The sequence below is a fragment of the Bos taurus genome, chromosome 20 (assembly GCF_002263795.3).
Source record: "Bos taurus isolate L1 Dominette 01449 registration number 42190680 breed Hereford chromosome 20, ARS-UCD2.0, whole genome shotgun sequence".
NCBI lineage: Eukaryota > Metazoa > Chordata > Mammalia > Artiodactyla > Bovidae > Bos > Bos taurus.
Genome location: NC_037347.1, coordinates 17,824,433 through 18,112,790, shown reverse-complemented (window position 1 = coordinate 18,112,790; position 288,358 = coordinate 17,824,433). Strand labels below are relative to the sequence as shown.

At 40.1% G+C, this 288,358-nt stretch overlaps 1 protein-coding gene and 1 non-coding gene across 2 annotated transcripts; both read left to right on the top strand.

Annotated features, from left to right (window-relative positions):
* Positions 1 to 60,301: 60,301 nt before the first annotated feature.
* Positions 60,302 to 272,054, top strand: ZSWIM6 (zinc finger SWIM-type containing 6). Its single transcript, XM_024981456.1, is given in 15 exon segments — positions 60,302 to 60,980; positions 188,841 to 189,197; positions 205,948 to 206,096; positions 209,654 to 209,804; positions 245,412 to 245,591; positions 250,371 to 250,547; positions 250,816 to 250,962; positions 256,087 to 256,233; positions 257,274 to 257,534; positions 261,367 to 261,502; positions 265,016 to 265,173; positions 265,764 to 265,927; positions 267,604 to 267,685; positions 269,344 to 269,783; positions 269,785 to 272,054. Coding segments are annotated over 15 exon segments (3,636 nt in total). The 5' UTR covers positions 60,302 to 60,316; the 3' UTR covers positions 270,208 to 272,054.
* Positions 61,848 to 61,908, top strand: MIR2889 (microRNA mir-2889). The gene has a single exon (NR_036356.1). It is a non-coding gene; the product is annotated as a microRNA mir-2889 (primary transcript).
* Positions 272,055 to 288,358: the final 16,304 nt, after the last annotated feature.

Sequence of the window (288,358 nt, the reverse complement as noted above, 5' to 3'; positions counted from 1 at the left end):
TGGAATAAAGTGATACGTATTAATACATTCCAAGGCTCAGGGCTGACCAGTGTCAGAATTAAGAATATCAGTTGTTGGCCGAAGACAAAGTATTTGGAAACTAGAAAACATAGCTATTTTTTTCTTTTATTCTGAGAAACAGGGGATAAAATCAATGAGCATATGAATCCAGGTAATCTTCAGACAGAATTTCTAGGAATACAGTCAGAGTGAAAGTAAAATTTTTAGAAACTAAAAGAATTAAACATCAAGTTGAATAAATAAATAAAGCAGGAAGAGAAATGGCAAAGGTCTAGTTTTTAAAAGAGAACTAAAGTCGTTAGTTCTTAGCAGAACGCATGGAATTCCCAGTAAGAGGAAGAGAAAGCAAGAAAATATAATGAGCGCTCACAGTGAAGTATCAAAGCTGTTTTCTCTCCCTTAGATCCAGAGCTGTAAAGAACTACCTTCAACCAAATCATGCTTACCACTTCAAGCCTGGCCCCTCGCCGGCTCTCTAGACCCACAGCTGCATCCCCTCCCACCTTCTGACCCGCACAGACCTTCCTTTGGAGCCCCAGTCCATATGCTGGTCTGAGTCTTGTCAATTCTTACCACTTAATAGCTCCAAGTTCTGTCCACAGCCACTAGCCTGGTGCAAACCCACCTGCTCTGACTCCTGCATGGCCTACAGTCAGGAACAATTCTCAGTGCTGTAGACACCACGGAGCGGGCTCTACGGATGGACTGCCTGGGTCATAGCCTGGCTTCAGCACTTACTGCTAACCAACATTGGTCCAGTTATTCCATGTCTCCACCTCTGCTTCTGTGAAAAGAGGGGATGCTAGCCTCTGGCCCATAGGTCTGTATGAGGATTAGATGAGATAATACATATGACATTCCTAGAATAATACTTGGTACATGGTTTCATAAACATTAACTACCATGAAAGTGTGAAAGGGTCAGTCACTAAGTCACGTCCAACTGTTTGTGACCCCATGGACTATAGCCCACCAGGCTTCTCTATCCATGGAATTCTCCAGGCAAGAATACTGGAGGGGTAGCCATTCCCTTCTTCAGGGGGTTTTCTCGACCCAGGAATGGAACCGGGGTCTGCACTGCAGGTGGATTCTTTACTGTCTGAGCCATCAGGGGAGCCCATTACTCATTATTTCTTTGCTTCTTTTCTTGTCATATTTGAATCCATTTTTTGGAGCGTTTTCAAATAAACTCTGAGCCTTCACCTTCCTGCGAGAACACTTGCACAAGTTCTCGTGGCTTTGAGGAAAAGCTTACAGGGACCCATCTCCCTGTCCAACCCCATCCTGCACCCCCTCCCCTTGTTCTCAGGGCTCCAGACACTCTGACCCTCTTTCGGTTCTTCAAACCCTCTCAGCTTCCTCTCACCTCAGGGCTTTTACACAAGCTGCTTCCTCTGCCCGGAACGCCAACTCATCCTTCCCGTCTCGGCCGGAGCCTCATCACTTCCTCAGGGAGACCTTGCCCGGCCTCTCTAACTAGGTCAGACCTCTCCATGGAACTCTGTATGTCTCCTCCACAGCACTTTTCAGAGTCCTAATCTGACATATTTTCATGCAGTTATTAGATTACCATCCCTCTCACCACTACAGTGGAAGTTCTATGAAGGCAAAGGCCATGTCTGGTTTTCATTTATCCCAAACCTCAGAGCCCAGCATGGTTCCTGAAAGTAACACAGAGATACTCAACTGACATCTTTTAAATAAGGAAGGAGGGAAGGAGGAGAGAACACATATCTTGAGTGTCCCTGCCTGTGCTGGAGGCTGCTATGTCTTTAAGATTTGCACGAGGAATCATCTCACACCACAAGCCCTGTGTTCTTTTCCCACCTCCCACTGCCTTTGATTTGTTAAGGCGTTTAATTCTCAGTTCAGTACCAGCATTTGTTTTTAGGAAAAATGGCCCTTGCATTAGCATAATACTGTGACATCCGAATGCAGTTTGTGACCTATCTTTCCTAGTCCAGACATTTGGTGGTCTCAAGAAAGGACAAGAACTCTGCAGAGGAAAAAATTCCATCTGACAAGATCCAAATGGGATTCCTTATCCAGCTTGTCAGCTTTCGCCCTGGCGTTTCTGCCCCAGATTGAGGGGCAGTGTACATAAGACTTTCCAGCACAAGCAAAGGCAATGGAAAGATGAGAACGGGGGACAGAAAGTCTTCCCCTAGTCACCATTTTCAACCTTTTAGAGAAAGCACTACAGAAAGAAAGTAAGCATAAACAAAGGGAATCCCTTCTCTGAACTAAAAGTAGAGAGGGGCATTCCTCTTGCTCCTGGGAGTGAACAAAGATGAACTCCAAATGAGAAAGAAGGTCAAAGTTAAAAGGGATGTTTTGCCTTTAACCCAACCCCATTTTTGTATGAACGAGACAACTGAGGGCCAGAGAAGGGAGGGGGCTTGCCTGAGGTCCCCAAGAGGCCTGGATTTTAGAGGGAGATTGGAGAAGGGAACTAAGGTTAAGTGACTAGCACCTTGAGCTCTACCCACAATATAGATACTTTGTTCTGACTATACCCTAATAGAACTAGTTTCATTAAGTTCATTTGATGGGCTTCCCTCGTAGCTCAGTTGGTAAAGAATCTGCCTATAATGCAGGAGACCCTGGTTCGATTCCTGGGTCAGGAAGATCCACTGGAGAAGGAATAGGCTACCCACTCCAGTATTCCAGCCTGGAGAATTCCATGGACTATATAGTCCATGGGGTTGCAAAGAGTCAGACACGACTAAGCGACTTTCACTTCACTAAGTCCATTTGATAGGTTAAAAACATTGAAGCTCAGAATGGCTTGGCACAAAGATGAAAGCCGTTGGATAGAAACACTTTGAGGTAGACATTGCAAGCATCCTTGATCTTGACTCTGCACCTGAGCCCCCTTATCCATCCACATGCTCTGGTTCACCTGAGTCAGTCCTGTTTACACTTATTGTCCCAGTGTCATTAGTAAGAGCACCTCTTTTCTCTCTCACAAGTGTACCAGGTGGGATAATAAACTTACTATATGATTACTGTCTACAAAATGGGGATATTACTGTTAATATTACCTGCTCATGGGAATTAATGGGATTTTACAACTCAAATGCGTGGCATCTGGCACATAGTAAGCACTTAGTGGATGCTATTATTGTTATTATTATAATTAGGAAGGTGTCTAGGAGGGGGCATCTGGGATGCTGAAGCAGAAACTCCAATCCTTTGGCCACCTAATATGAAAGGCTAGCTCATTGGAAAAGACTCTGATGCTGGGAAAGACTGACATCAAGAGGAGAAGGGGGCAACAGAGGATGAGATGGTTGGATGGCATCACCAACTCAGTGGACATGAATTTGAGCAAACTCAGGGAGATGGTGAAGGACAGGGAAGCCTGGTGTGCTGCAGTCCATGGGGTCGCAAAGAGTTGGACACGACTGAGTGACTGAACAACTGGGAGGGTTCAGCAGGAGTGAAGTCAAGCTTTCTCACTTGACATTCCCATCACAGGCTTTATGAATAATGTGCCCTGGAGTTGTGTGGCGCCAACTTTAGTGGCTTTAAACTGACCCCTAGGGGGAAGTGTCAGCCACTTTAGACTAGAGACCATGTGGAGACCCTGCCTCCTTCAACTCTGCATCAATCAGATTCACTGCCTGGGTCTTCTCAGGTCACGTGGTTGAGACTGAAATTAGCTTCTGTTTTATTAAAAGTCTAGAGCCCATATTTCTTACAGAGAAATTGTCAAGCAAAGAATCCTAGGGTATTCTCTCTCTCAGCCCCAGCCCATGCTAATTGAGTGAATGGCTTAAGGGACTTGCCTCCTCTTCAAGAGTAAGAGGTGGGTGTGTGTGTTTTTTTTCAGGTCCCCTTAAATGTTCTTGATTAAGGTAATAAAAACACTAAGCTCTATTGCCTCTCACTGGAGCGAAGGCAGCTAGAAACTCCTCATTCCCTGAAGAACCTAATTGTTGATTCTACTGTGTCTAAACAGATATTCTTTAGATTGCTTTTTCCAATGCCCTTTCATGGGAAAGATCGATTTAAATGTTGCTTTGAGCTAACCAGCGATTGTTTCTGTATTCATCCAAATTTCTATCTTTGATTCCATGTGCTAAATGATATATTACCTCCAAAGTCTATAAACTTAAATAAGGTGGGTAGTTTTTAATTTAGCTCTTTGCCCTCCTCTGTCTTCCATATTTTGTGCAAAATATGTGCATGTTTCTCTTATTACTTAAAAGCCTAGTTTAAGCCTGTATTTGAACTTTAGGAGACATCTTTAACTGTCCTACAGTACCAAGCATGGTGTGCCCTACAGAGTGGTGTTCAATCGATACTTGTGGAAAAGGTAAATTAATACCTTCGCCTGGATTGCAAACAAATTGGATTTGTTGTCTCTTGGTGTTTGAGTTTGGGAATTCTTAAAATATTGTCCAGACTTTCTCAGGTCTGCATCTGTGTTTATTCTGTTCTCCACACCTAGAATTTCCTCCATTTCGTGTTTCTCTTTGGAAATCTCACTGTTCCTTCAAGGTTCTCATTAAATGCCAGCTGCTCCATGAAACCCAGCTTGCGGTCTCCAAACAGATATCATGGAGTCAGTCTTAGAACAAAGGAGCTGGAAAGGGCCATGCTGCATCCGGTTTTCCATCCCCACAGTCCTCTGTGATCTCATCTGGTGCGTGTTTGTGCTCTGACTTCAGGAACCCATTTTGAGCATGTGAACTTTTAAAATGAGACAGAGGGTATATAGTCTGCTGAATCAACCATGTAGACAAAAAGAGAGTAATTGCTTAATGAATTATGAGTTGACAGTTCTGAAAAAGTGACTTTTTAATAGTAGGGTGTACCTGAACACAGAAGTGATTAATGTGGCTTTTCAATCAAGTTCTCAAAACAGGGAGCTTTAGACCTAGAAGTCAGCTCTTCAGACTCTTTCACACGTAAAGAAGGTCTCGTTCAAAGAATCTTGGGTCTTGCTAAAGGTCACCTGGCTGGGGAGGACCACAGTCCAGCCAGCAGATCTCTGGAGCCGTCTCCTAGACATTTCTTCAGGCATAATTTAACATGTATCACTTTATCTTCAAGTGTAAAGTACACTTCATGATTGAATACAGTAACCGGCTAACTATTCAGAGCTCCCCTTTCCCTCCCTTTCGGTGTCTGTTTCTAAGCAGCAACGTTGTGGTTCAGTGACTTCTGTCTGGATAATATGAAAACAGGGCACCCGGCCAATTCTGATGAGCTAACTATTTCCCTAAATTATCATGCCTAAGCAGAGGGCCCGAAACCTGCTGTTCGACACTTATCATCGGATCTGGGGGATGGGCCATACACAAGCATATCATCAAATAGCTGGAGTTTTATAGTTAAGATTGTCAAGCAGTGAAAATTGCCATCCTTAGAAATGACTGACAGTTCCTTTGCCTCATTTCTGCTACATTGAGTTAGGTAAAGGAAAAAAAAATCAACTTCAGTCTTTGGATAGATTTCTTGCTGAAGACATGTGTGACAGGACTATAAATTTTCACCAGAAATTGATGGGAGAATGGGCACTTCAAAGTGCCTGAAAGATTTTGCAAAAGGTCCCAATTAACAGAAGGCCTCAAACATAAAATTAAATAAATGTTGCAGTGGGGATGAATCTTGCTGGGAGTGCTGGATCATTGGCTGATTGCCTGGGGAGAGTGGTGGCCAGGGTTTGCCAGCTGGCTGATCTACACGCCTATAAAGATGCGGTCAGCTTACACCTTGGCAAACTATGATTTTAATGGAGATCTTAGAGGTCAGAAGACATTCTTCCTAGTAGAGTGTGTTAGATCAGGTCCTTGCTTTTATTGGCGTACAGAAAATACCCTGATAGCCAGGATTAGTAGGATCAGGGTGTTGTTGTTCAGTTGTCCAGTCATGTCTGACTCTTTGCGACTGCTCCAAATGAGAGTTCATTGCTGGATCAGAATAGATACATACCCTAAAGGAGACACAGGATGTAATTGAGGGCGGCACATTCATCTAATCCTCAAGTTAAACCAGCCGTGCCGCTGAAGCAAACTAACTGGCTCACCAACAACCACCCATCTTCCCACAGGTTCCACTGAACAACCATTTTTTTCACACTCTGAACTCCAAAGCTACTACTAGCCTATCCTCTCAGGTTCACCCATATTCAGCCATGTTCAGGCATTGTTTTATTTGTTTGTTTTGCACAGATCTGAAGACAGTGATCAGGTGTAAACATCCTAGTAACCCCACCCACCTGCCAATGGCTAGCTTAGTGCTTTTCATGCAGAGACACTCAGTGAATCAAAGAACTGCAAGAGAGCTTCTATATTCCAAAGTTCTTACTAAAGAAAATTACAGCCATTTAAAAACTGTTTTAAAAAGTTGACAACATTTCCATCACTCTTCCAAATGAATTTATTTATTTTTTATTTATTAAAAATTCCTTCTAAGAGAGCTTCCCTGGCGGTCTAGTAGTTAAGACTCTGCTTTCCAATTCAGGGTGCAAGGGTTCAATCCCTGGTCAGGAAACTAAGATCCCGCATGCCACGTGGGGCAGCCAAAAATTAGAAAACAAAACAGAAAAAGACTTCTAAGAATATTTATTGGTTTAAAAACTAGCATGCAAAAATAGAAAAAAAAATTACTGTGAACAAATTTAAAAGACAAATGCAAATTATGGAAAGCATTTGCAAAACTGTAGATGTAACTAACAATGAGGACAGTATTCTTACTATGTAGAAGTGGACAAAGAACATGATTTGGGAATTTACAAAAGAAGAAATGATTGTATGACTATTTAACATATGAAAGCTTTTTCATCCTTACAGTAACCAAAGACTAAACATGACAGCCAGATACCTCTTCATCTATCAGATAAGAAAAAAATCAGGGTTGTCCCGGATGTGGGTTATTTGACACATTATTTGCACTGCCCATGGCTATGCAAAATCGAACCGCATTTCTGGAGGACAAATTGTCAATATATATTTGAAATGTTAAACATTTGACCTGAAGACATTCATCCCAAGGAAACTATCAAATAAGTGTATAAAGATGTATGTACAAATAAACTGAAAGATCCTAAATGTTGAACAATAGAGGATTGATCAAATGAAGTAAACTACATCCATACTACTATGCCATCATTAATTAGTATAATTTATATCTATTAATTAGAATAAAACTATATTTACAACGTATTAAAATACAGTCCAGTTTTTAAAAAATATTTGTTTATTTTATTTATTATTTGGCTATGCTGGATCTTAGTTGAGCCATGTGGGCTCTTTGATCTTCACTGCTTGTGCAAACTCTTAGTTACAGCATGAGGGATATAGTTCCCTGACCAAGGATTGAACCTAGGCCCCCTGCACTGCAGAGCATGGAGTCTCAGCCCTTGGACCACCAGGGAAGTCCAGGTATGATTCCGTTTTTTGAAAAACATTTTCTATATACATTTACATATATATATATAGAGAGAGAGAGAGAGAGAGAGAGAGAAGGCAATGGCACCCCACTCCAGTACTCTTGCCTGGAAAATCCCATGGATGGAGGAGCCTGGTAGGCTGCAGTCCATGGGGTCGCTAAGAGTCAGACACGACTGAGCGACTTCACTTTCACTTTTCACTTTCACGTATTGGAGAAGGAAATGGCAACCCACTCCAGTGTTCTTGCCTGGAGAATCCCAGGGATGGGGGAGCCTGGTGGGCCGCGATCTATGGGGTCGCACAGAGTTGGACACGACTGAAGCAACTTAGCAGCATATATATGTAAATATATATATATATTCATGCTTGCTAAGTTGCTTCCGTCTTGTTCAACTCTTTGCAACCCTATGGACTGTAGCCTGCCAGGCTCCTCTGTCTATGAATTCTCCAGGCAAGAAAACTGGAGTGGCTTGCCATGCCCTCCTCCAGGGGATCTTCCCCACCCAGGGACTGAACCATGTCTCCCGTGGCTCCTGCACTGCAGGCAACTTCTTTATCGCTGAGCCACCAGAGAAGCCTATATATATATATATATATATATATATATGTATATATACACACAAATATACATATTTACATCTGTATGTAGCCATGACTTTATGCCTTCCTTAGAGTTGTTTTCATATGAATGGGTGGATGACTTAGATGGATTTGAAAGAGAACTTGTACTGATGCTTGCATAATTAATGATGAATACACTGATTGTTTCTTTGTCAGAGATAAGACTGGGTTAGGTTTTAAGACTTAAATACTAGTCAATTTAAAGTATGAATATACACATATTAATGGGGAGGTTGGATTAATGAAACCTAACAAGATTCCCATGCTTTAGATTTACTGTATTATAAGCATATACAGGCGACCCTTGACTTACAGCTTAATTGCATATTGCAGAATTATTGGAGTTGATTATACCATTTTAAATATAAGAAGGAGGGAAAACTCATGGAGAAATAAGTTATAGTAAGAGAGTATGTGAGAAAAAAACTATAAAGTAGAAAAAACAAAGAATTTTTTTTTAGTACCATTAGCATTGATATTTTGTGAGTATCTGATTGTGAAAAGATGGACTAAATGACTAGCTAACTGTCTTTTTTTAAGACTATTGGTAATAGAATCAATTATAGTTTGGTATTAACTATATTAAGAGTAAATTAGACTTTACTAGCTCCTAGAAATATGAAGTTGTTATGAAAGACTGTGGTCCCTTATCAACATATGTAAAACTTGAAGCTTTATAAACCACTCCCTTCCCAGAACTAAACTAGATTAGATGATCAATTAATGGCTAAATGTTATTATATCTCTTTTTAATATTTCTCATCAAAAACTTAAATATTTCTAATTCAACTTGTGTGTCTATTTGCGTGATATAATTTGATCATAATTGGCTTCATTTCGATTGTCTCTATATTTTGGGTACTTATTATCTTTTCTCTCATCCACCGGGAATTCCAAGTACCAATTTTTGCTATTTAGCAAGTCAGTTAGGAGCTTCCCACTGAGTGCCTTAATTATTGTTAATTGAATATTGTAAATGGTTTTTCAGGATCACCATCTTGGCAATCCATGTGGCATTTTTCTCAGCAAAAGATAAAGCACCAAGAATTCCTTCTACCTCTTTTCAAATCATGTATTCAAATTAAGTACGGTACTTAAAAAACTAGTCTCCTCTTTTCAAATGTCAGGTACATATATGCTTCATATGGCACTTAGAATATGGTGGCTACTCAATAAATATTATGTGACAGCTGTCCTTTGAAACAGAATGATTCCCAGTTTCAATCTCAGCGGAAACATCCCATTCAGCTTTCCAGAGCCCCCATAGTGCATCTCATTCAGTATGGGGAGCCAGGTACTCCAGGGTAGAGGTCCTCCATTGTCATGCATCAGGAGCAAGCTTTCTAGGACTTTTTGCTATTCCATAAACAAAAGAAGAAAAATAAAGTAAATAAAGAGCTTCAGAAGATCTGAGGATGTCAGAAATGCTACAGGCAAAAAAAAAGCAGAGAGTAGAATAATCACCAAGCCAGGCTTCCTATACTTTTTGCCTTACAATGCACAATAAAAAAGAAATGAGGATTTTATGATCTGCCTCTTCAGCTTTCAAACTATGTCTCCAAAATTATGGAGGAGGCTGGGGCCCAAGGCTTCAGTGGAACGTTATGTCGGAGGTTGGTTTTAGCTATATATATATATATATATATATATATATATATATATATATACACATATATATATATATAAAATCTTGCCTTCTTAATTATTTGTTTTCTTGCTTGCTCAGTGAAATCACAACCATTATTATGAAATCAGGACCACAAAAAGCCTTGAGACATAATCTAGAATCTCCTTCCCATTAAGATGGCCCATAAACTATATTGAAAAAAAAAAAAGAAGAAGAAGAAGAAAATCTGTTTCTTTAGAGAGACAGGCTTCCACAGCCGTGGCTAAAAACCTGTTAGAGCATAAATAACACTTTCTGCCAGGACTTTTCCCTTGTTTTTAGCCACTTGCTATTAAGTTTGGCAGGTCTCGGGTTTAGAAACAAATTCAAGGCCAATTTTTAGCAATTTTCCAATACTCAATGTTATAGAGACTCTGTGGTGATAATTTTATCCCAGTTTTTAATTTTCTTATTCTTAGGAAAATAGGAATTTGCCTACATTTCTTTTTTTTTTTTTTTTAACATTTTATTTTATATTGGGAGATGGTGCTTAGTCGCTCAGTCATGTCTGACTCTTTGTGACTCTTTGGATTGTAGCCCACCAGGCTCCTCTGTCCATAGCATTTTTCAGGCAAGAATATTGGAGTGGGTTGCCATTTTCCTTCTCCAGGGAATCTTCCCAACCCAGTCTTGAACCCAAGTCTCCTAGGTTTCCTGCACTGCAGAAGGATTCTTTACCTGCTGAGCCATCAGGAAAGCCCAGATACAGCTGATTAACAATGTTGTGATCGTTTCTGGTGAACGGTGAAGGAACTCAGCCATGCATATACGTGTATCCATTCTCCCCCAAATTCCCCTCCCATCCAGACTGCCACATAACCTTAGCAGAGTTCCCTGTACTATACAGTAGGTCCCTGTTAGTTATCCATTTTAAACATAGCAGTGTGTACATGTCCGTCCCAAACTTCCCTTACCTCATCCTTTCCCCTGGAATTTGCCTACATTTCTCAACCATTTGATACTTGTATATAGTTTTGTAAGCCACCTCCAATCTTTTATGATAGGAGATGGATTAGAATAGATCAATGACGGATAAAATAATAAAACATGCCCTCAAGCTGCAGTTTAGCACCTTTGCCAGTCCTGAAGAAGAACCAGTTACTACTACATTTTAACAGAGACAGCAATCAGAGCATTCTCATGCCTCAGCCCTTTCTGATGAGAAATGCCCTGACCACACCCTTTTACTACCCTCCCCTCATTTGCTCCAAGGAATTGGACCAGTGCATCTCTGGTCCAAAGGAAGCATTGCGTCCTTCCTGAAGGCAACTGTTGCCCTGGCCAGACATTGGCCTGTAATACAACCTGCCACCAACAAGTGAACTGGGCCGATCAGATTCAGTCTCCCAAGAATTTATTTATTTTTTAAAAATAATTTTTGTTAGCATTCTTCCAATACTTAATTTGCTTACAGTTTACAATTTTTTAATTAATTAGTTAATCTTATTTTTTGGCTATGTTGATCTTCATTGCTGCTTGTGAGCTTTGTCTAGTTGCAGCAAGTGGGGGCTACTCTCTACTTGCTTCTTGTTATGGGGGCTTCTCTTGTTGCAGAGCCCTGTTTTTAGAGCGCGGGCTTCAGTGGTCATGGTGCACAGGCTTAGTTGCCCTGGGGCATGTGGATATTTCAGACCAGAAATCAAACCCATGAACCCTGCATCGTCAGGTGGATTCTTAACCACTGGACCACCTGGGAGGTCCTCTCCCAAGAACTTAAAGTGCAGCAAGAATGTGCTAATCAGTATGAGGAAGGTGAAACAGAAGAGTCTTGATTTGAAGGGGGACTGAGAGGCCATGAAGCCATGTGAAGGCTGGTTATGAGGGAGCAGAAATTTTGATGACGTCAGACTGGTCAGGAGAGAGAAGAGACAAGTCAGGGTGGCCACCAGACCGAGATGGGAGAAGAGCCCAGGGCTTCTCCTTTTCCTGGAAGCTCCCACATCTGCTCCAGGCAACACACATTTTCCTGGGAAACCTCCCATTTTTCCAAGGACAGAGACTTTGTTGTCTGAGCCAGGATTTTTGACACATGTCAAAGCAGTTTCTTTTCTTCCTGTTTTCTCTCGATTATAAAGTTTTTACTTGACCACTTTGGGCTTTTTCATTTTTCCATTAAGATTTAAAAGTTGTTTTCTCATGGAAAGCTATTTGGAAGCAGCAGTTTAATAGATACCAAACAGAAAGGGCTAATTATTGCCATTTTCTTATCTCCAAATAAATACTGTATGAAAAACTCCTAAATATTTATGGAAGGAGATTCCCAAACTTTGTCTGAGGCTTGCTCAATTTTCTCACAAATGGTAGAACTCATCCACCATGAAGCCCCTCTGTCTGATATTTGCATAAACTGGGAATTTATCCTCTTTTTTAAGTCACTTTGGATAGAATTTCTGGCTTTTTTATTCTACTTCTCCCTGAAACATACCTCTAGGCTCTACTCAAAGCTTTTCTTGGGTGAACTTCTTCCTTTTTGGGGATTCAGTTCCCTATGAGGGGCCTATTTGTTTGAGGGGAATGGGAGAGGCATATCAGCCTGATTCTATACGTGAGGAAGCTGAATCTTTACAATTTTTAAATATTGTCAGGCTGACATACGGTGCTACAGAGAGATCCAGAACTTCTCCACTTCCCACCACGAAAGACTAGCAATCAGCATGATGGAAATGTCAGTTCCTGTGGGTTTTGGCCACAATGAAGGCACCATGCTCGATATTGTCCTTCATTTATTGGAGCTGTGTCAAGCTTTCAGAAATGTGTAGACATTAAAGCCCCTAGAAATATGTAACGCCTTCATTTTCATGACTTTCATACTTTTGGGGAGCCTAGCATATCAAACACATAGAGTTCATAACTTTAAATAATTCATGAATTTATCAATATCTAGTTTCTTGAGTGGTGGTCATCTTAATGACAACATAGACCATGTAGCAAAGCAAATCAGTGTGCATAACCCAATTTAATCATCAGCGGAAAATATCAGAAAGACTTTTCAGTCCGAATATGCATGGATGCCTGACGTTCCAAGAAGTATCATTGTGAGTCATAGTCTGATAACCATAACACGTTGGTTATGGTTGATTCCCACTTAATGGTGATTGGATTTGCTGTATTATCTTTCATGGCAGGGTCTGCTTATTCTTCACTTTATGAACTGTTAATGCCTCCTCTATCTAGAAGTTTGCTTTGTAAACAACTCACTTGCTCTGGAGAACCCTAGCTGCTTAATGCTAACAGGGCATAAAAACACCCCTCCTGCCAGACACTCATGCCTCCATGTGTCTCACATAACACTCACGTTCTGCTTAGCTGGAATGTCCTCCCTTTCCTGTCCAGCTCTCAAGGCCCAGCTTCAGTTTCCCCTTCTGTCCAAATTCTTCTCTGATCTACAGTTCCTCTGAACTTTTACAGCCTCAGCCATTGATTCCAGCTTAACTCTTTATTATAAACTGCAGTGGATTGCTTCCTGCTATTTAGCAGGTCAAAAAGCACAAATTTTGAACTTTGAACTCTTGCAAGAGGGAACGTGGCCTTTACTTTGACTTTATGCTCCATGCTTCTTTCGTGAGCACATTCACCCTGACACACAAAAGTGTTTTGGTCGATTCACTTCATCACTATTCTCTTCACATGAGGAAAAGCAACATGAAACAGTCACCACCCCTTCTTCTGTAGGAACAGCTAAAGGAGGCACAAACACCGGCTTCGTAATTGTCCCCTTCACTGTGACGGCTTGGGACTGCTAGCAGTGATCGGAGTAGTAGAGGCACTTGCTGTCATTAATCCAGCCCACAAGAAGCTAGACCAAGGCCTTGACTTCTCACTCTGCGGTGACAGCCCCTTTCTGTATTATTGCTCCTATTCTACACAGCAGCCCTGCAGGTGGAGTTGAGGGCCCAGACATGTCACTTAACACTAGCTGCAGGAAGAGCAGAAGCAGATCAGGGGAAGAGAGGGCCAGGGAAGTAGCCACATCCAGGTGAGGAGCGAGTAAATGCTGAGGACCGGAGCTGGTTCCTGCCGAGGGTGGCCTCTTTGGAGACAGACCCGGGACACCCAAGGTCTGAACCAAGCTGCTTATTGCAGTTCTGCTCTGGGGAGATCTCTTTTGAAAGCTTGAAGCCCTGGAGAATAGCTACATTGTTGAAAGAGCACAATTCAGAACTGACTGCCTCACACCAACAACTAGAAGAAAAAAAGGAGGAATTTAGGAACGGATTCAGAAGTCTTAGACGTTTCCCACAGTGGGGTGCTAAAGCGGGTTCCTCAGTGATGTAGGCTTGATGCTCTGAAATTAGCTGTTGTTGGAATACTTATGTCACAGAAACTGGAAGACAATAAAACTCAGTGTTGTAGGATTTTCCCCCATCACAGAAATTACCACTGCATATCTGCCACATCGGGCTTCCCAGGTGGCTCAGTAGTAAAGAATCTGCTTGCAATGCAAGAGACCTGGGTTTGATCCCTAGGTCAAGAAAATCCCTTGGAGTAGGAAGTGGCTACCCACTCCAGTATTCTTGCCTGGGAAATCCCATAGACAGAGGAGCCTGGAGGGCTACACTCCATGGGGTCACAAAGAGTCGGACACGACTGAGGATGCACACGTCTGCTACATCAGCCCTGTGGGCCTGGGTAAAATTTTTAACTTCTCCAAACCTTGGGCGATACCTATTTCACAGGGGTATTATAAGACAATTAACTTGGAAGTTCTCTGTAAATGTAAACGTTCTACAAGTGATGGTTTTAATTATTTGAAGTAAAAGGTTAAATATAAAGTTTGAACATTTATTAAAAGAAAAGCATATAGTGAGCACCTTTAATTGCAAGCTCAAGGTATGATATAGGATAAGATTTTAGAAAGCACAAGAAGCAGCACATGTATGTCAGTTAAAACCATCATGTGCAAGTTACAAAATGCCTAACTCAAACAGCCCTCGACAATGAAGTGAGTTCATTGTCATGTGGGCTTCCCTGGTGGCTTAGAGGGTAAAGAATCCACCTGCAATGCAGGAGACCCAGATTCAATCCATGGGTCAGGAAGATCCCCTGGAGTAGGAAATGGCAATTCACTCGAGTATTCTTGCCTGGAGAATCCCATGGACAGAGAAGCTTGGCGGACTACAGTCCATGGGGTTGCAAAGAGTCAGACATGACCGAGCAACTAACACACTAGACGAAAAAGGCCAAAGAGAATGCCAGCTTAATTCAGCTAGCTTAATCTAGCAGCTCAGAGGATGCCATCCTGGAGCACGATGACCACATGTTCCTGTTTGCCCAGGATAGTCCTGTTTATGTAAACAGTCTGGCTTGACGTTCATCTTGTCCTGTTTCATTCTCAAAGTTGTCCTAGTTTAGAAGATAAATAATAGGTTTACTTAACCAAGGTTTGCTCTCTCTGCTCAGTGTTTCTGAGTTGCATGCTTCACCCTCAGGTATCACAGGATACACTTTTTCCACCTACTCCCGGTGGCTCCAGTCTGTTCCATGTGGAGAGCAAAATATCTGCAGCAACTGTCACTCTTGCAGCCCGATCCACTCTAGCGGGACAGAAAATCTCTTCCCACAGCACTGATGGAACTGCTGGGACTCACGGTCTGAGTTAGGTCATGGGGCCACTCCTGAAGCACCATTGGGGCCAATGGATTCACTGATGGGCTTAGTCGACCGTGCTCCCGCCAAGAGTCAGCATGAAATAATTCCACACAGGGCACATGAGTGAGAACGAGGAAAAGTGAATTCTCCCAAGGGATGGTGAGTAACAGCCACAGAGGAGGTGAGAGTATACTGTAGGGGGTAGCACAGATAATCCATCTCACTGCAGAGCAGTGGAAGTGCTGGAGCAGGCTTCGGCTGACCCCAGCTTTCCACTTTTCCACCAGCTGGAGCTGGGATGGCGAGGAAGCCCTGGCATGCCTCAGGCCTCAGTTTCCTGTTGAGTTGAGTGGAAAAGGGGGGACTGCAGGATTCCAAAGGTTCTATTTGCTTGAAGTGTTTAATTTATGGTTCTCGCATTAGGTTATCAGTTCCAGGTTTATTTTCTTACCCATTTTTTCTCACTGGGCCCGAAGAGAACAAGGCCCAAAATGAACCCTGGCTTCATTTCTGATTCCAGAAACCTTCCCACTCCGGTGCAGATCTGAAATGTTCCGTTGCTCCTATTAAGTCACATAGTTTAACTGGCTAACCTTCCCCACAGTTTACAACTTGTGTCAGGCCCTGGGAAGATTTGCTTTTAGGTTTTTTTTTTCCCCCTGTGAACCAAACAAGTCATAAAAACAGATTTATATCATGGTTTCCTTACAGCTGCATTTCATCCTAGGTTTCTTAAATCAAGAAATTGACTAACATAATGGCTGAATGAATAAAACACAGCCACAATGACTGACTGCCTTTAGCAAATGGAGAGGGAGTCTTATTATTTAAATGTTCCTGGTTATATTAAGTAGAGCAAAAGGCTTGGAATTGAAAGTGAGAGAAATAGGCAGCCAAGTCAAAAAATGCCACCCAGCTGTAAATAAAATATGAAACTAGCTTGGAAAGGAAGCATTACAATGAAGTCAAACACTGATATATAGTCTCTAATTGTGGGACGTTTGTAAGAGGTGACACGACACCTGTCAATTATCCATAGCAGCCAGGAAATGTAGATTACATGAATAATTCACCAATCCAGTACCCATTGTTGCTAAGCCTAAACTGTCTAAGCCCAGTCCATAAAATAACTGCTGATATGAAAGAAAAAAAAGGTACGTTCAAATTGCCAGAGCCTTATGTCACACACGGAAATGTTTTCAAGGCAGTTCCAGTTAGCACCAGTGGCTAAATAATTAACATGTGAGCCTTTATCCAGTGTAACAAAGGAGGGGGCTTGGGCCCTGGAAATTAATATGTCTCCAAGGGTAGGTTACATAAGAGAATTTTCAGGATCAGAAACATATCATCATATATCTCATAACTTTCTCATTCTCCCAAGCAGCATATGTGTATATTAGTCTCTCAGTTGTGTCTGACTCTTTGCAACCTCATGGACTGTAGCTCGCCAGACTCCTCTGTCCATGGAATTCCCCAGGCAAAAATACTGGAGTGGGTAGCCATTTCCTTCTCCAGGGGATCTTCCGGACCAGGGATGGCATCCAGGTCTCCTGCATTACAGGCAGATTCTTTACCATCTGAGCCACCAGTGGAGCCCCCCAAGCAGTATGCAATCCTTTAAAAAGGCCAAGTCTGAACTTTTGTTTTGGGATCATGAAATTAGAGAATCATGAGTTTGGAAGGTCATTTAGAGATAGCCTACTCCATTGGTTTATAGAAGCAACAGAAATCTTTTTTCAAAGAAAATCTTCTGTGAAGGAACCCAACATAAGACAGATAAATGTGGAATAATTTTCGTTGACTCGGTGGACATGATGAGGAGGACGTTAGGGAATGGCTATGATCTGCCTCCTCAGCAACCCCTGCCCAAGCACCTGTGGTGAGCCAACTGCCCTGTTTACAGAAGAGAAAGCCCATGGTCCTGAGGGGCGAGGCCCTGGAGCAAGTCCGTGGCAGAGCTGGGATTGGAAGCCAGGCTGCCGCCTCCCATCCGACACACATACACGGGTACAACTGGAGTTACAGCTTGTCTACACAACCCTGTGAGCAGCCGGGATTTGGAGACATATCAGTTCGGCAGCATCCAGGACCTCACAAGTGAGCGTGAGGAGTGGAAACAACTGACTCTTTCATCTGTGGCCTGGGCTCAGGCAGCCTGACACCTACGCCACTCCCACCTCCCCCACGCCCGTGTTAGCCACAGGGCCAAGGTCAGAGGTCACAGGCCAGGTGGAAGGTGTGTGTGTGGGGGGTGTCTTGGAATGCCCAGGGGAATGCAGCCATAAGTAACCAGAGCCAGCCATCCAATCCGTTTGCTTCCCTGGGCGGCTATGAGAAAAACCTCTCTGGACAGAGCTGCAGAGCTAGTTGATTCCAGGAGCCCCTCCAGCAACACCTTGGGGAAAGATTTTCTTGCAGCTACAAGATTATAGCTTCCTTCCTTCGTAATGAAGATCCAGCAGACAAAAAGGAGCAGAAGGTTTCATTTCATCGGGTTTATGAAAAAAAGAGCACCTTCTTTCTCATTTTAGGCTTATATGCAGCCAAGGTTTGGCTTTGTTTTTGCAAGTTTGCAAGGAGGTCTGATTCCTGTGTAAACCCATTGGGTGCAAGTGCTTTGGCCTAGGTTTTCTCTCATGTCTGCTGTTTTTCACTAATTGTCCCAATTGATAATTTATGGAAAGGAAACCAAGTTTCTGATGTGGGTCAAATACAAATATAATTTCAAGGCTTTCTGAATTTGTCTCTTTGCAATCAGTCACTGCTTTTAGAATTAATACATTATATTTAGTTATATAAAGAAATCATAATGTGCTACTGGCTTTATTTGTGAAGAATTGACCTTGAAAACTTCATGCTTTAACTGCATTCCTTCCAACTGACGTAAAACTGGGGAAATTGGGCATCTTGCTGTTCCGGCTGCTAAGAGATGGGTTCTCTGAGTGCGTATGTCACTATATTCCTCTATGCAAGGACAAGAGTTTCTTTCAACAAATGGGGCTAATTATTAAATGAATAAATGATTATCTGAACCAATTACTGCTCATTCCAATAATGCTTCACTATCTCTCAAGAATGGCCTGGAACACTGCTTTATAGTAAGAAACCAGTGAAGCTAGAGTGGCCGAGGGAGTCCTGGCTGATGGATGGACCTTTGAGAGCTTCCATCTGAGTTCTCCACTGTGCCTGTGATCCCAGGAGCTGGATGAGAGACAGGGGAGCCGGGCAGGAAAGGAAGCAGGCCTGTAAGAGTGTGCATCACCAAGGCGGCTACCGCTTAGGGTTGTCGTTTTGAGCCAAAAAAAAAAAAAGGTAAAATAAAATGCCCAGTGAACTTTGAATTTCAAATAAATAACAATGAATACTTATTTGCTCTAAGTATGTTCCATGCAATATTTGGCATACCGAGTGGCACTAGCGGTAAAGAGCCCACCTGCCAAAGCAGGAGATATAAGAGACTCAGGTTCGATCCCTGGGTTGGAAAGATACCCTGGAGAAGGAAATCGCAACCTATTCCAGTATTCTTGATGAAGAATCCCATGGATAGAGGAGGCTGGCAGGTTATAGTCCATAGGGTCACAAAGAGGGAGACACAAATAAAACAACTTAGCAGGCATGCAGTATTTGGGACATACTTCTAGTAAACATTTCTTCGTTGTTGATCTGAAATTCAAAGTGAACTGGGCATTCTACATTGTATCTGACAATTCTGACTCTGCTACCGGTTGCTGGACCCCATGGGACTGAGAAGTCACATGAAATCTGTCTTGGGATTGAGCATCATTATTCCCCATCGCCTGTTGGTCAGTGTCAGTGTTCCCCATAGGTTGTGAGTTCTCACAGCCCTTCTGCGTTGCTCCTGTGAAGCTGAGAGGGTCTCCATCACGTTCCACTGTGCCAGGTCAGAAGCCTATGCTGAGGGAGTGTCAGGTGGCTCCTGTGTGAAGCCGAGCAGGGAGGGCAGTGGTCAGACACGAGGCATCGGAGGGCATGTCAGACGCGTCACACAGATGTGGGGTGGTTCCTGTGTGAAGCCGAGCAGGGATGGCAGTGGTCAGACACGAGGCATCGGAGGGCATGTCAGACGCGTCGCACAGATGTGGACGTGTGGGGACTCAGAGAACAAGTCTCAGAGCGGCATTCAAATCTCAGCTCTATCCTCCCTAAGGCAGGTCGTCTAAAGTTTCCTTGCTTCACTTGCCTCATTTATAAAATGGGGGTAATAATAATACTCACACAGTAGATTTGCTATGAAGATTAAAAGCAGATATAAAGCTCTCGCCATGGCTCTTGGGACATCCTAAATGTTTGCTCTTGTTATCCTGAGATTGGTAGGTTTAACGACTGGAGCTTGGCAGCTGGACTATCTTGAATGCCCTGCAACTAACTGTGTTGTCAAATTTTAATCAACGTCTAAAATATTCGAGGTTAACTGTTACCATTTGGTTCATTTGGCTCATTCGGTTGTTCTTCGGCACCGAGAATTATTTTCTGCCCCAACCGTGGTCTTTTATATGATCAGGAAGGAAAGGTTTTTCACACCCCATTGAACTGCATTCTCCCTGTGGAACCAGCTAGATACCCTGAGCTCCCCACCCTTTCTCCCAGCCCTTAGTATACTCTTCATCCAGGACTACAGCAGCTGCTCAGCTTGGTACTGTCTTCTGACTCAGAGGTAGCCTAAGTCCCCGTGCTTGCAGCAAAAATAAATCTTGTGTATTAATCAAAATATAAAATTGTGTCTATCTCCATATATTGAAATTAATAGCACAGTCCTTAAATTCCCTGAAACTTGCTTCTTTGCCTAATGTTCATTTCTCAATTTTTCAAGTGGCCTGCCAGAAATTCTAAAATTTGAACCCAAACTCAAACCCAGAATTGCTGAAAAATGTTGGTTTAAAGAGTCATTCAGGCAGTGCTGAATGACAAACCTTCCCACTATCCTTAGAGTTAGATGCTGCCTCCGGCATGCTCTTACGAGGGCGGATAGCTGAGCCTGCAGAGCAGCAGCATCAGAATGGCTTGTTTGCTGGTCTGTTTCCTTGAGGCTGTGGAGCTCCTTAGGGTGTGGGAGGCACCTGTGTTCATCTGTGGGCATCTAATCCCCAGCCCACTCCTGGTGCAGGCTGATTTATCCAGTAGGCTCAGTATGCATCATGCCCAGAGCCCACAATACTTTTGAGGGCCCATGAAAATGCTTCAGTTTCTCTTAAAATCAGAAGAAAAAACAAAAAGGAGCTGTTAGAGTGGAAAAGATGCTTTAAATTTTCCTCATATCAGTAAAAACTTTTTCAGTCAGTTCAGTCAGACACTCAGTCGTGTCTGACTCTTTGCGACCCCATGGACCGCAGCACGCCAGGCCTCCCTGTCCATCAGCAGCTCCCGGAGTTCACCCACACCCATGTCCATTGAGTCGGTGGTGCCATCCAACCATCTTATCCTCTGTCGTCCCTTTCTCCTCTTGCCTTCAATCTTTCCCAGCATCAGGGTCTATCAAATCTAATCCCTTGAATCTATTTGTCACTTCCACTGTACAGTCGTAAGGGATTTTATTTAGGTCATACCTGAAACCTTAAACTTTTTAATGGCCCATAAAAACATACTGAACTATTTTAACTTTTTTAATGGAGGAAGGGACCCAAGAAGGTGAAAGTGCCTAGAACCCACCAAAGTCATAATGTGATCCTGGTGTTGAAAGAATAAGCAAATGAATGAGTAAATATGTAGATATTGTTAAAAAATGCTTTGCAAATGACAAAATACCATGAATATGTAGCTTATTATTAAAGGCTGACGATTTTATTGCTGTTATAGAGTTCCCCTGCCCTTTAGAACATGATGCTCTAAAGAGTTTCAATTATTTTTCCAAATTGAAGCTTTTCTTAGTCATATTCATATTTTCTTCCTATGGGAGAAAAAAATTTTTAGTCAATTTTTTATTGAAGTATAGATGAATTACACTGTTGTGTTATTTACTGCTGCATAGCAAAGTGACTCAGTTATACGTTTCTATATATTCTTTTTCATATTCTTTTCCATTATGGTTTATTACAGGTATTGAATATAGTTCTCCGTGCTACACAGTAGAAACTTGCTCTTTATCCGTTCTATATATGCGTAGTTTGCACATGCTAACTCAAAACTCCCGGTCCTACCCTCCCCCACCTCACCTCCTCCTTGCAACCGTCAGTCTATTGTCTTTGTTCTTCATTTTGCTTCTGTTTCACAGATTGGTGCATTTGTGCCATATTTTAGATTCCACGTGTAAGTGACACCACGTGGTATTTGTCCTTCTCCTTCTGACTTACTTCACTTGGTGTGATACTCTCTAGATGCATCCATGTTGCTGCAAATGGCATTATTTTGTTCTTTTATGGCTAATTAGTGTTCCTTTGTATTTATGTACCACATTTCTTTTTAAAAGATATTTCTTTGGCTGTGCTGGGTCTTAGTTTGGCGTGTGGGATCCAGTTCTCTGACCAGGGATGGAACCCGGCCCCCCTGTGCTGGGAGTGTGGAGTCTTAGCTGCTGGGCCACCAGGGAAGGCCTTGTACCACGTCGTCTTAATCCCCTCTTCTGCTGATGGACATTCAGATTGTTTCCATGTCTTGACTGCAGTGAATAGTGCTGCTATGAACATAGGGATGCATGAAGCTTTCTGAATTATAGTTTTGTCCAGATATATGCCCAGGAATGGGATTGCTGGATCCCATGATAATTGTATATTTAGTTGTTTTGAGGAACCTCCATACTGTTCTCCGTAGTGGCTGCAGCAACTTACATTCCCACCAATAGAAGGTTTCCCTTTTCTCCTCACCCTCTCTGGCATTTGTTGCTTGTAGATTTTTTTCTGACTGGCTTGAGGTGGTATCTCAATGAAGTGATATCTCAAAAACGACAGAATGTTTCTGTCTCTGTTCATTTCCAAGGCAAACCATTCAATATTACAGTAATCCAAGTCTACGCCCCAACAAGTAACGCCGAAGAAGCTGAAGTTGAACGGTTTTATGAAGACCTACAAGACCTTTTAGAACTAACACCCAAAAAAGATGTCCTTTTCATTATAGAGGACTGGAATGCAAAAGTAGGAAGTCAAGAAACACCTGGAGTAACAGGCAAATTTGGCCTTGGAATACGGAATGAAGCAGGGCAAAGACTAATAGAGTTTTGCCAAGAAAATGCACTGGTCATAACAAACACCCTCTTCCAACAACACAAGAGAAGACTCTATACATGGACATCACCAGATGGTCAACACCGAAATCAGATTGATTATATTCTTTGCAGCCAAAGATGGAGAAGCTCTATACAGTCAGCAAAAACAAGACCAGGAGCTGACTGTGGCTCAGACCATGAACTCCTTATTGCCAAATTCAGACTGAAATTGAAGAAAGGAGGGAAAACCACTAGACCATTCAGGTATGACCTAAATCAAATCCATTATGATTATACAGTGGAAGTGAGAAATAGATTTAAGGGCCTAGATCTGATAGATAGAGTGCCTGATGAACTATGGACTGAGGTTCATGACATTGTACAGGAGACAGGGATCAAGACCATACCCATGGAAAAGAAATGCAAAAAAGCAAAATGGCTGTCTGGGAAGGCCTTACAAATAGCTGTGAAAAGAAGAGAAGCAAAAAGCAAAGGAGAAAAGGAAAGATATAAGCATCTGAATGCAGAGTTCCAAAGAATAGCAAGAAGAGATAAGAAAGCCTTCTTCAGCAATCAGTGCAAAGAAATAGAGGAAAACAACAGACTGGGAAAGACTAGAGATCTCTTCAAGAAAATTAGAGATACCAAAGGAACATTTCATGCAAAGATGGGCTCGATAAAGGACAGAAATGGTATGGACCTAACAGAAGCAGAAGATATGAAGAAGAGATGGCAAGAATACACAGAAGAACTGTACAAAAAAGATCTTCACGACCCAGATAATCACGATGATGTGATCACTGACCTAGAGCCAGACATCCTGGAATGTGAAGTCAAGTGGGCCTTAGAAAGCATCACTACGATCAAAGCTAGTGGAGGTGATGGAATTCCAGTTGAGCTATTCCAAATCCTGGAAGATGATGCTGTGAAAGCTGCACTCAATATGCCAGCAAATTTGGAAAACTCAGCAGTGGCCACAGGACTGGAAAAGGTCAGTTTTCATTCCAATCCCAAAGAAAGGCAATGCCAAAGAATGCTCAAACTACCGCACAATTGCACTCATCTCACACGCTAGTAAAGTAATGCTCAAAATTCTCCAAGCCAGGCTTCAGCAATATGTGAACCATGAAGTTCCTGATGTTCAAGCTGGTTTTAGAAAAGGCAGAGGAACCAGAGATCAAATTGCCAAATCCGCTGGATCATGGAAAAAGCAAGAGAGTTCAGAAAAACATCTATTTCTGCTTTATTGACTATGTCAAAGCCTTTGACTGTGTGGATCACAATAAACTGTGGAAAATTCTGAAAGAGATGGGAATACCAGACCACCTGACCTGCCTCTTGAGAAATTTGTATGCAGGTCAGGAAGCAACAGTTAGAACTGGACATGGAACAACAGACTGGTTCCAAACAGGAAAAGGAGTACATCAAGGCTGTATATTGTCACCCTGCTTATTTAACTTATATGCAGAGTACATCACGAGAAACGCTGGACTGGAAGAAGCACAAGCTGGAATCAAGATTGCCGGGAGAAATATCAATAACCTCAGATATGCAGATGACACACCCTTATGGCAGAAAGTGAAGAGGAACTCAAAAGCCTCTTGATGAAAGTGAAAGTGGAGAGTGAAAAAGTTGGCTTAAAGCTCAACATTCAGAAAACAAAGATCATGGCATCCAGTCCCACCACTTCATGGCAAATAGATGGGGAAACAGTGGAAACAGTCAGACTTTATTTTTGGGGGCTCCAAAATCACCACAGATGGTGACTGCAGCCATGAAATTAAAAGACGCTTACTCCTTGGAAGGAAAGTTATGACCAACCTAGATAGCATATTCAAAAGCAGAGACATTACTTTGCCAACAAAGGTTCGTCTAGTCAAGGCTATGGTTTTTCCAGTGGTCATGTATGGATGTGAGAGTTGGACTGTGAAGAAGGCTGAGCACCAAAGAATTGATGCTTTTGAAGTGTGGTGTTGGAGAAGACTCTTCAGAGTCCCTTGGACTGCAAGGAGATCCAACCAGTCCATTCTGAAGGAGATCAGCCCTGGGATTTCTTTAGAAGGAATGATGCTAAAGCTGAAACTCCAGTACTTTGGCCACCTCATGTGAAGAGTTGACTCATTGGAAAAGACTCTGATTCTGGGACGGATTGGGGGCAGGAGGAGAAGGGGACGACAGAGGATGAGATGGCTGGATGGCATCACTGACTCAATGGACATGAGTCTGGGTGAACTCCTGAAGTTGGTGATGGACAGGGTGGCCTGGTGTGCTGCGATTCATGGGCTCGCAGAGTCGGACACGACTGAGCAACTGAACTGAACTGAACTGAATCATTAGTGGAATAAAATCTTTAAGTGGCCTTATATGAAGGTCTTTTTGTGTAGATGGAGGGGGGACGTGAATGCACACAATAAAAAGGCCCCACCAATCAAAGAGCTACCACTACACCACACTGAACGTGAACCCAGGGCATGGAAAGCTAAGCTCCCACAGAAGGTAAGCCAGAGTGACTGTTATTTTTCCAAAAGAGGGATCCATGAGGCTTTAGTCTTCATATATGTATTATCAGCACCCCAGACCCATAGCTTATCTCTTAGAAAAGTGAACTCAAGTATTTCTGAGATGATCTGGTGCTATATTCCATCCTCTGAGTTGATTGATGTAAACGAATCTCATCACTTTCTCTCTTGGGAAATATCAACACTAAGGACACTGATGCTCAGAATGTCTTCCAAGGGGTGCTGAGAATGTTCTAACTAACTAACCTAGTTAGTAGGTAGCAATGCTGAGACTTTTACCCAAGCTGCTGGGGCTCCAGAGCCAATGCACTGAATCTTTCTGATTCTGCGTCTCCATGTTGAGGACAGCGCCTCCAGCCTGTTCATAGACAATGGCTATAAGAGTGACAAAAAGAGGCTAGTGAACAGAGAAAGAAGATGAAATGTCACTTGGGTAGGGGGAGAGAACAGAAGAGGTGCTGGGGAGAATGGAAGAAAGAGAGCGGGGACTAGCTCTGTGCTTTATGGGACAGTAGTCGAGCTTGTGTGGCCTCTTAGGACACAAGAAGAGGAAAATAAGCAGAAAATACAAAAGGCAGAGAAACTGAACAGCAGCATGAGAAGACTCTAGTATAAATACCTGGGAAAGTCCTGACCACCTGCTTATGGGGGGCCAGTGCCCAGTGGGTGAAGTGACTGCTCATGGCATACCCTAGCCTCCGGCAGCTCTGGGCGACAGCCACACGCAGCAGCGTCAGGCAGGTTCTTTCTCTGCAGGGTTGACACACACGTGAGGATTGTAAGACGAAGCCCTTGGGGCTCTGCTCACAATAAAAACATTGTACAGGCCTTCAACACATGACTCAGGGTGTATTGTGTGTCTGATTGAAAAAAAGATTGGCTTTACCTACAAGTGCTAACGTGTTGGCCAAGTTGAAACGAGTGCAGTATTACATAAGAAATGAAAATACCTGGGGAGCAAGCAGTTTACCACCTTGTATGGGACATGCAGGATCCTTAGAGGAAAAGTGCCAGGTGACTTTTTTGCCAACTGCAAGAATAGCTGTGGTTGGACTGGGTGTTTTGTTTTGTTTTTATCCCAGTGTTTGGCACAGAGTCCTGAACACCAAGTGGGGCCCCTGAACCCTGCCTGACACCAAATTGCATTCTCTAATGTCATTCCTGTTTTGCTTTGTTTGATAAAGACTGGATAATAACAAAGGGGAAAGGGAGCGAGTAATTAAAGTGTGTTTTGTGAAAACTTTATGAGCTAAGTCCGCAAGAAATAGAGTGTAACGTTTAAAAGTAGGGACTCTGGGGCCAGACACAGTTTCAAGTCTTGGCTCCATTCTGTCTTAGCTGCAGGACATTTGACAAGTTACTCAACCTCTCTGAGCCTCAATTTTTTTCAGTTGTAAAATGGATAAAATAATAGGACCAGCCTTGGAGAGCTCTTGTAAGAACTGTATGAGGGTAATACAGGCAAATAGCTTAGCTGAGAACTTGGCCCACGGTGCCCAGCAAAGGTTAACTAGTATTATCATCTGTACTGGGGAGAGGTAACTTCCCCAGTTCCCGTAAGGGATGTTAAGGCTGAAACAAAAGGTTGGCAAGATAAGAGTTCTTTAAAAAGGACTTGTTATTTTCTGTTTTACACTACATGGTGTGGTATACAGCAAAGGCAATATTGGACACAGAGTTAGAAGACGTGGATTCTGGTCTCCGGATCTTCATCTCTTTATCATTTAAGGAATGGGTTTAAATAAGTCCTTCTTAACTCTGACATCTTGGGACTTCAGTGCCCATTCATTCCCTGCCCGTAAGTGGAGACCCTCACTCTTTAATTTCCATTCCCTGTGGCCTGCCAAGGTCTTGATTGACTTAAAAAAAGAAAACCAGAAAAAGTGCTCATACATATCTGGGAAGATGTGCCAGATACTCTAAGTGATAAAAGGCAAATTGAAGACCTATACGTAATTCTATTGCGTAAATATTCTAGAATAATATTAAAATATAGACTTGTACACTGGATTGTACAAGGATTAAGAGAAATTTTACTTTAGATTTTAAACATGTCTGTATTACTTGAACCTTACACTGTGAGCATGTTTTATTTGATAACAAAGTAAAAATAATAACAAAAATGTAAACAAAATTAAAACATGTTTATTGTAGACAGTTTGGAGGGAAAAAAAAAATCTCTTATAATCCACCCAACCTCAAAAGATTGTTATTAACATTTTAATTTATATTCTCTCAGTCTTTTTTCTATATGTATACTTCACCTAGAAATATATATATATGTATATATTTACAAAATGTAATCATATTGTGCATGATGTCTTACAATTAGCTTCACTTAACCATGTGTTGTTTATAGATTTCCACGTCATTAAGGTTTCCTCTACAATCTATAGCATGATTTTAATGACTGCTTATTTTTCCATATTGTACGTGGCCAGTCTCCTATGTTGCACGTGTTGGCTCTTCTCCGGTTCCCCGCATTGTAACTACTGACAGGCTTTTAGAGAATAATGAATTGCTGAAATATTTGGCTTGGTTTCTCTCTTTGGGTAAAGCCGGCTGCTCTCTCTTTTCTTCCTCCTCTTTGTATCCTTCGGCTTTTGGGTGGAGGCCCAGAGAGCTCCACAAGGGGTGGTGTGTGTTTAAGAAACTCAGCTAAAGAAACAAACTGCTCGCAAAGAGCTCTGAACCTAGGGCGTTGGGAAAATGCTGAGCATTGTAATTGGCCTAATGTTGCTCCCATGAGAGATGCCATCTCCCTAGGCCTCCAAAGTTCTGGCAGGAATTTTAACTTTTCTCATCCAACTGATGACAGACAAATATTCCTCACTTCAGCAGTTACGTGCAGCCCCCCAAAATGTTTCCTCAAGCCTGTCAAACACTCACTGGAAATGCCTACCAGCTCATCCTTGAGGATGGAAAAGCAGGCATGGTGACATCAGCAACTCAGGACCATGGGCTGTAGGTTTCATCGAAAAGACAGCCTCTTGGACAGCGCTGGCCCCTGCTTCCTGAGCCAGGCTGTCAGTCCAGTTGTGACTCAGGAAGGAATGCCACTGACAAGCCGTGGGCATGCCAGGGAATTACTCAGCACATGCCAACAAGTAACCTCATACGATAATCAAATGCGAGCCAATCTGCGAGTGCTTTGCGTAACAGCATATTTGGATTTGGAGCTTAGCTTTCAGGGCTTGAGTTTCATGTCCTCCTGAGCACACTCCCAGGGCCCCTCCTGTGTGCCTTGCCTCTGCTTGCAAGCGCAGAGAGCAGTTCCTCCAAGAGTCAGAGCTTGGCTGTCCCCTCGAGGTAATGCACAGCCCTGCCAGGATCAGCTGTCTCTCGTATGTCACACTCCTCATTCCGGCCGGCACCGCTTCTCCATATACCCTGGTTCTTACCAATCGGCCAGCAATGTGGGTGACGAAGCCTCCTCTTTCTGTTGGGAAGACTGTTGGAATGACTTAATAGTCATTCCAGGTATTGTCATGGCCTTTGGATGCACCTCACCGACAAGAGAGAGGTTTGTTGACTGACAACTGCTGATATCACAGAATTCTGTTCAGTTCTGGCTGTAGGAATTGGCAAAGTAATAACTGCATCAAGTATTTGGGCTGTCTGAGGGCCTCTGCAAGGACAAAGAAGCTTACAGTTTCTAAGGCACCTCACTCCTGGATCTGGCCTTTCTCCTGCAGATATCTCGAGAGCTAAGAGTTTGATGGATTTAACTTAGTATCCACGTGGTGGTGAGATGCTCTCTGTTTTTCTGCATGAGTTTGCTACAGCATGGCCAGCACCATCTGGGATCCCCTTGAGCCAGAGGCCAGAGACAGATGACCTGGCTGGCCTACCCATCTCATCAGTATGCCTCCACGTATGTCAGAGTTTCAAGGCCATGAGTTTCCTCAAGTTCACGTATTCAAGATGATATTGGACATGAAGTGTTCAAACAGCCGTACCTTGAATGAGAGGCAAAAGCTGCTCAACAATCTTCTATCATTCTCCCAATGAAGGAAGCACTTACTTCAAACTTGAAGCAAGAAAAAAACTGTTTCCATGAAATTAGGCTTTTAAATTCCTCCTGCCGTGGCCACGGTGCTCTCAGAGAGAGAACTCTGATCTCACCAGGAGAATGTGGTTGTGACTAGCGTGCCCAGGTGAGAGAGAGCGTCACTCAGCCTCAGCTATATTAGAGACACCTAGCCTCCCCCAGGAATATGTTGATAAGGACTGAATATCTAAACACAGCACTTTGAAAAAGAAATGAATCAAAAAAAAAAAAAAAGAAAAAGAAATGAATCAGTAATTAAAGATCCTAAAGAAAGAAGCTGACATTCTGACACAGACCTAACAATAAGACCCCATGGGATGTTCAAAAGTTCTCCAGGGTAGGTGTGAACAGTTAGATTTCCCTTGGCTCTTCAGTTAAGGTTTCCTGCCTCTGTTTTTTAATTAGGAAAAGCTGAAGGTTGATCCCTGAACCCACTATATAATGGGCTTATTACCAAATATAGGTTCACTCATTCTCAAAAAAAAAAAAAAATTCCCTTGTCTTTCAGAATGAAAGAGAACCCCTCTAACTTCCGTGTACTATAGATATACTGGGGCTGGTAGTATCCTTACTGTGTCTCTAATTCTAAGCATGGATGCTGAAAGCAAAAGACACCCAACCTAGGAAACTTTTTTGTAGCACTGGACATACCTTCAAGTCAAGGTCATAAAGAAAGTAAAATTTATTTCAAAACTTTTTTCAAAATTTCAAAGTAAAAAATATTCTATTTGTCTTTTAGTAGTCCAAGAGCCGGAGAAGGCAATGGCACCCCACTCCATTACTCTTGCCTGGAAAATCCCATGGATGGAGGAGCCTGGTAGTCTGCAGTCCATGGGGTCGCTAAAAGTCAGACATGACTGAGCGACTTCACTTTCACTTTTCACTTTCCTGCATTGGAGAAGGAAATGGCAACCCACTCCAGTGTTCTTGCCTGGAGAATCCCAGAGATGGGGGAGCCTGGTGGGCTGCTGTCTATGGGGTCGCACAGAGTCGGACACTACTGAAGCGACTTAGCAGCAGCAGTCCAAGAGTAAAGCAGAGTCATTTTCAGCATTTGATTGGTAGTTATAAGCCTCTAAAAGGCTCAACCTACACCACCTTCACTGAACCTACACCACCTATGTATAGGAACATGCAGTGTGGTCTCCAGTGATAATAATACAAGGAAAGAATGAATTTTGGAAATTCTTTCCATGGTTTGTCATAGAAATTAATCAATCCAAATACCTCCAATTATAAAGACAATTTTTGAAGGGTTAAGCGGTGTGCTTCAAATAGCTGTTTCTTTAATATGAACTTGGTGAAGATAATTTAAAAATTTAAAGTCATACAATATGTAAGAACACTGCAGGCTCGCAAGGAATGGTGTGGAGCTTAGGCTGAAAGCCTCTGTTGCTGGTTTCTTTCTTTTTTTAAATTCAATTTTTATTTTATATTGGGAGTATAATTGATTTACAATGTTGTGTTAGTCTCAGGTGTACAACAAAGTGATTCTGTTATACATATACATGTATCTACTCTTTTTCGGATTATTTTCCCATATAAGCTATTACAGAGTATTGGGTAGAGTTCCCTGTGCTATATAGTAGGTTCTCATTAGTTATCTATTTTATAAACATTAGTGTGTATATGTTAATGCCAAACTGCTAATTTATACCCCATCCCTGACCTCTCCCCTTTGGTAGCCATAAGTTTGTTTTTGAAGTCTGTGAGTCTTGTTTTGTAAATAAGTTCATTTGTATTATGTTTTTAGATTCCACATATAAGTGATATCACATGGAATTTGTCTTTGTCTGATTTACTTCACTTAGTATGATAGTCTCTATGTCCATCCATGTCCATGCCATGCAAATGGCATTATTTTGTTCTTTTTTTGCAGCGGAGTAATATTCCATTATATATATGTATGACATCTTCTTTAGATTGCTTCCATGTCTTCCGCTATTGTAACTAGTGCTGCAATGAACACTGCAGTGCATGTATCTTTTTGAATTGTGGTTTTCTCCGGATATACATCCACAAGTGGGATTGCTGGATCATATGGTAGCTCTATTTTTTAGTTTTTTAAGGAAACTCCATACTGTTCTCCATGGTGGCTGTACCATTTTATATTCCCACCAACAGTGTGGGAGGGTTCCCTTTCCTCCACACCCTCTCCAGCATTTGTTGTTTGTAGACTTTTTGATTACAGCCTTTCTGACCGGTGTGAGGTGATACCTCATTGTGATTTTGATTTGCGTTTCTCTAATTGATACTCTGCTGCTGATTTCTGATGCTGGTGGGGAAGGAGCCATTCCCAGGAAGAACCCAGCAGCACCTTGGAGCCGTGCTGCCCTCACAGGCAAATCTCAGCTTTGCCACACCGACTGAAGGCCTGGCTTCAATTACAGGCAGAGCTGTCCCTGGGGTTCCTTCTCTGAGGTCGGTAGGGACATAAGTGTCCCAATCATGTTATCCCCTGAGCTGTACTGTGATGACATCCTCATAGTAATCCGCTTTCCAATCCCATACGCTTCCACTGAACCTTGCAAACATGAGCACCAATGGGGAGCAAAGTGTGATGCCATTCTACCCCCAACTCTGCAGTTTATCTGCTTTTTTAACCCCGGTAAAGAAGCTGCTTGCAATGTGGGAGACCTGGGTTTGATCTCTGGGTTGGGAAGATCCCCTGGAGAAGGGAAAGGTTACCCACTCCAGTATTCTGGCCTGGAGAATTCCATGGACTGTACAGTCCATGGGGTCGCAAAGTGTCGGACATGACTGAGTGACTTTCACTTCACTTTCCCCTTTTACTTGATCTCCTTCTAATTATTGAGCTATCACCTCCAATTCCAGGGAACCCATGCTTATTTTATTTTTCTAATCTGAAGATAAATAAGGAGTCTATCTTCTCTAGTATGATGCATAAGTTGAACTTTCTCAACTCATCCTCCTCAAGGAAAACAACCTGTTGGGTGAGTGCTGTGTGTGTTTATACACATCTTAGAAACAGCATATACATACACAGATTGCAGGGCCTCCTCTCTCAGGAAGGCTTTGTTCCTTTCACATGTATCAAGTGATATAAACATTGCATGGTTAGTATCTCCATTTCATTCATGGTGTGGGGTGAAAAGCACCCCAAATGGGTGTATTGCAATTTAGACAATTCCCTGGGTACCTTCCCCTGCTCCCAGGTACTTTTTAAAGCTTTGGATTGCAATATACATTTTTTTAAGTGTTAAGCATCTTGGTTGCCATTTTTTGAAAACACTTCTTGGTGGAAAGACTCATCCATGCCTGGAACGGTGTTTCTTTTTTCTTAGATGCCTTTTTGTTTTGTTTCCCACATTTAGGATTCATTAGGATTATGTAAGGTAAGTCTATTGACAAGGGTGGGAAGGGGATGAAGATCAAGCTGGGGGTGGGGTGGGGGTGGGAAAGGGATGAGAAAGGGAAGCATGGATATTTAAAAGTGTCAGTCATCCTTACTCTTTTCCTGGATCTGCCACCTTCTGTCTATGTGAGTTTGGACCCTCTCTTCCTCCGTTTCCTCATCAGTAAAACTGGGATAATAACAAGGCCAACCTCAGGGAATTGTGAGGTATAACAAGTTACTATTTAAGTGTTTAGAGCACTGTCTAGCACATTATAAGCATTCTCTAAATGTCCTCCATCCTTATTTATACTCCAGTCAATAATAAGGTATTGGAGCTGGGCCTTTGGCAGGAGAATAAGTCTTCATATCAACACCACCATCACACATTATTGAAAAGAATTTGGTGTGAACGGGACCAATTGACACTCGAACTTCCTCTCCAGCGCTATCTCCTCTCCTCTCCCCAGGTTCAGCAACTTCCTTTATCTACTCTAATCATAGATAACTTATCAAGTTACTGCTCCGGAGGGAATCTGTATTTTAACAAAGATCAAAACCTTAAGTGAAAAGGCATCACTAGGTGGAATTTTAGAAGACGATAGCGGAAGGATGTTTCTAAAACCCCTCCAATCACACCCCAGATGTGATTGCTTCATTTGTCTACCAGGGAAGCTGACTCTGGCAGGAAATCACTTGTACTTTTCACTAATTGAGGTCCTGTTCTTCCGAATCTTGCAATCTAAGAGAACTTTGATCCAGAGTGCTAATAGACTAAGTAAGTCATCCCTCTGACCAGGTATGGGCTGGGAGGTGGGGGTGACACTCAGGTGGAGTGCAAGTTGTTTGGTTTTAAGAACTTCACAGTTTATTGGAAGGGGCAAAACACATCAGATGGCAATAAGGAAATGTGTGTGAATAAAAGGAAAAGAGGTGTGTTGACAGATGACAGCCTGAGGAGTTTATACAACAGGAACATTTCCCAAGAACTTGAATGCATTGGAGGTCTTTCGAAAGGGTTAGTTGTACACTGCCTGGAGGCTGAGGTATGGCCTGAAAAGTGGCTTAGCCCAGCTCATCCTAGATGGGTGATTAACTGGACACTCCAGCACAGGAATCTTCACTGGAGAGAAACAGGAGCTCAGTATTGATGAGTCATTCTCATCTACTTGACATCATCTTCAGCTTTTCATTTAACTTTTCCCTTCCACATCAGACACCCCTAATTCTTGGGTGGTCTGCCACACCACTTCCTGCCAAGTCTCAGCTACTTTATTCGAGGTAGAGGGCTGGGGTACTGGATCTTATTTCAAAAGAAGAGAGGAAATTGAAACCAGAAAGTCTTTGTGATGGACTTTAAGAGATTCGTTTTTTTCCCCCCTCCAATACAGGTTTCCCAAGGCTGGTATCTCTAGCTTAGGGCATGGTTTCTTTTTGCTTTCTTTTGTGTGTGTGTGAGAGTCAATCATTCAAAATGGAAGCCCTTTTATAATTCAATCTAGTTATGCAAACATAACCCATTGATGTTAACAAATAGAGACCAGATGCAAATAATCCACTCAAGCATAACATGGAATGACTAGTAGGAGCTAAACCAAACTATGTCTCTCTCCACCACCCTATTACTTCATAAGAATTCTTTCCATTTGGAAATGGGCAAGAGGGAAAGAAAAAAAAAAGGGCGACTATTAAGGCGTTTCAAACGGTCTTAAAATGACAGCACTAGGGTTGCTTGGATCACACAAGATTGCCATGTAAACAACTGAAGTAATTGCAGAGTTATGTAAAATTAGGTATGCATCCCTAAGAAAGGTTAGGAACTTCCATCTCATGGAGGCTAAATTAATTATATCAAGAGAGCAGATTCCACATGGAGGTCACTGAGTCAGTGATTCACAGCCAGGTGTGCATACGAAGACTCAGTTCTCTGCAATTCACTGAACAGGGCGTCACTGAGTACAGTGACATTTTATGACATTCCCTGGGGCACTTGTTGTTTTAACTATGGATAGACAGCCAAGCAGTTGCTGGGTGAGGCCTAACACAAGGAATCCTAGAATGGTAGTGGTGCTGCCATTTTCTGTAGAAAACAAAGTTTCTGCTGAGTAAAAGGAGGCAGGTAATATCAGCCGTTCACAGCAAGTCCCCACACCTCGGAGCTGGCTACCATTGCTGTCTGCTTTTCTTAGCATGCTATTGCCTTAGGAGTGTTTGTTTGATCAAGAGGCTGAAATCTTGACTGGTGTAGTGAGTCAGATTTTCTCTTAGAATAATTCTTTTCTAAAACAAGTTTTTGGTGAATTTCAGATCTATGTGTTTATTTATTTATTTATTTGCCTGCCTCAGGTCTTAGTTGCGTCCTGTGGGATCTTTTGTTGCAGGGCTTGGGCTCTCTAGTTGTGGCACACCAGCTCAGTAGTTGTGGTTTGTGGGTTTAGTTGCTCCATGGCAGGTAGGATCTTTGTTCCCCTGCTGCTGCTGCTGCTGCTGCTAAGTCGCTTCAGTCGTGTTCGATGCTGTGCGACCCCATAGACCGCAGCCCACCAGGCTCCCCCGTCCCTGGGATTCTCCAGGCAAGAACACTGGAGTGGGTTGCCATTTCCTTCTCCAATGCAGGAAAGTGAAAGTGAAGTCGCTCAGTCGTGTCTGACTCTTAGCGACCCCATGGACTGTAGCCCACCAGGCTCCTCCATCCATGGGATTTTCCAGGCAAGAGTACTGGAGTGCGGTGCCATTGCCTTCTCCTAAATAACACCAGTTTTGTAAGCTTTTCCATTGAAAACACAATTTTAGGAACACTGCCATGTGCCCATCTTAACTGCAGATGTTTAGAAACAACTTACATATGACCGTATAGACATAGCCACACTGAGATAAATAATGTTCTTCATTCATAAAGGTCCCACTTCCTGTTGAAATCCCAGCATCCCAGGCAGTTGATGGCAGCGTTTCTGTCTTCTGTCCCATGCCTGGAAGGAGGTGATAGCTGATGAGCCAGACTAATAAGATGCAGCCTCACACTGATTAAACGTCCATTTTCTTGGGGAAATGGCTGACAGGAGCAGGATAAAGCTGTGAGGAAGCTGGTAGCAATTTCCCAAATCTACCACTACCAGTGAGCTTTATTTGTGTGCTTAGAGCTATTATTAGCAAAACAATGGCTGGGAAAAAAAGAAGTACCAGGGAGAAAATTAAGAAATGACAGACCTGCTTCTGAAACACCAGAGAAAAAACTTCTTTTATGTTTTGTTAAGTTTTAAGCAAAAGGTTTCACTTTAGCAAGGTATATCATGTAGCCAAGGCCCCTGGGCAAGGAAAGCGACCTGGCAGAGTGAGCTCCAGTTATCTGCATGTAGATTCTGACCGGAGCACGCACCGCCCAGACAGAAACACGAGTTCAGGGCTGTCTACTGGCAGAGAGAAGCATGGTGCTGCCTTAAAATGCTGAAGCCACCCGGGAACCATAGTGTAGGTGCGTGTTGGGTGGGGAGGGTCTGCAGGGGTGTGAATGTGAACAGAGAAAGCTATTGCTTTTAAAGATAATGGAAAAGGCTCTGGTTAGGGTTGTGCTTTCCAACACAATGCCCATGAGCCCCATGTGGCTGCTGGGTATTTGCAGTGAGGCTGGTCTTGTTGAGACGTGCTGAGTGTATTTTACACACCAGAGCTCAAAGACTACGTATGGGGAAAAATGCAAAATATATCACTTATCACTTTTAAAATCGACTACATGTTGAAATATTTCGGATAGATTGGATTAAGTAAAATACAGTAAAGTGAAAGCTACCGCATGAGCAAACCTTGAAAACACAATACTATGTGACAAGTGAAGTGAAAGTCACTCAGTCGTGTCCGACTCTTTGCGACCCCATGGACTATACCATCCATGGAATTCTCTAGGTCAGAATACTGGAGTGGGTAGCCTTTTCCTTCTCCAGGGGATCTTCCCAACCCAGGGATAGAACCCAGGTCTCCCGCATTGCAGGCGGCTTCTTTATCTGCCGAGCCACAAAGGAAGCCCCAGAAGCCAGACGTAAAAGGCCACACGTTGTATGATTCCACTCATATGAGATGGCCAAGGAGCAAATCCGCAGAGATAGAAGGTGGATGGCTGGTTGCTTAGGACTGGGGGTTTTGAAGGGAAACGGGAACTGATTGCCGATGGGTAAGGAATTTCTTTAAAGGGGTCATGAAAATGTTCTAAAATTGATCATGGCGCTAGTTAAACAACTCTGTGAATATACTCAGTGGTATATTTTAAATGGGTAATTGTATGGTATGTGAATTATATCTCAATAAAGCTGTTTAAAGTTTCAAAAATTGGATGCAATTTTTTACCTGTTTAAACTTAAAAAGGGCTTCCCTTGTGGCTCAGCTGGTAAAGAATCCGCCTGCAATGCGGGAGACCTGGGTTCAATCTCTGGGTTGGGAAGATCCCCTGGAGAAAGGAAAGGCTAACCACTGCAGTATCCTGGCCTGGAGAATTTCATAGACTAGTCCATGGGATCGCAAAGAGTCAGACATGACTGAGCAACTTTCACTTTCACTTTCTTTCAAACTTAAAAAAATCTAACTATGTAGAAAATTTGAAATTACATAAGTGGCTGGCATGAGATTCTGTTGAACCTTTTGGGCTAAGGGGGTGTGAGAGTGAAGAAGCTGGGAAAACCCAGGCTAGTGGTCCCCAAACGGATGGTCAAAAACATCAGGCCGAAGAGGAGCCAAAGGCTTCCCAGGTGGCGCTAGTGGTAAAGAACCCACCTGTTAATGTAGGAGATGTAAGAGATACAGGTTCAATGCCTGGGTTGGAAAGATCCCCTAGAGAAGGAAATGGCAACCCACTCCAGTATTCTTGCTTGGAGAATGCCATGGACAGAGGAGCCTGGTGGGCTATAGTCCATGGGGTCACAAAGAGTCGGATACAACTGAAGCGACTTAGCACGCACAGACCCAAAGAATGGAAGGAAAAGCATAACTTCCAAATGTATATAGAAGAGCAGCCAGAAGTGGTCACTTTTGGTGCAGGGCAAGGAGGAATGAGGGGTGAGGGAGGAACTTGCTGGAAGGTTGGGGGCTTGAGGATAAGAATATAACTCCAGGACTGGAGCAGGCCTCTGCACCAAGTGCCAGCGTAGGACTGAGGGCCGACTCAATTTCTAGCGCCTGGGCAAACAGGGGGCGCTGTGTTTGGGCTCTTCTCGAGAACTCTTTATCAGCCCAGCCCTGCATTTCCTAAGTGGTTGCCCAGCTCTCTTTGCCCCAGCAGCCTCCTGAGCTGAGTGGGTCCACGTCCTGACCCAGCAGTAATGCATTTGCATACATGGAACCTTGGTGAGCTATGACAGGGGGACTGGGAAGCTGTGGTCTTGTCCTGGGATATGGAAACTTCTTCAACGAGTATTGCCAAAGGGACTCTTAGGTGTGCTTACGAAACGTCATAATCTGTAGAGGTGGTCAGAGGCTTGGCTGGATGAAACATAAAGGGAATCCTTAGGTGCCTTCTTGGCATCCTCTCCTCAACCTGGTTTCTTTCCAATTCAGTTCCCCTCTCCCTCAAAAAAAAAAAAAAAAAAAAGCACAACAGTATTTCAAAGGACACGGCTCAGTGGATGATGGACAAGGAAGCTGTACTTAGGGCATTCCGAAAGGAAGGATCCCATGACTTATCTCTGAAAACCAGAAAGATGATTGGACTGAAGGGCAGATTGGAGTGAATCATGCAGATGCAGAACCAGAGGTCTGGTTCTGTAGAAGGGAGAGAGAAAATTAAATACACAGTACTCGGCAGTGGCTGTTTATATTTTAAAATTGCAAAGTAAGGCTTTGCCATTATCCCTGGTCTTATCCAAGCAATGTCCTGAAATTTGCTCCCACTGCAATAAGTGTTAGTTTCTCTCATGACTGTGTTTTGGGTTTCAGAGGGTACGGTGGGTGGCCATCAGACAAAACAGGGTAGACAAAGTTCGTGAACCTAGGAGTATTATTTGGGAAGAGGAGGAATTCCTGTTTTCCAGCTCTGATGAAGTAACAGCAGAAGAGTTAATTGTCCAATGAAGGCATGGGGGACATCCTGGAGAGTATCTTCTGTGTGACTGGAAGCTCCTAAAGGGCAGGGTTAATTCACGTCCACATCTCCACCATAGGAGCTGGCAAGAGGTAAATACCCAAGAAATATTTGTAGCCTGGATAGTTGGATGGATGGAAGGAGGAAGGGGGGATATGACACAGTGGATAATTGATTAACATTTCTGTTCTATAATGATTTAGTGTTTTGAATCATGGATGATGGGGAAGAACTTGAAGATTTCATTTATGTGATAGGGAAATAAATTCTAAAAGTGTTAAACTAAAACATACGATAGCACATTGCATATTTGGTTTTGTCAACTATCTAGCTTTTCCAAACAGTGCTAAGTGAAAGTGGAGTCTCTCAGTCGTGTCCGACTCTTAGCGACCCCCATGGACTGCAGCCCACCAGGCTCCTCTGTCCATGGGATTCTCCAGGCAAGAGCACCGGAGTGGGGTGCCTTAGACATGTTGAATAAGAGTGTGGGTAGAAAGGGGAAAAATGCCTAGAATTATAGCTCATGAGCCTCTCTCTCTCTCTCTCTGGATCTTGGAAAATGCAAACCATTTAGGAGTGGACGAGTGACTTCATGATGATGTTGTCAGGGCCCTCAGAATAAATATTGCCTTTTGCATCCCCACTGCTAGCATTGCACAGTGCAGCTGGCATATCGTCAAGAGGCTATGATCTCCTCATTCTTGTCTTCTGAATCAGGCAGCATAAGGTGGTGAAAATCCTGCTCAGAAAGCATTTGAATCCATCATCCCACATCCCTGCAAGGTGAGGTAACGCATTCTGACCAAGGATCCTGTCCTATACATGAGCTGGCTTTTCGTGTTTGGCAGTTAGCAATCTGTATTTTAAGTCAAGGTATTTAAAAGTCAGGTCACAGAAAGAGTTTCTATCTCCAGACAGTTCTAGAGCTTAAAAGGCTCATCTGCAATATCAGACGGCAGGAACTTCAAAGAAAACAAAGCCATGTGTTAATTTCCAATTGAACTTAGATCTCTAAAAATTCTGTGCAACTCCCTTATGTGGGTCCAAGGCACACCACTAACCAAGGTAGACGTGACCCTGGCAGGGCGAGCTAAGAAAGCTGGATATTTTGAAGGAAGCCACTTTCTGTGATACCATGACAGGGATGTGCAGGTGCAGCTGTGTGGGAGCATTTGGCACCAGGACCCCCTGTAATAGATCCAGGCACCCTGTGCTCATGCTGCTGGGCCCACGTCACTTCTGCTTGTGAACTCACACCATGACTCACAAGCAGCCAGCGGCAGCTGAAAGGAAATGATGTGTCAACTGTGTCTGAAGACGATGGTCAATTGTTGGAAACAGAAAAAAAATCCACTTAAAAATATGCCACTGTGGGACTTCCCTGGTGGTCCATGCCTCTAATGCAAGGGGTTGCTGGTTCGATCCCGGGTTGGGGAACTAAGATTCCCACATACCCCTTGGTGTGGTCAAAAAGTAAAATAATAATAATAATTAAAAAAAACTATTAAAAAAATGTCTTTGTATTTTACAAAGGCTGTGCAAAATTTAAAAAGCATGTTTAGCATTCCAAGTATTTTCCCTCCTGTGTCTTTAGAGACTCTGAGAGTGATTTTTTGTTTATTTAACATTTTATCAAAAGAGACATGGACCCCACTAGCTTTTGAACAACAGCTTCAGTGGCCCTGCCTCTTTGCATTTAGTTCGAGGAGAGAAACTTCAGCCATATGGAGAATTTGATGTCTGTGATATGTACTAAAAGATCAGCTGGTCTAACTTTACAGGGCTAATAAAAGGGAAGAATTTTCCTGTGTGCGGGTCTTTTATGAATTATAAATAACCATTCACTTTGGAAGATAGCACATCATAAATTTTTTTTTCACAAATATGCACAAAACCATTTTAAGATCCAAGAAAAAAAGATGTTCAGAAGTCTCAGATGTACTCAGTTTTGATTTCGTGGGGAAACATGTTCTTTTACCATATGGACGCTTTTAAAGGGGCCTTCAGCTGGGGCTCAATAATGACACCCTAGTGGCTAAATAAGGGATTTCTTTCCTTCTAACATTATTTCTCTGTTATTAAAGGTGGAAAAACCTTCCACAAATAGCATACTATTAGAGTGCTTTAGGGGATGTCCTGGGAATCAAGGTTATGTGTCTGCTCCAGAAATACTGTCTGTAATTATCATTCCCCAGTGGTTCTGAGGATACAATCTTGGTGCTTTCATTAATTTCTTGATTCTACAAGTCTGAAGTGCTTGCCTGCTCTTGATATTCAATATTTTAGGGTAGGAATTTTTTGGCGTTTTTTTGTGTTTTTTTTTTAGGGTCACAGTTCTCTTCCCCCTCCCTTCCTCTCATAATAACTATTTCCTGGCTTGTTTTGTCTGCTAAAATAAAAGGTATGAAAGACCAGATTTGAAAAGAAAAAAAAGTCAGATACGAGAAGATGAACCCAAGCCTTCATCTTCTGTGATTATCATCTAATATTAAAAGATAGAACATTTAGATCTAACCAACAACTGGAGAGGGTCCATGAGTAAAACTAGCATATGGATTTTTTTCCACCAACAGTTTACTCTGAATGCTTCCAAATATACAGAGAATTTTACACAGCATTTTACAGTGAATACCCATATACCCACCATTTAATTGTAGAGTCTACCATTAACATTTTACTGCTGTTGTTTGGGCTTCCTGTAGCTCAGACAGTAAAGACTCTGCTTGCAATGCAGGAGCTTGGATTTGATTCCTGGGTCCGGAAGATCCCCTGGAGAAGGAAATGGCAACCCACTCCAGTATTCTTGCCTGGAGAATCCCATGGACAGAGGATCCTGGCAGGCTACAGCATGTGGTGTCTCGAAGAGTCGGACACGACTGAGTGACTAACACCCCTTTGTCACGTCTGTATATCCCTCCTCCATTCACCCTTCTTACCTTTCTCATGCCCTTGAAAGTAAATAACAGGCAGGACTTCCCTGGCAGTCCAGTGATTAAGAATCCATCTTCCAATGCAGGGATGCGGGTTTGATCCCTAGTCTGGGAAATAAGAGCAACTAAACACGGGAGTGGTGACTACTGAATCTGCGTGCTCTGGAACCTGTGGGCCACAACTAGACAGGCTGTGTGCTGCAACTACTGGGCCCTTTCTCCACAACTAGAGAGTCCACGCACGGCAACGAAAGATCCCATACGATGCAAGGAAGATGCTGTGTCACAACTAAGACCTCATGCGCCAAATAAATACATACATAGATGGCAGGCACGAACCGACTTCTACCTAAAAACTTCAGTTCGATATTTACTTTTTTCTTTTGATGTACATTTTATACATAATGAATTATAAAACCTTAATGTATACTTTCAGAGTTTTGACAAACACATACCTGTGTATCCAAAGCCCTAACAAGACACAGAATGTCACTATAACACCAGAAAGTCTCCCCCCACTTCGCTATCAATCCTCACCCCTCCAGAAGCAACCACTGTTTGGATTTTTTTTGCTACAGATTATTTTGCCTATTCTAGAATTTCATATAAAGATGGAATCAAGCAGGATAGACTCTTTCACGTAAGACTTTTCCACTGAGCATGCTGTCTTTGAGACTAAGTCCCGGTATTCTGTGTGACAGCAGTTCATTCCCTTCTATTGCTGAGTATGCCACTGTGCGACAGTTTGTATGGTCATTCATCTGTTCATGGACACCTGGGATGTATCCAGTTTTGGGCTATTGGTAATAAAGCTGTTGGGAACATTCTTATGCAAGCCTTTTTATAGACATATGCTTTCATTTCCACTGGGAAGAACGTACTTGCCTAATAGCTAATCACAGAGTAGAGGTATGTTTAATTTTTAAGAAGTCTTTATTTTATATTGGAGTATAATTGAATAACGGGCTTCTCCAGTGGCTCAGATGGTAAAGAATTAGCCTGTAAGATGGGAGACCTGGGTTCAATCCCTGGGTTGGGAAGATCCCCTGGAGAGGGAATGGCAACCCACTCCAGTATACTTGCCTGGAGAATCCCCATGGACAACAGAGCCTGGTGGGCTACAGCCCACAGGGTCCCAAAGAGTCGGACTCAACTGAATGACTAAGCACATAATTGAATAACAATATTATACTAGTTTCAGGTGTACAGCAAAGTGACTCAGTTACACATATACATGTATCTTTTTAAAAAACTTCTTTCTCCATTTAGGTTATTACAGAATATTGAGCAGATTCCCTGTGATATTCACTAGGTCCTTGCTGGTTATCTGTGTTAAATACAGCAGTGTGTACACATCAGTCCCAAACTTCCAGTCGATCCTTCCCCTCCACCTTCTCTGCTGGAAACCATTAGTTTGTTCTCTAAGTCTGTGAGTCTGCTTCTGCTTTGTAAATAAGATCTACAAAATTATTTTTAGATTCCACATATAAGTGACATCACATGGCATTTGGTGTATGCTTTTTTTCTTTTTTTAAAAGAAACTGCTATTCCTTTTTAAAACAGATGTAGCCTTTAATATTCCCACCAATAATGCATGAGAGTTCCAGTTGCTCTACATCCTTGCTTGTACTTAGTGTTGTCATCCTGGTGAGTGCGGGTGGTATCACATCACCATGTGCTTCTTTGCCGGTCACACATCTTCTTTTGTGAAATGTCTTTGCAAATCTTCTATCCGTTCAAGCAGTTGTGTTGTTTTTATTACTGAGTAGGAGTTCTCTGTACATTGTGGCTATCAGTCCTCTGTCAAGTTTATGTTTCACAAATATTTTCTTCCAGTAATATCTTGCCTATTCCTTTTCTTAATGGTCTCTTTTGATGAGAAATTTTTAATTTCAATGAAGTCCAATCTATCAATTTTTTTCTTTTATGGTTATGGCTTTCAGTGACCTAAACAGAGCACATTGATCTTAATAAATGGTGTTCCTAAAATCTATTGTAGCCTCAAGGAAATTCAAAGCTTCACTGGGTTCATTGTAATAGCTCTATTTGTCTGAAGAAACATCTACTATGTACATATTGGGAACAACTAAGGGAAACCTGGCGGTCTGTCAACACTCTCTCAAGAACATCCCAGAGAATGAAGCAAAGTCTAGAACTCCCTTTCCACTTGTGCTTTATAATAACAAGTCTTCTGTTTTGCCAGCTAGAAAGAGTTATCACCAATAGAACTACATGGTCATGGTCTTGCTGTGGAATGAAGTCACCCCTTCTGCTTATGAGCATCATAAGTAGCTTTTTAAATTAATCATGTTATTGAAAAACAACATCTTAAATGGTTTGCATGTATGGCCATGAATGAATGAAAAACTTTCCCGGAAGGCTTTAAAATAAGAAATCCACAGAGAGAGCCAGGTATGAGCGATGGCATGAAGTAAAATGAACGGTAGATTGAAAGACAGAATAGGACGGTGGTTCCCAAACTTTTTGGCACCAGGGATGGCTTTCATGGAAGACAATTTTTCCATGGGGCCCGTGAGGGGCGTGGCTTGGGGATGATTCTAGTGCGTTACATTTATTGTGCACTTTATTTCTATTATTATTACATGAGCTCCCCCTCAAATCATCAGGCCTTAGATCCCGGAGATTGGGAGCCCCTGGAATAGGGGACAATGAGAAAAGCAGGACTTGGAAAAACAGAGACCAGCTGAAAGGATTCTTGCCACCTGTTTGTAGGCTGCATGCCGAAGCTTTCTCCAAGATTTTACCCTTGACCCTTTGCCAACTGCTCTGCTTGTGAGTGAAGCTGTTGGATTTCTCCCTTTGTTTCTCGTTTGGACCAAAGGGACACTCAATACGGGCATGACATTTTGAAAACTAAAGTCACATCTTTTTTACCCTACCTTCATTGTTGTTCCGGCCTACTTTCTCTTACACACTTTCTTGAGGGTGCAGGCTGAATGTGGTCTTTCAGACTTCATGTCAACTCCCTTGCCTGTCTCTCTCTTTCTTATTTCATCTTCTCCCAACAATCACTAATGCTCTACAACTGCTTATTTAGTTGTGGGTTATCCCAGGCCTTTTGCTTCTACTTTTTTATCATTAAGCAAAATTTCCCCTTTATTAGAGACTGCGAATCAGAAAAAGAAAGGGATGGAAGTTAAATGGATGATTTTTACTGTTTGATTATAGGTTGAAATTAGTAGTCAAATTTTTGTTTTTCACTGAACCAGTAGCTTTTTATAACCTACCATTTTGGTTTCTGACTATATGATTCTCATTGGAAGTTATCTTGAAATATAAACTCTGGAGAGAGAACACCAGTTTGCAAAGCCCTGGGCAGTACTAACCCTGGAGAATACTCAGTGATGACTGTGTGGGTGTGCCTGCCAGGCCAGGACAGAACCTAGGCTAACTTTTCTAACTTACCTGTCCTCATCCAACGACTTGATTATGAAGAGTCTGTGTGGGTGGTTAAGTTTTTCTGGCCTCCTGGATCTGTTTCTGAAGAGAGCAAATAAGGTCAGCAGAGAAAGCTAGGTTCTGAGTCAGAAGAATCAAGCAGGACTTCAGAGCCTCTGAAATAATAAAGCTATGCCTTAAGTAATTAATATGCAAACATGATTGAAATAATCAGAAGGGAGAAACAAGTAGGGTTAAAGCCACAGAGCCACATGAGAAATCATTATGCCTGGCTATACAAGTGGGTTAAATCACTTCCTCAGATGCTGCCAACAGCACAGATATCTGCATTTAGCTTTGCATGCAACAACAACACAAAGTGAACCCCAAATACTGTTTCCTTCCCTTTGGAACAATGATCCCTGCTATTAGAGTGTCTCCATTAGGACACAGGAGGGTCTTGGGCAGAGTGAGTTACATTACATGGGTTCCACTGGCCTGTGTGGGCAGAGTTGAATAGGGAATTTGGTGGGGAGGTTTGTGAAGCTGTACTTTCAGGAAGGTGGTCCTGCTGCCAATCCCTCTTGAGATCATTTCTTCCTCTGGCATATTCTTCTTTTTACCAGTGGAGGTGGAAGGTGACATTGTCCCAAACTCAGTCTTGGAAACTTATTCTTTTTTTTTTTTTAAATCATTTTGAGCTACTTCAAAATGTATACAAAGTAAAATGCAGAATCCTGAAACACTGTTTTAGTCTGAAACCAAGCTCCTTGGCTTGAATGGAGGGTCCTCTAAGAGCAGAAGGGTCTAGGTTGGAGAGAGGAAATGAATACTAGAGGAGGGGACATACTAGAGGAGGGGACCCATGGGAAACATACACTGGTGTATCTTCTTTTCTCTTCTTCTTTCCTCCATTCCTTCCTCCTTCTCTCCCTTCCTTCCTTTCTTCCATTAGTATTCTTGCACGACTGCTCCATCTTTCTAAGGAACAGATCTAAGTGCAAAGGGAGAGGCATGGCATGGAATACAAAGAGACTAAAACAACTTTTCTTGTGATTGAACAAAAACTGTTCAATGCTTAAGTTTGTTGATCATACTGACAACTGAATGGAAAATCAGTACTGTACAGAAGCTTAACTTATTTTGCAGGTGAGATAATTCTGTTTGCTTTTGATATATTGTTAGAGTTCTGCAGGAACATCTGGCTGACTCGCAGTTATGTTTTCTGAAGGGTGGGTTCAGTCATTGCTACTGTCAAGTACAAGCTAACTTTCCCTAGTAACATAAGGTTTATCTGAATCTCAGAGAATCTGTGATCAGGCAAGATCCAAATTTCCCTTCAAGCTGATGTTTGTCTTTCATTTGTTCCCTAACTAGCATTCAGGTTCCAGCCCAAGAATACACTGCCAGAGGTACAACATCTCCATTGGTGGTGACCCTTGTTGTCATCCTCCTAAAGTGAATTCATACGACGGTGATTTTCAGCTTTGCCTTGTGGTACTATGTCTGTGAATGTTTAATTGACAATATGTGTGCACCTCTCTCATTTCCTGTTTTTAAGGGCTGTACTTAATGTATTTGAAAGGGTGGAATATTTTAAATTACAATTCAGCAGTTTTACTAAGGAAGGCTGTAAAACACAATGAGCAAGGAGTTTTACTTCCTCCTTACAATGGCTACTCCCCTGTTTTGAAATCTCGATATGCTCCAATCAGTGGGAATGACTTTAACTTAAGCTGTAACATTTTGAACAGCAGCCATGCCATGGCTGGAACTGTCGAGGTGCATGGGACTCCTGAACACTATAATTCCTTGTTTCCAGACGCCTTATTAGTATCCAGAACGTGTCTGGCTGTGCTTGATACTGCTCCATCATGTTGAGTCCCCTGCCCACAGACTCAGCATTCGGATTGGTTACAGAATACAGTTGCTCAGCCAATCAAGTGAAGCCTTTCTCCAGAAACCCTAGCAACACTTGACAATGGTCATTGACAAATGTTGAGAGCAAACCCGACTGATCCAACCAGCCATTGACAACAGTCCCCCGTCCAGGGCAGATAGGGCTAGTCCTGCCCACAGAGCACTTTGTGTGGCCAGAGTTAACGGTCTGTGCCAGACCTGCAAAAACAGAACCTGCATGTGGGAAGACAGGCTTGCACCCAGCACCCTACCCCAATTTGCTGCCACTCTGGCCAACCCGACTTCAGTTGGTCAAAGCAGCCCTGGAGCTGGGGAATCTGTGGGGTGGGGAGGGTCTCATCGTCTCTCATATTAACCTAACCCACACGCTGACCATACCCACCAGAGTCTCTTCAGCGGCTGCAGAAAGAGCCCACAAAAAACTTGGGCTCCAGGGTCACACATCTGACTCTCATGCTAATTGGTCCCTGAGGGCAAGGCAACAGGAGGCTGGCAAGACACCTGGCTGTGTCCCTAGTGGCTCTTCTCCAAGCTTCCTGGCTATGCGTTTTTACCTCCCAGCCTGACCCCGAACCCTGCTGGGGTACAGAAGGCCCGCTGCCTCACCCGAGGGTATGATGGGATACTCCTCAGGACGCCGCTGGACCTAAATGAGTGCTCACTTTTCTCTGGAAGCCTCCAAGGCTGAGGATCTGTAGGCAGACCTGGCAGAGGCTGGGGTGGGGGTGGGAGTGTGGAACAGAGGATAAGAAAGGGGACCTGCCAAGAACATGCACAGACAATTCATAGGCAAACGCGTGTTCCCACAAAGACATAATAGCTGTGTGTATGTGATATCCTCCTGAAGTCCCTCTCCACGATCATTCCAGTTAGTCTAGCCACCTTGAAGGCATATTTCAAACCCTGCTTGAGTAATCCATTGTGTGGTGATTAGCTGTTAATGAAGCTGAAAATACCTAAATCATCCAACAAGGAATCTGAACTAATTTTTTATGGTTACATTGCTAGACAAGTGGATGTCCTGACAAAGACAGGCCTGGGGATATACACAGACTTTTGCACACACAGATAAACCTAGGCAAGAGGAGCAAAGGTGAAACAAGGTGGGAAAAAAAAGAAAAAGGAAATGTCAAAGAGAGCCATGCATTGAAGAGTGTGAAATCCAAGGTAACACTGTGAAATTAGTGAAGTTCATTCAGCAACCCACACCCCAGTAACCCTCTCCCTGTTAGCACCACCCTGTAGGGCCCATCCTCGATTTAGTTTTCCATGGGAAGTGGCAGAGAGGTTGGCACTCAGTTTAACTAGTCCCTTGGGATTATAAATTGATAATGGCTTCAAGTCTTAGCCCTTCAGGGGATATTGGTATTTATTCTTCTTCTTCTTTTTGGCTGCATTGCACAGCATGGGGGAGCTTAGTTCCCCAACAGGGGATGGATACCTGGGCCGCCTGCACTGAAAGTGTGAAGTCTTAACCTCTGGACTGCTGGGGAAGTCCCTGGATATTTTTCAAAGGGGGTTCATGAAGGTCCAAATGAACTAAATCTCTAACGTTTGAACTGTAAATTGAGAGGACTAAGTTTAGTCTGGAGATGTGGCCTTGCTCAAACACACATTTAAGGTAGAAGCCTTCTTTGGATATTAATGAAGCCAGAATTATAGGCAAGAAAAAGCAGTCGGGATGGGGTAGGTAAGTGCAGTGGGGAGCAGTCTTTACAGGAGGAAGACACCTTAGATGGAGAGGGAGAGGCAACCGGTCAGCTTCCATACAGAAATGAGGCAGGAGATATGTTAGAATCACCTGTCCTTCAGGGAACTTGGAAACTTTCTGGGGACATGAGATGTAGAAAATTACAACACAGGGTATTATATAATGTGTTAAAAACCAAGTCATATAGAACTAAACACACATACATAGGTTCTAAGTTCAAAGTCTAAAGGAAATGAAGCCCTTCTTAGAAGATGTAAAATTGTTGGGATAGTTGCCTCTTCAGGAGACAAGTAAACTATTTTCTTCATTTTCCAGATTTTTCAAACTTTTCAGTTATTATGGGTCAAGCTTTCTGTGGAAGACTTAATTATCAAAACTATTAAGACTACAGAACAACAACAAAAAAGAGGCAACATCTAATGTTTATTTCTTGCTCTGAAAGTTAAGAAATTTTTATCTGCCTGTGAAATAGCAAAGGAAAAAATAAAATCGACAATGTATGTATAGTGTAGCTTCCCATGTGTCAGAAAGACTTATAAAATACGTTTTAAAATTTGGTTGATCTGAAGTGTTATAAAGATGTTTAGAGGAAAGATGGTAAAGGTTCTCACTCAGAGCTAATAGTTCTCACTCAGCAATTTGAACTTTTCTTAAAAATAATCCTAAGAAGCCTGGGAGAGGGCACAGTTATCTTTAATGTAACAATTTGGAAGTAGAGGTGTTCCTGGCAGAGAACAATGCCTGGCACATTATAGGCACAAAAATAAATATTGGTTGATGTCACAGAAGCATTGCCTCCAAGTCAACATTCTCTCAATTCATGAATACTATCAAAGGGGAGAAACTCTGAAACTCCCCCAAAGTGGATATTTTCCCCCTCAGTCTCTAAGAGATCATTGTTTCTTCATCCCACAGCAACCAGAACACTTGAAATTGCCAAAACTTGAGACAAAAGCCAGACAAATAGAATTAACAAGAGACAAATGTTAAAGGGGGCACGTATGACTGTGTGGCAAATGTTTTGAAATTTGTTGGGAAGATTTGCTTCTTATTTCTTTGCTTGGAATAATGCCATGATGTCCTTGTAGTAACAGACTCACGGCATGCGGCTGCACGTTCACAGAGTAGGTTTTATTCTTTTCTTGAAAGAGAAGGAGAGACCCATGGCCCTTGGCAGTAATCAAGTAAAAGGAAGAGGTTGGAAACTGCTCTCCTGGCATGTCAGGATGTTAACCACACGAGGAGGCCAGTCTGGCTGGAGTGCCCTTGCTCCCTCCTTTCTACGGAATGAACAAATACTGAGCACCTACTATTTTCTAGGTAATCTGTCCTATACACAACTAAATGAAAAATTACAACTCTCGAAGGGCTCCAAGGGGGAAGTACACTAGCTACAAGAGTGTGTAATAGGCAGAGTTGACCTGTCAGAGTGGCCAGGCCTTCCTAAGGAAGTATGATTAAGCTGAGTAGGAGGAAACTCGGCTGTGACTGCCAGGCCTGGGGAGGGAGAGCATTCCAGGCAGTGGGAACTCTTGGGCAAAGAGCCTCTGGGGGAAGTGAGCCTCAAGTGTTCAAGGAACCGAAAGCAGGCCTGAGCAGCCTGCGTTGGCAGGACCCAGAGAGTGAGGGGAATGAACTTGGGGCGAGGCCAGCTGGAGGGATGAGCAGGAACTGGGTCCTGCACAGCCTCGGGTCTTGTGGGGTGGGCTTGTTGAAGATTTTATTCTCTCTCCCTCCTCACTCCAGGGGGAACTCAAGCTGTAACACGAATGCATGACAGGCCCTTCTTCTATGTGATCTGGGAATGGCAGCTTCTGCTTCATCTGAAATCCGGCAGGATATTGTCATAAATTCCAGATGTGAACCACCAAGTTTCAGAGGATTATAATTTTATGAAGACTTTAAACCTAAATCATACTCAAGATATATTATTTTATATGGTATCATTCAATAGGCACCTCAGAGCCATCACTGAGAATTTCAAGTATCACCATGTATTAACCCCTCAGAAACCAGAGTCTGACCATCTAATAACCTTCTCTTTGTCTGTCACCTACCTGCGATCCAGAAAGTCTGCAAGAAACCAAAATAAATGTGACATAGACTGTACATATTTTAACCAGAGGGGATGTCCTCATTAAGAAAGTAATTGATTTTTACTTTATTCACAATCCTAACAAGTGTGTTTTCTGGGTTCCAAAGCCACACCAAATGTGAAGCAAAAACTCAGAAATGGAGGAGGGACAGGTTATATGACAATAATTAAAAGTAACAGGGGACAGCACAACTGTAGAGACCAAAAAAAAAAAAAAAAAAAAACTGAGGGGAAAAAAAGAGATAAAAGCTAAAAAAATTAATAAAAGGAAGGAAAAAAGGAAAGAAAGAATAAAAGTAGTCTCAGCTTTTAGTTGTGGACAATGGTCTTGCATGCCTTAGTAGCTCTTGAGGGCATCACTGTGTTTATAGGGAGACCTTATGCCTAAGAAGTCAAGGATGTATGTCACATTAGACAATTTCTAGCCTACAGGGTTAAGATTTTTTAAAAAGCTTTGGTACTTGAGAAATAAATCTTCAAGGACTTCCCTCACCGACCAGTGGTGAGGAATCTGCCTGCCAATGCATGGGACACATGCTCAACCCTGGTCCGGGAAGATTCCACATGAGGTGGGGCAACTAATTCAGCATGCACAGCTGCTGAGCCCTCTCACCCTAGAGCCCATGCACCACCACGAGAGAAGCCACCACAGTGAGAAGCCCTCACTCCCCAAACTAGAGAAACAAAGCAGCAAGGAAGACCCGGTGCAGCCAGAAATAACAAAGAAAGACGCTCTGCATAACCATAGTTTTTACTGTAGTGTGGTTCTGTGGTAAGTAAAGTCGCTCAGTGGTCTCCGACTCTTTGCAACCCCATGGACTGTAGCCTACCAGGGTCCTCCGTGCATGGGATTTTCCAGGCAAGAGTACTGGAGTGGGTTGCCATTTCCTTCTCCAGAGGATCTTCCCAACCCAGGGATGGAAGCCGGGTCTCCCGCACTGTAGGCAGAGGCTTTACCATCTGAGCCACCAGGGAAGTCTGTGGAGTTCTGTGGAGGTGTTAGTTAATACAGATTTCACGTTGCAAAAATATCTGACATACCAGCTTTTGCTGAGACTGCTTCATTTCACGAGATATTTAATTCTGGGTTTGAACGAAGTCATTTGAAGTGACACTTTTCATATTGGAATTGTCATGATGCTATTCTTGACAAGGAATGAGTTCTTGAATATTTAAAAATATTGTAGGTGATAAAATGCCCTTAATAAATACATTATAAAGTTTGGTTTTCACATTTTTAACTTTAATTTTCATGCTTGTCTCTTAAATGCAAATAATCTTTATCTAGGCATAAGGTGCCCTCTAAAGTTACTTGGTTGTCTGAATTGTATGTCTTCATTTCCTCCAGATGGGAATGAAAATGAATAAAATACTGTTTGATCACTTTGGAAAATCCTCCTGCTATGTGTTTATGAAATGATTTGAGGGGTGACATTATTTTCTGCAAATACATCCTTCATGTATGTTCAGAGCATCTTTTGTCTCCCTAGGGAATATGTTCATACCATAGCATTTAATGTCTTATGTGTGTTTTTCTCCTGCTATCTCACCTATCAGAGGTATCTATGAAGAGTGAATTTGTAGATTGATGCAATTTTGAGGAAATCATTAATTTTCTAAGATTTTTTTTTATAGTGCTACTTCTCAATGTTTAAAATTGGGAGTTCTTTTTCCAGTTGACATAGATAAATATGGAAAATTTAAATATTTTTACATTATTCAATTGAATAGTATTCTTCTATTTTATGATAAATTTAATAAAATACTTACTAAAAAGTTACAGTTACAAATAAACCAATCAGTAAATGGGCAGAAGATCTAAACAGACATTTCTCCAAAGAAGACATACAGATAGCTGAAAGGCACATGAAAAGATGCTCAACATCACTAATTATTAGAGAAATGCAAATCAAAACTACAATGAAATACCACCTCACACTAGTTAGAATGGCTATCATCAAAAAATCTACAAACAATACATGCTGGAGAGGGTGTAGAGAAAATGGAACCCTCCTACACGGCTACTATGGAGAACGGTATGAGAATCCTTACAAAACTAAAAATAGAACTACCACATGACCCAGAAATCCCACTCCTGGACATATACCCAGAGAAAACCATAATTCAAAGATACATGTGCACCAATGTTCATTGCATCATTTAGTAACAATAGCAACCTAAATGTCCATCAACAGAGAAATGGATGAAGAAATGTGGTGTAAATATACAATGGAATATTACTCAGCCATTATAAAAAGAAAAAAAAATGCCATTTACAGCAACATGGATGGAACTAGAGATTGTCATACTGAGTGAAGTAAGTCAGACACAGAAAGACAAATGTCATTTGATATCACTTACATGTGGAATCCTAAAAGAAAAAAAAGGGCAGAAGTGAACTCATTTATAAAACAGAAGTAGAGTCATGGGTGAAGAAAACAAATTTAATGTTACCAGGGGATAAGGGGTGGGGAAGGATAAATTGGGAGATTGGGATTGACATATATATACACAGTTCTGTATAGAACTGCAGTTCTATACAGTTCTATACAGAATAGAACTGTATACAGAATAGGGAACTCTATTCAGTACTCTGTAATGGCCTATATGGAAAAAGAATCTAAAAAAGAAAAAAGGAATGGATATATGTGTATGTATAGCTGACTTACTTTGCAGTACATCTGAAACATAACATTGTAAATCAATTATTGTTGTTGTTCAGTCACTAAGTTGTGTCTGACTCTTTGGGACCCCATGGACTGCAGCATGACAGGCTTCCCTGTCCTTTACTATCTGCTGAAGCTTGCTCAAACATGTCCATTGAGTCTGAGATGCTATCCAACGATCTCATCCTCTGTTGTCCTCTTCTCCTTCAATCTTTCCCAGCATCAGGGGCTTTTCCAATGAGTCAGCCCTTCACATTAGGTGGTCAGAATATTGGAGCTTTAGCATCAGACCTCCCAATGAATACTCAGGGTGATTTCTTTTAGGATTGATGGGTTTGATTTCCTTGCAGTTCAAGGGACTCTCAAGAGTCTTCCCCAGCACAGCAATTCGAAAGCATTAATTCTTTGGCATTCAGCCTTCCTTACGGTCCAACTCACATTTGTACATGAGTACTAGTAAAATCATAACTTTGACTTAGATGGACCTTTGTTGGCAAAGTGATGCCTTTGCTTTTTAATACACTGTCTAGGTTTGTCATAGCTTTTCTTTCAAGAAGCAAGTATCTCTTAATTTCATGGCTGCAGTCAACATCCACTGAGATTTTGGAGCCCACGAAAATAAAATCTGTCACTGTTCCCAAGTTTTCCCCTTCTATTTGCCATGAAGTGATGGGATCAGATGCCATGATCTTAGTTTTTGAATGTTGAGTTTTAAGTCAGCTTTTCCACACACCTCTTTCACCCTCAATAAGAGGCTCTTTGGTTCCTCTTTGCTTTCTGTCATTAGAGTGTTATTATCCGCATATACAAGGTTGTTGATATTTCTCCTGGCAATCTGGATTCCAACTTGTGATTCATCCAACCTGGCATTTTGCATGATGATCAACTATATTCCAATAAAATATTTTTTAAGTTACAGTTATTTAAAAAAAGGGAAAGATTAAGAGCTATAATTAAACGTGGCATTTCCTATTTCTTTTGGCTATCACTAGGTTCCAAGTCATGTTGGAGGCCTCTTAAATGTTCAGAAATGGCTTCATCTGATGAGATCTTCACCACTGCACTTTGGATTGGAATGAATAGCAGAATGGTAACACTCTTGTCAGTTTTCACAATACTGAAATGGTACACAGACTATCTTTACACTAACGTATTTTTGCTAAAAATTAACAAGAGTAGATTATCTAATATTCAACAAAAGCAAACACTTTTACCTCTGGGGGGTGGGAATTATTGTCAAAATTAAAAGTTGAAGCAAATTAATTTATAAGCAAATTTCCAACCTGATTTTTTGTATATGTTGAGATGTAACAATTTAGTTTTCAAAAACCCAGATTGTAACTTTAAAGACTTTTGTCTTAACAGAATATACTGTTCTTAGAAATAGGATGGAAAAGGTTGGTTGGTTGATCAGTGGTTGTATACACTTTCTTGTAATTGTAGCAAATTCTAGAAGGGTACTTCTTAAAGAAAGAAACTGTGGGTTAGTAAGTGATAATGTGGCCATGGAATTATGAAGTTTCCCAACTTGCCTATTCTGGAGAATTATCTAGGGCATACATTAAAAAACAACAATGACAACAGCAAAACAAACAAAACAGATTCCAGGTCCCACCCTAGCCCTCTCTAGGGGAGACCTAAAAGAAATCTGTATTTTAAACAGGTATGCAGGGCTGCTCTTATCATCTGGCAAGTCTGAGAAGTAGTAGATAATGGGGAAAGGTCTGACTTTATCATCAGACAGACTGAACTTGAATCCCTGCTTGGCCAGGCTGGAGCTGAATAACATTTGGTTAATTTCTCTGAGCTTCAGTTTCTTCATTCATTGCTTGTGTTGAGACAGGGGTGGGCACAACATGGGGAGCAAGGGGGACTGGGGCACCAAAGGAGTTACTGTTTATAAAACCTCTAGTGCTGTATTGCACCCACTCTTCAAACAATAATAATAGTGAAATACCAGTGGTTTGATTTTCTGGAATTTAACCATTGAAATAGATCAAATTTTTCCTGTCTTCAGAGACAGAACAACTGTTTTAAATTGATCAGTTCTGGGTTGATCATTTCCTGCCCACTTCTTATTTTGCCCGAGAATGTATTTGGTGGAAATGATTGATCAGGGAGATTCTTTTTGGCACTCTTCCTTGGTTTTGAACATTGTGTCCTAATGAAGTGGCATCTCTAATATCTCACTCTTTACTCTTTTTTAGCCACCTAGAATTCTCTGTCATTCTACTGAACAGGAGAATAATCCCAATTCACAGGCTAACTATACTATTTTAGGCTTTTCTTTCTTTCTAAACAATTTAATTATATCCCAGGGAACATAGGAGAAGGCAATGGCACCCCACTCCAGTACTCTTGCCTGGAAAATCCTATGGACGGAGGAGCCTGGTGGGCTGCAGTCCATGGGGTTGCGAAGAGTTGGACATGACTGAGCGACTTCACTTTCACTTTTCACTTTCATGCACTGGAGAAGGAAATGGCAACCCACTCCAGTGTTCTTGCCTGGAGGATCCCAGGGACGGGGGAGCCTGGTGGGCTGCCGTCTATGGGGTCGCACAGAGTCGGACACGACTGAGGCAACTTAGCAGCAGCAGGGAACATATTAATAATTGGTTTTGGTTATAATATAAAAAGTCTATCCCAGTACAAGGAAAAGCATGGAAGTGGGAATAGCTTTGTCCAGCTTCAAATGACTTAAAATTCCTTAGATCTAATTCTCACATCTTCAAATCTTCCTATTATTGGAAAATTAATCTCTTAAATATCTGAGACTAGCAATAATGATGAGGCAAAGCCATTTTTTCCTTCTGCAGACCTCCTTCTAAGCATTGGAGCTGTGTGAAGTTCTTGCCACCAAAGGGTAGTTTTCAAACTTGAATGTGAAAAAGACTCATAAGGGGAGTAAGCGAGTGTCAATTTCTGGTTCCCAGCTCCAAAACTGTGTGCAATGCTCTGGGGGTACTCTAAGGATCTCTCTTTAAAAACCACTGCTCCAGGAATTTTATACATCTCTACTGAACTTAATTCAAATGTTCATTCTTAAAGACAGGTAGAGAAGTCATAACAGATGTCTAGATAGGCTGCCACTGCTCCTTTCAAATAAATCCTTAGCTATTCATCTATTGATGCAGCCAAGTGCTACAGGCCAGGTGCTTGGTATGGTGCTGGGGGAGAGGGTGTCTATCAGTTTAGCTACAGGGAGTTCTATTTATGAAGTCAGCCTAAAAGCCTAGCTCCTGACCACACTGGCCGATGCACTGTGGTGTGATGTGATGAATCACTGCATTTGGGAAGCTGAAGACTTTCTGTACTTTGATTTCCTACCATTGCCTAATGTTAAACATTTCAGCATAACCAGAGGCCTTTAGCCCTGATTTGGTCCCTAGGGTTGGGGCCTGTTTGAAAAGGGCAATTAACAGTAATTTAGTAATGATTTCTATGAACACCAGGAAAAAAACATTGTAAATACCTCAAATATGAGAGCGGCATAAGAACTAGCCAAAGATGACATGTTGGCACTTCTTTCTTGACTCATGAGAGTAGCTGGCCTCTGGGGAGATGGAAACCTTGCAGTGCAGTGCTGGGCACCTGGGACTATAGAGACAGAGATGGCTGAGGCATAATCCCAACCCTCAGAGACCTTCTAACCAGGGAAGAGAGAGATGAATGGCTCTAGCAAGTGGAAACATAGCTGTGACCCTTGGCAGAATGGTATAAATGTCACGAGAAAGATCCAAAGTGTCAGAGGAGCTTGAGGAGAGATCACAGATCCAGGTGGGTTTTCCCAGAGGAAGTGGCATTTGAGCCAGTCCTGGAACGAAGGGTAGGAATTTGACAAGTTCCATGGGGAGAAAGAATCTTTCTGTTACCGGCAACAGCAACATCTTGAGCAAATGTGCAGACTGGGGAAGCTGGGATGTCGTCTAGGGAACTGGGAGAAGTCCTGATGGGATTTAACACCGTTCCTGTCTGGGACCTGGAAGTTCTGTTAGATTTTAGTGAAAGATGAGGCTGGAAAATTGGGTTTGGGCAAGATCAAATCTGAATTTGGACTTTCCCTAGTACATGGCAGGCAGTCATTCAAAGGGACTTGAGCAGGAGGGTGATACCATCAGAATTATACTTTAGGAAGCATAACAGCTGGGTGGAGGAGGATTTGCATGAGGAAAGGTTATACAGACACACCAGTGAGGAGGCTGTGTGGAGTGAAGAGGAGGAATAAGTGACTAAGTGAGAGGGCCGGGAGAGATAACTCAGCAAATAAACCTATATGAGAGTTTCAGGCAAAGAGGAAAAAATCTTGGCGGCCTATGAACAGGTGGCAACTGTAATAACAGTCTAGGGGAAGAGAGCCTGGTTTCCAGGGAAATGTGGTACTTTGGGTTTGAGGTGGCAATGGAAAAGAGAGTTGACCACCAGCAAGAAGTGAGCTGAAGCAGAGACCATGGTTGGGAGTTACAAACAGTGGAAGCTCTCCAAGGTGTGGGCCACTAAAAATAGAGAAGAGGACCCTCCTAGGCTGTAGGGCAGGGTTAACATTAAAGTTTGGAGGAAGAGAAACCCCAAAACAAGGCAGAGAAAGACAAGTTGGAGATATTGTAGGATCAGGAGAGTGTCAGGGAACCAGAGGAAGGAGAACAGTTCAAGAGCGTTGGTCTCAGTTAAGAGACTACAAAGGGGTAAAGCTGAGCTGGTGGCTCTGGACTCACCTTTGAACAGAGTTAAATGAAATTCCTCCCATGTAGGACAACGCCTTAAATCCAGGCTCGTTGGTTCAGTACAAAATCAAGATCTCTAAACGGTAGGCACTTCCAAAGCAGTCCATTTTCTCACTCAGTATGAGTTAATTTCTTCCATTAACACCTGGTAGGTGCCTGAATGAGTTTACCCTGTCTGGGGATATAAGTTTTGTCATCTTTGACTTTCCAGTTCCAAGATTCTGTGTGTATGTGTATGAAAATCCTTAGTAATCTATACAATATTACACAAGCCTAAGTTCTATCATGGCTGTGTTTGAAGACAGAATGGAAACCACATTTTACTTTCGACTTACTTTTCTCTATCATATATATTTAAATTAAATTTTTTATTTTTTAAAAAAGAAATCCAGAAAATAAGAAAAACTGAAGGAAAAACCTTTCCGCCTTCCTTTTGCCCGTAAGATAGTCTTCCAGTTTTCTACCCAGGCCTTTTCCTAAGCATTGAGGAGGTGCCCAGAAAAATACCAGATGGATATACAAAAACATACTGTCACCAAAATTTTCCTAACAAGTAAGGCAGCTGCGGAAAGTCGGCCAGCATCAGGTCCCCTAGGGACCTGCAGCCTGGGGCTTGGTGGGGCCTGAAGAGGGGAAGAGCCAAGACCTGGAACTCGAGGTTTCCCGGGCCTCGGCCCTGAGTGGGCGATTTTCTTAAAAACTCGGGAGCGTTCTTCTCTCTTTAAATCCAGGCAACAAGGCAGGCATGTGGGTATCAGCCAATAACCTTAAAAGATGCGAACGTGTCAAAGGAGACACGGTTTATGTTCTAAAATAGCCACAGTATCTATCAGTGACATGGTTTACAGGAGAAACAGAAGGCAGGGCAAAGAGTAGGGATGTCTCTAACGTGGTAATTAAGGCCGTGTTTTGGACCCACATTCGACCGAGCCCTGGAGAGTACGAAGAACAATGTCTGCAGCGTTCCTGGTTCACAGGGGACTCGCTTCTTTGCCTTCTCCGGCGCCCCGGCCCCAGCAAGCTGCGCTCTCCGCCCGTCCGCCCCCACGCAGCCTTGCCCCGGGAGGATGGGGTTCGGGCGCCGCCAGGGCGGCAGAGAGCCCGGCGTGCGTCCCGAGCGCCAGGGCTCCCCGCAGCCCGGGGTCGAGGCTGGCCGTGAACTCAACGGTGCACCGAGTGCGCTCCCTGCCACCATCCGCCGCCGAGCGGCCGGGGCGCGCCGTCTGCAGCCGGCTGGACTGTGCGCGCGCGCCTGCAGGGTGTGTGCGCGCGCGCCCGTGTCGTGTGTACTCACAAAGGTGTGTTTGCTAAATCCACTACCCGGGTGTGCCTTCCACCTCGAGCCGGAGCACGCCCGGGCCTGGAGCGGGGTCCCGGTAAAGAGGCCGCGGAGCCGGCATCCCCGCCCGCGGGGCTGAAGGCGCGCGAGGGCGGGGCGGCTGCGGCCAGCTCGAGACGCGCGTCGCACAGCTGCGGGACAGGTTCCGAGCGCTCTGCGCGTTTTCGGACACTTTGGCAAGCTTGGAAGCCGAGACTGAGCGGAAGCTGAGACTCGCTCGGGGTTGAGCGTGCTGCAGACAGGAGAAGCAGCGGAACTGGTGCTCTTCTCCGCCTTGGTCTGCAAAAGTGAAATGGAAAACAGCCGACTACCGCAGCCTCCTCCCTCTTCTCCGGCGCCGCAGCCCGGGCTGGGGGTGGGGGGAGTTCCTCTGGGCTGACTGGAGGGGAAGCAGGCGGCCTCAGCCGCACCTCCTCCGCCTTCCTCACCACCCCAGTCCCCCGGGTTCCACGCCGCATTTCTTTGTTTTGAAAGCACCTCCTCCGCCCAGAGGCTTTTCCCCCGGCGGGCTGGCTCTGGCGGGGTGGGGGTGGGGCCTCGACTCAGGGTCCCGCCCCCCAGTTACCCGGACCCCACTCCCGTGCTCACCTCCCATCTACTCTTCCCTCCCCGCAGCGACCCACGAGGCGCGTCCTCACTTGCGGGACATCAAAGGTAAGCAGGGAATTGGAGGGGGAAGTTGAGCAGGCAGGGGGCGCAGAGACCCATGCACCCTAGACCATGCCGGGCAGCCCGCCCCCTCCCCCGGGAACCCCGCCTGAGCCCCGCCCCCCGCGTCACAGCAGCCTGACATTCTCACAACCCATCGGGCACCCAACCCCACCGCCCCCGCTACCCCCGTGTCCGCGGAGTGCTCTATTTATGTTTCAGCCCAGCGATTTGCATAGGCCCCGCCCTTGGCCCTAGGTCCCCCTATCGGTGCCCCGCCTCGGCCGCGACGTCACGGCGAAGGCCCCACCTCTTGTGCCCGTACAAGGAGCGGCGGGCCCTAGATGGCAGCGTGGCGTCGCGGCGGCGTGTGCGTGTCGCGCTTCCTTGTGCCGTTTATAGGGTCCCGGCACTTCCGCTGTCGGGTTAGAAGCGGCGCGGTCATGGCGGAGCGCGGACAGCAGCCTCCTCCGGCGAAACGGCTCTGCTGCCGGCCGGGCGGCGGCGGCGGCGGCGGCGGGGCCAGCAGCGGCGGCGGAGGAGCGGGTGGCGGTTATAGCTCTGCCTGTCGGCCGGGCCCGCGGGCGGGCGGCGCGGCGGCAGCGGCGTGCGGAGGCGGCGCAGCGCTGGGGCTGCTGCCGCCGGGCAAGACCCAGAGCCCCGAGTCGCTGCTGGACATCGCGGCGCGCAAGGTGGCTGAGAAGTGGCCGTTCCAGCGCGTGGAGGAGCGCTTCGAGCGCATCCCGGAGCCGGTGCAGCGCCGCATCGTCTACTGGTCCTTCCCCCGCAGCGAGCGGGAGATCTGCATGTACTCGTCCTTCAACACCGGCGGCGGCGCCGCGGGCGGCCCCGGCGACGACAGCGGCGGCCCCGGCGGCGCGGGCGGCGGCGCGGGCGGCGCGGGCGGCGGCGGCTCCTCGTCCTCGCCGGCCGCCACCTCGGCCGCCGCCGCCGCTGCCGCCGCCGCCGCTGCCGCCGCCTCCGGGGCCGGGGCCCCGTCGGTGGGGGCCGCCGGGCCGGCGGACGGCGGCGACGAGACACGGCTGCCCTTCCGCCGGGGCATCGCGCTGCTGGAGAGCGGCTGCGTAGACAACGTCCTGCAAGTCGGTGAGTCACGGGGCAGTCGCGGGGTCGTCTGTCTGTCCGTCAGTCCCTCGGGTGGGGGGAGCCCGCCCCCTCCCCTCTGGGCAGCCCCTCAGCGCAGCGCGCGCCCGCACCCCGCCCGATGCCCTCACTGGCCGGGACAGTCGTCCTGAGCGAAGCGCCCATTTCCTCTCCGCCCCTCCCCGCCCCCTGTCTCCCCGGACGGGCCAGCGCGAGTGGGAAATGAATCAGCAGGACGCGCCCCTCCGCGGGGTCCGCCGGGTGGGTGTCGGGTGCCCCCGGCCCGCTCCGTTCCCCACCCTTCTCCCGGGGAGCACGTCCTGGAGAGCTGCTGACACGTTTTGGGGGGTGAATGTGGACAAAGGCGCGGGCGGCCGGCCGGGCTCCGGCGGAGGGTGTCTGTGGTGGGGCCGTGCGGGGCGGGGGAGGGGGCGCGGGCCGCACAGACAATGCCGGCCGGGGCCGAGCCGGCGGCCGGGCCGCGCTCTGCGCTATGCCTCGTCTCTCCCCTTGTCTGTCACTAGCCGGTCTTTCTCCTCTGCACCCCCCTCCCCGCCCCCTCCATTTGAGGGGAGGGAAATACATTTTAATGCCACTCGGCGGCCGCTCCTCTCAGGGCTTCGACGGGCTGGCGGCCGCGGCGTTCCGGGGGGCGGGGGAGTCGCTGCGGCGTCTGGGCTGGCCCGGGCGAGCTCCGCCGGCCGCCCCGGGATTTAAATGTCCTTCCCTCCGCGCCTCTCCGTCTCGGGGTGCGCGGGCGTCAGGCTGGACCCCTTTCCTGAGGGACCTCCCCTCCCGAGGACGCCCGCGAATCAAAGGGGGCGAGCCGGGCCCGTGGCAGCTGGCTGTCCCCCTTACCGGGGGACCGCGGCGTCCCCGGGGCTCCCGCCGGCGGAGTTCGGTTTGCACCGGGGAGGGGGCCGGGGATCGGGCTCGTGCGAGCCGCGGGGAGCTGCGACAGGCTGGGCGCTCGCGGCCGGCGGCGGCCGGAGCGCGAGGCGGAGGGGCTTCGCGTCAGCTCCCGCGTCCCTCCCGGCGCGACCGCCTGGCAGTCGGGCACGACCCCGCACTTTGTTCTCGTTTTCAGGTTTATTTGTGCCCCTTTCAGTTTTCTGTCATCCTCCGAAAAGGAGAAACCAAACAAAAGAGTCTCTTTATTTCTTTTCAGGGCTTGTAAAGTAGAAGATATTTGACAAAGGCGAGAGAAGGACTTAAAGCTGCACAGCCCTTCTTTCTCTGACAGACCATGAGAGTTTTCTCAAATACCGAGTTTTAAAAGCTTTCTCTGTGCTCCCCGCACCCCCCACCCTCCAATGTGTCTTTCTGGTCAGATATTTTTTTTCCCCCCAGCTGTAGTGCTGGGGATGTTTGAGCTAGACGGAAAAGAACAATGCTGTAGTGAAACTCGCCTTTCCTCGTATTTTTCTCCTGATTGCAAAACGGGCGTATTTTTCTACCCCCCTCTTATAGTGCTGTCTATTTAAATTGTGGTGGTGAACGCGGTTCTTAATGAATGGGGAGAGATTTGGCAGCATCACTGTCTCTGATTTTTAATTTAATCTTCTCTCTCCGTAGTCAGTTCCTTTTATCCTTCTCTTTGGGAGTCGGGTAGGGGTCTGGGTGGGGCCTCAAGAGAGAATTAAGATTTGTTTTAATCCTGTCTGGTTAATTTGAATTCTAATGCAATCTGGGAACGTGATTTTTCTGCATGGTCATTTATTTCTAAAGGCCGTCCCCAGTGTTGCCTTTTCTAGGTTAGACACCCTTTCCTTATGTCTGGAGTGGGGTTTAACTTCTGAGGCTATCCATCTATCCTTTAAAAAAAAATCTAATTAACATTCTTTCAAGTTATACCCCTCCTCCCCTTGTTTCCTGCCTGGTTGAAATGGATTGAAGCACATCCATGGTATCTCAGTATAACAAACTAGTTTGTGAGTTTTTATGGCTTGGCTGGCAATGCTGAGTTTTTTTTTTCCCCCTTCTGTGCTTGACTCTGCTTGCAAGCAATGAGGAATGACAGGAGAGCGCACAGGGAGGGTTTCTTGGCTGATTGCATTTAAGCCAGGAATTCACTGTGAAAATAAAGCCAAGGGACGATAAATAAAAGATGCAATCTTCTCTAGGAGACAGACACACAGCGTGGGCCTTGCCTGCTTTCATTGGTGAAGAGGCCTGGGTGAGTTGTAAAAGAAAATAGTAACTTTCTGAATAGTCCCCAGAGGGGAAGGAGGCCACTGAATGGAGTTGGCAGTGGTTGATGTGAAGCAGGATGATGCTTCTCATATAGCTTGAAGAGTTGACCACCCCTTTGGAAACACTTACATGCGTGCTAAACAAGTGCTGTACAAATGGTGGGAAAAATTCTTTTTTCCCCTCTGTGTTCTGCCAATTTCCTTAACTTCCAAGTTGTATTACTTGTTGTGCCAGTCGGTGTAGAGATGGAAGGCTGTTAAATGCCTGGCAGCTGGCACTGTGAGATAGAAAACTTATGACCAGGATTTTATTTTTTTTCCCTTGATGGAGAACAGAGAGAGTGGCTAGATTAACCATCTAATTTAGCTCTAAGTGGTGGTTTGCATTGGAACTAACATGAAGCTTATTTTATAATTTTGTGATTTGAGATAGAAGTCTTTTTTGCTTTATAACCTGAAATGGAAAAGAACAAAATATGTGTTGATAGCATCATAAGCAGTTTTCTGGTATTGCAAAATTACAAGTTTGTTTGTACAGGAAATATCCATTGACTTTTGTAGAGATGACTAAATTATAACTACAATACAGACAGTCTAGTTGCTGGACTTTATTTTGCACTTACAATGTTGAAGATTACTTAAGAATTGAGGGGCAGAGAATTGGGACTTCCCAGTATTTAAACATACTTTCTTGGTTATTTTTCAGCCCCTAGATTTTAAGAAGAAGTTTAAAGGAAAAAAATTAAATATTTGAGTAGTAGTTGTAAGCAGTATTTAATTGGTGCAGAGCTGTTCATCAGTTGATTATGGGAAGTTTTAGAGAAAGCATTGTTGGCTTGTTATTGTTAACTAACAATATATTGGAAGGGAGCTAATGCTGAAGGTGCTTGAATGTAAATATAATTGACAGTACTTGAGTAATGATTTATAGGTCACATATGAATTTTCCACAAAAATTTCGGCCTGAAAAGTGAGTAAGTGTTAGTCGCTCAGTCATGCCCGACTCTTTGCGACCCCATGGACTGCAGCCTACCAAGCTCGTCTGCCATGAGATTTTCCAGGCAAGGGTACTAGAGTGGGTTGCCATTTGCTTCTCCAGGGGATCTTCCTAACCCAGGGATTGAACCCAAGTCTCCTGCATTGCAGGCAGATTCTTTATCGACTGAGCTACAAGGGAAGCGTGGAAAAGAGCATCCCTAATGGGGTCTGAAACTTGAAATGTAAAGGAAAAGACAGATACAAGTTACTTGATTTAAAAAAATCTCAAAGTTTCTGTAGGATTGAAAACATAAGGGACCAAGTTAAGCAACTAACTGGTGTAGTTGTTTGCAACATGTTTGACCAAAGGCTAGCAGATAATTCCTGAAATTTGGGGAAAAAGATGAAGAACTTGGTAGGAAAAATAGACATTTCACAAAGAAATGCAAATTATTAATAAATGTATTCATCTTCAAGAGACAAAAATGGAAAGCTGTTTTCATCTACCACACTGACTCACGGGTAGATATTACCCAGAATTGAGTGAGGAGTTGGGAGAATGGGATGCTGCCTCCCCGGATGCTGGGCGCAGTCTTTTTGTGTCATTTCTAGGAATTTATTCAATAGATTTATTAATATCAGTGCGCAGAGATGTTCAGTTCGGTGGGTGATGCTCCTTGTAGTATGGTTTGTAACTGAAAAGCTGGACTCAATCTAAATTTCTATCAGAGGGGAACTAAGAAGTACTCACTGGAATACTATGCAACCATGAAAAAACGAAGTAAATTTTTATATGCTGACATGTAAGGGTGACCACCATGTTTCTTTTGAAAGCAGATCAACTGTTCATATAGTACACTGCAGTATCTGTTGAAAGCAAAGACAGGCTCGCGTATTGGTGTTATAAAGATGTCTGGAAAGGCTATACAAGCAACCATTGAATAGTGATTATCTTTGGAGAAGGGGGCACAGTTTTGGGGAGAATTTTACTTTTCATTGTATTAACTTATGATTGGATTTTTCTTAAAATTAGAAGCATATATTTTTGTAATCTTAGAAAAATTATCCTTGTGTTTTTAATGAATGCATATTTTTTGTTTTGGAGTATGTGTTTGTGTGTGTGTGTCTCCTTTCTGAAGACCTTGTGTATACTTAGTTTTCTTTTTTTGTTTTGAAACACCATTTCCTTATTTGTGATTGAACAATCATTTAAAAGCAAGGAATGTCTAAACAAAACTAGAAACTAGTCTTTTGTAGAAGGAGGGAGCTGAGTTTTAAAAGGAGTTTTTTTTTTTTTGCTGGTTGCTTTTGGGAGAAAAGTTATGTTAACAATGGTAAGCATTCTCATGGTCTTTTCAGATTTGTTATTTAAATTTCATGATTTAGGGAGTAGTAAGGCAGTAAAAGGGGATCAGTATTAGATACTAGATTTAGGATGGTTAAAATTTTAATCAGCTGACTTACTTGAGGCTAATTAGTTGGCCTTTGAGTATTTTGATTTTCTTTACAGACCAGAGATTATTGTATAAAGATGCGATTTTGAATGCACTTTCAGAGATAGATATTTTGTTTATTGATGATGGTATAGCTTATTGAATGTATTCCCAAGTTTAAAGTAATGATATAGAACAAATTTGAATCAGAGCCTATACTTGTTAAGTCTTTTGGTTAATGAAGAATTACACAAAAGAAAATTTGAAACTAATGCATATATGTATTTTTCTTTTATTGTCTTCCTCTCTGAGTTGTTTCATTTGCTTATAATTGATTTTTCGAAAGTATTTGAGCATCGCATGTGCTCAGCATTGGTCTGAGGGAGTTTCAGTTTTCAATTTTAAGTGAAGAAAGCTTTGAATTTTTGTAATACTTAGTTTTCTGATGGTTAGTACTGGTCCAATGAAGAAATCTGAAGTGTTCATTTGGGAGACAGACTACTTTTCATAGCCAGAAAATTTCAATAGTACTGGAAGGTGGGAACTGCAGATTTGAGTTAAGTAAATACTTCTACTCTTACTGCAGTCTTTAATTTCTTGCCATCTCCCATCTCCCCATTCTGAGTACACCCTGGAATTGAGGAATAGACCATCTCTTATTTTATTTCAACTGTGCATTGAGTTTCATCCTTTCTTCAGATGTGAAACTTGGATACCTTTCCTTTTAAAAACATCAGGATTTTTTGAGCAGACGAAGTCAGTATTGTCTTTAAGTATGTCCTGGCCAGTTGTTAAGATGTTTATCCGTTTTCCTTTATCATTGGCTTCTTTTCACAATGGGTAGTCAATAACTATCAATTCAAACTTTAAATGTTTCATCTGGAAAAATAACAAGCTAGCATGTCTTCTCTACTCAAAATCATATTAAGGGTTTACTTAAGAATGCATGATTTCAACTAGTAATATCTTTAGTGAACAGGATGGCAGTGAGGGAATGATGCTTTTTTTAAAGAAAGTTGTCCCTTTTAAAAATTATACGAATGGGTCTGTACTAATTCCAGATACTGATGTGTTTTATATTTTTGTGTTAGAAAATCAGTTTTCTTCAGTGATGGAAAGTGAATTTGGTACCTTTATTTTAAGAAACTTACCTATGTGTATGATAAAACAAACTCATGTTGTGTTAGAAATTTTTATAGGGGCAATCATTAAACTTGATCTGCTGTTGACCTTCAACTGTTATATATTTAAGAGAACAAATATCCTACAAAAGAAGTCAGATTATAGGTAAGTATAAACTTCTATGAACAAAGCAGATTATAGGAAACTATTTTTTAAATGGTAGTAAATTACATAGAGCCCATAAAAGCATTTTTAGTTACCTTTCAAATTACTATCACATAGTTTGAAGAATGGTGATTTTTCCCAACAAAAACCTAATTTAATTTTCTTGGTTTATTAATTTTTGATATATGTAAATATTTGAACATTACTGTAAACTAGAAAACATGAGCTGTTTCTTGCTTTAAGTGAGTGGAAAGACTCATCTCCTGCCGAGAAATCAGTATCGAATGATAATTTGGAGAAATATGTTACATAGTTTAGTCCCATAAGAAGAGACTCTTGTTTCTCAATCCTAGCCAGAGTCTCAAAAATAAAGTGTATTAGTTAGATTTGCTTGGAAAGATCTGAGTATCTTTCCACTTTTCTGCTTTCAGTGCCAGGTATTCTGCTGAGAATATGCTTTGTACATAGTTTTCAGTTCTTTAAAAATAGGATGCTTCCTTAATTTTTTTGATCTAGAAAAGGAGGCCAAAACAAGCTTTGGAGAGAATGCAGTGCAAAATCTGCTTTTCATTTTGAACTTAAATGTTGACTTTCAGCTGATAGTAAGTAAACTCTGTTGCTAAGGGTATGCTAACTGAATTCTTAAGTGATAACTAGTTTTCTGTCAGCATATATTACAAGTATTTATTTTGTTATTGTTCAGCTGCTAAGTCGTGTCTGACTCTTTGCAATAAATAAATATATTTATGTGTTTATAGCTAATTTGATGTTCCCAAGTGAGCGAAAAGACAAATGAAAAGTAGGTGTCGTTTGAGTATCGTTACCCTAAGCATATTTCAGTGACCCCTGTGTACAGGTGCATTCTTCTGTTTCTTCTTAAATATACGAACAGGTGAGATGTTGTTTTTATACAAAACTGTTGTGCGATAGTTATTATATACCTGTAGAGCTCTGGAGGGGAGAAGGAAATGGCAACCCAGTGCAGTGTTCTTGCTGGGAGAATCCCAGGGACGGGGGAGCCTGGTGGGCTGCCGTCTATGGGGTCGCACAGAGTTGGACACAACTGAAGCGACTTAGAAGCAGCAGCAGCAGCAGCAGCAGAGCTCTGGAGATTTGTAAAGATCAGTTCCAGCCTCTCCTGTTTTGCTGATGAGAAAACCATGGCACAGACACGTTGAGTAATTTGTCCTGATAGGTATAGTAAATTGCAAAGTTAAACGTGGAATCTCTGTTTTTCTACTCACAGACTGCCTCAGTTTGCTGGGAACATTTGGTAAATTTCAGAAAATCTCCAAAATCAGGACAAGCATATCTTGAATGTAAATTGTCTTAGATGTTAGAGAGATTATTTGGTTAACATTTCATCTAGTGTTATAAAAGTATTTTTTTTTCTAGATAGCATTTTAGTTTCAGACCAGATTCTGATGGCTTCAATTAAGCAGTGATTCTAGCCTTCTAGTGCATGCTAGTGTAAAACATTTGTAGACACTTGGACATCGTAGAGATGTTCTGTGATGAGATTAAAGTTCAGAAAAAGTTGGTTATTATGATTGCTGACTGTATGAAACTCTATTACAGTTGGTGTGATCTACATCATTGTATGCATACCTCCTTGTAATACAGAATTTACTGAGAGTTGAAAATACACAGAACAGTAGAAGTCAGTACCTTGTAGGAAATTCGTTTGCTCTGAACTTAATGTGCTTATGAAAACAGACTTTGTGTTTGGCCTGTTTCTGTGCATTTTTCAGTGTCTCTGTCAGTGGCGCCCCGCCCTCAGCATCAGTAAACAGCACTGTATCCATCACCCCTAGATGCGCTTCTTTCATGTAATTGATGCGGCCTCAAAACTTTATCAACATCTCTCTTAAAGACCTTGTGTGATTTGGGGCTTTTCTTTATTTAACTGCACATAGTTTATGTTGAGCCTCTGGATATTCCTGTAACATTTACTAATAGTAATAATAATAATAGCAGTCACTTTCAGCACATTTAACCATGTGCCAGTTACTGCTCCAAGTTACTGCTCCAAGTACATTATATTTCTTAACAGCCCTGTGGAGTTAGGTGCTTTTATTATCCTCATTTTACAGATGAGAAAACTGAAGCACAGGAAAAAAGCGCAAGTGACTTTTGCCCAAGGTCACACAGGCTGGTAAATTATGGAGCCAGACACAGCCTCTCTGGCTGGTACTCTTACTCTCTGAGTAATTTCACTCACGATGCATCATCATTAACTATTCTAGAAAGTTCATCTTTATGTTTATAATAATCTCTTGCTACTTTCTAGAGTGATTTTTCACAGTAGCCAGAATTTTAAATTGTGATCAGAGCTATGATTTTTAACATGTATTTTTAAAATGTGATTTTAAGATTTGAAAAACTGCATTTTAAAAAGGCCTTTTGTGAGTTAATTTTAGCTTTGGAAGATGGTTGTGTGGGGTGGTTTTGACTGTCACTCACCAGACACTTCTCTAACTTTTGAAAAAGGAATATCTTCCGTGTTAGATCTAATTGCAATATATATGCCACATATATATGTATCTTTTATAATTTTTTGAATGTTATGATTAAAACTTATACTATTTCTTATGCTAATAAAAAGATTTAATTTTCTTTGAAAATTGAAAGGATGTTAATTGGAAGGATGCAGGATAACCTGTCAGTACATTTAAACTCTTACTAACTGAAAAAGCTGATCAAATAAATTGGAAGCTCATTTAGTGAATTAATGTCCTTAAAATTCAAGTGACTCACTACCTGGTCCTACCGTATTTAACAGTCTGTCTGTTAAAGCATTTTTCATTGTTAGTTGATGTCAGATCTCTAATGTTAGAAGGTATTATACAGAAACTGTGCATAAGAAGATAGTATGTTGAATGAATCCACAGAAACAAGATTTAAGTTCTTTTAATTACATTAATACAATTTAGAATGCTATATGGGCCACCTTATAGCTGTTAAATATTTGCTGACTGTGATTAGCATTTTTATAAATGAATAGGTATTTTATTATATCAGTGTAAAGGGCAAAGCGTGGAGCCTCTTCTGGTGTCGCTATTGATTGGTAAAGGCTAGCAGAAGTTGAAGGCAATGCTGTAGACTGGTTATGTTGAGCCTTTGTTCCTGCTACAGCTTCTTATTAACTTATTTCTACAAAGAAGATGGTCATGGTTTTTCTAAATAAAATAAATACCTAAAATGCAAATATCATAAATTTGTAGTCAGATGTATGTGAGAGAGGACTTTTTTTTTTTAAGAAGTTTACCTTATTTCTTTATGGCTTTATTTTTTAATTTAAATTTTTTATTTCTTGGATCATGCAGTGAGATTGAACCCAGGCCCTCAGCAGTGAAATTGCTGAGTCCCAACCACCAGATTTCGAGAGAAGTCCTAGACTTTGTTTTTTTTTTTAAAGCATTCTTCAAGCTTCCTTTAACATTTAGGATTTTGAACTGTAGATACCATATTCTCATTCTTTCTTCCTTCTTCCCCATGATTATCACCTGTGTAGTTTTTGTCTTATCTTTTCTATGGACCATGGTAAAAAGCTGAGGACTGAAATGACCAATGGCTGCTTTGTGATGATGAGGTGAGACTTGAGGGTAGGAGATGGGGGAACCTCTGCACTCAGCCTGCCTCAGAGTTCCAGTTTCTTTCTTCATTTTGCTCCTTACCTGTTGCCAGTCCTCATTCTCTTCCTTTGCTGGGCGTGGGAAATGGAGTCGGGGAGTGAGGAACAGGAGAGCGTGGTAGGGAAAAAGACAAGAAATCCAAAGAGGTGGGACATACCAACCGAGAGAGTGTATTCCATTCCTTTCTTTGCCAGCCGTTGTCCTCTCCCCTTCAACCTCCCTTGATTTAGGGAAATAAAAGTTGAGGTCACAAAGACCTATGTGTTCCAGCTGCTTGGCTGCTATTTTTAGCCTGACCCTACATCAGGCTGGCACTGGGCCATGGTGGCATAGGGCCAGCAGATTGTGAGACTGCTTAACAAACCTCAGAAACTTAGCTTTTCAGTTATCAAACTGAACCAATTTTCGTATCTGTCCTGTGCTATGATATTCTACTTACCTCTACTTTTTTGAAATGGGACATGCATGTTTTTTAAGATTGATTTTGGATAGTAGTCGATACTACTATGATAATTACTTTAGATAGGAGAAAGATTTAAGGATTGCCTTATCAGGTCAGACTTCTGTCTTGTCCAATAATTACGGTTTTGTGGTGTCACCAAAGGGTATGAAATTAGCCTAATTTAAAATGCCTTGGGCATCTTTAAAATTGCCATTCCTGTTAAAGTTGTAGAGTCTGAATTGGTTTATATAATTATAGATGTCATCAGACACTTAAAAAAAAAACACATGTACTGTTTTTTTCTACAGTTGTCAGTGTTCTCTGCTGACACAGTTGTGTGTGTTTAGGTTTGGTTAATGCTGTAAGAACATGTGTAGCAAATAAAAAAGCTTACTATTTATTCTAGTAGGAAGTGTAGGTGGGTTTTGATTGAAATGCCAGTATCTGGGTCTAGATTCTATATACCCTAGAGCCAGTATCATGTGGATTATATTTGCAAAGTGAGTCTTAACTTTTGTATGTTAATGTGAATTTAAAATTTATTTGATTATCACTTGTACTCAAAATGAAAAATACGTTGTATTTGTTCTTGTATAATTTTGGAAAGAAGTGAAAAGAATACCACAGTGTGAACCTGTATCTTTGGAGGGGACTTTGGTGGGAAGAAGAGTATATTCTTTCCATAGTGGTACGTAGAAAACTTGAGGTTATGTTAGGGCTGATTTTCAGTGTACTGTGGACTGCACTGAATATGAGTACAAATAGGGTGATGATTACTCACTCATTCAATGACTCCTGGTATAATGTACTTAGATTTGTTGGATGGCAGGATAACATTTAGTGCATTGATCTGATGCCCTTCTTAAGGTAACAAAATAATTCACCAAAATAGCTAGAAATAGAATCAAATGGATATTTTCTTCACTTTGTCTTTAAGGTAGTTTATTGGATGAATTTTGCTGAATTCACTGTTTTGAAATAAAGCTTAAGGCAAGAGATTTAGTAAAAGATGACTTGCTACTTTGAGTGAAAAAAGTTTCATTAGGGGATATAATCAGAATGTCTTGGGGATACAGTACCGAGTACATTGAACTGTATCACAGTGTAGTAGTTATGCCACATGATGTCTTTCTGCAGTAAGAGGTTATGGTAGGTGTATTTTCCAAAAGTGGATTGGCGATAGATCCATTGATCCATCTGTGTATGTGTCTAAAGATAGGGGTGTGTGTGCGTGCTTGTATATATGCACACATTTATATGTACATATTTATAATTTAATACAATGCTTAGAACACTGTAATCTACTGGATGGTCGTAGGTAAGTGATTATCTTATAGATCCTTAATGTAATTTAGATTTTATTTAGGTGAGTCATGTAAATGATGTCAGCTCCAGTTTAACTAAGAAGCTTGATTAAAACCAAAGCCCAGATGGTAGTTTGACTAGTGCTGTTTAAAGTCTTAGAAGCAGAGTGCGTAAATGACGTTCTTTACTGGAACTTGTCAGAGCAGTTTCTTTGCAGTTTTTGTGGATCTCTCTTAGCAATTTATTAAAAAGGCATTTTGTCTAAGCTGTTTGATTAAACAGCAGGAAATTCCAAAGTATTGGATAGTACTGCATTTTTGCTTTCAATGAGAGCTATTGCAGTGGGGAAAAATTTTTTTTGAAAACTTTAAAAATTTGTGGAAATTTTTATTTTAAAATTGACTTTAAAAACTCTATTTCAACAGTAATTTAAGTTTCATCCATGTCTCATGCTCATCTGTTTTCCTTAGTTTGTTTTCAAAGTTTATGATTTTAGATGTGTTAGAAAGAAATTGGTGATATAAGAGCCAGTGACTGAATTTATTCAAGATTCAGTGCGATGTATTAGGTCTGAATTTGCATTATGAGGGCTCTGTCAGTAAAGAATCCACCTGCAATGCAGGAGACCTCCTGTAGTGCAGGAGACCCGGGTTTGATGCTTGACTTGGAAAGATCCCCTGGAGAAGGAGATGGTGGCAGATTTCAGTATTTTTGCCTGGGAAATCCCATGGACAGAGGAGCCTGCAGGGCTACAGGTCATGGAGTCACAAAGAGTCAGATACAACTAAGCAACCAAAGACCACCACAGCATAGCTTAGCAGTGGCTTTGTCTTTTGATTTTGATAAGTCTTGAGACATCAGAGTTTTTGTACTCTTGTATGAATTTTATTTTTTGAATAGAAGAATATGGTTTGTATTTTTAAAAATTCTTTGTGTATATGTTGTGTGTGCATGCCTGTTTGTGTGCGTGGGTGCGTGTTGGGGTTTTGGGAAGGAGTAGTGATAAAGATAATTTATGTGGCGATGGGTTAAGGCCAGAGAGGCACGAAAAATTCAAGAAGCCATGTTCAAATATAGAGGGTCCCTTTCCTCCCCTGGTTTCTGGAAAAGCACTGGTCTGCTTATGTAATGTTATAAAAAATGTATTTTTTACTTACTTCTCCACCCTCCCTCCCATATTCTTCCTGTTAAAAACTTTATTCAGAATGTAATATGTGCAGTGTATAATGGCTGTCTTATGGTGGTTTTATGGATGGATTGGCTATTGCATCTCTAAAAGGCTGCTTTTTAAAATTTACTCCTTGAGTTGAGGTTCTTCTCTTTACAGTTGTGGAGTAACTCGTTTTCTCTTTATTTTTGATTTGCCTTTTTATCATTTAGAATTGAGCTTTGAATCCAGCTCTTTCAAGAAGTCTTATTTATTAGTAAGCCTAGAAAATTCTGTGACTTAACTTTCAAGATTCTATGTCTTGCCTTTAATAACCCTTACCCAGGAAATCCAGAACTGTTGTACTGTTTTAAAAAAAGATGTAATAGTAAATCAAAGGGGTTATTTTGGAGACTGACACTGGCTTGTCTGATTCATGATCTTTTCCAAACTTGAGAACACAGCTGTGGGACTCAGCTCTAATGTAAAAGTTGGAAAAAATGAGGGATAGATTCTTATGAGAAATGACTGTGTGTAGAATTCTAGATCTCTAAGCATCTTTTACAGAGGGGGGTACTAGTTAGGTTATTAAAGAACATGAAGTGCTAAATGTAAAAGTACTCTGCCATACATTGTTACAGGAGCATTTTGAGTTTGCTGTTGTTTAATATATATTTCTAGTCATGTTTTTTGGGGTGAGAATTATAGAGTATTTAAATACAAAGTCCCCTTTTAGAGTTGAAAGATAAATCTGCTTGAGTGAAAAAAACCCTGGCAAATTTTAAATCCAGGACAGCCAACTATTAATAGTGCCAGTGCTGTGTATATAGTAGACGTCGAAATGTCCCTTAAATGAATGGTAAGCTTAGATTATATGCCAGTATTTTTGTGTGCACCTGTATGAAGTTCTCTTAAATATTTCCAAGCTCCAGTTTTTGTTTGACTTTCTGAATCAGAGTTATTAGTCTTTTATGAGGTATTTTGAATAGGAATAGGACCATAAGATAGGAAAGTTGGTTTTAAAAACTTGATGTATTATCATCAGTACATTTCTACAAAGACCATGTAAGGTTTCTTTCTTCCTTTTCTAATTTGAGGGGATTTTTTTCTCCCAGCTTGTTAACTTAACAGCATCAGCCAAAAACCTATTCTGAAAGCAGCTTATTTATTAGATGATTCCAGCTTCCAAACAGAAGATGATTTGGGCATTCCTATGTAGAGCAGTACTTTTGGGTTACCAAAGAAAATACCTTTGAATTTTAAATACCTTTGAATGATTAAGAGATTGCTTTTTCCTTTTATTTGATGTCTCACTTTTTAAAGAAGTTGGCAAAAATAAATTTAACTGGTTTCTTAAAACTTTTTTTCAGAAGACTTGTAAAGCACATACAACTTCAAAACATGCCATAAGATCTTACACATTGTAAAAAGACATTCATTAATTAGTAGGAGTGTTTATTAAACTAGTCTACAAAATGCTGATGACTTTCTCTTGACATAGAATTTCCTTAAGATTCAATATTGCAGAAGATGGGACACACCAGGCAGTTTTTGGAGCAGTAAGGGTGTATTCCCAGTGCTTGGCTTGTGAAAGGGGGATCCAGATGGTGAGAGACCACTTGTTCCCATTTGCCCAGTCATTCTTGTGCCTCTTTGGCTAGCATAATCAGGAACAGTGACCTCTTTTACACATTTTCCGGTTCAGCTGATAACATACATGATTACTCTAGCCATATATCTTATTTTTCAGAAAGAAGGGGACAATTAATAAATCATTTTAGAATTACATTCTGTGCATGCACGTGCTAGAGCGTGTGTGTAGAGACAGGAAGGGAGGGAAGGGCGAGTTGTTCAGGACAGAAGGGAGACCTCTGGCTTATCTTTGGTCTTTATCAGTGGGTTCCACTCACTGTTTGTCAGACAGGACACAGATGCTTTCTTTTTGCATTCAGTCCAGTTCAGTCGCTCAGTCGAGTCCGACTCTTTGCGACCCCATGAATTGCAGCACACTAGGCCTCCCTGTCCATCACCAACTCCTGGAGTTCACTCAGACTCACGTCCATCGAGTTGGTGATGCCATCCAGCCGTCTCATCCTCTGTCGTTGCCTTCTCCTCCTGCCTTCAATTTTTCCCAGCATCAGGGTCTTTTAAAATGAGTCAGCTCTTCTCATCAGGTGCATCAGGTGACCAAAGTATTGGAGTTTCAGCTTCAACATCAGTCCCTTCAATGAACACCCAGGGCTGATCTCCTTCAGAATGGACTGGTTGGATCTCCTTGCAGTCCAAGGGACTCTCAGGAGTCTTCCTCAACACCACAGTTCAAAAGCATCAATTCTTCGGCGCTCAGCCTTCTTCACAGTCCAACTCTCACATCCATACATGACCACTGGAAAAACCATAGCCTTGACTAGACGGACCTTTGTTGGCAAAGTAATGTCTCTGCTTTTGAATATGCTATCTATGTTGGTCATAACTTTCCTTCCAAGGAGTAAGCGTCTTTTAATTTCATGGCTGCAGTCACCATCTGCAGTGATTTTGGAGCCCAGAAAAATAAAGTCTGACACTGTTTCCACTATTTCCCCATCTATTTGCCATGAAGTGATGGGACCGGATGCCATGATCTTCGTTTTCTGAATGTAGAGCTTTAAGCCAACTTTTTCACTCTCCACTTTCACTTTCATCAAGAGGCTCTTTAGTTCTTCTTCACTTTCTGCCATAAGAGTGGTGGCATTCACCAAAAAGAAGCAGTTAATGAAGAGACTTTCCATCTCCATGGGTTTGATACATATTCTCCCCTCCCCTGCTTTTAGTAACTTAAAGATTCATAAATTTTCTTATTTGATGTTGTAGGGCTCTAGCATATGTTTGTATTAATGGTATAATTCTATTTTGCACATTTTCTTACTTGTGTTTGATGTTTGCAGGTAGTACTCATTTTAGGTACTTGCAGTTAGCTACTGCTGTATCATTTGCTGTGAGCTGGAGAAGATGCCTGACCCATCAGAAGACCAGAATCATCTTTGTTGGGTCTTGTCTTACTATCGATATAACCTTAAGCAGATCACATACTGGCTCTGAATTCCCTTGAGCCCTTATAAAATGAAAATAACCGTACCTCTGTCACCTCTGTCATGAGACTGTTAAGAGACCTACGTGGGAATATATGAAAGTACTTGAATTCTGAGTATTTACACAGAAGGGAAATGTATTATTTTTGTGCTCAGTTTCCCCCTGATTTTCTCTATTTATTGTTATTTTCCTCAAGTTTTCTGTATCTTCCCGCAAATCTGCAATCATCATATCTTGATTTTGTAATCAGAGAAAGGAAATATATTTTTTAAACTTTTGTCACCATTGAAACACCAAAATTCACTATCCACAGATTAATGTCTTAATATTTTATTATATTATCATTTTGCCTGATCTAGTACAACTAAGCAGAACATATGTTATTCAACAAAGTATGCCTTGGCCTTAATGTCTTAATGCCTCTCTTGTTTTTGACCCCAATGATTGATGAATTTTGTCTTCACTGGAACACCAGGATTACTCTCCTGAAAGTGTAGAGGGGCATGAGTAAGATCTGTTCAGTTCTATTCTTGAGGATAATGGACAGTTTATGGATTAACCTAATCACTTGTGATTTAGTTTTTAGGCTTCCCTGAATATTTGCAATGGATAAGCAGAGGATGGAAGATAAAGGACACTCAGGTTCAGACGCATTTCTGAGTTTCTCGTCATAGGACTGTATATAAAAGATCTACATTCCCATGTTTTGGAGATGTGAATCAGTGAAAAGAGTTGATTAATATCCTGATTTAAAGATTTACAAGTAAAGTGTTGAGAAAAATAGTTTCAAGTGAAATTTTAAGAGCTTACTGTGAACTAAAATCTTGGTTGTGTATTTTTTCCAATTCTTTTTTTTTTTTTTGGGTGATCTCAAAAATTGTTGCCCTTGAAGCTGTGCTGATGTGCCCTGGAAGACCTACCTACTCCACACTCTTTTCTAACTACCCAGTGAAAGACCTGTTAATGGCCTTTGTGTACTTTGAATATGTACCACAGAGCTTTTCTTTTTCTTGTATACGCTCTTACGTGTGTACACGCATGAGTAAGAGTAAACGCTATGCATTTGTTAAGAGTGTTAGACCAGCTTTAAACTTCGGGCAGGCAGGGATCAGCTCCTCTGATGCGTGTTGCCCCAGGATGATGCCGCCTGTCCTGTCCCTGTGCAGGACCTTCAGTGGCTTCCCTTTGTTCAGAGGACCAAAGGCACTCAGGGGTGTGCAAGGCCTCGAGTGGTCCAGCCTGGACCCTCAGCTGCCTTTTGCACACTGTTCTCGCTTACCCTTCACTTCCTTTTCCTGTGTGCTTTTTTCTGTTTGAAATCTTCTTCTTTGCCTGATTCATGCCTTAATTGCCAGCTTGGCTTAGAGAAAGCTCCTGGCCAAGAGTTCTCTTCTTTGTAACCCTAATCATGGTTTTCTGTGTGAGTTTTTTTATTGTCTTCCCCGTTAGATTGTATGTGTGTATGTCTATATATGTGTAATTTTGTATTCACTGTCCAGGTAAAACTTTTGCACATAATTGACTCAGAAAATGTTTGTTGAATAAATGGATGAAGGCAGTGGTGTTATACTTGAGAAAGAAGTAAAAGCAGTACTTTTACTCAGTGGCTGTCTCCACTGCCTGTCTCACATCTGTCCCACAAAGAACGTGGCAGTTTGTGATATTTATTTATTTATTTACTTTTGGCTGTGCTGGGTCTTCGTTGCTATGTGGGCTTTTCTCTAGTTGCAGCGAGTGGGGGCTACTCTGTAGTTGCAGCGCACAGGCTTCATTGTGCTGGCTTCTCTTGTTGTCTGCATGGGCTCTAGGCACTCAGGCTTCAGAAGTTGTGACTCCCAGGCTCTAGAGCACAGGCTAAATAGTTGTGACTCATGGATTTGGTTGCACTGTGGCATGTGGGATCTTCCTGGACCAGGGATCGAACATTGGTGGATTCTTTACCACTGAGCCACCAGGAAAGCCCAATACGTCAGTTTGAAAATGTAGCTCATGGCCTTTTTGGGAGACAGTGGCACCCGACTCCAGTACTCTTGCCTGGAAAATCCCATGGACAGAGGAGCCTGGTAGGCTGCAGTCTGTGGGGTCGCTAAGAGTCAGACACGACTGAGGGACTTGACTTTCACTTTTCACTTTCATGCATTGGAGAAGGAAATGGCAACCCGCTCCAGTGTTCTTGCCTGGAGAATCCCAGGGACGGGGGAGCCTGGTGGGCTGCCGTCTCTGGGGTCGCACAGAGTCGGACACGACTTGGCAGCAGCAGACTACCTAAAGGTACTTTTTCATTGGTTCTCCTGTTAGAGGAACTTCCTTAGAAGAGTTTGAGAAGCTCCCTTATCAAGGTCAGTTGTATTGGTATGTGGGTGTATATGACAAGGATTGAGAAATTGAGCTTGTTAGGTGTTACCTGGTAAAAAAACAAATTAGCCAAGTGTTTTGAGAGGATGGTAGGACGTGCAGTTAGAGCAGGAGACTCACCCACGTGTGTAGGTTAGTTCTCGTCTTCAGTCTTTTTCGCAGTTCTCTTGCACAATCAGCCATGTTCCATCGTGGTAGGCAAAGCACAGCCTTGAACTAAGCTCCCGTTTAGGGTTGCCATGGGCTACATGACAGGTCTGCATGCAACATCTTTTTCTGTTTGTTACTCTATGCATTCTTGCCTACTCTATGCATTCTTGCCTACTCTTGAGCTTTTCTCTCACTTTTTTTTTTTTTTTGGGTGATGTTAATCTTTGACTCACATGTTAGTTGAACTCAAAAGGTGCAGACTAGAATGATACATGTAAGAAGTACCAAGTATCTGCCACATGAAGTTATTTCTATTCCATTAAAGTGATGTTGGACAGAACTTGAACTATTTATCTTGTTTAGGGTTGAGTTGGGAATCATTTCTAATTTGAAACTTCCGTTCGTTTGCTCTTTTATGTAGCTGAAGCCCTTACTGCCTTCCAGTTTTGGCCCCCAGTTCTGTGCTTCACAAGCATGATCTCCAGCCCTCAGAATGACTTTGGTACGTTCTGTGGCTGAAGAAACTGAGACTTGAGATGCTAAGTCACTGGTCCAGGAGCACCCAGTGGGTCTCTGCTAGATGTCTTCTCTTGTGGGATTTTTTTCAGTGTCCCACTTTCTTTCTAAGCTTTGCTAGGGGCAGCTTCTCTGCCTGCAGGTGCATAAAGGAAACCATCCAGAGACCTCCTTGGCCTGTAACACCACTCAAAATCCAACTTATAAAAAGTGTTCCATGATTTCAGGGATGTGCTGTTTTATTTTTTCCTCCTGGATAGTAGTAATGTATGTCTGATCCATAGTATCTTCTTGCTTCTTGGAGCTGTTACTATACTGAGTTAAATATAAATATGACTTTCTTCTTTGCTGAGATTTAAAAAAAATTTCAGTCACAGTATTTGGTGACATTAATAGTTTGGCCTGAAAGAGGTACTGTTTTCTTTTTCATCAGTTCATTGATTTTAGTGGGAGACTTGGGAGTGATGGATATAGGCGATACTTCAAAGAGAACATTAGTATAATAGAAGCTGTGTGAGGCTGCTGAGGTGCACACAGCTCTTACTGGTGGGCAGTTTCGGGTGCTGGTGGGTTATGTTAGCAACCCTGTTGATGGAGAGATGCAGTGGTTTGCTGAAGTACTGGGGACATTCTCTTCTTATTACTAAATTATAGCCTTAATACCTGTGTAACTCTTAGGGCAGATCTTAAATTTTTCTTTCCTTTGGTTTTTAGGAAGCACCTCTGTTTGCAGGCGAGGAAAGACTAGATATGTCTTTCCAGGCAACATCCGGGGTCTTTCCCTTCTCCTATTCCCTCCTGTGTGTAACCATGAGGCTATATAAAGGAACATTTCTGGAGGCTATTTAATCCACTTGCCTGAGATGCCAAGACCTTTATTTTTTCAGTTGAGAGTAGGCAGTTGTAAGGGTATGCAACCTGACTGGCTAATAGAAGATTAGTGATAAAGTCAGGACACTACCCTTCCTTATAAGACCTGGATTATTAGGTTTGCCTTCTTCTGATCTCATTCCTGCTGACCCCATACCCTCTCCTTGAGTTAGTGAATTGCATGTGGGTTCAACTCTCATTGTATAGCTGGATGCGTCTGTAGCAATCGTAGCTTACTGTGTAGACTGGTCACAAGTTAAAAGTTTAACAAATCTTAATTTATCATAGTTTTAGCACTTAAAGTTACTTAATGTATGTGTTTTGATGATCTGATTTATGAATATATCATATTAAAAAGGGCTTCCCTGGTGGCTCAGACAGTAAAGAATCTGCCTGTAGTGCGGGAGACCTGGGTTCGATCCCTGGTTTGGGAAGAGCCCCTGAAGAAGGGAATGGCTGCCTCATCCAGTATTCTTGCCTGGAGAATTCCATAGACAGAGAAGCCTGGCAGGCTACAGTCCACAGGGTCACAAAGGGTAGAACACGGCTGAGCAACTAACACTAACTAAAATGCTATATTATTGCTGAAATATTGAGTAGCCCTGCTTTTTATGACCAAGTTATAGGATGAGTAATTACTCTTCACAGTGAATAGTTCAAAATGAAATAACTGTGTGCCTAAAGTGTGATGTGACACCAGTTGTATTTAAGCCCCAAAGGTATGTAATTATCTTAGTCTCTCGCACATACCCACAAGTATATTTATGCTTATGGCAAGAGTTTTATGTTCAAGAGAAAACACTTTCTGATAAGTGAAGGAACAGTCCATTATTTTTGAGGGGCTCAGAGATTGTTTTACATTAGAGGCACCATTTCAGTTTCCCTGTATTTCTTTAGGATATTATTTAAAGTCATACATCACTGGATTCTAGAGTAAACTGGTATCAAACTGTAAATTTCAGATATTAAGGATAGTTTAGGGACTTTTCTCAAAGAAGCATGTTTATGATTTATAGTCTGCCTCTGTACTCAGAGACTTGTTGTATACGCCATTCTTAGACTCTTGTTTTGACCATCAGTTGTTTTAATTAAAGGCAGTAAATGTTATACTGTGGCTTCCTATTGAAAATAAAAACTCTTTTGTAGTTTACTTAAAATTTTTAACTTTGTACACAGGTTGTCTGTCTGGTCTCATTCTATATAGATCATGAAGATTAAAGGTAATATCTCCAGCTCATTTATTCTTTCTATTTTTAATTCAGTATCAAAATAATGTTTTAATACATTAAAAATGCGACTGATATTTTTTGTTTATCACAAGTCTAATATGAATAAAGACTTGCGAACAAAGTGATGAGGTTATAACAGTTTCTGCTTTCAGAGGACCAGATACTTCAGTTTGGTGATGTGGTTGTTAGTTATGGTTAAAGCTGCCTGTTCACAGTCCCAGGAGATGAGAATTCCTTAGCTCTGGGACTGGTAGAGGCCCATAGTGGCTGCTTGGGCTTCCCTTGGGCCAGAGAAAGGCGAGTTGAGATACTGCTGGCTCTGGGACTCCAGGTAAAACAGCAGTGATGGTAGCTTACCTGTTTACAATGTGATTCTCTTGAGAGGCTTCTTTTTTTTTAATACAGTATTACATGGCAAGAGCGAAATGTTAACATAGTTTTGTAACTGTCTGAAATCAGTACAAATGTTTATAAAGAGTTTAAAGCTTTAAATTCTTAAAAATATAATTCAACAGTAATTTGTGAAAACACTATAGTAGAATATTACTACTATGCTAAGTATCAATGTGTCCAAAAAAGAGACTGGTGAGTTTCTGTTCGTCTGTATCTGTGCTGTCTGACGTGGTAGTGTTTGAAATGTGGCTCCCCTGAACTGCCGTGTGCAGGAAGTATAACACCTGCAACAGAATTTGAAGACTTCGTGCAGTAAAAAGAATGTAAAATATATCATTAATAATTTGTTGAAATGATAATACTTTGGGCATTTTGGATTACATGGAATGTATTAAAACCAATTTCACTTGTTTCTTTTAACTTTTTCTAATGTGGTTACTAGAAAATTTAAAATTACGTATGTGGCTCACATTTTTAGTGCTGGTCTGTAGACCCTTTGGTCTCATAACTGTGTTTGTGCACACAGTTCTGTTGTTCAGTCTTAAATTTCTAAGGTAGAAAAACTATCTGTCAACTGTTTTCTAGGTTTGAGATTTCATTGGCTAAGTTATTTGCAATAATCTGATTCTAAGTCAGTGTTATCTTTATAGAAAACTTCAATGACTTGTTTCTGATATTTGAAATTGAGATTTTTATTTCTTGGTAAGGTATAAAGTAAGTGCTAAAATTATGTTAACTTTTAAAAACCATTCCTTAGAAACCTGTTGGCCTCTGTAATAATGTAAGGAAACTGTCTTAAGGGTTTGTTTTTTTCATTTGAAGGCAGGAGGTTGCGATTTCCTTGAATTTCAGTGTCTTTTGGATTTTATTGTCCAATAAAAAAGGCAGTGATGGTTGCACATATCTGTGAATATAATAAAAACCATTGAATTGTAAACTTTAAATGGCTGAATTGTATGGTATGTGAATTATATCTCAATAAAGGTGTTAAAAAAACTAAAATAGCTAAAAAAGAAAAGGCAGACCAATGCAAGATGGCCAGTTCTTTGTGTTTTGTCTGCTGTAGAATTTTCCAAAGCGTGGTTCAGAAGTATCAGCATCACCTGGGAATTTCTTCAAAATGCACATTCTTGGGCTCCGCTTCAGATACACTGACTAGGAACTGAGGTGGGGCTTACCATCTGCGCTTTAGTAAGCTCTTCAGGTGATTCTGATGTTAGTACATGCAGAACCGCTGGCTTAATACATTGGTTAAGACTTCACCCAGGAAAAAGAAAACCACTCTTTAAGTTTTACTAGGAATTCACTGTGATGACCTAGAGGGGTGTAGGATGAGGGATGTGGGAGGGAGGTTCAAAAGGGAGGGGATATAGGTACACATATAGCTGATACAGGCTTCCGAGGCGGCTCAGTGGTAAAGAATCTGCCTGTCAGTGCAGGAGATCCAGGAGATGTGGGTTCGATCCTTGGTTCAAGAAGATTCCCTTGAGGAGGAAATGGCAACCCATTCCACTATTCTTGTCTGAAAATCTCCGTGGACAGAGGAGCCTGGCCAGCTGCAGTCCATGGTCTCAAAGAGTCGGATGTGACTGAGTACGCATAAAAATAAATGGGAATTCAGGTGAAGGGCTTGGTTGTACAGGTGATGGAGGAGCTGAGACAGCAGGATAGGATGGTGTAGCAGCCTAGAGATTAACAGCAAGGGTGAGAGAACAGTGTCTCTAATGGTAGGGCTGTGGGTGATCAGGAGCCAGAGTTCCTCTGAGGAGATTGGAATCTCCTGGTAAGGAACTAGAGCCATGAAAGAAATAGCAGCCACTGCTGGAAACACTTCCTAAAGTAGAGAAGGAGGGAGAGAAATATCCTAGCTCCATGGTGCCTCTTACTTGCCCATTCTCCACCATGATTTCCCAAAGGCTGAACCCAGAGAAAAGCCAGCTGAAGTGGGAGCCTGAGAAATGATGTCTGGAGTGATCAAGTCTCCTGAGGTGAAGAGCTGTCATAGATATGTGGAGATAGGCCCATGATTGACACATCTAGTATTTACACTTTAAAACAAAATAATGCTTTGATATAATTTTAAAAATTTACAGGCATTTTAATACCAAAAAATAATCTCAGGATAGGGGATAATCTTAATGGAATGAATTTAGCTTTATAAAAACTAAACTGTCCTTTTATAGTTTCAGTGTTGGCCAGGCAAATCTTTTCTTGGACCAGGGACTCACTTTTCATGGGTTTGGGAAATGCTACCTTTAAAAGACTTCTTATTTGTTTACTCTGGGATCATTTTTTTTTAATTAATTAATTTTAATTGGAGGCTAATTACTTTACAATATTGTAGTGGTTTTTGCCGTACATTGACATGAATCAGCCATGGGTGTACATGTGTTCCCCATCTTGAACCCCCTCCCACCTCCTTCCCCATCCCATCCCTCAGGGTCATCCCAGTGCACCAGCCCTGAGCACCCTGTCTCATGCATCGAACCTGGACTGGCGATCTGTTTCACATATGGTAATATACATGTTTCAATGCTATTCTCTCAAATCATCCTACCCTCGCCTTCTCCCACAGAGTCCAAAACACTGTTCTATACATCTGTGTCTCTTTTGCTGTCTCTCATATAGGGTCACTGTTACCATCTTTCTAAATTCCATATATATGCATTAGTATACTGTATTGGTGTTTTTCTTTCTGGCTTACTTCAGTCTGTATAATTTGGCTCCAGTTTCATCCACCTCATCAGAACTGATTCAAATGTACTCTTTTTAATGGCTGAATAATGCTCCATTGTGTATATGTACCACAGCTTTCTTATCCATTCGTCTGCTGATGGACATCTAGGTTGCTTCCATGTCCTGGCTATTATAAACAGTGCTGTGATGAACATTGGGGTACACGTGTCTCTTTCAATTCTGGTTTCCTCAGTGTGTATGCCTAGCAGTGGGATTTCTGGGTTGTATGGCAGTTCTATTTCCAGTTTTTAAAGGAATCTCCACACTGTTTTTCTAGAGCACTTTAGAACACTTCCCGGGATCAGTTTTAACCCTCTCACTTCCTAGTGGAGGAGTTACAGAGCTGTCCTCGATTGTTAGTGCCCCCTTGTGGCAGGTGTGGGAAGTTTGATTCCTCAGTTTCTCTGCCAGCTTTTCCAGGAACACTTTGTATGTTTTTATTTTCATATTTTTCCCTTTCATTTGTTGCCTAAAGCTGAGTTCTACCTTTTTACATCTCCTCTTTGCCTCCAGTGTTTAAGTCCCCCGCTCCTTAGTTTTCCAGTGTTCTTTCTTTTCCCTTTCTTCCTTGTTTTGGTTGTGATTAAACTGTGGCTGCTAAGAGAAGGGTAGTTACAGTGATAGGTGTCTAACAAGGAAATTCACGTTGTAGATTTTTTTAGTATAGTTAAAAATAGTTTCTTGAACATTTTGAGCTTTTGAAAGAATCCTGAAGATCCCCTCAGATTGTCTACAGAAAGTCATGCATTTCCTCATCCTTTTGAATTAATTTTTTCCCAGACACTAGCATTTAACTGCTGTCATTTGAAACAGTGTTGTTTTGTAGTATTTGTAACAAATGGAAGCTATGAAGCTAACCATCGTTTTCCCCCTTGAGGGGGACTGTGTTCTGAATTCCAATTGACTGTCTTAGAATTCAATGATGTGTTTAATGGTCCAAAATAAAATTTAATATTTATGAAATCAAATGGGTCTGGAATATGTATTTTCTTATATTTGAAAGATATGTGCTATCATTCACTGATTTCTTTGTCTTCACATTCCGAAAATTAAGAAAAAAGTTGTAAATAAGTGAGAAAGTGGTATAGTTTTCATTTCACTTGTAAGATTTTATAATAGGGAATGCTGCCAGTGAACACTTGGAAATAGAGGAGTTCTGTTTCATGAGGTTTGATGGGAGACCAGAGTTACTGTTTTGTGTGCAAGGTGCTGAGCTGGATGCTACAGAGCAGTGCTTTCAACTTCTTTCACCCCATACCACTCAGAGGAAAATACTCTGTACAGTACACCAGGGTGGGAGATTTCTAACAGTATAGAAGCTGCTCTAGAGGATTGGTGGATGAAGACCACTGGCCTGAAGGCTGGCCAGCCCTACCCGCTTGCCCTAAGAGCTGAGACAACAATATCTCACAGTTTTCACCTTTCATACTGGGAAACTCTGTTATATGGAGAATATGCAAACGGGTCATGAGTTTTAGTCTCCTGAGGAGCTCAGTGCTTGCCGCTTATAACACAAGCATGTAGTATTGGGTGGGTGCAATGCTAGAGAAACTTAGGAGAGGTAATTCTGTTTGAGGTGGAAGGGCTCTAGCAAAGGCGTCCTACCTGGAGGAGTTATTTTGTGCCAAGGTATGGTGGGACCAACGGGGAAAGCAGTGGCACCCCACTCCAGTGCTCTTGCCTGGAAAATCCCATGGGCGGAGGAGCCTGGTGGGCTGCAGTCCATGGGGTTGCTAAGAGTCGGACTCGACTGAGCGACTTCACTTTCACTTTCATGCATTGGAGAAGGAAATGGCAACCCACTCCAATGTTCTTCCCTGGAGAATCCCAGGGACGGGGAAGCCTGGTGGGCTGCTGTCTCTGGGGTCGCACAAAGTCGGACACGACTGAAGTGACTTAGCAGCAGCATGGTGGGACCAAAGAGCAGAGAGAGTTTGGAGGAATGCCTGGGATTTCTGATGTGCTTGGGGTGTGAGATTTGGGAATGTGAATAGGAAACAGTTAATTGAGAGCTACTGTTAAGTAAATAGGCAGGGGTTGACTTCAGGAGGGCCTGTGTGTGATTGAATGGGCTTGTGACCTTGGGCACCACTGGTGGTAGTGACAAGATCTGACACCTCCTCTCCTCCCTTTAGGAAAATCCTCCTGGTCCTGTGTAGAATGAACTGGAGCCTGCAAGCAGATAAATCCTTGGGGAGGGAAAGACATTGATCCAGGCACAATAAGGAATAATAAAGGCTTGTACCTGGGGAATGGAGACTCACAGGACTCCCTGAAGGGAGAACTGGCAGATTGTGTTTACTGACGTGAAGATGGGTGACTCTGATTTGGAGCATGGTTGAAGAAAAGGCTTATTGGGACCATTTTCAGAAATCGTCTGTATGCAGGATAAGGAACTTGATTTCACATGTGCGTTTAAAGATCCTTGCAGAGTAATAGTTGTTAACATTTATAAAATGCCTTCTAGGGGCCAGTTACTGATTCAAGCCTTTACTGTAAAACAAAAGAAAACAAAAATACCTCATTTTATTCTCACAATAACAGTAAGAATCTATAGATGTTATCAGTTAGTGTCCAATTAGGAAAATAAAAATCACTTGATGTTTTAGGATTTAATGCAGGTAATTAGTTACATGTTAATTGGAAGGGCTGTGTTGTAGGGGTGGGTATTGGAGCAAAAGGAAGAGTGTGTGTGTGTGTGTGTGCGTGGATGTTGTGTCTGTGAGTGTTGAAGGAGCAAAATGGGGAGGGGATGGTACTCAGACAAAAGCTGCTGCAGAAACTGCCTGCTTTGCAGATTTGCTGGAGATGCTCGTTGGTTCTGTTGCTTTGGAGCCACCACAGAAGCTGCGGTTGTCTGCTGCACTGGAATGGGGTTACCACTAGAAATAGAAAACAAAAGAAGACCTTTTTCTTTCTCTCACCTTGCAGTCTTCTTTCATTGTTTCCCATGGGCAATACCCAGTGGGAATCTAGTTGGCAAGGGAGTTTAGAAGATGTAGTGTGTACAGACTTCTAGCCCTTTTTAATGAAGAGAGGAGGTGAGACCCAACAGAAAAACCAGCCCAGTGGGTACTGTTTTCTCCTTACCATCCTTGGTGTGGAAACTGAGGCTCGGAGAGGGTAAGTCATTCTCCTAAGGTCACACAGCTACAACTTGGCAGAATTGAGATGTGACTGTAGGTAGGCTGGTTTCAGAATCTGTGTTCTTAGCTGCTACTCTTTGATCTTCCCTTCACACATGGGCATTGTTTGGTTTTTCTCTTAATTGGTGAGCATTTCAAATGAGTAGGTGTTTCCATTGATTTTGCTTATCCTGCACTTATTTTCTTTTGGTATCTTTACTAGTTTTAGGTTTTTATTTTCCCTTTCTGGAGCCTCTCCTCATGATCACCACTGATTTTATAGCCAAGTTCAGTTCAGTCGCTCAGTCGTGTCCAACTCTTTGCGACCCCATGGATCGCAGCACACGAGGCGTCCCTGTCCATCACCAGCTCCTGGAGTTCACTCAGACTCACGTCCATCGAGTCAGTGATGCCGTCCAGCCATCTCATCCTCCGTTGTCCCCTTCTCCTCCTGCCCCCAATCCCTCCCAGAATCAGAGTCTTTTCCAATGAGTCAACTCTTCGCACGAGGTGGCCAAAGTACTGGAGTTTCAGCTTTAGCATCATTCCTTCCAAAGAAATCCCAGGGCTGATCTCCTTCAGAATGGACTGGTTGGATCTCCTTGCAGTCCAAGGGACTCGCAAGAGTCTTCCTCAACACCACAGTTCAAAAGCATCAATTCTTCGGCGCTCAGCCTTCTTCACAGTCCAACTCTCACATCCATACATGACCACTGGAAAAACCATAGCCTTGACTAGACAGACCTTAGTTGGCAAAGTAATGTCTCTGCTTTTGAATATGCTATCTAGGTTGGTCATAACTTTCCTTCCAAGGAGTAAGTGTCTTTTAATTTCATGGCTGCAGTCACCATCTGCAGTGATTTTGGAGCCCAGAAAAATAAAGTCTGACACTGTTTCCACTATTTCCCCATCTATTTGCCATGAAGTGATGGGACCGGATGCCATGATCTTCGTTTTCTGAATGTAGAGCTTTAAGCCAACTTTTTCACTCTCCACTTTCACTTTCATCAAGAGGCTTTTGAGTTCCTCTTCACTTTCTGCCATAAGGGTGGTGTCATCTGCATATCTGAGGTTATTGATATTTCTCCCGGCAATCTTGATTCCAGCTTGTGCTTCTTCCAGTCCAGTGTTTCTCATGATGTACTCTGCATATAAGTTAAATAAGCAGGGTGACAATATACAGCCTTGACGAACTCCTTTTCCTGTTTGGAACCAGTCTGTTGTTCCATGTCCAGTTCTGACTGTTGCTTCCTGACCTGCATACAAATTTTTCAAGAGGAAGGTCAGGTGGTCTGGTATTCCCATGTCTTTCAGAATTTTCCACAGTTTATTGTGATCCACACAGTCAAAGGCTTTGGCATAGTCAGTAAAGCAGAAACAGATGTTTTTCTGGAATTCTCTTCCTTTTTTCTATGATCCAGCGGATGTTGGCAATTTTATCTCTGGTTCCTCTGCCTTTTCTAAAACCATCTTGAGCATCTGGAAGTTCATAGTTCACGTATTACTGAAGCCTAGCTTGGAGAATTTTGAGCATTATTTTACTAGTGTGTGAGATGAGTGCAATTGTGCGGTAGTTTGAGCATTCTTTGGCATTGCCTTTCTTTGGGATTGGAATGAAAACTGATCTTTTCCAGTCCTGTGGCCACTGCTGAGTTTTCCAAATTTGCTGGCATATTGAGTGCAGCACTTTAACAGCATCAATTTTCAGGATTTATAGCCAAAGCCATGTATTATTTCAGTTTTTATTTCTCCTTAACCTGTTTCTGGCTTTCAGTCCTGATACCCATTTGTGTGGATTTCCAACTTTGACCTCTGTGGTGCTAACTTGCCTTGTTTTACCTCTCTAAGGCTGCTCGGTTTTCTTTTTTCTCTTCCCTTTCCTTAAAAGTGCCATCTCTTGGCTTGAGTATGATTTCAGTGTTTTATAAGAAGCTACTTAATGTTAATGTCATATTTAAACCAGAACCAGTAGAGGCTTCAGGTACCCAATTCTATGGCTTTTTTCTTTGTGTTGTGAACTCAGAGAGGAGTCTGAGCATCATCCCAATTTGTCTGCTTTGAACACAGAGGAAAAGAGAATGGGGAGTGAGGGAGAGGGACTCATTTTGAGTACGTACTGTGTGCCAGCACTGTGCTAAGTGATTTAAATGCGCTTGTTTCATTTCAATTCACCTGTGTTAGATGGGTTGTTGTTACCCTTATTTTACAAAAGAAGACTGACTCCTTGTGATGAACCAGTAATAGAACTGGAGTTGAAACCTTCATCTGGCTTGCTCTGATGTACTTTCCTCTGGACCACCTGGGACACACCCTGACTCTATCTGCTCAGCGAAGGAATTGGACAAGGTAATTGATAAGGTCCATTTCAGTACTGTCATTTTTTTTTTTAAACAATTTTATCTATTCCTATGTGGCTGTGCTGGGTCTTCACTGCTGCACTGGGGCTTTCTCTAGTCGTGGCAAGCAGGGACTACTCTGTTGCGGTGCTTGAGCTGCTCTTGCGGAGCACAGGCTCTAGGCCCACCGGCTTCAGTAGTCGCAGCATGCTGACGCAGTAGTTGTGGTGCATGGGCTTAGTTGCTCCGTGGTATGTGGAATCTTCCCAGACTAGACTGAACTGGTGTCCCCTGCATTGCAAGGTGGACTCTTAACCACTGGACCACCAGGGAAGCTCCAGTACCATCATTCTGATTCTGTCACAAACTCCTTGTCCTAGGCAGTAGTTGCTTCTAATATTAAAAAGGGAAGTTGCCATCCTACTCTAGGAAATGTCCTGTTTTATTAAAACCAAGAATGCTAATGTGATTCATAAATGTTTTGAAGTAGGGCAAAGGCACTTCAAGTAGTCACAATGATAGATCTTTGTGTAAGTTTCAAGAGAGCCACCTTAACCTCCAAATGAGGCTGCTGCTCAGAACATTAGAGGTTGTGGCTGTTATTGACAGGGGCTCAGGATAATAGCGTTGGAACAATTCTAGTCTAAACAAAGGGTAACCCTGTTATTCCATTTTACTTGTTGTTGAGAGCATTTGCTTCCAGATTATTAAGAATCCCCTTTTTTCCTTGAATTTAGTGTGAGATTTGCAAGAGGATAGTGCAAATATATTTTTAGGATAAGATTTATTGTAATGTGGCTTGACATCTTTAGAAAGCCAACGGACAGCCCTAAAATGATTAACTATCATGTGATTTGTCCACGTGTTGTCTTCAGACATGCAAAGAGGTGATTTAAATGGTTACCAACATCCTCTCTCGGTATACAGTACCCACCATAGAATACTTGAGCAAGTGTTCCTAAATATGTGTATATCAGCAACATAAAAGCATTGCCAAGCTCGGTAGCATCCGTTAACTTTCTTTACTCATAACCATCTTGCAACTTTTCCTCATTCATACCTTATTTTTGAAAATTGAAAGGGAGATGTCTCTTTTTTAACTTTTAGTTTTACTGGCTTTCTCTGCAGAAGAACCCTCAGCTTCTTGGTTTTCCTACTTCCTCTCTGGCCATGCCTTCATTTGGTTTAGGTAATTTCTTCCTCTGTTGTGCCTCAGTGGTAAAGAATCCATCTGCCAGTGCAGGAGACACAGGTTTGATCCCTGGGTTGGAAAGATCCTCTGGAGAAGGAAATGGCAGTCCATTCCAATATTCTTGTCTGGAAAATTCCATGTATGGGGAACCTGGAGGGCTGCAGTCCACAGGGTAGCAAAGAGTTGGACACTGATGAACATGCAGGTACTCCCTCTATCCAAGCTGTTAACTGTTGAAGCCCCAGGGTTTGAGGTTGGGCTCTTTTCTCCTCCGTCACGCCTTTTTGCTCAATAAGGTCAAGTTAACCCAAAACTTCCTAATCTTTGTTCTCATGTCTGATTACTGACCTGATTGCTTATTTAACTCATATGCCTACTTAGGTTTGGAAGGTATTTCAAGCTATTTTTTAGATCACACTACCCACTCCCCAAAGTAAGATATTTACATCACAACCCAGTACACACAAATATTACTATAAAAGAAACAAGTTTTCAAAACAGTAGTTACCCTTAAAACATACCACGTTTGTGATGTTTTCAAAAGTATTCATTCTTTTTATTGAAAAATGTTGTATGTGACCCACGACATTGGTCTCTGCCCTTGTTCAGTTCAGTTCAGTCGCTCAGTCGTGTCTCTTTGCGACCCCATGGACTGCAGTGCGCCAGGCCTCCCTGTCCATCACCAACTCCCAGAGTTTACTCCAGCTCATGTCCAAGGAGTCAGTGATGCCATCCAACCATCTCATCCTCTGTCATCCCCTTTCCCTCCCACCTTCAGTCTTTCCCAGCATGTTAGTTGATTGCCAGTCACTCTTTGAAAAACATCTTCTTGAGCCACAGTAGATATTTGAGAGATTTAATGTTATGGGGAGCCTACCACATATTTGGAGACCATAAATATTTAGAGTGCAATAAATAATTATAAAATGAAAGAAGGCATGGACTGATTTCTTGCTTTTCTTATATCAGGAAGCCAAAATTTCTTGGGCTGTTTCTGCTCTTATCTAGGTCAGTGATTAATCCAACTACTAGCTAGATGACCTTCTGAAGAAATTGCATTTTTGCCTTTTTTCTGAGTGAGAGCTGGATAAATCGAATTCCTAATTACTTTAAAAAATCTTAAAATGAAACCAGTTAGAATTCCCAAGTCCAAAACAAATGTCTGGCCCTTCCACGCCTGCCCCCCCTCCTCCCTGAAATGAGATTTTGGTAGTCCTAAACAAAACATGTATGTTCTGAGTGAATCCCTAGTTTTCAAAGAACTGAGGTAAGTCAGTCTGGTTTCAGTTTGCTGCTTTTTCCTGAGGTTCAAAATGCTTCTTTATCCTGAGGTTCAAAATGAAAAGCTGTTGTTGTTTTTACTACCTGTCCAGTTAGTACATCTCTTAAACCTGCTTGAGCAAAGTTGCTAAAATGAGGAAAAGTATTTTCTCCATTTTCAACGGTGTCCTCAAGTCCCCACACCCACAGGGACACCGTGCATAGAGAAAGTGGCTGATTAGAGCTCTCTGAGGCTGACCAAGTGGCAGAGGTTCATTACAGACAATAGCACTGGTTGAAAAGGCTGTCCCGCATGAGTCACCATGGAATCAAACCCAACTTTTGGTTATTCAGGATTATTTTTTAATTTATTATTTAGAGTTGGTAAGGATGCTCTCAGTCATCTTCTGACATGTGGAAATTGTTGGATTAACAGAACTCCCATGTAATAAGATTTTATAGGTACTTAACCTTGCACGCAGACTTCTGCTATAAGCCTATAGGAGGCTGACTAATCCGTTCTCAGTCTCATCTCTGATCTCAAAGTATTCTCATATTTTAGACCCAACACGTCATGTATTCTCTTGAAGCTTCAGGAAATAGTTTTGATGCTATAGAAATTTACATTTGGCACTGTAACTTAAATCATTAGTTGACATGTGGGGAGTGCGGTAGGCCCTAGGATGGACCTAAAAGTACTGTGCTAATAATATGAGCACTAGAGGTTTAAGTCATTCCCAAGGGAAGCTACAGTATGTTTAAAGGTTATTAATAAGATACCCACTTATTTATTAACATTTTGGTATTAACTTTAGAAATTAGTATTTTTAAATAGTCTGTATATAGCACATTTTCTCTTCAGAATTACAGTAGCACATTGTTTAACTTACGGACTATCGCACAGCCCCCTCCAGATTTGAAGAGAACCGAATCTCAGAATTGTAGTTTGTGGGGTTTTTTGTATTTCCTTTTTAAAAAATAATTAGAGTAACCTTTATGAGGGATCAGAAAATTATGACCCATCAGCCAAATCTGGCCTGCCACCAGGTTTTGTATAGCCCACAGTAAGAAAGGTTCATACATTATTTTAATAGATGCTATAGAAATTTACATTTCTATTATGGGAAAAAAATCAAGGGAATTATGTTTTGTGACATGTGAAAATGATATGAAATTAATATTTCAGAGTCCAGAAATAAAATTTCATTGGAATACATCCATGCTCATTAGTTTACATATTGTCTGTGGCTGCTTTTGTGGTACAAAGGCGGAGTTGAGTAGCTGGGAGAGAGTTTATGGTCTGCAAAGCCTACAGCAGAAAAAGCCCTTAACAGAAAAAATTTGCTCACCCCTGGCCCATATGTTTTGTAGCCCTTTTGAGTGTAACATATTTCATCAATTATATCACTGAATTTGATTATTTTAAGAAGTTCCAATGTGGAATATCTTGTTCATAAACATTGGTAGTAAAAACAGTTTGGAAGTTAAAAGCATGACTTTGTTCCTATTTATATGCAGTTCATATACCAGCTTCTTGGTTAGGGAATGAATGACTAGCTGAATGTTTGGAAATGGTAGAAATGCAGCAGTGCTTTATACAGTTGCTGCAGTAAGAGTGGAATAGTTTAAACTTTGTTTCAGATTTGACAGCTTTTCTTTTGTTTTTGAGGCATCTCAAATAGCTTTTGTATGATCACCTTCATTTCACTCTGCCTCTTATCCTTTTATTTTAATTTAGTGGTGACTTGTCACACAGTAAATAGTGTGATTATGTTCTAACACTTTAGTGGTTTTTGCTACTTGTTTGTCTGATAGGCTCATCACTGAACGTTGGAGTCACTTCTCTTTGCTGCCTTGCTGGAGAGCTGGAGCGCATGCATGGATAACATTGAGTTGGCAGCATGTGGAATAAAGTTGTTCTTACTGAATCACCACATTGGACAGTACTTTAGGCGACTGTTACTAAACTGAGGACCTTTGAGTGGTGATACCTTAGTTTCTCCTCTGTCCAGTGTCTCTAACCATAAACCCTATCTTGTTTTAGCTGTTACTTCTTAACCTCTACTAGCCCTTAGGTAGTGAGCCAGAAGAAAAAGGTTGTTTATGCTTTTATGGACTGTTTGAGCAATTTGGTGTATTAGCCTGCAGCCACTGTCCCTAACTTTGTTTTCTGATTTGACAGAGTAGTAGTAGTGCCTAGTATGCTTCAGCAAGACCACATTTATCTATAGGTCTGAAATGTATGGTATCCTCAACACTCTCGAAAAGCCACAAAGAAGCTGAATAAGCATAAAGAACTCTGAGAAGCTAAGCCCAGATGTTACAGAGTCCATTCAGTGAAGTTTTCCTCTTAACTAGAGAGACCCTGGCTCCTCCTCCACAATCTGAATATTGTTACTTAGAAATAATTTTGGAAAGTCTAGGGAGTTAGCTTTAAGAACTTACAGCATATTTGAAAGAAGTGTAGAAGAGGCGGAAAGAGAGGGGATGCCTCATACAGATACATCAGCAGCCAGGAATGCCAGCTTGAGAAAGTTAATAATGCTTGAGAAAATAAAACCTTAAGAAAAAGAGGTTTGGCAACTCAATAAGAGCAGTTTGAAGCCATTTGATGTGGGACCAAAGCCCTAATAAACACCTCACTCTTCTTTGGAGGAACACTGTGTTACTGCTTGCTGATGTTTTTGAGTCCTCATTGTGAGCCAGTCTACTAGGCATTAAATTTTCTCCCTGTAACAGTTCCATGATGCAAAAATTATTATATCACGTCTTCCATTCCTTTTGTAGCTGAGAAAAGTAACAGATTTTCTCCAGTTCTTCCAAGACTCATCAGTCAGCACAGGAGCTAGGCTTTGAACTCAGAATCAGATTTCAGAGTCCATGTCTTTTCCTTCCATCTCTAAGCCCTACAAGAGAACACAGAGGCAGTGTGGGGATTAAACTCACTGGCTTCAGATCCCAAGCCTGTTACTATCTGATCTGTTAACTAATACTGAGTGGTTCCATTTCCACATTTATAAAATAGATTTTAAAGTTGTTTGTATTTTACATCATAGGGTTGTTGTCAGGATTCAGTGAGACTGTATGAAAATTGCCCAGTGCACAGCTCATGGTTAAGCACACGTTAGCTACTATATTACATGTAAAGTATGATGTTAATGATTCATAGTAGACACACCAGTAATTCTATATATTTAAGAAGATAGGTGTTTAATAAATTCTAGAAACATTTTACTCAAAATATTTGAGAAGTATTAATGCTTAAGTGCTCATGCTCATTTGTGTCTGACTCTGCCATTCCATGGACTGGAGCTCGCCAGGCTCTCCTGTCGATGAGATTTTCCAGGCAAGAATACTGAAGTGGTTTGCCATGTTCTCCTCTCGGGCATCTTCTGGACCCAGGGATTGAACCAAAGTCTCCTGCTGTCTCCTGCATTGGCAAGTGGATTCTTTACCACTGAGCCGCCTGGGAAGCCCCACTAATGCTGAGTGGTCATCATTTAAAGTAAGATGATTGGTATTGTTGGGCTCCCCAGGTGGTGCCAGTGGTCAAGAATCCACCTACCAATGCAGGAGACTAAAGAGACTCCCTGGGTCAGGAAGATCCCCTGGAGTAGGAAATAGCACCCACTTTAGTATTCTTGCCTGGAAAATCCATGGGCAGAGGAGCTTGGTGGATTACACTCCACGAAGTGGCAAAGAGTTGGACATCACTGAGTGACTTAAACTTTTATGTGCACACATACTCTTACACATGTGCGCGTGCACACACACACACACACACACGATTGGCATTGTTATTTTAGATATCGCCTTGTCTTATTTGATGTGAACAGCAGAAAAGAAGGGGAAACAAAACCCTTGAGAAGTCTGCCTTTGATATTCCTTTATGGTGTTTGCCCCTGAACTTTCAAATAAATTCCTAAAAAATAAAAGTCTGGGCTTTGGCTCAGTGAGAAGCTTACCTTTTTAATTATCAGTTTGCCTTTTGGGTAGAGAACTGTGGGTTTTCTATTATGTGTGTCCGTAGATGAAACAACTGTTAACTGTTGGCTGGCTACCAAGAAAGGACGTATGTCTTGGATGTCATCGTATAATTTCCCTTTGATCTCATTGCCTGCACAGAATGTAAGTTGGTCAGCTCTCTAATGGAGATCTGGCATGGGGAAGAGAGGCCTTTTGCCCAAAGTGTAGTTTCTGCTTTGCCATATAACAGCTGTGTTAATTTGGCAAATCTTTTACTCTCTCTGAGCCTTATTTTCATCTCTTTGATGGTATAATTAATGTCTGCTTTGCTTATTTAAAAGATTGGTTTGAATATGTGAAGGAAGCACCTTGAGAGCTATAAAGGTCTAGTTATATTTTAGCCATCAGAAAATATTTTATATATCATGTCCTTTTAAAAACCATAAAGTACTATATACAAATGTTTGTTGGTGGTTTTAATGATGTAGTATTACTTCCTTTGGTTCTGGATATAGATTCCTGTATTGTTCTAAGATCTGAAGACCCAGTGGTTTTAGTAACTAATGTGGCAGCCCTGGTGAGTTAAATCTCTTAGTCCCTATTATAATCTTGTATAACAACCAAAAGGATCTTAGATCATAGGTAAGTGCAAGTCCAAGTTACTGTTGCAGAATGAAGCAATTTCTTCATTGAATTAAACTCAAGTACATTCTTTTAACGTGTGCTAATAACTGAGCATTTTGTGTTAATATCATTTTAAATAATCACTAAAAAAAAAAATTCTCAAGCTCTGTTGTAATAAATGTGTGCTTTATTTGGCTAAAATTAAGTTTATCTGGCATCACACTTAGGTGATTGGGAGGTTTGGCAGAACTTTTTCGTTTTGGTCTTTTGGGCACCCAGTTCTTTTAGAAACATTTTAAGATCTTATAAAGACACCTTTGGACTTGCACAGCCCTGTGTATGTCTGCTTACTTGAGTGGAGGTTTGTGATTTTCCTGACTTATGGGACATTAGTTTTTTCCCTTGTATACCTCCTCAAGCACAGATCTATATGCTTGTATAAGAACCAGCCAGCCACCTTGCTAAATAAGATGCAGTTCTTCTTTCAGAAACTATTACTCTAGTAAGGGAGACATTATTAAGATTTAAAATATTATTAAGTATGAATTTTACTTAATAAAGTTATTTTTTAGATTATGCATGAGTCAAATGGTATAAGTGTTTCTTCTTTTTCCATCAAAGATTTTGCTAAGCATTTAGGATGGCTAAATTTTACCAAAAGACTAGAAAATGGAGGCTCTAGCATAAATGAGGTAATAAAACACTCCAGCTTAAATTTAAAACTCAAATGGCTTTCCAGTTGTGTTTAAAATGAAATAATAATGAAATAACTTCTAAGGCCGTAAATAAGTTGACAGTTTCTTTTTTTGGGGGGGAGGACTTTTACCCAGTGGAACTTGGATCATATAGAAGAAATTACCTGAGATGTCCTTATTGTTGGACGTTATTTTTCACTTTTGGAAAAAAATGTCAACGCTCAAGTTTTTGTTCTTATGTTTTAAATTTGCAGATGCTTTGTGAACCACCCAGTTTTCAAAGCTTTATTAAAATATTAGGAATACTTAAACCATATTATGAAAACATTTGTAAGTTAGTGGGAAAAGAACTCATTCTGTACCATCATGTTAACCAGTCATAGTCACATTTTTTTTTTCTTTTTGTAATTTTTCTTTACGTTCAAAAAGGGCTTTCCAAATCTGTACATTTTTATATCTAGCCCTTTTGGCTTGACACTGTGTGCAAAGTATTTTTCATGTCCTAAACATTTTATTATTTATAACGTACAGTGGATTTATCCTATTTTACATGATTTTTCTGTTTTTGGACATGCAGGTTGTTTTCAGGTTTTCACTTTATAAGTAATTGTCTGATAAGGAACTTTATGCATGTGCAGTGAGCACCCCCCTCTTCTCTGTCGTATTTTAATTTTCCCCGTTAATATAGAACTTCCAGAAGAGGAAACTGTGGGCCAGAGGGCATGTGGATGTTTTCATGGCTTGTTCACAAATTGTCAAACTGTCTACCAGTTTCAAATACCCCTTGCCAGCTCTAGATATTACCATAGTTTTATATTTTTGCCAATTTATTGAGTTACCAAAAGTTTGCCATAAACAGATTACCTATTTTAATGTGAAAAACTTGGGTTACTCAAGAAATTAAATATTTTCCCATATGTTTGCTTGTGTGTCACATTTTCTATTTTATGGATTTTATTCCTGTCCTCCTCTTCACCTGTTGGGGAAGAGCAGACAAAGGAGCACAGTGGTGGAAAGCATGCCCTGGAGACAAGAGGGCCCAGTCCACACCTTACATCTGCCCCAGGAATGCAGAATGTGGGCAGCTGCTGGCACCTAGCTGAGACTAACTGCTGTTTTGGGACATTTGGAATTTTTTTTTTTTTTTTTTAATTTTTAGAAATTCAAACTTTGTTTTTTCATTCTGATTTGCAAATTTAATCGACTTTCCTCATCTTTCTAGAAATTTAATACTCAATTTTTTCATTTTTTCCTTCTAGTTAAAAAAATTCTTTTATCTCTTTACTCTGCCTAGATTTTATTTTATATTTTAAGCTTTTAAAAAAATGATGACTTTTCCAAGTCTGTGCTTATTATGAAGACAAAACACGTATTGTTCAGGAATGAAATTTCTCATGACTGAGATTTTAAAATTACAGCATTTAATTGTAGTACAACTAAATGTCTAACCGTTTACTGGCATATTGATGTTGCTAAATAGTATGTTCATGGCTTTACTTAAATTGCTTTTATTTTAGAGAGAACTAGGTCCGAATGTATTAAGTATATTGTCTAGTGTTTAACATGGTGATTTTTTCAGATTTTGGATATTATAAACAACTTTGTTTAGAAATAGCTGGTGAGATCTTTATCTTTGATTTTTTTTTTTTTAAAGTGAGTTTTATATAGGAATCTGCACCTCACAATCACATGGTTTTGTGTGTCCAGGGAGCAATTAGGAGGGCAATCTGTTAAATCTTTGCCTCAAGGCAAAACCATTAGGTGTGCTGTGTATGAACCTCAGGGGTGTAAATAACCAAACCATTCATGTAATAGTTTCCTTTCATTTCAAGGCATCCATAGAACCTTTAATCTATGGAAGAATCAGAGTAAGCTGATCTGTGGGATCCAGTTCTTAAAGAGATGGGAATTCCAGACCAACTTACCTGCCTCCTGAGAAACCTGTATGCACGTCAAGAAGCAACAGTAAGAACCGGACATGGAACAACAAACTGGTTCAAAATAGGAAAAGGAGTATGTCAAGGCTGTATATTGTCACCCTGCTTATTTAACTTATATGCAGAGTACATCACGCGAAATTCTGGGCTGGATGAAGCTGAAGCTGGAATCAAGATTGCTAATATGATCAGGTTATATCAATAACCTCAGATATGCAGATGACACCACCCTAATGGTAGAAAGTGAAGAGCCTCTTGATGAAAGTGAAAGAGGAAAGTAAAAGAGCTGTCTTAAAACTCAACATTCAGAAAGCGAAGGTCATGGCATCCGGTCCCATCACTTCATGGCACATAGATGGGGAAACAATGTAAACAGTGACAAACTATTTTCTTGGGCTCCAAAATCACTGTGGACAGTGACTGCAGCCATAAAATTAAAAGATGCTTGCTCCTTGGAAGAAAAGCTATGACAAATCTAGACAGTGTATTAAAAAGCAGAGACATTACTTTGCCAACAAATGTCCGTATAGTCAAAGCTATGGTTTTTCCAGTAGTTCGGAAGGCTGAGCACCAAAGAATTGATGCTTTCGAACTGTGGTGCTGGAGAGAAGACTCTTGAGAGTCCCTTGGACAGCATGGAAATCAAACCAGTCAATCCTAAAGGAAATCAATCCTGAATATTCATTGGAAGGACTGATGCTGAAGCTCCAATACTTTGGCCACCTGATGTGAAGAGCTGACTCACTGGGAAAGACCCTAATGCTGGGGAAGATTGGGTGCAGGAGGAGAGGGGGTGACAGAGGGTGAGATGGTTGAATGACATCACTGACTCAATGGACATGAGTTTGAGCAAACTCCGGGAGATAGTGTACGCCAGGGAAGCCTGGTGTACGCTATCCATGGGGTCCCAAAGAGTCTGACACCACTGAGCGACTGAACAACATTATTGAATCCATGGATTATTTGCCCTCTCCTGATTATTTTGAGAAAGTGTACTTCAGGATTTATAAAATACCATTGAACATTAGGCATATGAACTTTGAATTCCATTTTCCATTTTGATGTGAGCATCCTAATGTTCTGTTATGATTTAAATGTAAGCAGATCACTCTTCTGAAATCATTTATGCCTGCATGAGGGATTTTTTTTTTTTTTAAGAGATTTATTGTTAACTTTCTCGTTGCTGATTTATTAGAGATTATCTTGAGGAGCAAATAAATTCCATTTATGGATGGTTGAGTTTTCTCACTGCCATTAAGTCCATCCTCAGAAGGACTTCCCTGGCGGTCCAGTGGTTCAGACTCTAAACTTCCAATTCAGAGGGCACAGATTCAATCTCTGGTCAGGGAACTAAGATCCCACATACTGGCAGTGCAGCAAAAAAAAAAAAAAAAAGAAAAAGAAAATTCTCAGAAATGAGCAGTTTTCCAGTTTGTTTCCTGTATTTTGAGGTCATTATTGAAAGGAAGGAATTATTCGTTTTCCATACTGCGAGTGTGTACAAATACCATTTAAACATGGAGAAATCTTTCACACCTTAAAGAGAAATTTCTCCTTTGACACAGAGCTTTCCTATTGCATTCTTTTTCTCATATTCAAATTTCTTGAAAGAGTGACCACGCCCTGTTTCTTCACTTCCCTCTTCAACCTCTGGCACTCTAGTCTCAGTCTCATCACTCCATTGAGGCTTTCAACTATTAAGGATACTAGTGTTAAATGCAGTGGGCTCTTCTCATTCTTTATCTTATTTGACAGCTCAACTCAACAAAGACCATTTTTTCTAGTAACACAGCCTTAACTTTCATAAATCCAAGCTCTCCTGGTTTTTTTCTTACCTCTCTTGTAAGTTCAGTCTACTTTGTAGAGTCACTTTCCTCTACCTGTTTTTCTGGGCCATTTCTATGCTTATTTGCTCTTAAAACTCCACATATCAGCTCTAAATCTTTACTTCATTAACTTCTGAGCTCTAAACTCCTGTTGTCTGTTAACTAGATGTCTTTACTTGCTTGTCACACTTACGCTTCTAACTTGTTCTTTTCCTTCTAAATCTGCCCTTCCTTTATGTCTGCTAGTTCTGTAAGTGGCACCAGCATCCTGTTTAAGCCAGGAAATCATCAATGTCTTACCCTATCTACCTCTCGGACATGTCTTAAATGAATCCTTTATTCTTCTCTGCTGCTACTACCCTAAGTCTAACCATCATTGGTCTGGTTCACTGCAGTTAACTTTTTCTCTGTATTTTGCCACATTACAATGAACCCAGCCTCTGTACTGTACATAGATGATTTTTAAAAATCAGTTATGATCTTGTTATTTTCCTGTTTTAAAGCCCTTTAAGGCCAAAGCCTATAATTTTTTCTCTTGTTGCTCATGATCTGGCCTTGCCTCCATCTTTAATTTCAAATCTTACTCCCCCTGCCCTTCAACAGAGAGAACATCTTTCTCTCTTGATACCTAAGATTTGTAGCATTAACATTACAGGATGTAGTAGACATGAATGTTTTTGTTTTAAAATACCACTTATAAAAATAATTGTTCTTCATTGTTATATATTACTTATTAATATATATGTAGACCAATTTATGAATGTAGTACATGTTAAGGTGTTTGTCAATTGTAAATATTAATGTAAAATATTATTTATCTGTACTTTCTACTCCCATTCATCATTCCTTTTGCTTCCATCTGCATGATGATACAAGATATTGTACATGTGGTAACAATTCTATAGGAATGCTGGGGGTAGAATAGACATGATTTTTCAATTTAGAGTGTCCTTTGAATGGGAAATTAGGAAACAGTCCATAAAATAAACTATTATGATAGAAATGATGTGCTCAGAAAAAAAGGTTGCTTCGATTCTGGTCTGGATCATCTGCAGAGGTCTTTTTCAGTTCTTTACCCCTGTGTCTTTAGCTTTCATTTTAAGAAAGCATATGGTGACTGTGGAATTATTTTTTACTTATATTTATGAATAAACTCAGTGAATATGCTATTTTAACAGTACTTATGGCATTCATACATTTTTCATACATCCCTTCTGGCTGTAGGAGGAAAGTTAATGCCAAATGCAACTATTAGCTCTCAGGAAGATCATCATCTTATGATTGGAGACATACTAATATGAAATATGAGTGCTCTAGCTAAGTCATGAATCATATTCATAGTCAGTGAACATAGTTACCACGTATTAGGGTTATTTCTTAAAGATAAATAAACTCCCTAAGTTTATCTGTAAATTGGAAATGATCCCAATAAAAATACTGACAGGATTTTTTTCTTTTGGCTTGACAAACCAATGCTAAAATTAATATAGAAACATGCATACAATAATAGAAACATTCTGGAAAGGAAAATTAATGAGACTTGAGAACAGCCCTAAAAGATATTAAAAGATATCTTTAAGCCACATTAATTACAACTGTGATGAAGGCAAATGCATAGATCTACAGATCAATGAAATAAAATATGAAGCCTGGAAAGGGACCCCCAAAACACACAGGCCTTGATAAAATTGGCATTTCAAATCAGTGATGAAATTTATTCAGTAAATGGTGTTGGGATAACCTGGGAGCCATCTGGAAAGAAAAGTTGAATCTATAATTTATACTTCCACAAGACTGAATTATATGTGGATCCGATTTTAACTTTAAAAAGCAAAGTCACAAAAGAACTAAATAGGGAAGAAAAATTTTATAATTTAGAATGAAGAAGGTTTTTCTAACTTTGACATAAAATTGTGAAGCAAAAAAAAAGAAAAATATTTATAAATTAGACTTAAAAAAAGTAAAAGTTTCTGCATATCAGAAACTAACACAAGCAAAGTCAAGACAAGTTGAAAAACATTTAGAGCTCATCAAAGATTCTGGGCAAATTTCCTTCATGTGTAACAAAATTTTATAAATCAGTAAGAAAAAGACCAACAATTCATTAAATCTAAATCCAGAGGTGCTGAGTTGCATATATAGTATTTTACATCAACTGTACCTCAATAAAAAATTAAAGATTCCCAGTTTGTAAGAGAAATACAAATTAAAATTGCACTTGTTGTTGAGTCATTTAGTTGTGTCTGACTCTTTGCAACCCCACGGACTGCAGCACACTAGGCTTCCCTATCCTTCACTGTCTCCTAGAATTTGCTCAAACTCATGTCCATTGAGTTGGTGATGCCATCTAACCACCTCATCTGTCACCCTCTTCTCCTCCTGCCCTCAATCTTGCCCAGCATCAGGGTCTTATTCCAATGAGAATGAAAAGGTAAAATTGCACTAGGTGCCAATTAAAAAAAAAACTGCCACACTGATAAAATAAAAATTTAGCACATTAGTAGCCTGACTGTGGACATAAGTTCCTATTCTTACATTGCTGGTGGGAATATAAGTTGAGACAGTCTTTACGGAGGATGGTTTATCAGCATACACTAGAATTAAAAATGCACAGACCTCCCCAAGAGTCCTCATCCAGGAATGTTTATTATGCTAAGTTGAAATACAGTAGTTTATTGAAGCATTGTTTATAGTAGCATAACTCTGGAAACGACCTCAATGTTCACTGCAGAAGACTGGTTATATTATGGTCCATTCACATAACAGAATACAGTGCAGTTTTAAAAAAGAATGAGGAAACTGTATCAATAGGGAATACTATAGATACTGGTTAAATGGAAAAAAAAAGAGGATGTAGAGTAGTGTGTGTTATTTTGCCATTTGAGAATAAACATACAAGCATTTGTAAGTTGTTTGTATATGCATATAACATCTTTGGAAGGATTCACAAGAAAGTCATAATCTTAAACTGCCTTGAGAGAGGCTGGGGCAAGCATATTCTTTCAAATTTTTTTCATTTTTGAGTCAATGAAAATTAAAAATAGAGCGGTAAGTAAAGAACAGTTTGGAAATTAACATTAAGTCTCTGTCTCAGTTTATCATTCAGAAATGCTTTTTATTCCTTACTGCAATTTCTTGGGCTAGACCCTGTGAGGGGAATTCCTTTTCTATCCTGGGAACCATCTTTTTGATTTGTGAAGTGTGTTTTATTGCCCCTCTTTTCTTGTAAATCTTTATTGTCTAAATGACTGCACAAAAGTAGACTGTCATCTTAAAATTGTAGGGATTTACTTGTGGTCGAGCAGTCCATTGCCTTTTACAGTTTCATTTTTCCAGAGGGTCCTTTGACTAGTTCTGAGTTGATAACAGTATGGAGACAAAGAATTTGATACCACAAGAAACTAAAACACCCCCCCTTTTTTTCTAGTGCATATTGGAGAAATGGCTCTTTTAAGTTTATGCCTTCTAAGATGTTTTTCACAAGGAATAAATTATATTTGGATCTACCCTTTGTATTGATAGAATATCAACTGATAACTGAAACAAAGCAGGATGAACCTTCCTATATATGATATCTTCTGAAGAAAATAAATACTGTCCTCTAAAATTTTTTCTACTGTGGTAATATTCTGCACATGAAGGTATGCTTATGTGCAGCTTGACATTATTAACATCTCCACGTCCTAGGATAGGTGCTGTTACTGTTGCTGTTCAGTCTGTCATTCGTGTCCAACTCTTTGTGCCCCAGTAGACTGTGGCCTGCCAGGCTCCTCTGTCCATGGGATTTCCTAGGCAAGAACGCTGGAGTGGGTTGCCATTTCCTCCTCCAGGAGATCTTCCCGGCCCAGGGATTGAACCCACCTCTCCTGCATTGGCAGGTGGATTCTTTACCACTAAGGCACTTGGGAAGCCCCTAGGGTACGTAGGAGATCACTTGCTGCTATTCACAAGGAACTAAAAGTGTGAGTACATTTTGAAAAAGGATCGTTAGCAATGCAGATGCCAAGCTACATCTGATAGACAGTAAACAAAATGTGTGTGTGTGATATTTACGATGAGAAAATGGCTTTGCTGACTTTGAATAGCCTCAGACCTATTTTGTTCTGTTTATCACTTCTCACACTTCTCACACGAGATTTTATATAGCTTTAAGGTATTTATTTAAATAATATTTGATATAACTTTATTCTCAGAATTTGGACCATCAGCAATAGTTAAGTACTCCTTTTAGTACTTTAATAGTGCTCCAGAGAATGTTCTTAACAGTTAGTGTCTGTAGAATATTTATTTTTCCCACTAGGAAATGACAGCCCACTCCAATATTCTTGCCTGGAAAGTTGCATGGACAGAGGAACCTGGTGGGCTGCAGTCCCTGGAGTCTCAAAGAATTGGATGAGCTTGGGCATGCACACAGATGCACACACACACCCACGTATTTAAATTTAGGTTTTGAAAAGACTAGTTCCATAGTATACAGTCACAGTTCTTAGGACTTCAGAGCTTGACGAAACTGAGAGGATTGAGTGATTGCACCAGGGACAGCATCCTCTCTGTAGCCTCTGAGAGTCCTTACGAGGTGTCAAGTCAGGCGGTGGAAAGAGCAGGGAATGTGGACCTGGTGGGATTGTCTGGGGCCTGGCACACATTTGAGAAATGTTTGTTTATTGGAAAACATTGACTGGAACCCAGGGAGATTATATTGCTGGGCACTGACCATTGAGTTGTCTTTGGTGATGACTTTTGCTGTCTTTGGATTTTGTCTCAGTGATTACCAACCTCTAGTTTAGAATTAGTATTGCTATCATAAACTCCTTCATGTGTTTGTAAAAACTTATTGTTTCTAAATATATCCTGAACAGGATATATTTGTAGAATGGATCATTCTAAGACTTACGTTTTATTTTTAAAGAAGACCATTGACAGTTCTTTTTTTACATTGAAAATCATCTCCAATTTTTCTTTTGCAAATGATGATATTGAATTTACTGTTAAAGTAAGGGTATGTCTGTCCTGGACAGAGACTCAAAGTAACTAACGTTGTGATGCATGTCATGCCTTTATCTTAAAGTACGAAGGAAAGCATGCACATGCCTTATTGCTGTTCAAAAGTGGTGAGCAGTTGTCTATAGTTTATTTTGTTCTAGTGTGTGTGACATGTGGCCTCTTGGCTGTGGAAAACCTAAGTACAGTATATGGCTTCTTTAATCATTGGACTGATATATTTTCCCCTGTTGTTCAACTGGGACTCTAGTTAACTTTCTGAATGCCATGAGAAAGGCTTTTTTTCCTTCTTTAGTAATTGAGGTATTCCCGCGGTGCGGAGTGAATAGATCCCTCCATCATAGTGTATTATGTAGTTTACTGTGTGGATAAATGTAATGCAATCTATTCAAAACAAATGTAAAATATACTAGGGCTTTTCCTGTAGAAGTGGGATGTAGGTGTTGATATAACCGATGAAGTTGGTTGTAGTTAACTGTTACATTAGCAAAGGTCCACCTGCTAAACTTTTGGTTCTTTGTTGAGGGATGGGAAGTAGAGTAATATAGATAAGCCTGTGAGAGCTGGAATGCAGGCCAAAAGCTGGTCTGTTCCAAATGTATGCTCCCAAGACTTAAGTGGCATCGTGTTCATCTGACAGACAAGCGTGGCTGGTGGTGCTTGGTCTTGCATGCTTTCTTATGGCACATTCTCTTCCCTACTCATAGCTGTCAGTCATTTGGTGATAAAAATAACCAGAATACACATCTTTTATATTTTAGAGCAGAAAGAGATAATCCTTTTCATTTCAACTTTTCTCTGATATTTTTGCAAAGAAATCATGAGTACCTTGCTGCCCTTGGCTTTGGCATTCTTATCAACATTCCTAATCTCAAGAGGTGTATTTTTGTTTATGATTAGGTACTTGGTCTTTAGTTACATAGCAGTCAGTGACAGAATTAACTGGACTGCAAAGGAGTCAACAGTTCTCTCTATGACAGTTTTTTCCAGTTTCCCCAAAATGCTACACTTTAAGCAGTAAAGTCATGATGCCTTCAATAGAGAAAGAAGTTTGGTATTTGGGGTGAGTGGGGAAATTAAGGGAGCTAATTTGCACTTGAAATACAAGGTGTCCAAACAGGAAATGTGAGCTAGACTTATTTTCAAATAGTATGTTTTACTTTCAAATAACATGCTCGGTATAATTTTCTTTAACTTTCAAGCACCTTTCCAGGTGAAGGTTCTCTAAATTCAAAGGAATAGATCCAGTTCTTAATCTAAAAGAAATATAGTGAATACAGTGTTTCCACAAAGTCTGGACACGTAGGGAAAATAGTGTGCCTACTGATTGAATGTATTGGAAAATGTAGCTTACATACCGTTTAATTTATTGAGATAAACACACTGTATATTTTCTGTTTAGGATTTCTTTTCCTTTGAGGTTTCAGGCATAGTACTAAAACAATTGTCCAGTAAACAGACACACTAGGCAACTGACAGTCGCCTCCCATCAGGGTCAAGATCTTCTGGGCAGCTTGAGCCTGCGCCTTAGCTTCAGGATGGTGGGAGAACAGTGAGAGGCCGAGGATAAGAGTAGAGGGCAGTGTGTGACAGGCTTTCTTTTCACTCTACCGGCTGGCTCTAGTCATAATTGAAAGCTTGATCTTGTTTTGAGACAATCAAGTCTGGAAAGGTTGATAACTCTGGCACATAACAATACTATTTTACCATTTCTTAATTTGATCTGGTACCTAATGATGTATAAGAACTTTTTCTCATTCATGCTAATGCATTTGTGGTTGGTTTAAGTAATACATCATCATATTTAGAAAAGCAAAAAAAAAATCGCTGAAGTCAGTAATATTTCTGAGGAAAATGACTACTTCAGTGACAAACTTTTTTTTCTCATTTTAAGGATCAGATTTTTAGTGGCAAAATGTTGTTCTCCTTGCTAAACCAGAGAATATCTGATCTTTATTGATAAAAGTCTTCCACATTCTGATGATAATTTTTTAGAACCAATTTTGTAGTGAAAAGTGTATATAGCTTTGTGAGTCTAGGCAGGGAGGAAAGAAAATTCAGATGGTATGAAAGAATACTACCACCCTCACAAAACCTTATGAACAGTTGCTTTCATATAGTACAGTTGAATCTGAATTCCAAAGATTATAGGATTTAGAAAACGTTAAGATTGGTAGGCGACCAGTGTGGCTATGGTGGATATGAATCTCAAGTATTGGTGGAATGACTGTGAATTTAGATGGGATGTTGGAAACTTTGTGTTCCAAGAGCTGCTTAAAATGTCCATCCATTGAGGCACATGCAAATAGCTTTGTTTTCATATTTTTAACACTTCAGCCTTGGACAAACGTTGTGGGGAACATCCTGTAGTCTTGGGGTTTGACTAGGTGGGCTGTGTGGCCCCCTGCATCTCTAAGATGAGTGCAGTCTCTCACCCCAAGTGGTAGAATGCCACGGACATCACACACACATTTACTGCTTAGTGGTGGTTGGCATGTTCTCTTCAAGAATGCAGTTACATATTTTGAGAAAATTTTTCATCAAATATGGTAAAAATAGAAAAATTTTAGTATTTAAAGGAGTTTGCCCAAGCCAGTTTATACGGCTGGGTTGTCAGGAAAATGCTTAGTTCTCTTTTGAGTTTTAAACCACCTTCGTAGGTAGTAACAGCAGAGTCCTAACTATTCAGGGAAATGTGATGATGGGAAAAATAATAAAAGGCATTATGATTTGATATAACACTTGTTTTGTAGCTAGGCAGATCTGGGTTTGGATTCTGATTCTAACCCTTACCTTACCACCTTTATGACCTGGGCAAGTTACTTTACTTGTCTAGTCCTCGTTTGCATGATATATATCTAGTATTTAGGCCAGTACATAGGTGCTTTATTAGGGTTAGTGCTCTTTTCCTGCTTCATTGTGTCATGATGAATGCACATATTCTGTATGGCACATACTATCTCACATAACCAGGCCCAGTAGTGTACTTTGCTCTGCCATCGACAGTCCACCCAGATCGCAGTTCTTTCAGGAGCCTGCTCTTAGTCCCTGTACCCCAGGGGCAGAGGGCTGTATATAACCCTGCTGGTAATGGTGACCATGCCCACTTCACTGGGGTTTTATGGAGCAGCCAACCTGGCTCTCTGTCTTTTGGATAGCACAGTAGAGTGGTGGGCACAAGTCATGGAGATTATGGTAACAGTGACACTGTGACCGAGCAGTTGAACGTTGCTAAGGATGGGGAATATTTCAGGCCTAGTTTGCATTTGGCTTTCATGTATTACATAGTAATTGAGAACACGTTCTTGTGCTTTGAAGTTGTAAAAGCTCTCCTGCCTACATTCTAGATTGATGTCTATCTGCCTTGAGTTTGCCATTTGTTTTCAAGTACTACATCAGGGAAACACAGACCTCTGGGAGACCTTTGGTTTATTCCCAGTAGTGGACATTTCTCTTCCTGCTTCTGAGTGATTTTGCCTTTGTCTTTGTGCCTTGGTAAGTTTTTTTCCCTCCCTCTGTTTAAACAAAGATTAATACTTCCTTTAGTTGAGCTGGGCTGTTTTACATGGATTGGTGATTATAAAGCTTTTTCTGAGCAGGTGTGCTACAATGAATAGTCTTTTTAATTTCATTTTTTTGGATTTACATTTTTTATAACCTCTTCTGCAACAAATGGTGAAACTCCATGTCCATGCTCTTTCAGTCAATAGTTAATAGTTTTTCCATACTTCCCAGCTGCTTATTGTGGGCACAGCTGACAAAACCAGGAGAGCCTTTCTAGTAAGGTGAGCTGAGCCAGCGTTTGAGTAAGACAAAGAACTTTGCTACAGAATGAGGGCTTTGACAAAGTGAACAAATGTAAAGGCAGCTGAAAACTTGAGTGTTGCTAATCAGGAATATATTCCATGATCCTGAAGTTTCCAAAACATGTGTGTACTTTAGAAAAGTAATCCAATGACTTGTGGGCTCATAGATTTTCCTGTTTCAGAATCCCTTTATGTGGATTTAAAAAATGTTTTTCATACCTGTGAATATCTTACTCTCTCAAAGGACGTTACTAGTTCTCATTTTCTTATATTTCTGTGTCACAAAAAACTTAGGATTTACTTTTGAGGCTGTGTACCCATTTGCTCTTGCTAAATGCTCTCTGTTTGACCCAATTATGGCAGATCCCTTTATCTCTAGTTGCTAAGTCTCTTTAAGGAAGCATTTGTTTTTATTATTTTATTTATGATACTGATAATGAGCACTCCATAGAGTTCAAAGGGGCTTGTTCTGATTATTAAGAATGTCTTTCTTTGCTGATAGTTGCTTGTATCTGAAACAGCTTTCTCCAGTAGATAGGCCATCTGCTTTAGGGAGAAATCTACACTTTCCTCCAAATCAGCAAGTGGGTTAATATCAACAGTAATCACAGTGAATCTGCTACCCCTCAAAATAGCGTATTTACATAAATTCTCTGAAATTCAGGATTGTGTCCATTCCATATTCTCTTCCATTCCTTATGCTGGAGAAATTTAGGATTATTTTACTTCTCATCACTGCAGTATTCAAAATAATGAAATATTTTAAATGTAGGAGATAAAGGAAAAGGGTAAAACAGCACTTGTGAGATTCAAATGTAAAAAGTTATGTGTTGGAAAGTCCTTTTTTAGTTAGTTGGGTGCTTGTAACAGTCTGTACTCTGGGACTGTAATGTAGAAGTGCTTCATGTGTTGAGTACTCTACAGATGTATTTAAGGTTAGTTTGAATTAATGGCCTGTCAAAGTTATTCTTGGAAAAACAAAACAAAGCACCTTCCAAACCATCTCATCCTTTTCTTTTTCTTCTTGAAAGATGGAAGATGGAATAGTTCACATTTCACACCTTTGCTGGGGGAGTATAACTCCTTGAAAAACCACTCTGAGCTGAAAAGTTCCCCACATACTAAAATTTTTTTTCAGCTGTAGAAAACATTTTGCATTTATGTAGTTTTTCAAATTGGGACATACTTGGAATACTTTAGAAGTGACAGTCTTGTTCTGGGAGAGGTTCAGTTGAGGTGCTTATGGCAAACCTTCTGGATGATGGTGATAATGGCAGTAATAATAGTAGGACTCATTATTATTACAGGACGTGCTTCATATATTAATTTATTTAAACTAAAGATACATAAGGAAATGAGGTGCAGACATTAGGTAACTTGCCTACTGTTATATACCTGGTAAATGAAAGAGTTGGGATTTGAGCCCGCTCAGTAGCTTACAAATGTATGCCCTTCACCACTTGCCTGTGTAGTGACTGAGAGGCTTTAAATTTTAAGTTAGAATTGTGACTTAGGGTATTTTGCTATTAGTAAACCTTAAAATGGAATCCAATACTGTTTTACATAGAAGTAGGAATAATTGTCGGAGAAGGCAATGGCACCCCACTCCAGTACTCTTGCCTGGAAAATCCCATGGATGGAGGAGCCTGGTGGGCCGCAGTCCATGGGGTCGCTAAGAGTCGGACAAGACTCAGCGACTTCACTTTCACTTTTCAGTTTCTTGCACTGGAGAAGGAAATGGCAACCCACTCCAGTGTTCTTGCCTGGAGAATCCCAGGGACAGGGGAGCCTGGTGGGCTGCCGTCTATGGGGTCACACAGCGTCGGACACAACTGAAGTGACTTAACAGCAGCAGCAGCAGCAGCAGGAATAATTGTGAATTGAAATTGGGAAATTCTGAATTTGGTTCTGCAGTCAGTAAAAGACTGCTTTTAACTTATCTTTTTGAATCATTCTAGATCAGTGTTTAGTCTTTGTCACTTGAAGATCTGTAAATGCATCTTGAAATACTGGGACACTTGTTCCAAACTCATGTCAGGAGAAGAAATGAGAGAAGAGACAATAGGCATCAAAGTCGGCATCAAAGTCAGCATCTGTCAGTGAAACTTGGTCTGTTTTCCTGCCCTTGAGGCTGTCTCTGTGGTGGAAGAACTCTTCCCACCTCGTTGGGCTCCTGCCTTGAGGAAGGCCCTCCTCTCCTGAGATTTGTTGTCGTATCACACTTGGATACTGAAGTGGAAGTATGCTTCTCTGCAACTTGACAGAAGTTAGGGAAATGAAAAAGTGATTTAAAGATAGTGATTTAATGCAGTGATTTAAAGACAAAACATATTTGGAAACCATCTTGTGGAGGAAAAAAAAAACCTAGTCAAAGAGCCTCAGAACACAGTTCTGTGTGTCTGCTTTGTGTCTGTGTTGATCTTCTGTGCAACTTGTCAGTGTTGTCATTCGAGGTTATAGGAAGCCACAGATGTATTTTGATGCGGACATGATGGACTGAGAATACTTTCTTAGCCATGTGCCATACTGGAAAAGGCAATGGCACCCCACTCCAGTACTCTTGCCTGGAAAATCCCATGGACAGAGGAGCCTGGTAGGCTGCCGTCTGTGGGGTCGCACAGAGTCAGACATGACTGAAGCTTCTTAGCAGCAGCAGCAGCATGTGCCATACATGCATTAGTCTTGATGTGCAAAAGGTGTTTGTAGTTTTTGATCTGGAAACAAAAAAAGCAAGTGTTTGGCCAATCTGGAGAGCTTCTGTAATGAGAATGAGCCATTAATGACCTTTCCTGATGGCATCTGCAACATGAGGCAGAATTGAAGTTTTCTTTTTCTTCCATCTTATTTGCTCCAGAGCTCCATTTCTTCTTCACCTTCATTTCTTATCTCCTTTCCTAGACTATGCTTGCCAGCCTGCCAGCCTATCTTTCCACATATGGCGTGTCCTGCCTTCCCTAAAGAATTCCAGTTCAGCTAGAGAGTATGACAGTTCAGAATTCTTCACCATATTTATTTTTTTAAAGTTTTTTTTTTCTCTAGGGCTATATATTTAGACTAAGAAGTTTACTATAATTAAATATTTCTTTATCCTTATGCCTTTTATAAGGAGGAAAATTACTGGAATTCAGAAATACTGTGACCAGCATTGTGCCAAAGTCACAGTTTTTTTAGCTCAAATATTTTCATATACTTGTTCTTCCTCATTAAATCTGAGCTTATGACAAAGTAATATCTTTTGTGTTTTTCAAAATTTTTTCTAAGTAGCAGTGTAAAATTTTATGCCCTGTGTTTCTTTTCCTCCCTCTATCTTTGCCTGGTGCTTTGGAGAGCCCACATGTGATAAAAGTTTTGTGAATGAGCGTTGTCAGTTGGGACAACCTCAGAAACTGTATTTTCAAAACAACAACTTTTTTTATGCCATCCAGCAGGCTTTTCTAGGGCCACCTCCATTTTGCATATATTTTTCTTCAGAATATATGTTATTTTCCTCCATGGTTGACATGCCACTTTTTATTTTCATTTTCTTTTAATCCATGTATAATTGATTTATGCCACTGTTTTACCATAGAACTAAGAAGCTGTTTGAAATTGATTGGGTAATTGGAGCTATATGTAAGATATCCTTGGGAATAAGTATTCTAGCTTTCAAAATTGTGTTTTCTGTGAAGTGTTAGCCACTCATTCGTGTCTGATTCTTTGGGACCCCATGGACTGTAGCCCACCAGGCTCTGTCCATGGAATTCTCTAGGCGAGAATACTGGAGTGGGTTGCCATGCCCTCCTCCAGGGGATATTTCCAACCCAGGGATCAAACCCACGTCTCGTGCATTAACAGGCAGATGCTTTGCCATCTGAGCCACCAGGGAAGCGCTTGTGTCTTCTAGTAAGTAGTATTGATGAATTTGCAATGATGAATCTATAGCCATTTGCTGATTTCTCTGTTGTAGCAGATGGATGGAGAGCATGGTGGCTGCATCCAGGCTAGCTGTATACATGTACTTACTTGCCTTTTCCTCCCTTTTCTTTTATCCTGTAAAACAGTACTTGAGATGTATGTGTATATGCTGGAGTATGTTTTTCAAAAATAACTTTTGTCTCATATACAAAGTCTGTGTTTCTGTAGAGAATATAGAAAATTGTGAAGAAGTAAGAATCACCATTAACAGTTCAGTAATTGGCATGTATGTATGCCCATGTGCATATATATGCAAACATTCATACATGTACACTCTTGTGTAATGTGAGTGAAGTTATATCACACATGCTATTTGCCAGCCTTTTAAAAAATCCTTTGTTTTGGCATCTTTGCATATTAATGAATATGATCTTTTAAAGTGACTAAACTGTGTTAAGTATAGATCATATAGTTACTGTTTTAATAGGTATTTAGTTTTCAGTTTTTCGCTGTTGTGAACAGTGCTACAGTAAGCATACTGACTGGTGTGTTTATCTTGCAAAGTTATATTTTGGGAGCAGATTTCTTTAAGTGGAATTGCTAATATTTCATTTAAAATATAATTATACTTTGGCCATACAAACGTGTAAAGTCACTTCAGTTGTGTCCAACTCTTTGCGGCCTTATGGACTGTAGCCCACCAGGCTCCTCTGTCCATGGGATTTTCCAGGCAAGAGTACTGGAATGGGTTGCCATGCCCTCCTCCAGGGGATCTTCTCGACCCAGGGATCGAACCCACGTCACTTATGTCTCCTGCATTGAGCATCCAGAAATATAGGGCCAAATGCTCCAGATTGTTGGGCTTTGGGGTTCCTGGTCTTCGTTCTTTTAATAGCTTTTTTGTCTGCTTTTGAACTGTGGTGTTGGAGAAGACTCTTGAGAGTCCCTTGGACAGCAAGGAGATCCAACCAGTCCCTCCTAAAGGAAATCAGTCTTGAATATTCACTGGAAGGACTGATGCTGAAGCTGAAGCTCCAATACTTTGGCCACCTGATGTGAAGAACTGACTCATTTGAAAAGACCCTGATGCTGGGAAAGATTGAAGGTGGGAGGAGAAGGGAATGACAGAGGATGAGATGGTTGGATGGTATCACCGACTCAATGGACAGAAGTTTGAGCAAGTTCCGGGAGTTGGCGATGGACAGGGAGCCCTGGCATTGTGCAGTCCATGGGGTTGCAAAGAGTTGGACACGACTGAGCAACTGAACTAAACTGAACTTCTTTATTAAAAACTCTTCTCTCAAATGTGATGCTTTTAATCTATAGGGAGCTTGAAAACAAGGTAAGCAACCTTATATGATGTATAAAATAAAAGCAAGCAGAGTCAGTTACTATGGAGTGTTCCAGTTACAGAGAGAGGATAGAGAAGTTGTTGATAGGTAAAGAAATTTTTTTTTTTTTTTTTAGTTTGAGGCTGTTACTCTATGTCCACTTCCTGCTGGATTAATTTATTTCTGTGACAAAGCAGCAGTTTACTGCTGACTGTAGGAGACAAGGCTATATAAAGTGAGATAAAAGGCAAGCTTATACGATAAGATTCCCCTCCTTCAATTGGTGGAAGTGCCGGTGGAGTGACGGCCCTATCACTCACGGCTGCCGGACACAACCCACTTGTAGCACTCTTCCTTGAGGGAAGTGTGTCCTTGCCTCTGGGTGTACTCCCTGGGCTGCCTGCCTCCTCATTGTCTTCTCCAGGGCTGGTGGTGAGGGAGTCAGCCAGGGCCTGACTGCTTGGGCCCTGGAAGCCCCTGCATGGGATTAGTTCCTGTCTGAGCCTTGGACTGTTTAGTGATACTGGTCCTCCCTCAATTCTGTTTGTTTTGTGCCCAACTCTGTTTGGTTGAGTACTGGGCATGCAAAGCTGAGTCAGACTTCTTCCCTGTCTTCTTGGAGTTCACTGGTGGAAGTAAGATGACCTCGAGGCAAGTAACTTGATTGACAACACACGAAGTACCCTCTGAGTAGTGTGTATGAGCAGAAGTTATCCTTTCTTCTTGGGTATTTGTGAAGGCTTCCAGAAAAAGGGGGGAAACTTGGAACCAGTGGTGGGAAGTCAGAGGAAGTGGCCAGGCAAATACAGTTAGAAGAAGAGGGAGCAGTGGTTGGTCAGAGGAGGAAGGAATGGAAATACTTTCTAGGCAGTAGATAAAGCCCATGCAAAAGTATGGAGGTAGAAATCAGTTATCTCCCTTTTGTGATTCAGAGTCCACACTGCTTCTGTGACTGACAGCTAGTGTTGGAAGAGTCTGGTGGTGGTGGTGATAGGAGAAGAGATGGTAGAAGCAGGTCAGACTATGGAGCACCTTATATGCCCTGATGAAGAGTTGGACTTGATCTTCTAGTGATAGTCGGGTGCCATCACAAGGCTTTAATTAGCCTTGATTCATGGGCGCAGTCATGAGAAGCCAATGAGAAAGCCTGTCATGTTCATTTCATGTAGTCATAAAATCCCGTTTATGAGTTGGGGATGTGCTAAACGTTAGTACCAGAGGGAGTACATTTATAATGTGACTCATCCTTTCGCAAGGCCATCGTGGCCTATAAGGTGACCGGACAGACATCTCTAATGAAGGGGACACCATTTCAGAGAGGTGGTGTAACTGCTCAGTGCTGAGGAAACCATCCTGGCAATCCTACCTGCTGAGAGAATATAGGTATAGGGTAGACACCAAGGATGTCCTTGCACAGTCCTGACTGACAACCCACTGCAGGACAGACGGACAGCTGGGCAGTGCAGAAAAATCCATTTGCTGTGTGTTGGTCGCCCCCCTCCTTCATACCTGCATACAGATATGGATCTGTCAGCATGTCATCTTTGAATACTGAGTTAAGCAATATCAGAGTTAAGATGAAAATCAATGGTCTAATTGATTTAATGAGTATAGGGCTAGACACATGGTTATAACTCAGTAAAAATTGATTTTTTAAAACATCTTACTTTAAAACAAAATGGATTTCAAAAATTGAAAAACACTTGGTTAAAAATATTCTTTTTTTTTTGTATCTGGAGAGATGAAGATTTAAAACTTCTAATTTATAAGTTAAGACATTTTATTCACTTGACCTTTTAAGCAAAGCTTTATAAGTAAGACACAATAGGCCATGGACTACATTAGTAATCTGATATTAAAGTGTTCTCAGAATTTATTTCTGTATAAATTATTCAATAAAGTAAAGAAAATGGCTTTACTTAATGGGGGGGGGTCGCTCAGGGGCTGTCAACTTGAATATCTTTTAAGCTTTACATGTTTTTTTTTTTCAGGGGTAGTTGTTGGTTTAGGCATTCTAAATCAGTGGATTGCTTGGAAAAGAAGAAACTCAGGAAAGTTTGTGTTTGCAAGTCTACTAAATCCACTGAGATCAAAAGGTGTTGTCTGGTACTGGAAGGTAGCCATGATCTTGGGCAACGTGGACCAGAAGGCCAAACCCTCCTGCGCCGCTGCCACTTCTGTGTGCCCTGGATGTCTTATTTGTCACTTTATCTTCTTTTGCAAAATTATCCTGATACCACTTAATAGTACTGACCTCATAGGTTTATTATGAGAACTGGATGTTTTTGTTCAAATGTGAATGAAGTTTTATTTAGCTTGCAAAAGGCTGCGCACATGTAAGAAGGCAGATTTTTTAGTCTGTTTTAGTGAGCTAGCATTTGTTGTTGTTCAGTTGCTGAATCATTTCCAGCTCTTTGCGACCCCATGGATTGCAGCACAACAGGCTTCTCTGCCCTCCACTATCTTTTGGAATTTGCTCACATTCTTTAATTGCAGTCAGATTAGTGTGAAGAAGTTTAAAGAAGAGGTTTAGGCTTCCCTGGTGGCTCAGTGGTAAGGAATCCACCTGTGGTGCAGGAGACTCAAGAGTCGTGGGTTCAATCCCATGGTTGGGAGGACCCCGAGGAGGGCATGGCAACTCACTCCAGTATTCTTGCCCGGGAAATCCTATCGATAGAGGAGTCTGGTGGGCTACAGTTCATGGGGTTGTAAGAATCAAACACAACTCAGTGACCAAACCACCACCACTAAAGAAAAGGTTTAAGTGATTTCATTTAAATAAGGAAAAAGAAAAGATCTGCATTCACAAAAACTAACTAGACATTTAAACATTTTAAGTTTTGGGTTAAAATTTTTTACTTGATGAATAAAAATCAGAAAACAGGATTTTTTGTGTTTGTGTGTGGGGGTAGAGGGAGAAGGCAATGGCACCCCACTCCAGTACTCTTGCCTGGGAAATCCCATGGATGGAGGAGCCTGGTAGGCTGCAGTCCATGGGGTCGCTAAGAGTCAGACACGACTGAGCGACTTCACTTTCACTTTTCACTTTCATGTATTGGAGAAGGAAATGGCAACCCACTCCAGTGTTCTTGCCTGGAGAATCCCAGGGACGGGGGAGCCTGGTGGGCTGCCGTCTATGGGGTCGCACAGAGTCAGACATGACTGAAGTGACTTAGCAGCAGTGGGGGTAGAGAGGGCTGGGCTTAAATAAATTATCCTTCTAATGTCTTCCAAAGATTGCTTATTAAGTTTTTGAACTAGAGATTGTTAACCTCCTAGACACACTACAAATATCCATAAATTTGTCCTTTAGAGTTTAAAAAAATTACTGTTTACTGGTTTGGGGACTTCTTCTCAGAGTGGTTAATCTTACTCATGATTGCCCCAATAGTAAGTAGTAAGAGGAGACCTGGAATTTAAACCCAGGTTTTTTGATTTATTGCCTTATTGTCAATATCTGAGCTTATGGTCCAAAATAAGTTATTCAGTTTTGGAGATTGGTTTAGACTTAAACTAAAAAACATTAAAGTAGTTAGAATGTATTCTTTTCCAGTGAAATAGTATCTTCTTATGTGTAATATATATCTTAAAATACCCTACAAAAATGTGTTTATATGCAGCAGTAATCAAACTTTTCTTTAACTTAAACATATTTAGATGTATTGAATACACCACTGAAAAATTTGACCTTAATCAAATTCATCTTGAGTGTTATATAGGGGAATCAGTGAAAGCTCTGAGGGGTGGCGATTGTGACTAAACCCACATTTCAGGAGAGAAATGGCAGTTTGTTTTGTTGGTCTATACGTGCTGTGAATCCTCAACCTTGCAGCAGGGCCCCCCAGGGACTGTGGCATGCGCAGATGCTCGGTGACAGCCACACTGCTGCGAGGTGACTTCTAAAGGAGACACAGTCCTTGCTCCCTGTTCAGCTCCTTGACTTCAAGTGTGGAGAATGGGGCTCTATGGTCCAAACCCACTTAGTCTACATTGAGAGGGAAAAGAGAAGGAATTTGATCTGCATGCCTAGCATTTCTAGAAAGCAGTAAAAAAATCCAGCCGTTCTTAATGTGACTACTTTACCTTCAGTTTACCTTCCAATAGAAGAAGTTCATTTTCGTATCTACACTTGGTCCCTCTTGATGCAGTATAAGCCTCTGGTTACAAAATAGCACCTCTGCAGTATTTCATGGAATGCACAGTGCCATCTGGTTCATGTGATACTCTTGAGCAGACTTGGGCCCACTCCCTTTGCATGGTTCTAGTTGCTCAGAGCCCAGAGAGTCACTCTCATGAGCAAGCAGGCAGGCAGCATTGTATTGGTTAAGACTGTGGGGACCTGAAGTTCTGAGTTTGAAACCTGGTTGTAATGCTTAGTATCTCTTGACCTTGGGCAGTTAATCTCCTGGAGTCTTGTTTTCTTCATTTGTAATATGAGGATAATAATATTTACCTTATCAACATACTGTAATGTACTTAGCACAGCATCTGGCACTTGGTCAGTCCCAGTAGAGATGTGTTAAGAGTGTGATTTTTTTTGTGAGTAAACTGCATATTGTGTGATTTTAATCTTGAGAATAATTTCTCTGAGTTAGTGAGCAAAACTGAGTTTGTGAACTGGTGTCATTAGCCTGCTTGTTTGTGAGAAAAGAAAGAAAGACCTTAGGTTGTAAGGCTGAATGGCAGTTTGGGAGGCTGAAGGAGTGTGAATTGTTTGGCTTTCTAAAAAGACAGTCAACACCTATTATTTGCAAATACGTTTTGATTGAAAACACTGAGTTTGTGGATTAAATCCTTATATGTGACTGGATTGAGAAAATTACTAATATTGGTATCCCAGTTTCTCTTATACACTGAAATTTACTCTTTTCTCTGAAAATTCAGATTCCATCTCTCTCTTTTCAACTGAGGGAAAAAATAAGATCTTTTTTTTGCATTTTCTAGAATCTGTCATCCCTTTTTTTTTTTTAATTTTATTTTATTTTTAAACTTTACATAATTCTATTAGTCATCCCTTTTTGAATTGGGTGAAAGTTTGCGCAGTGAGGCCCCTCTTTGGGGAATCACCTGAATCTTCTTGTTTCTGTGCCCTGAGAGCCGAATTCTTAGCGGGAAAACAGATACAGGATCGATCCGTACCAATAAAGAATTGATGCTTTCCGAACTGTTTGAATAACTTTGAATTTTATAGAAAGAAGTGAAAAACAAGCAGAATCACTCATCCCAAACAAAATGGTTGGTTTTTCAAACCCCTCCTTCCCAAGTCTGTATGAACTCTTGAGAATGTTTTCTGTGAGTGAGAGTCAAAGTGGCCTGATACTTAAAGTGAGAAGATGGAACAGAATGAAGAGCATGGGTCAGGGAGTCCAGAATACTGGCTCCTGGCCTTGCTATTTTATGATTGTGATACCCTGAGCAAGGTGGTTCCCTTGTCTGGCTTCAGTTTTTTCACCTGTATAGTCAGGGGCTGCAGATCTCCAGGGTTATGGGTCAGAAGTAGCTTTGTGTATCCTTCCTTAAGAGAATTGATAGACATCCTTGAACCATCCTTGGCAGCTTGTCATTCTGTCTCTATTTGGCTATTTCATTCACTGGCTTGGCTTCTCTCCTAGAGATGCAGCATTCTTGATTTTCAAGGCAGTTTTGAACAACTTAATTAGGTAGCTTTTCATGTTGTATGGATTCCTAGCCCTCCAGTAGTCCTAGCTCTATCTTGTCTCCATCTTCCACATGACAGATCTTCAGATGTTTTCGAGTTATGTTGGTTCTTTGCCAGGTTATGCTGCCAAAGCTGTTTCTACCATCCCTCTTTGATGTAGTTTTAGACCCTTTGTAATCATGCTAGCTTTCCTGGAATGTTCGTTTTTCATTGCCACTTTAAAATATAACCCTTAGAGTACTTCAAGTAGGATATGACCTGCATGCCCTTGTTGCTCAGTGTTAAAGAATCTGCCTGCCAGTTCAGGAGATCCAAGAGACGCAGATTCAATTCCTAGGTCAGGAAGATCCCCTGGCGAAGGAAATGGCAACCCACTCTTCTTGCCTGGGAAATCTCGTGGACAGACAAGCCTGGTGGACTATAATCCAGGGGGGTGCATCATTGGACATGACGGATCATGAACACAGGCAGCATGCTAAGGTTTAAAAATTGTGATTTCATTAGTTTCGCCCAAGTTGATGTGGGTTTTTTTTTTCTTGGTTTATTTTAGACAGGCATGTCCTGTTTTGAACATGTATGTAACTGTCATCCTTGATGTGTTGTTTTTCACATGAATTGTTCATAGTAAGGCCTTATATTATAGATGAGCAACTTTTGTTTTTATATCCAGGGTAGTATTTTATATTTATCTTTCTTCTTATGAGTTATTTAATACCTGTCTCTTGTTCTGGCCTGGTAGATCCTTCTGAATTTTCTATCTACCTTGGGTATTAGGGAGCCCCACAGATCGTTGTCTCCTTGTTCTCACTGATCCTGCCTCTGAGTCCATCCCAAGTCTGTTTGTTGATGAAAATGCTGACCAGGTAAAGTCAAATACAGTCTCTTAAGGCTTCCTGCTAGGGTTTTTATACTTTCTACACTTGACTTGCGGGGAACTCTGTGGTTCTGGCTCCAATACATAGTATATTTTTAAGTCATGGTTAGATGTAATTTGTCTTGGTTTGAAGGCTTGAATTAAAACAGCTTTCTCTTTAATTTATCATCTATCTTAGAAATTATGTATTTTGTTTTAATTTTTTTATACATTTGGACTCCCAAGTGCTAGCTTTTTTTCAGTTGTGTTCGAGTTAGCTTTTATTTTAGTGATTTCTAATAATTGCTTCCCAGCCCCCATTCATTCTTTTCACTCAGTCTCTCCATGGTTTCCTGACCTCTGGAGTGCTCAGTACTGAATGCTGAACAAGGAAGGCTGGTACAACAACGGAAGGAGAAAATCTCATATGTTAGGGTTTCTGTTGCTCTTCTGGAGGTACCACTATAAGTACACACCACAGTGTTTTGAAAGACTATAACATAAGACAGTTTAAATATATTCTGCGGGGAGATAAGGTTTAAAATGCAGTGACAAGGAGAAATATATTGAAATCTTATTCTAGACATCTTGAATGTTACTGTATGTTGAAAGGAACTTTTGTAGGAAATAAAAGATGTTATAATAAGTTAAAAATGTAAATGAAATTTATCTGGCAAATAATTGGTAAAAACATTAGTTATGAGTATGTAATGGGATATTACTGTGTCAAAAATGCCATGTAAGTTCTCTCTTTTAATTTGTATAAAGAGAAGTATTGGAGTTTGACATGGAGATAGTTACATAGATTATTACAAATACATAGATCTGCATTTTCTATTTTGTGACTTACACTTCATAATAGAATTTCCTTTGTTGAATCAATGTATTATGACATTGTCTTAGTTTGATATATTACAAAAGAAAGTTTAGTGTATATGTTTCCAAAATAATACCACTGCCCAAATATTTCTATAAACCAGGCATTTTATGAATTAACAAGACCAATCTCATCTCTCCTTGCCATCTTCTTTTTGTCCTTCTCCCTTTCTTTCTCCCCTAAGAGAGCACATATTTGTATATATATGATACACTTAGTTATGTATCCACACTGATACCCACTGTCCTTTTTCTAATCCCAGCTCCAGGGGTAAAAAGAGAGATTGGAAAAACTTCTCAAAGGTCTTATAAAGATGGGAGAAAATTTAAGTAATATCCTGTTATTCTGTCACTTAAAAAATATTCTTTTATGGAACATGTACATCCCAAGTTATAGTAGTAATTAGTAGCTATTTCTGTGTTTGATATGCTCTTTAGTATAAAGTATTAACAGTAATAGAACACATACTGTGAGGTAAAGGATCTTTGTAAAGTTAGAAGATGACTATATCAATTTTAAGTACTCTTGGGGAAATGGAGGAGTCACTGAGAATGATTTTGAAGATGTATCTATTAATGCTTGAAATTTTAATATAATTATTAAAAGTAGAACTTTTAAAACTACAGTGGATTTGCCATTATATCACTTACTGGAATTTTGCCATGGTTGTATTTGGATCCCAATTTATATAAAGCTTTTATCATTTGAAGTATAAACTTAAACTTTTGTAATATGAATTTTAGGAGTAGGATACAGATGAATCTCCAGTGATTGTTTTTTATTACAGGAAATACTATGTCCAGCAGCTCTCCAAATGAAGGTGTTTTTAATGATTAACTTTCTGCACAGAACAAGATACTGTGTGGTCTCTAGATTACAGTGTGCTCTAGGGGGTGCATGTGGAAATTGGAACTCTAATAGGATTCACTTTTATTAAACACATAATGTTTTGTACCTTAAAGGTTAAGTATCCAGTTGCATCTAACTTAGGAAATTCAAAGTTATGGTTTTCACAATAACTGTTACGTTGTCTCCATGGGCAGATTTAGAATTTGCATTGCTGGGTGTAATGTATAGTTTTTGAGTCTTACATTTAATGAGTGGGAGAAATTAACTTCATTAGACAATATTCCCTGATCTGTAACGATTTGGACACATACTGTGTGATAGGCCCTGGGATATAGAAATGAAGAAATCAAACAAAAAACCCCTGATCTTGTGTTGTATGCTTAGATAATTGGGGGGAATGCAGGAGCTCTGTGATCCTTTGACAAAATTAAGGGGGTAATTGTGCATTGCACTAGGAGTAATGGGCTGCTTACAAATGATGTCACTTGCCAAGTTTGCACATCTGATTTAGAGGAAACAAAGTTTTTAGATTTAATTGAGGACACATGTCTTCGATTTTCTTGTGGTAACTCTTATCTAGTCCTTGAAAACTACCATGAATCCATCAGCAGGACTTTAAAAAACCTCCCATTGAGGTAGTAAGTTAAGACTGTGTAATTATTCACAGGGGCATGGTTTTCATATTACCAAAAATCTAATAAAAGTTTAAAGGTTCAGACCTCTTTTGGGGCTGCTAAAGCTATGGTATTGTTCATAAAAATTAGAAACTGAAATAAGAAATGGCCTGGGGTTTCTAAACCATGTGCCATGTGGTCAATTTCGTTTTTCTTGATGTAGAGCAAGGAACCATTGTAAACAGGACCATTCTAATCCATATGCAGCTGGCAGCTTCCGTCTTTCACAGACTAACAAATAAGACCACTGTGAGCCCTATAGCTCCTTTAGTTCTCGCATGGGTGCTTCATCACATGGACGCCAGGGAGGAGGAGCCAGGGAAAAGGAACACTTTGTCTTCAGACTTAGAAAGTATGCTTGGAAAAGAAAAGAGAATCTTTTGAATAAAATCAGAAGGGAAAACACGCATGCAAGCAAGATTCTGGAATCCCACAAAATAATGCACACTCAAACTCTATGCATGGGAGTTGAAAATGTTTTTTGGCCAGTGTAAGAGTTTTGTCATAAAAGGTTTAGTTTTAGTTTCCAATCTTGTGAGCTTCCTGGTATTTGAATAATATTTTTGACCATGAGAACAAATTATGTTGAAATTTAGCCACTAAAATATATTTTCCAGTATCTTTTCCTGGATACTGTTAGCTGTAGTCTTGTCTACTAAGAGATGAATTAAGTGACCTCATAAAGTCATAAAAATCCTGAGAGAGTTTTTTTAAAAATTATTTTTATACTGCAGGATCTCTACCTCCTCGTTTTCTCTATCAGTTTACATTTTTCCTTGTTCCCTGTGATTAAATTTTATTTATTTTGCAGTCCTGAGGCAAAGAATGGCATAAATAAGAGCAAGAGCAGGTGGAAAACCTCAAAGAGCTTCCTGCACTCTCCTGAAGTTGATATTGTGCCCGTGACCTCTGTGCCACCGCATAAGGGAAACTCCCACTCCTGTTTTGCTGTCTTTTGCTCATGTTTGTTGTGGTGCAGCAGACCTTATGGTAGACAAGGGCAAATGGGATTTAAAGAGGAAATTCCCATTTACACTTCTGTTTTAAGAGGAAGTCACCATTCCTGAAATTCTTGCTTTTGCTGTTATTTTCTATCTCTTCTTTTTTTTGAGGGAGACATGGGAGAGAGATACTATATCCAAGAGAGCGGAGGGATTCTCATCTCCTCTTTTATCTGCCTTCATAGCCCTACCCATCTTTTCCTTTTCCAAACTACTTCTTTACAAATCAGATCTAGGGAGTTTTCTTTTTTTTTCTTTCACAAAATAGATTCTGCTATCAGTTACTGTACTTCAGGAAGTTTGGGGCTTGAGTCCTAAGAATCTTTATGTTTCTTGAATTATGCAGGTTCTTTTGATGCACAATTAGATTTTACAACTGTTGGATACATGTATACCATAGATACTTTAGGAGTTCTGGGCCCTAAGTCATAGAAATCAATACCAATGGGGCTTACAACATGGCAGATAGGTTCACAGGTACCAGGGGTTCCTGGGCTGACAGCCAGTGCTTCAAGGAATGAGAGTGTAGTTGAACTTAACCAAAACCATCCTGTTATGGAGTTTGGTTTTTATACTGCCATATTTAAAGTACATTGGGGGAGCTATCATGATGGCAGAGAAGTAGGATGTGGAGCACACCTCCTTCCACAATTATATAAAAAAATATCTATAAATGAAACATTTCACACAGACCATACACTGAATACTGGCAGAAGAGCTCAGATTTCTGAAAGGGCAAGGAACTCTCCATGTAATGGGTGGAAAAAAAGAAAAAAAGGGAAGAAAAGGAGGGAAAGAAATCAGGACTGGACCTGTGCCCAGGAAGAGAGCTGTAAAGGAGGAAAGGTTCTACACCTAGGAAGTCCCCTCATGGACAGAAAGATCAGCCTGGAGAGGGGGAGCTTTGGAGCCTTGGAGGAGAGCACAGCAACTGGTTTGTGGTGGGCAAAGTGGAGAATGACCTGTACAGATGGTCAGGACCACCGCCTTGTGCTCCTCAGCTCCCCACCCCAGCACTTGTCCACTGGTGTGGGTGGGGACTGGATGCTGAAGTTTGGGATTTGGAGGTCAGACCCAGGGAGAGGACTGGGGTTGGCTGTGTGAGATTGAAGAGGCTAGAGTGTGACATCTTACGGTGTACTTGGAAGATGCCTAGGCCCACCAGAGAGGCAAGGCACCACTGTTTGAGAGGAGGGTGCAAGGAAAGCAATGGCAGCAACATAGGAGTGTCTTTCCCTCTGTGTACTCACAGGCAACAAAACAGCACCTGCACAAACTCCTGGGGCATGTGTGAGCTGCCACTGCCATCTTGGGCTCCAGAGGCAGGCATGGGCAGCAACCATCAAGAGACCCAGGAGCAGGCTTTACTCACTGCCCACACTGTCCCAGGAGTACGTGGGCTATCACTGCTGCTGCATGACCCATGAGTGGGCATCAATCGCTGCTCCTACCATCCGAGGAGAGCACAGGGACATCACGTGAACAGGTGCTAGTCGGTGCCTCCATCGTCCCGGGAGCATGCACAGGCCGTTGCACCTGTACACCATATATCAAGGGAATAATGGCCAGCTCATGCTGAGGAAAGAGACAGCAAGCATCCAAACTAAAAGCAGCCCCTTGACTCTAGACAAGATGGTGGAGCAGGAAGACTTGAGCTCAACTCTTCTCAGAAAAAAATCAAAGTCAAAACTAACTGTTGAACAACCATTGACAATAAAGAATGGAACCTACTAGAAAAGATATTTTACATTCAAAGACAAAAGAACACAAGATGATAAGAGAGGGGGTTTTATGTTATAAACAAATCCCATATACACCAGGTAGGTGACCTACAAACTGGAAAATATAATTCAAAGGTCTCCCAATGGAGTGAGAGTTCTGAGCCTATGTCAGTCTCCCCAGCCTGAGGGGTGGAATTAGGGGAAGGAGCCCCCAGAGCATTTGACTTTTAAGGCCAGTGGAGCTTGAGGGCAGGTGCTCTCCAGGAGCAGGGAAACAAAGACTCTATTCTTGGAAGGTGCTCACAAGGTTTTGTGTGCACTAGGAACCTAGCAAAAGCAGTGACTCCCTAGGAGCCTGGGCCAGACCTTCTGGTGGATCTTCAAGGGTCTCCTAGGGAGATGGGTTGGCTGTGGCTCACAGTGGGAGCAAGGACACTGGTAGGGAAGGCCCCAGGGAATATTGATCGGCACAAGTGCTTCTGGAGGTCACCATTTTGGCATAGAGACCTGGCTGAATCCAGTGGCCTTCAGGCTCCATTGTTGGGATGACACAGGCCAAAGAACCAGGAGGGTGCTGCCCCATCATCAGATAGGCTGCCTGAAGTCTTAATGAGCTCACAGCCACCTCTAAACACAGGTGTTGAGCTGCCTTTGCCCACCAGGACAAGACCCAGCTCCACCCACTGGTGCGCAGGCACCAGTCCCTCCCCCCAGAAAGCCTACATGAGCCCCTGGACCAACCTTAGCTGGACCAAGAGGAACTAACCCCTGTAATCTGTGGAAAGGAGACCACAAACACAGAAAGTTAGATAAAGTGAGATGGCAGAGAAATATGGTCTAGATGAAGGAACAAGACAAAAGCCCAGAAGAGCAACTAAGTGGAGATAGGTAACCTACCTGAAAAAGAATTCAGAGTAATGAGAGTAAGATAATCCAAGATTTTGGAAAAGTAATGGAGGCACAGACTGAGAAGATACAAGAAATGTTAAACAAAGAAGTGAAGGATTTAAAGATCAAATGAACAGAGGTGAACCGTACAGTAACAAGTGAAAAATACACTAGAAGGAATAAATAGAATAAATGAGGCCAAAGAACAAATAAGTTAGCTGGAAGACAGAGTGGTAGAAATCTCTGCTGCAGAATAGAATAAAGAGAAAAGTTGAAAAGAGATGAGGACAGTCACAGAGACCTCTCGGACAGCATTAAATGCAGCAGCATTTCCATTATAGCTGGTCCCAGAAGAAGAAGAGAGAAAGGGCCTGAGAAAATATTTGAAGAGATTATAGATGAAAATTGCCCTAACTTGGAAAAGAAGAAACTCACTCAAGTCCAGGGTATGCAGAGAGTCCCATACAGGATAAGCCCAAGGAGGAACATGCTGAGACACACGTTAATTGAACTGACAAAAATTAAAGACAGAGTAAAGCAACAAGGGAAAAGCAACAAGTAACACACAAGGGAATCCCCACAAGGCCATCAGCTGACTTTCCCATATAGTCAAAGCAGTGGTTTTTCCAGTAATCATGTACGGATGTGAGAGTTGGACCATAATGGAGGCTGAATGCTGAAGAATTGATGCTTTTGAATTGTGATGCTGGAGAAGCTCTTGAGAGTCTCTTGGACAGCAAGGAGATCAAACCAGTCAGTCCTAAAGGACATCAACCCTGAATATTCATTGGAAGGACTGATGCTAAAGCTGAAGCTCCGATACTTTGGCCACCTGCTGCAAAGAGCTAACTCATTGGAAAAGACACTGATGGCTGGGTAAGATTGAAGGCAAAAGGAGAAGTGGACAACAGAGGGTGAGATGATTAGATAGCATCACTGACTCAACGGACATGAATTTGAGCAAACTCCAGGAGATAGTGAAGGAAAGGGGAGCCTGGTGTGTTATAGTCATGGGGTCGTAAAGAGTTGGACATGACTTAGCAACTGAACAACAGCAAATATATATGCATCCAACATAGAAGCACCCCAATATATCAGAAAAATCCTACCACCCATAAAAGGAGAAATCGACAGTAACACAAAAATGGGACTTTTAACAACCACTTACAGCAATGGACAGATCATCCAGACAAAGTCAATAAGGAAATACAAGCTTTAAATGACACATTAGACCAGATGGATCTAATTGATATTTATAGAGCATTCCATCCAAAAGAAGAGTACGTGTCCTTTTCAAGTGTGCATGGAACGTTCTGCAGGATAGATCACATGCTGGGCCACAAAACAAGCCTTGGTAAATTTAAAAAAATTGAAATCATACCATGCATCTTTTCCCACCATAATGCCATGAGCTTAGAAATCAATTATAAGAAGAAAACTGTAAAAAAAAAAAACCCCACAAACATATGATGGTTAAATAATATGTTACTAAATAACAAATGGATCACTGAAAATGTTAAAGTTTAAAAATATATCTGGAGATAGATGACAGCAAAAGCATTAACAATCCAAACCTATGAGATGCATGGGAGACATTAAAACTGACACCACAGAAATACAAAAGATAATGAGACTACTACAAGGAACTATATATGCAATAAAATGAACAAAGAAGGACTAAACAAATTTTTAGAAGGGTACAGCCTTCCAAGGATAAGCCAGGAAGAAATAGAAAATATGAACAGACCAGACACAAGTACTGAAATTGAATATATGATTAAAAGCTTCCAATAAATGAAAGTCCAGGACCAGATGCCTTCACAGGTGAATTCTATCAAATATTTAGAGAAAAGCAAACACCTGTTCTTCTGAAATTCTTCCAAAAAATTGCAGTGAAAGAAACACTCTAAAGCTCATTCTATGAGGCCACCATAAACCCATACTAAAACTAGTCAAAGATACCACAAAGATAACACATAGATGCACGACTCTGTATAACTAAATCACTTTGCTTTATACCTGAAACTAGCACAACACTGTGAATCAACTATATGCCAAATATAAAATAAACATTAAAAAAATCCAAATGTCTTTGTATATCTTACAAGAAAAAAAATAGTTTTGTCCTTTTTTATATTCCATTTAATTTGAAGGTTGATGGAAAGCTGTACTTGAGGATGTAATGAGTAAGCTGACTCCCTGCCCCTTCCCCAACAAGATGAGACTAATTAAAAACATATACTTTGTACATATAAATGATATATCTAAGTAGATTTTTTATAAAAAGCATCCACACTGTTTTTCTTCCTAATGGTCCATCTTTTTAGTGGAATATAGTATTTCCTTAGTTTCTTTCATCTTCATATTAATATGAGAATTGTAAACATGTATTTTAATGATATTTATCTTTAACATCCTTCATCACCATTATCATCTTACTGGCATTCTCACTTGTTGGAAGGATATTCCAGGTACAGGAAAATATGAGCAGAGTCCGTAGATGTGTTTGAGGAACAGTAGACCCTGCTTGCTTGGGGCCAAAGGGTAGGCTCCTTGAAAGAAGTGAGTGGAAGAGTAGATTAGGGACATAGTGTCAGGAGCTTTAAAGTAATTTCTGTTTGGACTTTATTCTGTGTGTCATTTTTTAGAGAGAAGTGGGCTCAGAGTTTAAAATAGTAACTTCATAAATAAAATTGTAGCACCACATCTTAGAAGGCTATATAAAATCTTTTACTTGAGTTAGATTTCAGAACTTTAAAAACTATATATTATGAGCAGTATGTCTATACCACACAGGGAAAATACCTTTAAAAATTTTTTTCTTCACTCTGTATAATAGGCTCCAGTTTCATCCACCTCATTAGAACTGATTCAAATGTATTCTTTTTAATGGCTGAGTAATACTCCATTGTATATATGTACCACAGCTTTCTTATCCATTCGTCTGCTGATGGACATCTAGGTTGCTTCCATGTCTTGGCTATTATAAACAGTGCTGCGATGAACATTGGGGTACACGTGTCTCTTTCCCTTCTGGTTTCCTCAGTGTGTATGCCCAGCAGTGGGGTTGCTGGATCATAAGGCAGTTCTATTTCCAGTTTTTTAAGGAATCTCCACACTGTTCTCCATAGTGGCTGTACTAGTTTGCATTCCCACCAACAGTGTAAGAGGGTTCCCTTTTCTCCACACCCTCTCCAGCATTTATTATTTGTAGATTTTTGGATCGCAGCCATTCTGACTGGCGTGAAATGGTACCTCATAGTGGTTTTGATTTGCATTTCTCTGATAATGAGTGATGTTGAGCATCTTTTCATGTGTTTGTTAGCCATCTGGATGTCTTCTTTGGAGAAATGTCTATTTAGTTCTTTGGCCCATTTTTTGATTGGGTCGTTTATTTTTCTGGAGTTGAGCTGTAGGAGTTGCTTGTATATTTTTGAGATTAGTTGTTTGTCTGTTGCTTCATTTGCTATTATTTTCTCCCATTCTGAAGGCTGTCTTTTCACCTTGCTAATAGTTTCCTTTGATGTGCAGAAGCTTTTAAGGTTAATCAGGTCCCATTTGTTTATTTTTGCTTTTATTTCCAATATTCTGGGAGAAAAACATAAATACAGTATACTAACGCATATATATGGAATTTAGAAAGATGGTAACAATAACCCGGTGTACGAGACAGTAAAAGAGACACTGATGTATAGAACAGTCTTATGGACTCTGTGGGAGAGGGAGAGGGTGGGAAGATTTGGGAGAATGGCAATGAAACATGTAAAATATCATGTAGGAAACGAGTTGCCAGTCCAGGTTCGATGTACGATGCTGGATGCTTGGGGCTGGTGCACTGGGACGGCCCAGAGGGATGGTATGGGGAGGGAGGAGGGAGGAGGGTTCGGGATGGGGAACACATGTATACCTGTGGCGGATTCATTTTGATATTTGGCAAAACTAATACAATTATGTAAAGTTTAAAAATAAAATAAAATTAGAAAAAAAAAATTTTTTTTTCTTGATACACGGTTTGTGATGTAGTGACTCAGTGGCAGACCTGTCCTGAGAGGACTGGAACCTCTGACAACTGTAGAGTAAATGATGGCCTCATTATATAGAGGACAGCCTGAGTTGCATTAGGATCATTGTCTCAGAACTGGGGGACTTCTCCCTGCTTTGGCAGATCTTTATTTTCCGCCTCCTCACTACCCCCTGCCTCCTGCCCTCTCTTCCTCCATTAATGTACTGGTACTTTGAACCTTAGGTCTGCAGGTCTCTATCATCTGTCATCTTGCTGTCCCTTTAGAGAAGCACATGCCCAACATGTTGAGGTTCTTTTCAAAATAGTGGATTCTGCTGCATTTTCAGCAATTGATGATTATTGCATATTACTGTCTTTTAACATCTCCTTAAAGTTCAAACCATGTGTGTTCTTAATAATATGTTTACTAAGCAATAAGCAATTGTTTATCAATATGATTATATAAATATAAAATATAGAAATTTCATAGATATATGGTGTAATAATCATTAACAGATATGGAAAGAAGGGCACAAACCAAAGGACTAGTTCATCTTCATTTGTTACTCATTTTTCTTTAAGGATTGTTCTTCAAAGGGAACATTAAAACTCAAAGTTGGACTTCCCTGGCGGTTCAGTGGTTAAGACTCTGTGCTTCCACTGCAGGGGGCACGAGTTCGATCCCTGGTTGGGGAAGATCCTGCATGCTGTGCCACAAGGTCAAAATAAAGTGAAATAATAAAACAACTGCATGAACAGTTAAAAAAAGATTGTCTACAGTCAGTGTCAGGATTTTGTTTTAATAATGTTTTCAACGTTTTGAATCTTTCTGGTTATTATTTGATGTCTTTATGAAGAGTAAAAGTACTTGCCATAATTAGTCAAGAGTAATGTTTCTGAATGGATATTTATTCTCAAAATGTCAGTTACTTGAAATAACATTAGATAGAATTTCAGTATAAGTCTTTACATATAACTTAATAATGTTATGCTTTAATTTACCCCAGAATCCCAGAAAAGGATTTAGTTTGGTTTAAAAATAAATAAAACTCAAATCTGAAATGTATTTATTGAAACTGGATCTTGTTGTCTATACAAAACATACCTTACTTCTTTAGATTTAAAAATGATTACTGATGATAAAGACAGCATAAAAATACTGTGAACCTAACTGACATAAAGTAATTTAGTAAATTTAATATATAAGGGTCAGTCAGTTCAGCCACTCAGTCATGTCCGACTCTTTGGGACCCCATGGACTGTAGCACTCCAGGCTTCCTTGTCCATCACCAACTCCCAGAGTTTACTCAAACTCATGTCCATTGAGTCCGTGATGCCATCCAACCATCTGTCATCCCCCTCTCCTCCTGCCTTCAGTCTTTCCCAGCATCAGGGTCTTTTCCAGTGAGTCAGTTCTTCGCATCAGGTGGCCAAAGTATTTGAATTTCAACTTGAGCATCAGTCCTTCCAATGAATATTCAGGACTGATTTCCTTTAGGATGGACTGGTTGGGTCTCCTTGCAGTCCAAGGGAAGGCGATAGCACCCCACTCCAGTACTCTTGCCTGGAAAATCCCATGGATGGGGGAGCCTGGTAGGCTGCAGTCCATGGGATCGCAAAGAGTTGGACACGACTGAGCGACTTCACTTTCATGCATTGGAGAAGGAAATGGCAACCCACCGCAGTGTTCTTGCCTGGAGAATCCCAGGGATGGGGGAGCCTGGTGGGCTGCTGTCTATGGGGTCGCACAGAGTCAGACATGACTGAAGTGACTTAGCAGCAGCAGCAGCGCAACACCACAGCTCAAAAGCATAAGGGTAACATTTCAAAACAGTGAGGAAAGATAGATATTCAGTGGATAATGTTGGGACTAGTGGATATCCATCTAGGAAAAAACAAAGTACAAACTCCAAATATTGTAATGTAAAACAAAACATACAGTATTAGAAACCATAGGATAATTCTTTTATAAACTACTTGGGGGAATGACAGTCTATATCTGATACAATAACCAGGAGCCATGAAAGAATAGATTTATAGCCATTCCGCTACATAAAATCCCTAAATTCCTGTATGACAAACCACCAAATTCACCTAGCTGGAAAAAAACATTTTTGCAACTCATCACAGACAAATGGCTAATTTCCTTAATATATAAAAGTTCCTTCAAACTCATCATAGACACAAGACTGTTTTTCTAAACGTATACCTGTATTTCTAATAGTAGAAAAATTGTAAATTGTCTAAATGCTTATATACAGGGTACTGGTATCGATAAATACTGTAAATTGTGGTGGAATTCCTTGCAGTTCTAAAAAAGAAGCAATGGAGAAAGCTGTTGGGTTTACCATTTAGTTAAAAAGGGAAAAAATAGAATATATTTGTATTTCCTTATATGTAACTAAACTACTCCTGTGTAAAAATACCAGGGTAATAAATCACATTTGTTTTTATGAGACCTGGATGGCAGAGGGTCACAGGGTTGGAGGGAGAGTTTTGTCACTGCAAATACCAGTTTGTTCATTTTGTTTGGATTCTTGAAAGTATCATCTCTTGAAAAAATAAATTCTAAGAGACAAATTATGAAGGAAGGATCTTGAAAAAAATTGAACATTTAAATATATTATTTTAACAAAATGTTTTTGTTTCCTTGCTTGAAAAATAACATTGCTCTAAGCGGTGAAAAGTGAACTGTTCAGAGAGTGCATGTTTAATTAAATTGCCTCTTCAGCAATATAAAAAATCAGTCAGTTGTGATTTGGGACAGAATACATTAAAATCCAGTGGAAGAGCAAGTTTCCGAGTTCGCTTTGAATTTCGACCAGGAGGAGAAGGGGTTAAAGGTGTGAAGCAGGTAAAGGAAGGGTTAAAGGCATTATGCAAGCTGTTAAGTAAAAAGGAAGTGCATTACAAAATGCTGAGCTCAGGAGTCTGGCTGCCAGCCAAGCCGTTGCTTTCTTCACTACAGCTGAGGGCTTTCGAAGCTTCCCACCAGTGGGTTTGTCTGAACTGTTTAGGAATGCGGCCGCGGTCGCCAGCTGACGTCAGCGCCGCCAGTTCAGCCGCGGGCCAGCGCCGGGACTGACAGCCCGGGGGCGGGGCTTGCACGTGACTGACAGCGCAGGGGGCGGGGCGGCGTGTGTGTGACTGACACAGCCGAGGCCGCATGAAAGTGTGCGGTTCCTTAATGAATATTATTAAATTCTGGTGACAGATTTTTCCTTGTAAGGCGAAAGAGTTTCCTTTTCCCATCGTCAGGGTTCTGTATTGCTTCAGTTTAAATAGTAAGTATAAGCATGAAATTAAATATTTATAACATATCAGACTGTCAAATTTCATGGGCCTTTGCTTTTGTTTTGGAAAGAAACAGTAAAAAAAATATGGTGATTTTTAGTAGAGAAGGGGCCAGAGAGATGATTTTTGCTTTATATGAGGTTCTTGATTTGTCATAACCTAGTTTATTTCAGATTTGGTAAGAGAAATAAATTGTAAAAACTCTCAAGTGGAATTCTGTAAAACAGAAAATCAAAAAGAAGAAATATTATGTGGAAAACTGCCAGTTGTATTGAATACAACTCTCTTAAAACCACCTATGGGCATGATAGGTTTGAGTTATTGCTGCTGATTCTTCAGCCCTTAAAGAAAAATGTGGGCTTTTTTTTTCCCCCTCCTCCCTGGGGACATCTTACAAGGATTTAAAGTTGCCTTCCCTCCCTAATCTCCTGTTTTCATATGTTTTCTTTTATTTTTTAAAATTTGTGTTTTTCTTAACTATTTATTAATTAGAACATTTTGCTTAGTCATATCCAAGAGTTTTGTTAATCTTCTGGTTCTTAGTTGATGTGAGTCATAGTCAGAAATGCAAGCTTATTAGCTTTTTGTGTGTGTGTGGGGGGAGTCTGTGGGGCATGAGGGGTGTGGGTAGTGAACATGGAGTGCAATGCAAGTTTATAAACAAGCGTCTAAAAAAAGCTGTTAAGCTTCTTGGAAAACTTTTTTACTTGGCCAGGCCAGTAAAGGAAGACTATTTGGTGTGCCTACTGAAGTTATCTGTTATAGTTAATTGACTGGATTTGAGTAGCTGTTTCAGGGACCTCAAATTTATAAGAATATGCTATTACGACTTTTGATAGAGGAGGTTTTAGTCTTTCATGAAAGGAAGCCTTCTACTTATTTTTCCATCTTCTTAAAAAATTGTTTCTGCCTGGTCTTGATCATTTTTTTAGACATTGGTAGCACTCACCTTCTGGAGTCAGTCACTGAAATCACACCTATGTGGAGCAGCCCAGCTAAGGTGAAGTTAACCTACAGGAAGAAACAAAGCAACAAAAAATAAGGGCGTTCTTTGGCAAAAGATGACAGATTCAGCCCTAAATTGTCAATCCTATAGAATTTAAGAATGTTCCAAGTTTATAAATAGTAAGGGAATGGCAGCCCAATCCAGTATTCTTGTCTGGAGAATCCTATGGACAGAGGAGCCTGGCAGGCTACAGTCATGGGGTCGCAGAGTCAGACATGACTGAGAGACTAACACAAAACATCATAATTGATATATTTTCTTTTTAAAGCATTAGGCTAGACTTTAAGAACTTGAATTTTCTACTTAGATAACTGGTGATAATACATTTCATGCAGAATAGTAATAAAAGTATAAAGAACTATGAGTTATTCTGTTATATTGGATCCAGATATTAAGGTTATTTCATTTAACATATGAAATATCCAACAGAAATATTTAGTATATTAAACATTGAATTAGGAAAGAGGTTATGAATTCCTGCTTAGCTTAGTCAGCAATTATATGACTGTCCACTCACTTTTGACCTCACTGTATCTTGGTTTCTCCAGGGAGAAATGCTTTTAATTAGTTCTCCCACAAAACATGAAAATATTCTGAGTAATGATCCAGCGTGATTGGGCTCCCTAGGGGGAGTAATGCAGGCGAAGAAAACACCACCTGGTGTACTCACTGGTCTCTTCACCTACCTGCTTGTGTGGAGCAACCCAGCACCACCGATGTGAAGTCCTCGTGGGCTCTCCGTTGTGCTCTGGGAGTAAAGCTATAAGTGATTTGAGCATGGATTTAAAATTAGAGTTTCCTTTCCTTGTTTTTGCAAAAATAGTTGTCTTTTCTTATAAGATAAAACCTCTTCAAATACAGAGTAAATGCTTCAGATCAGATCAGATCAGTTGCTCAGTCGTGTCCCACTCTTTGCGACCCCATGGATCGCAGCATGCCAGGCCTCCCTGTCCATCACCAACCCCCGGAGTTCACTCAGACTCAAGTCCATCAAGTCAGTGATGCCATCCAGCCATCTCATCCTCTGGCATCCCCTTCTCCTCTTGCCCCCAATCCCTCCCAGCATCAGAGTCTTTTCCAGTGAGTCAATTCTTCGCATGAGGTGGCCAAAGTACTGGAGTTTCAGCTTTAGCATCATTCCTTCCAAAGAAATCCCAGGGCTGATCTCCTTCAGAATGGACTAGTTGGATCTCCTTGCAGTCCAAGGGACTCTCAAGAGTCTTCTCCAACACCACAGTTCAAAAGCATCAATTCTTCGGTGCTCAGCCTTCACAGTCCAACTCTCACATCCATACATGACCACTGGAAAAACCATAGCCTTGACTAGATGAACCTTTGTTGGCAAAGTAATGTCTCTGCTTTTGAGTATGCTATCTAGGTTGGCCATAACTTTCCTTCCAAGGAGTAAGCGCCTTTTAATTTCATGGCTGCAGTCACCATCTGTAGTAAATGCTTAGGTCTTGTTATTTGAGTCTATATTTGGACTATGTAGAAGGAAAGTATGACTTAATGAATCATCTGCTTTTTAAACTCTTTTAATCTCAACTGAGGTGAGAACATTTTAGCTTATAAAGAATGGGAACATGGCAAAATTTTTGCCCAGCAATCTTGATGTTAGTGAAGAAGGAGCTTCTTAATTGGAAGTGTTTACCCAAAACAACAATGTTTTTGCTACCCAAATACTATGATATATTTCAGAAAGCTTCAACCTTGTCTTTAATAAGAACTCTTTAAAATTACTTTTGTCTCGTTAACCTATTTTCTAAAAAGTATTATCTACAAATACACTTGAATTTGTACTCATTATGTTACTCAAGTAAAATACATTATAGCAGGGAATATCAGAAAACTGAGAGTAATATAACCCACACCGAGTTGATTTAATTCCAGCTCACATGGGAAAAAAAAAAAAAAAAGGATGTTTATTAGCCTTGTAGCATACCCTTAGTCAACATTTAATTTCTAGTAGATGGTTTGAAAATTTGGGCAAAACATGTAGATACTTTATTATCATTTCCAGTGAACTGGAATTGAGCCTGGGGATTGAGTCTTAAATGGATTGAGACTGGGGCTCCTCCACTTGAAACCTTATGATTAAAAGAAGACCTCACAGGAGGTAGTTGAGCTACCTCAGTATGCAGGAATAGAGCTACTGGGCAGTCAGAATTTCAACTGCCGTACATTAGATCTAGCATCTTTATTTGGAATGGAGCTGGGGAAAAGCAGCATCCTTGAGTTGATCCTGTGAGTGCTGATGGCTCAGGCAGAATATAATGGTTTCAGTATGTTTCAGTATTTAACTTATTTGCAGAGTACATCATGCAAAATGCTGGGCTGGATGAAGCACAAGCTGGAATCAAGATTGCTGGGAGAAATATCAATAACCTCAGATGCAGATGATACCACCCTTATGGCAGAAAGTGAGAAACTAAAGAGCCTTTTGATGAAAGTGAAAGAGGAGAGTGAAAAAGCTGCCTTAAAGCTCAACATTCATGCTAAGATCATAGCATCCGGTCTCATTACTTCATGGCAAATAGATGGGGAAAAAATGGAAACAGTGAGAGACTAATTTTTTGGGCTCCAAAATCACTGCAGATGGTGACTGCAGACATGAAATTAAAAGATGCTTGCTTCTTGGAAGAAAAACTATGACAAACCTAGGCAGCATGTTAAAAAGCAGAGACATTACCAGCAAAGGTCCGTCTAGTCAAAGCCATGGTTTTTCCAGCAGTCACGTATGGATGTGAGACTTGGACTATAAGGAAAGCTGAGTGCTGAAGAATTGATGCTTTTGAACTGGGTGTTGGAGAAGATGCTAGAAGAATCCCTTGGACTGCAGGGAGATCCAGCCTGTCCATTATAAAGGAAGTCAGTCCTGAATATTCACTGGAAGGACTGATGCTGAAGCTAAAACTCAATACTTTGGCCACCTGATGGGAAGAACCGACTCACTGGAAAAGGCCCTGATGCTGAGAAAGATTGAAGGCGGGAGGAGAAGGGGATGACAGAGGATGAGATGGTTGGATGGCATCACTGATGCGATGGACATGAGTTTGAGTAGGCCCTGGGCATTGGTGATGGAGAGGGAAGCCTGGCGTGCTGCAGTCCATGGGATCACAAAGAGGCAGACACAACTGAGTGACTGAACTGATGTTTGAGAGCTTGAATTTAGAATTTTCCCCTCCTGTTTCCTTGCCTATCAGGAATTAGTAATGTGAAGGCATTTATTGTTTATGTTATTTGGAGTAGTTGGCAGTGCATTTGTCTTTTAGCTGTGGTTAGTGTTTTAACTATTTGCATATTCCTTTTATGGGCTACTTCTTGGCTTCTTTTGAGATAGAATTGAAGAGAGTAAGTTCAGCAGTGAAAACAGATTGTCAAAACCAGAAAAGAGGCACATTGTGCTCAGTTTTCAGAACTCTTCTGTTAGTCTCTGTTTTGGTTTCTAAGAGCATTGCTGAAGAATCTGTTTTCTTAGGAGTGTCCATCTTGAATATTAAATTTAAAATGGTTTATTGTGAATTTCTTCTTACTGACGCTGGCTTCTCATATGACTTCTCATTGAAGGGGTTTGACATTAAAATTTATTTTCTGTTCCCATTCATTTATTCTTTTCTCAGATATCCTGTGAACACATACTGTGTCCCAAACTTTATTTCAGGTACTGGGTACATATTGCTGGAAAAAACAGTTCTCTCACAGTCTAATGGAAATTAGCATCAGCTTGCAGTCTAATGGAAATTGGAGATAGTCAAGTGCGGCTGAAGCAAGTTCCTGAGGGCAGAAGGACCTGAATATATGTAAAGGGAATTGATGAAGGGAATTGAAAGGAGCCCGGCATGAGTGATGAACCTAGAGGAACATGAGGGGAGAGTGATGCCTGATGGAGTAGGAGAAATGGGCAAGATCCTGTAAGGTGTTTCTAGAACTGGCTTTTATTCTGAGTGTAGTGGCGGGCCACCCACCAGTTGCTGTGTGGAGAATAGGTTGGTAAGGGCAAGAGTGGAAGCACGGTTTCCAGGAACGTGCATAGTTTCTGCAGCTCTGGTACTATTAGCTTGGACTAGTGGGGGCAGTGGAGGTGGAGAGCAGGGGACACTTGAGCAGCATTTAATGATGGGATTGGATGGGGTGGGTGAGGAGAGGGAAAGAATCAAATTTGGATGAACTGTTCAAACAGAGAGGTCAGATAGGCAGAGTGGTTGAAATCCTTTTTTTCTTTGTGCTATAGAATTAGTATGCTTTTCAAATATGAAGATACAGGATTTTGACTTCTACTTGTAGGATGTCTGATTAAGTCATACTGCATGTTTGTTTCCTCTGTGGAAAAGGAAATGTCCTGTGGTAGTTACAAAATGCATCAGAGCCCCAAACTGAAGCACTCAGCATGAAGGAACTCTGCTGTGCTTATTAAATATGATTGGGAGGTAAATCAAGTGTTTCAGAGGAGTGAGCCCTCAGTATCTCTTGTGATTAATTGGTCTTAAAGTATTTTTTGCTTATTTTTATATTATTTTTCACTAAGGGATTTTGGGTGATTCAAAGGAAATGACATAGCACAACAGAATAATAAAATGGAAATAGAAAATAGAAAGTGTAGAGATTTGCCATCTGACTAGTTTAAGAAAATTAAAAATAGTGTACAGGTTTGTTTCTGGAATAGTGTTAAAAATTAGGACATTGTTCCAGTCTTAGCACATTTATGTGTTAGATAGAAGGTTGTAAAGTGGATGATTTATGAATCTTCACTTTATAGATGAGAAAACTGGGTTGTCGGCAGGTCATTTCTTGCTTAAGGGATATAGAACTGCTAACAAATTCCAAAGCTGGGACTTGAACCCAGGTTTGACTGGCTCCAAAGCCCATGCTCTCTTTTTAATGAACGGCACAGGAATACTTAAGATAGAAATACTTACTGTTTCCCAGGTAAGGGTATGTTTGTGTGTTGGGTTGGATATGAGGTGAGAACTAGAATTGGCAACATAAAGGTTCTGGGCCCCATTTCTCTACAACTCACAAAGGTCACAGTTAGAAGACAGCTTCACTACTCACCTAAAAGCCATCTTTCAGTATATGTTGCTGGATGAGCTCAAGTCAATTAAGCTTATATGCAGGTGTGTGTATATGTATATATATATGTCTGTATATGTGTGTGTGTGTGTGTGTGTGTGTGAAGAAAGCAGTATATTCTGCTTTCTACCTCAGAAGGAGTAGTTACCTCTTTAGAACTTTTGTTCCTTTTCCTTTTTTCTTTTTCTTTCTTCCTTTCTTTCTCTTTTCTTTCCTTGTTTTGATTTGTTTTGAACAACTGGGAACTTTAAGGACAAAAACCTTCATAAAAAATTTACCAGTGACAGGTAATAGAAGCTTAAGTTATTCAAGATAAGCTTATCGGGGCTTGGAATACCAGAAGTCTGATTTTGCTGTAAAACCAAAAGCACAGATCATAATCTATGTCTAACCTTCTTACATGTGGGCTGGGTAGAGAAGAATGCAGATCCTAGGAATCATTGGGGACAAAAAGGGCAGGTAGAAGTGAGCTGTCTGCACGTGAGCTTGCAGAACAAAAAGCCTTCCTGTGTTGCTCAGTGAGTCCAAATGCTGAGGAGGAAGCGGACAGGCTTGATTCTCACAGCCTTGCTGTCCTACCTGTTGATGTCTGGTGGAGGCCTTCTTAAGATGAGCCAATCCTGGCTGCCCTTGAAATTTCCCTGCTAGTGAAACCTCTCTTCATGTAGCCTCATCATCTCTCCCACCCCACTCCCTCAGCCCCCAGCCCAGAAATTCTGAGACTTCTTGAAAATTTTAATAAGAATTTTAGTTATTTTGGAGCCTCAACCTCTGATTATCATGCCACTTTTCATCTTCTTCCTGGCTGATGATAGATATGTCAGAGCTTGTATACCTCTGATTCCTCTCACAGGTGTGATAGCATCCTGTTTCTTGATTCTCTCAGAAGTGCTGAATGACCAGCAGGTAGGCCTTTTAGGTAGGTGGTTAGGACCTCATGCCAGTGAGACTGAATCCCTGTACTTCCGTCTCTGTGCAGGTGATTTAGTTTATCTTTGCGACCTCCTTTGGCCTCACATAGCCCTCGAGCACTAGCCTGCTACCTTGCCTGCTTCCACTCTTAGATCATAAGACAGAATGAATTGAAATGATGAATTGTGAAAAATAAATTACGGAGACTAGAAGAACACAAAGCCCATGTGAAAGAACAGAAGCTGAGGGAAGTGAATACATGTGAAGAGAATGAATGACAAGGATGGGCAGGAGGAGCCACAGAGATAGTGCTTACCTTTGTTAGCATGAGCCTGTGGATTAAGTGAAATTATGTTGGAACACAGTTGTAGAAATGAACAGGACTCAGTTCACAAGGAGTTCACTGCTTATCTCTGCTAGAGAGTCCTGCCTTAGTACAAATTATCTACATTGAACAGGTTTAGAAGATTATTAAACTAAGATTACTCAATTGTGCCAAATAAATGCCACCTAAGATTACTGAAGTTCAGTTTCAAAAGTGAACTTTTGGGGCATAAATAAATCCAATTCCCAATGAAGCCTTCACATAGTTAGAAAAGCAATTTGTTCTTTTCTTATGAATATCTTTTCCAGGTACTGCTAGAGGAGACAGGTTCAGAACTGTAGAACACGAGCTGAAAGACTCTCTGAGAGAATTGTGACTTCAGTTTGAGTGAGTACAGTTGGAGAGAAATAAGTGAAAATCAAAAATTAATCCAAAAGGTCCATGTTAGCATGTGCTTTTTCCTAATGCTCCAGGTTGTTAATAGTAGAACTAATTAGATCTTTACTTCTTGAGTGTACTTTTTTGTTTGCACAGTTAGGAATGGTTTGTGTTTTGAAATACTAGAAATGAATCTTTTTCTATAAGTAAAGAATTGGTATACTCATAATTTTGGAAATGGATGAATTGTTGATCTGTGAATTTTTGAAGTAGATTGTACATATCACAGTAATAATAGGCTCTAAGAAAGACCTTGAACCCAACTGAAGACCATTGAGGATATCGCAGAATGGTGGAGTTTTACAGCTGGAAATTACTTTAGTGGTTGATCTAATTATCCCATCAGTTTACAAGTGAGGCAACTGAGGCAGTAAGAAATGAAGTGGTTTGTGTAGGGCTAAACATCTACTGGTCAAAAAGTCAGAACCAAGACCCTAGGCTCTTGACTTGCGGTTCAGTTCTCTTATCAGCCCAGCAAGGTAGAGCTAAAAGAAAAAGAAATGACAGTTGCTGTTGTTCATGGGACTTATAAAACCTATCTAGGAGAAGGCAATGGCATCCCAGTCCAGTACTCTTGCCTGGAAAAATCTCATGGGCGGAGGAGTCTGGTAGGCTGCAGTCCATGGGGTCGCGAAGAGTCAGACTCTACTGAGCGACTTCACTTTCACTTTTCACTTTCATGCACTGGAGAAGGAAATGGCAACCCACTCCAGTGTTCTTGCCTGGAGAATCCCAGGGACAGAGGAGCCTGGTGGGCTGCCGTCTCTGGGGTTGCACAGAGTCGGACACTGCTGAAGCGACTTAGCAGCAGCAGGGGTTTTGAAAGTCTTGATAATTTTAACACAAAGAAGGATTTGATGATACCAAACAAGTCTATCACTTTTATTTAAATGAAGTCTTCTAGTGCCTAGCTAAGTGGTGTGGATGTGATACTTTACTGTAGGGACAGAGGCAAGGATATGGCCTTTGACATGTTCCTTTGAGTTCTTCGGTAAGTGAATGAAGTGTTATAATTAGAGAAATAATGCCTGATGTACTCAGATGCCTTGCTTTTCATATCCATCTTCTCCTATTTATAATTTAGTTGAATTAGTTTTCATGTACAGTCATGACTCTTTTTTTCCCAGGAAAGCCATTGTGACCTATAGAATAATGTTGAATTCTTTGCCGTGCATAGTTTATACTGTTGGTAGGCCTGGACTTACATTAGTCTTTCATTAGATTTGACTGACCAGAGAGTTTACACAGATTGAAAGATTATTCTACGGTTATCTTTTGGTTGTATTACTTTTGATGGTATCGGATCCATTCTAGTTCCCATAAACTAGTGCTGTCCTCTGGGCTCACAATTTAGTTGATACTCTTTTCCATTTGTGCTTAAGGCTACAACATTAAACAGTAAGCTCAGTTGCCAGGATCAAACTGTGCTCCCCTTTAAGGTTGCCATTAGCCACACATAGCTTTTAAATTAATTACATTAAAAGTTCAGTTTCTCAGTTATGCATTTCAAGTGCTCTTTAACTGCATGTAGCTAGTGGCTACTGTATTAAGCAGCTCACATGTAGAACATTCTGTTATTGTAGAAGGTTCAGCACTGGTCTAGGATATCATTCTGCGTCCACTTATACAAGCCTGTCTGAAAGCCCCTCTGATGTATAGCCACTGCTGTCGGGTTGGGTTCATTACAGAAGAGAACATGGAACAGACAGTGAGTTAATCTGGGCTAGAGTTAGGTGTGCAGCTCCGGTAGTCACGGTTTCATTAATAGATTCTAGAAATTGCAGTCGGAGGATATGAGTTGAGACCCAAGCAGACCCTTCTGCTTATTGGCTGTAGAGTTGCAGGCTACTCATTTGATGTCTTTGAACTTTACTTTCTTCATTTGTGAAATGAAGATCGTATCTCACAAGACTGTTGTGAGTGTCAAATGAATTGGAAAGTACTGTGTAATTGTGAAGTCTATATAAATATTTTTATGGTCTGTAGGAACTACATGTAGTGGTAGTGTTAATTTATAATAGTAATCGTTCTGTTATCCTTGCTCAGAAGGAATCACACAGAACTGACTGAGAGAGAACTGGTCCATACAAGGAAGCCAACATGTGTTCTAGAGATCTCCAGATTATCTAATGACAATATAGGATTAAGTTATAAAACAATGCTAAAGACCTACAAAATTATACTGGTATCTCAGCTTCTAATAGTCTGTATATCTAAAAGTTCCTACAGTGTTATAGACATTTTGTTTATTCCTGGACCAGTAAGTGACTTACGTAACATCAGATTGAAAGAAAGATCACTTATAAATAAGTTATTAAATATTCTTTAAAAGGCAGCTTCTTCTACTTTATGAAAATACAATTTTTTTTTTCCTGGTCTTACAAAGAGTTGTGGCATTAGGCACTATCCATGTTGTTAATAGTGGGTCAAATAAGTTGCAGTGAAAAAGAGGCTGCTGGGGGAGTGGGGTGGGTAGTATGGGGAGATGTGTATTAGAGCAGAATAACTTGGCCTCTGATGATTGAAAAGCAGCCACAGAGATTGAAGTTGTACTAATTTCTTACCTTAGTGAATAGAAACGAAGTACTTGAGGCAACCTATTGTTAGTGAAGAATACATGTAAAATCTTCAGCAAGAGATACTGCTTCAAATCAGATGGTACCACACAGATGGTATGTTTCACTTTGTTTATTCCAACCCTACATTCCTCTGTCAGTAGGATGGTTATCTATGCATTCGGCACTGCGCAAATTGTACAAGCCAATGAGCCTTCTGCCCAGAATCATAAAATGAAAGCAAGAATGTTAGAAACCAGAAACATTTCATATGTTTAAAAGTTCAGCTTTTTGTTTTTATAAAAAAATTTCCCTCTGTAACACTGAATTTTGACACTGGCTGACAGCATTTTACCCCTCAAAAGCTGCCTCCTCTGTGGACTTGTACGCCTTCCCTCTCTGCCATCCTCTGCCCTCCACAAAGGAGCTGCCGTTCTCTGTGTTTTCTTAGCGCTATGCTTGTGTTTCCACGAGTTCTAGCTGTTTCTGCCTCCGTTACTTCCGGCGATGGCAAGTTTTTGAAGCAGGCAGGGTGCCTATGAATTGCAATCTCAAGACTATAGTTTTCAAATGAAGACAAGAACTGTCATGAAGAAGAGGAGTTAAAATTTGCAGTGCAGGTTCTGAGGGCAGATGTAGGACTGGGGGTGGAAATTAGGAGATGAAGTTTATAGGAGTATCTTTTTCCATCTTTCTAAAAATAAAAGGAACTGCTTAAGTGTTTGAGCTGAGGCTAGATAACTACTTACCAGAGATGATGTTACAGGGATTAAGATATAAGGCAGAGGGCTTGATTAGGTCATTTTGGTAGTTACTGAGAGAATTGTGATTATAGTCATTGGGAACTTCAGGGAGAAAATAAAGATGTGGAGACTTTCTGCTGCGCTGGGGATAGAGAAAGAACTGGACTTAGACCCAGGCCTCCCTGAGAGAGAATAGATGCTGATAAGGATTCTTGGCTCTTTCCCCAGGCTCTTCAAGATCCACTTTAATGCACCGCCTCTAATCTTGAGCTTCATCCTAGCCACTTTCCAGCATCCTGGTACCCTCAAAGAGCAAGCTTTACTTTTAGATTTGTCCTAGCCCTGATGCCAGTAGCCCATCCATGCTACAGAATCACCCTGATTGGGGAGAAGTGGATTAAGAGTATAGATTCTGGTGTTATTTGCCTGGGATTGAATCTTGACTGTTCTGAGCAACTTTTTAGCAAGTTAATGAAATTCTCATTGGTGCCTCAGTTTCCTCATCTGTAAGTATGAGGGGATGTCTGGGAATAGTACCATATTTTATCAAAACTAAAACCATTGATCATAAGATGCACCATTGCTTTACCACTGAGAAAGAAGAATATACTGTCCATTTAACAGTATACATTGTATTATTGATAGATCCTAGTTACATAGAGGTTCAGCCTTCCTCTTAGGATTGTTGTGAGGAGTAAATTGATATTTGTAAAGCACTTTTTCTTACAGTATCTGGTAAATAAGCATTCCGAGTGTTAGCTCTTGTTTAATGTTAAACCTGTCCTAGTTTAGAGAAGTTAATTTAGTCATCTAGTCAGCGTTTATGGAGCACCATGCTTGGATAACACTGCCGTCCCTTCTCTGAGAGACCTCATGTTCTAGTTGTGGAGAAACTCAGGGAAAAGAGAGACATCCTCATACAATGCAGGAGTAGGGACACAAATTTGGGAGAGCAAAGTAAGATTGACTTTTGTTGGGAGAGTCAGGAAAGGGTTTCCAGAGGCAGTGGCATCTGAGCTTAATCAGAAAGTGTGAGGAAGGGCTCACTGAAAAGACAAGGCCATCAGAGAAGGACTTGCAGGCAGAGGGAACAGCAGGTGCAAAGGCACAGGGCTTCTGACAGTCAGCAGGACTGGAATGTTGAGGGGGTATGTGTATGAGGGTGTGATGGCAGCAGATGGTAAATCTGAAGAGGTAAGCTTCCCCAGATTTTGAAGAGTTTTGTATGTTGAGCTTGGTGGGGTGTTCTGTCCAGTAGGAAATGGGTAGATAACCGGGGGTTTTTAACGGGGAGATGATGTGAGCAGAATAGCGCTTCTTTTCTTTCTAGTTTGTTTATATATTTAGGCCTTATAGATTTGCTTTTTTACATTTAGCTGTGGAAATGTGGAGGCTGCTGGTAAAACCTTTTTTGACACAGGTACCCCTTCTCTTTGACACAGTGAGGCCCTTCAGGCCATTGTGTAATTTGTAAAGTTGTTAGATGATAACATGAAGTCTTGGTTTCACATGGCTATTTAAATATTAATATAAACACTGCATTTACCAAATTAAATGGCAGAATACTGGAGTGATGCATATAAACTTTTCATATTAAAATTTTCTTAAAATTTTATGTTTCAAACTTAGAGAAAAATTGTGCAAATAATGATAATCAAAGAATATCTGTAAACTTTTGCCTCTATTCATTTGTTAACAGTTGAGCCAGCTTGCTTTATCATTTTAGTGCTTTCTCTCTCTCTCTCCTTTCATCCCTTTCCCTTCTTCCATTCCATTCTCTGTCTCTCCCACTGCCTGCCTCCTCTCTCTCTAACACACAGTATTTTTTTTCTGAACCATATGAGAGTGGATTTCATGGGGATATTCTCTGGGGAAAAAAACACACACAGTAGAGACATTATAGCCTTAATGCAGATAAGAACTTTAATTTACTGTCTGTATTCCAGTTTTGTAAATTGATTCAATAATATTCTTTACAGGATTTTTTCCCCCTTAGTAATGCGATTCATCTAGTTCAGGTGTTGTATTTAATTCTCTTGTCTCTTTCAGTTGAGCTCAGTCGCTCAGTTGTGTCTGACTCTTTGCGACCCCATGAATTGCAGCACGCCAGGCCTCCCTGTCCATCACCAACTCCCGGAGTTCACTCAGACTCATGTCCATCGAGTCAGTGATGCCATCCAGCCATCTCATCCTCTGTCGTCCCCTTCTCCTCCTGCCTCCAATCCCTCCCAGCATCAGAGTCTTTTCCAATGAGTCAACTCTTCGCATGAGGTGGCCAAAGTACTGGAGTTTCAGCTTTAGCTTCATTCCTTCCAAAGAATACCCAGGACTAATCTCCTTTAGAATGGACTGGTTGGAACCTCCTTTAATTTGTAATGTTTACAAGGATTTTATCTTTTGTGATAATTGTCAGTTTTAGAGACTACAGCCCCCCACTTTTCTTATGGAATATACCTTATTCTAGTGTTTTTCCTATGTTTTCTCCTGATTATATTCAGGTTATAGTCCCTGCCAGAATACTACACAAGTAATGGGTCCTAGAGATGTCACATCTGAAGTTACCTATCTGCCCCTCATTGGTAATTTTAATTTTGACCATGACTTGGTCAAAGTGTTCTCCAGTTACTTCATTATATTTATTAGTAATTCTCCTCCAAAAACTAGTAAGCAATCTTTGGGGAGGCACTTGAAGGCCATGAAAATATTCTAGTAGACTTGGCATCTATTGATGATACATGCTTGAGTTAATCTTTACTTGGAAGGGTTACAAAATATTTTTACTGTTTTTTAAAGTCTGATGTTTGCATTCTAATGTATATGTTTTTTTCTAATAATAAGCAAACAGCTTTTTATAAAATTATTAAATTGTTAAAATATTTCAATGACTCTTTCTGACTTGGTTCATAAAAATGACTTTTTATTGTTCATACCACCTAGCTAAGGCTCAGATGGTAAGGAATCTGCTTGCAACGCAGGAGACCCAGGTTTGATCCCTGGGTTGGGAAGATCCCTGAAAAAGGGAATGGCAACCCACTCCAGTGTTCTTGTCTGGAGAATCCCATAGACTGGGGAGGCTGGTGAGCTATATAGTTCATGGGGTTGCGAAGAGCCGGACACGACTAGGTGACTAACACACACACCACCTAGCCATGTTGAGAGTTCCTTTTCCAGCTACTGAAGATGACTTCCTTATTAGTTCCTTTGTATATTGACAGTGCTCTTGGAAGGCTAAATAGGAGCCTGTTAGATTATATTGGTGGAGAGGATGTCACAGGAAGTCTTTACATCTTCAATGGGCAGTATCTACGGGAGCCTTAAAATTAGAACTTCTGATTTCTGGCAAGGAACTTAAAAAAGACATTTGTTCTGAGTTAAGTATTAAAAATGTCACACCTTTTTTTTTGCAAAAAAAAAAAAAAGAGTAAGACAACCACAAGTGCTACTGTGAACTAAAGCTCTTGGCCTGGTTTGATTTTCCTAACTGAAATTAGAACTTTGGTCATCTTCCTGAGTTTTTAAAGGCATTAGCCTATTTTATTTTTCAAAATTACAGAGATACCAGAAATATTAACGTTTGAAGGGATGGAGAACGTTGTTCAATTTCATTAGATGTCTTCATACTGTTGTAACCTCCATTGCTCTGGCTTGTAGGTTTTCTGATTTTTAAAAAATCTTTCTTTCTGATCTGCTCTTAGTGAAGGTCTTCACCTATTTATTTTCTGGGTAGCTTTGTGCTTTTCAAAGACTGTGACCTGTGCTTCTCATTTGGCTGACTGTGTTACTCTTGGTCATGAGGAGAAGAGGCAAGATTGTGAATGACTTAATAACAGGTCCCTTGCTACCATGATAAAACTAATTCTCAAATTTAAAGAAAAAGTTACTTTTGTTTCTTGAGTTTGTTACATCTTTATCATTCATGTTTTAAGACAACTTAGAAACAGTTAAAAACAACCCCTGTTTGTAAGTGAGAGGGGTAGTCAAGTGTTGCTGCAGTTTGAAGTTCAGATTCTGAGACCTTTAAGAATACCTGCTTCACATGAAGCTCTGTTCATGCAAGGGGGTAGGGTTTGTTACAGAGAGATTAATGATGTACTTTTTGTCTTGATCAAATGGCATAGTTGTCTTGCTCTTTTAATTGAAAGTTATTTCAACATTTTAGGTTTCAAAAGCTAAAAATCAACAGTTCAACTAATCAGCTAATTTTAATTGGAAATGTGTAATTTCCAATTACATGATTAATTAACAGTATACATCAGAGATCTATAAAGATGTGGAGAGACTACAGATCTCTTCAAGAAAATTGGAGGTATCAAGGGAACATTTCATTCAAGGATGGGCATGATAAAGGACAGAAACGGTAAGGACCAAACAAAAGCAGGAGAGATTAAGAAGAGGTGGCAAAAATACACAGAAGAACTGTATAAAAAAGGTCTTAATGACCCAGATAACCATGATGGTGTGGTTACTCACCTAAAGCCAGACATCCTGGAGTGTAAAGTTAAATGGACCTTAGGAAGCTTTACTATGAACAAAGCTAGTAGAGGTGATGGAATTCCAGCCGAGCTATTTCATATCCTAAAAGATGATGCTGTTAAAGGACTGCACTCAGTGTGCCAGCAAATTTGGAAAATTTAGCAGTGGCCATAAAGACTCAACAAGGTCAGTTTTCATTCTGATCCCAAAGAAGGTCAGCGCCAAGGAATGTTCAAACTACTGTACAGTTGTGCTCATTTCACATGCCAGCAGGGTAATGCTCAAAGTCCTTCAAGCTGGGTTCCAGCAGTATGTGGACCAAAAACTTACAGGTGTGCAGGCTGAATTTAGAAAAAGCAGAGGAACCAGAGATCAGATTGCCATTGTTCATTAGATCGGAGATCTATGGGAATTCCAGAAAAACACCTACTGCTACTTCATTGACTACGCTAAACCCTTTACTGTGTGGATCACAAGACACTGGAAAATTCTTAGAGATGGGACTACCAGACCACCTTACCTGTCTCTTGAGAAACCTGTATGCAGGTCAGGAAACAGCATTTAGAACCAGACATGGACCCAATGGACTGGTTCAGAATTGGGAAAGCAGTACGTCAAGGCTGTATATTGTCACCCTGCTTATTTAACTTACATGCAGAGTACATCATGTCACATGCCATGCTGGACATATCACAAGCTGGAATCTTGATGGAGAAATATCAGCAACCTCAGATATGCTGATGATACCACTCTAATGGCAGAAAGTGAAGAGGAACTAAAGAGCCTCTTGATGAGGGCAAGAGAGTGAAAAAGATGGCTTAAAATGCAACATTCAAAAAACTTAGATCATGGCATCCAGCTCCATCACTTCATGGCAAATAGATGGGAAAAAAGTGGAAACAGTGACAGATTTTATTTTCTTGGGCTCCAAAACTACTATGGATAGTGACTGCAGCCATGAAATTAAAAGACGCTTGCTCCTTGGAAGAAAAGCTGTGACCAACCTAGACAGCGTATTGAAGAGCAGATGACATCACTTTGCCAAGAAAGGTCCGTATAGTCAAAGCTATGGTTTTTCCAGTGGTCCTGTACGGATGTGACAGTTGGACCATAAAGAAGGCTGAGCGTCAAAGCATTGATGCGTTCGAATTGCGATGCTGGAGAAGATTCTTGAGAGTCCTTGGACTGCAAGAAAATCAAACTAGTCAATACTAAAGGAAATCAACCCTAAGTATTCATTGAAGGACTGATGCTGAAGCTGAAGCTTCAATACTTTGGCCACCTGATGCAAAGAGCCAGCTCATTGGAAAAGGCCCTGATGCTGGGAAAGATTGAGGGCAAAGGGAGAAAGGGGGTGATAGAGGATGAGATGATTATTTAGATAGATTGACTGACTCAATGGACATGAGTGAGCAAGCTCCAGGAGATGGTGAAGGACCGGGAAGCTTGGTGTGCTGCAGTTCATGGGGTTGCAAAGAGTCTAACAGGACAGAGCAACTAAGCAACAACAACATTATTAAATGCATACTAATTTTAAATGTTATATTAAATATTATATTTCTCATAATATTATGGAAGCTGGTTTGTGGTATTCCCAGTATACATCTGTAGAAAACAAGCTGTGATGAAAATGAATCGCTTGTAAGCCTGTACAGGGAATTTCAGGCTTCACGTCCCTCAGTTTTTCCACTGAATCTGGTATATTTTCTGATCTTGAATGAATATTTACATAGTTGAAGATTGTAGTTAGTAGTGATAAGCTTGTATTTCAAATGTATAGTAACAGAGACTTGCTTTGGGAAAATAATATAGGAACCTAGGAAAAGAGATGTTATGCTTGAACCAAGATAGTAAATAAATTGGGAGTTTAGTCTGTATGACCCTTTGACCCAGTAGCTCAAATGATAAAGAATCTGCCTGCAGTGCAGGGGACCTGGGTTTGATCCCTGGGTTGGGAAGATCCTCTGGAGAAGGAAATGGCAATCCATTCCAGTGTTCTTGCCTGGAGAATCCCATGGACAGAGAAGCCAACAGGTTATAGTCCATGGGGTCTCAGAGTCGAATACAACTGAGCTGCTAACACATTTTAGTCTGTATGGGCTTCCCTGGTGGCTCACATGATAAAGAATCTGCCTGCAATGCAGAGGACCAGGTTTGATCCCTCGTTCGGGACAATCTCCTGGAGAAGGGAATGGCTACCCACTCCAGTATTCTTGCCTGAAGAATTCCATGGACAGAGGAGCCTGGCAGACTTAGAGTTCATGAGGTCACAGAGTCAGGCACGACTAAGCAACTTTCCCTTTCACTTAGTCTATATAGTCATTGCTAGTATTTGGACAGAAGGTTACGGATGAGAGGGAAGAACCTTATGGTTTTCCAAAAAGCCATCTTATGATAATTAGTGATTTTTCTTTCTTATTATTTGAAAGTTTGACTGTTTTAACTACCTTCTTAATTCTGTTAAAGAATGAAGCTTCATTAAGACATAGTCTGCATGTGTTGACGTGGACATAATATTAATTATCTTTTTTTAAGGAAAGTTTTGTGTTTCCTGTTTCTGTTTTTGTTATTGCTTTTTAGTCTTTTAGGGGGAGTAGGCTAAGACTGTAGTGGTTTTTTTTCTCCTTTCTGTTTTTCTGAACTACATTAGCCATTCACATAACAGAAGATAATAGCCATTTTTAAAATTCATGTCTTCAAATGTTAATTTGATGCTTTGAGGCATAAATGACCTTTCTAGCCAGCCCAGACTTGTCAAACAAAGGAATGATAGGAACAAGCTGCTGTTTGTTCTAATACAACAGGCTGTTTTTCACAGAGAATTTCAAAACAATTTTGCTTCCCTCTTCTCTGAAACATTAAACGTCAGCCTGTGCTAGGTTTGAATTTAGGAAGAATTGTGTACACAAAAGTGGTTAAGCGAAATCACAACCATCTGTGCAAAATAAACTGTCGGCTTCAAGCTTGTAGAGTTGTCAAGAGTGTGTAGTGCACTCCTGGCTCTTCAGGCCCATATCGGGGCTCAGAGCTGATCCCGTGAGTTCATAGAGTGTTGGAGGAAAGAGAAGGAGGAAGACCAAGAAGTAGATGAGCTGGGTGAGGTGTTGTGCAGAGAGCTTCATATTACTTTTGTTGCAGATTAGTTGAAACTAGTGAAGTGAACTGAGGCAGTGTTTTGGAATGATTGCTGGTCTTGGCGTCTAAGGATTTGGGTTTTCTCACAGCTTTACCGCTTCACAGCTCGCTTACTAGCCTTGGGCCCTGCCCAGGAGGGGCCCTGCCTGCTGTGTCCATGAGTTTGTCAGATGGGAATAGTATTGCTTGTCCTACTCCATTACCAGCTCTATATGAGGATGTTTGAGAGGCACCAATGAATGATGGATGTACGAGTATAAAAACCCTATTGTGTGTGTCTTAGTAATGATGATGTCAATATTGCCAATTTGTTCTAGATACTGTCCTCTGACACCAGCTCTTCTTTTCCTGGATATGATGTAAAGAAGTAGATGAAAGTTTTAAGTTTGGGTTGGGTTTTTATGTTCTAAAATAAATGACCAGGAATTGGGAAGCCAGGAACACAAAGTCTGCCTATAAATACTACAAGTCACTCCTTCTGTAACCTTAGCCCCAAATAATTTAATGTCCACTTTTTTCCCTTGAGAGTTTAATATTTCATGTAAAAGAGCAGAATATGTGCTTTGTTTTGGGGAATTGTTAGTTTATTTTTTCTTCTTAGCTATCATGAAAAAGGAAGAAAGAAGGACACAATTCATTTTTGTCAAAGCAAGATAGTGACTCATTAACCCAAATAAGCTTAAAATAGTCACTGTTATGTCCTGAAAATTTGTTTGTCTTAAGTATTATTTAAAGAGATTGCTAGTACTATAACAACAAAAGACTTATATAGAGTACTGGCTTATTGCCTTTTTTTCCTCCTCTAAGCAATGCAGAGGAGATTTCTATATTAATTTATATTGGGAATTAGGTTTGTTTCTTAGGGGGAAAAGGATCATTTGGAAGTTTGATAGTTCTAATTAGGAAAGGCTTTCTGTTTTTAGGAAAGCATGCAGTATGGCATATATTAATAGTTACATTTTAATAGAAAGGGGAACATTAGGAGAGCTAAGATGTTATCTTGGATATAAAGTAATAGCTTAGTCTCTTGACCAGGGTAATATGATTGGTTTGTAGACATAGGTTTTAATGGGAGAGGTTGAAGGAGGATGTGAAAAAAAAAAAAAGGAAGAGTTTGTAAAATTAAAATTCTTATAAATTTCACAGGATGCTTTAAGTTCTTACCACAGTTCTGAAACAAATATGTCAAGTTTCATAATTTATGATGACCAGTTATATTTTTAAAAAATGATTAAAATAATTTTAACTTGAATTTATTAAATGGTATAGTCCCTTGATAAAATTCTGTTTTTAGGGCCTTGGGATTTGGTTGGAATAATTTTGTGAAAAGATTCTTGTATTGGAAACCAAGGGATACCTATGTTCCAGACAGAGCCCAACTTGTTTAACCTTGGGTGCTTCACTTGACTTCCATGGACCTTTTTTCATATGATAAATGATTGGAAATATAAATAATTTAGTGTCTTAAATGCCATTTACATTTTTACTGTTTTTGTCCTTGGGGAATGTTATTAAAACCAGTAATGAAGTTTAAGTATATATATTCAAAATACTGTATTTGTTGTTTTCCTTGAAGAGTTTTCATTTAGCCAAATGGATTGATTTAAAGTTTTTGACCACAGCTGCTACAGAAATGTGTGCATAGCTACTGTTTTGGTAAACACAGACTAGTAACCAGATGGTAGTAATACTTTAAAAAGTTGGACTATATGGGCTGGGAACCATCCAACTGGAATTTTAAGTGTTTTGCCTAGGTACATTGGATTTAGTGCACACTAAATGAGTTTAAGTATGTTTTATTACTGAAGTGGCTAGAAGGAACAAATAGAGTATTATGTGGAATACAAATAATGCTTATTAAGCTTATAGTTGATTCCTTCTGATAGATGTTCCAAATTGCTGTCAGACGATATTTACTTACTCATAAACAGATGTGCTTTTGCTTTAACAGGATAACTATTGCAAACTTAGTTATGCAAATTTTAAACAACTGTTAAGGATTACATTATAAAATCATTGTTGATTAAATAAACTGATTTATTATATTTTGTAAGGTTGTTGGTTTGGTGGTTATTTTCAGTGACAAAGAACTTAATTTTGTGTTTTGAAATGCTGATTAAAGATGGGATATCATCAGTTAAAATTTTTTTTCTGGTCTGCAGTTCGGCATGTGTATATAAGATGAGCAGTTGATTATTATATTAAAAAATTTTAGTCTCTTTATCAACAAATAAGGTGTTAGTGCCAATTTGAACATCAGCTGACCTGTGTTTTACATAAACAAGTAGTAGTAGCAGTCTTGTTTTATCTTAAAATATACAGGTTGGTAGTATTGGAGAATATTTCCTCCAGTTTTAGTTTTTTTTTCTCCTACATATATGTATGGTATTGTTATGGTTACTTAAGATCTTTGCTAGGTAGGTGTTATACTATTTATTGAATATATAAAGTTTCTGTAATTTCAGATTCGGATATTAGACTGTGAGCTAACTAGTTCACAGAAGGCCTGGTCACTGCCAACTTTATTTTGGTCTTGTGATAGGTTCTGTCGACTTCAGTGGGTTTGTATTTGATAGTTCCCACTATTTCTAGCATTTATGTGTGCTTGTATTCACAACAAATATTTGCTAAATCATCATCTTTAGGTATTAGGCATTGTGCTTTAGGCATTGTGCTAGAACAGATAGGTAACACTGGTTCTCTGGAGCATGCTTGAGAGCTGGTAAAAGATAGTGTGTGGGGTGGCTAGTCACGTACACACACCTGCAAATTTGTTTTCTTGGAGTATTGGAATCTAAACTTATGCATCTGAGAGAAAAATAGATAATCCTTTAAAGTTTATTACCACTTTTTAGGTTTCATGATTTGGACTTGTGAGTAAAGGCTAAATTATAATGCCTGTCATTTACTATGGGCACCTCACACAGCCACTGTATCTACATCACACTCGCAAGCTTACATCTAGCATCCAACTACATATAAAAGTGAAATCCACTAGTCACCTTTGGTTACTAAAAGGAGTATTCACCAACAAATGTGAATGATTTATAAAGCTAGAAAGTCTTTATTAGTCTGAGCAAGTCATTAATCACAGCAGTACTAATGGTGTAAAGCAGTCCAGATTATCGTGCCAGTGTGATACTTGTAGTTCTGCTGACACATGCATTAGTTCATTATTGTGCATCTAGCAACACTTAGGTTTGATTAGTATAATACTGTCATTCACTGTGGTTCTTAAATATTAAACATTCTAAGCTTCCTGCTGAGTATGAAGGTTAATGAACAAAAGCAATTGTAATTTATGGTATGAGAAATGTATAGCTTCAAGTTTTCCCCCACCCCAACCCCATTCAGAGGTTTATTCAGTAACATGCATCACCACAATCTACAAAGTTGTGTCTTTAACACAGAATTAATTGCTGATGAGAGAGAGACATGCTAGAAATACGACTTTTAACTAAGTGTACAGATAGTCCCAAAGAACAATTCTAATATTCTAGGTTTACCAATAGCTATTAATAATTTAACACTCCCTCACCCCAACCTCACAGCCTGCATATAAAACTGCATCAAGGAGTCAGCACCTAGGAGATGAAGTAAATTATTGGTAATTGCCAGCCTTATCATATTTGGTTACCTTACTCTGATTCATTTTCTTTTTTTTTTTTTTGACAAGAAACTTATATTTTGTTACCTTACTCTGATTCATGATTTTTTTTTGTTTTGTTTTTTGTCGTCAGTATTCTGTATGCTGTTCATCTGCACCCTGTGTTATAGACAACAGTAGGGAAGAGACCTAATAAAAAGTCCCACATTTTTCAGAGAATAATTTAGAATAATGCTATTGAAGAGTATCTGATATCAGAACAAACAGGCAATGAACAGCATATAATTCTACACATTATTCAGAGACATTAAATATACATATTAGTAAGGTAGCGGATGCTTTAGTTCAGAAATTGACATGTTAAGTAGTAGTCTGTCTCTGCAGGGCTCCACTCCAGCCAGCGCTCCTTCGCATGTAATGAATAGCTAATTTCAGTCCTATGGTCCATAGGAGACTTGACTGGGGAACTGGGAGGAGAAAAGCATTGCAGCTCTGAGAACAGCAGGATGTGCTGAGATGTGCTTTTTAATGGAGAAACATTTTAGAACTCTTGGGGGTAAATTCATAAAGAGGGTTGTGCATGTGTTTTTGTGTTTAAATTAAGGAATTATTAATATAGTTAGGCAACCAGGAGTCTGGCAGCTGTACTGCAAAAGAGGAAAACCAGAATCTGGCTACGAACTAAGCTCAACAGTAACTTGCACTTTTGATAAAACTGTGTCCAGTGGAGCCATTTATTATAAAATAGGCATTTAAGAACTTATTTTAACTCATTGAAATATGGAGCTGACTTTTAAAGCTAGTCTTTGCATGCATACAGAAAAAGGGAAGTGACTTTTATTCCTCTGCCTTATGGAGACTTCTTTGTCATCTGAGACTTTCTTCTGTTCATAATTTTTCCATCCATCTATCCTGTCAGTATTTGTTGAGCATCTGCTGTGCACCGTGATGTTCTGGGAGCCCCGAAATGAATAAAATCAGTCTTTACCCTCAAACGGTTTATAGTCTGGTGGAAAGACAGACTTATAAATGCTGTAACTAAAATAAGAATAAGGATTTTATATATGGAGGCTAGAGTTTTGAAGCTAAAAGTCTGCTTTTTTTAAACTGTGAAGTATAAAATACATATTGAACAGTGTATAAAGCATATGCCTACAGTTGAACAGAGTGTTAAGGAATTCTACTTTATGTATTCTTTGTGCTTGCTTCTTTTATTCAACATTATGTAATTCCTTTGTGTGATTGTAGTGTTCTCACTGCTGTGTACTAAACTGTTTTGTATCTGTACCATACTTTGTTTAGTCTTTCTTTTGTTGGTGGACATTTGGATTGCTTCCGGTTTGGGGATATTATTAACAATAATATTAAGAGTGTTCTTGATTATGCATCTTGGTACATATGCTCATGTACTTCTTTAGTTTATATTTGCCTAACAGTGAACAACAGACTGGTTCCAAATAGGTCAAGGCTGTACATTGTCACCCTGCTTATTTAACTTATATGCAGAGAACATCATGAGAAACTCTGGGCTGGAGGAAGCACAAGCCAGAATCAAGATTGCCAGGAGAAATATCAATAACCTCAGATATGCAAATGGCACCACCCTTATGGCAGAAAGTGAAGAAGAACTAAAGAGCCTCTTGATGAAAGTGAAAGAAGAGAGTGAAAAAGTTGGCTTAAAGCTCAACATTCAGAAAACTAAGATCATGGCATCCGGTTCCGTCACTTCATGGCAAATAGATGGGGAAACAGTGGCTGACTTTATTTTTCTGGGCTCCAAAATCACTGCAGATGGTGATTGCAGCCATGAAATTAAAAGACGCTTACTCCTTGGAAGGAACGTTACGACCAACCTAGATAGCATATTCAAAAGCAGAGACATTATTTTGCCAACAAAGGTCTGTCTAGTCAAGGCTATGGTTTTTCCAGTGGTCATGTATGGATGTGAAAGTTGAACTATAAAGAAAGCTGAGCACAGAATTGATGCTTTTGAGCTGTGGTGTTGGAGAAGACTCTTGAGAGTCCCTTGGACTGCAAGGAGATCCAACCAGTCCATCCTAAAGGAGATTAGTCCTGGGTGTTCATTTGGAGGGACTGATGTTGAAGCTGAAACTCCAATACTTTGGCCACCTGATGAGAAGAGCTGACTCATTTGAAAAGACCCTGATGCTGGGAAAGATTGAGGGCAGGAAGAGAAGGGGACAACAGAGGATGAGATGGTTGGATGACATCACCGACACAATGGACATGGGTTTAGGTGAACTCTGGGAGTTGGTGATGGACAGGGAGGCCTGGCGTGCTGCGGTTCATGGGGTCGCAAAGAGTTGGACACGACTGAGTGAACTGAACTGAACTTAACAGTGAAATTGTTGGGTCATAGAGTATATGTAGCTTCAGATTTACTAGATAAGGCTAAACTGTTATTTCTAAATGATTTGCTCCAATGTATAAAGACTTGAAGGATTTTTGGCATTGTTGATTTTTAAAAAGTCAAATATTACAGGATTTGGTTTTCTCATGGAAATGTGGTGAGGATAGTTATATGTAGCTAACATGTAGTTCAGAAGACCTTTCAGTCTAACCTGAATTGCAGGAATATGCTTGAAATGCCAAATCATGACTTAGTATTTACTCTGGTAACTGGAAAAGTCTTGAATGAATTGGGGAACATGGGGAAAATCTTAGAGACTATAAAGCATGCCACTGTTTTGATTAATGCTAGGAAGAAAAGGGGTGGTGGAAGCTAGATATATATTAATGGTAAGAGAAGTTTAGTGACTTTAAAATTTGAGCTCACATTTTAAAGTGTAATTCTATTTTAATCTCTTCTCTTGGGAAAGAAGAAAGATGACTGATTTGGTAGGGTAATTTTTGAAAAATTGACAATTCTTTGGCATGAGGCCCAGATTTCTTTTCAGATTTTGTGTGAAATAGGAAAATGGCAGTTTTTTAGGTGCCATTGGTTGTGGGGGCAAGGGATGTGGGTAGGGAGAAAGCAGTAATTTTTGACCTAGCAGGAGAGCAGATAACCGGGAGTAGTGGATATTTCACATAATCAATCTCTCTTATCTTCCCAGACAGGAGAAAGAATGTCATGAATATTAGAACAATTAGCAAAGCATTGCTTTAGAGATAGGGAACATACAGGTTACTTTTTCTTAGCCTCCAAATCCATAAGAAATAGGAAGGCTTTTTAAAAACTGCTTTTTAAAATATCTTTTCCCCATAGGCTTCTCTGAGAACCGAATTTACAGAGTGCTTAGAGCTTGCTTTTGCCATCTAGTGCAGCAAAACATGTTGGAGCATGAGTGATTGGGATGTTCAGACCCCAAGCTACATTGAGTGAATGGGAAATTTTCTGTTGTATTCAGTTCAGTGACTCTCTAATGCATGCCAGCCATGTGCCTGGTCCTGGTAGGTACTGAGGACACAAAGATGAATAAAGCAGCTTACACTCCACAAAGACAGACGGGCATATAAACAATCCAGCTTAGTGTTACATGTGATAAGGGGCTCTAATAACAATCTGCAGAAAGTGCTTTAGTGCACAGAAGCGATGACAGACACTTCTGTGCGTGTACGATGAGCTGTGAGGTTCTAGGTAGTGGTGGCCTTTCACTGCGGGGATGAATGGATTTGAAATAGGTCATACAGGTGACTGGGATTTCTAGAGAGAGAAGAGGCATGTTTCACAGAGGAAATCACGTGAGCTAAAGGGTTTATGTCATTAATTTAGATTATGGGTACTCTACATGAGATTATATTATATATATATAAAAGTTAAAATTTTGTGGCAGTTTAGTCTGTGATCCCAAATTTGAAATTGTTTGCTTTTCCTGTTTTGTTTTTTTGATCACTAAAATTGACATACTCCTAATATTTTTTTCCTTTCAGTCAGACTTTAGTAATTAGGCAGAGTTACCTTGAAAACACTTCCTGGATGTAAGATAGTTTCATGGATAGAGTAGTCAGTTCATCTTTCATCGTCCAGAGCTACTTATTAAATGCTTAAATGCAAGTCATCTGTGTTCAGGAGAATATAAGAAAAACTAGTATAGGTGTGCTCAGTCGCTGAGTCGTGTCCAACTCTTTGTGACCCTATGGACTGTAGCCCACCAGGCTCCTGTGTCCCTGGGATTTTCCAGGCAAGAATGCTGGAGTGGGTTGCCATTTCCTTCTGCAGGAGGTCTTCCTGACCCAGGAATCAAACCCGTGTCTCCTGCATTGCAGGCTGATTATTTACCACTGAGCCACCTGGAAAGCCCAAATAAAGAGAAAAGCTTAGTCCTTGCTTAAACTCAGTCCTTGCTTTATAGTGTGGTGATTTCCAACCCTGCCCCATATGTTTCATATACTTGTAAAAAAGAAAAATTAATCCATACAATGAATATTCCTTTCAGAAAGGAATAAAAATAGTGGTGGTCATAACCTTAAAATTGTCTAGTTTTCCTCCCACATTTTATATGTGGGGAACTAAGGCCTAATTGGGTAAATGACTCATCTGGGAATGTACAACACAGCCCGTCCATATCCTGGGGCTCAGTGAGGACATTGGGATACGTTAGGATAAGGTTCTCTTGACTGCCTCGGCCCGGGCTTTTTCATAGTTTCTGTCTGCCAGGATTTGAATATATGTCACACATCAGTCTTCTCATATTTACTGCGGGTATGGTTTAAAAGTTTATCTGATTAAGCTAGATTGGAGGCACCATGGTATGGCAGAGTCAGATGAATCGCCACTTAGCACATCAACTTTGTGTGTATCATCAACATCAACTCTTAGTTTCCTTTTCTTTATCTATAACAAGGGCAGAGATAATATGTATTTTACTGAGTTGTGAAACTTTTAAATATAAAAGTTTCTAATCGTGCTTGGCTATTAATTGCTACCAGTGTTTGTGTGTGTGTGTGATCATATAAGATCATAGAAATTACTTTTCGAAGTATAGTATTCTGAAGGGGGAAGGGCAGGATGGGGTTGGGGATTCAGTTCAGTTCAGTTGCTCAGTCGTGTCCAATTCTTTGTGACCCCATGGACTGCAGCACGCCAGGCCTCCCTGTCCATCATCCAACTCCTGGAACCTACACAAACTCATGTTCATTGAGTTTGGTGATGCCATTCAACCATCTCATCCTCTATCGTCCCCCTCTCCTCCCATCTTCAATCTTTCCCAGCATCAGGGTCTTTTCAAATGAGTCAGTTGTTTGCATCAGGTGGCCAAAGTATTCAGCTTCAACATCAGTCCTTCCAGTGAACACCCAGGACTGATCTTTAGGATGGACTGGTTGAGGATTAAGAAGTACAAACTATGGATGACTATACTTGTATAAAATTGTAAATCAACTATACTTCAGTAGAAAACCCACATGATAGTATCATGTTCTTTACAAATGAACATAGGCCTGTTAAATTAGTTTCCTTAGAATATATAGTTAGGTAAAACTGAATCACTTTACTGTCCACCTGAAACTAACACAGCATTGTAAATTAATTAGCTTCAATAAAAGGTTAAAAAATAAATTAGTTTTCTTCCTCATTCACTGTTTCATTCTCTGCTCCATAACTAGTTTGTTTAATGGTAATATGACTTCATTAAAGTGATTACAGAACTTAGCGTTTATTTTAGTAAATTCCATGATTCTCTAGTAAATGAGATAGTATATGTGAACAAACAAAAAACAAAAAGCTTCTGTTTGGGGGAGGAGAGATGGTAGAGGTGTTGGTAGGCACTGTGAAATTGTGTTCATGGAATGTCTCACAGAGTCCCCCTGGCTCCGATCTGATGCCCTTGGAGACAGTAAACAGAACAGCAACACTGAACCAGGAAGTGCATGAGAGTGTGGTGAGCAGGTCTGTCGTGTGGAAGTAAAACATAAGTGTGTTTGGAAATAGAGAAAGAATAAGGCCATATGTAGTTGGAAGTGGAAGTGGACCGAGACTGACCTTGACTCGATATTTTCAAGAAGTCTGAGAAAACCACCGTGCCAGGAGGAACAGAGAGTAACAGGTGTAGTTTGGGGCTTCCTGCTGGCCAAGCCTGGATACGGTGAGAGTCGTGGGTTTGATCCCTGGGTCAGGAAGATCCCCTGGAGGAGGGCATGGTTATTTACTTGAAATGCCACCTACTAGGGGAATATGTTGGGAAGCCTCATAAAATGGCAACACTGTCACCCTGGCAGTCTTTGTGGAGAAGGAAATGGCAACTCCCTCCAGTATTCTTGCCTGGAGAATTCCATGGACAGAGGAGCCTGGTGGGTAGTCTTTGTAATCAGAACATCTTTATTCCCCTTTTGAATCTGTAAAATTTCTCTTTAGCATTTATATCTAAGAATGTTGTTTTATAAAGTCTTAGCTCCATCCTAATATTATAGTAGATCATTAAATTAGAAAACGGACAGCACCAATATCTATATTGGTATTAGGCCCACTGTTGCGTTTCAGTCACATTGGTTTCTCATTTTGGTTCACCCAAGATGATTTTTAATTTATTTTTAATCCTCTAGAAGTTTAACATTTACTTTCTTGTTCGATTGTTTTTAGCAGCCTAGGTTTGAATAAGTCCGTTTATACCATCCCATAACCCTCCTCTCGTTAAATTATGCCCGTCCGCACTCCAGAGTCCTTAGCAGTTTGGCTTATAGAAGTACAGCAGTGGCAGTAGTTTTCATGAGAGTGTGTTGTCATAACCCCAAGAGTCTCATTCCCAACATAGCTGGGATGGATGGTGATGCGGGCTGTACAAACCTTGTGGGGGACCCACTCCATCCTTCTCATGCTCTTCTCTCTGTCAGTGTGCACGTTTTAGGACAGTAACAGTTGTGAAGCAGGTGGGAAGGCAGTCAGTGAAACGCCTGTCCCCTGATTGATGTCCAGGTGTGATTCAGGCAGTAACTAAAAAAGAAGGTTGACTGGAAATATAAATAATTAGTCACCTCACTGCCAGCTTAACCAGCCCAGAGTTGGGCTGGGGTGCCGAGCAGTTTGGACTAATTCTGCTAAGGGCTTCAATGAAATGAAAGACCAGCTTATTTTTTAGAAACATTTTGTGTTCCAAATTAATAAACTCCTATTGCTTCCTAGAAATTCTGAACCTAGTAGCAACTCAAAAGCCTCCTGTCTTCTAACATCCTTAACCACTTCTTTCTCTCCCTTCTTTCTTTCTGCTTCTCTCCTCTCTATTTACTCACCTTTTCCCTCCAGACAATCTGGTAGCAGCAGAAAGGTGAGGGGGAAATTGTGATTTGTTCAAATTCTTCTTTGCCCCAAGTGTGAAATGGTTATTGCTGAAAGCAGTGAAAATGGATGGCTATAGTTTGATTTTAATCCATCAGCCCACCCATTCTTCTGGCAAGAGGATGAGGTGGGACAAAATGGAAACATATCCCCAAGACTCATATACTCTTGTTTTAAGTGACTCATTTGTGTGATTAAAAAAAAAATTGACAAATTAAATAAGGGCCGCTAAAAAGTATGCACTCTACTGAATTGCCACATTAGCACATATCCTTTCAGCTTGGTTTAGTTCAGTCACTCAGTTGTGTCCGACTCTTTGTGACCCCTTGGACTGCAGCATGCCAGGCCTCCCTGCCCATCACCAACTCCCAGAGTTTACTCAAACTCATGTTCATTGAGTCGGTGATGCCATCCAGTCCCTTCTCCTCCCACCTTCAATCTTTCCCAGCATCAGGGTCTTTTCAGATAAGTCAGCTCTCCGCATCAGGTGTCCAAAGTAGTGGAGTTTCAACTTCAACGTCAGTCCTTCCAATGAACACCCAGTACTGCTCTCGTTTAGAATGGACTGGTTGGATCTCCTTGCAGTCCAAGGGACTCTCAAGAGTCTTCTCCAACACCACAGTTCAAAAGCATCAGTTCTTTGGTGCTCAGCTTTCTTTATAGTCTAACTCTCACATCCATTCATGACCACTGGAAAAACCATAACCTTGACTAGGTGGACCTTTGTTGGCAAAGTAATGTCTCTACTTTTTAATATGCTGTCTAGGTTGGTCATAACTTTCCTTCCAAGGAGTGAGCGTCTTTTAATTTCATGGCTGCAGTCACCATCTGCAGTATGGAGCCCCTAAAAATAAAAATTATGCCAGTGTTTCCACTGTTTCCCCATCTATTTGCCATCAAGTGATGGGACTGGATGCCATGATCTTAGTTTTCTGAATGTTGAGCTTTAAGCCAACTTTTTCACTCTCCTCTTTCACTTTCATCAAGAGGCTCTTTAGTTCCTCTTCACTTTTTGCCATAAGGGTGGTGTCATCTGCATATCTGAGGTTATTGATATTTCTCCTGGCAATGTTGATTCCAGCTTGTGCTTTAACATATCCTTTAAGTGGGTTAATAAATCCCTCTGACAAATATAGGTTACTGTTGAAGATTTTTTTTTCACTTTTCGGTGCCGAAACGGTTATACTTCTGTGAACTATGAATGCTTGATCTGCACGATCAGTTTATTATTGTTGTTACTAGATACTTACAGGACTCCAAAGTAGTAAATAGTAAACAAAGAAAATACTGCCTTTACCCATGAACTAAGCAAATGATTCATGAAGGTGAAGCTTGGAGCTTGGAAAAAGCCTGCACTTGAGGGAGAAATAAAGAAGAGCAGTGAGGAGGAACCTCAGGAACATTTGCCATTGGTCATTTTGGGAACACTTAAATAGTCAAGTTTCTTTTTTAGGGCTATCTGTAGTTTTACTTTGTTCAATTGAGGGTTATTTATCTAAAGATAATGTGGTTCCAAGAAGTCTGTTTCCAGGGACTATAGTTTGAAGCTCCTGTTACCTTAAAAAGTATGTCCTGATTCCTGAAGACTGACTGACTGGCTAGTGTGGTTGTTGTCATTGTGATCCATGAAGACTGCTTTAATTCAGGAGTGATTTATCCTGAGTGTTAACTGCTTACCACTGCACAGAAGAGGCAGTAGTTCGAGTTTTGGCCTTTGTTCAGCTGGGGAAACTTAAGCTACCTTAGTCCTTTCAAAAAGCCTGACTAGGAATCTGGCATCATGGCAGGAATGTTTTAGTTAGATTCAGGAAATCAAGGTACAAATGTCAGAGTAATTTAGATGGACAGAGTAACTAGGTTGTTATTTTTTTTTAATTCAAATTGTGCTTTGAGTGATAATCCTATTAAATACATTATTTAAAGTTTTTTATTCCTATATCAGGAGACCTGTAGGAAGTAGTGAAATTTCCTATAATTTGTTTTTATTTTAATTTCTCCAGTGATCTTAATTTTTCAACTTTATAGTTTTTCAAAAGCAAAATTTCACATTGCAATAAAATCCTCCTATGAAAGGAAATGCAGTTTTTCAGCTTTACATTGGTTACTTTTATACTATCTGGGTGTTTGGGAATTTTTGTTTTCTGTCTTTGAAATCAAAACTTGACTGGAAAGTAGTGTTAGGTAAAAGATTATTTTCATGTGGAATCAAGTAGTTCTTATTGAATAAAGATATAGTAAACTTAGAATTAGCTTACATTTAAAAAATCCATTAATAACGACCAAAGTAAGCTCCTTATAAGTATACTTTTGATGTCTTATAGCTCAGTCTTGTCATAATGATGGATTTTGGCCAATTTCCTCCCTTGAGAGCACTATATTTAGATGGGGGTATTGCGCTTAGGGCCACTTTAGTGTTCTGTATTTAGAATAGACCTGCTGTTTTTATTATTATGTACCACAGATATGATTCACAGAGTTAAATCTAGTACCTTTATCTTGATTTTTTATACTGTATTTTATACCCAAATGTGATAACTAATCTACGTCAGTCTAGGAATCTTTAAAAAAAAAAAAAAACTTATTATTTAACTCCAAATTTATTTTGAAGGCCTTTAATAATTTGTAGGTTTTAAAAAATGAGATGCATAAAGTACTTCAAAATCTGAAGACATTTTAATCAGAGTACTGAGTTAACTTAGATCTTGCCTTAAGGATGACAAGTGTTGAGAGTTATATAATAACAGTTCAAGTGATTTCTCCTTGTTATCTTCCCAGCATACAAAGGTTTCTTGTTTGTTAAAGGAAAATACTTTATCCCACGATGGCAGAAGAAGAAGGTTCTTTCCTTTTAAACGGAAGGAGGTAGACATCCCAGAGTAACATTGGACTTCATTAGCTAAACTTGCTTTATTTTACATTGTAGTCCCTGAAAGAGTGACATACTTTCTCAGTGTTTTTAAAAATGGCTGTTTTTTACATTAAAAAAATACGAAGTTTGGAATTTTATAGAAATTGAAAAGATTTCAGCACCTAATAAATTGTGTTCAATTGGCAGGACATGGTATCTGTTAAAAGGTAAACTTCCTCCTCACACTTTTTATAAATTAAGTATATAGTAGATATAAAAGAATACTTACCATACATTTGTGAGTTGCAAAGCAAAAAATACAAGGTATAACTTGCTTTTTTCAGTGTTGTATTTGAGATTCATTAAAACAGATGTGATAGGACTTCCTTGATGGTCCAGTGGTTAAGACTCTGCACTTTTAACGCAGAGGACTCAAGTTTGACTCCTGGTCAGGGAATTAAGATCCCACATGCTGTTCAGCATAGCCAAAACAAAAAAACAAAACCACACAAAACCCCCCAAAACAGATGTGATTACAGTTTCAAGATTTGTGTGGAACCACAAAAAACCAAATAGCCAGGACTTCCCTGGTGGTACAGTGGTTAAGAATCTGCCTGCCACAGGGGACATGGGTTTGGTCCCTGGTTCAGGAAGATTCCGCATGCTGTGGGGCAGTTAAGCCCACGTGCCACAACTGCCAAAGACTGCAGGCCCTAGAGCCCATGCTGTGCAATAAGAGAGGCCACCACAGCGAGAATCCTGTGCACCTCAACTACAGAGTAGCCCCTGCTTGCCACAACTAGAGAAAGGTTAGGCATAGCAAAACAAAGACCCACCACAGTAAAAAATTAAAAGAAAAAAAAAATTGCCAAAGCAATCTTGAGAAATAAAAAACTGTAGCTATCATGGTCCCTGGTTTTTAACTATATTACAAAGCTATAGTAATCAATGCAGTATGATACTGGCACAAGAATAGACAGACAGATCAATGGAACAGCATGGAGAGCCCAGAAATAAATCCATGTATGTATGGTCAGTTAACTTATGACAAAGGAATCAAGAATATGTAATGAGGAAAGAACGTCTCTGTAATAATTGGTGTTAGAAAAACTGGACAGCCGCATGTGAAAGAATGAAACTGGACCATTCATTCATGCATTCATGTCGTTAGTTCCTTGACATCAGTCTTGGCAATGGTTTTTTTTTTTGGATCTGACTCTAAAAGCAACAGCAAGAAAAGCAAAAGTAAACAAGTAAGACAGCATTAACTGAAAAGCTGCATAGCAAAGAAATTATCAGCAAAATGAAAAAGCAAGCTACTGAATGGGAGAGAATATTTGCAGATCACATTGCTGATAAGGGATTAGTGTGCACAATATAGGAAGAACTCATTCATCTCAATAGCAAAAAACAAACAAACAAGTAAACCAATTTAAAAACGATGAGCAGAAACATGTATGGCTGAGTTACTTTACTGTCCATCTGAAACTACTACATTGTTAATTGGCTGTACTTCATTATAAAATAAAAAGTTGAATGAAAAGGAGGCAGAAAATCTGAATAGAAATTTTTTCAGATAAGACATATAGATGACCAACAGGCACATGAAAAGATGCTCAGTGTCATTAGGGAAATGTAAATCAGAACCACAGTGCCTCCTCACACCTCATATAGTAGTTATCAAAAAGACAAGAAATAACAAATGTTTGTAAGGATGTGGAGAAATGGAGACCTTTATGCATTGTTGATGGGAATTGCTGCAGCAACTATGGAAAAAAGTGTGGAGATTCATCAAAAAATTAAAAATAGAACTGCCATATGGTTCAGCAAGTCCATTTCTGGATATTTATCCAAATAAAATGAAAACACTAACTTTAAAAGACTTGCATACTCCTATGTTCTTTGCAGCATTGTCTACAACAGTCAGGATATGGAAATGACCTAAGTGTCCATCAATGGATGAATGGATTAAGAAAACGTGGTATATAACAGAATGTTATTCAGCCACAAAATAGAATGAAATCTTTTCATTTGCACCAACATGATGGACCTTGAAGGCATTTATGCTAAGTGAAGTAAGTCAGAGAAAGACAAATAGTATATGATCTCACTTGTATGTGGTAAATAAACCAAAAACCAAGTTCATAGATACAGACAACAGATTGGTGTTTGCTGAAATAGTGATTAAAAACTACAAACTTCTAAAAATAAACTAGTCATTGGGATGTAGTATACAGCATGATAACTGTGGTTAGTAATGCTGTATTGCACATTTGAGAGTTGCTGGGAGAGTGGATGTTAAGATTTCTCATCACAAGAAAGAAAATTGGAACTATGTGTGGTGATACATGTTATGAAGTAGACTTGTGGTGATCATTTCTCAGTGTGTACAAGTAGGGAATAATCACGTTGTACACTGAAACCGATGCAATTTTATGTGTCACTTATACATCAGAAAAGAAAAAGAAACCAAATGTGATGGATTTTCACAGCTCTAAGTGTTTTACCATATGAATATGTCACAACTTAACGTCTGCTGCTGATAGATATTTGGGTTACCCGTTTTATATTACAAAGCTGCTGAATTCTTATGAAGTTGAATTATTTTTTATGTCTGCCGGTACGTACATGCAAGTATTTCTCCAAAATCCTCCTGTACTTCCTTTTGCTATGAAATATCCTCTTAATCTTTATTTTTTATTTTATTTTTTAATATAAATTTATTTATTTTAATTGGAGGCTAATTACTTTACAATATTGTATTGGTTTTGCCATACATTGACATGAATCTGCCACAGGTGTACCTGTGTTCCCCATCCTCAACCCCTCTCCCCCTCTTAATCTTTAAATTGGAACTTTAGAAATTTACCTTAAAGCAGCTGAAAGGATCTTTGTGGTTTAGGTATTTATGATCTGTTTGCTAAGATCTAAGTAACCATACTAAGTAACCATGTGCTGTGCTTAGTTGCTCAGTCATGTCTGACTTTTTGTGATCCCATGGACTGCTGCCCGCCAGGCTCCTCTGTCCAAGGGATTCTCCAGGCAAGAACACTGGACTGGGTTGCCATGCCCTCCTCCAGGCGGTCTTCCCAACCCAGGGATCGAACCCAGGTCTTCTGCATTGCAGGCGGATTCTTTATCATCTGAGCCACCAGGGAAGCCCTAAGTAACCATACCATATTCTTTTTTAAACAACTTTTTATTTTGAAATAATTTCAGATTTACAGAAGAGTTGAAAGATGTACGGAATTTTCATCAACCCTTGACACAGCCTCCCCTAATGTTAACATGTTACACAACCTTGGTACTTTTATCAGAACTAAAGAAATTAGCCAATGGTGCAGTACTATTAGCTGCAGGCTTTATTCAGATTTCCCTAGTGTCTCCTACTGTCCTTTTTGAGCATCCAATCCAGGATACTCTATTGTATTTAGTCATTATGTTTCCTAGCTCTTCTAATTTGTGACAGTGTAGTGGTGTTTATCTCTTATGACCTTGACACTTTTGAAGAATACTGGGCAGGTATTTTTGTAGTGTGTGTGTGTTAGGTGCTCAGTCATGGTTGCCCCTCTGCGACCCCATGGACTGTAGCCAACCAGGCTCCTCCGTCCATGGGATTTTCCAGGCAAGAGTATTGGAGTGGGTTGCCATTGCCTTCTCCGATAAGCAACCTAGACATCATATTAAAAAGCAGAGACATTACTTTGTCAACAAAGGTCTGTCTAGTCAAGGCTATGGTTTTTCCAGCAGTCATGTATGGATGTGAGAGTTGGACTATAAAGAAAGCTGAGCGTGGAAGAATTGATGCTTTTGAATTGTGGTGGAGATTCACAATTCACAGGAGGAGAAGGGGATGATATAGGATGAGATGGTTGGATAACATCACCAACTCAATGGACATGAGTTTGGATAAACTCTGGGAGTTGGTGATGGACAGGGAGGCCTGGCATGCTCTGGTTCATGGCATCGCAAAGAGTTGGACGCAACTGAGCAACTGAACTGAACTTCTCATGATTAGATTGAGGTTGTGCATTATTTTGCTCGAATATCACAGAAGCAGTAATGTTCAACATTCTCATTGCATCACTTCAGAGGGTACCTTAATATCAACTTGACTTACTATTGGTTATGCTAACCATGTTCACCTGCTTAAGTGACAGATTTCTATAAAACTTTTACTTTTCATTAGATAGGGGTTGCTAAAGTCCAGTCCACACTCAAGGGGAGGAGAATTAAGCTCCATCTACTGGAATGATGAGCATCAAAGACTTTACGTTACATATCTAGAGGGGAAATTCTTTGAGGCTGTGCAAATATTCTGTCTCTCTTTAAAGCTTTGCCTGCTAATTTTATCATTCATCAGTGTATCTTGGCCTGCAGCAGATATTACTGTGGTGTTCTAATGATTTTCATTTTTCTCATCCTCTCTACATTTTTTAATTGAAATTCTTCTGTAAGGAAAATGTGTCCCTTCTCCATTTATTTGTTTATTCATTCAATAGTTTGTATCCATATGGACTCACATGTTTATTTTATTCTTGAGTTATAATCCAGTACTAATGTTATTTTGCTGCTCAGATAGTTGCATCCTGGCCAAGGGGACTCTTCAGGGTGGGACAGTTCCCTCTATTTTTTTTGAAAGCACTTTCTTTCTGGCATCAATATTTTCTTCATCTCAGCCCTAGAATCAGCCATTTTTCCAAGAAGCTTTGGTTTCTCTTATTGGAGAATGGTATTTAGAAAGGAAGACCTGGGCACATCTTATTTTTTAAAATAATGTTCTTCTTGAGAAAACATAGAGCCTTCTTATGTTAGACTTCTTACATTAGGTGTGTTTATGCTAAAAGTATTTTTTTTTATGTCTGAAAGAAAACGGAGATACATATGGTGACAGGTAGAAAAGTTAACTCTTGTTAATATTGGTTATCTAATCAGTAGCGATTAATCAAATATGTTACCACATCACATGTTTCTAGTTAGACTTTACCTTTTCAAGTTCAGGCCACAAAACTTGAAAAGTTTATTTTTCTCTAATTATTACTTTCTGCTTGGGATGTAATTGAGAACAGTAAGTCAAAAGAACCACTGAAACTGCCAAGCTAAATCCACCAATATCTACCCCAACTCAGTAAAGGAAAACCTCAGACCTGTGCTTAGATCTCATTTAGTCTTATTTTTATACAGCTCTAAAAATGATGGTTGTCTAGTTTCCAAAGTCCTAAAAGATGTAAGCCAACATTTTAGAATAACTAGAGGGGATCCAGCTATTATTAAGCAAAATGTCAGCTTGAAAAGGAGGCATTTGACTTCTGCAAGAAAGGAGAGGGAAAAAGAACAGACTGATACTTGACCATGAGAGCAGTGCAGGAGCTCTTCAGCTAAAAGACCTGGCTGAGTAATGCTGTTGATAGCATTGCTGGAAGGACAATATAGTAATATAGTAAGTGTTCATTATGATAACCTTGAGTCATCACAAGCAAGTGTTAAATTAGGTTTTTTGAATACTGTTTAGGAAGTTAAAGTGTTGATATGTTTTTGAAAGATTTTCATGAATCTGTTAAAATGAACATGCTCCTTCCAAGAATAAATCTCTCGGTTTTTCAGTCTGAACCTTTTGTTCTTAAGAATTATTAAGAGGCAAATTTTTTGAGCATACAGCTCTACTGTTTTAGTAAAGTCATGATCATGAAATCAGATCCTCATTTAATCTGATTATACCAGCTTAGTGTTCCCTTAGGGTATCAACCTTTCACTTCTGATTTTCTCCCTTAAAAATTATATCATTAGTATGGCTGTCATTGTTATACCAGGAGAATTCAGTTCTGCAGAAAGATTTGATGTATCAGAGGCCTTCTCAAAAAGAACGTGTAACAGTAATTTTCCTGTATTTATTTAGGAAAAAACAAAACCCAAATGTTTGAGGAAGAATCATCAGAGAGAATGAAGTAGAATTCCTTAGCTTTTTTAGAAATTATTTTAAGGCTGTTATTTCTTTGGCTTGAGATGTTTTTACCCTCTTGTTTAATAAAATGTTGAACTTTGGTATTTTTTTTTAAACTTATAAACTTAGACATGTGTTTTTAGTAGACCTGTTAAGTTGTCCCCAAAAGAAGAAACTTTATTCTTGGCTCAGAATAGCTGAGATGTCCCCAGTAGTTAGTTAATAAATGGTCAGGGTAGAGTTTGGAGTTCCTGGAGAATATAGCTGCCACAGAAAAAGATTTCCTTTGTCTTTCTCTCCTGCTGTGCATATGTATTTAAAGGTAATTTTGATAGAGGAGTGAAAAATAAGGAAAAGTGAGGCAAGGTATTAACACAAATGTGTTTGTTTAATCAAGGTGGAAAGTGTGGAAGGAATTTGAAGGAGCAGAGGGAGGGCGAGAAATGAAAGAGAAGGACCAGTTAGACCAGGTAAAAGATACCGTGGTAGCTGTCCTTCATCTCGTCTTTTCTCTTCTCTCTCTACCGTATTTTACAGTCCTAACATTTATAGGTTTCTGAAGCAGGGAAACAACTTTCTGTTAGAAATGAGGCCATTTCCAATTTCTTGACTATCCTTCTAAGTAAAAGAGAAGAGGCAAATTTATTACATTTTCAGGTAGCAGGGTTCAATTTCACAGCCAGAGAAATTAGTATGAACAATATGAAATGTTTGTTAAGCTAATGTACTGGATTTACTGTGTGTGGCCATATGCTTTTTTCTTCAAAATTCCAAAGCCTGAAAACTAGCCACATAGTTGGTTTTTCAGGTGTTTTGTTTTTACTTTAAACTGTGAAATTTTCCTTGACTGTAATATTTTATGTTTTAGGCAACTAAAATAGCTTTTTATAAACATAATGATTTTGATTGATTAAAGAAGTTGACTATATATCTTTTGACTGGTCTTATATGTCATTGAATTATTATATTTTTATCTGTGTTTAATATATATGTTTTATGATGAAATATAGTAATCAGTCATTGACTCATCAACATGATGCCAGTTATTTATCATCATTCCATTTTCCTTTAATGGCCATTATAAACTTGTTGTCGAATTATCCTTGTTTTATCATTTCATGCTCGTTATTCTGTGGGCTTTAAGTCCTCTGTTTCTAAGAATGGATAATAAAGTCTCTTGAACTTAGATAAGTATGTTGCCACCAAATAGGTGAGTACTTGCATAGGCATTGCAGGTGCCTTTAAGCATCTTAGAAGTAAAGTGAATATACCTTTTAAAAATTTTAATTTTTTTTCCCCATGCTGCACAGCATGAGGGATCTTAGTTCCCTGACCAGGGATTAAACCTGCACCCCCTACATTGAAAGTGTGGAATCTTAACCACTGGACCACCAGGGAAGACCCCTAAAACATTAAGTATTCTTTTCTGAAAAGCCCTTGAAAGTTCATTATAAGCAGAAGGAAAAAAATACTCTAGGTTTCATCATTTATTTGAATGTGAGTGTATATATTTTGCTTGCTTTTGACTTGTTTAGAATCTGAAGTTTTCAAGTGTGGAGGGATCTACAAGGATGCCCTTAACCCAAATAAGTGAATAGATAACAGATGCTGAACTGTGAAATATTCTGCATAATTTTGTGAGTATTTGGGGGGAGCTTTTATTGCCTTTTTTTTTCAGGTCATCAGGAGATCTATGCCTACCTACCTCCTCTTAAAAAAAAAAAAAAAAAGAAGGTAAGGGAGTACTGATTAGTCCTTTAGCCTCCTTTTGCAGATATGAAAATGAAGCCCAAGGCTGAAGGTCAAACAGTTAATTAGTAGCAGAGCTAGGATTAAAACACAAGTCTCTCTCCCAGGTCAGTTCTCATCCTATTATATTGACAATCCTTGGCCACATTATTCTGCAACACATGCTAAGCCACTGTATATGTAATTGCTACTTAATTAGCATTTTTTCATATTTGAAGTCATTTGGGTTTATATTTCTAGTTTAAAATAAACAATAGCCTCAAAATTCGTATAGGAGTTGTCTGTTTTATTCAAAATATTTTTTTAAACCCTTAAGTTTGGTAACATCAGATCATCATTGTTCATAAACAGCTTTAATAATAACTTGATATTGAAAGGAAAATTTTGGTTAGAGTCGTAGACCAATACCTGCATTTTTCTGATTCTTTCTGTAATGTTAACATCACTACATCTAATAGAAATGCTCTCCTAAGCTAAAATAGAATAAGCCTGTTCATTTATATTGCTTTGCTTTCTGAAGAAATGAAACAAATTGCCACTTAAGGTAGTGTATGTAATTGTGTGTGTGTGTATAAAATATACTTACCTATTATTAGTGGTACTTTTGTGAGATTTTGAAAATATCACACTTAACGTTGTTACCTACAATAAAAATTTAATTAATACTACTTAAACGTGTGTGTGTGTGTGTGTGTGCGCGCGCGCGCTCAGTTGTGTCCAACTCTTTGCAACTCCATGAACTGTAGCCCATCAGGCTCCTCTGTCCATGCAGTTTTCCAGGCAGAAATACTGGCGTGGGTAGCCATTTTCTTCTCCAGGGGATCTCCACTCAGGGATTTAACCCATGTCTCTTGGGTCTCCTGCATTAGCAGGTGGATTTTTTTTACTACTAGCACCACCTGGGAAGCTCTCTTAAACATATGCTTCCTGGGTCAGGTATGTAGATCATTTGTTTTCAGACTTTTCTATCTTGTAGCTTCAAATTCATGCTAGAGCAGTTTGGTAGAGTATTCAGATTTTATTCAACCTCTCTACTACATAAAATTTTTACTTTTTCATTCATTTATTCACTCAGTAAATATTGAGCATGTGTCACATGCCAGGCACTGTCTTAGGTACTTATAAGTATTACCAGAATCTTAGCAGTCCTTCTTTCATAGGACATCAAGTACTGTTTCTCTGTTTGTACTATGAAATAAACTCTAATGCAAGATTTGCATGTTAGACACTCTCAAGTCCTCTGTTAAAGAGAGATGTGAGCTTTGCCATTCATATTTTCAGTATTTGAAGATAAAATATTGTAAGTACTTTACCTGACTATTGTGGGTAAAGAATGTATGGCACTCTGGATTATCAAATATATATTTTGCAATAAATGATTGGTTATTTAATGTTAGATGGGGGATAGTGATGATGAGACATCTCCAACTTTTAAGTCATACATGTCCAGATGGGCTTAAACTCCTGGAGAGAAGTTCCAACAAGCTTAATCAATTTATCCATTCTGCTTAATGATTTCTAAACTCTCAGTTGAGCTTTTCATTCTGTTTACCAACCCTACTGCTTATCTTGAACAGTATGTTTTCTTTTTCATTTCCTATAGGTATTCTAGACTGTTTACTACTGTTATTCTTCAAAGTTTTAGTAAATAAAGTTCCACAGAAGTCTATTTACTGTATGAGTTCTTAGAGCTGTTACCATTCTGATACGTATCTGGAACTTCCAGATGGGTGGCCCTGGATGCAACTTAATCCAGACTTATATAATGCATAGAACACAATTTGGGAAATAAAGGTTTGTACTGGTTCTCTTTCTGGAACCCACCTCTGATATGACTTCCTAGCTGTTAGTTGCCCAGTAATCCAGTGACTCCTCAGAACTGAAATCCTTGTGTTATTCATGGATGCTTCCCACAGAGACTTGTATATTACCTGTTACCAAGTTAAAAGATTATGAAAGTGGTTGTTTATAATGTTTAATATCTCATAATATTTAATGGATATTAAAGGAAAGAATGCTAATATTTAGGTGGTGAAGGCAGGCCCGATAATATGATCCAGTCTTTTCATTTCATTTTTAATGAGCTTTCTTTTATGTTTTATATTTTTTGGTAATTTATACAAAACTTCACCTATATTTATGCAGTCTGAGACTATAAAGATAGGTTTAGATTCAGATATTAAAAAAACAACAGAAAATATGTAAGCATCTCAGTTATAGACAGATGGCTGAAGATTATGTAGATAAAAATTAAATATTTACTTTTATATTGAATTTCAGAACTTTAAAAAAATTCTCCCCACATGCCAATGACATGTCTATGACTGCACCTATAGCAGTGTCTATCGTTTTTCTCTCCCCTTCCCTGAGCCATAGCTTCCAAGTCCTTTGAGGTGACCACTGCTTCAATTCTATAGCAGTCAAGGCAGGTCAGAGGTCTTGTGTGAGTGACTTTGGTAACTACCATCCTTCCTCTTGTCTTGCGTAGCTCTCCATTACTGCTGCCTACCTATACACAATTCTTAAAAATCATCTAATGTAATCTATTTCCTTTATTTAATACATGAGGAAAGAAGAGGGGACAAGAAGTAGATGTTGATAAGTAACTTGCGCATGAGGCTAACACTGGATAATGGCTGAAAGTAGAACCAGGAGCCCAGCCTCTTTCTCCTCATCTTATTTGAGTGCATAATCCATCTTCTCTGAAGTGTGGCTGACCTGAAAGGGAGCCAAGCATCCACCGGTTAAGGAGAGCCTGGGAGTGTCCTGTTATGAAAGTAGGCTGGGCCAGCCAGTAGGCAGAGCTGCTCTGATGGCATTAATGACCCTCAGTGTTTGAACTTGGTATGTGGTCATTGCCAGGCTCCCAGAATGTGTGCTGGACATCATTTATGTAGCAGATTCTTTACTCAAGAGGACTTTGAGCACTTTTCCAATTTTAGCTAAAACACTTTTTTTTTCTTATAAGTAATTTGTGTTTGTTGTAGAAATCTTAGAAAAACACTATCTCTACGTCAACAAAAACAAGTTAAATAAAAAAATCATCTGTAATCACAGTGCTCTGAGGCATGAGTGGAAATGTCTTAAGATTAATGTTTCACCCACATTTTGAACCAAAGTCTCTCTGCTTCTCTTTTATCACTGTATATTTAAGAAAAAAATGTATCTCTATGAGTACATCTACCTTGCCATTCTCTTTTTTCCTTATTAAAGACATGTTTGTTTGTTTATATTTTTTGGTAATACTTTTTTATTGAAGTGTAGTTGATTTACAATATTGTGTTAGTTTCAGGTATACAACATAGTGATTCAGGAATATATATATACACACATATATATATCTCTGTTCTTTTTCAGATTCTTTCCCTTATAGGTTGTTACAAACTATGTAGTTCCCTGTGTTATATAGTAAGTCCTTGTTGGCTGTGGGTGTGTGTGAGTGCACACAGGCCTAGTCACTCAGTTCTGACTCTTTGCAACCCCAACGGTTGTAGCCCTCTAGGGACAGCCCTCTGTTCATGGAATTCTCCAGGTAAGAATACTGGATTGGGTAGCCATTCCCTTTTCCAGAGGATCTTCCCAACCCAGGTCTCCTGCATTGCAAGCAGATTCTTTGCCATCTGAGCCACCAGGGAAGCCCCTATTTTATATATAGCTGTGTGGATATGTTTTACTGTTATTAAAGACATAAACATGGAACAGAGGATTTTTTTCAGCTGAATCTCTCTGGACAGGAAGATAACAATACTTACCGCCCGGGTAGGGCTAGTAGTGTTCCTTGGGATTCTTTGTGGAGAGCAGGAGCTCTGACTTCACTTTGCTTGTCAGGCCATAAATTACCAAGACCAAAAGCTGTGCTGTGGTCCCTTTTTCTTCCACAACAAGAACTGCAAGTTGCTTATTATTGCATCCAGTTTTTAGTCTCCAACTAAGTGAAAAGATGGACTTGAGCTGTAAAAATAATTTACTTACCTTGACATGGAAGGTAAATATTAGGGATAAAAAAAATGCTTTAGTAGAGAGCTCGTTGAAGTGAGGAGAGAAACGTTACTGTTACTTAGGGTAACTGGAAGTTATTTGAGACAAAATTAAGTCTTTTCAGTCCCCTGCTTTTTTCTTCCGTTTGGCGTCAAATCACATTTTAAGACTGTGTTATATAAAATAGCAAGAAATTTTAGAAGTCATAGCAGTTCTATTAATTTGGAAGTATGAATGTATGAGTAGAATCACTGCAGCAACAGCAAACCCTTGTCCATTATTGTAATAGAAATGCTAGCATGCTCTTGAGAGCTTGACATTTCCAACAGCAGGTGCATGCATGAGCATGTGACATTTCTATTACAATAATGATAATAGGCATTCCGTAGAAAAAATCCTTGTGGTAGTTTACACACATTGTCAGCAGTCCTGCAGGATAGGTGAATCCCTTTTTAAAGGTGAGAAAGGGCTTCCCTGGTGGCTCAGGGGTAAAGAATTCACCTGCAGTGCAGGAGACATGGGTTTGATCCCTGGGTCAAGAAGATCCCCTTGGAGGAGGAAATGACAACCTACTTCATTATTCTTGCCTGGGAAATACCATGGACAGAGAGGAGCTTGGTGGGCTACAGTCCATGGGGTTGTGGAGTCAGACATGATTAAGCAACTAAGCAGTAACATAGACGAGAAAATCAAGACTGTTACTTGCCTAAGGTTATTTAATAGAACATCTTATTTTAGAAAGGTCTAACCCTAAAATTCTGCTTGTGTTACCCTGCATATTCTATTGCCTCTGGCTTTCTCACATTGGGTACATTTTGCCTTAGGCAAAAAATGTGTTACTTAAATAGCCAAAAATTTTTTTCCCATTAATTGGATTGTTTTGAATACACAAAGACCCTTCAATTATGAGGAATCCCATGGGACATTGTAAAACAATCTCTTTGTAAAAGTATATACTCTCTGATTGACCATTTTAAAATTTTTATATTTTTATTTAGATTTTTAATGAAGGTTTTACTTCAAACAGGATGATGTAACTGTAAATGTTAACAATTATGATACTGATAACATTAAAAAATTTTTTTTTCATTTATTATTTATTCATTTATTTATTTTGGTAATGCTCAGGCCAGTTTAATAAATCACATTTGGAATTGGAAACATTTAGGTTACATGATAGGCTAGAGATTGTATACATTTTTAAATCACGAATTATATATTACTTACTATTATGTTTACTGTGTTTACTTAAATATATTTTTACTAAGAAAGTCTTGTTTAGGCTGAATTGTAATCATCTTAGGTCAGTGATCCCTGGATGAGCAGCTTCAGCACCACCTAGGATGATGGGTGGGGCCCAGCATCTGTGTTATAACAAGTCTTGTAGGTGACTCTGACGCACATGCCAGTTTGAGACCCACCAGACAATATGTTGCATCTACCAAGAGTGTAAGAGAGTTTGTGCTTTCTTTCACCTAAGAGATGCTTCTTGAGTGTTTTGTCCAGGACAGTCCTCTGTGACAAGGGTGCTGCAGAACTCTGCTGCCTCAGATGACGTCACTCTGCTTCCGGCTTAATTCAGTATGAGAGAGAGGTGAACTCTTAGAAACAGGCTTTCATTAAAAGTCGAAGGGTCAAGCCAGAGTTCTAGGTTGTGGGTAGAGGAATTGACTACAGAGGCCTGCATTCTCCCTTCTGGGGCCTGAGCACACTTTTCTCCTTACTCTTGGCCCTGTTAAACAGTTCATTTCCAGAGTTTGTACTTCACCTCAGCTCCTAAACCAAGTAGCCAAGCATTTCTAAAGGTTGTTTTGCTGTAAAATACAACAGGAAACAGGTAAAACGATCTTCTGTCCCTTTCCCCCTTTAGGGGGAAGTAAGACAAAATTGTGTAAAAGTGCTTGGAGTAGGTGTTTGGACACCAAAGGACTCTACAAACTTAATGTGCACTTTAGAGGTGGGGGACCCACGTGAGAGGCCATGGGAGGAGGAGGAAGAGGGCAGGGGGCACTGAGTTGTAGGGGCAGCATTGGCGGCTGTACTGATGGGGCCTGAATGATCTGGCCTTGAAGAAAGCTGCAAGTCTGGAGCTGCTTTGCTTGTATTAGAGAAGACAGGCATTAGAGAAAGTAGAATTTAAAACTTGGGGCAGATGATTTAAATTCCTAAGTACTTTGTGGCTTTATAGTTGTATGTATATCTCACATTCTACCTAATTCATTTATCACCCCCCTCCCCTGGTTGCCCACCCAGAATGTGGGGCTGGGCAGTGGTTGGTTCCCTCAAGTATGCATGTTAAAATACAGAATTATCACTTGATGGTAATGTGGGGCCTTTGTGTACTTCAAGTTTGGGGGTGACACGGAGTGCTCATGACAGATGGCTAAATTAGTGGATAAGTGTCTTTTTTTCAGGAAAAATATTAAATAACTGTGTAATGCCATTCATATCTAATACAGTTATTCTGATCATATGGATCCTTGTATGAAGTGTTGCAAGACTCTACGTTAACGAGAAAACAAAACCAATATTGAGCAGAATGCCTCTGGGAACTCTTGATTGGGCCCATCTAGTGCATGCTCCGTAAATTTTTATGTTGTTTATATGGTGTGCTGTGGTTTACAGTCTGGTCTTTGCATTAATTTGCCATTGTCTTTCTCAAATATTAATGAAGTGTAGGAGCGATTCTATTCCAAATAGGCATTTTTAAGATGGACTTCAAAATAAAGCTTTTCCTTTAAAAAATATTTTTTTCTGAAAGACGGAAATCACTTCATTAGCAATTGCCAGCAAAATCTCCTAATGTCTTTCCATAAGCTGTTTAAGCTTTAGTATTAGAAATTAAGGCTAGAGGATTTAATTAGCCAGCTCACAGGATGCAGTCTCTTTAATTTAGGATTTCCCTTTGAGAAAATTATGTAGTTAAGAAAGGATATCATATTTTAGACAAGTTGGTTTTGGGCCCTTAATGTGTCTATATTGTGATCTGGAAATTATGCTTCATGTGAATTGAAACTTTTTGTTTCTAAAATTGATAACTGCAGCATGGCATGTTGGATTGTGTGCAGTAGTTCTCGGAGTTAGGAAAGTAAAAATTGGGTTTTGTGGAGGCAATGATTAACTCATATATTTTACTAGGGACACATAATCAGGTATTATTTACTATTCATTTAGCCAATGCACTGGGTTTTAGTTAACCAATGAATACTTTGTTATGGGAGTGTTAAATGTTAACACTTGCATTTTTAGATTTAGCTTGAAAAACTTAGAAGAAACCTCGTACAACCCTTGCCATCCTTTCAGCCATAACATTAACTTGCTTTGGTTTCTGCCTTTAATTTCCCCAGGGGTTCTTTTTATTTAGGAAAAGGGTGAAAGATGTATTTGTGTAAGTACTACACCAGTGCTTCTGTTAAATTCTTTTTCAACAAAGAATTTGTTACTTGAGCACCTCATGCACAGAGTGCATATTTTTCTGAAAAGAATGTGCCCTGAAAGCAGCAGTTTTTAGTATATATTTATTTCATGTCTACCAGTTTATTTTAGCTTAGATATTTTCTAATGCTTTCAGTCTGTAACCATTTTTCAGTTAACCAAGAGCATACACATATATGCACAAAATGGCCAACCTTTAGAAATTATTTTTGTATTTTAAACCAGTTGTCTCTCCAGTCTGTGATATCAGGGGCCTCTCCTTGTCCCTTTTAAAATGCAACTAAAATATTGACTTAGATACAGAAAATCAGCTTTCAGGGAAGGATATTTTTAGAGTATCAATGAAGAATTTAGTATTTACTTTCTAGAAATGTTAATGCTCATTAACGTGAAATTAATGCAGGCAGTTCGTGTGTTCATATGTGAGAAATTTGCCCCTTAAGGATTTTTATGTTGTCATATAAACCATTGACCTACAGAAAGGTCAAGTGCAAAAATGAAGTTTTGGCGTAGTGGACTCCCCTGAAGGCCTCTCGGGTACTTGTGGGTATCCCTGGACTGTGTTTTAAGAATCATTGCATTGTAATATTTTTGAAGTATCTATCTATGGTTACTTGAAGAAGTCTCTCCCCTAAAATTCTCTAGTTCTCTGTGTATGAAAGTAAGACTCTTTCATGCTTATTTTCCAAGTTACTTCAAGAGTGAGACTCCACCTTCCCCAAAGATTCCAGTAGCTGTGGAGGGAAAAAAGTGTTATGGATGAAGGGAATGTATCCAGCACCCCTCCCCTTTTTTTCTCCAGCTGGGAAGAGAAGGAAAGGGAAGTAAAATTTAATGAGCACTTTTACTGTGTGCCAGGTGCTTTACATATGTTGTTTCATTTTAATCCCCCAAACAACCCTAGGAGGTATTTCTAGCCACATTTTGTTCAAAATAGAGCAAGTCTCAGAAAGGTTAAACAGCATGCTCAGATCACACAGCTTTTAAGTGGACAGAACCTGATCCAAATCAGAGTTTTACCAAGGCCTGTACATCACTGTGGGCTTCCCAGGTAGAGCTAGTGGTAAAGAACCCACCTGCCAATGCAGGAGACATAAGACGTGTAGGTTCGATCCCTGGGTTGGGAAGATTCCCTTAAGGAGGCCGTCGCAACCCACTCCAATATTCTTGCCTGGAGACTCCCACGGACAGAAGAGCTTGGTGGGCTACAGTCCTTGGGGTCACAAAGAGTCAGATACGACTGAAGCAACTTAGCGCACACACACACAGCACTGCGCTTTGGTTTAGTTCCTGCAGATTGAGGATGTGAATACTAAAGTTAGATTGGGCTCTGTGGTGGCATGATGACCAGACAGTTTGGCTGCCTGTGAGGTTTGCTGTTAATGGGATTAGCTGTCTTTGACAGATTATATTTTATAAAGTCAAATATATTTATTAAAAAAGATTTGCATAATTTCTTCAGTTATAGTTATTTGAAAATAAAAGTTAATTATCCATGGTTTACTATAGAGCACAGGATTACCCCCTTTTGTATCCTCAGTTCTGGCATATAGAACAGCTGACTATCCCAGTAGGAGATTTTCACATCTACAGTCTTGAGGCAGCTTGTTATCTGGGATTGTCAGAATTCCAGAAAGGCAAAATCCATTCTCAAGAACATTGCTTTGTTTCAAGTTACCCAGTACCTAATGGATAAGACCACTGTGGGGTGGGGTGGAGAGGGTGGGGGAGAATGTCTTATAGGGACATCTCTAAGAATCTCTGAGGGAGGAATATTCTCCTTGCTTCTCCTGTGGGAGCTCTGGTATGATTTAGCACTTGGAGAAAGTGTGTTGGTAGAATTCCCAAGTTTTCTCGAGCCCTGAAGTAAGGCTTGATGGAACCTCCTACATATTGGTTCAGTATTATACCTGCTGTCCCCTGTGTAATTTTCATGTATCCATCCCAGCCTCAAAGTGAGGAGGGGAAACCCCAAATAGGCCTCTGAGCATTAAATAATTGCCACAAAGCAAGTCAAATTAGAGGTGCAGCTGACCTGAGGGGAATGAATTTTCTTTGAAAGAGAATAGCTGTAGGAGAGAGGAGTCATTGTGATAGCTGATAGTAGAGGAAAAAATGAGAGCTCACTTAAAAGTCCTGCCACCTGCAGTTGTCTGTCCAGGCGGTGCTGTCCCTTTCACGTGGTAACACCCCAAATGGTCAGCTGACTGGGGTGGCAAGGTAAAACCTGTACCATGTAGAAATACTTAAAAAAAAAATGGTTAGAATTTTGAAAAGGAGTTTGGATACTTGAAAGATAATCTAGAATTACTTAGAAAGTGAACATTCATGAAGCACCTCAATCCTGATGATACTACATTAATGAAGTGTACTTTATAAGACATGAATGTGTTTATTTGTGTCCTCACACATCTCTTGAATTGTTTTGGAGGTCGCAATATTTTATAGTTTGCTTTTTAAAATATTTTATGAGAGTAGTAAATATTTGACGTAATGAAATTGGATAATACGTGGGGTTTTTCTCCTAGCATAATTGTACAATATCAGGGTTCGCTGTACCTCTGACTTATACAGCTACATGAGTAAAGAAAAGTTGGTTTTGCAAAACTATTTGAGAGCTTCATCAGTTTTGCTAAGGGCCTCTTCTTTGATAGTTAAATTAATCTATTCTGAAGCACCTGTCAAACTATAGCCTTTCAGACTGTTTAAATACTAACTAGTATAACTCATTTGGATCCTCAGTTGTCTTGGCTTTGCCTGTGGTAGGAGAAATTCTTCAGGATCACTTTTGCAGAGGGACTAAAGCGCTGACTTGGTGGATAAGGAGAAATAAAGGAGTGTTAAACTGAGAGAGCGGAGAAGGCAATGGCACCCTTCTCCAGTACTCTTGCCTGGAAAATCCCAAGGACGGAGGAGCCTGTTGGGCTGCAGTCCATGGGTTCGCTAAGAGTCGGACACGACTGAGTGACTTCACTTTCACTTTTCACTTTCCTGCATTGGAGAAGGAACTGGCAACCCACTCCATTGTTCTTGCCTGGAGAATCCTTGGGACGGGGAGCTTGGTGGGCTGCTGTCTATGGGGTTGCACAGAGTCGGACATGACTGAAGCAACTTAGCAGCAGCAGTAGCAAACTGAGAGAGTTTGACTTTATAAATGGTTAGTTTATGAAAACTATCTTTCTGTAGTGACAACTAGTTTCTTTTGTACACATATATATGTGATAGGTGGAAAACAGAGATCCTTTGCACTAGATATACAGAATATACTTGGAAACTTTCTAGACTCTCTTATAATCTGTTGTTTTTGGGTTTTTTTCTATTTTGTCTTAATCTATGCCTGTGCCATGCATGATCTTCTAATTATTGTAAATTCTTAGTGCACTGATAACATAAAAAAGCAAGACTGCTCTTATTATTATTTCTGAAATTTTCCTCGGTGTTTACTTTTTTGTGTGATTATTTTTTCTCATGGGAAAATACATTAAAATTTTTTAAAAATATGATCACATATGCTATGTAGCTTTACTTTGTGGTTTTCAAAAAAAACTTAAATCTTTTTTTGCCTGTGCAGGGCCTTTGTTTTGCACGGGCTTTCTCTGGTTGCGGCAAGCAGGGGTTACTCTTCCATTATGGTGCCCAGGCTTCTCGTTGTGATGGCTTCTCGTTGCGGAGCACAGACTAGGCATGTGGGCTCAGTAGTTACGGCTCCCAGGCTCTAGAGCATGGGCTCAGTAGTTGGGGCTCTCGGGCTTTCTTCGAGGTATGTGGAATCTTCCCAGATCAGGGATCAAACCTGTGTCTCCCGCATTGGCAGGCGGATTCTTTACCACTGAGCCACCAGGGAAGCCCCCACAAAAACTTCTTGACCAAAAGAGTTATAACAGGAAACTGGAATATCCGTTTGGAAACAGGGATGAGCTTTGTGGGAAGAAAACCAAGGATTACCATATTACAGTTATCAGATTTCCTTATTACAAAGCAATGATAGTGATTTGATTTTTGGAAATACACCTTTTAAATTGATAATTTGGTTAAAAAAATTACAGCACTTTTCTCTCTCCACTTTGTTGCTGAATATGAATTATCAAGATGAAGTTATACGACTCTGAAAGATTTCTTATAAGTTGAATAATGTTTTTCCCAACTCCCTGGCCTAAAGGAAGCCCTCCCTTGAAGGTGATAATAAGTAGGGTTCAGATGCCCCACATGTGCACTTTAGGCATCATCAGACTGTCATTGCCCTGTCACGTCTCTGCAGCTCCAAATGCAGCCCCCCCTCCCAGAGTTCCCACTGGGAGAGAATGAAGAAATAGTGGCCTGCTAGATAAGTTTAATTCAAGTAGCATAGATAGTGGAAGGCTGAGAGAAGCTTCATTACATTTGTAACATTCAGGTTTCTGTCAAGTACTTAATCCTGAGGTAAATGTGTGGCCTGTGTTTCTAAAGGGATTCCCCTTAAAGTTTATCGTGACTTTCAGAGAGGGTAGATGGAACTGAATGGTGTGCCAAAAGGAATTCAGGATAGCTCCCCATATTTAGGGGAAAGGAGTGAGGGCAATTTATGCCCTAACCAAACAGGACAGGACTGACTGACTGCAGCCAGTGGCAGCGGGAGACAGTTTCCAGTTGGCTGTGAGCTGCAGATAAAGCTATCCATGAGGAATTGCTGCTCGTGTGGCTTGAGTGTCTCATTGCTGGATCCTTCGAATCAGTGCTCTGAAGCCGTTGGTCATGAGGTTGTAGAGAATTCCTTTGTGGTTCTAAGTTGAAGCTATACAGCGTGGGTCCCTTGCCGCTTTGTGATTTTGTGCACCCGTATGTGCAAATGAGCATGTTTGTACCAGCTTTACTCTGTGTGATGAGCTTTCCTGATAGCTCAGTTGGTAAAGGATTTGCCTGCAATGCAGGAGACCTGGGTTTGATCCCTAGGTTGGGAAGATCTCCTGGAGAAGGGAAAGGCTACTCACTCTGGTATTCTTGGCTGGAGAATTCCATGGACTCTATAGTCCATGGGGTCACAAAGAGTTGGACACAACTGAGCGACTTTCACCTTCACTTGCTCTGTGATAGGAAAGAGAACCATCATTGTGAGCTACTTCAGCGATGGTGTTGGTTTCAGGTTTTGGTGGGCTTTGCCGTTCCCCAGAGACACTGCTATATTGGGGCTGCCTGGAATAAAGGTGGAAGGAAGGGGAGGAGTTTGTTGAGAAGAAAGCTGAAATGACCTACTCTATTTTTAAAAATTGTTTAAAAAACGGTGGGATGGTGAGGGAGAAAACTACTTGATTTTGGTCAAGTAGGAAAGTGAAAGTGTTAGTCACTCAGTCGTGGCTGACTCTTTACAACCCCATGGACTGTAGCCCTCCAGGCTCCTCTGTCCATGGGATTTCCCAGGCAAAACTATTGGAGTGGGTAGCCATCCCCTTCTCCAGAGGCTCTTCCTAACTAAGGGATTGAACCGGGATCTCCTGCATTGCACGCAGATTCTTTACTGTCTGAGCCACTATACCACAGATTTAAAATAGTGTAATGATGGCTTATTGAAGCTGTGATCTAGGTATAGTTTTGATGTGGTATATGTATATACATATATATAGGTGTGATGGTGGTATACTGCAGTAAGTGTTTTCATATGGCTGGGTAAAATACTTGAGCATGTCTGTTAAATAGCTTTTTTTTTTTTTTTTTTAACTTGTAAGGTGCTGGGGGAGGGAGGTTTGAGTGACCTGAATGTCTTTACTTGAAAATAAAAGCTGTCATATGTTTTTCTTACTGCTGTCAAGTACTACACATTTCAAAGAATTAAAATATTTTGTAGCATCTGAATGCAGAAGCTGAACTCTCTCCTCCCTTTCTTTCACATAGGTTTCCACTTGAGTGGCACAGTGACAGAACCTGCAATACAATCGGAGCCAGAAACTGTTTGCAACGTGGCCATCAGCTTTGATCGTTGCAAGATTACCTCAGTGACCTGCAGCTGTGGAAACAAGGACATATTTTATTGTGCGCATGTTGTGGCACTGTCTTTATACCGCATCCGCAAGCCAGATCAGGTCAAATTGCATCTTCCCATTTCAGAGACTCTCTTTCAAATGAATAGAGACCAACTACAAAAGTTTGTACAGTATTTGATCACAGTGCACCACACAGAAGTTTTGCCAACTGCTCAAAAATTAGCAGATGAAATTCTTTCCCAGAATTCAGAAATCAACCAAGTACATGGTGAGTATAGACAGCCATTCTATAGCTTGCTTCTTGGGATTATTGTTCATTTATAAGTTTAATTCTTCTATATAAAAGTAAGTTAAATATGAATTAGATCATCAGCATTGCCCTTAGGTAGCTGAGGGTTTAAATTCAATTTTGCATCTTAAAACATTTCTTCTGAAGTGTTCATTCTGGAGATACCAAGCCTTTTATGCTCAGAAAGATCTCTCATTTGTTAAAGCTTGGCTCTTAAACATTTATGTTTTATATTAATACAGTTTTATCAAATATTAGATATTGGCTATGGTAAACACAAATTCACCCTTGTCAGGTGTTGTCAGTAAACTGACTTGCATGTATTCAGAATTTTTTTCATTTTTTTAAAAGTGTATTTTCCAAGGCATTAAGTTTCTAATATGATACTGCATGTTAAGAAATAATTTATTTTTAGAAAAATACTAAAATTTGTTTAGACAGAGTTTAGGATATGACTATTATTGTGTATAAGAAATCTCAAAAAGTTTCTTTTAAGTATTTTATACACTGAACTTATCTGACTTATTTGTTAGCATGTGTATCAGCTGTCTACATATAGTTGAGATATGAGACCAGTTCACTCAATCCTTGACATAGAAAGTGTAAATGTTTAAGGAAAGCAATTTGAGCTCACTTCCTAAAAACTTTTAAAATTGTGAGACGTAACACAGAAAAGTGCATAAAATATATATGTGCATATTAACAAAGTGAACCAACACCCAGGCCACGAAATAGACCACATTTGGCACTTGAGAGGGTTCCACGTGTGCCCCCTTACTTTGAGTCACCAGCTCCTTTCTGTTCCTCATGGTAACCATTGCCTGATGTTTTTACGGTAATCACTTCCTTGGTGCTTTGTGTTTTAATGTTAACATCACTAAACACTGGTTTAGTCTTACCTGATTTTAAACTTTAGGTATCTGACTTTTTTTTTTTTGAATTTTATTTATTTATTAATTTTTGGCTGTGCTGGGTCTTCATTGCTGCATGCAGGCTTCTCATTGCAGTGTCTTCTCTTGTGGAACACAGCCTCTAGGGCTCAGTAGTTGTGGCGCACGGGCTTAGTTGCTCCGCAACATGTGGGATCTTCCCAGATCAGAGGATCGAACCCATATTCCCTGCATTGGCAGGCAGATTCTTTACCATTGAGCCACGAGGGAAGCCCCTATCTGACTTCTTTCATTCAAAATCATGAATGATTTGGATAATCATAAACATTATCTCATGTTTATGAGATTTATTTACATTGTTTCATGTACCTTTTAGTTCATTCATTTTCATTGCTCTTAAGCAGCACTAGAAATACCAATAGAAGTGCAGTGTGAACCACATGTATAATTTAAAATATTCAAAAAGAAACAAGTAAAATTGATTTTAATAATGTTTATCTCAATATACTTGAAAAATCAGTTCATATTCATATTAGTCTAACATTCATAAATTCAACAAAAATATTTATATATTTCACTTCTTATTCACATTATTCTTTGAAAATCTGTTTTACAGTTAACCACAAGCACATCTCAGATCAAACTCTAGCCACATTGCAGGTGTTCAGTAGCCACATGGTTAGTAGCGACCTTATTGGAACAGTAGCTCTCTAGAAAGTATTCTGGGTATGAGGACACCATGATTTATATGTCCATTTCACTGTTGATGAACCTTGTTTTGAATAAAGCTGTGAACATTCTTTTGTAAGTCTCCTGGTGTCTTATGATACTTTTAATATGTCTTTTATGTCAGCGGAAAATCCACATAACCATATTTCTTCTAGCGCTCTGCATATCAGTCTCAGCTTTATTAAAGTAGCTATTACAAGGTGTATAAAGCATTTTACTTGGTAGAATCTGCCAGTGTTGAGTAACAGGATGGTAAACAACTCTGCCACAGAAGTACCCTGGACCCACCAAAAGCACATGCACTCAAGGACTCTTTAAGTTTAAGTAGGCTTCTGCTCTGTCATACCATCTGTCTCCATTGTGTTACTGTGTGAAAATTCAGGCCAGCTAACAGTCATCTCAGAGATTTCTCAGGAGCCTGTTTGTGGCTTCTTATTAAAACATTGACTGAAGGCAGAAGAATAGCATATACCATTTCTTCAAACTTTCATGCACTCCCTTTTTTTCCTTTCTTTAAAATTCATATAATCCATTTGGTCATTTAGTTCTCAAAGTTTTAGTTTAACCAGAGGTCCATACCAAGTCAGTTGTTTGTTCTGCGTCTGTCTTCCTTGTTTTAAAGGATAGCAGACCCCCAAATTTCTTATCTAAAAGCTTTTAAAATCCATTTCTGCGTCAAAATAGTGAGACTAATGAAACAATCTAAGGTTGGATGTAAGAAAGTATTCACAAGACATTATATTTCTTTCAGATTTTCTAAAATTAGAAGAAAAAACTAAGGAAATATCAAGGACAGAATTCAGGTTAGCTTTAGACTGAATGTGATTTTCAGATAACCGTTGTATGAGAACAGCTCCACGAGAGCAGTGAACTTGAGCAGTTTCTCCTGCCAGCTTTCTCCACTTAATTTATCATCACATTTGCTCCTAGCCTGGAAATGGGCCAATTACACAAGCTGCCTTCCTGCTTTCCATTCTAGTGTGACAAGTGGCAAAAAAGAAGAGAGTTAGAAAGCAGGCCGTGACCTTAAGTGATGAAATGGGAAATCTGCTCCCTGGAGGGTCTTATTTTAACTGTTAGATTGATGACTTAGTAGGGGGTGGGATTTTTAAATGTTTTGCAGTTATTTGACTACATGGTCCCACCTGCCTCCAGACATCTGCACGTTAAGCATCCTCTGACTCATTTTGTAAGCAGTATTTTCTTGCATGGTTTTGAGAATGTGTTTTTTTTCTTTGAGAAAAATGTCTTGAACATGAATATTAGGAAGAGTTCATTTTTCTGTAAGGAAAAGCATCACTTTTACCTAACTAGATAAATAGAGTTAGGATAGGATTTAGATTAGATTTTGTTGATAGGTATCTTAAAGAGAATGAGGTTTATCTTATCTAAATACTTTTTAAAAGAAAGCCATAATACAATTTTTAAGTAAATGCAAACTATGCTGCTAACAGTAGGTTTTTCCTTTTTCTTATGAACTTGTCCTAAAGCTTCTTAAAATTCTATTAGTTGCTTTACTTACTATTTTGAAATATTTTTTAAAGAACTTTATGCTAAGGAATTAAAAGTTTTTTCAAGTGTATTCCAGGCATATTGTTCCTGATAATTTCCTTGTAAGCTACATATTGCAAATTTATAATTGTAATAGATTGTAGATGAAGAAACCAAGGAGAATGGGTTAGTGACTTATCCAGGATCACAGATTGAGTAAAAGTACTTGAAATACAGACTTAGTTATTGTAATTGTTCAGTCCTTGTCAGTTTTTTACATTTCATTTTGGTTTCATAAAATTTTTCACATAATTTTGATTAGATTAAATCAATTATTGTGTGCTAAAAAGTGGCTGTAAGTTAGTTAATTGATGTTAATGGCCCTCCAGGGAGATTGGCAGTTGCCGTTTTGCATTGATAAGCAAAATTGTTTACCATGGTTTTATATTATAATAAAACTTTCTAGCTTCCATATCCTCCAAAAAAAGAAAAGCTATTGTTTTTTCTCAGTGTTTAGAAATTTACTGATTTCTAAATGCTAACCTGCTCTCTTGGTTAATTCATCCCAGCCGTTTTTTGGTCTTTTATGCTTCTTATTAATGTATTATAAATTAGTGAATTGTGGTATCTGGACAGAACATTGAAATCTGGAGACCTAGAGTACATTATTATCTCTGCTGTATATTACCTGTTTGACCCTGGGTAAGACTCATTTCTCTCATCTTTAAAATGCTCATAATCTTCACTAGCAGCATTGGAAAAATCTTGGTCATACTTACATATGTAAAATATTAAAGAAAAGATAAGAGTTTACGTCATGTTGGGGTACCCATAAGTAGTCATAGTTAAAAAGAAGAGAAAAGAAACCTGTTGGGGGATGGATGATAACAGAGTTGGAGGTCAGCTTGCTGTCCTCTGACTCTCTGGCATATATTTCCTCTTCTACTTTTTCCTCTTTTGCTCTTCCTTTTGGGGACTTCCCTATGGGATAGTGTGTACTAGGCAGACTACGACAAAAAGGGACAGATGGAGTGTCACCTGTGGCATTGGTCTCTTCTTGGACCAGAGGGAAAGGATGTCATTTCTGTGGCCCTTTTACCCCCAGTGCTTGAGTCAGTCCCCAAAGTAGGCTAGATTCATCCCTCATTTCACTGTCGAGTGTCCAGAGGTACCATCTCAGTCAGCCAAATGTAGAAGGCGTGTACAGTTGACCTTTGAACAGTTTGGGTGTTAGAGACATCAACCATCTGTGCAGTTGAAAATCCACACGTAACTTACATAGTTAGTCCTGGGTGCCTGCAGTTCCTCTGCACTCGTGGTTCCTCGTATCCACAGTTCTTCTGTATCTGCAGTTCTGTGTCTGTGGATTCAACTGGGGATTGTGTAGTATTTAATATTTATTAATACTGTTGAAAAAAAATCCTCTGCAAGTGGACCTGTGCAATTCAAATTCAGTTGTTTGAGTCAGTTCTATTTACATGTCAGGTAAGGGTTGACATATGACATGTAAGATCTTTTCCACCCCTAATTCTGTGACTGGTGGTAGTATTTTTATACAGACACACACAGAAGGACCAATGTACCTCTTCTACCCTAGTGTGCATTTGTGTGTTGTTCTTCCATCAGACATTTAGTTTTGTTTCAGCATGGTTTTGTATAAAACTAGCAGTATAAATTCCATTCATGCCTGCCTGTCTTGCTAAATTTAGCCTTCAAATACTTCCATGTCCCAGCCGTTATATATATCAATCCATTCAGTCTCTCCCAGATATCACCAAACAACCGAATCTATTCAGCCATCCCATGTTTGTTGTGTAGCTTATTTTTACTTGATTGTAAGCTCCATCAGGGCGAGAACTATGACCTGTATCTTTTGGCAGCTTCCCTAAGGACAGTATTTAAGAAGTAATGGACACTCAAAATTACGTAACAGTGTCCTTTATTATGTAATAAAGGTCATTTATGACACACCCATGCATAGTTAAAAATCATACTCGGTGGTGAAAAGCTAAAGCCTTTCCTCCAAATTCAGGAATAAGACAAGGATTTCCACTCCCACCACTTCTATTTAACGTAGCATTGGAAGATCTCAGCACAGCAATCGGACAGAAAAAAGAAGTAAAAGCCATTCAAATTGAAAGAGAAGTTAAATTGTTACTATTCACATAGAAAACCCTAAAATTTCCACCCAAAAGCTAATAAATGAATTCAGCAAAGTTGCAGGCTGCAGGTTAATATACAGAAATCCGTTACATTTCTGTACACTAATAATGAAATATCAGAAAAAGAAAGTTAAAAATAATAATGTCATTAAAAATTAAATGGAAAAGAATAAAATACATAGGAATAAATTTAACTGAGTAGGTGAAAGGCCTGTACTCTGAAAACAATAAAACATTGATGAAGGAAAATGAAGATGATACACAGAAATGAAAAGATATTCATGCTCTTGAATTGGAGTGATTAATATTGTTAAAATGGATATACTACCCCAAACAGCCTACAGATTTGATATAAGCCCTATCAAATAACAATGATATTTTCCACAAAATTAGGACAGAAAATCCTAAAATTCATTGTTGTTGTTGTTGAGTTGCCAAGTTATGTCCGACTCTGTGTAACTCCATGGATTGCAGTATGCGGGGCTTCCATGTCCCTCACCATGTCCTGGAATTTGCTTAAGTTTATGTCTATTGAATTAATGCTGCCTTCCAATCATTCCATCCTCTGTTGCCCTCTTCTGCCTTCAATCCTTCCCAGCTTCAGGATCTTTTCCAGTGAGTTGGCTCTTCACATCAGGTGGCCAAAGTGTTGGAGCTTCAACTTCAGCATCAGTCCTTCCAGTGAATATTCAGGACTGATTTCCTTTAGGATTGACTGGTTTGATCTCCTTGCTGTCCAAGGGACCCTCAAGAGTCTTCTCCAGCACCACAGTTCAGAAGCATGAATGCTTTGGTGCTCTGCCTTCTTTATGGTCCAACCCTCACATCCGTACATGACTATTAGAAAGACCATGGTCTTGACTATATGGACCTTTGTTGGCAAAGTGATGTCTTTGCTTTTTAATACACTGTCTAGGTTTGTTGTAGCTTTCCTGCCAAGAAGCAGTTTTCTTCTACTTTCATGGCTGCAGTCACCATCCACAGTAATCTTAGAGCCCAAGAAGAGGAAATCTGTTACTGCTTCCAGCTTTGCCCCTTCTGTTTACCAAGAAGTGATGGGACTGGATGCCATGATCTTAGTTTTTTTAATATTGAGTTTTAGGCCAGCTTTTTCACTTTCCTCTATCACCTGCATCAAGAGGCTCTTCAGTTCCTCTTTACTTTCTGCCATTAAAGTGGTATCATCTACATATCTAAGGTGGTTGATATTTCTCCTGGCAGTCTTGATTCTAGCCTGTAACTTATCCAGCCTGACATTTCACATGATGTGTTCTGCATATAAGTTAAATAAACAAGGTGACAGTAAACAGCCTTGTTGTACTTCTTTTTCAATTTTGAACCAGTCACTTGTTCAATATAAGATTCCTGCTGTTGCTTCTTGACCCACATACAGATTTCTCAGGAGAAAGGTAAGATATTCTGATATTCCCTTCTCTTTAAGAATTTTCCACTGTTTGTTATGATCCACACAGTCAGAGGCTTTAGCGTAAAATTGATACGCAACCACAAAAGACAGAGAATTACCAAAGCAATCTTGAGAGAAAAGAACGAAGTTGGAGCTGTCACCCTCCCACTCATCAAACTATGCTACAAAGCTACAGTAATCAAAACAGCACGGTACTGGTACAGAAACCAGACACAGAGATTAATGAACAGAATAAAGAGCCCAGAAGTAAATTCACACACCTGTGGTCAATTAATCTACAACAAGAATATACAATGAAGAGAAGGCAGTCTCTTCAACATGTGGTTCTTGCAAAGCTGCACAGCTACATGTGAAACAGAGATTAGAACATTTTCTTCCAACATTAAAAAAAAAATCAAAATGGATTAATGACTTAAATGTAAGACCTGAAACCATAAAACTTCTAGAAGAGAACATAGGCAGAACACTTATGATGTACATTGTAGCAATATTTTTTTGTATCTGTCTCCCAAGGCAAAAAAAAAAAGCAAAAATAAATAGAACCTAATTAAACTTTAAAGCTTTTACACAGTAAAGGAAACCATTGGCAAAACAATAAGCCTATAGAATGGGAGAAAATACCTGCAAATGATATAACTGACATGGGATTAATATCTAAAATATACAAATAGTTCATATAACTCAATATCAAAAAAAAAATAACCCATTCAAAAAAATGGATGAAGACCTGAATAGACATTTTTCCAAAAGAGAAATATAGATGGCTAACAGACACATGAAAAGATAATCAACACCACTAATTGTTAGAGAAATGCAAATTAAAATAGCAGTAAGATATTACCTCATACCTATCAGGGTGGCCATCATCAAAAAGTCTGCAAATAACAGGTCCCTGGTAGCTTAGTGGTTAGGAGTTTGCCTGCCAGTGCAGGAGATATGGGTTCGATCCTTGATCTGGGGAGATCCCACATGCTGTGGAGCAGCTAAGCCTGTGGCCACAACTGCTGAGACTGCTCTAGAGCTCAAGAGCCACAACTCCTGAGCCTACATGCCACAAGTACTGAAGCCCAAGCCCTAGAGTCTGCTCTGCAACAAAAGAAGCCACCACAGTGAAAAGTCTGCACATCGCAACTAGAGAGTAGCCCCTGCTCACTGCAGCTAGAGAAAAGCCTGTGCAGCAACAAAGACCCAGTACAGCCATAAGTAAATAAATAATTTTTTTAAAAAGTTTACAAATAACAAATGTTGGAGAGGATGTGCAGAAAAGGGAACACTTACACTCTGTTGGTGGGAATGTAAATTGGTGCAGCCACTTATATTAGAGGCATTACATTACAAACAGTACAGAGGTTCCTAAAAAAAAAATGAAAAACTACAAATAGATTTAACAATGGAGTCACTCCTGGATATATATGCAGCAAAAAAAATAGAGAGTAATTGGAGAAGGTACATGCACCCCAGTGCTCATAGCAGCACTGTTTATTTAGAATAGCTGAGATTTGGAAACAACCCAGCTTCCCTGGTGGCTCAGCTGCTAAAGAATCCTCCTGCAATGCAGAAGACCTAGGTTCGAACCCTGGGTTGGAAAGATCCCCTGGAGGGGAATGGCTACCCACGTCAGTATTCTGGCTTGGAGAATTCCATAGACTACATAGTCCGTGGGATTGCAAAGAGTCAGACACAACTGAGCGACTTTCACTTTCACTTTAAAGTGTCCATCAGTAGATAATTGGATAAAGAAGAAGGGATGTATGAATACAAGTGGAATACTACTCTGTCATAGGAAAATAATGAAAGCTTGCCATTTGTAGGAACAAGGATGGACCTAGAGGCCATTATGCTTAGCGAAATAATTCAAGACAGGGAAAGACAAATGCTCTATGATATCAATGATATGTGGAATCTAAAATATAATAATAACAAATGTATACAGCAAAGTAGAAGGAGACTTAAAGATATAGAAAACAAATTAAGTGTTACCAGAGAGGAGAGGAGAGGGAGGAGGGTCAAATTAGGGTTATGAGATTAAGAGATACAAAGCACTGTATATTAAAAAAAACACGTGTACACCTGTGGCGGATTCCTGTTGATGTATGACAAAACCAATACAATATTGTAAAGTAATTAGCCTCCAATTAAAATTAATTAAAAAAACCAAAATGCATAACCTAAAAATAAAAAATAGATAAACAACAAGGATATATTGTATAGTATAGGGAATTATAACCATTATCATGTAGTTACTTTTGATGGAGTGTTGTCTATAAAAATACTGAAACCCTAAAACTAATGTTGTAAATCAATGATACTTTAAAAAAAGTAACCATATCATTTTTAAATTCCATTTTCTTAGAATTTGGAGATGTATTCTTGTACATATGTTCCAAATATGAGTGACAGACAGTTGGAGTCGTTTGACGGAGGCTTCATGTCACATCTCTCTTCATTTTGTTTCCCTGTGGATGGTCATATTCATGTAATTGGGCTTGCGTTAGCAACCAGTTTTTCAGTTATCCCAGGGAGATAATTTGGTTATTACAAGCATTATCCTTTCTATTGTAGAATGTTCTGGCATTGACAGTTGGTGAAACAAAGGTATGACCTACTAGTGGTGGTCAATTTAATTAGCAAATCTATAGGAGAGAATTAAAGTTGCTTTAAATGTGCTATCGCAAAGTGCAGTAATGTGAAACGTAAAAGTAAAAAAAAAAAAAAAGAATACATGTGGAAAAACGTATAGAAGTAAATGAAGATAAAAAGCCAAGTACTCGTTGGCTCTCTTGGTCTCCAGTAACTCCCTTATTCCCCCAAGGCAGCCGCTGCTGATAGTGTGGTTTATAGTGTTTGAGGCCGTTTTTTGGTGCACACACAAGTATGTAGTTTTTTAAAAACAGTTTTAAAAGTTTTTTTGTAGTTTCTTTTTTTTTATTTTTCCATACATCATGAATACTTTATCTTACTAGTACAAAAAGGTCTGTTACTGTGTTAAGTGCTGTGTAGTATTACATATTATGGGTCTGTTTAATCATTAACATACCAAATGATTTCAAAATTGTTTTCATTTTTTTCTATGTGCAATTCTACTGTGACCATTCTTTTTGTATGTGTGAATTTGTGCAAGTGCTTTTGAGTAATAGATTCTTTGTTAATAGTAGAAATGCCAGAACAATTGGTATGGGCATTTTAAGTTTTGTAATTACTGCCAAATCTCCCTTCAAAAATGACCAGTTTTACCATTAAGTTTTAATTAGAACTTGGTGTTTTCATAATATGATTTAAATTTCTTCTAAAAAGTTGTTGAAATATACAGTCATGCACACATGATCATCTTCATATGGAAAAACATCTCGTTTTAGCAGAAGAGAAGTAATCTTTTGGGAGGCATCACGTCTCTGACCCAGCAGGTATACATGATACGGTAGTACAGAAGCAGCCAAGTTACTTTTAGCTCGATATCCTTTATCCTTTCTGTTTTTACCTCCAAGTCGTGCCTTCTCTCATACCCTACAGTCATCTCTGACACTACCCGACTCTCATAATTGTCAGTGGCTTGTTACCAGCTGTGATCAGTTTGCTCACCATCCCTCTCCTGAATGGAGGAGAAGGGAACAACAGAGGATGAGCTGGTTGGCTGGCATTGCCAACTCAGTGGATATGAGTTTGAGACACCTCCGGCAGATGGTGAAGGACAGGGAAGCCTGGTGTGCTGTAGTCCATGGGTCGCAAGTTGTCCAACAGCACTTGGCGACTGACAAGAACAAGTCTCCATGTTGGCTCTGTGAGCTTTTGTCCCCGTGTCCCTCACTGTAGGCTTTTCACCCCTCGCGCTGTAAGAGTACTCAGGGTGTTGAAGAGCTTAGAAGTTCGACAGCCTGCGTAAGAATTCTAGTCCCTTGCTTTCCAGCACTTTTAGTGGAGGGAAGGAACTAAATCTCCTCAGGGCTTAGTTTTCTTACGTGTAAAACATTGTCTGTAAAGAGTGCCTATTTCATAAGGTCAGGAGAGGTATAAAGGAGTAAAGTTAAGTTGCGATTATCCATCATTGTGATGCGGCAGTTGACCTGAGTCTTCAGCTGGCGGTGGTATCGTTGAGGAAAATAATTGTGAAGTTTTTTAAAAAAATCTTTGAAAATAATCTGAGCAAATCATTCTTGAACCTTGCAATCATAGTAGATCTCTTTTAATAAATCAGAAGAGTCAGGTTACGTAAAAATGAGACTTTCTGAGAACTTTGCATTTAATTATTTGTGTACCAAGTAATTGCTAATATATTAATATATCTGTTAGTTAGATTATGGAAAATGACCTAACTCTTAAGCACTCTATGCTTATATTCTTCATTTTTTAATGAGCATTAGTGAATGTACAAGTGTTTTATTGCTCTTTATCCATATAAAATACATGATTATTTCTGTACATGAATAAGTATATCACTGAAACTTCTGAAGTAAATTAAAAGATAACAAGAGATGAGTAATAAAGTCAGGTGAGAGGAAAAGAGTAGAGGAGCTATAAACCTTGACAGGCCTATTTGAGTTCCCTGAGCTATATCCTGATTACAGTGCTACTTATTTATTTCTTTGGCATTTAGCTAAAGGGAAGGTGGCTTGTTGAGGGAGCAGAGGCTGGCGCATGCCAGGACTCCCTTTGTCATTAGCTTCCAGGCTAAACAGATTGTCCTCTAACAGCTCTTAGAGAGGACACCACACTGCATCATGGCAGTAGAATTACATGGACTGACCACTGAGAACAGGTGATGAAGGATCTGGCTGTTTCAGCCACCACAAAATTGTATTTGGAAATGAAGACATTAGTTAACTGCCTTGAAATGAGGATTTCAGTCAGAATAAAATTTAAAGCTTTTCTCAAGTGTGTATTTATTCAGTACACATTATTACATTATTTTTCAGTGGTCTTCTAGTTCTTATCCTTGCTAAAGAAAGATTTTTTTTTTTTTTTTCTGAACCTGTGTCACTGAAGTTTGCTGCATTGCCTTTTCTCTCTCAGTGCCAATGTTTGATATCAGGACTTTTGCCTTCAGCTTGTAAGACAGGTGTACCAGTGTCTTTGTAAGCCACAGACTTAATGTTTCATATCTTTAATAGCAGGCACTAAAACTGTAGGAGATGGCATTCCTTTATAGGTCCTGCAAAAGAGGCTGAATTAATCACCTCTGCAGTGTAAACATCTGCTTCCTGCATTCTTCCTCTGTAGACTGAATTTGACAATTTAATTTTAACAACAACAAAAAAGAGCACTGCTACTTAAATATAAATGCTTAAAGCTTTATTTGGACAACCATGGTATTGAGGCAGTTAGGTCACAGTTAAGATGAAGATGTAAACTAAATAAAGCCTTTCATTTTTTGTTTGAATTTGTTTTCCAGCAGTTTTAAGAAAAGAGAAATAATTAAATTCTCCATTAGAATACAAAGCTGTGAATAATTCCACATACCAAACATAGCATAAACCAGTTATTGAATATGTCTTAATATCTCAGTTTAAAATTTGCAGTGTGATTTGGTAGTGTCCAGTGCTTGGAAATGACTGTTTTTGTGATAAGAGACAGATACCTTAGTCAGTAGGTCTTAAATTTAGTGTACTTTAGTGAGTACACTGGACCCTGAATACTTTTCAATCCGAAGATCCAGAATATGCCACCATGTTTGAGATTCCCTCCAAATACAGAATTGTGTTTCCCAGCTGTACTTCCCATCTCCACGGCCCCTGCCTTGTTATCTGTGGCAAGGATTCTGGTTCAGTAGGTCTGAAGTGGTGCCTAAGCATCTACTTTTCACAGTGTGCCTCAGGAGTCTTGATACATTCCTGATCTTGAGAACTGCTGGGGTAAGAGTTTTGATACTGGAGTAAATCAAAGCTAAAACAGAACCAAATCAAGTAGCAGACAGGGAAGGCCAGAGATGGACAGTAGTCCTGCACGTTCATGAACTCTCCTTTGCTCTCCTCCAATGGCATTATGTAACCAAGGTAGGAGAGTGAATCAAATTCATACACTCTGGCTGGGAGCAAAAGCCAATAAAACCGTTGCACTGTGTTCAACAGATAATTTCACTTTCCCTGAAGGCTTGAAACTTTGTAAAATTAAGCTTTAGTCATAAAATGCTCACAAAGATTAATTACACAGTTGTAAAAGTTACAGAGTTTGTAATTATAAATATAAATAAGGGTAAAAAATATGATAGTTTTAAAACACTTTAAAGGACCATTTAATTTATATACCTAGATTCTGGTTCCTGCCCAATGTGGGTTATATCTAATAGCAAATGTATAAAAGCTTGAATTATGTTTCTCTTTGCCTGCCTTTCTCAAAGCTAAATTCTGAGAGGTTTGTCTTTGATTATAGACAGCCATTAGCGAGTAGAAATAAATCTTGCACATCTACATTTTATGCAAGGCTTAGGCAATACTTTAATGCATATAATCATGACATGTTAGGATTTAAGCATTTAGACTTTAGCATTAAAGTTTAATAAATAAATTTCCTCTTTTGGGAGGGTTGTTGTAAACATGAATTTCCTGGTATATAATGTAAAGTGTACGTGTCTTTTTTCCTAAAATGTTGAGTTGTGTTTAGAGTAAATTTATGTTTTATTTATCAACTAATTACCTTTGTGTGCATTCTTATGACTGAATTGTTTTCTGCATAGTCACGGAAAATTTCTAATTTTTATTACTTAATTTTTTATTCCTACATAATAGAAGATGAGGGCTGAGGAAACAGAGGCCTCTCTTTGTGCAGGTGTGTGTCTGTGTCATCTTACTCTAGAATCAAAGAAGTGAGCTGGATTACGGGTTGTGTATCCCAATGGGATACAGATATAACCCCAGTAGTTAATTAGCTCTTCACAATATTGTGTATTCTTAAATTTTCCTGTAAAGAAGAAACATGATAACAGATCCCGGTATTCTTCCTTAAATTTTTTTTTGATTTATGGTTGACAACTGCTGCCTTGATGCTTTCAGGGTTCAACTTGAGCTCCGAGGTTCTGGAATATATTCTTCAGCAGGGGAGAGAACTGGGAGACTGCATTTGGCAGTGTGTGCTGTGGACAGACAGGTCATAATCACTCTGAACCTGTGTTTCTCCTTCTATAGAAAGGGGATCATGAGCTATACTCACCTCCAGGGGACATTGTAAGAAGAAAATGAAATCTAATTCATATGAGGATACTTGAGCAGTAGTTTGCTTTTGATAGGATTTCCTTCCTTGGTAGGAGTGGAATGTATTTATATCTTTCTCCCTCCTTATTTTCCTCCCATCCCTCCCTACTTGATTGGCTGATAGTGGCTCTTGCCCAGCCTTTAAATGTTGGCCTTCCCTATGGTTCCATCCTAGACAATTTTTTACCCTGTACCGCATCCCATAGTATATCTAGCTCTGTACTTTAAATCCTTTCCCCTCTTCTTGGCTGAGTATCTCAGAGGTACTTCAAATTCACCACATCTAAAACTGAACTCATGGATTTTCCCTGGCGGTCCGGTGGTTAAGACTCAGAGCTTCTACTGCAGGGGGTGTAAGTTCTATACCTGGTCGGGGAACTAAGATCCTGCATACTGAGAGGTATGGCCAAAATACTAAAAATAATAATAATAAATTCCGTATTCATGATGCAAACACTGCCCCTCCCCGAAACCTGATCCTGCTCTGGTGGTCTGTGTATCAGGGAGTGAGTTGTCCAGTGTTTTATCTAGTTGTATAATCCAGAAAACCATCTCTCTCTCAGTTCCCTGATCACCCATATCTCAGGTATATCTTTCCATTGCAGTACATAAAGAATCTTTACATTCATTTTTATGGCTGCTTAATACTCCATGGTCAGATCAGATTAGTCGCTCAGTCGTGTCCGACTCTTTGCGACCCCATGAATCACAGCACGCCAGGCCTCCCTGTCCATCACCAACTCCTGGAGTTCACTGAGACTCACGTCCATCGAGTCAGTGATGCCATCCAGCCATCTCGTCCTCTGTCGTCCCCTTCTGCTCTTGCCCCCAATTCCTCCCAGCATCAGAATCTTTTCCAATGAGTCAACTCTTTGCATGAGGTGGCCAAAGTACTGGAGTTTCATCTTTAGCATCATTCCTTCCAGAGAAATCCCAGGACTGATCTCCTTCAGGATGGACTGGTTGGATCTCCTTGCAGTCCAAGGGACTCCGTAGGACTGTTGAAATTGATGTGTATCAGAGCAGAACATTTTTTACTTTCTAGAGTGTTCTTTTCTACTTTGCATGACCTTGTTGTGAATTACCATTTGTTACTTTTAGGGAGAAAAAACAAGTTCCTCCCTTGTCAGTGCTCTCTGGCCCTTCTTCTGTTCTTGAGTTGTCTTGTGTTGCTCTTTGCCCTCATCCTCTACTGTTGAGTTGTGTGGACAGTATCTTTTGTTTCATCTACATACCATGTTCCTTTCTGCTTGAGACCTCTGCCTAAGCTCTTAGTCTCACATGTAGATTCAGTGCTTCCTTTTCCTGCCTTCAGTTATCTTCTAATCTACTTAAGGCAGATCTCAGCTCCATATGCTTATTCTGCCAATCCAAGGCCAGGTCAGAGCTCTCTGATACAGTCTCCTGGCTCTTTGTGCTTTTCTGTGAACAGTTCATTTATTCTTATATATTTGTATGGGTGATTACATTGGTATTTGTTTCACACACTTAAAGCAGTGTTTCAATAATAGTAGATTGCAACCCATTATTCATTATGAAATCAGTTCTTAAAAATTATGATGAGCCTTTAAAAAGTGAAATAGTACAGAAAATATCAGACTTTCTCACTTTTACAGAAAGGATATTTTTTGATCATACTTTTGCTTCAGATTAATAAATAGATGTGTTCATATAAGTGTCCAGATACACAGGTGTATTGGGTATGGTATTAATTATGTTTCTTATTGTGGCTCTTAGTCAAAAAAGTTTGAAAGCCATTGAACTAGATAATACATTCTGTGAGGACAGGAATTCTATTTTGTACCCCATTCCATCTCTGAGTCTAGCAGAGGGCTCTCAGTAAATATGTTTTCTGAATGAATGAATGCACACTTTTTCAGGGAGGTTCACAGACCAATTCATGCTCCTAGAGACTAATGGAACCTGGTCCCAAGCACATGTTAGTGATTATTTCCTTGGCCAAATGAGTCTGTGTAAGATTATTAAAAGAAAAGTGTGGAACCATATCTACAGATTTTTTTTAGGACTTAATAAGCAGATGAAACACTGTTAATGAGAGGTTTTAGATTTGTTTTTGTATTACTTAATGAATCTTAGGCCTTTAATACCATTTTATTTTATTAATAAATACAAAACAGTTTTCACTTGCCTAAATATCCGGGTAATTTTAATTTCTAAGGTAGTCTGCAGACTGTTACATAGATGTTATCTTTTGTGTTTACTTCAGCAATAAAATATTTACGCAGTTTGGCAAGGTGATACTATAACCTGGTTTAGTACAACAGCTGCAGTGCCTGTTCCCAAGTGGCTTGATTTCCCTTTTTAATCTTTGGTTTTCTGCAACTAAAGACTTATGTCAGCATGCAGTTTATACAGCAGCAAATAATGGTGAAAGCTTCTTGAATTAACGTAGTAAAGAGAAATACTCTGCTGAGTTTACTTGGTTTCATATTTTTCTAGTGTCTTTGAAAAACATTTTACTAATAAGTCTACACAGCAGAGTTTTATAAACACAGTATATTCACAATGAGACTTTTTTGTGAATTTTTTTGTTTTTTAGAGAACCTGTAAATTCATCTCCTCATGTACAGTCTCTGATGTTAAAAAAAGGAAACGTCTCAGCTCTTAAGTCATTACCTTTCAGCTTAGCACAGAGCAGCAAAGTTCTGCATATAAAAGAATAATTTCACACTTATTTTCGGTCATACATATGTATGTATATTGAGATTGGATTAAAAAGTATTTAGGCAAAAAGTATAGAATCTTAATTCTTTTCAAGTTTATTGTCAGAGTCCTGTTAGCACAGAGTTTTTATCTAGCATATGTGTTATTTTTTCTTTCTATTTCTAGGTGCTCCTGATCCAACAGCAGGTGCTAGTATAGATGATGAAAACTGCTGGCACTTAGATGAAGAGCAGGTTCAAGAACAGGTTAAACTGTTCCTTTCCCAGGGCGGGTACCACGGATCAGGGAAGCAGCTTAATTTGCTCTTTGCAAAGGTATGACTTTTTATTTTTAAAGAAACATTCTAAATATATACATTTATAGAAAGTATATACAACCATGTATAGAAAAAGATAAAGGCTTCTTTGTAAATTTTTTTTTTTTTTTTTTTAATGGGAATTACCTGGCAGTCCAGTGGTTAGGACTCCACATGTTTATTGCTGGGGCTCCAGTTCAGTCCCTGGTCATGGGTGACTAAGATCCTGTCAGCTGAGTGGCATGGCCCAAGGGAAAAAAAATAAAGTTATAATCAACCATTAGAGACTTCTGTGTTGTAATGTAAGCATTAATTTACTTAGATGTCTTTAGGTAAGATATGGGCCATTTTTGTCTTTTTTTAGTTCTTATACAATTTTGAAAAACTGTTCAATACTAAAAATAGCTTGATATTAATTGAAATGCCATTTTTTTCAGTTTTTAAAAAACTTTTCTGGTTAATTTTCCCAAATAGAGCATAAATTTGAATATAGTCCTTAAGATATGCTTTGTATAATTAGTTTAATGTTAATATTTTAAAATTAGTTTCAAGAACGTTAACTTTGGAGAAATAGAAACCTGGGTTTAAATCTCAGTTCTAAAATCTTGAGTGTGTATATCTTTGCAAGTTATTTAAGTCAGTTTCCTCATGTATAAATTTAGGTAAATAATAGCATATCCCTTCTAGTTGTTGTGATTATGATGTTATATGATAATTGTGTCTTAACAGTCGTTGGGTGTTGGTAAATGTTAATTTTCATCACAAACATTTGATCACCTAAGAGACAAAGTTATCTTCAGTATAAGTTCATTGTGAACAGAAGCTGTGTCTGTTGCTTTACACAGAACTTTAGTACCATGAACACATTTCTAAATACTGGATAAAATGCTTTTTAAATAATGTTAAGGCAATGTCTTTTCATTGGGGGTGCAGCCATCATTATAGATAATGAATTCAGATTGGTTTTAAAGGAACAGATAACTATGTTCATTGATACTTTTGTTAAACAATTTCTCTCATATTCATAGTAATTAAAACCTTTTGTGGGTAAGTTTAGTCACTCAGTCATGTCTGACTCTTTGCAATTCCATGGACTATAGCCCACCAGGCTCCTCTGTCCAATAGGATTTCGTAGGCAAGAATACTGGAGTGGATTGCCATTTATCAGAAGAATTAAAGTAAACTGTTACTGCTTATGGCCAAAAACTAGTGTATGTGATTAATGAAAACCCTTTGAATAAAGATTTAGCCCGGGATTTTCCTGGCAGTCCAGTGGTTAAGACTCCGAGCTCCCACTTTGATGAGCACAGGTTCCATCCCTGGTCAGGAAGCTAAGATCCCACATGCCATGCAGTGCAGCCTTTAAAAAAACTTTTATCTCATATACCATATATAGATTGCCAGTTTTTCAAGAATTATAGTAGTGGCTCAAACAGTAAAGAATCTGCCTGCAATTCAAGAGACCCAGTTTAATTCCTGGGTCAGGAAGATCCCCTAGAGAAGGAAGTGGCTATTCACTCCAGTACTCTTGCCTGGAGAATCCCATGGACAGAGGAGGCTGGTGGGCTACAGTCCACAGGATGGCAAAGAGTCAGACACGACTGAGCGACTTTCATTTTTCACTTTCAAGAATACGTCTAACTCTAAAATTATTTCACATGAATTAATGAATCTTTGGTAATTCATAGCACTTCAAACTCTTATAATGCGTCAGAGTCAACAGTCTGAAATTAATTACCTTTAGGCTATATAGATGTACTTGAGTGTTGGTTAATAGTTCTGGGTTTATATGCTTAGTAGTAAAGCATTTATTTTCATTGCTGTTGCTAACTGAGTAGTAGGTTAGAAATTCATCAGGGAAATAAATACTAAATTAAATCTATAACGTGAAAAGGTAATATTAAAGGTTTGGTGTATTTAGACACACAGTAAGTATTTCTTAGATTCTCCTATCAGTAGAAAGTACACTGCGGCCTAGTGGAAGCAATGTAAAAGAGGAATTAGATGGGCCTGCAATTGCTATTTTTATCTATGTATATATGGTGTACACATTATATATGTTACATGAAGTAACAGCAACATCTAATTTTAAAAATGGCATAATTTCCAGAGTTAAGACAGATCTGGATTCTGATTCCAGTTGTTCCTCTTGTCCTTTGGACAAGTTACTTCACTTCTGAGGCATGGCTTTATAATTTGTAAAATCAGTGTTATAATCTGCCCTACTTATTATGGATGTTGTGAAGATTGAAAGGAGAAGTATAAATGTAAAACTCTTTAGTGAGATGTCCAACAAATAGCAACTCCATTTCTTTCTGTTTTTTAGTACTTCTTAAGATTATTGAAACAGCCCTCCTGGAAGCACACTCTTGTGATTCAGTGTAGAAGTGCATTTGAGTTCTCTATAAGACTCAAATTCTGAAGCCTGTGGAGAGGTGGTTCCATTACTTCTCAGGGTACAGGCCTGAGGCAGAATATATTGACCTAGAGCTTTAGGCTGCTTTATTAAAGATCTACTATTTCCTCCTCCATTTGGCTTTCACATAGAAAGAATTTTGAATAAAAGGACTCTTCCCCTCTCAACTACTACTTATGACCTTGGTCTACTAATTTCCTATTCAGAGAACTGACGTTCAGCTTAGATTGCTCTTGTTGAACATATAACATTTCACGCTTTAGGAATGGATGGATTCATTAGGATTTCCTGTAGAGCAACTTAGCCTTATATTTCCTTCTTTGCTTTCTCATTTATCTGGGAACTATTAACAGAAGAATAATGGACAGAGCTTGATGTTCCAAAACAGAGAAGCAGAGTTAATTTATGAAGTCACTTATGATTCTGCTATAAGGATTGCTTATTTGGAGCAAAAAAGTTCTTGAACTTACACAGCCCTGAACATTTCCTCTTACCATTGCAAAAACAGTCCCATCTGAATGAATAGAAGTATGTGTTGCTCTTTATGTTGAAACCCTTGGTGAGAAAGAATCTAGTGTAATTACTAATTTACCTCAAAAACGAAGGACTTGTACAGCTTGTGCTTGAATATACTAAAAACCACTGAATTGTACAGTTTAAATTGGTGAATTTTATGTATGTGAATAAAGTTTTTAAAAAAATGAAGGATAGATGCTATTACTATAAACATCATTAAATCAGTTTAGAAGATCTCTAAAAAGTTTTTGGTACACTTCTTTAGACTCCATTACTCTGGTGGTAGTGCAGTCGGTCAGGGAGTTAAGAAGGTACCGAATGATTTGTCTTGTTTGTTTTGGTGTTGCTTTGCAGTCTGGCAGAAACATTTTTAGGGGGGAGTTAGGAAGTTAGGCAATTTATTTTTTCTTTTGTGGATTCAAAAACACAATTTTAAAACAATTATTGGTCATTCTTTGATTAAATTGCCATTGAGGACAAAGGCTTATTTTTAACAACTTTTGTTTGCTTAAAAAGGATGGTGTTAAAAGAATCCACCACCACCACCGCCCTAACTTCCCTCTCCAGAGAAGTAAGGTGTACCGTCTCTGTATTACTATTCATTTTTTAACATTTTTCTGAAGGTATTTTTTTCCCCCCACTAGGTGCGGGAGATGTTGAAGATGAGGGACTCAAATGGGGCCCGAATGTTGACTTTGATAACAGAGCAGTTCATGGCTGACCCTCGTCTGTCACTTTGGAGGCAACAAGGCACTGCAATGACTGACAAGTACAGGCAGCTCTGGGATGAGCTGGGTAAGTGTGAATCTTCTGATGGATTGCCAGTGAGTTGTGTGTGGCTGAAGCCTGGGATGGAAAGTGGAAAAAGCATGGTCAGAATATTGCAGAAGAGAGAGCTGCTCTTACATGAACTTGCCGCCAGTGTATCCTGGCTAGGACAGGGAGAATGAAACATTTGCAGGAATCAGTCTTGGCAGCGTTTGGGGGAATTGTCTGATGTCGAGGAAAGTAAGCACAGACTCTGCTTTTAAGTATTTGGGGGGGTGGGGAATGTGTATTTCCAGATAGGTATTCGGTACAATAGCACTGATTATTCATTTCCAGACTAATATTGTAATCACTTCAGCTGGAATTTGGCCATTTTCCCCTTTTACCTACATTAAAGTTATTAAAAGTAACTTGAGTCGTCATTTTTAAAAATTATTCTCAACTTAGATGAACTACTGATTGTCAGAATGGAAAAGTCACAGCAAACTCTATAATTTTTATTGCTTTCCAAATCCATGGTGGTAAAGATGTAAATACAGCAGGTGGTTGAAAAAAATGAGAAATGCACTACTTGTGTTTACTGAGAAATTTGCAGAGATGACTCTTGTTACTCAATACTCATTGCTAGAGAAATTAATAATTAATTTGTTGTCTATTAAGAAATCTGTATGTGACAAATGGAATTTTGGGCAAATATTTTGTCAGTGCCTGTTTTAATTTTATGTTCTGGATATTTATTAGAAGGTTTGGCTTCCCTTGTGGCTCAACTGGTAAAGAATCCGCCTGCAATGCGGGAGACTTGGGTTTGATCTCTGGGTTGGGAACTTTCCCTAGAGAAGGGAAAGGCTACTCATTCCAGTGTTCTGGCCTGGAGAATTCCATGAACTGTATAGTCCATGGAGTCTCAAAGAGTCAGACATGACTGAGCACTTTCACTTTCACTTTCTAGTTTCAGTGAAGTTGAATACTAGAAGTCTTCATACCTTCACCTTCTGTCTTCCTCTTCGCTATTGATGGACCACATCATGCTATTGATCCCATGCCTCGACCAAGAAAGACTTGTCTGTGAAGATACCAGTTATAATGTTTGGAAGGGACCTTTGAGATGAACTGCTTACAGATAAGGAAACTAAAGTCTGAGGAGGTTAGGAAACTTCCACAAAATGACATAGTGTGACCCTTTAAGGTTATACAGCAAGATGGTAAACAGTTGGACATCAAAGTTTCCTTTTTCCCATTAATAGGATGTGTGTTCAGGAACTGGTTTGTGGATGACAGCTCCTGTTTGTTTTTTAACATGTGTCTGCTATTCCCCAACGTTAAGATACTTGTTGACCTTTTCCCAAAGTATTTTTTATTAAGTGTCTTATAATAATTTAATCTTAGTACTTTCCTTGGGTCACCGGAAGTAGTGTTAGTGGCCTTCCCCTCAATCAGAATTTAAATCAGTCTGTAACTGTAGTAGATCCTTTTGGTGTCCTGGCAGGAAATGTTTGGGAGCTCAGTGTGGTAGTTGGAGAACACAAGTGTAATGTGTGGTTTAAACAAAAATTTTTATAGAATACTGAGTGGTTTGTAAGTAAAGACTCCTCAGTTTTGTAACTCTACAGTAAGTGTTGAATTGACTAGTTGGTTTATGGCAGTAAAAAGGATTAACATTTAAAAAAAAACTATAATGAAGGGAATCATTTCAGGAAAAATTATTGGATTGATATTAGATGAATAAAATTTAAAGAGCTTTGGTACTTAAAGAAGCTTAAAATTACAAATAACTAATTAGAAAATATCAACTAAATATTTTGGTTACCAAAAAAAAGTACAAGTGATACAGTTAAATAAGATTTTCAGTGTTTACATTTAATCCATTAGTTGTATTTCACTTTTGCAAGTTGGCCTTGAAAATTATGTACTTCAACTCCCAATCAAAAGTATTAATTCTCATTAGGCAGAAGTTTTCACTAGCTGATTCTTATTATACTCTCTGATGGACTACATTTCTAATTATGGACCAGGCTTTATCCAAGTTCTTTGATTTCAGCCCAGGATGAAGAATACGTATTCTTGGCCTGTGTTTTCTTTTTTCACAAATCATGCCCCCGTCCTGCCATCCAGTCATTACTAGACTGCTATAAATTCTCCTGCATACTGTGATGGTGAGCAGAGGTCACTTGCCATTTTAATGAAGTCTAAGTTCTGTGAAGAAGCTCACGTGGGCCTAACAGTAGCTCTCAAATCTTAATATTCATTCACCAAAAAAATTAAGTAAAAGTTGCTTCTGGACTACAAAAGAAAAGGATTTTGCTTCTTAAGAAAATGGGGGAATTTGACTTTGTGCCCCTGCACAGGGCTCACATTGCTTCAAGGCTCTGCTTTGGAATTAAATGCTGAGCACTGCCAGATGCCAGACATTGAGAAGAGGCTGAGTTTTGTCGGCAAATGGGATCTGCAAGTTAATTGGTGTTTTCTGCAGGCTTCTGGCTGTGAAATGAAATTGGAAGCCCTTTAGCCACATGGATAATACAGGACCTGAATACAAATGTCACATGTCACCATCAGGACCCACTGTGAGACAATAGTGTTCCCACTCCAACACTGCACCATTACAGATCATTTAAATATGGGGATTACATTTAAACTAAAAGCCCCATTTGCCTTTTACTGCAATTTAAATGTCCTCTTAGCAAAAGCTAAGTGACAAATTAAATGAAAAAAGTGCCCACATTTTTAAAGCTGTAATGCAAAACAACCTTTTATTGCTTCTCATGTGCCACGAATGAATCATTATACTTGTCAACCCTAAACCAAGCCATAATTGGAGCAGCTACTGTTATCAAAGTAGGGCTGCTCTGTGACAGCTTAATAAAGCTGAAACTGTTAAATTAAATCTCAGATGCTTAACTCCTTAGCACCGGTGGATTCGATGGGTCCATTTCTGGCAATGGCCAATACACCAGGAGGAAAAAAATTCCTGGCATGAAAGCCTTAATCTGATGAAAGTGTACAAGTAAGAGTATCTCAGCCAAGTAACTGCTTTTTGGCAGAGAGATTCAGAGGCATCAGATTGTCAGCCAGATTACAGAATTTTATTTTTCTTTCATAGGATCAGATACCCCCCTCCCCAAGACTTACAGTTTTTTTGAGTATATGTGATTTATTAAAATGCAAGTGCTGATGTTTCAAAGTTAGTTTTAAAAAATAACCTATTCATTTAGTTCTTTCTTTCATTCAAATAAATGCATGCAATCTTATTTGAGGTATCAATAGGCCCAATTTCTTTGCCCCATTCTCTGGCTAACAAAGGGATGATTATGCTCAGTTCTTGTCTAAAATAAATGCCTATGATATTCATTTGGTCTGAGTTAATTTTTTTGATTTATGCTGTGATTTTCATAATGTAGTATGAAATAGATTCAGATGCATACTATTAAGATCCCGTGAATCAGTTTTTCCTATATTTTACTTTTCTCTACTTGATGTTTTCTTACACATCTGACAGTCTTCTCAAGATGAGTGTTGTATCATGATCAGCTGTGAGAACATGTATATATTAAAATTTTGAGACAGAAAGCCCAGTGCAGCGGGAGGAGCTGCATGTTTGATAGACATGACACATGCCTGGTAGAGCTATAGAACACATACCTTTTCAGTTGTGTTCTTTACTCCAGGCACATTTTCTGGAAAGCAGATCACAGAAATAACTCTTGGCTTTCAAGGAACAGCCCAGTGCGGATTGGTGGTGAGCACACCTACTGTTAGCCCTAATGGCTGACTGTTTAGCACACTTAATTATTGTGGAGGTCTTTAGGGATGAGGGAATATATTGTAACCTCTTGTCTGTGTTGATGGGTCTCTTGCCTTAAATGTCTTCTTAGGCCGCAAGTTTACTTTGCTTCATAAAACTATAGGTTATGACTGCCAGTCTATTAAAACTTAATTAAACTGGACGTCATTAGAGGAAACAGTTAAATAAGATTTAATTACAGTTTTATCACAGGGAAAAATCCTTAAATTTTCATTTTCATAATATGTTGTATGTAATACTTTTCCTCCAGATTTTAAACACTTTTCCTCTGGGCTGAGTCATCTGTTTTGCTCTCTGGCATGTAGCCTTGTTTCTTTGGGAGAGGCTGGGCTGCCATCACAAGGGTCTTACTGCTCTGAGTTTGCTCATGTGGTTCATAAGAACAAGGTGGTATCTCTGAGTTTTCTTCAAAGCTTTTGATAGAGACACCTAACTGTGTGTGGGTAGAAATAGCCATAGTTAGATTTTTTAGTTTGCATTTCCTTGTATACTTTTATTGTGTTTGTGTGTGCTCGGTTGCTCAGTTGTGCCCGATTCTTTGCTACCCCAAGGACTATAGCCTACCAAGCTCCTCTCTGTCCATGGAATTTTCCAGGCAAGAATTCTGAAGTGGCTTGCCATTTCCTACTCCAGGGGATTTTCCCAACCCAGGGATCAAACCCACATTTCTTATATCTCCTGCATTGGCAGGCAGATTCTTTACTACTGTGCCACCTGTGAAGCCCCATACTGTTATTGAGCAGTGGTTATAATAATATTCCTTGGTAGGGTGCTGGATAGATTGAGTGGGTATAAAGATTCAGTGGACTTTGAAATCAGAGTAAATCTACATTGAGTAGTAGAGAACTTAGCCCAACCATTGGGACTACATATATTGCAAAATACTAAATATTACCTACTCCATGGGGCTTCCCAGGTGAAGCTAGTGGTAAAGAACCCACCTGCCATTGCAGGAGATGTAAGAGATGTGGCTTTGATCCCTGGGTCAGGAAGATCCCTTGGAGGAGGGCATGGCAACCCACTCCAGTATTCTTGCCTGGAGAACCACATGGACAGAGAAGCCTGGTGGCCTACGGTCCATAGGGTCGCAAAGAGTCAAACATGACTGAAGCAGCTTAGCATACACACATGCACCTACTCCATGGACCTAGAACCCTGTTCAAGCTATCATCCCAGATATAAATAGTCACTTCTATCAGCCTCTTCTGCACCTACCCACATTATTCTTGAATACAGAAGAAAACTTATGCTTTAGTCACATATTCAAAACAGTGCTCTAAGTAACTGGAGGGCCTTGTGCAGAACCAGAAGTAAGATTCTAAAGGTTTAGCTTTGAAGGTAATTGTGGAGAAATTTTATGCTATCTTATGTCTCCAGAAGCAAAAGTCTTAGTAATTCCCCCACTGTTTTGAGCTCCATACTTAGTTTTTATGGTAAAGGCAGACTCAGGCTTTCTACATTTTAAAGTTGATCGAAAGAAAGTGAAAATCTCTGAGTCGTGTCCGATTCTTTGCAATCCCATGGGACTGTACAGTTCATGGAATTCTCCAGGCCAGAATACTGGAGTGGGTAGCCTTTCCCTTCTCTGGGGGTTCTTCCCAACCCAGGGATCGAACCCAGGTCTCCGGCATTGCAGGCGGATTCTTTATCAGCTGAGCCACCAGGAAAGCAGTGGCTAGTAAACAGGCTGAGGAGTAACGGGTTCTCATTGAAAACTGGAAAGCATTCCAGTATAGCTTGCCATCATATAAGTTGATATGCTTTTGCTAGTGCCGTGGAGAAAACAGCAATTCCCAGAGTCCCTGTGCAGCAAAAAGATGTCAGTACAGCCTTGGAAACTTCCATGTAGCTGTAAGTGTAGTGTGTAATCCTAATGAACCACATATCAGGGATTGCTCATCACCTGCCAGCTTGTCTTCCTGGGCACAGGAGAATATAATTTTACCACTTAACACCATTTCGATGCCTTCCTGTTAACCCTTCTTTTCAGAGTCTTTTGTGTTTCCTGATCAGAAAGAATAGATGTATTAAGTATTTGATTTTACTGCTGATGATGGTACTGGGAGTATAGAGGGAGTAGAGATGCAACCGGAGAAGGCAGTGGCACCCCACTCCAGTACTCTTGCCTGGAAAATCCCATGGATGGAGGAGCCTGGTAGGCTGCAGCCCACGGGATTGCTAAGAGTCGGACACGACTGAGCGACTTCACTTTCACTTTTCACTTTCATGCATTGGAGAAGGAAATGGCAACCCACTCCAGTGTTCTTGCCTGGAGAATCCCAGGGATGGTGGAGCCTGGTGGGCTGCCGCCTATGGGGTCACACAGAGTTGGACACAACTGAAGTGACTTAGCAGCAGCAGCAGCAGAGATGCAACCACCGGGAGACATGAGAAATTAGAATAGGCTTGAATGAACTGTAGAGCACTTTTTATAGAGTAATTTATTCACATATTAGTAAATAAATAGACTGAACTTAGCATGGTTTTACAGGATGTTCATGAAGGAGAGTTATAGGAAAGAAGCAATGCTTCCCTGGTGGCACAGATGGTAAAGAATCTGTCTGCAATGCAGGAGACCCAGGTTTGATCCCTGGGTTTGGAAGATCCCCTGGAGGAGGGCACGGCAACCCACATGGCAACCAACTCCCATTATTCTTGCAATCCCATGGACAGAGAAGCCTGGTGGGCTACAGTACATGGGATTGCTGAGTCGGGCACGACTGAGCGACTAACACTTTAATTTTCAATGAGAGTACTACAGAAAAAAGGAATAACATGAGCAAACTCAAGGAGAACTCAATGGAGGATCTCATTATCCAGAATGCTGTCTTTGAAGATTTTCAGTCCAGCCTTGTTGATCTTCATTGTTGCTTAAATTCAAGGGGTGGGGAGGAGGAGGAGAGAGTAGACATTACAGGATCCAAGTTTTTGCTTTTCTCCCCATCTGTGGTCCAGCAACACAGATGTCAGCACTTATTTATCGGGCTCTATGCTAAGCGCATAATGCATACATTATTTTATTTAATTCTTAAAACAACCCTGTGAGGTAGGAACAGTTACTGGAAATGAAAGTCACTCTCTGTGACCCCATGGACTATACAGTCCATGCAATTTTCCAGGCCAGAATACTGGAGTGGGTGGCCATTCCGTCCTCCAGGGATCTTCCTGACCCAGGGATCGAAACCAGGTCTCCTGCATTGCGGGCAGGTTCTTTACCAGCTGAGCCACCAGGGAAGCCCAAGAATACTGGAGTGGGTAACCTATCCCTTCTCTAGCAGATCTTCCTGACTCAGTAATTGAACCAGAGTCTCCTGCATTGCAGGCGGATTCTTTACCAGCTGAGCTACTGGGGAAACCCAGGGACAGTTATTAGCCCCAATTTTATAGCCAAGAAAACTGAACTATAAGAAGACCAGATAACTTGCCTAACGTCACAACAGCAGAACAGGAATTTGATCCTAGGTGTCAGTGACTTCAAAGACTTAAACCCTAAACTACACACCATCCTCAGCTTATTTTAAAAGACCAATATTCCTCTCTGCCTGGCAGTCTTTCTGCTTAGAGGAGAATAGGGGCAAAGTGAAGCTTACCTCGGTGGCAGCAAACACTTTGAAAGCTGCCTGGCCTGGTCTGCCCACCCATGGCCCCACAGTCCTGTTTGCAGTTGTTAGCAGATCTTACCTAGTCTAGTTACCCACCTGTGTTCTCAGAGGCTAAGTTCAACCTCTGAAAAAAAAAAAACAACAACCCATTAATGCAGAATAGCCAAATATATGCTATTGATTAAGAACTGTAGTATATAATAAGCATATCGACAGGGAGGCCTGGCGTTCTGCAGTCCATGGGGTTGCAAGGAGTTGAATATGACTTAGTGACTGAACAACAACAACAGCAATCATACAGAAACTGCTTACTGCAGATGGAATAAATGGAACCTTTGCTCTTCTTTTCCAGTCCCTCTTGTTATGGAGCCGGTGAAAACCCTTAGGTCACTGTCTCTGTCTTGGCCTGTCCTTACCTCATGTGGTCCACAGGCTCTGCAGACCCTTCTGCCCATGGGCTGGGCTGTCCTGCTCTGAAATGGGGTTTGTGCTCCTGTCTCAGCCTCTGTTTTTCCCCTCATTATTCAGAGCTCCCTCTAAATACAGAGGCTTTGTCCATTGTATTGCTCAGGAGGCTTTGCTTCCCTCCAGCACTGTTCTCAGAACGTCTGTCTGCTACTGAGTCCTCATTACTGGGGCCTGGTTTCTTTCTCCGTTGTGTGGTTCTCCTGCTTTCTGTCCCTTAAAACTGAGACCTCTGTGTTTTCGGGTCAGAGGCCTCTGGGTTCTCTTCTGCTGTGGGGACAGGAAAAGGGGTTTATTTTCTGCTTTAAGTTGGCAGAGTAATTTCTAGTTTGGGTCAGAAGTTAACCCAAAAAGAGAATGCATATTGCTATACAGTGGGCAAATCTCTGATAAGTAGCTCCTGTGTAATACTATCAACCATCCTTCTCTTGATGGCAGCTGCTAGGGCTTAATTATCCATTCAGTACCCTGTATGAGAAAGAGTACAAATAGAGAGAAAAATGTAAAAGTGTATACTAATAGAAAGTAGTAGATTCTCGGCATTAAAAGAGATCTTTACAGATGACTTGATTCTATTTAACCAGTTAGAGACTATTAATGATATTCATTGTCTAAATTATTTAGGTGTACAGTTGGATGATTTTAACAACTGTTAGGGATCACCCCCTTGTGTATTTTTGTAAAACTCTTCTAAATATAGACTGCAGAGCTTTTATTCGGAGTTAGGTGTAGTACGCTTTTGTTGTTCAGTCCCCAGTCTTGTCTGTTTGTGAACCCATGGACTGCAGCACACCAGGCTCCCCTGTCCTTCACTGTTTCCCAGAGTTTGCTCAAACTCAAGTTCACTGAGTCGATGATGCCACCCAACTATCTCATCCTCTGTCGCCCCCTTCTTCTCCTGCCCTTAATCTTTCCCAGCACTGGGGTCTCTTCCAGTGAGTTGGCTTTTCGCATCAGATGGCCAAAGTATTGGAACTTCAGCTTTAGCAGTAGTCCTTCCAATGAATATTCAGGGTTAGTTTCCTGTAAGATTGACTGGTTTGATCTCCTTACTGTCCAAGGAACTGTCAAGAGTCTTCTCCAGCATCACAATTAGAAAGCATCAGTTCTCTGGCACTCAGCCTTCTTCATGGTTCAGCTCTCTCGTACATGACTACTGGAAAAACCATAGCTTTGACTAGACAGACCTTTGTTGGCAAAATATCTGTGCTTTTTAATATGCTGTCTGTGTTTGTCCTAGCTTTTCTTCCAGGAGGCAAGGCATCTTTTAATTTCATGGCTGCAGTCACTGTCTACAGTGAATTTGGAGCCCAAGAAACTGAAGTCTGCCTCTGTTTACCTTTTAGTGTTCTGTGTTGTACATGTAGTGTGCTAGTAGCATTGTTGGGACCAAGAATAAGTTCCAGTTACATTCGTTTAGGCTGTCTTTCCGTTTATAACAGGAGTCCATTGATAGTAGATTTTTTTCTCTCATTCATGGCTAATAGGAACGTCAGAGCAACAATTTCAGAAAAATTCTCTCCTTAGTTTTGTCACTCCCTAAAAGTTAGTATTGTGTTTGTCCTCAGGAAACTGCCGCTAAAGGGAAATCTGACTGGGGGAGTCTCTTTGCTAGAATGTGGATCTCTAGAGAGTACCATCCGATAGAACACAGGAGGAGTGAGGGAGTAAAAACCAAGAGAAACAGGCTGGGGATCAGTTCCTTTCAACATTTCTTACCATGAAGTGGCAGCATACAAAAATTAATGAGGTCTGAGGAGCCTTATATTAAGACATCTGTGATTCTCAGGGGCTTCACGGGAAATCAATGCTGCCAGGAGCTAGAATGAAAGAAGTGGAAGCCAAGGGAAGACTGAATCCGACACTTAGGCTGTTTTCTGTGTCTGCTGGCACCTCGCAAGGTGCTTTGCAAATCTTTTCATAGTTCATTTAAACTTAGATGGCCTAATGGGATTGGGGAGAACCCAGGGAAAGGTGGTCCCTTAGAAAGATGTTTCAGACATTGCCTCACAGAGCCCCCAGGGTGAGATGGGAGGGAGAAGAGTGTGATGGGAGAAGGCAGGTCCTTCTCAATCCCCATACAGTTACTTTCACCTCTCCATACGCTAGCCTTTCCACTAAGATTACTCCAGAACAGAGGATTCTAAGATTTAAAATACATGCTTGTTAGTGATTATCTTCAATAGGTTTTTAAATAGCCACTCATTTTAGATGTGTACCTAAGAATGACTTATTTATATCAATTTTGTTGTTCGGTCACTAAGTCATGTCTGACTCTTTGCGACCCCATGAACTGCAGCACGCCAGGCTTCTCTGTCCTTCACTGTCTCCCTGAATTTGCTCAAACTCATGTCCATTGAGCCAATGATGCCACCCAGCCATCTCGTCCTCTGTTGCCCTCTTTGCCAGCGTCAGGGTCTTTTCCAGTGACTTGGCTGTTCACATCAGGTGGCCAAAGTATTGGAGCTTCAGCTTCAGCATCAGTCCTTCCAATGAATATTCAGGGTTAAGTTCCTTTAGGATTGACTGGTTTGATCTCCTTGCTGTCCAAGGGACTCTCAAAAGTCTTCAGCACCATAGTTGGAAAGTGTCAGTTCTCAGAACTCAGCCTTCTTTATGGTCCAACTCTCACATTTGTACATGACTCCTGTAAAGAACCATAGCTTTGACTAGACGGACCTTTGCTTGCAAAATGTTGTCTCTGCTTTTTAACACGCTATCTAGGTTTGTCATAGGTTTTCTTCCAAAAGGCGAGTGTCTTTTAATTTCATGGTTGCACTCACCATCCTCTTATTTTGGAGCCCAAGAAAATAAAGTCTTGCACTGTTTCCATTGTTTCCCCATTTATTTGCCATGAAGTGATGGGACCAGATGCCATGATTTTTTGAATATTGAGATTTAAGTGAAATTTTTTAAGCTGTTTTAAGCCAACAGTTTTAAGTTCATCAAGAGGCTCTTTAGTTCCTCTTCACTTTCTGCCATTAAAGTGGTATCATCTGCATATCTGAGGTTGTTGATATGTCTCCCGGAAATCTTGATTCCAGCTTGTGATTCATCCAGACCGGCATTTTGCATGAGGTACTCTGCATATAAGTTAAGTAAGGAGGGTGATAATATACATCCTTGCCGTACTCCTTTCACAATTTTGAACCAGTCATTTGTTCTATGTCTGGTTCTAACTGTTGCTTCTTGTCTTGCATGCAGGTTTCTCAGGCGGCAAGTAATGTGGTCTGGTATTCCCATCTCATTAAGAATATTCCACAGTTTGTTGTGATCCACAAAGTCAAAGACTTTAGTGTAGTCAGTGAAGCAGAAGTAGATTTTTTGAGGGTTTCCCTTACTTTTTCTGTGATCCAGCAAATGTTGACAATTTGATCTCTCATTCCTCTGCCTTTTCTAAATCCAGCTTGTACATCTGAAAGTTCTTGGTTCGTGGACTGCTGAAGCCTAGCTTGAAGGATTTTGAGCATAATCTTGCTGGCATGTGAAACGAGTGCAATTGTATGGTAATTTGAACATTCATTGGCATTGCCTTTCTTTGGGATTGGAATGAAAACTGGCCTTTTGCAGTCTTGAGGCCACTGTTGAGTTTACCAAATTTGCTGGCATAATGAGTGCAGCACTTTCACAGCATCATCTTTCAGGATTTGAAATAGCTCAACTGGAATTCCATCACCTCCACTGGTTTTGTTTGTAGTGATGCTTCCTGAGGCCCACTTGACGTCACACTCCAGTACCTCTGGTTCTAGGTGAGTGATTATACCATCGTGGTTATCTGAGTCATGAAGATCTGTTTTATATAATTCTGTGTACTCTTGCCACCTCTTCTTAATATCTTCTCCTTCTGTTAGGTCCATACCATTTCTGTCCTTTATTGTGCCCATCTTTAACATGAAATATTCCCTTGGTATCTCTAATTTTCTTGAAGAGATCCCTAGTCTTTCCCATTCTATTGTTTTCCTCTATTTCTTTGCAGTAATTTCTTTGAGATTAAAAGATGCTTACTCCTTGGAAGGAAAGTTATGACCAACCTAGATGGCATATTCAAAAGCAGAGACATTACTTTGTCAACAGAGGTCCATCTAGTTAAGGCTATGGTTTTTCCAGTAGTCATATATGGATGTGAGAGTTGGACTGTAAAGAAAGCTGAGCACCAAAGAATTGATGCTTTTGAACTATGGTGTTGGAGAAGACTTGAGAGTCCCTTGGACTGCAAGGAGATCCGACTAGTCCATCCTAAAGGAGATTACTCCTGGGTGTTCATCGGAAGGACTGATGTTGAAGCTGAAACTCCAATACTTTGGCCACCGGTTGCGAAGTGCTGACTCATTTGAAAAGACCCTGATGCTGGGAAAGATTGAAGGCAGGAGGAGAAGGGGACGACAGAGGATAAGATGGTTGGATGGCATCACCGACTCAATGGACATGAGTTTGGGTGAACTCTGGGTGTTGGTAATGGACAGGGAGGCCTGGTGTGCTGTGGTTCATGGGGTCACAAAGAGGCGGACAAGACTGAGTGACTGCACTGAACTGATTTCTTTGCATTGTTCACTTAGGAAGGCTTTCTTATCTCTCCTTGCTATTCTTTGGAACTCTGCATTCAGGTGAATATATCTTTCCTTTTCTCCTTTGCCTTTTGCTTCTCTTCTTTTCTCAACTGTTTGTAAGGCCTCCTCAGACAACCATTTTGCCTTTTTGCATTTCTTCTTCTTGATGGTTTTGATCACCACCTTCTGTGCAGCGTTAGAACCTCTGTCCATAGTTCTTCAGACACTCTATCAAATCTTATCCCTTGAATCTGTTTGTTACTTCCACTGTACAATCATAAGGGATTTGACTCAAGTCATACCTGAATGGTCTAGTGGATTTGCCTACTTTCTTCAATTTAAGTCTGAATTTGGCAATAAGGAGTTCATGATCTGAGCCACAGTCAGCTCCTGGTTTTGTTTTTGCTGACTGTATAGATCTTCTTCATCTTCGGCTGCAAAGAATATAATCAGTGTGATCTCGGTATTGACCATCTGGTGATGTCCATGTGTTGAGCTGTCTCTTGTGTTGTTGGAGGAGGGTGTTTGTTATGACCAGTGCTTTCTCTTGGCAAAACTCATTAGCCTTTGCCCTGCTTCATTTTGTACTCCAAGGCCAAACTTGCCTGTTACTCCAGATATCTCTTGACTTCCTACTTTTGCATTCCAGTCCCCTGTGATGAAAAGGACATCTTTTTTGGGTGTTAGTTCTAGGAGGTCTTGTAGGTATTCATAGAATCGTTCAACTTAAGCTTGTTCAACATTAGTGGTTGGGGCATAGACTTGGATTATTGTGGTGTTGAATGGTTTGCCATTAACTTCCCCTTATATAATTTAGGTGGAAGGCAGACTGGCCAATGATTTGCAGTAGGTGAATTTTTGTGAGGCTGCTGTAAGCTTGTCTGATAATTTTGTAACATTGTTTTTAGTGCTTAAGTTAAAAATTCCAAATTGAAATAAAGATAGGACTCTAAAGTACAGGTGCCGTCTGACATTTAGTTGCTTGAAATCTTAGGGTATTTCCTCAGGCTCTGATCTAGAGACGAATATCCAGTAGTAGTGATAGTAGTGGTTGTGCACATTGTGGCTAACTCACTCAACTCTGTGAGCAAAGATAACCTTTGCTATGGAAATCCACATATCTGTGGTTTTAGAGCTATGACCAGCTAGACCTTGTTGTCCTCATGTTGTGCTCCCCAGCCCCATTTTGGATAACTTAGTAAATTTCAGAATTTGCTTCAGCAAACCTGGAGGAGAGTGTGAGAATCATTCATAAATTAGGAATCAGACTTCAATGAAAAACAGTCTTGAAATGACTTAGGCTTAGGAAGCTGCAGTCTTCCTTTTTGGAGAGCAAGGGCTGAGGGGGTTGTAAATAGGACACCTAAATCAAATATAAGCTTGAAACTGAGAGAAAATTCTGTTACAAGGAATGCTTTCAAAATGATGCCAAGAGCACAGAAGTCTTACTTCATTTCTTCCCTACTCTGCTCCCAATACGCACACATTTAAAGATGAGATTACTATATCCAGCCACCTATTAACCATACATGTTGATCATACACAGAAAATGCTCTTTGCTAAACGTTAGGATCCTGTATAGACCAAATAATCTGAGAGATATTTTGTTTGTTTTGAAGCTATTAAACTACCATCTATATTTAATATTAGTAGTCCAAGATCAGTTGCTATTTTTATTTTGGGCCATTTAAACTAATTTCATGGCCATCCTTGTAAATCCTTGTATTAGCATCCATTTAATAATCTCATGCTACGTTTTTCCTTCTTGTCTAGTAATAGAACACTGAAAATGATTCCTTTTTTTTGTTACCCAGTAAAAGTGAGAAGAAAAATATACCTAGAGTTAGTGCTCAGTCAATATTTGTGAATAAAAAGCAAATGAATAATTAAATGTAATGCTAGGCATCTGTTTGGAAGCAGTAAGAGGTAAGCATTTCTGATGTACTGAAAACAGTGACTGAAAGGCATTGATCTTCACTGTGCCCTCAGGTTTCCTTTCCTGCCCTTCTGGTTTTTCTTGCCTTCCTGCCCATATACAGAGGAATCTTCCCGGGCACCTGTGTACTGAGGAACACACACGCATGCACACTGAAATATAAACACAGTTTAGGGTATAGAAGGGCAATGATTTCCCCTTGCCATCAGTGCTACAGGTAATCTATTGCATTAATCAGCCAGCCAGTGGGAAATGCATGGGAAGTGATTATACTATCATGCACAATACAATCAGCATGAAGCACTTGTCAAGACCAATACATCAAACTGTAATTCGGTAATAGAATGAATTAGAGAAAAATGAAACATTCTGTTCTTCCAGAAACTCAGTACACATCACAGACTCTTTCTGAACTCTATAGAAAAGTCAGTGTATTAAAAACTTGTTTTTATAAGTAAAATTGCAGTTCCAGTATGACAGAATACAATACCATAAATTCATTTCCTTAGGGTTTTTACACAGCTATAGTGCTGAAGTGCTTACCCATCATCAGTATTCTATAATCAAAGCCATTGATTATTTTTGATAGGGCTTCTGATTATCTCGTCCTAAATTGGTTCTCCACGGTAAGTGGAAGGAAGGTTGTTGTACCAGTGGCTCAGGGACGCACTTGTCGGTAAATGTGGTGGACTGGTAAGACAGTGCCTTACCGGTACAGCAGGCAGATCAACGTGAACCTCCTTTTTATAGTTTCCTGTGGTAGGCACTGCCATGTCGGAGCTTAGTTAGAATGAGGAAGTAAAAAACAGAAAGGAGCCCAGGTAAGACAACAGAAGTGAGGTTATATAATGTAGGATGTGTTTCAGAAAATTTTGAGGTTAGATGTAATATATTTCATATAAGTCATGATCCATATTAATTTGTAATATATATTCAAAAGTTCAATAAAAATTCAATGTAAAATTTTCACCACATTTAACAAGGCATGCTTTTTCAAAGGGGCAAATTGAGATGATTTCTGTCTACAATCAGGATTGTTTCCATTTTTAGAGCCTACAACTAGAATATAAAGAAAAGGGTTCTTGGAGCCAGATGCTCTTTAAGTATGGATTCTGATCCTCGTATTTATTAATTGTGTAGTCCTGGACAGGTTCCTTATCTTAGATAGAACCTCAGTTTCCTTCTATGTAAAATGGCATAATGCAGATTTTTGAAGCCTAAGATAAGATAGTTTAGATAATACACAACACTTTCATTCTCATTCCAAAAGGCTTTTGTCTATGTTGAGAAAGTGGGCCCAGTGGGAAGCTTGGGAGAGAGGCATCCTGAAGACCTACAGAGTATTTTCAGCACTCGATTTGTATAGACTTGGAAGCATGGCTGTTGAACGAACCATGCCACTGTTGATGAAGACAGTTCAGTTAAGCAGCCAATGCAGAGCACATGTCAAATGTTCTTGCAGGTTCCCACGCTTCACATTCCTTCTCCTCACTATTGACTGCCCTTTCATATCAAACTAAGATAATTTGTCATTGTGCCCTTTTCTTTCTATTTTTTTCTGGCTTTCCTTTTCTCCCTTAAAAAGGAGAAGGGTGGTGAGTGGTGGAGGAGCTGGTCTGGTCATTTCCTATAGAACCAGGTCCTACTGAGGTCAGATGGTATTTGACGAGTTGTGAATATTGGCCCAGTAGCACTGACACATAATACACAGAAGAAGTGTACAAAAAAGATCTTCACGACCCAGATAATCACGATGGTGTGATCACTCACCTAGAGCCAGACGTCCTGGAATGCGAAGTCAAGTGGGCCTTAGGAAGCATCACTATGAACAAAGTTAGTGGAGGTGATGGAATTCCAATTGAGCTTTTTCACATCCTAAAAGATGATGCTGTGAAAGTGCTGTACCCAATATGCCAGTAAATTTGGAAAACTCAGCAGTGGCCCACAGGACTGGAAAAGGTCATTTTTCATTCCAATGCCAAAGAAAGGCAATGCCAAAGAATGCTCCAACTACTGTACACTTGCACTCATCTCACATGCTAGCAAAGTAATGATCAAAATTCTCCAAGCCAAGCTTCAACAGTATTTGTACCATGAACTTCCAGATGTTCAAGCTGGTTTTAGAAAAGGCAGAGATCAAATTGCCAACATCTGCTGGATCATCGAAAAAGCAAGAGAATTCCAGGAAAACATCTACTTCTGCTTTGTTGACTATGCCGAATCCTTTGACTGTGTGGATCACAATAAACTGGAAAATTCTGAAAGAGATGGGAATATCAGACCACCTGATCTGCCTCTTGAGAAACCTATATGCAGGTCAGGAAGCAACAGTTAGAACTGGACATGGAACAACAGACTGGTTCCAAATAGGAAAAGGTGTACGTCAAGGCTGTATATTGTCACCCTGCTTATTTAACTTATATGCAGAGTACATCATGAGAAACACTGGGCAGGAAGAAGCACAAGCTGGAATCAAGATTGCCGGGAGAAATACCAATCACCTCAGATATGCAGATGACTCCACCCTTATGGCAGAAAGTGAAGAACTAAAGAGCCTCTTGATGAAAGTGAAAAAGGAGAGTGAAAAAATTGGCTTAAAGCTCAACATTCAGAAAACTATGATCATGGCATCTGGTCCCATCCCTTCATAGCAAATAGATGGAGAAACAGTGGAAACAGTGGCTGACTTTATTTTTAGGGGCTCCAGAATCACTGCAGATGGTGGCTGCAGACATGAAATTAAAAGACGCTTACTCCTTGGAAGAAAAGTTAGGACCAACCTAGACAGCATATTAAAAAGCAGAGACATTACTTTGCCAACAAAGGTCTGTCTAGTCAAGGCTATGGTTTTTCCATTAGTCATGTATGGATATGAGAGTTGGATTATAAAGAAAGCTGAGCACTGAAGAATTGATACTTTTGAACTGTGGTGTTGGAGAAGACTCTTGAGAGTTCCTTGGATGGCAGGGAGATCCAACCAATCCATCCTCAAGGAAATCAGTCCTGAATGTTCATTGGAAGGGCTAGTGTTGAAGCTGAAACTCCAATACTTTGGCCACCTGACGGGAAGAGCTGACTCATATGAAAAGACCCTGATACTGGGAAAGATTGAAGGTGAGAGGAGAAGGGAATGACAGAGGATAAGATGGTTGGATGGCATCACCGACTCAAAGGACATGGGTTTGGGTGGACTCTGGGAGTTGGTGATGGACAGGGAAGCCTGGCGTGTTGCCGTCTGTTGGGTCACAAAGAGGCGGACATGACTGAGCGACTGAACTGAACTGAGCGCTGTCAAGTCAGAGGGAATGGGAATGCTACATTGTAATTAGATGAGGGCCCCGGGTTATCCAGGAACCTTATCCAGGATACCAGTTAGCTGATTTGAAATATCTGTGTTTTATGTTCTTTCTTGACCACAGAAGAAGTGGTTATTCTACTTCAGTCTTTTCTCAGAGCCTGGTTAAATGATAACTAGTTGTATGCCCTTATGCTATTTGACCTAAGTAATCTCAAAAACTCTTTACAATGTCTCTGAGGCTTTATTTTGAAATTTCCCCAGAAGTATTTTAGTGAGTTGGGAACTAGCATACTGTATTTCAAGTAAAGAGAATGTTTTTACCAGTTAAATTTATTTTCCAAACATGGGTTACTAACATATTAAGCCTGAAGTGTACTGAGAACGATACCATAATTAGGGTCAACAATTTTTGTGTGGTCTGACCAAAGAAATTTTGTGACTACAGTTTTGCTAGCACAACTAATTATGCCAGTGATCTTCTATTTGTGACTGCAATTAGGCATTTCATGGCCCCTAAATAAGTATAATTAGTTAATTGGATCACGCATGAAATTCTATCCTCTTGTAATAGCCTTGAGAACAAAAATAAATATGATAAATATTATGAATTGTTTTATAACTATGGAACCCTGGGAAATACTAAAAGTGATTGTCTTACTTTGTCTACTAGTATTTCATAAGAATAAACATATTAAAAAGTAGAAATTAAATTTTCCATATGAAAGTCTTCATTTTCCACCTTTGAGACAGAGGAAGAAGGGAATCTTCCTTCCTGGCCTTTCTTCTCATCTTTAGAGAAGTGGTGTTGATTGCCCTGCCGCTTTGTCCCCTGCTTCTTACCGCTGCTGCCCCTGTGTTCTCTCTAATACCATTATGCATAATATCTTCTGGAAAATACCTGGAATTCCAAAATGTCTTTTATAGAAAATGTCTAGCTTTCATATTAATTACTAACTTGATTTGCATATTAACAAAAACTCATGAAGTAGAACTTTAAAAACAAGTTTTATTGTCTGTGGGAAATAGCAGGAGATAGAGAATGGCCAGCTGACTTATTCAGTCACATATCATAGTGCTCCACCCAGCAATACACCAGCAGGCAAAGAGCACACTCAAGTCACAAGTGCATTCTCCTAGAAATGCTGATGTGAGTCCACTCTAAGAGGCCTCGAATAGTACATCATCATATTTTCAGAGATATGACTTGAATAATCAATCTTGAATTGTAAGTTGAACTCTTGATTGTTTATCTGCTGTTTTAATCTGCAGTGAAATTACTTATTTGCTATGCCTGTCAGTCCTGAAAAATGCAGAGTTTTCATTTGTTTAATTAGACCTTTTTAGATGGACCTGTGTAAGTTTTCATTGGGTATGATTCTGTATATGCAACATGTTGTAAGTTTGTAAGAATATAGTTAAATAAAGTACAGGGTTTATTAGTTGTACATTTAAGACTACCTCATAACTTTCAACAATATTATACCATTTGTATTATACTGCTAAAATATTAGGAGTGGATCAATGATTCTGTCAAAAGACTAAAATCATTAATCTTAGAATTCATATATGCTAATTGCACATAGCAAGCCTCGCTTACAGAGGTGCTTTTTGACCATGTGTCTGGGCAGAAGGCTAAACACCATAGTATTTAAGAATGTTAGTTTTAGGGGCATGTGGGCCCTAGTTATAAACCCTGGCTCCTGTCTTTAATAGTAGCACTCCATTTCTACTTGTCTCTGAACCTCCATTTAGTTATTTGCAAAGTGAGTCTTTCTGTGAGGGTGAAATGTGATAATGTATGTAAAATAGTTCTCACAGGGTTCGTGTGAAGTGTTTTCAATACATGGCAGCAGCAAGTGGATCAGTAAAGATGCCGTTCACTTTTAGAAATATGTTAGCTGAACTAGATGAAGTGATCTTTGTACCCTAAAGACAGACATTGTAAAACTAAATGTAGTTTTACATTAATAAATACATTTACATTAATAAATGTAGACTCTATTTAGAAACTTAACACGTGTAACATGATATTGTTAGGATTTTTCTTGAAGGGATAGAAATTAACATACAAATCAGCACTTAATATTGTGTGTTGGGATACCTTTTATGCATAGTGACTTTTTTGTTTTTGCTTAATTCGCAGCTCTTTTCTTATGTTGAGTGGTTTGTTTGGATTTGATAATTGTAACTAACAACATTCTCATACCCACTGGTAATACTTTTCCATTTTGTAATCTAGCAGAGTTATTTCCTGGTAATTGTGATAGATTACAGTGGCCACAGATGCTTTGCTACTCTCTCATTGAGATATGGGGTCTGTGTTTTCTCATTTTTGTAGATGTTTGATCAACAGAATATGACATTAGATGTTTGGGGCAGTTTCTGGGCCCAGTCCTGAAGTGTCTGGCAGTATCTACTTACTGTCTCTTAAAAGGTTCTATCCTAAAGCCCTGAGAAACAAATACAATATTGTAAAGTAAAAAATAATAATAATAATAAAAATTAAAAAAAAAAAATCTGGCTATCATGAGGCTGCCATGCTATGAGAAATCCCACACTGTCCACATAGAGAGGCAGTGTTGGGGCACAGGAAAAGTAAGAGGATTTCTGACCTACAGAACCATGAGATATAATGATACATTGTTATATTAAGCCATTAAGTTTAGGGTAGTTTTTTTACATAGTATTAGATAACCAGAACGTGATTCTGTATCTTACGATACTTCACCCTGCTTCTTTTGGTTATCCTCCAAATACCAAATATCTCTAGCAGTGTAGAGTAAAATAATGTGTAAAAACAAAGTTCTGTTATTTCAGTTAACTTCATCCCTTGCATTGGAGTAAGTCGGGTGTTTGTCAAAATTGAATCTGTATTACTAGTAAATAGTGTGAAACAATCCTAGAGTATTGTACATCTCCATTTTTAATACTTTTAAGGTATTTTTCCCTCACCTTCATGTTCTTCTTACACCAAATTTCACTTGGTTTGGCTTCCAGGTTTTCCCTCTCCAAAAATAAGAATCTGGGTTCTGATAACGTTTGAGTTCCCATAAAAGACTGGAGCCCTAGCACTGACACTGTAAAGGAGGCAGGGTGAGCTGCAAGTATGGGCCAAGATGCTAAGGAAAGATGGGGAGGGGAAGGGTGGCTGAGGGAAGAATGCCCAGACTGCACTCCATGCCCATCCTTTGGCATGATGTTGTCACGGGCAGAGAAAACGTTATAGAACCCTGTAGCGTTGGGAATCGGTTTAAAAAAGGCCTCCTCTGTTCATGTAGTCAAGGATAAAATTACCAAAGCATCTCAGATCTCTAAGTGACTCTGCACAAGAACCTGTTATGATTAGCCTAAATGTTTAATGTCACTGGCACCTTGTTTGTCTAATATGCTCTTAATTGTTTTATTTTACTAAATGTAGAAATATTTAAGGGTGTTCAGAGAATCACAAGTGGAGTCCTTCAATCCTGTTTTCATCTTTTGAGTCTCAATTTCCACAACATCAAAGTCGTCTACACTGAGGTTTGCTGGAGTGCACCTTTTGGTGCTGAGTAGAGCTCTGCATTTTCAGAACATTTCTGCACATATTAGTATAAATAGCTCTACAAGTAGGTAGAAATTATTACCCTGTTGTTTAATCAGGGACTGCCACCACAGAGAGACAGAGTGGTCTTGCCCAAGGTCTTGTGGCTGGTAATCCATATCTTGTCCTCTCCAGATCAAAGTTTGTTGATCAAACATTTCTTCTGGTTGGAAATGTAAAACACTGGATATGTGGGACAAAATGATGGTTGTACATCGAAAATTTGATAGACAAAACTGGCCTTCAGGTCATTTAGAATTCATTAATTCTTGTTACCCTCTTTTGCTGGAAGCATATGTGCTTGTCCATTGACAGTGTGACTGATGAAATACAAAAGCGACTAAAAAGGCCTTTGTGAGGATTTGTCATCTGCCGCTGTGTTTCTGTCCTTGTTATTTGCCTGTTTGGGTCAGTATAGGATGTAAACAGATTTAAGACCACCGAATGGTTTGGAACCATTCACCTTGTGCAAAAAAAAAAAGGTTTTGTTTTCCTTCATCTCAAGGGAGCTGCCTTTCCTCACTGTGCTTTACTTTGGCTTGTAGATTACAGTGCATCTTTTTGCTGAGATCACTGAGTGCAGATTAGGTGGAGTAGTGGAAAGGAGAGTAAAAGCATGCTGGGTGGTGGAGAAGATACTGAACTAGAGCTGAAATGTGCCATGGATAATTCAGAAACTGAATGATGCACACACCAGTGATTTGATAATTGCTTTTATATACTTTGAGGCATTGAAGCTAGGAAGGCAATTTAAAAGTATTGAATTTGTTTCATTGTAATTCATAGCAAATAATTAAGTGTCCTTTGTGAAAGAACCAGCAATACTTTCTAGATGCTGGGTTGTCTGCTAGGTGCTGAAAATGCTAAGTTTTGCTGAGTACTCTGTCCTGTTTTTGGTTGAGTCCTTTAAAGAGGCTTTATATTTCTGAGGGACAGCAGAATGAAGTGTTTAATCATCAAAGAGCTTTATTTTTAAAGCTACAACTGTTTCAGGAGTGTGTTGGAAGGGAAGGAGATAAATGCTCAAAGTGGGACCCTAAATTAATAAAATTTGGCGGATGACTTACTCAATTTGGTTAACTTGGTTATTAAGGCTAATTACAGCTTTTGTAGTGGTGACTGTTTAGATAAAAGACCGTATCTATTATAGCTCTGAACCTGAATCTAACATTAAGAACATTCTTTCAAGATGAAACCTCTCTTTAGGGAGGTGAACAATAAAAGAATGTAACTGGCAATTTAATAAAGGCTTGGCTTTAAAATTTTTTTTCTCATTCTGCAATGGAAATTTTCTTATTAGAGAACTGTAAGCATGAAAATCTAGTTTTATAGCTATAACTTTTCCTCGAATCATAGAAATCATTGTTGAAAGTTTTCAAGAGTATTTAACATTTTGTTTTTAAGATCTTGTAATCCGTTTGCATTTTAGTTTTCTCATCTTTAATGTAGGTGTATTATTTCTGATCATAAAGGATTATTGTCGTAAGTTAATGAAAAACATTTGTAAAGCCCTTAATATAGGGCCTATAGCACATGATAGGCACCCAAGAATTGGTGACTATTAGTGATAATGATGATTATTTAATTAAAGTTGTAATTGGTATTCCTACATTTATTGCCTCAAAGGAACTTTTTTCAAAGCGGAACTGTATGCTTTGTCAGTATTGTGCTAGCTTCTATAAACTCTGAGTTTTCACCAAATGAAAGTGAAGCTCATTGGATCCTTATCACCTTGTCACATCATTCATAGGCAAGTCAATCAGTCCTTCAGCATTGTACACATTGATTAGTACTTTCTTAATTTTATCTTTGCGTTACTTCAGAAAAACCACACAGTGCTTAGGATAAATTTGGTTTTTGATTCTATTTTTAAAACTTTGTATTGTACTTATATCTTTAAAAAGAAAAAGAAATTGAGTGTGAAAAACAGTAGATTTGAGATACATATATATGTTAAGACATATAACTTTTGGTTTTAATTCAAAATTAACTCTATCTTCTACTTTTATTTGGCATGTGGGTGCTTTTAAGCCGATTTCCAAAATAAATTACAGTTCACACAGGTGGAAAGAAATACAGAATTCTAAAATTACAAAATAGGCGCATTAAAAGTAAATAAACTCATTTTGGATAGACATTTACATCATGTTATTTGTCAGTATTAATTTACTTGGTTGCCCTTTTACACATGACCTTGATTCTTTACTAACAACCTGATAATGAAATTTCTAGTCTTACAACACATCTTTCAGAGCAGTTTTTTTTGTTTGTTTGCTTTAATTTCTTCTTTTTTTGATTGGAGGATAATTGCTTTACAATGTTGTGTTGGTTTCGCTATACAACAGTGTGAATCAGCCATAAGGATACCTATGTCCCCACCCATTTGGACCTCCTTCCCACCCTCCCCGTCCTACCCCTCAAGGTTGTCACGGAGCACCAGGTTGAGCTTCCTGTGTTAAACGACAACTTCCCACTGCTATCTATTTTAGAGCAACTTTTTTATTTTAGTTTTATCTGATGTTCATTTAAGAGTAGTAGAATTATAATATTAAAACACATCTTGGCAGAAAGATATGAAAAGTTCTTAATTCTGAAACATTAATTTCATTTTTAAAGAAAATTTTATGATTTAGAAAATGAATTCAGTATAGCTTTAGAGATAGAAATGCTAAGTTTTGATCCAGTATATAGCATTCATTAGATTTAATTATTACCATGTATCTTTTTGTGTTTGTATTGTTATGTTGTCCATCAGTTCAAAATCTAAAGCCTGGTAAAGTTGTATCTCATTTTCCAGTGGGGTGCCATAGGGAAAGCTGTCACTTACAGGTTCTTTAGATACCATTTTGATTTGTCCCTTGCTTTGTGACAGTGTGTGGTCATGTTTTATGTAGTCATGTTTCATTTGAAGCTGATTTTTCTGGTTCTTAGCACGGGAAATGCATACAGTTAATAAGATACCGATGTCCATTGACTTGTAGAGAAATCCTGCAGAGAGGACACTCATAACTAGGACTTTGCATACCAAGAGATAAAATTGTTTGATCTGTATATTAATTAGCAATTTAAAAATATTTTTTGTTACATACAGTAAAATTCTTAACTATATTGTAAAATAGATGCTTTAACTGGAGCACGTATTACACCTGACATTTTTAGTGTGCAATTTTGAGTTTAGACAAAAGCATAGAGTCATATGATCAGTGAAGATGTGGAATGCTTATATCGCCTCCCAAAATTCCCTCACACCATTTTTTTTATAATCAATTCATCACCTGCCCCCTGTCCTTAGCATTGGTAGTCTACTCTGTTCCTTTAGTTTTGCCTTCTCCAAAGTGTCATATAAATGGAATAATAAAGTGTGTGTACTTGTGTGTGCACTTATATACACTTTTGATTCTGGCTTCCTTCATTTAGTATAGTGCATTTGAGTTGTTATGTGTTTTTCAATGGTCTGTTTCTTGTTGTTAAGTAGTATTATGTTATATGAATATACCAAGTTTGTTCTTCCATTCACCAGTTGAAGGACATTCAGGTTGTTGACAGTCTTTTGCATTTACAAATAGAACTGCTGTAGACATTCTTGTAAAGTTTTTATGTGAACCTAAGTTTTCGTTTCTCTAGGGCAAATCCTGAGAGGTAGGATTGCTGGGTCGTATGCTAAATGTTTAATTTAATGAGAAACTACTGAACCATATTCCAGGACACCTATATCATTTTGCACTCACAGCAGCAATTATGAGCATTGTTGGCCATCTGCATGTCTTCTTTGGAGAAATACCTAGTCAGTTCTTCTACCCATTTTTTAATCAAGTTGTTTGTTATATTTATGTTGAGTTGTATGAGCTGTTTATATATGCTACCTATTAACCCCTTACTGATCTTATCATTCGTAAATATCCTGTTGCATTCAGTAGGTTGTCTTCTTGTTTTGTCAGTGGTTTCCTTTGCTGTGCAAAAACTTTGAAGTTCAGTTAGGTCCCATTTGTTTATTTTTGCTTTTATATCCTTTGCTTTAGGAGAAAGATCTCCCCCAAAATACTGCTATGATTTATGTCAAAGAATGTTCTGCCTGTATTTTCCTCTAGAAGTTTCATGGTTTCCAGTCTTACATTTAGGTTTTTAATCCATTTTGAGTTTATTTTTGTATATGGTGTTAGAGAATGTTCTGATTTCATTCGTTTACATATAGCTGTCTAGTTTTCCAAGCACCAGTAACTGAAGAGACTGTCTTCTCTACGTTTTATATTCTTGCCTCCTCTGTTGTAGAGTGATTGCCCATAAGTGCATAGGTTTTATTTCTGGACTCTCTACTCTGTACCATTGATCTGTGTGTCTGGTTTTTATATCAGTACCATGCTGTTTTGATTACTGTAGCTTCATAGTATAGTCTGAAGTCAGGGATTATGTTGGCTATTTGGGGTCTTTTGTGTTTTTATACTAAAGCCATTGGAATTGTGATAGGGATTGCATTAAATCTGTAGATTGCCTTTGGGAGTATAGTCATTTTAACAATATTAATTCTTCCAATCCAAAAACATGTTCTGTCTTTTCATCAGTTTGTATCATCTTCAGTTACTTTTACTAGTCTCTTACAGTTTTCCAAGTACATGTCTTTTCCCTCTTTAGTGAAAGTGGTAGTCGCTCAATCTCGTCCGGCTCTTTGCAGCCCCACAGACTATAGCCCGCTAGACTCGTCTGTCCATGGAATTCTCCAAGCAAGAATACTGAAGTGGGTAGCCATTCCCTTCTCCAGGGGAGCTTCTCGACCCAGGGCTGGGGAGACCTCCAATTTTTTTTTCTTTAAATTGCTTGGTTATTCTCTATCTATTTTTGTCAGTTATGTACACAGACGCCTGCTGGGGTTTTGAGTAGGGTTATGTTGATTCTTTACCATCTGAGCCGTGAGGGAAGTCCTTTTTACATCTTTAGGTAGATTTATTCCTAGATGTTTTACTCTTTTTGATGTGACAGTAAATGAGACTGCTTCCTTCATTTCTCTTTCTGATAGTTCATTGCTAGTGTATAGAAATGTAGCAGGTCTGTATAATAATTCTGTATGCTGCAGCTTTTCTGAATTCATTGTTGAGCTCTAGTAGTTTTCTGGTGATATCCTTAGGATTTTTTATGTATAGTATCCTGTCATCTGCAACAGTTTCCTTTCTCATAATGATTAATGATGTTAGCATGTTTTCATCAGCAGTTTTCCATCTGTGTATCTTTTAAAAAATTTACATATGTATTTTTCTGGGTCTTCATAGCTGCGTGCGGGCTTTTTCTAGTTGCAGCGAGTAGAGACTACTCTCTAGTTGCAGTTGCGGGTTTCTCATTGTGGTGACTTCTGTTCTAGAGTGGGGCTCCAGGGCACGTGAGCTTCGGTAGATGTGGCATGTGAGCTCCAGAGCAAGCTTAGTAGTTGTGGCACGTGGGCATAGTTGCCCCACAGCATGTTGGATCTTCCTGGACCAGGGATTGAACCCATATCCCTTGCATTAGCAGGTGGGTTCCTAACCACTGGACCACCAGGGAAGTCCTCAAACATCTTCTTTAGTGAAGTGTTTTTTTCCAATTTTTTTTGCCCATTTGTACTAGAATTACTTATTTTCTTGATGAGTTTTGAGCAGATTTTACATACTCTAGATATAAGTTCTTTGTCAGATATATGATTTGCACATATTTCTCCCCATCTGTGGCTTGTCTTTTCATTCTCTTTGTATTGTTTTTTTGTAACACAAAAAGTTTTAATGTTGTTGAAATCCACTTGATAAATTTTATCTTTCATAAATATGCTTGATATTTATGTAAGATTATCTCTGCCTAGTCCTAAGGTCACAACAGTGTTTTCCAGAAGTTTTATGGTTGTGCTTCCCAGGTGGTGCTAGGGGTAAAGAATCCACCTGCCGTGCAGAAGACACAAAAGATGCAGGTTCAATCCCTGGTCAGGAAGATTCCCCTGGAATAGGAAATGGCAGCCCACTCTAGTATTCTTGCCTGGAAAACTCCATGGACAGAGAAGCCTGATGGACTGCAGTCCATGATCCATTTTGAGTTAATTTTTAGTAAGTTAATTGAGTTAATTTTTAACAAACTGTGTATTATAGATTTTTTTAAAATTTTTATTTTATTTTTAAACTTTACAATATTGTATTAGTTTTGCCAAATATCGAAATGAATCCGCCAGAGGTATACCTGTGTTCCCCATCCTGAACCCTCCTCCCTCCCCATACCCTCCCTCTGGGTCATCCCAGTGTACCAGCCCCAAGCATCCAGTATCGTGCATCGAACCTGGACTGGTGACTCGTTTCATACATGATATTATACATGTTTCAATGCCATTCTCCCAAATCTCCCCACTCTCTCCCTCTCCCACAGAGACCATAAGACTGATCTATACATCAGTGTCTCTTTTGCTGTCTCGTACACAGGATTATTGTTACCATCTTTCTAAATTCCATATATATGTATTAGTATACCTTATTGGTGTTTTTCTTTCTGGCTTACTTCACTCTGTATAATAGGTTCCAGTTTCATCCATCTCATTAGAACTGATTCAAATGTATTCTTTTTAATGGCTGAGTAATACTCCATTGTGTATATGTACCACAGCTTTCTTATCCATCCATCTGCTGATGGGCATCTAGGTTGCTTCCATATCCTGGCTATTATAAACAGTGCTGCGATGAACATTGGGGTACACGTGTCTCTTTCCCTTCTGGTTTCCTCAGTGTGTATGCCCAGCAGTGGGATTGCTGGATCATAAGGCAGTTCTATTTCCAGTTTTTTAAGGAATCTCCACACTGTTCTCCATAGTGGCTGTACTAGTTTGCATTCCCACCAACAGCGTAAGAGAGTTCCCTTTTCTCCACACCCTCTCCAGCATTTATTGCTTGTAGACTTTTGGATCGCAGCCATTCTGACTGGCGTGAAATGGTACCTCATAGTTGCACATTATAGATTTAAGTACATTTTATGTGAATATCCACTTGTTGTAGCACTAGTTATAAAAAGAATTATCTCTTCTTCATTGAATTGGCTTTGAACCTTGAATTGATGTTTACAATGATATATGTACTTGTTATTTCACAGTCATGTACTCTCTTGATTACTCTTAATTTTTTAGAAGGTCTCAGAATCAGGTGCTGGGGAGACCTCCACATTTTTTATTCTTTAAATTGTTTGGTTATTCTCTATCTGTTTTTGTATGTACACAGATGCCTGCTGGGGTTTTGAGTAGGGTTATGTTGAACATATAGATCAATTTTCTTTTCCATGTATTTCTTAATTAGATTTACTAATATTTTGTTGCAGTGTTTTATTTTATTTATGTAATCATATTGGTGTTTTTTTGGGGGGGGCCTGGTAATATCAGGGCAATGCTGGCCTCATAATATAAATTGAAAACCATTCCCTTTCTTCTGTTTTCTAGAAGATATTTTATAGAATTGGTGTTATTTCTTTCTTTACTGTTTGGTAGAATTTTCCAGGGAAACATCTAGACCTGCATTGTTGGAGTTTTTAATTTAAAGCTATTGTGATTATTATTTTTCTTGAGAGAACTGTGATAGTTTGTGATTTTTCAAGGAATTTGTCCATTTCATCTAATAGAATTTATGGTCATAAAGTTGTTCATAGTATTCCTCTATGAACCTTTTTAAGGTCTCTAGGATCTTCAATGATGTACCCTTTTTTTATTCCTGATACTCATAGTTTGTCTTCTCTGTTTTTTAGTCAGACTGATTACAGTCTGACTTCATTAATCTTTTTAAAGAACTAGCTTTTGGTTTCATTAAACAAAATTTAGGGGGTGGTTTTCCATTTATTGATTTCTAATCTGCTGTTTTCTTCCTTCTGCTTGCTTTGGCTTTGATTTCTCATTCTATTTCTAGTTTCTTAAGTTGGATATTTAGATTATTGGTTTGAATCTTCTTTCCTTTTCCAATATAAGCATTTAATACTGTAATTGTCTTTCTAAACTCTTTATAGCCATACATCACAAATTTTGAAATATTTTGTTTGCATTTTCATTCAGAACAATGTATTTTCTGTTTTCTTCAGTGATTTCTTTTACTCATTAATTATTTAGAAGTGTGTTAATTCCCAGATACTTGGGGATTTTTCTGAATATCTTCCTGTTACTGATTTATACTTTGTATAGTTTCATTTCTTGAATATTTGTCAACATTTGTTTTATGGCCCAAAGTATGGACTATGAATGTTCTGTGCATAAATGTTGTAAATATTCTCTGTGCATTTTAGAAAATATAGGATTTAGTTTTGTTTTTTCTCTACTGATGTTAAGTGGCATGTCTGTAAATGTCAATTAGATTGTTGTTGATAGTGTTATTTTAAGTGTTCTTTATTCTTGCTAATTTTCTGTCTACTAATTCTATTAGTTATTGGGAAAGAAGTATTGAGATCTCCAAATACATTTGTGGATTTATTTATTTCTCCTTTCAGCTCTGTCGGTTTTTGCTTCATATACTTGGAAGTCTTAATGTTAGGTGCAGCATCCTCATTTAGGATTGTTACGGTTTTAGGGGAACTGACCCTTCTATCATGCTGTGTTTCACTTTATCTGGTGTAGTACTTCTTGTTCCAGAGTCTACTTTGTCTGATAATAATATGGCACTCCAACTTTATTTTGCAAGTGTTTACATAGTGTATCTTTTCCCATCCTTTTCCATCTAATTTATCTATGTCATTTTATTTGAAGTGGGTTTTCTAGTACACAGCATAGAGTTAGGTCTTATATGTTTTTTGTTTGTTTGTTTTAGGTCTTGTTTTTTAAATCTGATTTTATCATCTCTTTAATTGGTATGCTTAGATGATTTACATTTAGTATAATTATTGATGTGGCTCAATTTAGGTCTATCATTTAATCATTTATTTGCTGTAGCCTCTCTGTGTTCCTTTGTTCCCTTTCTCCTTCCTTCTCTCCTTTGGAATATTTTTTAAAGTTTTTTATTATTATTTCATTTAAATTTATCTATCACCTTTTTTTTTGTATTTCTTTGTATTTTTTAAAATGATTTATTTAGTATTACAAGAAAAATACCTAACCTTAAACTGTTTATTTTGAGTTTCTATTTTGCCACTCAGAGTAGAATGTAGAATCTAACACTCACATAGGTCCCTTTGCTTGCCTCCTTCATGTTACAGGTTTCATGTATTTTACGTCTGTGCTCAGTCACTTCAGTGGTGTCCGACTCTTTATGGCCCTGTGAACTGTAGCCATCCAGGCTCCTCTGCTCATGGAAATTTCCAGGCAAAAATGCTAGAGTGGGTTGCCACTTCCTACTCCAGAGGATCTTCCTGACTCAGGGATCAAACCCCCGCATCTCTTGTATCTCTTGCATTGGCAGGCAGATTCTTTACCATGCATAGCTCCACCATACATCTACATACATTTAAAACACTGCAAGATAATGTTCATGTTTTTGCTTTCAATAGTCCTACTTATCTTAAAGAACTTAAAAAGGCAAAAATACTCCATTTTATTTACTCAGGTTTTATGTTTCTGTTGTGATCCCTTTATTCCTATAGTTCCAAGTTTCCCTTTAGTGTTATTTCTCTTCAGCCTGAAGAACTTGCGTTAGCATCAAGTCTCATAAACAATATATGTTGTTAGTTTTTCCTGATCTGACAGTGCCTTCACTTCACCACCATACATGAATGATATTTTGCCAAGTCTGGGTTGATATTTATATTTCTTTTAACACTTTAAAGATATTGTTCCACTGTCTTCTGTCCTGTATAATTTCCAATGAGAAATCACTAATTATTTGAGTCATTCTGCTTTATACAGTATTTCATTTTTCTGTGACTGCTTTCAGTGTTTTATCTTTGGTTTTCGGTGATTTTAATTATCACTGGGCATGGATTTGAGTTTATGCATTTTTTTGGTTAGCTCAGCTTCTTTGATCTGTAAATTCCTAACTTCAGTTTTGGGACATTTTCAGTAATTATTTCTTTTAAGTTTTTCTGTATCTATGTCTCATATTCTTTGGCTCTCCAGTAATACAAATGTATTCAAATGCTTTTGAACGGTGGTGTTGGAGAAGACTCTTGAGAGTCCCTTGGACTGCAAAGAGATCCAACCAGTCCATTACAAAGGAGATCAGTCCTGGGTGTTCATTGGAAGGACTGATGCTGAAGCTGAAACTCCAATACTTTGGCCACTTCATGCAAAGAGTTGACTCATTGGAAAAGACTGATGCTGGGAGGGATTGGGGGAAGGAGGAGAAGGGGACGACAGAGGATGAAATGGCTGGATGGCATATTCACTTCTGTCAATAGTGTTTACCTTCCTTGGTGGCTCAGATAGTAAAGTCTGCCTGCCGCTCTGGAGACTCATGTTCAATCCCTGGGTCCGGAAGATCACCTGGAGAAGGAAGCGGCAACCCACTCCAGTATTCTTGCCTGGAGATCCCATGGGTGGAGGAGCCTGGCAGGCTGCAGTCCATGGGGTTGCAAAGAGTCGGACATGACTGAGCCATTTCACTTTCTTTCTTTCTTTTCATCTGATGGAGCATAATTATAATGGTTGCATAAAATCTCTGATAATTCTAACATCTGGTTCATTGTTTTTCCCTTTGGAATTGATCACATTTCCCTTTTTTCTTTTAAACCAAGTAATTTTGGATCCTGAATATTTTAAATATTATAAGAGTCAAGGTCCTATTATAATCCTCCAGAGAAATTTTTTTTTTTAAGCATACAATCAGTTAGATATATTAAGACCACGAGTTTCACCTTCTTGGGGTGATGTTCTGCTGCATTGGTTCAGTCTCAGGCACATGAGGTATGAGAATACTTGTGCCTATTTTTGTACCAGATATCCAAGGGTCTCCCTGTCTAGTTTCTGAGTGGCAGGGGGGTTTCCCTTTTCGCAATCAAGTTTTATTTCCATAAACCACTTGCTGTTGTTTATTTTTCAGCTTTTTGTACTTTTTTTATTACTGTTTTTTAAACTTCATCCAGTTTTTAGTTGTAATTATGGGAAGAGATAAGCCATAATGGGCTTTACTTCATCTTAATCCTATCACATTTTGTTTCTGATTGGCATTTTAAAATATAGAAATGTAAACTGTAAACACCTGTGGCTTAGGTTGTAGCCATGTTTATTTTCTGATATAAATATCAAACATTTTGATATAAATATCAGACATTATTTGATACTTAAAATATCAGGTTCTCTAAATGAAGAACTTGCTAATTTTAAGTATGAAAGAATGTAAAGTATCTCTTTTGGACAAGCAAAAAACAAACAGATCATTGTTACCTTTATCATTCACTTGGTTAACACAACTGATTAAAATGAACACAGATTCACTTTTTCAAAGAAAAAGTGTTATGAATGGCATTGAAGTACTGGTATCTGTCTTGTTTTGAAATTAATAAAGTAAAATTTGAATTTGTTTTTTTTTTGGCTGCACGGTATGGCTTGTAGGATCTTGCCCTTTCCCCCTGCACTGGAAGTGTGGAGACCTAACCATTGGACCACCAGGGAATTCACAAAACTTAAACTTTTAAAGCTTTTAAAACTGAAATATTTGCTTGAATTAGCTACCTTTTTGAAGAATGTAGAAAGCAGTGACAAATTTATCACTTATTCAAATTATGAGATATGCCTTCTAAATTCATTATGGCTTTTCCTTTGAAAAACAAGTGAACATTTTTATTGAAATATAGTTGCTTTAAAATATTGTGTTACTTTCAGGTGTATAGCAAAGTGATTTGGTTTTATATATTTATATATGTAATCAAAAATATTCATATTCCATTGTTTTCCATTAAGGTATTTATAAGATATTTGACTGTAGTTCCCTGTGCTATACAGTTAAATTCATATTGTTTATCTGTTTTATATATGGTAGTGTATAAATATCAATAACCTCAGATATGCAGATATGCCACCCTTATGGCAGAAAGTGAAGAGGAACTAAAAAGCCTTTTGATGAAAGTGAAAGTGGAGAGTGAAAAAGTTGGCTTAAAGCTCAACATTCAGAAAACAAAGATCATGGCATCTGGTCCCATCACTTCATGGGAAATAGATGGGGAAACAGTGGAAACAGTGTCAGACTTTATTTTTCTGGGCTCTAAAATCACTGCAGATGGTGACTGCAGCCATGAAATTAAAAGACACTCACTCCTTGGAAGGAAAGTTATGACCAACCTACATAGCATATTCAAAAGCAGACACATTACTTTGCCAACAAAGGTTCGTCTAGTCAAGGCTATATGGTTTTTCCTGTGGTCATGTATGGATGTGAGAGTTGGACTGTGAAGAAGGCTGAGCGCCGAAGAATTGATGCTTTTGAACTGTGGTGTTGGAGAAGACTGTTGAGAGTCCCTTGGACTGCAAGGAGATCCAACCAGTCCATTCTGAAGGAGATCAGCCCTGGGATTTCTTTGGAAGGAATGATGCTAAAGCTGAAACTCCAGTACTTTGGCCACCTCATGCGAAGAGTTGACTCATTGGAAAAGACTCTGATGCTGGGAGGGATTGGGGGCAGGAGGCGAAGGGGACGACAGAGGATGAGATGGCTGGATGGCATCACTGACTTGATGGACGTGAGTCTGAGTGAACTCCGGGAGTTGGTGATGGACAGGGAGGCCTGGTGTGCTGCGATTCATGGGGTCGCAAGGAGTCGGACACGACTGAGCGACTGATCTGATCTGCTCTAATGTGTTAGTCCCATACTCCTAATCTATCCCTCCCTCCTCTTCCGTTTGGTAATTAAGTTTTCTATGTCTGTGAATCTGTTTCTATTTTGTAAGTTAAGTTTCTTTGTAATACTTTTTAGATCCCACGTTTAAGTGTTACCATATAGCATTTGTCTTTGTCTGACTTACTTCACTTAGTATGATAGACTCTAGGTCCGTCCATGTTGCTACAAACAACAGCAATTATTTCATTGTTTTTCAATATTCTTTTGTGTGCATGTATGTATGTATTATGTAAGTATGTATATATACGTGTGTGTGTGTGTGTGTGTGTGTGTGTATCACATCCTCTTTATCCACTCATCTGTTGATGGTTACTTAGGTTACTTCCATGTCTTGTCTATTCTTTGTATCTTTTTCAATTAGGGATTTTGTCTTTTCCAGATATATGCCCAGGAATGGGATTGCTGGATCATATATGTTAACCCTATTTTAGGGAACCTCCATACTGTTCTCCATAGTTAGTCACTCAGTCGTGTCTGATGCTTTGTGACCCCATGGAGTGTAGCCCACCAGGCTCCTCTGTCTGGAATTCTCCAGGCAGGAATACTGGAGTGAGTAGCCATTCCCTTCTCCAGGAGATCTTCCCATCCCGGCAATCAAACCCAGGTCTCCTCCACTGCAAGTGGATGCTTTACTTGAGCCTCCAGGGAACATTCTCACCAACAGAGTAGGAGGGTTCCCTTTTCTCCACACCCTCTCTAGCAAGTGTTTTTTGGTAGACCTTTAGATGACAGCCATGCTGACCCATGTGAAGTGGTGCTTCGTTATAACTCTGATTTGCATTTCTCCGAGGATTAGCAGTGCTGGAATCTCTTCACGTGCCTGCTGGCCATCTGTATGTTCTCTTTGAGGAAATGTTTACTTAGGTCTTTTGCCCATTTTTTGATTGAGATTTTTTAAAATATTGAGCTCTATGAGATAATTTATGTATTTTGGAAATTAAGCCCTTCATCGCATTGTTTGCAAATATTTTATCTGAGGCCATAGGTTGTCTTTTCATTTTAAAGCAAGTGAACTTTTGATAAATGTTGAATGGTTTCATTCACAAAAAGACAAATTTAGTGATTTCATTTATATAAAGATTAGTTACTACTTAAATCATTTAGGGAAGTATATTTAAGTAAATTTTATTTTTGAAAGATCTGTTGATATATAGATATTCATACTAATGAACAGGCATAATAAAGCTGGAAATGCTTATAAGGAGACTAGGAAATAGTTTATTGGTGTCCATTGTTAAACCTTTATGATTTTATTGTAAAAAGGTAATCTTAGGAATAAATTTACTTTTTGTACAGAAGAACCGTTTAAAGTAGTTTATTAAAGCACCCATGAATAAACTCTGCTTGTAAATGAAAGTAAGAAATTGGTCCTTAAGTTTGTATTCTGAATTGACTTTGATCCAAAATGTCACACAAGTAGGAAGGTGATTAAAATCACCTTTGAAATCTCTCTCATCTTTATGTGTAACAGTATTTGGCTTCTTTGGTTCAAATTTGGGCTCTTTTGTCCTCTTTACATTGACCTCTCTATGAGATATGTTGCTTGGACTAAGGTAAAATTGCATTATAAAAACACAGACTTGGGTCCATTTTGAAATGACTTATCATTAACTATTAGGATTGGACATTTGTAAATTTTTAAAAATTTACTTTCCTCTCTCCCTTTAAATTAGGTGCTCTGTGGATGTGTATAGTTTTAAATCCCCACTGCAAGTTGGAGCAGAAGGCCAGTTGGCTAAAACAGCTAAAAAAGTGGAATGGTGTTGATGTCTGTCCATGGGAAGATGGAAATCATGGCAGTGAATTACCCAACTTAACCAATGCTCTGCCTCAGGGTGCAAATGCCAACCAAGGTGAGTCCACAGTGATAATCTGCTCATTTTGTACCTACTTAATTGTGCCTCTGCGGTTATAACAGTAACTTACAATAAATTTGGAAACATTATTTTACTCACTTAAGAAGTTACTATAACTCATGGACTTAATGTTTTAACGTGAGTGTGTGTGTGTGTGTGTGTGTGTGTGTGTGTGTTTTAATTTTTAATCAAGATCTGTGATTTTTTTTTCATATTCTCAGAATACAGATGGATGTAATACTTAACATGTACTAGTATGTGTTAAAATTGCATACTAATTATTTAGTTTGAATTTTAAAAAAAGTTCATGTTATGGGTGGTAGTGAATTACTGTGTAAAACAAAATTATTGAGAGACCTGAGGAACTGTTATTCTGTGTGTTGGTCAGTTCTTATTTGGGATACTATGCTATGTAATCAGTTAAAAATTCTTAGTTTTAGAATGTGGTATTTACATTTAACTCCTGGGACTACAGGGGAATGGGGTGCTGCTGGCATTCAGACCAGGAAAATTCTTTATTGTGAAAGGACTGTCTAGCATACTTGCTCCCACCTACTGTAGGCAATAGTACTCTCTAGCCTTTGGCAGCTAATGCTCCCAGGCATTTCCACATATCCTCTTAAGTACCTCTGTCTCTCATTTCTCTACTGTTGTGTGTGTGTGTGTATGTTTTTTTTTAAGTTTCTCTTTCTCTATTGGACCCACCCATTCAGGACAAGTCTTTCTAATCTTAAAAAAAGTCTGTCTTGCCCTCATTGTCCTGCTAGCTACTGACAGATTTTCTCCTTTCACATCCAATATTTAATTAATTCTTGCAAATAAAAATGTCATTCACTGTCACTGTTTTTGTGTAATTTTGTGCTGCTGCTCCCCCTTTTTTTAGAAAATGTGAAAGACTTTAAATTTATGATATATGCAAGATGGGAGTTAAATGACATCAGGAGGATTCAGGAATCAAGACTGTCTTTCAGTGTGTGCGGGTTCCATCTGTAGTTGGTACTCCTAGAAAGAGCTGGACAGTGCTGAGTATGAAATGTGATGTTAGCACAGTGTTTTCTGTCTCTACAGAGAGAGAAAATAATATGTATTATTCCATAGGGACTTGTCCAATCAAAAAGAGGTTTCAGGCCTTGGGAAGGATGATTGTCTGGCTCTCCTTTGTCTAGAGATATTTGCCTTGGGAATTCAGTATTTGAAATCTGTCACATCTTTATTGCTCATGATGATTTTATTTAATAATTTCAAAGAAAATAAATCTTCCTCTTATACCCCAAGTTTTTTTGCAGAGGCTCAGAATTTTCAAGTTTAACAATTCAACATTTATTGTCTTCCATTGCTAGGAAAAGGATGCTTACATCTACATAGGCAATATATCATTGATCTCTTCTTGACTTTATTATATTTAGAGGCTTCTTCGTGGCTGCCGTCCTAACATTTTACAGTGTACTTTTACTTTCCATTTGGTTACTTTCCCCTTGGTTAAACTTGACTATTCCATAGGCTTTAGAAAACTTCTTAGGAAGTGGTCCAACCTCCAGATAAAACAGTTTCATTTATGGTTTGACCTAGGGATATGCAGTCAGAACTAGTTTCTAAGGGCAGTATTTATGGCTGCTGGGGCTCCTCCTTTTAGAACATCCATATTCTCCAGAGGGGCTGGCAGAAGAGACAACCCTACAGAGGGGCTCTGGTGCTCAGCCTGCAGTGCTTCTGCTGGAGGGCTGAGCAGACTGGCTAGCGGAGAGCCTTTGGTGGCCCACAGAGCCTAGCAGCCATGCAGGTGGGTGAAGGGCACACATGGTCAGACCACGGGCAGAATTGCATGTGTTTGCACATCAGAATGAATGTGAAGCACAAGTCAGGCCGTGTCTTTGCTGAGATTATTTGTTAGAATTAATTGACAACATTAGAATCTGTACCCTTAGAGTAGTGTTTATTTTTTAAATATACCTGAATGGGAGCCTTTTTTAATTTTATCTTTTTTGATTGAAAAAACTATTATTTTATATGTGTGTTTGCTTAGTTGTGTCCAACTCTTTGCAGCCCCATGGACTGTAACCCACCAGGCTCCTCTGTCAATGGGATTCTCTAGGCCAGAATTACTGGAGTGGGTAGCCTTTCTCTTCTCCAGGGGATCTTCCCAACCCAGGGATTGAACCCAGGTCTCCCACATTGCAGGTGGATTCTTTACCCTATGAGCCACCAGGGAAGCCTGAGAATACTAGAGTGGGTAGCCTCCAGGGGAACTTTCCTGACCCAGGAATCAAACTGGGGTCTCCTGCATTGCAGGTGGATTCTTTACCAGCTGATGATGATGATTTCGTTGCTAAGTCGTTTCCGACTCTTGCGACCCCATGGACTGTAGCTTGCCAGGCTCCTCTGTCCGTGGGATTTTCCAGGCAAGAATACTAGAGTGGGTTGCCCTTTACTTCTCCTACTTTGCCACCTGAGCTACCACAAATTTGTGTGTTTATCATTCTAACCATTTAAGATCATGTTTCTCTATTTTCTGTGCTACTACAAAAAAATTTTAAACATAAGATATCTAAGATAAAAATTGACCAGAAGAAAAGAAAAAAAAAAGAAACTGACCAGGACTTCCCTGGTGGTCCAGTGGTTATGACTCCACATTCCCACTGCAGAGGGTGCAGTTTCTATCCTTGGCTGGGGAAACGAAGATCCCACGTGCTGTGTGGCAAAAAAAAAAAAAAATTGACCATGATTTTGATACTTAATCAAGTCAACTTTTTTAAGTCATTGTCTCTGTACATTTTTTTTGTTTCTGTGCTATTCAAAGCTTTATATTTTCTTTGAAACAGTATTTAGGTTTTTTTTGTTGTTGTTGTTACAATTGGTATTATTGATCTCTTAAGAGCCAACCACTGTAAAAAGTCTGGTGTGTGTCTTCTATGTATGTCTATGATCTTACAGTCACATAAAAACATGAAAAGTTAAGATTTTAATTTTTTTAATGAAATTGATACCACAGTGGATTAAGTAGACAGATAGGACTTTCATTCTCTTAGTGCGTGCATAATACTAAGTTGCTCTTTTAAAGTCTTCTTTTAATTTTAAATTCTGTTTCTGTGATTTGAGTTAAATGAAATTGCACAGCCACTTAACACTTATGTGTGATTTGGATTTTGGACTATTTGATTGACTGACTGTAAGAAGTCATGGAATCAGTTTCTTTATATTTATTCTGCTCTGCAAAAAAGCCCTGGTAGGTTCCAAAGGCTATGAAATACAAGGTCCTCGTTCCCCATCTGCAAAGTGTACACTGTCTGCTCCTAACAGGCAGTCTGGGCAGGGGCCAGAACAGATACATCAATGTTTATGCCTCTCAAATTGTCTGTCATCCATGCATTTTGATATGTCTGCCATTCAAGTACAGCTGTCTAAGTCCACCTGAGACCAAGCTGAAGTAATGTCTCTTTCTGTTAAAGACCATTCGAAAGCCTTTCAGAACAGCTGACACAGCTGAATTTGGAGTGAGGTTATCTGTGTTTTGATCTTGACTGCCATTGCCTGGGTGTGTGACCTTGGCAAGTCACTCTCGATTTTCGGTTCCATCAGCAGAATAGAGGGTTTGGTCTGGATAAGTTTTCAGAGCTTTTCTTGATTCAGGTGTGTTTTGATTTTTATGATTTCCTTTATGTCTGTGCTTAGCCAAAGCTCCAAGGACAGGAAGATGAAACTTTACCAACTAAGGAAGCTCCAGATTTTACTTCTCATTTAGTTAAGTCTCAGAACAGTGAGGGGTGATACTTGAGTTAAATAAAGTACCCATAAATAAAAATAGTTTGTTACCCTAATTGTCAGTTGAGGCTCTTTCTAAGGTTTGTGCCATAGTTGAAGGTAAGTCTGGAGTTCGGGACCCAAGGGCTGGGAGGGCAGGTAGAATTCGAACCATGTTTTCCAGAAGAACTGAATAATCCCAGAAGTTGGGGTAAGAATATCCTTTATTTCGCAAACATTTCTTTTCTCCGTCAGGTCCTGAAACTTGAACCCTCTTCGGAGTGTGTGCTTCTGCTCTTTTGTGATGCCCCAGCATACACTATGCTGGGGACATCACACCAGTCATGGAACCTGCACGGGAGTCAGGAGGCAGCCTGTAGGGCAAGGTAAGTGCGCTGGTTTGTTTTGTAGCTATGTTGTGTGGCTTTGTGAAATGTTAAATATATGCATTTATGCCCTTTGGGATATAAAGTACCATTTCATCATTATATCCCAAGAAGCATAATAATTTTAATTGTGCAAAACCGCACAATATAGTTAAAAAATACAACCAAAAGCACAACCCTTCTGCATATTTTTAAAGGCTGATTGCATCTTCCTGAAAGGTTCCATGGCTGGTGTCTCATCTCTTGCATAGTGTTTGTTGATCCCATCAGGGTAGCCCACCACAGCACCTCAGAAATGGGGAGCAGTGAGTTTTCCTGTGATTTTTGTGCTGAGTGCCTCCTCCGAGTGTATTTGGCATGGAAACTAGACGTGACAATTCTTTTTGCAGGACGCCTTTAACCTTAGCTTTGGTGGCTGCAGAGTGTGTGTGTTTGATAAAACAAGAGAATGAATGGTGGCTCTTTGGGCTGATTTGCCTCCTAGTACTTAGGACATGAGACTATTCACCCTCCATCCTTCTGCTTAGGGGGTGCAGGGCAGTCTGTGTGGGTGTGTTCATGAACATCTGGCCACAGAATGCTATGGTATGAAACTGATTTATTGACGTGTGAATCATAGCTGACACAGCTTTCTGAATTGTGGAAAAAACAGATTCATCGAACAGGCCACATCGGACAGTGTTCACCCGAGCCATTGAGGCATGCGATCTCCACTGGCAGGATAGCCACTTGCAGCACATTATCAGCAGTGACCTATACACCAACTACTGTTACCATGACGACACTGAAAACTCCCTCTTTGACTCCCGCGGGTGGCCCCTCTGGCATGGTAAGTGGCCAAACCGGAAAGACATTTCCATGACTTACTTCTTTGTTTAGTTTCTATAGCATTACTGGAGTGGGAGGTGGAGAGTTGAGGGATTCAATGGGAGATGGATGAATGCTTGGCAGTAGGAGTTTTTCATTCAAATCCAAGTTCAGAAATGGTTTCTTGTGTCTTTTTAATAGTATTTTGGGGGAAACATCTTACTATTAAATCCTGTTTTTATAGATATATCTGATAATGGCAACTTTCCTCCCTTCACTTTCTGTTTTAGAACATGTTCCTACAGCCTGTGCACGAGTGGATGCATTACGTTCTCATGGGTACCCCAGAGAAGCACTGAGACTAGCAATAGCTATTGTTAACACATTAAGACGACAGCAACAGAAGCAGTTGGAAATGTTCCGAACTCAGAAAAAAGGTGAATGTGGGAAGGAGTTTGTTTCCATTGGAATGGGATTCTTGGTGATAATGTCACTAGGTTTCATGTTCTTTGGCGGGGAGAGAGCTTTTAAAATTAGAGCCATGGAGATGGCTTCACTCACCACTCTTTTGAAATGTTTAATAGCTAGCTAATCTGTGACAAATTTTAGGCATTTTCCCTCTCTGGTTGAATGTTGTGAAACATAGGTTGTTTTTTTGTTTGTTTGTTTTTTAATGTTTCTTAGTTTCCTAAGTTAATTTTTTTTAAGGGGACAGTTGTTGTTTTTTGGGTTTTGTTTGTTTTTTTTTAACTGTTTGAGTTATGTAGTATATCTAAATTACCTAAAATGCAAGTTAACCAGATATATTTCATTCTGTGAAGAAACACTTTAATTGTGACAGTAAGGGCTCCAGTGGTAGACTGCCTATGTTTGAATTCTGGCAAGAGGTCCCGGCTGGAGACCTTAGGCATTGACTTGACCTTATCTGTGGACTGGGGCTCAATTGAGGACTTGTCTCCTGGAGTTGAAAGATTAAACTAGTTATTTCCTATAAAGTGCTGAAAGCAGGCCTCACATAATATAGAAGCACTGTAAAACATTTTAATTGTAATAACTTGTATATCAGGACATGATGGTGTATTTAAAGTGACCAAAGAGAACTCCTGGATTTTTTAGATTCTGTAAATAACCTTTGATGAGCTGTCAACTGGCAGAACATATTTAACTCCTCTTTGTCTCAGTTTATTAATCTTTTAAATTTTAAATAAGCATTGCTGCTGCTAAGTTGCTTCAGTCGTGTCCGACTCTGTGCGATCCCATAGACGGCAGCCCACCAGGCTCCCCTGTCCCTGGGATTCTCCAGGCAAGAACACCGGAGTGGGTTGCCATTTCCTTCTCCAATGCAGGAAAGTGAAAAGTGAAAGTGAAGTTGCTCAGTCGTGTCCGACTCTTAGCAACCCCATGGACTGCAACCTACCAGGCCCCTCTGTCCATAGGATTTTCCAGGCAGGAGTACTGGAGTGGGGTGCCATTGCCTTCTCCATAATAATTGCAACAGAGTTGTATTACATGCATAAGGCCCTGATCAAAAGAAAGAAATACGATGCTTTCTCTGATTAATCCATGTGCTTCTTTTTCTTCTGTACATGTAGATCTTTTTTATTTTTCTCTGGTATGATTGTTTTGTTTTTACTCTGGAATTTTATATCTTATTCAGAGAGAAGTAGTTTTAGTTGTGATTTTTTTGGCTTGTATTTTTATTTTATTCCTTGGGCAGTTACACACACATCTAGGGTATAGCTGAAAATTATCGAAAGTTAAAATGGGCTGGAGATTATTAGATTGTTGTAATATTTTATATCCTCTATATTACAAGTATTAAAAATGTTAACTAACATGTTTTGATGAAAGAAAGTTCCAAAGTGACCACATGAACCAAAAAAGGGGGAGGTCAGATAGGACTGGAATGTCATATCCCTGAAAGTCATTACTTTGTCCACTTCTTCATGTTCATCAAAGCATCACTGGTTACCAGATATATTTGCAGAATATGTTGTTTGGCCCTTAGCAAAATTTTTCTTAAGTCTCTCCCTTCACCTAAACACATACAATATATGGCCAAGAGGCGTTTACTTCTGAAAAGTAGAAAGGATGAAAATAGGCTAAGAGAGAATGAAGTATTTTTTATACTGCAACAGGACAGCTTGTTCTTGATCATCATTGGAGTTTTGAAACTTTACTTTATTGCTCTTTACTAAAAAATGTTTTTAAAATGAATTTAATTTAAATGTTACAATATCTAAGAAATACAAAATGTAAAAATGTTAGTTCATGTAGATTAAGTTGAAACATGTTAAGGTATTAATAGCTGCCTTTGAGGTCTCAGACTCAGTTCTCTTTTAGCCTTTACATAATAAAATTTTTAAATTCAGACTATTCTTTACTAGTACTACATATCATATCTGTATATCTTTCCCTACTTTATTTTTGTTTGCCCATATTCAAATAATAGGTGTTTTTGTACTGTTACAATTCCAAATTGCTGTAGCAGTTATTTCTTATGGGGCCAAGATTAGTAAATAAAATATTTGGCATATGTCAACTTTAAAAAAAATTGATATAATTGACATACAACATTGGTTTCAGGTATACAACATAATGATCCCATATTTATATATGTTTTTAAATGATTGCCACAGTAAGTCTAATACACACACACGCACACATACAAAGAAATAGAGGAAAACAACAGAATGGGAAAGACTAGGGATCTCTTCAAGCAAATCAGAGATACCAAAGGAACATTTCATGCAAAGATGAGCTCGATAAAGGACAGAAATGGTATGGACCTAACAGAAGCAGAAAATATTAAGAAGAGATGGCAAGAATACACAGAAGAACTGTACAAAAAAGATCTTCACGACCCAGATAATCTAGGTCAGTGATCACTGACCTAGAGCCAGACATCCTGGAATGTGAAGTCAAGTGGGCCTTAGAAAGCATCACTACGATCAAAGCTAGTGGAGGTGATGGAATTCCAGTTGAGCTATTCCAAATCCTGAAAGACGATGCCGTGAAAGTGCTGCACTCAATATGCCGGCAAATTTGGAAAACTCAGCAGTGGCCACAGGACTGCAAAAAGTCAGTTTTCATTCCAGTCCCAAAGAAAGGCAGTGCCAAAGAATGCTCAAACTACCGCACAAGTGCACTCATCTCACACGCTAGTAAAGTAATGCTCAAAATTCTCCAAGCCAGGCTTCAGCAATATGTGAACCGTGAACTTCCTGATGTTCAAGCTGGTTTTAGAAAAGGCAGAGGAACCAGAGATCAAATTGCCAACATCCGCTGAATCATGGAAAAAGCAAGAGAGTTCCAGAAAAACATCTATTTCTGCTTTATTGACTATGCCAAAGCCTTTGACTGTGTAGATCACAATAAACTGTGGAAGATTCTGAAAGAGATGGGAATACCAGACCACCTGATCCGCCTCTTGAGAAATTTGTATGCAGGTCAGGAAGCAACAGTTAGAACTGGACATGGAACAACAGACTGGTTCCAAATAGGAAAAGGAGTTCATCAAGGCTGTATATTGTCACTCTGTTTATTTAACTTATATGCAGAGTACATCATGAGAAACGCTGGACTGGAAGAAACACAAGCTGGAATCAAGATTGCTGGGAGAAATATCAACAACCTCAGATATGCAGATGACACCACCCTTATGGCAGAAAGTGAAGAGGAATTCAAAAGCCTCTTGATGACAGTGAAAGAGGAGGGTGAAAAAGTTGGCTTAAAGCTCAACGTTCAGAAAACGAAGATCATGGCATCCGGTCCCACCACTTCATGTGAAATAGATGGGGAAACAGTGGAAACAGTGTCAGACTTTATTTTTCTGGGCTCCAAAATCACTGCAGATGGTGACTGCAGCCATGAAATTAAAAGACGCTTACTCCTTGGAAGGAAAGTTATGACCTACCTAGATAGCATATTCAAAAGCAGAGACATTACTTTGCCAACAAAGGTCCGTCTAGTCAAGGCTATGGTTTTTCCTGTGGTCATGTGTGGATGTGAGAGTTGGACTGTGAAGAAGGCTGAGCGCTGAAGAATTGATGCTTTTGAACTGTGGTGTTGGAGAAGACTCTTGAGAGTCCCTTGGACTGCAAGGAGATCCAACCAGTCCATTCTGAAGGAGATCAGCCCTGGGATTTCTTTGGAAGGAATGGTGCTAAAGCTGAAACTCCAGTACTTTGGCCACCTCATGCGAAAAGTTGACTCATTGGAAAAGACTCTGATGCTGGGAGGGATTGGGGGCAGGAGGAGAAGGGGACGACAGAGGATGAGATGGCTGGATGGCATCACTGACTCGATGGACGTGAGTCTGGGTGAACTCCGGGAGTTGGTGATGGACAGGGAGGCCTGGCGTGCTGCGATTCATGGGGTCGCAAGGAGTCGGACACGACTGAGCGACTGATCTGATCTGATCTGATGCACATACATATATGTATGCGTGTGTGTGTATATATATATGTATATATATAGAGATAGACAGACAGACATGTTGCTAAGAGTAATACTCATGTTTCTGTTTTTATCCTGGTTGTGTATATTAAAAATCATTGACAGAAATTGCAGGGAAAGAGCCTTCCAAGGAATCTAGCGCTCAGTTTCCATAGATTGTAGTACATTGTGCCAGGCCATGCTTTCTATGTACTAAGAGTTGGTAGTCCAAAACAGAAGACTTCTAAAGGAACATTGAACTTGGTGGAATAGCTCTTTAGCTATTTACAAGCCAATATTTTTCTTGTTTATTTTATATTATTTGTAGTTTTTATTGTACTTTCCTTCAAGAAGGAACTACTACTATTTATTATTTTAGTAAACACTTACATGTAAAGTACTGCATTGTTTACAATAATGGAGTATATCCTAAAGTATTTGCAGTTTTTTCTCAGCACTCTAACTTGAGAATTTTAAAGTTCTAACGTTCCGTGAAGACAATGAAAAGGGATACATGCCATCCAAATTATGTTATCTTCTGTTGTAGTTCCCCTTTGTGGAAAAGTTTCTCTCTTAAATGGTTTACATATCCATGATAAGGAAGACTCTTGTAAGGTGATAGGGGAGTTCAGGTCTGACCCAGAGTGTAGCTGCTCTTTAGACTCTATTTTAGGTGACTCAGTGAGAAGAATATCTTCTTAATAAAGTTGTAGTTAGTTAGCCAATGATAATTCCAGGGAGAATTTTTAGTTCTCTTTAAAGCCACTCCTAGGAGGTAAGCAGAGTTGTCCTTAGCTTCTCAGGTGAAAAGTTGGAATTCATTTTTCCTCATACATTATAATTTAATAGTGTAAACAATAATGTCAACCTAGTACTCTGGACACATGAATTAAATAGATGTTTGAGAGTTTTCTTGGGCAGTTAACACCATTTACATTGATTCACAGATGACCCTTTAGAACTTAAAATAGTTCACAAGTTCGGGTTTTACGAAACCTTGTTTTTTAATTAAAGAGGAATTTTGAATTGAATGTAGTATTAATTTGTGAGGATGCTGCTATTAAATGGTAAAGCCTTTCTTTCCTCTACTTCTCTTCATATCTCAATTCTCTTTTCTTACACAGAGCTACCCCATAAAAGCATAACCTCAATAACCAATCTGGAGGGCTGGGTTGGACACCCCCTGGATCCCGTGGGCACACTTTTCAGCAGCCTTATGGAAGCCTGCCGCACTGACGACGAAGGCTTCCCTGTGTTCTCAGATTTTACAGGTAAAAATAAAACAATAAAAACGTTGACGTTTGTCTCGTGTGCTTCCCGCCTAAACCCTGAATGGCGTTCGTCACTGGTCATGGTTCTTCACTGTTCCTTCTATGAATCCATTCCATATAGTTAACAGGACTAGCGGTTAGCAGGAAATGGTACTCCCACTTTTTAGGCAGGCTTCTCAAACTGGGAAAAGTCTTGGCGTTGACAGTTGGCAGCATGTATCAAGAACCTAAAACAGTGATTGTGTATCTAAGAATTTATCTGTGTTTCTTACTATTTTCCAGCATAAAGATATAAAATAAGGATATATATCATATGGCAGGGAAGAAGGTTTGTACCTTTGCTGCTCCCATGACTGGATTAGCTTGGAGAGTTAATTATCTAGCCTGTGGTGGTTGCCCTCATGGATTTTGGTGACCCAAACTCTTATCAGGAGGGTGAGGGTATGACTCTGAATCCACTTTCCTTGGGAGTTTGACAGTTGAAGTTTGTTAAGAATTTGTAAATAGAAGCACCTTAACAGTGATAAGACGATGTTCAGAGAATCATTCTCTTTTGACAACTGATGACTCTGATAACAAAAAGGACCATGAAATTGAGTTACATATATGTTGTGTTCTCTACTGTTTTTATTATAAATTACAACACTGGTAAAAGTATGAAAAATTTTCAATTCTAGACTTTAAAAAATTGGTAACTATTACAGTCATCATGTAATTTTACTCTTGGTTAATTAAAATTTTGTTTACTGTTAAGTATTCTTAGTATCTCTTCTTAGATTTATGGTTTTCTTTGGTGATTCCTTTTTAATGAGAGAAAAATATTTGTTCTATGCTTTCCTCCAGAACATACACATTTAGTCAATTGATGGTCATTTTTTTTAAAGATATTGGAAAACTATATACTTTAACATGGTTTTCCAGCTTTCTTGGAGCTAAGTCAATAATTCGTTTAATAAGAGTTCCGGGTAAAATATTAATAGATTGTGCCTGTCAGAACATCTGCAAAAGTAGTTTCTGAACTCTGATTTCTTCTGTGACAGAGAATATGGGACAGTGCAAGTCTCTGGAATACCAGCATCTACCTGCACACAAATTCCTAGAAGAAGGGGAATCCTACCTAACGCTGGCTGTGGAAGTAGCCCTAATAGGGCTGGGACAGCAGCGGGTCATGCCTGACGGGCTGTACACCCAGGAGAAGGTTTGCCGCAACGAGGAACAGCTCATCTCCAAGCTTCAGGAGATTGAATTGGACGACACACTGGTGAAAATTTTTCGCAAGCAAGCAGTCTTCCTGTTAGAAGGTAACTGATAACTTCTCCACTTGTTTAGCCCATTTTATTTAGGCATTCCGCTTTCTTATGTTGGGAATACTGTTTGAGTACATTTAATACAGTAGTTATCCTGATTGGTATGGTCGCTGAGTGTCACAGGCATGTTCATTTTCCAAAAAGTAGTATCACTTAATAAAAAAGTACAGATGTTTAGATGTTTACTATTTATTAGGTGGTCATGTAAGCAATGAGGCTGCTAAAAATGAGCCCTATTTGAATGTCACAAGCTTTAAAAAGGACTGTTTATTTTTAAACTGTTGTTCTTGAGATAAATGTAAATTTTATATTTAGTGAATTATTGCTGGTAGCCATATTCCTTTATGACTGGTAGCCATATTCCTTGGATCTATTAAGTAATAAAATGGAGATTGGTTGGCATTCCTCCAAATTATTGGCTGTCACATGACTTCTGGATTTTGAACCTGTCATTTGCATATCCTGATAAAGGACCAACAACTGTAGAAGTGAATTTTCACAGTGCTAATTATTTCAGAAAATCCATTAGGTGTAGATTCATCAAGGTAAAAGTTTCATAGAATAAGGCAAAGCAAGTTTTTTTCTTTCTTTCTTGTAAGGTCAAGAGAAAAGTGAAAATGTTAGTTGCTCAATCATGTCCAACTTCCTGTGACCCCATGGACTGTAGCCTGCCAGGCTCCTCTGTTCATGGAATTCTCCAGGCAAGAATACTGGACTGGGTAGCCATTCCTTTCTCCTGGGATCTTCCTGACTGGGGATTGAACCCCAGTCTCCTGCATTGCAAGCAGATTTTTTACCATCTGAGCCAAACAGACAAATCCCCAAATTTTGACTGATATTTTTTTAAATGTTTTTTCCTTGTCAACAATAAGTGTACTTAATGTGGTAGCCTACTCTTTTACTGGAGAAGGAAATGGCAACCCACTCCAGTATTCTTGCCTGGAGAATCCCACGGACAGAGCAGCCTGGTGGGCTACAATCCATGGGGTCACACAGAGTCAGACAAGACTGAGGCAACTTAGCATTAGCAGTCTTTTACACAGATTTGGGAGATGTCAGAACTTTTTAATTGCTTCCATCTCTCAAGTACATGTGTGTTATTTTTGTGGGATTCTCTGTGATTGATAAGCTCATAGAATATGGTTTCTTTGTCTTGTATTTGGAATGACTATACTTAGGGAAGGGATTTAGAGAAAATAGCATTTCAAAACCTCTCTTATATGTCCAAAGCTAAAGATCTAGTTGAAAAAAATTTTTTTCATTAAATGCACTTTACATTTATATATTTTAGAAGTACAGTTATTTTTATACTGGCTCTTAATAACTCTTGGTAAACTGCCTTTTGAGTTTTATTATTCTGAAGGAATAGAAGAGGATACGTGCTTTTCAAAGTTGATAGTGTCTGATACCTGTTCATCACTTACTTATCTTATGTCTTCATGTTCATTACTTACGAATATTTTTAAACTTTGTTTTACTCTTTGATTAGACCATACTTTCTTGTTAAACATTTTAATTAGAACTATGCCCGATAAGGAGTGCTGATGACTTATCCCAGCCTCCGCTCCTTTCCCAGCCTTGCTCAGCCCACAAAGAGTGGGTGGTGCAGGACAGGAAGAAGTCCAAGGGGAAGCCAAGGGACCATTTCTATAAACTCCAAAAGATAAATGCTCCATGATAGAATCAACTGCACTGGGCACCAAGTTCTTCATGCATTTATACTCTGTGAATTTCAGGGGCAAATTAGTTAGCTGACCTAAGTATCTGAAAAAGAGGAAGCAGTAACCCTGTATTGTTGCTGAGTGTTAGTCACTTCTGGACATACTGTGGGCATATTGGATCATACTAGACATACTGTGGACATACTGGAAAAACACTTCTGGGGAACTTAGATTCCAAATTTAATTTTTTCACTTTTCAGTACACTGGAGCTCTGGGACACTGATTATTCATTGACAAATAATTCTATGATACCTGACTGAATGTTTTGCTTGTTGGGAAGTGCTATTATATTGATTATGTATCCTGGCTTTCCTTGCGTAGTACAGAAAGGGAACTTGATGGTTTAAGGGAAATGCTGAAAGGAAATGGAGGAGAGATACAGAAGAAAAATAGATGTTTGCTATAATTAGTCCTTAATAAAGTAGAGTTAATGTCTTACTCTGCTCAAGCTGCCATAAAAAAAATACTACAGGTTAGATGCTTAAACAACAGAAGTTTATTTCTCACAGTTCTGGAGGCCGAGAAGCCCAAGGCCGAGGCGCTCGCTAGTTCACTCTCTGGTGAGGGCCCTCCTGCTGCCTCGCACAGGGCTGCCTTCTCTGAGTTCTCACAAGGCAGAGACAGCATTCACTCTTGTCTCTTCTTACGGGACGCTACTTCTGTTGGACCAGGTCAGGGCCCCTGTGACCTCACTTAGCCTTAATTACTTCCATAAAGGCCCTGTCTTCAACTACACTCACGTTGGGAGATAGGGCTTTAACATAGGAATTTGAGAGGAGGGCAAGCATTCAGTCTATCATAGTAACAAATAATTTGGCCTCATATGAACTAAGGGTAAAAACTGTAATGCTATATCAACTTTTTACTAATACCAGATCACTAAAACATTTTAAAATATCTTCAGTTTGTCTTGGTAAAAAAGTAGTCTACATGACTTTTAAAGTACTTAAATAAGGAACAGTTCAAAACTGCTAACCAAAGAATGAAACAATGACATTTAAAAACAACTTCTGTTAGTTTAAAATGATCTAAAATATATCATGTTCTTACCAGAGTGCCCAGTTCAATAACTCCTCTCACCGTTTCCTCTAAACTGCATTTCTTGCATTCTAAACCCTTCACCAGACTTAGTTTTCTCATGGAAATCAAGTGTATTATGTCCTTTGACCAGTAATGTGATGGTTCATAATTCTAGAGTCATGAAACCAATGTTACCCAAAGGTGACATGGAAACTAATTTACAAAACACTTTACAGTAACTAGACCTCAAAGTACCTAAGCGGAAAGTAGTTGAACTAACCACTGTGGTTTCCTTTCAAAATTTGTTGTAAAAGTTGGTATTGCCCTTCGTAAGGTAGCATTTAGAGAAGACAAAGGGGGAGTCAGCTCTGCCACGATGCCTATCATAACTTCTGAGAAATGAATTTTGATAGCTTCAATATAAATTTGCTTTTGAAATTGATCTTTTGAAGCCCAAATGGTGGCAGACTCAGTTACTTTTTTTCTTTTGCGTATGGTGAGTATTATTCTATTTTTTATTATTAATCACTTTCTGAGAATTAACATCTCTTTCTCCTTATTAAAAGCAGCAATACTTAAAAGTCTTTGTATTGGAATTTGTGGTTCAGAATCTCCATCCCTCCCCCTGAAGCAGAGCACTCTTTTCTGGAAGCCTGGCTTATGTGTGCCCCTCCAGCTGAGTCTGGGGCAGGTTCCAAAGTGAAGCTGAGAGTCATCTGTGTATTTGAAAATCTGGGCGCATAGATATCACACATTGAGAGAGGGCCTGTCCTGAGCTGAGTGAGGTTTCCTGCTTCCTTGTTTCCTGAAGCAGTTGTAGTGTGAACAAGCTCCGCCCCCTAGTTGTGTGATTCACTTTCAGCTGTGCTGCAGGGAGTTGTTCCTGAAGTGAATTTGATGTTGTCTACTCTACCCTGTCGCATCATTTCTGACTTAAGAATTGTATTCATTTCAATCATGTCACTTAGATTACATTCTTCACTAGATTAACGCTGTTTATAACTTTACATAAGAAATTTATACTTTACAAGAAGTCTTAGTTCCTTGTTTAAGAATGTAAAATGTATATGCTCTCTTCCTACAGCCGGCCCATATAGTGGTTTAGGCGAAATAATCCATCGGGAGAGTGTTCCAATGCACACATTTGCCAAGTATCTCTTCACCTCTCTCCTACCTCACGATGCTGAACTGGCATACAAAATTGCACTGAGAGCAATGCGGTACGTATTCCGCCCCGTGCGCAGTGGCGATCCAAATCCCCACCGGGGAAACGTAACTGACTTCTCGCTCATCCGTGTTTCTTGTAGGCAGCAGGAATCTGAAGAAGCTATCGTGCTTCTGCAGTTGTGGTGGTGGTAGTTTGTTGCCTCGTTTGGCTTTTGTTTTATTTAAAGTAAGGGAAAGAGGGTATTCTTGTCGGCTGTCACACTCACGTTCATGGTGGCTTTATCCTACTCTGTCTTGAAGCTAGAATTTGAGACTAGAGAACAGTTTCAGGTTGGGTTTAGTCACAAGGCAGCAACAGTTGAAACCTTCCTAAATAACTCATTATTTTGAAAAAATTAGATTTTGAAACAGTGGTAAATAATACATACACTTGGCTGAATATAATTGAGGGAGCCCTTCACACCTGCTGCAGTTACGCGTCCCCGTCAGTAGTGCAGGAGAGCCGTCCTGGCGAGGAAGCACGTTTGCTCTCAACTGGAGAGTGAGAGAAGGTGGGACTCTGTCCGGCGTGGACGGCATCGCGGTCCAGGGGTCGCCCAGGATTTTCCTGCCTCCGCTCTGCTCCCGCCACCCTCAGTCCCTCTTTCAGTAATAATAATTGGAACACGTTGTCTTCTGCCGCTGACTTTTCTGTTTTCTCCTCCTTTATAAAGTCAGTTCACAAAGGAATTATTTTCATCATGAATTTGTGGTAGCTGAATATTTTTTAATGCATTCAAGATTACATTTTTCAATCTTATATATAGCCTTTTAAACTTTAAGGACCTGAAAGAAATAATCTACTTTCTTAAAATGTGAGCTTTTTCCTTTTGTCTTTTTTTTTTTTTTTTTTTAAATCAACACACTTGTTAAAGTGCAGATTAGACCCTGTTATTGCCATGTAAAGACACACCTCCAACTTGAGATGTTGGAAAATAGTTTGATTCCACAGTTAGCCAGTGTAGTGGATTCAAAAACAATGCCTTTCCTGTATGAGTATAACTCATAAATCACAGGAGGCCTCTTTTTTATGCAGCAATAGAGTGTGTATTCCGGAGAAGGCAATGGCAACCCACTCTAGTACTCTTGCCTGGAAAATCCCATGGATGGAGGAGCCTGGTAGGCTGCAGTCCATGGGGTCGCTCAGAGGCAGACACGACTGAGCAACTTCACTTTCACTTTTCACTTTCATGCATTGGAGGAGGAAATGGCAACCCACTCCAGTGTTCTTGCCTGGAGAATCCCACGGACGGGGTAGCCTGGTGGGCTGCCGTCTATGGGGTCACACAGAGTCGGACACGACTGAAGCGACTTAGTAGCAGCAGCAGAGTGTGTATTCATGTATGTGTTTATATGTACCTGTGTGTCATTGTGTATGGAGGCTGACATCTTTTAATTTGACATGCTTTCCTTGGCAACATGAAATCTCATTAACATATCAGGAAAACTTTAAAAGTTCTCTCGTCTATTTTTTAAATATCAAAAAAAAAATAACTAACATGAGCAAAAGTCCCCCACCAAATTACTTTACACCACTTGGTTTGTATTTTAGAGAACAATTTTATAAGTACGTTCCTATTCCCATTTTTGGAAGCTGAAATGGAAGTTGTCAGATGAAGACAGGCGCTCTGCTCTGTACTAAGATTTGTGCTTCTGTGCAAAGGGAAGGATGCTAATGCTGTGATGCCACCAGATGCTATTGCCTCAAATCCTGTTAAGTTTAAGGGTAAAATAGCTTAAGGTTTCTCTGTGTATCTGGCTTATGTGAAGGTATCTATCAGGAGGGGAAAGGCTTACTTTTCTAACATTCAGAAACTCATCTATGTCTGCCCTTGGTGGCTGCCAAGGCAGAATGTTCATGGGGAATTTCAGCAGGGCACAGGGGAATTGTTACCACCTCTTTTCCACCTGCCACATGCCCTCAGCCAAAGGGCTGCTATGGGAGGGAGGTGGTGTGAACTATTAGAGCATCTCTAGTATGCTAGCTGGAGAAGGCAGTGGCACCCCACTCCAGTACTCTTGCCTGGAAAATCCCGTGGATGGAGGAGCCTGGTAGGCTGCAGTCCATGGGGTCGCTAAGAGTCAGACACGACTGAGCGACTTCACTTTCACTTTTCACTTGCATGCATTAGAGAAGGAAATGGCAACCCACTCCAGTGTTCTCGCCTGGAGAATCCCAGGGACAGGGGAGCCTGGTGGGCTGCCGTCTATGGGGTCGCACAGAGTTGGACACGACTGAAGTGACTTAGCAGCAGTATGCTAGGAGTGAATGTTCTTCTCGATGGATTCTGATACTGTTTCCAGCCTCTGGGAACAGCTAGGGGAACAGGAAGGAAAAGAGACCTGTGGCTTACTTGCTTCTTAGTCTTTCTAGAAAGAGAGGGGAAGTCCTGAAGAAAGGTGCTTTCACAATCATTTAACCATCTTTCCAGGAATGTTGACTAGTTTCCTCTACAGCAACTCTGGAAAGATCTGTCTGTGAATATAAGGATATTCTGAATTTTTAAAAAGCTAACTAGCAACCTCACCAAAATTCTTACTACTAAATTGCCACCGTCTAATGCTAACATCTCTGTGTCCCTACATAAAAGGAAAAGGGAGGGAGGCATTTGACCTGTCAGAGCAGTAACTGCTGTTGGGCGAGGCCCTAAGCCCAGCATCGCAGCCTGAGCCCACCGACCTCTCCTGGCCCCCAGCTCTTACTCCACAGTCCCTGAACTGGTGTACTTGAGTGAAGGTCAGTATTTTTGATGGTTGTAAAAAAAAAACTATTGCAGTTACAGCTACTTTGCTAATCTCGTTGGTGCTTGTATTTGGAAGAGACCACTGAGCATGTGCTGTGTTTCAGTGGTTGTTCTTTATAAGTCAGCATTCTTAAAGACAGACTGATTAAAATAAGAAGTGGTGCTGAGTTTGTGTAAGACTGTCAAGGGACAAATACTCAGATCATTTGCACTCATCATCTGTATGTAATGTGACTGATAGAACATTTTTAAACTACAAATTTCTGAAGTATAAGGAACTAATTCTGCAGAAAGTGTGAATATATGGAAAGGAAGTCATTTTTCTTTTGCTTTCCCTCCCATTTTAGTAAGTTAAGCTTATTCGTCTCAACTATACAGTGATCCCTAACTCTTTATCATCTCAGTCTTAAATATCCACTTCACTATCAATTTCTTTCGATTTTTATTTTTTAGTGAATTATAAGGTTCAGAAATTTTACAGTAGGTAAACACTAAGACTTGTGTTTCAAAGCTCTCTATTGTAACATATCTTCATTTCCTTGAATATTGCCATTTTCTGAATGATGCTAAAGAAAGGAAACTCTTAGGTTTAGGTAGTGAGCCATTAATGAGGTAACTTTAGCATCCGGACAGCAGAGCATAGCTGTACCAGCTCTCCCCTCACCAAGGTCCTGAGCAGTCTCTCCCAGCGTGTCCCCTCTCCTCTGGCTTCTGCCAGTCCCTGTGGCCCAGGTGATGGACAGGTGATCACTGAGCACTGCCTGCCTTGTCTTATCATTACAGGTTGCTAGTATTGGAATCTACTGCTCCAACGGGAGACCTCACCCGCCCACACCACATTGCATCAGTTGTTCCCAACCGATACCCTCGCTGGTTCACTCTAAGCCACATAGAATCCCAGCAGTGTGAGCTGGCGTCCACCATGCTAACTGCAGCCAAAGGTACTGGGTCGTCCTGAGGTCTTGTGATTATTTCGTGAATTTGACTCTTTTAGGGTCATGTTTTCCATCATGTTCTCAGTGGTGGAGCTTATGTTGTAAAGGATTCTTTTCTTTAGATGTTAGCTTAGGAAGCAAAACAGGTGCTACTCACTTGAGGCAACATTTTCCTCATTTAACTGCATCGTTAAACTGGCTCCTGGCAGAGTTCGGGTTTAGTCACCATGCCATGTAAATGGTGGGTGAGCTCCAGAAGCAGATTAAAAAGTTGGGTTCCATTTTTTTTCTCCCTGAAATACTCACCAGAAATACATCAGTAGGAACCTGAGGGAACTATTTGCTATCTCTTATTGGTTCTGGTTCACATGCTTTTAGTCACTGAGGGTGTGTCTCAGTGTTACCTTTTTTTGAAGCTGGGATGCACAGATATTGCAATAACCTTGAGACACTTGGTTGGGCCATCTGTGAACATTACATGTAAATTAACTTGTGCTTTGTGTTTTGTTCCTTTTTAAACTCCCTTTGGGTGTGTGTGTATGGTTTTTTTGTTTGTTTTGCTCTGCCTTGATTTTGTTTCCCCCTGTTCATTGCAGGTGATGTTCGGAGGCTGGAAACAGTATTAGAATCCATCCAGAAAAACATTCACTCCTCATCCCACATCTTCAAGCTTGCCCAGGATGCATTTAAAATAGCAACTCTCATGGACAGTTTGCCAGACATCACTCTCTTGAAAGTGTCTCTGGAGCTGGGCCTGCAGGTACGTGACTGTGGTTTTTACCGGGGTGCCAAGGGCTGCTAATAAAAGCATCATCCTCAGACTGTGTCTGCTGCTTTGCGTGTTTCAGTGCAGGCCCATGACTCTTTGGTGCACAGGTCTGCTAGACCTCAGGAGAGCCCTGCGCTTCACAGATGCAGTCCTTCCCAGCTGCGCCGCTCTGCAGCTGCACGTGTAGGACTGTGCCGCTCAGAAGCCCTGTTGGTGTCTTTCGACAAAAAAATCATCTTCTGTATTAGAGCCTTAACCTCACCGTTTCTCCTTTAATGAGTGAAGAAGAGTTATTCCTGTGCATGACTTAAGCTCTCATGTGTAATAAAGATTCAGTTGTTAGGGTTCTATTTTTAGAGGAAGTATAGATATTTATTGATGTTTTTTCATTTTCATAACAGATGGACAGTTCTGTCTCCTTTTATAACCCTGAGAAAATTAGGTAAAGGTAGAGGGATTGGGTCTGGTTTCAGCTTCAGCACGCATGCTTAGACATATTATCAAGGACACTACAAGTTAGTTATTTAAGTAGATGTGGCTTCCTTAAGAGTATCTGCAAAGATTACTGTATAAATCAGGAACTCAAAAGTTTATGTTTCTGCTTTTCTCAGGGAATCCCTATTAACATTTGTGTTTTTCCCTCCATGAAAAGCAGTAAAAGAAATTGCCACCTTCTAATTTTCTAAAGTATGGGGATTAGAATGCCCCAGTTAGATGATTCATACAGTTTTCTAGTTACGGCTTCTCCTTACAGTGATTAATAAGGTTAAAGCATTAGATGGCAGGGAAATGCCCTTGCCATATATATAGTACTCTACAAGTAGAGGGCGTGGGAAATTACACTTAAAGCTATATGATGACAGTTTAGAAGTTTCTTTTTAAAAATAACTTCATATCGTTTGGCTTGCTTTTGTTATCATTTGCCTCAGAGATACGACGCAGAAAGAGCCATTAACATGAGTTTTCTGGTTATTTGGAATTCTGGCAGATTATTTTGGTAAATGGTAAATAGGAGCTTGCTCCCTGCCTCATTCTTCCTGGGACCCAGGAAGGAATCCCATAGACCTTTCCAAGAGAGTATTATGTTCCTAGAGGTTCTGAATCTTAAAAAATGAGGGAAGCAGGAAGGTATGGTTGATTTTATCTAGGAATCCATTAGAAAGTAAACAACAAAATTAGATTGCCAATGGTGCCAAAGGATTCCCTTCTGTAGACTTGTGCTTATCTTCTTAATCACCAGGAAGGGACAAAAGAGGCTGAAGAAATAACTAAAACAATTATTTTTTTTTAAATGGAGGGTTCCCAGTCAGAATTGATTCAAGAGGTGGCTCAGAGATTTAAAAGCAGGGAATGTTAAAGATGGGGAGGAGAAGAGCACGTCGGCCATGTTTAATGTGCCAGTCCCGCCTTTGAGTTCTGCAGAGGAGAAAAGTGGTGGGTTGAGTGGCTTGCCCAGGATGCTCCATCTAGCCAGTCGGTGCACCAGGAGGAGAACACAGACCTCCTGCCTCCCAGGCTGGGACGAGACCAGCGAGGGAAGCCGTAGACAAACCCAAGTTCATTTGCAGAGTTTTGTTCCAAATAAGGTTCTACCTTGGGGTGCACTGTTTTCTTTTTCACTGACTTGGTATAACCTTCCAAAGCATTCTGTTTTCCTGTCTTTACAGGTTATGCGAATGACACTGTCAACCTTAAACTGGCGGCGACGGGAGATGGTGAGGTGGCTGGTGACGTGCGCTACTGAAGTGGGTAGGTAGAGTCAGGACAGGGGGCTTCCCCAGGTGCCTTGTGGTCAGGTTCAACTTGTCACTTCCAGATACACACAAGAACATTTTCACTCTGTTACTTTGACGTCTCCAAGGCTCCTGCCCCTTCCAGCAACCTACGGGAGCTCCCTTCCCCCAACCCTCACCTTCCACCTCCAGTTCTGCCCACTTGCATTGTTCCTGTCACATTCGTGGGGCCCCAGTGTCTTATCTAAAATGGAATAGGCTAGGGAGTAAACCCTTTTTATTCAGTTGTTCTGTCACACTTAAGGTGCCTTTAGTAGCTTCTTGTGATAATCAAATTTACAGTTTTCATATTCCAGAAGTGGAATGAATATGAAACTTTGGTAGGAGGGAAACCATCTGAAAATACCTTCAGACTGTGGGTTAGGGGTTCATAGCACTTTAATGAAAATAATATACAGTTATCTAGTTGCTCTGAGTTTTTCCTTCATTATCTGAGGGCATTTCTCAAGGTACCCAGCAGAGAAGTGACCACTGGGTGCGGTTTAGGTGAGCTTTCAGATGGACGAGAATTTTTAGTAGCCACAAGAAGACCTGGGCTGCACATACAGGCGCCGTCTGTGAAACCCTTCAGCCAGCTAGCGCCCCTCTGCAGCAGTGAGGCAGAACCAAAAGCCCAGACACGCCTGGTGAGAATACCGACACAAACCGAGTAGGGCTGTTTAAAATAAACGGTGCTTCAACAGCCACCATTTCTTTCCGTTTGCATCAGAAAAGAATACACACCTCTTGCTGAGAATACCAGCCACCTCAGTGTGTATCTAAAGACTGACACAGCAGATACCGTAAAAGCATTTTCCTTGTTGTTTTTCTTTTGTTAATCTACAATGGTATGTTATCTTGGAAAGCAGGAAATTGGTCTCAATATAAAAGTTATATTATCGACGTGATGCGTTAGTACATCGATACAAAGATAATACCAGTTCAAAAACTGCCACACCACTACCCTACCCTGCACCAAGACAGAGGCCTCATTTCTCTTCGATTTAGTGCCTGCTTTTTAATGGCTCATGTTTAGGATTTTCCTGCAGCTGAGGCACATTGATCTGTGCACTTAGAATGACAGTCAAACCTTGTCATCCATTTCAAACATTCAAGTCATCTGTATGTCTGCTTCTGTTGACTTTTTTCTCTCTGATTACAGGTCACATTTCCTTGCTTCTTTGTGTGTTTAATCATTTTGTATTGTGTGTACTTTAAACTTGGGCACATACACACACACATCACATAAAGACTCCCTATTCTGGTGAGGGTTGTACTTTTTCTGACTCCCATTCTGTAGTCGGTAACTGACAGGAGGCCCCAGTGAACTGGAACTCATTAGCAAGAAGCCGTTGTCTGAAACGGCAGGCAGGCAGCAGCACAGCGCAAATACCAGCTACCGAGAGGATTCGCTCTTTATTACAGGAAGTTCATGTTCCTTAAGCATTTCACTGAATAACAGTCTATCATAACCTTATTGTAAAAGGTTGCTCCCAGGCACATTACCTTGCAGGATTTTCTGGCCGGGCTCATGTTCTGTGCTAGTAAACAGTGTAAGCATTGATTAAAGAGTGGAAGTAAGGCAAGACCCCTGGGCAGCCAGTCAGTAATGCGGCTTCTCTGTGTTCTTGGCAGGTGTTTATGCCCTGGACAGCATCATGCAGAGCTGGTTTACACTCTTTACTCCCACCGAAGCCACAAGTATTGTTGCCACCACTGTGATGTCCAACAGCACCATCGTCCGCCTCCACCTGGACTGCCACCAGCAGGAAAAGCTGGCCAGCAGCGCCCGGACACTCGCACTGCAGTGCGCCATGAAGGACCCTCAGAACTGTGCCCTCTCCGCGCTGACCCTGTGTGAAAAGGATCACATAGCTTTTGAGACGGCGTACCAAATCGTTCTTGACGCTGCTACAACCGGCATGAGCTACACCCAGCTCTTCACAATAGCACGGTACATGGAGCACCGCGGGTACCCCATGAGGGCCTACAAGCTGGCCACCCTGGCCATGACCCATCTCAACCTGAGCTACAATCAGGACACGCACCCTGCCATTAACGACGTTTTGTGGGCCTTGTGCGCTCAGCCACTCCCTTGGTAAAAACGAGCTTGCAGCTATAATACCTCTGGTGGTCAAGAGTGTCAAGTGTGCAACGGTACTGTCAGACATTTTGCGCAGGTGCACTCTGACCACTCCTGGCGTGGTGGGGCTTCACGGGAGGAGGAACTCTGGTAAGCTCATGTCGCTGGACAAAGCCCCCCTGAGGCAACTCTTGGATGCCACGATTGGGGCCTACATCAACACAACACACTCACGGCTCACACACATCAGTCCTCGGCACTATAGTGAGTTCATAGAGTTCCTCAGCAAGGCCCGAGAGACCTTCTTAATGGCGCATGATGGACACATTCAGTTTACACAGTTTATCGACAACCTGAAACAAATCTACAAAGGCAAAAAGAAACTGATGATGTTGGTTCGGGAGAGGTTTGGTTGATAGAACTTGTATGAATGAGGGTGGGGGTGGGGTTGGGAGGGATGGTTTGTTTTTACTTGAGCCTGCCTTTGTACCCTTTTTAACTTAAAGAACAGAGCCACACCGGTATTATATGTGTATAGTTATATTGCGTTTGCAGACTAAATTGTCATGTTGTGAAAGTTTGTGTGTTTTTAATTTTTTTCCCTTTTTCTTTCTCTTTTGTTTTATTTTTTTTTAACTCTTCCTTTTTTTTGTATGAGAGAGAGGTTGAAAAGGTTGGGTTTACACTGAGTATATGTTGTCAAGTGGCAAAGTCCACATAGCTCTCCTGTTTTCTGTATACGTTCACAGCCTCAAAAAAAATAATTGAAATGGCTTTAAAACCAAACAGAACACCTCCATCCTGTGATAAGTACCTCGAATGGATTCAGCTTTACTCCTTTGTAACTCATCTTTACATTTGCAGCATATTTAAACAAACCAACAAAACGAAATATTAATAGTTAAAAGGCTGACCCACGTGGCTTTGCAGTGCTGTTCGTCCAGAAGCATGGCACACGATGCTTGTGCATGTGGAAACTTAGCGACTGTCAACATACATTCTCAGGGATTTATCAAAAAAAAATTAAAAAAAGAATGAGAGCATTTATTGTACTGTATATATATTATAGTATATGTCTGAATATTGAAAATATAACATTAACTAATTTATAAAAAATATTCTATGTAATGCAAAATACTTGAAGCTGCAGTAGCTTGGTTTTAAACAAAAACAACAAAAAAAACTGAGAGAAAACCTATCAGAAGGACTAAAAGTGCGCCTTGCTTCAGGGTTGGCTCAGGCGGTGAGCTTCATGCTGGGCATCTGTGCAGAGCCACCTTTTGGATTGCATGGTTGGACTGAGATCTACTGGGAGAAATTATATATGTATATATATTTATACAACTTATGTATACATATATATATGTATACACACAGACACAAGACACACACCACCAACCACTACACCACACATGCTTGTAACAGGCACTAGAACGAAGAGGGACAAGATACACAGCCAGAGCAGCAAGCCTTAGCATTAAGAATATACAGTATGCCGGAACTGGGCTTTCGTGCCTCCTAGCCTAGGAAACTCAAAAGAAATACCCTTTTGACACAAAACGCAAAATGTTTTCCAAAACAATTGACATATGATACATTACGCCTTTGCAGTGAGCTAATAATAAGCTAACCTTTGTGCACAAATAACATTATATATATTATATATCTATTCTGCATAGGTATTTTGACTTTGTGCAGGACAGAAAGTTGTGTAGGTATGACTGTTCTACTTTTCCGTTTTCTTTCTTTTTTTTTTAAATATATTTTATTTTCTCTAGAATTACTCAAAACGAAAGCAGCCTTCTATCTTGCCTTGTCTTAATGCTTTAAAATAACCAAACTGGAGATCTAACTACCAAACTGTTCATTATATTATTAAATACCAACTTTGGTTACAGTATAGTGTCTTTACTTTAGCTGATGGTTCTGTAACCTTGTGCTTTTTAAAGCAATTTTTATGTTTTGGTGCAAAAGTTGTCCAGTGTCTCTTGTTCCCTTCATTAGAGAACATGCTAGAGGTATGTTTGTAGGTATTTTTGTTTAGAGGAACTATTTCATGCGCTCCATTTTATTTATTATAATAGGTAAAAAGAAAAAAAAAAGGTTGTACTTCATCACCCATGTAAACATGCTCATGAAGTTGAAAGTAATTAAGATTTGATACACTGATATCAATTTATTTATGTAACTAAATCACTGTTTTATAAACTTGTTAATGATCAACAATTTTTGTTTTGATTAAAATTAGTTTTTTGAAAGTTGATTCTGCCTCCTTTATGGTATATCTCTAATTACACTTGAATTTCGTGATTATGGACCTGGGTGTTACCACATCTCTCAAGTGTTTAATACCATATTTGCTCATTGAATAAATATTTGTATACTGTTTTCTAGGCCCTGGAGATACAATGGTGAATAAAGCTAGACACTGGAGCTTACTTTCTGCTTAGCGGAAAAGACAGACATAAATGAGATAATCACAGAGAGACAGACTAGTCAGTTTTCTTCAGTCTGTACACTCGGTATTTCTCCCTAATAAACTATTATTTAAGATGCTCAGTACTTAATATATTTAATAAATGCTAAGTTGTGAGAGGTTTTTTTGCATGTGTGGTTTAAAGGAAATTACAACATAAAGGTTATGTACTACATATACATTATAAACACCTGCCCCGCCCCATCTCCATCAAAAACCTATATGTAAAATGGTGAAAATGCATTTTGTGTGTGTGTATGTGGTAAAACTGCATCATAAAATGTACCTCCTTAACCATTTTTAAGTGTACAGTTCAGTAGTGTTGAGTGTATTTGTTTGAAACAGATCAGAACTTAGCCATCTTACACAACTAAACTCTATACCCACTGAACAACGGCTTTCCCACCCCCCAACTCCACTCAATACTCATTGAACAGCTTTCCCCCGACTGGTAACTACCATTCTGCTTTCCACTTCTATGAATTTGATTGCCTTAGAGACATAAATGGCATTATTACAGTACTTGACCTCTTATGACTGGCTGTGTATTTCACTTAGTGTGGTGTCCTCAAGGTTCATGCATATTGTCGTATATGAGAGGATTTTCTTCCTTTCAAAAGCTGTAGAGTATTCCACTGTATATATACCACAGTTTATTCATCTGTCTGTGGACATTTGTGTTGCTTCCACCTGTAGGCTGTTGTGAATAGTGTTGCTGTGAACACAGATGTACAAATATGTCACTGATACTCTGCTTTCAATTCTTGTGGATATATACCCAGAAGTTATACTGACAGATACGCTTTTTAAAGCTACAATTAGTCAATTATTCAATCCCTTGATTTTAAGTTTCTCTTTGAGACTCTTTGACATCCAGTCTTAAATGTGAATAAGTCAATAGGTGGAAGTTAGATAAGCCCATGATGACATAAATCACATTAGTGCTAAGTAGGAATAAAAATATAAACTATAAAGTGGTATGAGGATTGGTTCTTTTTTGTAAGTTTATTCTTAGTTTTTTGAAAGTTGATTTTGCCTAAGGGTCAATGTAAATTCATGTGTCTATTAAAACACTGGGACATTTCATAATAAAGTGGACTAATTAAAGTCGAGAGTGGCATCAGGAAGAATAAAAGTGACTTGTAGTAAAGGTGACTTGGCCAACATTCTTGAACCGCCATGAGTTCAAGTCCTCGATGAGGACTGTGGTCCAGCAGACAAACTTGATGTCATATGTACGTGTTTTCCTACCTTCCAGTGGGCCAGTGCTGGAAAAAAAATCTTAAAAAATTTTAGTATTGTTAAAACTTGAATAGCAGGAAGGAAGAATGGAAGAAGTGACAAGCTTAGACAATGTAAAGGTGGCAGAATGTGTTCCTAATTGAAGTCTGGGCTGTAGAATTCTGCATTTCACTGCTCTCAATTTCTGCTTTCATTTAAGAACAGAGGCTACAGTTTCAGGGGGAAATAAATGTTTCATGACTTTCAAATACTAAGTTGGATAAAAAATTATTGTCACAATATTTTTTCAATATAGTAGCAAAGGAGAACTAAGCTTTTTCCAAATTGCTGAAAAAAATTGGTAGATGGCAGCTATTTCAGGACTTAATGAATGGTCAGTAACAAGATGGGACGATACAGGGGAAAAACTATCATGTAATCTGATACATCTTAGTGAAGGAAATAAGAGTGAGGTAAAATTTAAGATGAACTGTTAGACACCACTATGAGGATGGATTCAAGCTAGCGGGGGTAAGAGATTGAAATAGGAAATGTATTAGAAGGATTCTGAATGGTTCACTCAGAAAGCCTCTTTTGTGTTCCTACCATGTGATAGGCTTGGTTCCAGGTGCTAAGACAAGTCATGGACCAAAAAATGTCCATTCTTGTGGAGCATATATTCTAAGTTGAAGGAAGACGTACATAATGTGTTAGTGATATGTATTATAAGGAAAAGCAGAGGAAGGGGTACTTTAGATGGAGTGATCAGAGGAGATTCCAGTGTGGTGAAATATGCAGAGACGTACCTGAAGGAAGTGAGGGAGGGAGCTGACCATGCTAACATCTGGCAGACGTGTGTTTGAGGCAGAAGGAACAGCAAGTGCCAATCCGTGTCTGAGATCAGCAAAGAAAAGGGACCTTGGCTGAGGTAGAATGGGGTGGGGAGACTGTGAGGTAGGCAGAGAGAGGAGATAAGGCTAAAGACTAAGTTAGATTGAATAAGAATTTTTTTTTTCATTTTTATTGGTATGAGGACTTACAGGTCGTCATGAAGATTTTTACTCTGTTTCAAGGATCCAAAGTAGAGGAATCTTATGACCTGACTTGTGAGATGAGACGCCATGTAGTTAGGAGGGCAAGAGGGAAGCAAGGAGACCAATCAGGATGCTTACTCGAGTAAATCCAGGCAAAAAACAGTGGAGCCTGGGCCCTGTGTCATCAGTGGACATGGTGACAAGTGGTTAGAGTCTCCACATCTGGCAGGGATCAGCCATCACTTGATATGGCGTGTGAGAAAGAGAGGCAGCAAAAATGACTTCAAATGTTTGAACTTGAGTAACTGGAAAGAAGTTGCCAGTAACAAATGGAGAATATGCCAGGGAACAAGTTTTTGAGAGGAGGACCAGGAGTATAGTTTTGAACACATTAAATTCAAGATGCTTCTCAGAACTCAAGACATCTAAGTGGAGCTTTCAAGTAGGAGTTAGTTCACTAGAAAGATTGGGGAGTAAATGAAGATAATTTGACCCCAAACAGAGAGTCCTAACAGTGCTCATCTCTCTGATTGTGACTGTGACTCAGGCCTTTGCCCAGCCTTTCTTATCTTCCTGGTCTCTAACTGATGGCTTTTCTTTAGCCCTCAGTCCTTTGAGTATGTCTTATTTTTGTTCTCTATATTGATTTCATGCTCTTAAAATACTTTCATCACAGCTAGGACACGGGCTTCTGGTTCTCACAACTCACAGCTCTCCATTAGAGGAGGACTGTCTTCTCTTAGTTCCAGTCTGGAAAATCCTGAGGAGGACCCCCTCAGGACACAGCCCCTGACATAATGGGGAAGCTCAAAGGCACAGATGTGGCCAAGGAGGGGGTCCTGTTTACTGGGGTGTGGGATTCCACAGAAGGGACATTTATTTTCAACTCTGTAAGCATTAACTTTGGTGTTTTCTATGTTAGGAACTGGGCTTCCCTGGTGGCTCAGATAGTAAAGAATCTGCCTGCAATGAGGGAGACCTGGGTTCTATCCCTGGGTCAGGAAGATTCCCTGGAGGAAAGCATGGCAACGCACTCCAGTCCAGTATTCTGGTCTGGAGAATCCCGTGGACAGAGGAGCCTGGTGGGCCGCAGTTCATGGGGTCGCAGAGAGTCAGACATGACTGAGCGACTAAGCACATGTTAGAAACCACGATAGCCCATTGACGGGCAGCCGTATGAGTATGACTGCCTTATGAACATTTTGACTTTCTCCTGCCCTGTGCTGTCCTTCGTAAGAATATGATGCTTCCAACATTTTAGAGAATCTTGAGTTGCTTAAAAGTAGATAAGGGATTTATGGTCCCTATTCCTCCCTTTTTTTTTCCCCCCCTCAACTTTTTATTCTGAAATTCTCAAACATACAGAAAAGTTGAAAGAACAGTGAAAAATGTTACTTCCTAAATGTCCGCATGAGCTGTAAAACTTGAAGCATGTTTTGTGTTTGTAGATTTTGTGACTCAGCATGATATGGTATGATATGAATTGCTCCCATGCAGGGAATCCATTTCTAAATAGAAAAGGAAGAAAAGAGCCTCGTTCCTCTTCTCTTCACATCAGAGCCAAACTGGAAACAGCTTCCTATTGTACGCAGGGAAACATATGAAGAAGAAAACAAATTTGCTTTTCAAAACAAACTGCCTAATTTCAAACTGTGTGAACAGTTAGGATACACCTCCAGCTCTGCTGCTGCTGCTGCTGCTGCTAAGTCGCTTCAGTCGTGTCCGACTCCGTGTGACCCCATAGACGCCAGCCCACCAGGCTCTCCTGCCCCTGGGATTCTCCAGGCAAGAACACTGGAGTGGGCTGCCATTTCCTTCTCCAATGCATGAAAGTGAAAAGTGAAAGTGAAGTCGCTCAGTCGTGTCCGACTCCTAGCGATCCCATGGACTGCAGCCTACCAGGCTCCTCCATCCATGGGATTTTCCAGGCAAGAGTACTGGAGTGGGGTGCCATTGCCTTCTCCGCCAGCTCTACTGATAAATCCTAATTTAAAGCACGTGGAACATTCTAACATAAGTATATACTAAAGAATTTAGTTTTTCCTCCTTGGATGGTTGTAAAAGGGTTGCTGCCTTATAAATGTGATCCTTTAAGTAATACAAAATGTAAGAGAAGATGAAATATATTTCAGGACGGTTTGAACACTGCATTTTAGAATAGGGCAATGTGCATATTACACAGTGCAAAGACACTTTGGTCCTCTTATATAGTTTCGGTTACCAGCACCGTAACTGCAATAATGATGGTGACCAGAAGAGATCTTCTGAAAACACTGAAAACACAAAAAAGGAACCACAACAAGATGGGTAGGAGGTGCAGACTTGCGATATACACTCAAATCCCATGCCCTCCTGGGCGGGATACCCACAAACCAGAAGCTAGTTATACTGCAGGGCTTCTCCCACAGGAGCTACAGTTCTGAGCCCCACATCATGCTCTCCAGCCAAGGGGTCCAGAACAGTGAAGAGGAACCTCCAGAGCACTTGGCTGTGAAGGCCAGCAGAGCTTATTAGTTGTAGGAGCTCCACAGGACTGGGGCAATACAGGCTTCACTCTTAGGGCACACACACAGTCTCCTGCACGTGGGAACTCAGGGCAAAGGCAGTAATTTGACAGGATCCCGGGTCAGACCAACCTGTTGGTCTTGGAGAGTCTCCTGGAGACATGTGGGGTGACTGTGGCTCACCTGGGGGACGCAGACACTGGTGTTGCACACACTGGGCAGCGTTCAACCATGTGAACACAAGGGCTGCCATCTTGGCTCTTTGGCACCAAGGCCCAGCCCCACCCAGCAGCTTGTAAGTGTCAGTGTGGGGATGCCTCAAGCCAATTAACCGAGAAGGGCCCCAGCCCCATCCATCCGCTGCCTAAAGAGCCCACTGCCACTGCTAGATGCAGCTTTGCCCACCAGAGGGCCAAGACCTAGCTCCTGTTCCCCGCCCCCCCAGCAGTGGATGGAAACTGGACCCTCCCACCAGAAGAACTGCACAAGCCTCACTCACCAGGGAGCAGACACCAGAAACAAGAAGACCATGACCCCACAATGCAGGCCAGACCCTACCCTGGGGCCAGCTGGGCCCCAGCCACAGACAACTAGGAGGAAAATGCAAACTTTGGGGCACCCCAGGCCCCACACCCAACATCCAAAGTGTGCCAGAGATCACCACTCTCCCCACCCCCTTATCCGGACAATCTGCAACAAGCTCTGGATTCCTGGGCCCTGAAGCCGCAATTCCAGGAGCCAGCTCTGCCTGTGAGTAATCCAGCCAGGATCTGGCTTCACAGGCCACCATGTGAGCAACGGGCCCAGAATCTTCAGGACCTGGCTCCACCCACCAGTAAGCCAGCACTAGACCCAGGGTCCCCCAGGAGTCCACAACCAGCCACCTTATGATCAGACCCCACTAGAGAGCAGCTGGCAGCGTCTGCACAAGGCAGGACCTGGCAACCTACTGGACTAGGGGCCAACCAATCTACCAGAGCACCTATCCACATAGTCAGCTCACTGCAACAGAAGGACCCACCCAGAACTCTTAGGGGGAACCCCTACAGCATATAGCTTGGGCGATGAGAGGAGAGTGCACTGTTGAGACACACAGGACGCCTCCTATGGAAGGTCAGTTCTCCAAGGTCAAAAAACAAAACTAACCTACCACATACATAAAAATAGAAATAGCAACTTAGACAAAGGAGATGGTGGAGGAACATGCTCCAGAAAAAGAAACCAAAAAAATAAATAAATAAAGTTCTTCTTCCAGAAGAAGAACTAAATGAAGATACCCAATCTACCAAAGAAAGAGCTCAGAGTAATGATAATAAAGATGTTCAAAGAACTCAGAAGGAGAATGGATGCACAGAAGAAGTTACAAGATTTTTTAAAAAGAGAAAGCATGAAGAACAATCAGATGAAAAATATAATAACATATAAAAAATACACTAGAAGGAATCAATGCTATGCTATGCTATGCTAAGTCACTTCAGTCGTGTCCGACTCTGTGCAACCCCATAGACGGCAGCCCACCAGGCTCCCCCGTCCCTGGGATTCTCCAGGCAAGAAGACTGGAGTGGGTTGCCATTTCCTTCTCCGATGCATGAAAGTGAAAAGTGAAAGTGAAGTCGCTCAGTCGTGTCCGACTCTTAGCGACCCCATGGATTGCAGCCTTCCAGGCTCCTCCGTCCATGGGATTTTCCAAGCAAGAGTACTGGAGTGGGGTGCCATTGCCTTCTCCAAGAAGGAATCAATACTAGAGACTAAATGATTCAGAAGACTGGATCAGTGAGCTGGAAGAAAGAATAGTGGAAATCACTGCCACTAAACAGAACAAAGAATGAAAACAGTTTAAGAGACCTCTGGGACAACATCAAGGATACTAATATTCAAAGTCAGGGGTGCCAGAATGAGAAGAGACAGAGAAAGTATTTGAAGAGATAATAGCTGAAAACTTCCCTAACCTGGGAAAGAAAAGAGTTGTCCAAGTCCAGAAAGCACAGAGTCCAAAACAGGATTGACTCAAAGAGGAAAACACCAAGACACATTGTAATCAAAATGACCAAAATTAAAGATAAAGAGAGAATACTAAAAGCAGCAAGGGGAAAGCAACAAGTAACACACAAGGGAATTCCCACAAGGCTGGCAACTGATTTTTCAGCAGATTTTCTTCCGGCCAGAAGGGAGTGGCATGATACCTTTAAAATCATAAAAGGGAAAACCTACAACCAAGAATAATCTACTCAGCCAGCCTCTGATTCAAATTTTATGGAGAACTCAGAAGCTTTACAGACAAGCAAAAGCTAAAAGAACCCAGCACCACCAAATTAGCTTTACATATAAGAAGGAACCTGTCTAGGCAAAAGAGAAAAGGCCGCAACTAGAAACAAGAAAACTGCAGAATGAAAAAATCTCACCAGTAGAGGCCCTGGTGGCTCAGATAGTAAAGAATCTGCCTGCAACACCAGAGACCCAGGTTCAGTCCCTGGGTTGGAAAGATCCCCTGGAGGAGGATGTGGCTACCTATCCAGTATTCTTTCCTGGAGAATCCCATGGACAGAGGAGCCTGGCAGGCTACAGTCCACAGGATCACAAACAGTCAGACAGGACTGAGCATGGGAGGGGACACAGGAATACGGATAAGGAAGCCCAGTTTTAAAGATCATTTTTATTTTGCCTTCACATCCTACATTCTCAGGTCTCCATGGAGGGTTGATTAGGAAGCAAGATGGACTAGGAGCAGGTTTGGAGGATGGGCTGCCGGCTAAGCCGGACATGTCCCAGCCATCAGAACCCTGCCTCTTTCTCTTTGCAGGATCACTTCTCTGTGATTCCCGTGTAGCACCAGGAAAAATGCCTTTTTCATCACAGTCAGGGAAGAGCTGTCACACACAGATGTGACACACAGCAGTTAGAGAATACCTATGGGCTCGAGGCTGGGTGAGCTCTCTCTGGGTGAGAACCAATAGAGACAGAAAACATTCAACCAAAGGGCTCTCTTGGACAAAATTAGGGATACTGCTTCCTATGACAATCAATACATTAACCCATACGTACAGCACTTAAAAACAAACAAACGAAAAAGTGAGCCTGAAGAAAATCGGGCAGTAAACCTGGCAGACATGAGCCCTTCCTAACATCACCCTGAGTGGCCCAAACGGTTTCCGTGGGTCCTGCCAACTGTGGTTCCCAGAGCTGAAAGAGCAGCCGCGTCTGCGTTTAAACATTCACTTGTGCCAGATGATCGGATGCTTTTTGTCTTTTACATGTCATACCTCAAACCCTCAGACCCCCTCCATGGCCGTGAGACAAAGCCACTGAGTTTTCATATTGGGAACCAGTCAATTGCACTTGTGGATGAAATTCACCAAATCAACTTTGACTGCTGTCACTTCAGGAGACTTGGAAGACTTGGAACCGATGACGCTGTGTGAAAACTCTAAACGGCTGAGCAGAGAATTCATGCACAAGGTCTGCTGGCCCTTCAGGTCCCCTGGGTCTTCATGCCGGTCCTGCCAGCGGTTCAGGTGGAGCTCAAGCGGGGGCAGGGGAGTTTCTCTTTATCTTGATGACCTTCTCAAGGGTCTCTTTCTCTGAGTCACTGGTCTGACAGCTCTGAAGTTCCACCACACGCTTTATAAAAACTGGGTCTTTGAGGCAGCGGTTTGTCTCCTCTGAGGCCTTCCTGGTGGGACTTGGTCACGCTGTGCACAAGAACGTCTGCGGAGAAAGTGGCTTCCTTTATTTGCAAGGTGTTTCCAACCAGCTGTTCTCAGGCCAGGTCACACATGACGTCTGCCTCGCTGACTTGGTGACTCAGGAGTCCCTGCCTGACCCTGCTCAAGTGCAGTAAAGAGGAAACCAGACACGCTCTCAGATGTTTTTTTTGTTTGTTTCCTTTTAATTAAGGAGACATTTAAACATAACTGACTGTTACCCACCAGTTGGTGCTTGTGGTTTCAGTAACTCCAGAGGGAGAAGGCTTGGTGCCTGCTGGACAGTGGGCAGACACAACCCTTTACAACAAATCACCAAACAGAAGTGCTTGGCTCATCCTGCTCCTCCAATTAAAGCCACGATGGTTGTGAAGCATGTAAGCCTAACACAGAGATTGTGTGATGTGCAAAAAGCTTTATTTCACCAAGAGCAAGACTCGAATTCTCTGCGGCCTCGTAGAGCTGAGGGGAGGGGGCCTTTGTCCTCGGGCAGGTGGATGTGCCAACAGTGCGAGGCCCTCCCCTGGCCCACTGAATCCTCACCGCCTGCCTCCCTCTGTGAGGCCGCACTGTGGAGTCTGAACTGCTCCTGAACACTGTTGGAGTGGAAGGCATTGCTAGGGTTCTGCCCTTTCCTCTGACAAGCCAGGAAAGCCACAGCCCCACCAGAAGCAGAGACGGAAATAAAGAGACAGAAACTCATACTCCATGTTGGATGATGCTGCGAGGCATCCTGTGACCCTGACCAGGGCTATAAATGCAGCAGGAACGTTTGAGGAGGAAGTGTCCACCTGCAGGTCCCCGACGAGCCTGGAAGAGCAGAATCCTCTCACACACCTCAAAGGGCTCAAGTGCCTGTCCTTTGTTGGAATCAGAGGCATTAGGATACATCAGCAGCGGGTGGGAGCTTACGTGGCACCTTCCTGGAATCAGGAAGTGGCAGAGACGTGAGGCCAATGGAAGAGCACTCAAGAATCATCTCTGAAGGGGATAATCTGTCTGAGAGGATGGGAAAGAGAGACTCTGACAGTACATCGCCTTGTGGACTGTTGATTTCACATATACACAACTCTGTGATCACACTAACTATTTCTGCAGGTCTGAAACCCAGGCTGGGCTGCCCATGGGAATCTCCTTTGAAGGGCTGGTCCAATAAGAACTAGCCTCACTGAAAAATAAGGAGTAGTTTAAAAAAGAATGAGTATAGGATCTATACGAGCACCCTACAAACAAAACACGAGGAAAGGAGCAAGCGAAACAAATGATCAGAAACAGACGCCGGAAACATGTGGCCAAAAAGTAGGTGAAATTTATGACATCACAGTGAATTCAAAAAATGTTACAGGTTGATTTAAGAGCTCAAAGCAGCAACATAAGAGCTCAGGGAAGAACCAGCTCTTACTATTATTGTTATTACCACCACCACCACCATCTCCTTATGCTGATTTATTGACAATAAACCTTAAAAGGTGCCCGTTGTGGTTTAGAGTGCTTCTGTGTATTAATTGACCAATTGTCACAACAGCCCTATAAGGGAAATGCTCTTCCTTTACTCAATTTAAATATGAGGTAACCAAAAGGGCATGGCAGAGGATGATAATGGTTGGATGGCATCACCAACCCAATGGACATGAGTTTGAGCAAGCTCCAGGAGTTGGTGATGGACAGGGAAGCCTGTATGCTACAGTCCGTGGGGTGGCAAAGAGTCAGACATGACTGAGCAACTGAACTGACTGAAAAGTATTGAACCAGTTACTGTTAAGTAGAATGAAACCCTGACTTAAGAACCCTAACTTTTAACCACTAGACAGATGCTAGGAACTGGAAGAGTCCAGGGAGGACACAAAGAGAAATGAAACCTGCATTGGAGTAAGCACAAAAAGGAATAAACACTGATGAAAATATAAGAAAGACACAAAGGCTTGATAAGCAGACAAAATGAATTGGAAATGAAGAGTTGGACAAGAATAATATGAAAAATAACAGAGACATCTGTTCAAAGAGACTTGCAAGCAACAGTTAGAACTGGACATGGAACAGACTGGTTCCAAATAGGAAAAGGAGTATGTCAAGGCTGTGTATTGTCACCCCGCTTATTTAACTTACATGCAGAGTACATCATGAGAAATGCTGGGCAGGATAAAGCACAAGCTGGAATCAAGATTGCCGGGAGAAATATCAATAACCTCAGACATGCAGATACCACCACCCTTATGGCAGAAAGTGAAGAGGAACTAAAAAGCCTCTTGATGAAAGTGAAAAAGGGGAGTGAAAAAGCTGGCTTAAAACTCAACATTCAGAAAACTAAGATCATGGCATCTGGTCCTATCACTTCATGGCAAATAGATGGGGGAAACAGTGGAAACAGTGGCAGACTTTATTTTGGGGGGCTCCAAAATCACTCCAGATGGTGACTGCAGCCATGAAATTAAAAGAAACTTACTCCTTGGAAGGAAAGTTATGACCAACCTAGACAGCATATTAAAGAGCAGAGACATTACTTTGCCAACAAAGGTCTATCTAGTCAAGGCTATGGTTTTTCCAGTAGTCATGTATGGATGTGAGAGTTGGGACTATAAAGAAAGCTAAGTGCTGAAGAATTGATGCTTTTGAACTGTGGTGTTGGAGAAGACTCTTCAGAGTCCCTTGGACTGCAAGGAGATCCAACCAGTCCATCCTAAAGGAGATCAGTCCTGGATGTTCATTGGAAGGACTGATTTTGAGGCTGAAGCTCCAGTACTTTGGCCACCTGATTCAAAGAGCTGACTCATTTGAGAAGACCCTGATGCTGGGAAAGATTGAAGGTGGGAGAAGAAGGGGACGACAGAGGATGAGATGGTTGGATGGCATCACCAACTCATTGGATATGAGTTTGGGTAAACTCCAGGAGTTGGTGATGGACAGGGAGGCCTGGCATACTGCAGTCCATGGGGTCACAAAGAGTCAGACATGACTGAGCAACTAAACTGAACTGATCCCCATTGAAAAGAACCAAGCAAATAGAATAAAATACTCAAAGATATTATTTGAAAATATTTCCAGAAGTAAAAAAGACTTGAATGTCTATTATGAAAGGGCATTTCATGTGCCAAGATAAAATGATACACTAAGCATCGAATCATAGTAAAGTAACTAGACTTCAAAGATAAAGAATCCTGTGAGCATTCTAACCAAGAGGAAAAGTCACCTACACAGGAAAAGCATCAGGCTAATTAATATTTAACTTCTCCACGGGAATAGTTAACACTTTTTTAAAGTCATGGAAAGAAAATGTGAGGAATCCAGGAATTTTATATCCAGCAAACATGTTGAACAAGTATAAAAGCAGAAGACAAATATTTTCAAATATGTAAGACCAGTAAATGTTGACCACTTTTTAAATACACTGCTGCTGCTGCTGCTGCTAAGTCGCTTCAGTCGTGTCCGACTCTGTGCAACCCCAGAGATGGCAGCCCACCAGGCTTCCCCATCCCTGGGATTCTCCAGGCAAGAAGACTGGAGTGGGTTGCCATTTCCTTCTTCAATGCATGAAAGTGAAAAGTGAAGTCGCTCAGTCGGGTCCAACTCCCAGCAACCCCATGGACTGCAGCCTACCAGGCTCCTCCATCCGTGGGATTTTCCAGGCAAGAGTACTGGAGTTAAAGACACTATAGGTAGGCAAATTTTTATCAACCAAGGGGTCAGGGGAGAAACCTTAACAAAAAGGATGATGGTAAGCATGGAATCCACACAGCTGTAGGACTAAGAATTAAAGCACTCATGGAAATTAAGGTTGTAATACATAATGCAAGTGTTATACACTATTTAAATGTAGAAATAATATATTTCACCAAGTTTCTGGAAGGAAAAAAGAAAGCAAACACACTGATTTCCAAACATTTTATAGATGGAAGTTAAATGATGCTTTTTGAAGAAGGTAGGTGATAACAGTATAAAATAATTAGAGAAAACGATCGAATAGTTTTCAAGATGTATAAAGTATTGAAAAAGCAAATCAGAACAATATATACAGTATACTACCACTTAGGGGGTAGGGAATATTTGATATATATAAACATGCTTATAGCTACAAAGATTATCTAACAAAGAATATACACAAAATTGTTAATAATGTTTATTCCCAGGGAGGGCATCTGCTTGGTTAGGATGTAGGGTAGGAGGGAGACTAACTTTTTCACTCTTCAGAATTTCATACCATGTGCTTACATTAGCTAATCAGTAAGTAATTTTAAAATTTGAAATTAAAAGACACTTACTCCTTGGAAGGAAAGTTATGACCAACCTAGACAGCATATTAAAAAGCAGAGACATTACTTTGCCAACAAAGGTCCATCTAGTCAAGGCTATGGTTTTTCCAGTGGTCATGTATGGATGTGAGAGTTGGACTATAAAGAAAGCTGAGTGCTGAAGAATTGATGCTTTTGAACTGTGGTGTTGGAGAAGACTCTTGAGAGTCCCTTGGACTGCAAGGAGATCCAACCAGTCCATCCTAAAGATCAGTCCTTGGTGTTCATTGGAAGGACTGATTTTGAAGCAGAAACTCCAATACTTTGGCCACCTCATGCAAAAAGTTGACTCATTGGAAAAGACCTTGATGCTGGGAGGGATTGGGGGCAGGAGCAGAAGGGGACAACAGAGGATGAGATGGCTGGATGGCATCACCGACTCGATGGACATGAGTTTGGGTAAACTCCAGGAGTTGGTGATGGACAGGGAGGCCTGGCGTGCTGCGATTCATGGGTCGCAAAGAGTCGGACACAACTGAGCAACTGAACTGAACTGAAGTAATTTTAAAGCCAGGCTTGGATACAGCCTCATGAGCCTGAAGTTTACGCCACTTTTTTCTTTAACTATTTTTTTGGGGTCATTCCATTTTGGCATATTTAGCTTGGTTCTGAGCTCCCTTTGCTGGTCTCCAGGTTGTCATGCTGAGTCTGTCTGAAGAGTCACTTGCCATTTTTTCTCATCATAGAACTTTTACGGCCCTGATGAGAATCACCTTTTGTTAAAAAGATGTCTTCCTTGGTCCTCATCCCTACTTCACCCCGCCTCACCTCTTGCCTCTCACCAGGAATCATTTGCCTCCTTATAAAAGTCTCTCCTCTCTGACTTCTGAGATGAAATGTGCATGCCTAGAGGGAGAAAAGCTTGTCATCAAAAAAGGGTGGGCAACTGCTGAGGTCCACAAAGAGGGTCAATTAAAGTGGCTGTCTTTTTTCTCTGCAGATAACCTGCAACCCACTGAGGCAGGAGCAACCTCCACAAAGGACTTGGGATGTAAACAATGGCCTCTTTACTATTGAATCTAAGAGCTCAATAGGAGCCTCAGACTGAGACAGGAGAAGAGTTGGCTGGTGAATCCTTCCAAAGCACTGCATTGCTATGTGCCTTGCAGAATTCTGGACTTTCTGAATGGGCTGGATGGGTTAGCTGCTGTGAAATGAGGTCAAATATTGGTGATCAGTATCGGGTCTTTAGTCCCTTCTCACATTTGTGAATGTGTGCCTTGGTGTGATTCCATGCAATCTCCTGCCAGGTTGACCATTCCCTCAGCAGAGCATCTGGCTTCCTGCTGAAGACAAGCTGGGGGTAGTGTTTTCTCCCACTAGAAGGTTCCACTCAGAACAGAACCTATCTCAGTTCTGTTGTTCTGGAGCCAAAGTTGCCATCTGGCTTGAGGTTGCCAGACAAAGCCACCTCCCTATCCAATAGCTCTCCTCTGGCTTCTTCTACACTGAGTCTTCTGGTCCCTTCCATGGCCTGGCATGCACCTGCCCTTGTTCTCAATCACATCTTGGCTATCTGATGCCCCCCGCCCTGAGAGACAATGTGGGGCAGGATCTGTGAGTGTGCCAATCACTATGTAAAGGCTTCATTTGTCCTATCGATTAGTAGTCTATTATTGAGGACCACTAATACCAAACACAGCACTAGGCATTTTACAAGTAACAATTCATAACAGCCTTTTGAAGTTGGTGTTTGAGGTTTAAAGAAGTTTCAGGTACAAGCATATTTCTACCTGACTCCAAATCTATAATTTGTTCAACTGGGTCACCATCTTATTCTATCTGCATAGTGATTCTGCTGCTGCTGCTAAGTCACTTCAGTTGTGCCCAACTCCTAGCGACGCCATAGATGGCAGCCCACCAGGCTCCGCCGTCCCTGGGATTCTCCAGGCAAGAACACTGGAGTGGGTTGCCATTTCCTTCTCCAATGCATGAAGGTGAAAAGTGAAAGTGAAGTCACTCAGTCGTGTCCAACTCTTCACGGCCCCATGGACTGCAGCCTACCAGGCTCCTCTGCCCATGGGATTTTCCAGGCAAGAATACTGGAGTGGGTGCCACTGCCTTCTCCATAGTGATTCTATGAGGTACTTATTACTATCTATCTTTCTCCTCCATCACTAAGCATGGTACTATTTCTGAATCTCAAGTGGACTGCCTGAGTTGAAAATCAGGAACTTAGGTTTTAACTCTACACCTATCTATTTTTTCTTCCTCCTCCTTTGTCTCTCTTTCAAACAATACAAGTGCTAAAGACACAGCAGAAGATAGGATTGGCAGAGCTGTCGACTGAATGTGGCGGTACTGCTTCCTCTTTTGCCCTCTAAGATCTGAGGGACACACAGTGTTCTGGGGCCATCGGCCTAGACATTGCATCTGGGAGTGGGAATCTTTGGGCACAAATGAGACATACAAAAAGTCATGAAGCTGTAGATACTCTAAGGTCACTTTCTTCCATTCACATGGCATTTTTTGAACCATTTCACAAAAATAAAATAGGTCTTCCTAGATTCATGTCATCACTAGTGACGTGGACAGTCTTTAAAGGTCTGGGATTTCTCAGGTCTCTCTGTCTTGCTTTGAAAAGATCCCACCTTGCAGTCCTGCTTCTGATGTCCCCCACTCCCTATAGCTAGAACCTCCACAACCTCCTCAGGTGTCCCATAAATTGCAGACCCAGGCATGACCAGGGCAAAGAGGTGTTGACTATTTCAAGGTCCCCCAGCCTGAGGCTCAGCATCATTGCTTAGTTGTTGATTGGACCTACGTCTTGAATTTCAGTGTTGTTACTGAGCCAGAATCCTCACTATGGGTCATAGGAGTCACGCCAGGCTTCAGCTTTATCCATATCCCCCAATTCCTGTTGTGGTCTCATGACTCATACCCTCATCCCTTTCTAGGGCTGAGCCCTGGTGGTTCTTTTAGGACCTTCTTCTAAGAAATGGGAGGATATAATTAACATGTATTCAACCACAAGTCTGTACAGGGACTTTTAACAGATGTTACTTCATTTTATCTTCATAGAAGTCTTAGCAATTGGCACAGCAGGACTGAATAACTGGCTCAAGATTACACATGTCCAGATCTTCCCGTTACCAGAGGTCTGTGCTTTCTACCACAACATGGAGATAACCCTGGTTTTGCTCTTTTTGGTAAAGCAGCCCTAAACACTGAATTCAAAGGTTACTTTACAGGCAAAAGTATCCCCTAGGGTTCAAGCAGCCATGATATCTTTTAAAGACAGTTTTAGTGAAATGTAATTTACATGCTGGGGCTTTCCTGATGGCTCAGCGGTAAAGAATCTGCCTGCAATGCAGGAGCCACAGGAGACCTGGGTTCGATCCCTAG